Here is a 288,358-nt window from a genome sequence, read left to right as displayed (position 1 = left end):
CAGCGTGGGTTTCGTCTGGGTGCTCCGGTTCCCTCCCACAGTCTGAAAGACGTGCTGGTTAGCTGCATTGACCCGAACAGGCACCGGATTGTGGCAACCAGGGGAATTTCACAGCAACTTCATTGCAGTGTTAATGTAAGCCTACTTCTGCCTAATAATTAAAAAAAAATTAAATTAATTTAGCATGGCATTTGCTAAATTCTCCTTCAGTGTACCTGAACAGGTGCTGGAGTGTAGCGACTAGGGGATTTTCACAGTAACTTCATTGCAGTGTTAATGTAAGCTTACTTGTAACAGTAATAGAAAAATACATTATAAATAAAATAATCAACCTAGGTACTTCTGGTAGTTTTAATTTGGGAGTTTATTTCGTACAGTTCCATCCAATTTCCACGAAAACCCCAAAGTGACTGATTCAGTAATTAACTGCGATCTGTCTCTCACAGTCAGATTGGTGATGTTTACATTTCAGTGTTAGACCTAACGTCCTTTCTGGTGTCCCAGCAGATACGCTGGTGTGGGAACAGTCGGAATAAGTACATCACGCTCAGTGGTGATTATCTAATTGCGTCGCTTTTTATAGCAGCGAAGCTGGTCTATTTTCAATTCCCCCTTCTTGGGCGGCACAGTAGCACAGCGGGTTAGCGCTGCTGCCTTCAAAGCTTCAGGGACCTGGGTTCGATTCTCGGCTTGGGTCACTGTCTGTGTGGAGTGTGCATGTGCTCCTCGTGTCTGCGTGGGTTTCCTCCCATAGTACAGAGATGTGCAGGTTAGGTTGATTGGCCATGCTAAAATTGCCCCTTAGTGTCCTAGATACATAGGTTAGAGGGATTAGCGGGTAAATGTGTAGGAATATGGGGGTAGGGCCTGGGTGGGATTGTGGTCAGTGCAGACACGATGGGCCAAATGGCCACTTTCTGCACTGTAGGATTTCTATGATTCTCCGTTTCTATGTGATAATTGAGCCATAAAGATCAGCATTTTTATTTGGCAGGGTCATGCTTGTCCATTTGGAACATTATAGCTGATACGTGCCCGTGCCGAGTTCGCAGTGGGTGAGGTGGGTCTCAGAGCCAGATCTTCTTGCAATTCTATAGAAAAGGGCGCCTTCTAAAATCGTAGAATCCTACAGTGCAGAACAAGGCTGTTTGGCCCATTGAGTCTGTACCGACCACAATCCCACCTGGGCCCTATCCACGTAATCCCACACATTTACTCTGCTAATCCCCCTGACACAAAGGGGCAATTTAGCATGGTCAATCCACCTAACCTACACATCGAGGGGTGGCATGGTGGTACAGTGGTTAGCACTGCTGCTTCACAGTGCCAATGACCCAGGTTCGATTCCTGGCTTGGGTTACTGTTGTTTGTATGAAGTCTGCACATTTTCCCCGTGTCTGTGTGGGTTTCCTCCCACAGTCCAAAGATGTGCGGGTTAGGTGGATTGGCCATGCTAAATTGACTCTTAGTGTCAGGGGGACTAGCCAGGGTGCACGGGGTTATGGGAGCAGGTCCTGGGTGGGATTGGGGTCAGTGGGAATGGGCCGAATGGCCTCCTGCACTGTAGGATTCTAAATTAATCTTTGGACTGTGGGAGGAAACCGGAGCACCTGGTGGAAACCCATGTAGACACGGGGAGAATGTGCAAACTCCACACAGACAGTGATCCAAGCCGGGAACCCTGGCTGAGAGAGTATCCTAATCTGTTTCCGGATCCTTTGCCAACCCTGCACTGGGTGAAGACCTCAGAGATCAGGCTGGGTAGTGTTCCTGGCCTCTGATCTTCCATCTATTGTTTTCTTTAATTATTTTGTGGGATGTGAGCGTTGCTGGCTGGGCCAGCATTTATTGCCCATCCTGAATTGCTGTCGGGAAGCTCAGATGTTGCCTTGAGCTGCTGTAGCCCGTGTAGTGTACGTGCATCCACAGTGCTGGTTGGGAGACTGTTCCAGGATTTTTCATAGAATCCCTGCAGTGCAGAAGGAGGCCATTTGGCCCATTGAGCCTGCACTGACAACAGTCCCTCCCAAGCTCTATTCCCATAACCACACAAATTTACCCTGCTGATCACCTTGACACTGAGGGGGAATTTAAGCATGGCCAATCCATCCAACCTGCATGTCTTTAGACTGTGGGGGGGGCGAAACCAGAGCACTTGGAGGAAACCCACGCAGACACAGGGAGAACGTGCAAACTCCGCACACAGTGACCCAAGGCTGGAATCGTACCTGGGTCCCTGTCGCTGTGAGGCAGCAGTGCTAACCACTGTGCCACTGCCTATTTTGACACAGCAAGAGCGAAGGAACAGCGATACTTTCCCAAGTCAGGGCGCTGTGTGACTTGAAGGAAACTTGAAGTTGGTGATGTTCACATGCATCTCCTATCCTTGTCCTTCCAGTTGGGGGAGTTTGGGGATTTTTACAGGGTGGGAATTCTGTTGAGGAAATGAATGGAGAATGTTCTCAGTGAAGTCTGAGACTGGGAGTGTTAACCGCAGATTGCTGCCAATGCCTGTCCCATTGGGGTGGGGGGATTTGTATGGGGCGTAACTGTGTTTTGTCTGTCAAAAGCTTCAGGCAGTTAAGCTGCTTTATGACACAAGCTGCTGTGACATCAGAACGTTTAATGTAATTTGAAAGATTATACTGGGACTTTATATTTCAATAAGAAAATGTTATCAGATATGGTACATAATTTTTTTATGGAAGGTTTAAGCAAAGATTCCTTTCGGTGAATGTAGGGTTGGTGTAAGCAGTGACAATTGTGTTGTATATGATGTGAGGTAGGAGGGATATAGTCACAGGTATAAATGTGAAGTGTGTGTGTGTGTGTGTGTGTGTGTGTGTGTGTCTTCCCCCTTTTGGTCAAACCGGTTTTCACTCGATTGATTTCTGTCAGAAGTGTTTAAGTAGATTTGACATACACTCTCTGGAGTCCAGGAAAATGAGAGGTGATCTCACTGAAAGGTGTGAAACTTTTAGTGGGCTTGAGACACTGGCTGGAGAAAGGGAAATTGGAAAATTGTGCATTCAGCATTGTGAATCTGGGGAGTTCTGTGCCCCAGAGGCAGTGGATGATCAGTCATTAAGAATATTCAAAGCTGCGATCAGCAGGTATTTGGGCTCTCGGGTGATTGAGGAATCTATAGAACAAGTGGAGTTGAGTAAAAGATCATTGTTGATCCGATGGAATGGGTTGGGAAAGGTGCCTAACCAAGGAGATCTTTTCTATTTCTTGTGTTATGTTCTGGGACAGTTACAGTTACACCTTTTAAGCTACAAAGACCCAGGGTGTGAGTTTTTTTTTTGAGATTTGGTGTGGTTTTGGTATCCCCCTGAAGATCAGTTGCCCACGAGTTACATTCTGGTGTTCCTCCTCCTTGCCATAAGATTCTAGAACAGTCCAGAGGCACCGCTGAACAGTCTGCATTCCTTTCTTGATCCTGGGATTCCTTGGGAATTCAAATGATGACTTTGGATGTGGAATTGAACAAAAAAGGGAGAAAGCCTGCACCACCCTATGACTCTGTGTCTCTCTCTCTCTCACACACACACACACACACACACACACACACACACACACACACACACTCCCCCTCCCCCTCCCCCCTTTCTCACTCTCTCTTTTTCTCTCTCTCTCTCTATCTCTCTCTCTCTGCCCCCAGCCCCCCCTCAAGGCTTTGACAGGGATGTGGGAGTGTGATGAGATGCCCAGAAAATCTCCACAGCCCTTCTGCAATTTATGCTGAAACAATGAACAAGTATTGTTTCTTGCACTCTATATGGACAAACCATTCTGTTCATAGAGGAGAGTGTAGAATGTGGTTTTACATTCATAGCTGGGGTGTAGAGAAAGATCAACTTAAGGTCAGTCCATTCAAAAGCCTGACAGCAGCAGGGAAGAAGCTGTTCTTGAGTCAGTTGGTACGTGACCTCAGACACCTACGTGTCTTTTTCTTGATGGAAGAGAGAATGTCCGGGGTGCGTGGGGTCCTTAATTATGCTGGCTGCTTTTCCGAGGCGGGAAGTGTAGACAGAGTCAATGGATGGGAAGCTGGTTTGTGTGATGGGTTGGGCTACATTCACAACCTTTTGTAGTTCCTTGTGGTCTTGGGCAGAGCAGGAGCCCATACCAAGCTGTGATACAACCAGAAAGAATGCTTTCTGTGGCATAACTGTAAAAATTGGTGAGAGTCATTTTTGACTTGTCAAATTTCCTTAGTCTTCTGAGAAAGTAGAGGCATTGATGGGCTTTCTTAATATAATGTCAGCATGGGGGGGACCAGGACAGGTTGTTGTGATCTAGACACCTAAAAACTTGAAGCTCTCAGCCCTTTCTACTTCGTCCTCATTGATGTAGACAGGAGCAAGTTCTCCTTTACACTTCTTGAAGTTGATGACCATCTCCTTCATTCTGCTGACATTGAGGGAGAGATTATTGTTGTTGCACCAGTTTCTGTCTTATTCTTGTACTCTGTCTCATCGTTGTTTGAGATCTGACCCATTATGGTGGTCTTGTTAGCAAACTTGAAAATTGAATTGGAGGGGACAACTATTTGCAAACTGTGCCCACCATACCTTCTAATTCTATCTTTTACTCTTATTCTTCTAAAACTTTAATCCAACTCTTTTAAAGTCTTTAACGATGCGTAAATACAATCTCTCAGATTTGGCACCCTGGCAATGACTGTAACACTACATTTGCCACACTCTCCTCTCCTTCTCTGTGTGCAGTATGCTTAGTCTGTATAGCACGCAAGAAACAATACTTTTATTCTTATTTATTGGTCACAAGTAGGCTTGCATTAACACTGCAATGAAGTTACTGTGAAAATCCCCTAGTCGCCACACACTCCGCTGCCTGCTCGGGTACACTGAGGGAGAATTTAGCATGGCCAATGCACCCTAACCAGCACGTCTTTCGGACTGTGGGAGGAAACCAGAGTACCTGGAGGAAACTCACGCCAGGAATCGAATCCGGGTCCCGGTGCTGTGAGGCAGCGGTGCTAACCACTGTGCCACCGTGCTGCCCCATTCCTTCTCTATGAATGCTATGCTCTGTCTGTATAGGGAACAAGAAACAATACTTTTCACTGTATACTAACGACAAATCAAATATTATATGGGAGCAATCTGATGATTAGTCACATACTGGAAGTTGTTGCAATGCTTTACGATGAGCAAAGCGATATGGTTGGCCATCCTTGTAAACATTGACTGTACATTAACTGATGATTACAGATTATCAATGGTGAAGACAGTTTGACGGTGATGAGTTTGGGATATCAGACAGCATTGACTTACAGCTGACATTTATTGACTTATCAAATTTCCCTATCTCTCGTACAGCACTCCCTCTAATTTGTCTTTACATGAAGCCTGTTTACTGTGTGGCGCAGCACATTCCAGGTTCCTTTTGGCAATGCAGTTCCAGGAAGCACTGCTCTTTCTCACAAATACCAAAGTGTTGATTTGATTTTATTATTGTCACGTGTGTTAGTATACAACGGAAAGTATTGTTTCTTGCACGTTACACAGACAAAGCATACCATTCATAGAGAAGGAAAGGATAGGGTGCAGAATGTAGTGTGACAGTCATAGCTAGGGTGTAGAGAAAGATCAACTTAATGCAAGGTAGGTCCATTCAAAAGTCTGACAGCAGCAGGGAAGAAGCTGTTCTTGGGTCGGTCGGTAGGTGACCTCAGACTTTTGTATCTTTTTCCCGATGGAAAAAGGTGGAAGGGAGAATGTCCGGGGTCCTTAGTTACGCTGGTTGCTTTTCTGAGGCAGCAGGGAAGTGTAGACAGAGTCGATGGATGGGAGTCTGGTTTGCGTGTTGGATTGGGCTGCATTCACGACCCTATGTAGTTTCTTGTGGCCTTGGGCCATATCAAGCTGTGATGCGTCCAGAAAGAATGAGTTGAATTTCATGATTGTTAATGTTGACAGTGACTTAATGATGGCTGAAGTTGTAGATGGCACTACAGGAGTAAGAGGGAATGTAAGAATGTCTCCTCGCACCACCAATTCTAACCAAACCTCTTCTCCACTCCCTTTTCTTCTGTTTAGGTTGAACATCGAGTGGGGATACCTCATGATGTCCGGCACAATGGACCCAATGCAGCAAAGAATAACGTGGGTAAACAACAGGGCCACCACCGACCAGGCCACCCTGAGCCAGCACACCAAGGCTTGGTCCCTCATGCCTCTGACACACATTTGCCACGTGTGGCACAGCCGAACTCTCAGGCTCCGTACCCAGCGCAGCCCCAGGGACTGGAGTCGCGGTCACCCCAGCGTGAGCCACAGCGGGTGTCGCACCAGCAGTTCCGAGCTGCGCTCCAGATGGTGGTGGACCCTGGAGACCCCCGGACGTACCTGGACAATTTTATTAAGATTGGCGAGGGCTCAACGGGCATCGTCTGCATCGCCACGGTGAAGAGCACAGGGAAGCTGGTCGCTGTAAAGAAAATGGACTTGCGGAAACAGCAGAGGCGCGAGCTACTGTTCAATGAGGTAATGTGGACACTCAGACCAACCTGTACTGGCAAACGCTCACTATTCACATTTCAGTTTTGATACATAATTCTACCTTGGCTGGCACAGTGGTTAGCACTGCTGCCTCACAGTGCCAGAGACCTGGGTTCAATTCCGGCCTCAGGTCACTGTCCGTGTGGAGTTTGCACATTCTCCCCGTGTCTGCGTGGGTTTCCTCCGGGTGCCCCAGTTTCCTCCCACACTCCACAAAGATGTGTGGGTTAGGTTGATTGGCCATGCTAAATTGCCCCTTAGTGTCAGAGAATCAGCAGGGTGAATATGTGTGGGTTACAAGAAGGTGAACCTGGGTGGGATTGTGGTCAGTGCAGACTCGATGGGCCGAATGGCTGCCTTCTGCACTGTCGGGATTCTATGATTCATATTTTAAAAGAAAGGACAGGCTCTGCATATCTTTTGGGAGCTATAATCCACCGTATTAATCTTGGTAAACTCTGAAACCTACCCACATATAATAGTACAGTCCTGGTCTGCTTCTCCCCCCACCACCCTGCAAACCCCGGCTTGCTTTCATATCCTCCCCCCCCCCCCCCCCCAGGATTGATCCCACTCCCCCTCCCCAAAGCTCGCACTGGCCCCCGGGTTTGGGAGGGGGCTGGGGAGTTATCTGAGAGTAAACTGGAGTCACACGGCAGTAATTCCCTCCCGTTCAGAGGCCGAGTCCGACAAATATAAACAGGAGTTGACGAATGGGTCCAAGTTAATTGCTTTTGGCGCCGTTCTGTACTTTTATCTGATGTTACCGTGGGTCATGAGTGTGCAGTATTTGGGCTCAGGCAGTGATGAACGTTTACTGTGGGGCACAGCTCTGGGAGCTGTGCTGGCGCGAGAGGAGCCAGTCCCATAAGAGAAAGGGCACGGCCCGGTGGGAGCTCTCACTACGGTGTTGAGTGTTGTTTTTAAAAAAAATAAAATAAAATCCTCCAGTGGAGTATAAACGGCACGCGGCTGGCTTCAGCATTTGAGAAAAGCAAATTCCTGCGGATGCTGGAAAACCTCAGCCGGTCTGTAAGGAGGGAAAAGAACTGACGTTTCGAGTCCTGATGACTCTTCTGTCAGAGCTGCGGGATGGGAAATGGAGTCTGGTTACTGATGCGAGTGTAGCAGGCAGGCCATAGCTGAAGAGGACGGGTCGATTTATACGCTGGGTATTTAATAAGAATGGGGTTGTCTTGTGTATACCGGGGTGACTTGTACGCTGTGATCCATGGTCATATCACTCAGCCTTTTACTTCCTCGGAATGGCAACAGGACTGTAGAAACTGAGAGGTGGCACAGTGGGTTGGCACTGCCGCCTCACAGCACCAGGGACCCGGGTTCGATTCCCGGCTTGGGTCACCGTCTATGCGGACTCTGCACCCTCTCCCCGTGTCTGCGTGGGTTCCCTCTGGGTGGCTCCAGTTTCCTCCCACGTTCTGAAAGACGCGCTGGTTAGGGTGCGTTAGCCACGCTGAATTAACCCTCGCACTCCGGCGCCTGTTCGGGTACACTGAGGGAGAATTTAGCACGACCAACCAACACATCTCTCTCACTGGAAACCAGAGGAAACCCACGCAGACACGGGGAGAACATGCTGGTTAGCTGCATTGACCCGAACGGGTGCCAGAGTGTGGCGACTGGGGGGACTTTCACAGTAACTTCATTGCAGTGTTAATGTCAGCCTTACTTGTGACTAATAAATAAACTTTAAAAACAAGGTGAATGCTGTTCAGTTTCTACCCATTGAAACGGATGGGTTGACAAGATGTGCAATTCTCTGACCTAATGGAGATGTGGGAAGTTTGCTCTGTTCTTTGTTCTTTAAGACACTGCTTATAGCACCTCTTTGACCAAGTTTGGGATATCTGACCTGATAACTGCTTGGGTGTCATACATTGCTGTCTAATTGCTCTTGGCAAAGTGCCTTGAGACTCTTTTCATATCTTAAGGGCACTATTTGTGTGTGAAACTGCAAAAAAAAATTTCAGTGAGTGAATCTTCAGGCTGCACGGTGGCACAGTGGTTAGCGCTGCTGCCTCTCAGCGCCAGGGACCTGGGTTCAATTCCCAGCTGCGGGTCTCTGTCTGTGCAGAGTCTGCACATTCTCCCCATATCTGCATGGGTTTCCTCTGTGTGCTCCCACAGTCCGAATGACGTGCTGGTTAGGGTGCATTGGCTGTGCCAAATTCTCCCTCAGTGTACCCGAACAGGCGTCAGAGTGTGGCCGCTAGGGGATTTTCACAGTAACTTCATTGCAGTGTTAATGTAAGCCTTACTTGCGACACTATTAAATAAACTTTGTAGTTTATGGTGTTGGGGCATGTTAGTCATTACCGCGCTGACTGTGCTAATTAGTAAGTAATTGAAATTATAGCATGTTGCATTGATGTATGTGACAATCCAAGTTTATAAATCGCTTGATGCAAAAGCTGCAGCTGTCTATTTAAAACTGAAAGATGAAAGCCTAGCTGTCCTGAACCTGAGGATTACACACCACCCGTGTAGCTATAACAATCCTTAAATCGTTTTCTGAGCCTTAAATCTTCAGAGAGAGGGAGAGATATGGCTGTGTCAGATTGTATCTGAACTCTCTGCCTGCGATACGCAGGTATCACCCCGGCAGTAACCGACCAGACACGACTTCCCTTTTTTTTGTTGTTTCTCTGCAGGTTGTGATAATGCGAGATTACCATCACGAAAACGTTGTGGAAATGTACAATAGCTACCTGGTGGACGACGAGCTGTGGGTGGTGATGGAATTTCTGGAAGGAGGGGCACTAACTGACATCGTAACGCACACCAGGTAGGGATCGTCCCCTGGACGCAGCCGTTTAAATGATGTGGATATGCCGGCGTTGGACTGGGGTAAACACGGTAAGAAGCCTGACAACGCCAGGTTTAAGTCCAACCGATTTATTTGATAGTAAACTCACAAGCTTTCGAGGTTTCCCTCTTTGTCAGGTGAATGTAATCAGTAATTCTAATCAGTAATCAGTAATCTGTAAACTGTCTGCGCTTTATGTGCTCTGTCTGAGGCCAGAACTCTCCATTCACCTGACGAAGAGGGAAACCTCCAAAAGCTTGAGTTTACTGTCAAATAAATTGGTTGGACTTAAACCTGGCATTGTCAGACTTCTTGCGGCACTTTAATGCAGAGACTGGTCAGCCTTGTGTTGTCGGGTGCTAATATGCAGCTTCACTGTGCCTGCAATAGCGACTCTCTTCTGTCACCCCTCCCAGCTCCCCAACTCCGGATCACGTGTTATTATAATCATAGAAAAACTACACCACAAACAGGCCCTTTGGCCCACAAGTTGCACCGATCATATCTCTACCTACTAGGCTTACCTATAACCCTCAATCCTATTAAGTCCCATGTACTCATCCAGAAGTCTCTTAAAAGACCCTAACGAATTTGCCTCCACCACCACCGACGGCAGCCGATTCCACTCGCCCACCACCCTCTTGAGTGGAAAAACTTACTCCTGACATCTCCTCTGTACCTACTCCCCAGCACCTTAAACCTGTGTCCTCTTGTGGCAACCATTTCAGCCCTGGGGAAAAACCTCTGAGTCCACCTGATCGATACCTCTCATCATCTTATACACCTCTATCAGTTCCCATCTCATCCTTCGTCTCACTAAGGAGAAAAGATCGAGTTCTCTGCTCTTTTGGAGAGCAGAGAAGACTGAGGGGCAGATGAGGAGCATGTCTTATTGGTTGAGAGAACTTGGCCTTTTCTCCTTGGAGAGATGAGGGGTGACCTGATAGAGGTGTATAACATGTTGAAAGGTATTGATTGAGTGGATTCTCAGAGGCTTTTCCCCAGGGCTGAAATGGTTGCTACGAGAGGACACAGGTTTAAGGTGCTGGGGAGCAGGTACAGAGGAGATGTCAGGGTTAAGTTTTTCACTCAGAGGGTGGTGGGTGAGTGGAATCGGCTGCCGTCAGTGGTGGAGGAGGCGGATTTGATAGGGTCTTTTAAGAGACTTTTAGATAAGTACATGGAGCTTAATTAGAGGGAAATGGGTAAGCCTAGTAATCTCTAAGGTAGGGCCATGGTCTGTACAACTTTGTGGGCCGAAGGGCCTGTATTGTGCTGTAGCTTTTTCTATGTTTCTATTTGATTGAGGGGCGTGGATAGGGAGCAGCTGTTCCCCTTAGTTTAAGCCTAGAACCCCGACTGTGCCGAAGGAGGCCATTTGGCCCATCAAGTCTGCACTGACCACAATCCCACCCCAGGCCCTATTCCCATAACCCCACATGTTTTACTCTGCTAATCCTCCTGACATTAAGGGGCAATTTAGCATGGCCAAACCACCTAACCAGCAATTCTTTGGAGGAAATCAGAACATCTGGAGGAAACCCACGCAGACATGGGGAGAACGTGCAAGCTCCACACAAACGGTGACAGAATTGAGCCCGGGTGCTGTGAGGCCGCAGTGCTTGCCACTGTGCCACCTGTGATGAAGGGTCAATTACGAGGGGGCGCAAGTTTAAAAATGAGGGGTGGGAGGTTTGGGGTGGGGGGGGATGTGAGGGAAAAACTTTTTTACCCAGAGGGTGGTGAGGGTCTGGAATGCGCTGCCTGGGAGGGTGGTGGAGGCGGGATGCCTCACATCCTTTAACAAGTACCTGGGTGAGCACTTGGCAGGTCATAACATTCAGGGGCATGGGCCAAGTGCTGGCAAGTGGGATTAGGTGGGCAGGGCAGAACCTTTTGTGTCGGTGTAGATTGGATGGGCTGAAGGGCCTCTTCTGCACTGTGCTATTCTGTGATTCTATACCTACCGCACTGAGCTCAGTGCTGTGGCAGAGGAAGGAGAAAGTTATCTTCCACGCCTCCAAGAGGCTGTTTGAGTGACAAGGACATCAAGTTGAGAAAGTGGTTAACACTGCTGTCTCACAGTGCCAGAGACGTGGGTTCGGTTCTGGCCTTGGGCACTGTCCTGTGTGGAGTTTGCACATTCTCCCCGTGTCTGTGTGGGATTCCTCCGGGTGTTCCAGTTTCTTCCCACGCTCCAAACATCTAAAGATTAGATGGATTGGCCATGCTAAATTGACCCTTTGTGTGGAAAGATGTTTACAGTGATTAGTGGGGTAAATTGCCCCTTTAATGTTAGGGGGATTAGCAGGGTAAATGCATGGGGTTACAGGATAGTGCCTGGGTGGGATTGTGGTTGGTGTAGACTCGATGGGCCAAATGGCCTCCTTCTGCACTGTAGGATTCTATAATTCTATGGCGTGTGAGAGGTTATAGGGAATATGTGCAGAGTGGGCCTGGTTTAGATGTCAAAGTCAGCACAGACTCGATGGGCCGAATGGATTCGTTGATTCTAAGTTGGCTGTGCCCAGTGCACCTGGTCCAGGGAGCCGGGCGGGAGGACAAAGTGAAATTGATTGCGAGAGCCTCCAGTCAAAGAGGCAGCGCAGGAAAAGCAGGCTGAATATCAGACTCTCTCACAAACACACACAGTGCTGGAGAATCTCAGCGGGTCTGACAGCATCTGTGGAGAGAGAATCAAGCCAACGTTTCGGGCCTGGGTGACCCTTCGTCAGAGCGATGATAAAGCACTGACGAAAGTTGCCCAGATTCGAAACATTGGTTCTGTTTTCTCTCCACAGAAGCTGTCAGACCCGCTGAGATTTTCCAGCATTTCCTTTTTTTTGATTCAGATTCCAGCATCTGTGGTATTTTGCTTTAATCTGAATATCAGCCTCCTGTAATTACTGATTCTATCAAGGGAGGAGGGGATTAGAATACTTTCTAATTTTCTTACAACATGAATGGCCAGCGCACTCCAGAAATCGTGATATGCAGCTCTGTTTATTTAACTAGGAACATCAGCTAACCAGAGAACAAACTGCACATTAACAAATGTAACTTAAATTATTTCATTATAAAAGTGTTTTCATAGAAAGTGCAGAATGAGGCCGTTCAGCCCATTGAGTCTGCACCGACTCTCCGACAGAAAATTTTAACCCAGGCCTGTCCTATTCCTGTAACCCCTTATATTTACTTCACTAATCCCCCTAACCTGTACATCTTTGGACACTAAAGGACAATTTAGCATGGCCAATCCATCTATCCTGCATGTCTTTGCACTACTGAATTCAGTTCTGGATGAGGTTTAAAGTTTATTTATTATTAATTAGTGTCACAAGTAGATTTGCATTAACACTACAATGAAGTTATTGTGAAAATTCCCTGTGCAGTTTTGGGCGCCGCACCTGCGCAAGGATATTTTGGCCCTGGAGGGAGTGCAGAGGAGGTTTACTAGGCTGATACCGGAGTTGAGGGGATTGAGCTATGAGGAGAGGCTGAATAAACTAGGCTTGTACTCGTTAGAGTTTAGAAGAATGAGGGGAGATCTCATTGAGACGTATAAGATGATGAATGGGATGGATAGGATAGAGGTGGAGAGACTCTTCCCGCTCAAAAAAGACAGTAGGACTAGGGGGCACAGCCTCAAGATAAAGGGGGGGGGCGGTTTAGAACGGAGTTGAGGAGGAACTTCTTCACTCAAAGGGTGGTGAATCTCTGGAATTCTCTGCCCGTTGAAGTGGTGGAGGCTGCCTCGCTAAATATTTTTAAGAAGCGGGTTGATGGGTTCTTGATAAGAGAGGGGATTAAGGGTTATGGGGAGAGGGCCAGAAAGTGGAACTGAGCCACAACAGATCAGCCATGATCTTATTGAATGGCGGGGCAGGCTCGAAGGGCTAGATGGCCTACTCCTGCTCCTATTTCTTATGTTCTTATGTAGTCGCCACACTCCAGCACCTATTTGGGAGTGAGGGAGAATTTAGCACAGCCAATGCACCCTAACCAGCACATCTTTAGACACTAAGGGGCAATTTAATCTGGCCAATCCACCAAATCTGCATTTCTTTGTACTACTGAATTCAGTTCTGGATAAGTTTGAGAATGTGTTCTCTTTGTAGTAAAACCTTTGGTCTTCTCTGCTTAAACTTGCACTGTCTTTTGTTGCAAGATTTTGGCTGTGACGACATTTGCAATGTTCCTTATCCTATTATCGTAACAAAGAAATATAATTGGCCCTGACGATGCCATGAATTGTGCCGAGATTACAGGCAACGATGACCTAATAATGAGTGTTAAATATTGTCCTGCAGGATGAATGAGGAGCAGATTGCGACCGTCTGCCTGTCCGTCCTCAAGGGGCTGGCTGTCCTACACGCACAGGGAGTGATCCACAGGGACATCAAGAGCGACTCTATTCTCTTAACTCACGATGGAAGGGTAGGTGTGAGCTTCTGTTATTGGGTTTCATGTGCAGGGCTGTGAGTGTGTGAAATAGCGGGATTATTTAAATAGAGGTTGGGACTCACACCCTCTGTATTGCTGCTAATGTGGTAATCTACAAATCACGTTGAGCCAACACTTATGTATGTCCAGTTGAAGATTAGGGCTGTGGTAATAGAATTGACATTCCCCTCTTCCCTCAGCCCGCTGTCCTCCCTGCACCCCCTCATTTCCTTCTCCCCATGTACTCTATGAACGGTATGCTTTGTCTGCATAATGCACACGAAACAATACTTTTCACTGTATCCCAACACATGTGACAATAATAAATCAAATCACATCACTTGATCGCTGTGCTTTTTCTCCTGTGGGGTACGGGCAGCTTAACTTTCTCTTTTATTTGATGTGGAGATGCCGGTGTTGAACTGGGTGGGCACACTAAGAAGTCTTTTAACACCAGGTTAAAGTCCAAGAGGTTTATTTGGAATCACGAGCTTTCGGAGCGCTGCCCCTTCATCGGGTGACTCATCTGATGAAGAAGCGGTGCTCCAAAAGCTTGTAATTCCAAATAAACCTGCTGGACTTTAACCTGGCGTTATGAGACTCCTTACTTCCTCTTCTGTAACACAGGGACACATTTCAGGTGAATATACTGCGCCAGTGGCCACTGGTTGCTGTGCACACTGTAGTGAGAAAGAGACCCAGCAAGGAATCGAACATTGATTTATTTTTGTCACATAGTTTAAGCTTATTTATTAGTATCACAAGGAGGCTTACATTAACACTGCAATGAAGTTACTGTGAAAATCCCCTAGTCGCCACACTCCAGTGCCTGTTTGGGTACACTGAGGGAGAATTTAGCGCGGCCAGTGCACCCTAACTTTTGGACTGTGGGAGGAAACTGGAGCACCCGGAGGAAACCCATGCAGACACGGGGAGAACGTGCAAACTCAGCACAAACAGTGACCCAAGCCAGATTCAAACCCAAGACCCTGGCACTGTGAGGTAGTAGTGCTAACCGCTGTGCCACCATATTGGGATACAGTGAAAAGTGTTGTTTCTTGCATGCTATATAGACAAAGCATACTGTTCACAGAGTACATACAGGAGAAGGAAAGGAGAGGGTGCAGAATGTAGTGTGACTGTCATAGCTAGGGTGTAGACAAAGATCAACTTAATATAATATATTGGGTCCATTCAAAAGCCTGATGATAGGGAACAAGCTGTTCTTGGGTCAATTGTTCATCCACAAGGGACCGATCTGTCTCCAAAACTCCCGGTAAATCCGGGAGATTCCACTGCCCTGGTTCCCCAAAAGCACTGATTTCTTACTGTGTTTACCCCAGTCCAACACTAGCATGTCCATATCATTCCTTGTTCATTTACTGATGGCTCTGTCATCCAGCTATCATTATCCTCTTTAGTTGCAGTTGGGAAAAATTGGTGTTTTTAAAAGAAAAGCAGTGATTTCAGCAATGAATAAATATATAAAATCATAATGTTCTTCAGTCTGAAGACAATACTCACTTGTAGGGTAGGGCTGCCCCTCTCTGGCCACACGTGGTACTGCACAGAGCAATTTAGCAAATCTCTTGTTGTTTCTCCATTTTACAGGAAGTTGGAAATCTGCCTTTCTTGAAATTAGAGATATAAAATTGAAGTGTTTTTGTTTTCCAATCATTGAATCTCTACAGTGCAGAAGGAGGCCATTCAGTCCACCGTGTCTGCACCAACAGCAATCCCATCCAGACCCCATCCCCATCGTCCCACATGTTTACCCCACTAATCCCTCGATCCTACGCATCCCGGGACGCTAAGGGTCAGTTTAGCATGGCCAATGCACCTAACCCACGCAGCTTTGGAGTGTGGGAGAAAACCCATACAGACACGGGGAGAATGTGCAGACTCCGCACAGACAGTGACCCAAGCCGGGAATCGAACCCAGGCCCCTGGAGCTGTGAAGCAGCAGCACTAACCATTGTGCCATCCCAATATAATATTTAGATTAAAAACAGATTAATCCAGTGATGTAATCTTTTCTGAAAAATGGCATGTTGAGGCATCCACTTTTTTTTGTGTTTATAGAGTGAGAAACCAGTCAACACATTGGTTTCCCAATATTGGGTTTAAATGTAAGCCTGGCTGTGTCTCGCCTCAGTTTGTAGGTGTGCAGCCCTCCAGAGCTAAGCTGTGTGGGGAGTACGGTCACTGGCCTGCCCGCGGTTAGCTGTTCTCTGTATGCTTGCAGATGAGGATGGGTTCCAGTAGACCCTGGGCTTCCTTGCTGCCCCCTGACTCGTGCTTGGATGCTCTCACACTTGGGGCAGGATAGGACTCGCTGAGGGGTGCTGTCCGTGGAAACAAATGTCTGCTAACAAGAGGAAGGGAGAAAATTGGGAGTGGGGGGGGAGCGGAAAAGAATGTGAAGCTTTCAGGGGTGTGATCCCTACTGTAATAATCTGATATAAAATGTTAATGGGTAGACAAGGGAATCACCTCACCCACTGGATAGGGACAATCGCAGCACAAATAAAAACACAAAACACTGCAGAATCTCAGCAGGTCTGACAGTGTCTATGGAGAGAGAATAGAGCCAATGTTTTGAGTCTGGATGACCCTTCGTCAGACTGTGATGAAGCGTTGACAAAGGGTCATCCAACTTCGAAACATGAGCTCTATTCTCTCTCTGCAGATGCTGTCAGACCTGGTTCATAGGATATAGGAGCAGAATTAGGCCATTCGGCCCTTTGAGTCCGCTCCGCTGCTGGATCATGGCTGATGTGCTCCTCATCCCCATTTTCCTGCCTTCTCCCCATAACCCTTCAACCCATTCCCAATTAAAAATCTGTCTAACTCCTCCTTAAATTTACTCACTGTCCCAGCATTCGCCACACTTTGGGGCAGCGAATTCCACAGATTCACAACCCTTTGGGAGAAGGAGTTTCTCCTCAACTCTGTTTTAAATTTGCTGCCCCTTATCCTCAGACTGTGACCTCTCGCCCTAGAATGTCCCACAAGAGGAAGCATCCGCTCCATGTCTACTTTATCCAAACCTTTTATCATCTTGGAAACGTCAATTTGATCTCCCCTCATTCTTCTCAATTCCAGAGAGTGTCGGCCTAAACTGTTCAATCTCTCTCCATACGACAAACCCCCTCACCTCTGGAATCAAAACCTTCTCTGAACTGCCTCCAATTCCACTACACTTTTCCTCAAATAAGGGGACCAAAACTGCACAGTACTTGGCCCCACCAATGCCTTGTGTAGTTGCAGCAACACTTCCTTACCTTTATATTCTATTCCTTTAGCTGAGATTTTCCAGCATTTTCTGTTTTCAGATTCTAGCACCTGTAGCACTTTGCTTTTATATCTAGGACAATTACGTTTTGACTCTGGTTCGAAAGCAGAGTGTGTGTAGGAGTTGTTGCCTTTACAAGCTGCCTCTCACCCTGTCCATTTGTCTCTCTCTCTTCAGGTGAAGCTTTCGGACTTTGGCTTCTGTGCTCAGGTATCCAAAGACGTGCCGAGACGCAAGTCGCTGGTGGGCACTCCCTACTGGATGGCTCCAGAGTTGATCTCTCGGTTGCCGTATGGACCGGAGGTAATGTAAACCAGTCTTTTATTGGGAGAATTAGAGTTAGAGTAAGTTTGCAATAATGGTGGTGCAAGTGAAGCTGACATTCAGCCTTATAATGGTGGCACAGTGGGTTCGCACTGCTGCCTCAGCGCCAGGGACCTGGGTTCGATTCCTGGCTTGGGTCACTGTCTGTGTGGAGTTTGCACATTCTCCCCGTGTCTGTGTGAGTTTCCTCCCACAGTCTAAAAGATGAGTCACGTTGACTGGCCATGGCAAATTGTCCCTTAGCATCCCGGGATGCGTAGATTAGAGGGTTTAGCAGGACGAATGTATGAGGTTATGGGGATAGGGCCTTGGTGGGTTTGTTGGTGCAGAATTGATGGACTGAATGGCCTTCTTTTGCAGTGTAAGGGTTCTATGACATTCATCCTTAATAAAACCAACCATATGTATATTTACCAAAATTAGAATTTAAAGTGTGAGGTTATCCACTTTGGCAAAAATAATAGTAGGAGGGATTATTATTTAAAAGGCGAAAAGCTGCAGCATGCTACAGTGCAGAGGGACCTGGTGGTCCTTGTGCATGAGTCACAAAAACCCAGTCTGCAGGTGCAGCAGGTGATCAAGAAGGCGAATGGAATGTTGGCCTTTACAGCAAGGGAGCTAGAATATAAAAGCAGGGAGGTCTTGCTGCGACTGTACAGGGCACTGGTGAGGCCGCAGCTGGAGTACTGTGTGCAGTTTTGGTCCCCACACTTGCGGAAGGATATATTGGCCATGGAGGGAGTGCAGAGGAGGTTCACTAGGCTGAAACCGGAATGAGGGGGTTGGACTATGAAGAGAGACTAAATAGACTGGGTCTGTACTTGTTGGAGTTTAGAAGGATGAGGGGGGATCTTATAGAGACGTATAAGACAATGAAGAGGATGGATAGGGTAGAGGTAGAGAGATTCTTCCTGCTTAGAAAGGATAGCAGGACTAGAGGGCACAGCCTCAACTGCACCCCCCAACACCCCCTTATCTTTAGATCAGAGTTGAGGAGGAACTTCTTCACTCAAAGGGTGGTGAATCTCTGGAATTCTCTGCCCATTGAAGTGGTGAAGACTACCTCGCTAAATATATTTAAGTTACGGGTAGATAGGTTTCTGATAGACAGGGGAATTAAGGGTTATGGGGAGAAAGTGGGAAAGTGGAACTGATCCACTTCAGGTCAGCCATGATCTTATTGAATGGGGGGGCAGGCTCGAAGGGCTAGATGGCCTACTCCTGCTCCTATTTCTTATGTTCTTATGTTCAAAGTTTACGTATTAGTGTCACAAGTGGCTTACGTTAACACTGCAATGAGGTTACTGTGAAAATCCCCTAGTCGCCACGATCTGGCGCCTGTTCGGAGAATTTAGCACGGCCAATACACCCTAACCAGCACATCCTTTGGGGTGTGATAGGAAACTAGAGCTCCCGGAGGAAACCCATGCAGACGTGGGGAGAACGTGCAGACTCCACACAGACAGTGACCCAAGCTGGGAATTGAACCTGGGTCCCTGGTGCTGTGAGGCAACAGCACTGTGCCACCATGCTGCCCAGTTTTTTCCTACCTCAGCTTGATGCTGAGAAACGGGCACCAGGCCCCAGTGGAGTCTCTGTGACTGAAGAACTGCTGAACAGGCCTAGAGCTCTCGGATCCTCCCCCTGGCCTCTGCTGAGCTGGACCAATTGTGGTTGACCTCTGTCCATGTCCTCCCCTCCTCTGCCCCCCCCCCCCCCCCCCCCCTTTTGGATGTCGAGTGAGCATAGGTTTTGTGAAACTCTGTGCCGTCAGATAGTCCTTTGATCTTCTGGACTTGCACACGAGGAGCAGCCACTTTACTGAGGCTGTGTTGCATTGGTGGCCACATCAGATACGTGCCATTGTTTTTGGGGTGGGCAGGGTAAGGGAGAGCTGCAGTCTCTCATGCTCAGGTTATGACAGCACCAATACTGACATTGTGCCTGAAACGGAGCGCAGTTTGAGCTTCAGGTTCACACAGTGCTTAGAGTAAAGTGTTCTTTTGATTTGATTTATTATTGTCACATATTAACATGCAGTTAAAAAGTATTGTTTCTTATAGAAGCTAAACAGACAAAGTCTACTGTTCATAGAGAAGGAAAAGAGAGAGAGAGTGCAGAATGTAGTGTTAGTCGTAGCTAGGGTGTAGAGAAAGACCAACTTCAAAAAAAGGTCCATTCAAACGTGACAGCAGCAGGGAAGAAGCTGTTCTTGAGTCGATTGGTACGTGACCTCAGACTTTTGTATCTTTTTCCCGATGGAAGAAGGTGGAAGAAAGAATGTCTGGGGTGCGTGGGGTCCTTAATTATGCTGGCTGCTTTTCCGAGGCAGCAGGAAGTGTAGACAGAGTCAATGGATGGGAGGCTGGTTTGCGTGATGGACTGGGCTTTGTTCACAACTCTTTGTGGTTCCTTGTGGTCTTGGGCAGAGCAGGAGCCCATACCAAGCTGTGGTACAACCAGAAAGAATGCTTTCTATGGTGCATCTGTAAAAGTAGCAAACATGTCAAATTTCCTTAGCCTCCTGAGAAAGTAGAACCATTGTTGGGCTTTCTTAACCGTAGTGTCTGCATGGAGGGACCAAGACAGGTTGTGCTCTGGACACCTAGAAACCTGAAGCTTTGATCTCAAATACTGAAGCAACTTCTAAGAAAGTTCTAAGATGATGAGAATGTGCTTGTGTTCTTCTGTCATAGATTCTAGGTGTGAAAGGGTTAGTGGGATGAGATCTGTTATGTTTTTGAGAAAATGGGAGAAAAATGAAAAATGATTTTGTTTTAAAATTTTAATTCATGCTGGAAATATTCATCCGATTATAGAATCCCTACAGTACCTGAAGGAGGCCATTTGGTCCATCGAGTCTGTACTGACTCTGAAGAAACACCATAAGAACATAAGAACATAAGAAATAGGAGCAGGAGTAGGCCATCCAGCCCTTCGAGCCTGCCCCGCCATTCAGTGAGATCATGGCTGATCTGTCGTGGCTCAGTTCCACATTCCCGCCCTCTCCCCATAACCCTTAATCCCCTCTCTTATCAAGAACCCATCAACCCGCGTCTTAAAAATATTTTGCAAGGTAGCCTCCACCACTTCAACGGGCAGAGAATTCCAGAGATTCACCACCCTTTGAGTGAATACCCAAGCCCAGTCCCCCTGCCCTATCCCTGTAACCCCACACATTTACTATGGCTGATGTACCTAACTTACACATCTTTGTAGGTTTGTGTGGGAGGAAACCAGAGCATCTGGAAGAAATGCATGCAGACACGAGGAGAATGTGCAAACTCCACACAAATAGTCATCCAAGCTGGGAATCGAAGTTGGGTCCCTGACTCAATGAGGCAGCAGTGCTTGCCACTGTGCCTCCCTATCATAGAATCCCTACAGTGCAGAAGGAGGCCATTTGGGCCATCAAGTCTGCACCGACCACAATCCCACCCAGGCCCCATTCCCGCAACCCCACACATTTACCCTGCTGATCCCCCTGACATTAGGGTCAATTTGGATTGGCCATTCAACCTAACCTGCACATCTTTGGACTGTGGGAGGAAACCCACGCAGACACAGGGAGAACATGCAAACTCCACACAGTCACCCAAGGCTGGAATTGAACCTGAGTCCCTGGCACTGTGAGGCAGCGATGCTGACCACTGTGCCATCCCTGTGTTCAGTTAATAATGGCAGAGCTGTGTAATTGTTGACTCGTATTCTGAAAATTAGATTTGATAGTTTTCTGTCCAGCTGCATGGACAAGTACGTTATCACTAGGCTATCAATGCAGAAACTCAGCTAATGTTCTGGGGGTCTGGGTTCGAATCCCGTCACAGCAGATGGTGGAATTTAAATTCAATAAAAAAAAAATCTGGAATTAAGAATCTACTGATGACCATGAAACCATTGTCGGAAAAACCCACCTAGTTCACTAATGTCCCTTTTAGGGAAGGAAATCTGCCATCCTTACTTGGTCTGGCCTACATCTGAATCCTGAGCCACAGGAATAGAGGGATATGGTCCCTGGAAGGGTAGGTGGTTTTAGTTCCGTCGGGAGCATGGTCGGTGCAGGCTTAGGGCCAAAGGGCCTGCTTCTGTGCTGGGGGGTGGGGTAGGGGAAGGGTTTTAAGCACCATTTGCTCTTGAGTTAACTCCTGCCCTCCTTTTTGTTTGCAGGTGGATATCTGGTCTCTGGGTATCATGGTGATCGAAATGGTTGATGGGGAACCTCCGTACTTCAATGAACCTCCACTGAAGGCCATGAAGATGATAAGGGACAACCTTCCCCCCAAACTGAAGAATGGTCAAAAGGTAACGTGTTGTGTGATGCATTCACACAAAAGCTTTATTCAGCACACAGAGGCATGGACCATTTCAGAAATGTATGGCAATCCAACCATTAATAACACTGTGAGAGTAGCTCCTGTGTTTTGATCGCTCGAGTGAATTTAGCAACGACAGGAATTTGTTGTTATTGACCTTTTAAACTCTGGAGAAATTTTTTCTTCCTGGAATGATAGTTTTTATACATTTTAAATTCTGAAACATATATCGGGGGTTATTGCACCAATGCAGCTTATCCTAATTTAGACCATTGGAGCAGAATTAGGCCACTCGGCCCATTGAGTGTGCTCCGCCATTCAATCATGGCTGATATTTTTCTCATCCCCATTCTCCTGCCTTTTCCCCATAACCCCTGACCCCCTTATTAATCAGGAACCTATCTATCTTTGTCTGAAAGACACTCAATGACCCGGCCTCCACAGCCTTCTGCAGCAAAGAGTTCCACAGATTCACCACTCTCTGGCTGAAGAAATTCCTCCTCATCTCTGTTTTAAAGGATTGTCCCTTTAGGCTGTGCCCTCTGGTTCTAGTTTTTCCTACTAGTGGAAACATCCTCTCCACGTCCACTCTATCCAGGCCTCGCAGTATCCTGTAAGTTTCAATAAGATCCCCCCTCACCCTTCTAAACTCCAGCGAGTACAGACCCAGAGTCCTCAACCGTTCCTCATATGACAAGCATTAAGACAATTCTAAGACAATAACTGTATTTAATGTGAGTATTTTTAAACTTAAATTTTTATTTTGCCAATTCCATTGTCCTGGAGTTGTGAGCGACATCAATGATTTGGTTTGATTTATTGTTGTCACATGTACTGATATACAGTAAAAAAAATATATTGCTTCTTGCGCGCTATACAGACACAGCGTACCATTCATGGAGAAGAAGAGAGAGTGCAGAATGTAGTGTTACAGTCATAGCTAGGGTGTAGAGAAATTAATGGGACATGGGTGTCACTGGCTGGCCAGCATTTATTGCCCATCCCTAGTTGTGATGGGCAGTTGAGAGTCAACCACATTGCTGTGGCTCTGGAGTTACATGTAGGCCAGAGCAGGTAAGGATGGCAGATTTCCTTCCCTAAAGGACATCAGTGAACCAGATGGGTTTTTCCGACAATGGTTTCATGGTCACCAGTAGATTCTTAATTCCAGATATTTCTTGTTGAATTCAAGTTCCACCATTTGCCGTGGCGGGATTCGAACCCGGGTCCGCCAGAACATTAGCTGAATTTCTGGAGTAATAGACTAGCGATAATACCATTACGCCATCACCTCATTAAACTAAAAGATCAGCTTAATGCGAGGTAGGTCCATTCAAAAGTCTGATGGCAGCAGGGAAGAAGGTGTTCTTGAGTCGGTTGGTACATGACCTCAGACTTTTGTAGTTTTTTTCCCAACGAAAGAAGGTGGAAGAGAGAATGTCCAGGGTGCGTGGGGTTCTTGATTATGCTGGCTGCTTTCCCTGCTGTCCACCCAGGACAGCAGGAGGTGTAGACAGAGTCAATGGGACGTCTCTTGAGGTGAAGCTGTGGCTTCGCTTTGCCCAATCAGCGATAGTGAGCCCGTATCGAGCTGATGTTTGTGATTACTGAGCGAGTTTCTGATCAACCTGCATCTGCTCTCACCCGAGCAAGTTAGGGAATGCTGATTGGCAAGTTTATCCATTGGTTTCCACAGGAAGGATGGGCCCTCCCCACAGTAACCAGCCACCATCCCCCAATGAAAATCACTCTGCATACTCAAGGGTGGCAGCATTTCACAACAATAATAAATTTTAAAGCTTGTATCAGCAGATACAAGTTTCAAAATCCTTCTCCTAACTTTCTTATATAAAACGATTAATGCGTTCAACAACTTGCATTTGGATAGAGTTGGTGCAACAAAACATTCCAAAGCACTTTACAGAAGTACTATGGGCGGTACAGTGGTTAGCACAGCTGCCTTACAGCGCCAGAGACCCAGGTTCAGTTCCAGCCTCTGGTCACTGTCTGTGCAGAGTCTGCACATTCTCCCTGTTTCTGTGTGGGTTTCCTCCGGGTGCTCCTGTTTCCTCCCACGGTCCGAAAAATGTGCGGGTTAGGAGGACTGGCCGTGCTAAATTGTCCCAAGTTGTGTAGGTTATGGGGATTAGAGTCATAGAGGTTTATAGAATGGAAGCAGGCCCTTCGGCCCAACTTGTCCATGCTGCCTCTTTTTAACCACTAAGCTCGTCCTATTTGCCCGTGTTTTGCCCATATTCTTCTATACCTATCGTATCCATGAAACTGTCTGGGTCAGTGGGGTAAATGTGTGGGTTATGGTGTTCTCCTCACCTGCGTCCTAATTTGGAGATTTCTTGTGTTTAAACCGTGTCCCCCAATTCAAGCCCCTCCCACAAGGGGAAATACCTTCTCAGCGTTCACTCTGTTGCGATCCCTCAGCGTTTCCTGCTTCAGTAAGATCACCTCTCGTTCTTCTGAACTCCAAAGGGTAGCACTCAACCTTTCCTGTTAAGTAATCTCTTCATCCCAGGAATCGGTCAAGTAAACCTCTGAACATCTCTCGTGCAATCATACCCTCAAGGAAAGAGACCAAAACTGTGTGCACAATTCCAGGTATTGACTCACCAATGCCCTTTACAATTGTAGCAAAACTTCCTGGTTTTTATACTCCATTCCCCTCGCAACAAACAACAATCTTCTAAGTAAAAGTTTGTTTATTAGTCGCAAGTAAGGCTTACATTAACACTGCAATGAAGTTACTGTGAAATTCCCCTAGTCGCCACAATCTGGCACCTGTTCAGGTCAATGCACCCTAACCAGCACATCTTTTGGAATGTGGGAGGAAACCGGTGTATCCGGAGGAAACCCACGCAGAAGTCTATGTTCTCTGTGTGGGGAGAACATAGAAACTTCACACAGACAGTGACCCATGCCGAGAATCGAACCCGGGTCTCCGGTGCTGTGAAGCAGCAATGCTCACCACTGTGCTACCATGCCATATCTATTTGCCTTCCTAATTTACTGTAGCTGCATACTAACGTTTTGTGATTCTATGTACCAGGGTGCTCCGCTACTCCTGTACCACAGAGTTCTGCAATCTCTCTCCAGTTAAATAACGTACTGTTTTTCTCCTCTTCCCAGCAAAATTGACAAGTTCACGTTTTCCCACGTTAGACTCCATCTACCAAATATTTTTCATGCTCACTTAACCTATCTATATTCCTTTACAGACTCCTCCTGTCCTCTTTACCTCTTAACTCTCCTACCTATCATCAGGTCATCAGCAAATTTAGTAACCACACATTTGGTCCCTTGATTTATCTAGATTATAAATAGTTGAGCCCCAGTACGGATCCAACTGGCACTCTGCAAGTTACAGATTGTCAACCATGAAGCTATCCCCACTTAATCAATCCTCTATTCATGCTAATATGTTATCCCCCTACACCATGACTACTTATGTTGTAACATCTGAAGTGGCACCTTATCAAACATCTTTTGCAAATCTAAGTACAGTATATCTACCAGTTCCCCTTTATCCACCTTGCATTTTACTTAAAGAATTCTAACAAATTAGCAAACATGATTTCTCTTTCACAAAACCATGTTGACTCTGCCCGATTGCAGTAAGATTTTATAATTGCTCTGCTATAACCTTCTTAATAACAGCTTCCAATATTTTCCCTATGCCAGATATTAAGCTAACGGCCTATAGCTTTCCACGTCCCTCCTTTCTTGAAGAAAGGAGTTACGTTCACTATTTACCAATCTGATGGGATCTTACCAGAATATAGGGAATTTTGGAAAATTACAACCAATGTATCTGTTATCCCTGCAGCACTTCCTTTAGGATCCTGGGATGAAATCTATCAGGATTCTGGAGACTTGTCATTCCAGATTTAAATCTCCAAAACTGATTTTAACCCGAGTTCTTAAGATATAGGAGCAGAATTAGACCATTCGGCCCATCGATCCACTCGATTATGGCTGATATGCTCCTCATCCCCATTTTCCTGCCTTTCCCCAAACCCTTCAACCCATTCCCAATTAAAAACCTGTCTAACTCCTCCTCAAATTTACTCACTGTCCCAGCACCCACCGTGCTCTGGGGCACCGAATTCCACAGATTCACAACCCTTTGGGAGAAGTAGTTTCTCTTCAACTCTGTTTTAAATTTGCTACCCCTTCTCCTAAGACCTCTTGTCCTAGAATGTCCCATAAGGAAAAAGATACAAAAGTCTGAGTTCACGTACCAACCAACTCGAGAACAGCTTCTTCCCTGCTGCTGTCAAGAGTTTTGAATGGACCTACCTCGCATTAAGTTGATCTTTCTCTACACCCTAGCTACGACTGTAACACTACATTCTGCACCCTCTCCTTTCCTTCTGTGGACAGTCTGTATAGCGTGCAAGAAACAATACTTTTCACTGTATATTAATGTGTGTGACAATAATAAATCAAATCAAAATTAAAGAGGAAGCATTGGCTGCACATCCATGCCTTTTATCATCTCGTATACCTCAACTTAATCTCTCCTCTTTTTTTCTAAATTCCAAACATTTGGTAGAAGTCCCAGTCTTTGGCAGAAATTATATCTGTAGGATCAACAGTTTGTGTGAATTCTGCAGCTGTGATCGCTTAAGATATGCTTCTCACAACAAGCAGAATATGCACAGCTTCCAATGAATATTAATTTGGTGTTGAGGATCATACGCCTGTAAGCTTGAACTTTGCATATGATTGCATCAATGAAAATGGGAATCTCTTGCCTCTGAATCACAATTATCGCAGGGTTACAATGTGACCGCTCGCTGACATTTTTTGCATGTCTGAACCCCCGTCTCTCCTTTCTCTCTTGTAGGTTTCTCCCTTGCTAAAAGGCTTCCTGGACCGGCTGTTGGTACGGGACCCCTCCCAGCGGGCGATGGCGACAGAGTTACTGAAGCATCCTTTCCTCAGCAAGGCTGGCCACCCGTCCTGCATTGTACTACTGATGAGGGGGAACCGGATAAAGTGAGCGTGCTGCTGGATGTGACAGAGGGAGAAGAAAGGAATCTGTGATTTTAAAAACTTGGAAGCGTATATCTCATAATTAAATCATTTGGCATTTATGGGAACGGGATTATTTCCCATTCGATTAGTGGGCCTGAAAGATACTGGCATGCCTTGTTGCCGCTCTGACCACCCTGTTTCAACTGGACCTTCTGACTTTGACACTACTGTTTCCAAGGGGGCAGAACCACAAAAGGAATATAAATACTACTGAAGAATGAGTTTTTTTTTCTCTCTTTCTCAATTGTAAAATGTAACTTAAAAAAGACTGCTAAAAGAGTTGATTTAATGTAGTTTGTACACGGAACAACTAAGAGGATTTACACTGGAATTGAATACTTCCTCTAGATCACGATTTGATTTCTAAACACTGTTAGATGTAGTAGCAACGGTATGGAGCATGCATCCGGGATCTTTTTTGTCGGGGGGGGGTGGGGTGGGGGGGAGGGGGTGTGGTTGGGGGGGGGGTCATTGCTTCCTGTGAAATGAACCTCTGACCTTCGGATTGGCAAAGAACGCTGGAATATTGATGCACCATCAGCGACGATGCGCACGTTCGTTGGACTTGAAAACTGGTCGTGCATGTTTTATTTCTATCAGGAAGTCAAGTTTTTTTTTTAAGGGGGGGGTGGGGGAACAAGACCCAGGGGAAGGTGTGCACGGTCGTGGCTGACCCTGCAGACTGGACTGGCAAGAAGCTCAGGCGGATTGCTGGCCTGTCTTATTCCACTGTTGCGGGCGCCCTGAGGTCACACCGGGCACGATGGGTGCGGGCAGTAGAATGCACGTGGTGGGGCCCCGTGTGTTGCGAGGCATCCTAGTTTAGTAAAGAGGACACTAACTGTGAAGTGGGGGTGGGCGGGCGGGGGGTGTGGGTAGGTGACACCTATCCGTGCTGGTACCAACGTGACACGAGGCATTAGTACGGACCAGGGGGGACCGATCCACCTTGTGCAAGTTTGGATTCTCGCCTACCCGTGATGCTGGAATTCCCTGGCTCTTAGTCCAGATAATTTTACTTTTCTTCTCCTCCCATGTTGTTTCATCTCAAACAAAAAAAGAAGTTGTAAAACACTCCCAAGATTTCCTCGGAATAATCTTGCCAAGTATAAGAAGTTACTGATGCACTTTTCGTAGGCAGGGCAGAAGAATTAACTGAGGGGGTGGGGTGGGGGGGTATCTATTTCTGTTGAGCGCAGTAGACTTTGCATTCTAACACATTAATAGCAATGAAGGGCTGTGACTTCAAACTCAAAGGCTGTACATTCAGAGAGAGTGAGAGCTCTGTGTAAACTTGGAGGTTTGTTTATCAAGGAATCCCTGTTCGTTCTTAGTATCTTGCTATCTGATGGCATGGTGGTTAGCACTGCTGCCTCACAGCGCCAGGGAACCCGGGTTCGATTCCCAGGTTGAGAAACTGTCTGTGTGGAGTCTGCATGTTCTCCCCGTGTCTGCAGGGATTTCCTTTGGGTGCCCCAGTTTCCTCCCTCTGTCCAAAAGACTGGTTAGATGCATTGCCTGTGCTAAATTCTCCCTCCGGGTGACCCGACCAGGTGCCAGAATGTGGCGACTAGGGGATTTTCACAGTAACTTCATTGCAGGGTTAATGTGAGCCTATTTGTGGCTAATAAATCTAAAAGGAATTACAGCTAGGTGATAGAAATTGCTGTCCTTGCAGCTAGGATTCATAAGATCCAACGGTGCAGAAGGAGGCCATTCGGCCCATCGAGTCTGTGCTGACCACAATCCCACCCAGGCCCTATCCCCGTAATCCCATGCGCTTGCGCTCCTGGCTAGCCCCCCTGATGCTAAGGGGCAATTTCGCAGAGCCAATCCACCTGATCAACACATCTCTCAGACTGTGGGAGGAAACCAGAGCACCTGGAGGAAACCCACGCAGACATGGGGAGAACGTGCAGACTCCACTTAGTGACCTGAGCTCGGAATTGAACCCAGGTCCCTGGCGCTGTGAAGCAGCAGTGCTAACCACTGTGCCACCAATTGTGTTGTGAAGGTTACAGATTGAGAACAGGGTTAATATGAAGAGGGATTTTTTTGATGACGATCTCCCACATGAGGTGTGTTATGTCCCTTTTGAAAACCTTCTTTATATTTGGCCTGTTCATTGTTGGAATGCTGAGCGGTGCTTGTGAGTTTGAGCCTCTCCTGAGATCATCCTCTTTTCTCTTTGACTGGAATTCACCTCTTGGTGCTGACTGCAATCCTCAGCAACGGGATTAGAAGAGAAAGCAGAACTGAGTCCACACCCGAGATGAAAGCAAAATATTGTGGGTGCTGGAATCTGAAACAAAATGCTGGAAAATCCCAGCAGGTCTGGCAACACCTGTGGAGAGAGACTAGAAAGATGTCTCTCAACATCAGGTTAAAGTCCAACAGGTTCTATTTGGTAGCACGAGCTTTTGGAGTGTTGCTCCTCCAGGCGAGTGAAGAAGGAACAACACTCCGAAAGCTCGTGCTACCAAATAAACCTGTTGGACTTTAACCGGAAGTTGTGACACTACTTTGTGTGCCATCCAGTCCAACGCCAGCATTATGGAGAGACAATAGAGCTGATGTTTTGAGTCTAAATGACCCTTCATCAGAACTCCATTTTCTCCCCACAGACACTGTTGGACCTGCTGAAATTTTCCAGCATTTTCTTTCTGTTTCCGATTCCTCACCTGATGGGTCCCGACAAGGGATGGATTTCCCAGCTTGAGGTTTGCTTTGAATTGACCGCAATTTTCTTTCTTCCACCCCTGCGCCTGTAGAAGTGGGAAGTTTCCCCTCGATTCAATATCCAACAGCTCATCGCAACAGTGTCTTTGAGAAGTTGTGTTGAGCCGGTGTCTGGCACACAGCTTCGTTATCAGTGTGGATGGATGGAGTGACTACTGAATGGCTTTGCCTGGTTTTGTTTGAGGATATTTATATTGTAATTTTTTTGTAACACAATACAGTATTTTTTTTGAGAATGCAGCAACTTATTTTCTCGAGTAGCTACTTTACAACAAGATTTACTGTTTTAAAAAAAAGTGTTTTTTCAATTGTGCCAAGAGGGTAAACTTCTAAGGTTTTTAAATTTTCTAATTACAGATTAGAAAACTGTTTTACATGGAGTTTGCTTCTGTCTTATATTCCCGTGCGTGGGGTGTGTGTGTGTACACGCGCGTTTGGGTGCCTGCTGTTTGTGCGTGGGTGGGGGTGTCTGCTGTGTATGGGGGAGGTGCCAACTGCTGTGTGTGTGTGTGTGTGTGTGTGTGTGTGTGTGTGTGTGTGAGAGAATGGGGGATGGGGTGGAAGTTGGGGATGGGTGAGGGGGAGTTGGGGGTGCATTAATGGGGAGGGGGGATGCAGTTGGGGTGTCTGGACGGGGGGACGGTGGGGGGATTTGGAATGTCTTGGGCACGTCACAAAATATCAATATCTTCACTGTCACAAAATATCAATGAGAATGGGAAAATTTTGCTTAAAATCCCAACTTCAATCCAGTGCTCTCAACCTTTCCACTTCACTTTCTCTCTCTCTTTCTCTCTCTGTATCCCCCCTTTACCCTCTTCCTCTCTCCCTTTACTCTCTCTCTCCCCCTCTCCTTTCACGCTCTCTCCCTCTTTGCTCTCGCTCTCCATCTCTGCCCAAAGATGTGTGGGTTAGGTGGATTGGCCATGATAAATTGCCTCTTAGTGTCAGGGGGACTGGGGTTATGGGAATAGGGCCTGGGCAGGATAGTGGTCGAGGGCCAGAGTGATGGGCCAAATGGCCGCCTTCTGTACTGTAGGGATTCTACGATTCTGATTCTTCCCCTTTGCACTCTCTCCTTCATCCTCTGCTCTCTCCCTTCACACTCTCTCCCTCTCTCCCTTTCTCCTTCACCCTCTCTCCCCCTGGATTTGACTCTGTTCACACTATTCTCGCCAAGGGCCAGAGTGATGTTCTCTTGAAGCTACATTTACCTGAAGGCCTCTGCAGGGGGCAAGCAGCAGTTGACCCCTTTAAGTTGCCATTAGCGTCTGGTCAAAAGAAAACACGAATGGGTCGAACGAACTTCAAAATGGATCAGTTGCATACAACACAAATGGCCAAGAGATTGTCTCTTCAAACCCTGCGGTGAGCTTTGATCGATGTAATACTGAGGAAGTGCTGCATCGTTCTGATGGGAAAGCGAAGCCTCTGTATGGTGGATATTAAAGATCCCATGGACCTACTCAAAACAGAAGTGTTTTGTGCCGAATTGGTTTGCATTCTTCACCAGCCATCATTTCTGTTCGCGTGTTCCTACTTCTCCTCAGAGGCTGGGGTCTTTTCACCTGATTCCCTTTATTTACAAACTCAAATCCTCTCCTAAGAACATTCAGGGTGTTTTATTAACCCTTTTTAATCACATTTTAGTTGACGTTTTAACTTTCTAATCTTGTGTTTCAGGCAATTTTGTTTTGCTTCCCCTTTTAATTTGTCCCTCAGATGATTTGATTGTGTTTTACTGGTTTGGTCAGAAAGATTGACCATGCGGCTCTAAGGCACAAATGGGTCAAGTGTCGGAACTTATTCCATCATTTTTAATTCTGAAGAACAGTTGTCCTCGAACAGAACCTTAAACTCTGCATTTTTGAAGCATTTTTAGTGGCGGGTGAGCTTTAGTATCTCAAACTGCAGGTCTCTGTCGCTGGCACTGAATGTTTGAGATTCCCTGGGAGGTCTCAAGACTTTTGCCTGGTTCTCAGGAAGACAACTGGTAACCTCTGGACTCACTCGCAAATGAAATGATCCCACGAAACATCGTTGAGGAAAGATAAATAATTTTTAAAGTAACTAAGTGGCTGCTTGTCACTTTGGAACATCTGCGTGAGACAGTGTATTTTTAAACCTTACCTATTCCCATAACCCCAGTCCCCCGACACTAAGGGGCAGTCTTTTTAAACCTGCTTTTGATCATTTTCATGTGTCATTTTGAGTCCTCTTTGGGGGGGGGGTGGTTAATTTTCGTAGAATCCCTACGCTACTGAAAGAGACCATTTGGCCCATTGAGTCTGTACTGACCACAATCCCACCCTATTCCTGTAACCCCATATTTTTACCCCGCTAATCTCCCTGTCACTAGGGTCAATTTAGCATAGCCCCCCCAGCGCACCTAACCCGCATGTCTTTCAGAGCGTGGGAGGAAGCTGGAGCACCCAGAGGAAACCCACGCAGACACGGGGAGAACGTGCAAACTCAACACAGTGACCCAAGCCAGGATTCGAACACAGGTCCCTTACGCTGATGCACCTATCAGAAGTCAAGGGTGTAGAAAACAAAACCCATCTGGTTCACTAATGTCCCTTTAGGAGAGGAAATCTGCCGACCTTACCCGGTCTGGCCTACATGTGATTCCAGAGCCACAGCAATGTGGTTGACTCTCAACTGCCCTCCAAGGGCAACTGGGGATGGTCAATAAATGCTGGCCAGCCAGCGATGCCCATGTCCCACAGATGAATAAAAGAAAGGCTTAAAAAAAAGGTAGTTCAAAATAATCTTCAGTTAGTGGTAAAAAAAAGTTGTAACAATTGAACTAAAACAGTTGCCTGTCCTGCTTTTGAATTAACTTATTATGGGGTGGCACAGTGACACAATGGTTAGCACTGCGGCCTCACAGCGCCAGGGACCTGAGTTCAATCCCCGTTTGGGTCGCTGTCTGTGTGGCGTCTGCACGTTCTACCCCCTGTCTGCATGGCTTTCCTCCGGTTTCACCCCCTCAGTCTGAAAGATGGGCAGGTTAGATGCATTGGCCGTGCTAAATTGCTGCGTAGTGTCTAAAGATGTGCAGGTTAACTGGATTAGTGAATGAATACATCAGGTTACGGGGGATAGGCCTGGATAAGATGCATTGTCGGAGAGTCTGTACAGGCTCGATGGGCTGATTGGCCTCGTTCTGTACTGTAGGGATTCTATGATTCCATCTCATCTCCTTTGTGGAATCCTGACAGGCCAAATGGCCTCCTTCTGCACTATCAAGCCTGTTTCAATGCACCTACAAATGACGAGTCTATATTATTGAGGGGAGTGATACATCACTGTGGTTTTCTTTCTGGGTATTAATAGCTACCCATTTACAATTTTTGCTCAAATTAAAAAATAATTCGGGCATAAATAAAGATCAAACCAAGGGGAAATGAAGTCTTCATTATGTAACTTTGACGCCTCTTAAACAGCACCTTCCAAAGCTGCCACATCCATCTGGAAGGACAAGGGCAGTAGATATCTGAAAACACCACCACCTGCAAGTTCCCCTCCAAGACACTCACCATCCTGACTTGGAAATATGTTGGCCGTTCCTTTGCAGCGGCTGGGTCAAAATCCTGGACCTCCATCCCTAACAGCACTGTGGCTGTACCTACGCCACACGGACTGCAGCGGTTCAACAAGGCAGCTCACCCACCACCTCTTGCACTCTGTGCCAGGGACCTGGGTTCAATTCCCAGCTTGGGCCACTGTCTCTGCAGAGTTTGCACATCATCCCCGTGTCTGCCTGGGTTTCCTCCGGGTGCTCTGGTTTCCTCCTACAGTCTGAAAGATGTGAAAGATTGGCCATGATAAATTCTCCCTCAGTGTACCTGAACAGGCCCTGCAGTGTGACTACTAGGGGATTTTCACAATAACTTCATTGCATCGTTAATGTAAATCTACTCGTGATGGTAATAAATAAACTTTAAATCTGGTATGAGTTCTAAGAGTTTCAGATTTGTTAGGATTACCTTTTTATTCAGTGATACTTTTACCCCTCCTCTCACACTCCCACTGCCCCACTCCCCTCTTCCGCTCCTGCCCCCCCCGCAAAAATGTTTATATAAAAACTTTTATGTTCTATTGTTATTCATTTGTCTCTCTTGTTCCCCTGTAAAAGGAACAAGACATTACAGCAGAGAAACAGGCCCTTCGGCCCACCAAGCCTGTGCCAATATATTGTTTCTAACCCTTTGTTTGCCTCCTGTTCATGAGTCTATCAAGATACATCTTGAACAGTGCCTGCTTCCACCACCTCCACTGGCAGCAGGTTCCAGGCACCCAGCAAGCTCTGTGTGGAAACATTTTCCCTGCACTCACCCACCCCTATACTTACGCCCTCTCATCTTAAACCTGTGCCTCTTGATTACCTATCCTACCTATTCCTCTGCCGTTGTCTAAAGCATGCTGGTGTTACATAACCAGCCACTAGGTGGGAGACTAAGGTTGCCAACTCTGGTTAGATATAATAATGATGCGGAGGTGCTGGTGTTGGACTGGGGTCAACACAGTGAGAAGCCTCACAACACCAGGTTAAAGTCCAACAGGTTTATTTGGTAGTAAACACCGCTAGCTTTCGGAGTACTGCTCCTTCATCAGGTGAGTGGGGAGTGGAGAGAATTTATTGAAACATTTCAGTTTCTCATTGAAACATTCCTTTTGAGAATCAAAGAAGATTGTCATTGATTTCAGGAAGCATAAAGGAGAACGTGCCCCTGTCCACGTCAACAGGAACATTTTTGCCGAGAGGGGAGTGGGGCAGTGGGAGTGTGAGAGGAGGGGGGAAAAGTATCACAGAATAAAAGGGAATCCTAACAAGTCTGAAACTCTTAGAACTCATACCAGATTTAAAGTTTTAAAGTTTATTTATTACTATCATGAGTAGATTTACATTAACAATACAATGAAGTAGAAAGTGTTGAGAGCTTCAACTTTTTAGGTGTCCAGATCACCAACAACCTTCTCTTGGTTCCACACCCTCCCTGCTCCCCACCCCCCCTCCCCTGCCCCCACCGTGCCGACACTATAGTTAAAAAGGCCCACCTACTTTCTCAAAAGATTAAGGAAATTTGGCATGTCAACTGCCACTGTCACCAACTTTTACAGATGCCCCATAGAAAGCATTCTTTCTGGTTGTATCACAGCTTGGTCTGGGCTCCTGCTCTGCCCAAGACCGCAAGGAACTACAAAAGTCACAAATGTAGCCCAATCTGTTACACAAACCAGCCTCCCATTTACTGACTCTGTCTACACTTCCCACTGCCTCAGTAAAGCAGCCAGCATAATTAAGGACCTCACACAGCCCAGACATTCTCTCTTACACCTTCTGTTGGGAGTCAAGAACAGCTTCTTCCCTGCTGCTGTCAGACTTTTGAATGGACCTACCTCACATTGAGTTGCCCTTTCAATACACCCTAGCTATGACTGTAACACTACATTCTGCACTCTTTCCTTCTCAATGAACGGTATGCTTTGTCAGTATAAGCACGCAAGAAATAATACTTTTCACTATATTAATGCATGTGACAATAATAAATCAAATCAAATCAAATTCCATTGCTTGCCATATTTAACCTAGCATCTTGCTGTCAAGTCCACATGTCCATCCCTGGCCTGTTGCAATACCCCATTGAAACCCAATGGTACCTGGAGGAACAGCACCCCATCTGATTGGAAACATTACAGCCCTCAGGACTCAATGTTGAGCAAAGAATGGTCCAGCACACGCACAGGCCCTTCAGCCCTCCAAGCCTGCGCTGCTCACATTTACCTATCTAAACCAATCGCTTTTTTCCCCATCTGTTCATGTGTCTATCCAGATAAGTTTTAAATGTGGCTGACGTATCTGCCTCAACCATGTTACTTGGCAGTGCATTCCAGGTCCCCACCACCCTCTGTGTAAAAAAAAAACTTTCCCGCACACCTCCACTGAATCTGCCCCCAACGCCCCTCCTTACCTTGAACCTGTGCCCCCTTGTAATTGTCATTTCTGCCCTGGGAAAAAGCTTCCAACTGCTCATGCTATCCACACCCCTCATAATTTTATAAACTCCTATCAGGTCACCCCTCAGTCATTTTTGCCCTGTATGACTCTATGACAGGCGAATGGTGTCATGGTGCCACAGTGGGTTAGCACTGCTGTCTCACAGCGCAAGGGGCCCAGGTTCGATTCCCAGCTTGGGGCACTGACTTTGCGGAGTCTGCACATTCTCCCTGTGTCTGCATGGGTTTCCTCCGGGTGCTCCGGTTTCCTCCCACAGTCCGAAAGACATGATGGTTAGGGTGCGTTGGACGTTGTGAGTAAAATATTTAGGTTTGTGTTGGATAAGAGTATCAGTGTCTATGGAGCAAAGGTGAGAGTGATTGGGACAGGTAGCATAGGTGCATTAAAGGCGTGACTTAAGCAGGAGAAAGGAATGTGGTGAAATTAAGCCGGATGGGAAGAGGCTTGTGTAAAACCCAAACACTAGCATAGACTTGCTGGGCCGAATGGCCTCGTCCAATAAATTTACTGCAAATGGGGGTTGCTGCTTTGCAGTGTTGGCTCATGATGCTGCCACCTGGTGGGAAAGAGTGGCGTTTCACTGAGTGACAGTGTCTGTCCGGAGAGAAAAGAGCTGATGTTTCGAGTCCAGATGTCAAAGCTTTGACAAAGGGTCATCTGGACTCGAAAGGTCAGCTCTTTTCTCTCCTGACAGATGCTGCCAGACCCGCTGAGATTTTCCAGCATTTTCTCTTTTGGTTAAAGTTTATTTATTTAGTGTCACAAGTAGGCTTGCATTAACACTGCAATGAAGTTAATGAAAAATCCCCCAGTCGCCACGCTCCAACACCTGTTTGGGTTACACTGAGGGAGAATTTAGCACGGCCACTGCACCCTAACCAGCACGTCTTTCGGACTGTGGGAGGAAACCGGAGCACCCGGAGGAAACCCACGGGGAGAATGTGCAGACTCCACACAGACAGTGACCCAAGCCGGGAATCGAACCCGGGTCCCCGGTGCTGTGAGGTGGCAGTGCTAACCACTGTGCTGCCCCATGAAACAATAGAGGCAAGACACAAGAGCACAGTGCTGGGTTGCTCTGTTGGACAGTTGGTGCAGACCTGATGGGCCAAATGGCTTCCTTCTGCATTGCAGGGAGTTCTAATGAAGACTTCACAGTCTCAAAGCAAATCACCAGCAGATGTAGCACCTTGTAAAGAGTTGTAATGCACTGTTGTAATTTAGGAAACACGACCAAATTAGCACACAGCAAGATCCCACAAATTGCAATGTGATTGTGAACAGATAACCTGTCTTTTTAGTGATATTAGTGGAGGGATAAATATTGTCCCCCCCTCACCTGCACACAGGGGAAATATTACCCCCTCCCCCCCCGACACGGGGGAAATATAACCCCCCACCCCCACTCTTCTTTAAATAGCCCACAGGATCTTTTATAATGATGGCTGTCATGGTGGTGGGATTGGCTAAATGCCTCTTCCGAAGTTCAGCACTTCCAACCCTGCAGCACTCCTGGTACAGCACGGCAGCACAGTGGTTAGCTCCACTGCCTCGCAGCGCCAGGGACCCGCGTTCGATTCCCAGCTTGGGTCACTGTCTGTGCGGAGTCTGCATGTTCTCCCCGTGCCTGCGTGGAATTCCTCCCAGATGCTCTGGTTTCCTCCCACACCACCCCAAAGATGTACGGGGTTAGGTGGATTGGCTGTGCTAAATTGCCCCTTTAGTGTCAGGGGGATTAGCTGGGGTAAGTGCATGGGGTTATGGGGTAGGACCTGGGTGGGATTGTGGACGGTGCAGACTCGATGGACCAAATGACCTCCTTCTGCACTGAAATGAATGAAATCTATGAAACCACAAAGGGACCATCAGCCTGGATTATATCCCTAGACACTCATTCCATGCAGAAACTCTGGTGGAACACAGTGGAGATTTTCACCAGCAGGTGTTCAAACCATGGGTGAAAGATATATTGTAAGAACCACCGACAACCCCTGTGAAACAATTAGGTAAAGAAGCTGAGAGCACGGCTGCTAATTTCAGACCTGTGATCATTTTATTTCCACTTTTATCCAATATAATACAGAATTGTTTGCAATATATTCTTCAAAACAGACGGCACACAAGGTGTAATATTTTACTTAAAGAGCCTAAAGAAAACAGGAAACAGAATGGACATGTTTGAATAAGGTCACACTGTCAGGACTTGCCAATCTTGCACAATTTTGACATTATTCAATTTGTCACTTTTGCAGGCAAATTGCCCCTCCTGCACTTCCATAGGAGGCAGCACAGCAGCTAACCTCACAGCGTCAGAGACCCGGGTTCGATTCCAGCCCTGGGTCACTGTCTGTGCGGAGTCTGCACATTCTCCCCGTGTCTGCATGGGTTTGCTCCGGGTGCTCTGGTTTCCTCCCACAGTCCGAAAGACGTGCTGGTTAGGGTTCATACTAAATCCTCCCTCAGTGTACCCGAACAGGCGCCGGAGTGTGAGGGTTAATTTAGCACAGCCAATGCCCCCTAACCAGCACGTTTTTTCAGACTGTGGGAGGAAACCGGAGCACCTGGAGGAAACCCACGCAGACACGGGGAGAATGTACAGACTTTGCACAGACAGTGACCCAAGCTGGGAATCGAACCCGGGTCCCTGGTGCTGTGAGGCAGCAATGTTAACTGCTGTGAGGTGGTATTGCTAACCAACTGTGCCACCCCAAACAGAGTTTAGGACCTACAGTAACATGTCCGTACTTAACCTTTGTCTGGCACTGATACACTCAGAAAGAGTTTAGGAAAATAATGTCCTGTAAAAGGTCTTTCTTTTGCTGATGTCCCTTAGTGCTGCCCCCGTTCGTTATTTGTTCTGGGTGATGTTGAATTCTCTTTGGATGTTGTTAATCGGGAAAGGTCGCTGCTGTTTGGGAAGGTCACAGAGCGGGAAAGCTTCCTCCCATTGCCTGCGTTTCTCATCGCCTCTCCCCCCACCAACCCCTCCCGGTCCTCGGCCTGAGCCGTGAGCTGGGGGTCGGTGAGCCTGCGGAAAAGCCGGAGCACGCTGAAGGTCTTGGCCGGAGGCTTGCGCTGGGCGGGGGCCGGGAGCCGTGGATTTTTCACCTTCTGCCAGGGGAGGTAGGAGGCTTCGGGCAAGCTAAACCTCTTCCTGTAAGACGGGCCGTCAGCAATCTGCAAACCCTCGAGCTCACAGTCACTCAGGTTGAGGGTCCTCTCCTCGATCGTGTCACCTGCTCCACATCTTTCACTCAACATGTTGTCAACGCCCCCAGGGAATGGAACATTCGCCAGTGTAGGGGGTGCCTGAGTGTCTAGATTTGGAGGGTCCGTGATGGCTAAGGACTCTATACTCTCACTGATGGAGTTGACAGTCTGGAGATATTTCATGCACAATTTTGCTTCCAATTCAAGACTCTTTAAGGCCCTTCTCTGACCCTCAGTATTTCCCATTGAGTTAACGCATAAATATGATGGCCCTTTGCCATTGTCCACAACAATTGGGTGCAATATGTCTTTCTTGATACTATTGGACGAAGGCATCACATTGTGGATTTCTTTATTTATCATGGACTGTGATTCCCCTTGCTTTCCAACAGTGGGCAGTCCGATGGAAGTGTCCCTGTGAGAAGATGGCAAGAGTCCATCCAGATACCCAAGAATCTTGTCCTGCCCTTTTACCCAACATTGCGACCAAGCTGTGGACTCTACGTTCGAATCCTGCTCCCTGCGGATGTGCCGACTCTCTGCATGTTTGTCTGGAGGTTTGACATCCTGTGGGTTTCCAGAGCGGTCCCCGCTCAGCTTCGCCTTAATGTCAACCACCCTCCGACCTTTAGACGGGGTTGGAGCTGGGCGGTGGGGTCCGTTCACCCCCCTGAGTAACACGGAGATCTTGGGCTTTCGGGATTCGAGCCGTCTGCTGCAATCTGCACTGACCTTGTTCCGCAATCCCAGCCAGGGTAAGACTAGTGGCTGCTCTTTCTTGTTCAGTCCGTGCGGCGAGTTCTCCTGTCCCCACCCAGCAGGGGGTTCGATGAGTTGGAACAGATCGCACCCGTTTCCGTATTCCTGATTGATGTCTGAGAAAGGGAAAGAATTGATATAAAGGGAGTCATCGTGGCCGCCATCACCACAGCTGATTGGAGGGTCATCATCTTGGAAGGGTTGCTTGCGGCATTTACCCACTGGCACTGTGTGGCCAGGCACAGATTTCGTCTGGCCACTGGAGACTTGGAGACATTTGTGTGGCCTCTTCTCTCTTTCCCTGGAAGGTGCGACTGTTGGACTTTGGATTTGTCCGAATGGGCTCCTCTTGAATGTAATGTCCTCAAGGGCTTTTCCAGCCTCTGCCTCGCCACCGCTCCATTTCCTGCTGTGATTTGCCAAAATGCGGACGCAGTCGTGGTGCCCCAGGTAACCGGCAACTTGGATGGCCGAATTGCCGACTAAGTTGGGTCTGTGGATGTCCATCCCCAGCCGCTTGAAGGACCTCACCAGGAATTCGACCGTGGGTGTCTGTCCGGCCAAAGCCCCGTAAATCAGGGCGCCGTTGCCCCAGATGTCCACAATCTCCGGGTCTGCGTTGGACTGGACGAGGAGTTTGACCACCTCGATGTTTCCACGCTCGCAGGCGAGGCTGAGGGCAGTCCTCCCGTGGTCGTCCTGTCCATTCACCTCGGCCCCTTCCCCCAGCAGCAGTTTGACGAACCTCTGCCTCTGCCGGGGGTCGGGCAGGAGGGCAGCGCGCATCAGGGGAGTTCTCCCGCGTTCCATCCTCATGTTCACGATGCTCCCGTCCAGCGCCTCCAGGATGAACCTGGCCAGGCGGACCTTGCCCTGCTCCATGGCGCGGAGGAAGGTCTCCACTCCCAGCCGCTCCTGCCTGCCTCTTTCTGTAACTTTTGCCATCTCTCCACGCTGTGCACTTCTCCCTCTCCCGATGCCTGAGACTCTGTACACTGGAGCTTTATACTCCTGGAGTAAATCTGTAACCATGGCAGCCAGTAACAGCCTACTGTGCTCACAAGGCCCAAACACGAGTGTCATTTAAAGCTAGAACGGAAAACTAAATTTATTCCCATCCGCTCTGCGAAAAAAGGAGCAAAACGGAACAATTAAACAAAAGTGGGTCATTGTTAACTAGTTATTTAAGAGGTTGTTTACAACATGTCAGTACAAATTGATGTAAGTGTTTATCCTTGCTTCCACTTTACGCCACTTGAGTTTTTTCTGGATGTGAGTTCCGCAACCTCCGATTATTGTTTTCGCATGCAAAACCTAAAGTAGCAAGGGGCCTGCATTTGTATAGCGCCTTTAACTAGAACTAGGGGGGGCATGGCCTCAAAATAAAGGGGGAGCAGATTTAGGACTGAGTTGAGGAGGAACTTCTTCACCCAAAGGCTTGCGAATCTGTGGAATTCCCTGCCCAGTTGAGGCTCCCTCATTGAATGTTTTTAGGGCAAGGATTTTTGAACAGAAAAGGAATTAAGGGTTACGGTGAGCGGGCGGGTAAGTGGAGCTGAGTCCATGAAAAGATCAGCCGTGATCTTATTGAATGGCGGAGCAGGCTCGAGGGGCCAGATGGCTGACTCCTGCTCCTGGTTCTTATGTTTAATGAAAGCAACATATCCCCAAGCCGCTTCACGGGAGCATCACGGAACGCTGAGGATTATTGGAGCGTTATAATTCGCCAATGATTGTGCAATGGTCAGCACCATTTGCGACTCCTCAGACATTGAAGCAGCCCGTGTTCAAATGCAGCAAGATCTGGACAATATCCAGGCTTGGGCTAACAAGCTGCGAGCAACGTTCGCACCACACAAGTGCCAGGCAATGACCATCACCAATAAGAGGTCATCTAGTTTGTTTATTCGTTACAAGTAGGCTTACATTAACACTGCAATGAAGTTACTGTGAAACTCCCCTAGTCACCACACTCTGGTGCCTGTTCGGATACACTGTCAATGTCAACAAAACGAAGGAGATAGTCATCGACTTCAGGGAGTGTAGTGGGGGGTGTGCCTCTGTCTGCATCAATGGGGGTGAAGTAGAAATGGTCGAGAGCTTTTTAGGTGTTCAGATCACAACAACCTGCCCTGGTCCCCCCATGCCGACATTGTAGTTAAGAAAGCCCCACCAACACCTCTATTTTCTCAGGAGGCTGAGGAAATTTGACAAGTCCACTACAACCCTCACCAACTTCCACAGATGCACCATACAAAGCATTCTTTCTGGTTGTATCACAGCTTGGTCTGGGCTCCTGCTCTGCCCAAGACCGCAAGAAACTACAAAATGTCGTGAACTTAGCCCAATCCATCACGCAAATCAGTCTTCCATCCATTGACTCTATCTCCACTTCTCACTGCCTCAGAAAAGCAGCCGACATAATCCAGGATCCCAGCACCACGGACATTCTCTCTTCCACCTTCTGTCGGGTAAAGGATACAAAAATCTGAGGTCACATACCAACTGACTCAAGAACAGCTTCTTCCCTGCAGCTGTTAGACTTTTGAATGGACTTATCTTGCATTAAGTTGATCTTTCTCTACACCTTAGCTACAACTGTAACACTACATTCTGCACCCTCTCCTTTCCTTCTCTATGGATGGTATACTTTGTTTCTGTTGCACTATACAGACAATGCTTTTCACTATATGTTAATACATGTGACAATAAGAAATCAAATCAAAGAGCATTGGACTGAACAGGAATTTAGATTCTAGTTAGACAAAGGAAGAACATAAACTGACCACTGAGCAAATTAACTGGACAGATATTGATGACAGTTGACCCTGGATGGTGAAAGGTGTGTAGCTTGTGTCTGGAGGTTAGCTTCAGACTGAACATCCTTCTCCATGTGCAGTTCTGGTTTCTGTAACTCTGAAAAGGATGTAGAGATACAAGGGAAGGTGCAAAAGTCATTTATAAGAATTATATCAGAAGGGAGGGATTAAAAAGGGCGGCACGGTAGCACAGTGGGTTAGCACAGCTGCTTCACAACTCCAGGGACCTGGGTTCGATTCCCGGCTCGGATCACTGTCTGTGTGGAGTTTGCATGCTCTACCTGTGTCTGCATGGGTTTCCTCCGGGTGCTCCAGTTTCCTCCCACAGTCCAAAGATGTGCGGGTTAAGTTGATTGACCATGCTAAGAAATTGCCCCTTGGTGTCCTGGGATGCGTAGGTTAGCGGGATTAGTGGTTATAATATGTAGGGAAATGGGGGTAGGGCCTGGGTGGGATTGTGTTCAGTGCAGCCTTGATGGGCCGAAGGGCCTCTTTCTGCCCTGTAGGGTTCTATGATTCTATGATCTTCTATGAAAGCCTAGGAATGACTGAACAGATTAGGACTCCACTCTTGAAAAAAGAGAAGACCGAGGAGTGATCTGATAGTGATCTTTGAAATGATGAAGGAGTTTGATAGGGTTAAAGTAGAGGAGATGTGCAAGTGACCAGAAATTATGGCCATAAATATAGAACCATCACTCAATGAACCCAATCGGGAATTCAGGAGAAATATCTTTACCCAGAGAGTGACAAGAATGTGGAATTCGCTATGAAAGGGTAGCACAGAAGTTAGCACTGCTGCCCCACAGTGCCAGGGACCTGGGTTCAATTCCTGGTTTGGATCACTGTCTGTGTGGAATCTGCACATTCTCCCCATGTCTGTGTGGGTTTCCTCCGGATGATCCGGTTTCATCCCACACTCCAAAGATGTGGGTTTAGGTGGATTGGCCATGGTAAATTACCCCTTAATGTCCAAAGATGTGCAGGTTAGGTGGATTGGCCATGCTAAATTGCGCCTTAGTGTCCAAGATGTGCAGGTTCGGTGGATTGGTCATGTTAAATTGCGCCTGAGTGTCCAAAGATGAGCAGGTTAGGTGGATTAGCCATGCTAAATTGCCCCTTAGTGTCAGGGGGTTTAACACAGTAAATATGTGGGGTTACGGGGGTAGGGCCTGGGTAGGATTGTGGTCAGTGTAGATGGGACGAATGGCCTCCTTCTGCACTGTAGGGATTCTATGATTCTACGGTTGAGGTAAATGGTGATATCAAGGGAGAAATGTATTAAACATATGAGGAATGGGGGGAAAGGATTAGAAGAATAGGGTAAGATGAAGATGGATGGGAGGAGACTGATGTGGACAGTCAGCATTGACAAGAATCAGTTAAACTAACTTTTTTACAGCAATTTGATCTGGTAATCTATTCACATTTAATTAAGTGATCAGTGATAACAACAATTGATCATTCGACACACTCTACCACTTGTTCACAATTCACCACCCTTCACTTATTCTGTATTTGATTTCTATCTCAAGTTGTAACCAGTTCTGCTCTTTATGTTTCCCAACAGCAAGCAAATCTTTTTGTGCGCTAAAACTTTCGATATTCTTTTGATATACTAATTATTAACCTGGTAATGAGCACAGTAGGTAGGAAGGTCGGACTACCAACTTCTTTTGATTTGATTTATTATTGTCACATGTATTGGGATACAGTGAAAAGTATTGTTTCTTGCGCGCGATACAGACGAAGTATACCGTTCATAGAGTACACACAGGAGATGGAAAGGAGAGGGAGCAGAATGCAGTGTCACAGTTACAGATAAGGTGCAGAGAAAGATCGGCTTAATATGTGACAGGACCGTTCAAAGGTCTGATGGTAGCAGGGGTCGCACGCTGGCACAGTGGTTAGCACTGCTGCCTTTTAGCGCCAGGGACCTGGGTTCGATTCCTGGCTTGGGTGACTGTCTGGTGGAGTTTGCACATTCTCCCTGTGTCCGTGTGAGTTTCCTCCCAAGGACTGGAAGGTGCATTGGTTGTGCTAAATTCTCCCTCAGTGTATCCGAACAGGCGCCAGAATGTGGCGACTAGGGGATTTTCACAGTAACTTCATTGCAGTGTTAATGTATGACACTAATAAATAAACTTTAAACTTCAAGGAAGAAGCAGTTCTCAAGTTGGTTGGTACATGATCTCAGGCTTTTATATCTTTTTCAAAAGGTGGAAGAAAGTATAGATTAAAACAACGGGGACAACATAAGGAGAGCGAGTGCCAAGAAGAAAATGATTAAATAAATCTCAGGTCACTGCCTGTGTGGAGTTTGCACATTCTCCCCTTATCTGTACGGGTTTCCTCCGAGTGCTGTGGTTTCCTTGTACAGTCTGAAACATGTGGAGGTTAGGTGGATTGGCTGTGCTAAACTGCCCCTTAGTGTCTGAAGATGTGCAGGTTAGGGTGGATTGGCAACATTAAATTGCCCCTTGGTGTCTAAAAATGTGTAGGTTAGGCAGATTGGCCATGCAAAATTACCCCTTAGTGTCCAAAGATATGCTGGCTGGGGGAACTGGCCATAGTAAATTGCCCCTTTAGTGTCCAAAGATGTGTAGATTTGGTGGATTGGCCATGCTAAATTGCCCCTCAGTGTATCCAAACAGTGCCATAGTGTGGCAACTAGAGGATTTTCACAGCAACTTCATTGCAGTATTAATGTAAGGCTACTTGTGAACTATAGTAAGTTTAAAACACTCCCTCCACCACCGACGCTCGGTAGCAGCCGTGTGTAGTATCTACAAGATGCACCGCGGCAACTCACCAAAGCTCCTTTGATAGCACCTTCCAAATTTGCCTGAGAAACGAGTCTGGTGAATGGCTGCAGCTTCATTGATGAAAAAAGGAGGAGGAAGGGATCGCGGACAACCTGGGTGTTAATGTGATTCAGTCCCTGAAACAAAATGTTCGAGTTTAGACCATCTTAACCGATGCAGTGAGGTTTGAATTCAGGGCTGTTGATTCGCGATTTAATAAACACTTCGTGCTCAGCCCAAGGTGAAGTCAGATGATGATGGACACCTGACTGTGAACAGTAAACCTTTCAAACTCCCTCACGTGGCCAGCCATGCCCCTCTGAAACAAGCATGTTGCTGGTTTGCAGTCCAGATTCAGCCTGTTCTGAGTCTCCACCCCCTCACATGAAGCTCTGATGAACACGGTCAGTGTTTGTTGATGCCCGACTTAATAGAAAGCTCAGTAAACCCCAGTAGAATTAACTGAATGTGTTGCTTCTGATTGCTGTCAGCAGGTTTTGTGAAGATGTTTGGATTAATAAAGTTCAGCCGATGTTTACCCTTGTTGCTGGTTTTTCTGATTTGTCAACAGCTTTCCTCCGTCTGGTGTCCACTGAACACTTACTGATTTCTAATGTAGCCCCTTCCCCATTCCCCTTAATCATTACTCCCCCACACCATCCTCAACCCACACACTCACACACAGACACACACACACTACAGACACGCACGTGCACACAGACACACACACACTACAGACACACACACACACACTTCACACACATGCACACATACACACGCACACATGCACAAACACAAGCATACATGCACACACGTGTGCACACTCACACACGTGTGCACACAAACATGCACGTGCACACACATGGACAGGCATACAGACACACACACAAACACACACACATGCAAACGGACACACATGCACACACACACACACAAACACACACACACATACACACGTACATGCACAGAGACACACATTCAGGCACAAACACGCAGACACACAGACACACACACACACACACACACACACACACACATATACATACATGGGCGGCATGGTAGCACAGTGGTTAGCACTGCTGCTTCGCAGTTCCAGGGTCATGGGTTCAATTCCCAGCTCGGGTCACTGTCCGTGTGGAGTTTGCACATTCTCCTCGTGTCTGTGTGGGTTTCCTCCGGGTGCTCTGGTTTCCTCCCACAGTCCAAAGATGTGTGGGTTAGGGGTTGATTGGCCATGCCAAGAAATTGCCCCTTAATGCCCAGGGTAGTGGAGGTTAGAGGGATTAGTGGGTATAATATTGTAGGGATATGGGAGTAGGGCCTGGGTGGGATTGTGTTTGGTGCAGTCTCAATGGGCCGAAGGGCATCTTTCTGCACTGTAGGGTTCTATGATTCTATACAGACACACACAGTCATACTCACACACACCACACACGCACATGCATGCATGCACACACACAACACACTCACACACACTGACACAAATACACACACACAGGGACTTGCATGGATACACAAATACGCATACACATGGCGCACACGCACACATATGCGCACAGGTGCTGGAGTGTGGCAACTAGGAATTTTCACAGTAACTTCATTGCAGTGTAAATGTAGTCCTACTTGTGACTAATAAATAAGCTTTAAAACTTCAAACTTAACTGCGATTTCTCATCCCTGGAACTATTTCAGTAAATCCCAGCTGTATCCTCTCCAAAAGCTTTCCATTCTCTGTGATGCGCAGAGCTGGGTACAACCCAGCGGCAGAGGCCAAACCAGTGTTGTTTAAGAGTTGAACATGACTTCCTGGCTTTTGTGCTCTCTGTCTCTATTTATTACAATTCCATAAGCTTTATTCACTGCTTTGTTAATCCATCCTGTTGTGTTCAAAGATTTGTGAATAACCACCCCCATGTCTCTCTGTTATACTTAGAAACGTACCGAGAAACTAGAAGCAGGAGTAGGCCATTTGGCCCTTCGAGCCTGCTCCGCCATTCATTTTGACCATGGCTGATCATCGAATTCAATGTCCTGATTCCACCCCCCTCCCCTCCCCCTTGTCCCTCGATCCCTTTAGCCCCAAGAGCGATATCTAATTTCTTCTTGAAATCGCACAATGTTTTGGCCTCAACTACTTTCTGTGAGAGTGAATTCCACACGTTCCCCACCCTCTGGGTGAAGAAATTTCTCCTCACCTCAGTTCTAAAAGGTTTACCCCTTATCCTCAGACTATGTCCCCTAGTTCTGGACTCCTCCACCATCAGGAACATCCTTTCTGAATCTACCCTGTCTAACCCTGTTAGAATTTTATAAGTTTCTATCAGATCCTCTCTCACTCTTCTAAACTCCAGTGAATATAATCCTAACCGACTTAGTCTCTCCTCATATGACAGACCTGCCATCCCAGGAATCAGCCTGGTAAACCTTCACTGTGCTCCCTCTGTAGCAAGGACATCCTTCCTCAGATAAGGAGACCAAAACTGCACACAATACTCCAGATGTGGCTTCATCAATGCCTTATACAATTGTAGCAAAACATCCCTATCCCGAAATTCAAATCCTCTCGCTATGAAGGCCAACATATCATTTGTCTTCTTTGATGCCTGCTGTACCTGTGCACTTAGTTTCAATGACTGATGCACAAGGACTTGCTCAGTATCCATCTCTCCCAATTTACACCCATTCAAATAATAGTCTACCTTCCTATAATTGCTACCAAAGTGGATAATCTGGCATTTATCCACATTATGCTGCATCTGTCAAACACATGCCCACACACTCAGCCTGTCCAAATCACACTGAAGCATCTCTCCATCCTCCTCACAGCTTATCCACAAAATTGGAGATAATACATTCAGTTCCCTCTTCCAAATCGTTAATATATAATGTGGGGTCCTTGCACAGATCCCTGTGATACCCATTAGTCACTGCCTGCCAATCAGAAAAAAAACAATTTATTCCAACTCTGTTCTTGTAGCTTTTTGTTCACCTGTAATACTGTGAATAGTTTCATCCCCTTATCTAAGGAAAGATATATTGGTATAGAAGGCAGTCCGGCAAAGGTTGATCCATGGAATGGAGGGATATTCCCATGCGGAGAGGTTGAGTAGGTTGGGTCTGTACTCATTGGAGTTTAGAAGAATGAGAGGCGACCTTATTGAGATGCTCCGGATTCTTGGGGAGCTTTGATAGGGTCGATGCTGAGACATTGCTTCCCCTTGTGGGAGACTCTGGAAGCAGAGGGCATTATCTCCGAGTAAAGGGGTTGCCCATTGAACTTCATGCCTCAGTGGGGAGTGGAATTCTTTACCGCAGAGGGCTGTAGAGGCTGGGGCATTAAGTATGTTCAAGGCTGGGATAGATTTTCAATCAATAAGGGAATCAAGGCTTATGGGGATAAGGCGGGAAAGTGGAGTTGAGGATTATCACATCAGATCAGTCATGATCTCATTGAATGAAGGAGCAGAATTAATGGGCTGAATGGCCTACACTCCTTATGGTCCTTAAAATCATGCTCTCCTTATTCTTGCAATCGTACATCACCCCACCCCTACATTTGCTAAGATCCCACCTAGGAGACTTGTAAAGAGGGTAAATTCACATGGGATACAGGGTAATTTGATAAAATGGATTCAAAATTGGCCCAGTTGTAGGAGACAGAGGATGATGACAGACGCTTTAGTGACTGGGAGCCAGTGTCCAGTGGTGTACCACAGGGATCTGTGATGGGCCCCTTATTATTCGTCATTTACACAAATGACATTGATGACTAGGTGGGGGTAGGATTAATAAGTTTGCGGATGACACAAAGATTGGTCGGGTGGTTAACAGTGAGACGGAGTGTCTTGGGCTACAAGGGGATACAGACGGAATTGTTAAACGGGCAGATAAGTAGCAGACGGAATTTAACCTGGAAAAATGTGAGTATATGTGGGTGTATATATGTGCAGCGCCATGTGGTGCAGCAGGAATGAATGTGTGTGGATATGTGGATGTGTGGGTGGATGGGTAGATGTACTTTGGAAGGAGTAATTTGCCAAGAAAGTACTCAATGAATGGTAGGACGCTTGGAAGTTCTGTGGGACAAAGGGACCTTGGTGTGTTTGTCCACAGATCCCTGAAGGCGGAAGGATGTGTTAGTAGGGTGGTGAAAAAGCCACATGGGACACTTGCCTTTATCAGTCGGGGCACAGATTACAGAAGCAGGGAGGTCGTGTTGGAGCTGTGTAGAACTTTGGTGAGGTCGCAGCTGGAGTACGGTGCGCAGTTCTGGTCACCACGTTATCGGAAGGATGTGATTGCCCTGGAGGGGGTGCAGAGGAGATTCACCAGGACGCTGCCTGGAATGGAGCGTTTAAGTTATGAAGAGAGGTTGGGTAGGTTTGGGTTGTTTTCTTTGGAGCAGAGAAGACTGAGGGACGATCTAATCGAGGTGTGTGAGGGACATGGACAGAGTGGATAGGGAGCAGCTGTTCCCCTTAGTTGAAGGGCCAGTCGTGAGGGGATGTAGGTTCAAGGTGAAGGGCAGAAGGTTGGTGGGGGGTGAAGTGAGGAAAACCTTTTTACCCAGAAGGTGGTGAGGGTCTGGAATGCGCTGCCTGGGAGGGTGGTGGTGGTGGGATGCCTCACAGCCTTTTAAAAAGTACCTGGATGAGCACTTGGCACGTCATAACATTCAGGGCCAAGCGCCGGCAAGTTGGATTAAATTTAAGTTTATTAATTAGTGTCACAAATAAGTTTACATTAACACTGCAATGAAGTTACTGTGAAAGTCCCCTAGTTGCCACACTCCGGATCCTGTTTGGGCACATGAAGGAGAATTTGGCACGGCCAATGCACCTAACTCATACGTCTTTTGGACAGTGGGAGGAAACGCACGCAGACACCGGGAGAATTCGCAAACTCCACACTCAGAGCACCTGCAGGAACCCACGTGCAGTGATTAGGTGGGAGTTCAGGTTCTTATAATGCAGACTCGATGGGCCGAAGGGCCTCTTCTGAGCTGTACGATTCTATGATTTATGAGGCACCTTTCACAGCCGTGTGGTTGACTCTTAAATGCCCCCCGAAATAGCCTAGCAAACCATTCAGTTCAGGGGCAATTAGGGATGGGTAATAAATGCTGGCCTGCGCACCTTTGGACCGTGGGAGGGAACCAGAGCACCCGGAGGAAACCCACGCAGACACGTGAGATGAGAGAGAGAAAGAGGGAGAAACAATTGCGGTGGACTTTCTAAAGCATCAACGTGGGAAAAGCTGGGGTGGGCTGGGTGGGAGGGACTTTGTCTGAATCACAGGATTGTTGAATCAGAAGATGATGAGCCACCATGCTTAAAACCCCAGGATTAATGTTCCTTCATGGAACACTTGTGTCCTCATCTTCCCACTGAATAAACTCCGACCTCTTCGCCATCACCGCTGCCATGACAACTGGCAATTCTTGTGACATTGAAAGAGTTTGATAGCAGGGGATATAAATACCAGCTCCCCTCGGTTTGATCCAGCGATGGGGAAGATATCCAGAGGTGGAACTCATTAGGGCAGATTTTCAGAATTAAACTGTTAATCATTTCATCCCCACCACTGTCAGAGCAGCAGAATCCATGAAAAATACAATTACACAAATTATAACTCACTCTTCTGCAGCTGGTTAAATCTTCACTTTAGAAATCTTCCTCTGTCTGTTAATATTTCCCTACTTTCTGAAGGCACCGACCCGTCACACAGAGATACACCCACATATACACATGCACATGTGTACACCCACATATATACATGCTCATGTATACACCCACATATATACATGCACATATATATATATACACACATGCAGAGATACAAGTGCATATACACATGCACATACACACACATACATATATATATATACGCATATATACACACACACACACACACACATATATATATACATACATATGCACACATAAACATACACATCTACACACACACATATATATATACACACACACATGTACATGCAGACATATACACAAACACACATAAAAACACACATATACATACACATCTATACACACACACATATATACATATATACACACACATATACACACATATATACAAACACACATATACACACACATACACACACACATATTTACACACACACATATACATACACACACATATACATACACACATATACATACACCCACATAGATACACACACATATATGCACATGCACATATATATATATATACATGTACATATATACACCCACATATATACACACACATATAGACGCACATGTATACACACACACACATATATGCAAGCACATACATATATACACATATACACACGCAGGCCCTGGAGGGAGTGCAGAGGAGGTTTACTAGGCTGATACCGGAGTTGAGGGGATTGAGCTATGAGGAGAGGCTGAATAAACTAGGCTTGTACTCGTTAGAGTTTAGAAGAATGAGGGGAGATCTCATTGAGACGTATAAGATGATGAATGGGATGGATAGGATAGAGGTGGAGAGACTCTTCCCGCTCAAAAAAGACAGTAGGACTAGGGGGCACAGCCTCAAGATAAAGGGGAGGTGGTTTAGAACGGAGTTGAGGAGGAACTTCTTCACTCAAAGGGTGGTGAATCTCTGGAATTCTCTGCGTGTTGAAGTGGTGGAGGCTGCCTCGCTAAATATTTTTAAGAAGCGGGTTGATGGGTTCTTGATAAGAGAGGGGATTAAGGGTTATGGGGAGAGGGCGGGAAAGTGGAACTGGGCCACGACAGATCAGCCATGATCTTATTGAATGGCGGGGCAGGCTCGAAGGGCTAGATGGCCTATTTCTTATGTTCTTATGTTCTTATGTTCTTATGTATACACGCCCTGACACGTGCAGAGATGCACACCCCAACACGTGTCAGTGTGGGTTTCCTCCGGGTGGTCCAGTTTCCTCCCACAGTCCAAAAGATGTGCTGGTTAGGGTTCATTGGCTGAGCTAAATTTTCCCTCAGTGTACCCAAACAGACACTGGAGTGTGGCGACTGGGGGATTTTCATTGCAACTTCATTGCAGCCTACTTGTCCTCTTTTAAGGGCTTGTTTAAGTTTATTTATTAGTGTAACAAGTCCCATCATAGACACATCCCGCCACACACCAGTAAGCATATCCCAGCACCCACATGTATATACCCCCCAACACACGCAGAGATACACACCACATCACATAATGAGGAGAACAAGATCGCAGAGAAGTTTGAGGACCAGGGTGACATAATGGGGTGTGCTCACAGTGGTCAGGGAACCGGGTTCGATTCCCAGCTTGGCTGTCTGTCTGTGTGGAGTCTGCACATTCTCCCCATGTCTGTGTGGGTTTTCTCCGGGTGCTCCAGTTTCCTCCCACAGTCCAAGGACGTGCGGGTTAGGTGGATTGGCCGTGCTAAATTTCCCCACAGGAGGGAAATTTCCAATCCCGTCTGCCACTGGAATCGTAGGGGGGGGTTGCAGATCATGCAAAGATCCGTGACTTTGGGCAGGATTGAGACGAGCGTAGCTGGAAAATCTCATCCCTGGGGCCCTATTTTACCATTTTGATTCCAAGTGCTGGGACAACTTGAAACTGGGAGTGTTTCAGATCTGACTTTTTTAGACCCATTCTCAGGCGCACCCCCGGCCCACAAGCCCCCCACCCCACATGCACTCTGTCTGAGAAAATATCAGCGATTCTGAATCGCGCCGTAGAAGTCTGTGGACGGGTCTTAAAGCACCCAAAATCCTGCAGCTGCGATCGGCGCCTCCAACTGCGCACGCGCAGAATAACAATGATAGAAAGCGGCTCCCCTGTCACATCAGTCCCGGCCCAGGTACTGCCTCCTCTTTGGCCCCACAGACATTACCCCAGCCCCACAACATCACTGACCCCCTTATCCCCCCACACCCTCCACCACCCAAACCGATTGTGGGCCCGTTCCCCCCTCCCCTCCCCTTTGATCTCAACTAGAGTGGCAGCAGACCCCCACCACCAGCTACCCGCCCCCCACCCCCCCCACCCCCCCCACCCATCTCAAGCAAAGAGCCATTGGACTCTCAGCACTTACCCCCTCACCAACTGGAGTGCCCGAATTGGACTTTAGTGGAGCACATCTGTTTTGAATGGGCAAATACATTTAAATGGCCATCACGCCTGTTTCGGGCACAGTCCCAATCACGGCCATTTTCGGGCCTTGGTAAAGGGGGGAACCAGCGTGGAAGTGGGCGCGGAATGCACTATTCGCCTCACACCTGACTTGACCAAGAATTCACCCCCGAAAACGGGCGCAACGCGAGGGAAAAATCGGACCCTTCGTGCCCAAAGATGTGTAGGCTAGGGATTAGTGAGATAAATGTGTGGGAGATACGATAGTGAGAAGCCTCACAACACCAGGTTAAAGTCCAGCAGGTTTATTTGGAATCGCGGGCTTTCGGAGCGCTGCCCCTTCCTCAGGTGAGTCAGGGCAGGGTGGGGGGGGGCGTGGGGGGGGGGGGGGGCGGTTGGGCCTGGTTCTTTCAGTGCAGACCCGATGGGCTGAATGGCCTCTTTCTGCACTGTGCGGGTTCTGAAAACCCAGCCTTGACAGTCTCTGCCCTCGTTCTGAGGCTGTTACCTCCATCCACCTGTAATCTGTGATGTTAAAAGCTCGCTTTAAATGTTGTTCAACTCTAATTGCTCTATTTTGAGCTTTACCGGTGAACAGTCTGTCCTGATCACAAACACTCCCTTCTCCGCTGTGAAAGGTCACACGTGTACCCGAGCGCTGTGTCCAAACAATTCGGAGTTAATCCTCAGCCGAAGAGTGCTCCTAATTTTGGTTGCCCGGCAACAGGGTTGCTTCTCCTTGTTTACCTTTGGGTAAATGCAGTGGGGTGACTCAGGAATGTGTTGCACATGTTGACATCGGTGACTGGGGAACAATATCCTGGACATCACTCTCACACAGACACACACACACACACACACACACACGCAGTCTTGTGGTCAACAGCCTTGTGGGAAGTTAAATAAAATTAGATCCTGGGCAACTTCAAGACTAACAGGAGCAGAAAAGTGCTGAAAAATCTCAGCAGGTCTGACAGCGTCTGTGGAGAGAGAATAGAGCCAACTTTTCAGGATAATCCCGGGTGACCCAGGCTCGAAACGCTGGCTCTCTTCCCTCTCCACGGATGCTGTCAGACCTGCTGAGATCCGGGCTCAAAAGTTTTGATCTGATTTATTATTGTCACGTGCGTTAGCAGGCAGTGAAAAGTATTGTTTCTTGCGCGCTATACAGGCAAATTATACCGTTCATAGAGAAGGAAGGGAGAGGGTGCAGATTGTAGTGTTACAGTCATAGCCAGGGTGTAGAGAAAGATCAACTTAATGCGAGGTAGGTCCATTCAAAAGTCTGATGGCAGCAGAGAAGAAGCTGTTCTTGAGTCGGTCGGTACGTGACCTCAGATTATTGTATCTTTTTCCCGAAGGAGGAAAGTGGAAGGGAGAATGTCCGGGGTGCGTGGGGTCATTAATTATACTGGCTGCTTTGCCAAGGCAGCAGGAATTGTACAGAGTCAATGGGTGGGAGGCTGGTTTGCCTGATGGACTGGGCTACATTCATTACCTCTTCTAGAAGCAGGAAGAGGCCATTCGGCCCTTCAAGTTTGCTCCGCCATTTAGTTTGATCATGGCTGATCATCAAATTCAACATCCTGATCCCATATCCCCCTGATCGAAACACGGACATGTTGCAGCAACTCCCCAAAACCCCTTTTGCCAACATCTTCCAAACCTGCGATAAGCAGAAGAGATAGGGGGAGGATCTGTAGACTTAATGGGATAGCTCTAAAGAGTGTATAGGCTCGGAGGAACCTCGGGGTGCAGTGACATGGATCTATGAAGGTGGAGAGATTGGTGTATGGGATTTTGGGCTCCATAAACGGAGGAATTGAACACTAGAGCAGGGAGATTGTGCTCTGGATTAAGCATCTGGCTCTGATCACCACACATTAGGAAGGATTTAAGGGAAGAGAAAATTTACCAGAATGACTAGTGGGTTAGCACTGCCGCCTCACAGTGCCAGGGAGCCGGGTCGATTCCCGGCTTGGGTCACTGTCTGTGTGGCGTTCTCCCCGTGTCTGTGTGGGTTTCCTCCGGGTGCTCTGGTTTTCTCCCACAAAGATGTGCCAGTTAGATGGATTGACCATGCTAAATTGCCCCTTAGTGTCAGGCGGACTAGCAGGGTATGGGGATAGGCCCTGGGTGGATTGTGGTTGGTACAGACTTGATGGGCTGAATGGCCTCCTATTGTTCTGTAGGGATTCTATGATTCCTGGGATGGGTGGATTTGAGCCAAAGGTTAATTTGGAGAAGCTGCAGTTGTTCTTGGCCTTGGAGGGAGTGCAGAGGAGGTTTACTAGGCTGATACCGGAGTTGAGGGGGTTGAGCTATGAGGAGAGGCTGAATAAACTAGGCTTGTACTCGTTAGAGTTTAGAAGAATGAGGGGAGATCTCATTGAGACGTATAAGATGATGAATGGGATGGATAGGATAGAGGTGGAGAGACTCTTCGAACTCAGAAAGGACAGTAGGACTAGGGGACACAGCCTCAAGATAAAGGGGAGGGCGGTTTAGAATGGAGTTGAGGAGGAACTTCTTCACTCAAAGGGTGGTGAATCTCTGGAATTCTCTGCCCGTTGAAGTGGTGGAGGCTGCCTCGCTAAATATTTTTAAGACGCGGGTTGATAGGTTTTTGATAAGAGAGGGGATTAAGGGTTATGGGGAGAGGGCGGGAAAGTGGAACTGAGCCACGACAGATCAGCCATGATCTTATTGAATGGCGGGGCAGGCTCGAAGGGCTGGATGGCCTACTCCTGCTCCTATTTCTTATGTTCTTACGTTCTTCAAAGTTATTTAGTTTATTTCTTAGTGTCACAAGTAGACTTACATTAACACTGCAATGAAATTACTGAGCAAATCCCCTAGTCGCCACACTCCGGTGCCTTTTAGGTACACTGAGGGAGAATTTAGCATAGCCGATGCACCTGACTTTTCAGACTGTGGAAGGAAACCAGAGCACCCGGAGGAAACCCACCCAGATACGGGGAGAACATGCAGACTCCATACAGACAGTGACCCAAGCTGGGAATCGAACCCGGGCTCCTGGCGCTGTGAGGCAGCAGTACTAACTACTGTGCCACCTTGATAAGATTTAATGGAACTGTACAAAATTATAATCGGTTTAGTTCGGGTAGACAGAGAAAAGATGCACAGGTTAGGATGATTGGCCGTGCTAAATTGACTCTTAGTGTCAGGGGGATTATCAGAGTAAGTATGTGGGGTTAATGGCGTAGTGCCTGGGTAGGACTGTTGTTGGTACAGGCTCAATGGGCCAAATGGCCTCCTTCTGCATGTAAGGATTCGATGATTCTATGAAAAGCTGTTCCTGTTGGTTGCTAGTACAAGGGCGAGAGGGTGGGGGGGTCACAAATTTAAGACTTTGAGAAGGAGATACAGGGAGACTGTCATAGAGTTATAGAGGTTACAGCATGGAAATAGGCCCTTTGGCCCAACTTGTCCATGCTGCCCTTTTTTTTAACCACTAAACTAGTCCCAAGTGCCCGCGTTTGACCCATATCCCTCGACATCCATCTTACCCAAGTAACGCTTTTTAAAAGACAGAATTGTACCCGCCTCTACTACTGCCTCTGGCAGCTCGTTGCAAGCACTCACTGCCCTCTGCATGAAAATATTGCCCTCTGGACAATACATTTATATACATTTTATATGCCCTGTTTGTGATCAGAACTCCCCACTCACCTGACAAAGAGGCAAAGCCTCGAAAGCTAGTGACGTTTGCTACCAAATAAACCTGTTGGACTTTAACCTGGTGTTGTGAGACTTCTTACTGTGTTTACCTCAGTCCAACACCGGCATCTCTACATCATGACAGCTTTTCTTGGCCGAACTGTACCCTGTCACTGCATCACCTGTCTACAATATTTGAGGGGGAGGCGATGGCCGAGTGGTATTATCGCTAGACTATTAATTCAGAAACTCAGCTAATGCTCTGGGGACCCGGGTTCGAATCCCGCCACAGCAGGTGGTGGAATTTAAATTCAATAATAAAAAAATCTGGAATTAAGAATCTACTGATGACCGTGAAACCATTTAAAGGCAGCACAGACGTTAGCACTGCTGCCCTCACAGCGTCAAGGACGCTGGTTCAATTACTGCCTCGGGTCACTGTTTGTGTGGAGTTTGCATATTCTCCTCGTGTCTGCGTGGGTTTCCTCTGGGTGCTCTGGTTTCCTCCCACACTCCAAAGGTGTGTGGGTTAGGTTGATTGGCCGTGCTAAATTGCCACTTAGTGTTAAGGGGACTAGTAGGATAAATATGTGGGGCTATGGGGATAGGGCTTGGGTGGGACTGTGGTCAGTGCAGACTTGATGGGCCAAATGGCCTCCTTCAGCACTGTAGGGATGCTATGAATATATCTGCAAGTTCACCTGAAATTCAACTGTGTTCTAACAATTCCCATTGCTACCACAAGGTGGCATGTGGAAATATGTGATGCGGAGATGCCGGTGTTGGACTGGGGTGGGTACAGTAAGGAGTCTCACAACATCAGGTTAAAGTCCAACAGGTTTATTTGGCAGCACGAGCTTTCGCAGTCTCACTCCTTCATCCGGTGAGTGGGATTTGTGTCCACAAACAGGGCATATAAAGACACAAACTCAATTTACAAAATAATGGTTGGAATGCGAGTCTTTACAGGTAATCAAGTCTTAAAGGTACAGACAATGTGAGTGGAGAGGGGGTTAAACCCAGGTTAAAAGAAGTGAAGCCCCCCCCACTTCACTCCAGTGGGGTCTTCAGCTAGTTCCCCGAAAGTGGGGCGCTACTCTAAACTTCACCAGAGTGAAATTGTACTGGTGGGGTGGGAGATAGAACATAGAACATAGAACATTCCAGCGCAGTACAGGCCCTTCGGCCCTCGATGTTGCGCCGACCAGCGTAATGAATCTAATGACCCTCTAACCTAAACTATTCCAATGTTATCCATATGCCTATCCACTGACCATTTGAACGCCCTTAAAGTTGGCGAGTCCACAACTGCTGCAGGCAGGGCATTCCACGCCCTTACTACCCTCTGAGTAAAGATGCTATTGGATCCAGAGACCTCAGTCCTGGACCCGCTAATGACGTGTAGATAACATTAAAATAGGATTAAAATGACTTACCTGCTGTCTCGCTGGTTTCCAGAATGCTCCCAACCGCACCAGATAACCGGCACTGGGAAATGCCCGTGCCTCAGGAATGCGTGCATGTGTGAATCCTGCAAATTGGCTCAACGCGATTCTCCCAACCTGTTGCACTAAAAAATTAACACGTCACAATGGGAGAATTGCTCCCATTGTGTTTTTTCCAAAGTTAGATATGGCTCTTGTTATTAAACTTGCCAACTCCTAAAGTGGCGGAAACCTTGGATTTCAGAGATCACAGGATGAGGGGTCATCTGGACACAGAAAGTTACATTTCAATAGCGCCTTTTGTAACATCAGGCCATCCTGAAATACACAGCCAATGAAATGCAGTCATTGTTGTATCATGGGAATATGCTGTCATATCTAGAGATCCAGGTTCATAGCACCTTGAAAGTGGAGTCACAGCTGGATAGAGTGGTGAAGGAGGCATTCGGCAAGCTTGGTTTCATCGGTCAGAACATAGAATACAGGAGTTGGGACGTCTGGTTGAACAAGACATTGGTAAGGCCACACTTGGAATACTGTGTACATTTCTGGTCACCTATTATAAAAATGATATTATTAAACTAGAAAGAATGCAGAAAAGATTCACTACAATGCGACTGGGACTTGATGGTTTGAGTTATACAGAGAGGCTGGAAAGACTGGGACTTTTTTCCCTGGAGTGCAGGAGGCTTAGGGGTGATCTTATAGAGGTCTATAAAATAATGAGAGGCACAGATCAGCTAGATAGTCAATATCTTTTCCCAAAGGTAGGAGCGTCTAAAACTAGAGGGCAGAGGTTTAAGGTGAGAGGGGAGAGATACAAAAGGGTCCAGAGGGGCAATTCTTTCACACAGAGGGTGTTGAGTGTCTGGAACAAACTGCCAGAGGTAGCAGTAGAGGCGGGTACAATTTTGTCTTTTAAAAAGCATTTAGACAGTTACATGGGTAAGATGGGCAGAGAGGGATATGGGCCGAATGCGGGCAATTGGGACTAGCTTAATGGTAAAAATTGGGCGGCATGGACAAGTTGGGCTGAAGGGCCTGTTTCCATGCTGTAAACCCCAATGACTCTATGACCTGTTCACATTAATAACAAATGTAGCTAAAAGGAATGGAGTCCATTCCCCTTCTAATCCCATCCACAGTCTGTCTTGTGAGATTTCTGTGTTACAATAATCTCAGCCTTACGGAGAGGAGCCAGTCATGTTCTCTCTCGTAAAAAGAAAAGCAAGAGTATTCTATATGTTAGGAGGTCTTCCACAGTGAGATAGTGTCCCTGCCTCTGGGCCAGCAGCTCTGCTTTCGAGTCCCACCCCAGGACTTGAATGCGGCCAAATGGATTGAGTGTCAACTTGTAAATCCTTCCAATGGCTGGTAGAAAGAGAGGGAGAGAGTCCTGGTCAGACACGCTTGATGTGGAGTGATGCCCCTCAAGCTATAAGCCCCCTTCTGACAAACTAACAACCTGTTCCGGGGATTACTAGCTATGGAAATAGACAAAAGCCTGGCATTCTGCACCACTAGTTGCGGGAAGAGAACCGGAATGGTGGATTCTACATAATGTTGAATTCTAATATAAATTCTAACAGTCCAGGCAAATGATTTTTGATGCGATTGTGTCTGTTCATAGTGGAAGGGGCTGGACATGTATTTCAAATTTTAATTATTCAGGACCGGCATGACCCTGTGAGGGTGAAGGATAAGTGTGGCAAGCATCGGGAACCCTGGATAACGAGGGAGCCTTGTCAAAAAGAGAAAGGAAGGATTCGTAAGGTCTGAAAGGCTTAGGACAGATGAAGCCTTTGAAGAAAGGTGGTTTGCACTGCCGTCTCACAGCGCCAGGGACCCGGATTTGATTGCCGGCTTGGGTCACTGTCTGTTGGAGTTTGCACATCCTCCCCGTGTCTGCGTGGGTTTCCTCCAGCTTCCTCCCATAGTTCGAAAGACGTGCTGGTTAGGGTGCATTGGCCTTGCTAAATTCTCCCTCAATGTACCCAAACAAGCACTGGAGCATGGCGACTAGGAGATTTTCACAGTAACTTCATTGCAGTGTTGATGTAAGCTTGCACTAATAAATAAATAAACTTTAAGAATATGAAGTAAGTAGGAAGGAACTTAAGGAGGCAGTTAAGAGGGCTAAAAGAGGTCACAAAAAGTCCTTGACAAACAGGATTAAGGAAACTCCTAAGGCATCTTATATGTACATAAGGAACAAAAGGATAGCCAGGGAAAGGGTTGGTCCACTCTAGTGGAGGGAATCCATGTATGGAACCAGAGGAAATGGGCAAGATATTAAATGAATACTTTACCTCAATATTCACCAAAGAGAAGGACTTGGTGGATGAGGAACCTAGAGTAGGATGTGTAGATATCCTGGGTCATGCCGATTTTAAAAAGGAGGAGGTGTTGGGCATTTAAAAAGCATTAAAGTTAGATAAGTTCCCAGAGCCTGATGGGATCGACCCCAGAATCCTGAGGGAGGAGTGGTGGAAATGGACTCCGTAAGTGCAGTTTTAGTTTAGGCAGACATCATGGTCGGTGCAGGCTTGGCGGGCCGAAGGGCCTGTTCCTGTGCTGTACTGCTCTTTGGTGTAATGTTTGACCTGTTCATTTGCCTGTCTCAGGTCTCTAAGACTGTCTGGCATCCACACTGGTTTTGCTTCCTCCTTTCACTCAGTAGCTGTACTGTTCTGAAAAATGTGGTTCTTTTTACTTGATTACATTCCATCATGCCTTAGAGCATTGTGCCATTGAGCAAGATACATGCTTTTAATATAGAATATTCAAAAATACATGTCTAAATTCTGTAACAGTAGTTATATGTGTCTCTCTGCAAACAGTACATTTGTAAACTATATTCCAGGCACTTTGTGACCTTTCTATAAGAACATAAGAACATAAGAAATAGGAGCAGGAGTAGGCCATCTAGCCCTTCGAGCCTGCCCCGCCATTCAATAAGATCATGGCTGATCTGAAGTGGATCAGTTCCACTTTCCCGCTTTCTCCCCATAACCCTTAATCCCCTTGCCTACCAAAAACCTATCTACCCGTGTCTTAAATATATTTAGCGAGGTAGCCTCCACCACTTCAACGGGCAGAGAATTCCAGAGATTCACCACCCTTTGAGTGAAGAAGTTCCTCCTCAACTCTGTTCTAAACTGCCCCCCCTTATCTTGAGGCTGTGCCCTGTAGTCCTGCTGTCCTTTCTGAGCGGGAAGAACCTCTCCACCTCTACCCTATCCATCCCTTTCATCATCTTATACGTCTCAATAAGATCCCCCCTCATCCTTCTAAACTCTAACGAGTACAGACCCAGTCTATTTCTATACTGTATTCACTCTGATCTTGTTAGACGTTTAGTCCCAACTCATTCCAAACTCTGTCTTAAAGGAGTTATTGTCCCATACCCTATGGGTATTTCCTACTTTACAACATTACGGAAAGTACTTCATTGGCCGTAGAGTGCTTTGGAAAGTTCTATGTTTGAGAAAGGTGTTAGTGTTTTTCTTTGTTATCAAAGGGAAGCGATTAAGTTTTTGTTTGTTTTTCTCCTAGTGCCATCTGTTTCCTCCTTTCAGTGACTCTCACCATGCTGTATTGACATAAGTGTGTCTTAAAGCTGTGTCATCACACCCGTCTCCTGAATAAAGTGTTCCTCAGTGGGGTCTGTGACAGTCAGTCTCGCTGGCGAGATATGGAGAGGAATCTAATTATTCCACAGGAAGTGTCAAAGCTGAAGTCAGCACAGTGATTGAGAAGTGTCACCTCTCATCAGGGTGATTTCTAGCTGTGGAAATTCGTTGTGTTTACCAGGCTCCATTCTGCTGAGGTGCAAGGTAACGTGAGTGTGGACATGACTCAAGGATGAGTAAGGCCCTGTCTGTTGACTCCTGGATCTGATGGTCGTGAGAAATGGAGGGGTATTAGAAACATAGAAAATAAGAGCAGGAGGAGGCCATTTGGCCCTTCGAGCCTGCTCCACCATTCATTATGATCATGGCTGATTGTCCAACTCAATAGCCTAATCCTGCCTTCTCCCTATAATCTTTGATACCATTCACTCCAAGTGCTATATCCAGCCACCTCTTGAATACATACAATGTTTTGCCATTAATTATTTCCTGTGGCAATGAGTTCCACAGGCTCACCACTCTTTGGGTGAAGAAATGTCTTCTCACTTCCATCCTAAATGGTCTACCCGAATCCTTAGACTGTGACCCCTGGTTCTGGACGCCCCCACCATCGGGAACATCCTCCCTGCATCTACCCTGTCTAGTCCTGTTAGAATTTTATAAGTCTCTATGAGATCTCCCGTCATTCATCTGAACTCCAGTGAAAACAATTCTAACCTAGCCAATCCCTCCTTTACGAGCTTTATAGAAAATAACACGACAGAACATCTCTCCTGGGCTAGTGTTTGTTTTCTAATTGCCGCTACCTGATCCCATTTCTCTTCAATAGCTTGAAGCCTGTTCTTCACCCTCTCTATTTCAGCTGTGACAAAGATCTGCTGTAAACTTGCCGACTCTAACAGCTGCCTTGGTTACACAAGCTCACACTCTGTTTACGATCTGGACTTGGAGCGGGCGATGGCATAATGGTTAGCGCTGCTGCCTCACAGTGCCAGGGACCTGGGTTCGATTCTCGGCTTGGGTCACAGTGTGGAGTTTGCATGTTCTCCCCGTGTCTGCGTGGTTTTCCTCTGGTGCCCCGGTTTCCTCCCATAGTCTGAAAGATGTGCTGGTTAGATGTACTGACTCAAGCAGGAGTGCGGTAATCAGGAGAATTTCACAATAACTTCATTGCAGCATTAATGTAAGCCTCACTTGTGACTAACAAATAAACTTTATGACATATCTTTGGACACTAAGGGCCATTTAATATGGGTTTTGTCCCACAGTCCAAAGATATGTAGATTAGGTGGATGTTACATTGCCCCTTCTACCCAGCACCCACCCCTGCACATAGTGCCCTCCCCCGCATTTAATTAAATATAAATTGTAATTTCCATCACCTCCACATGACTACAGCACTAAACATGCCTCCCCCGCCACTCTGAGCCTCTTCTCAAAGTGTTCTCTCCACCCCATGGTATTGTCCCCATGGTAACACAAATATCCAATGTCTACCCTTTGACCTCCTCTTTCCTCACTGTCTGAAGCCCAAAGCTCTTTGTCCGCCCAAAGCTACGATTCACTTGTACATCCGCCAATTTAGTATACTCCATTCGCTACTAATGACCTGGTCTACTCTACACTGGGGAGGCCAATCGCAGACGGGGTGACTGCTTTGCTGAACTCCTCCGTTCAGTCTCTAAGCAACTGGCTTTCCAATCACTTCTCATTTTAATTCTTCACCTCACTGGCATTTTGACGTCTCTGTTCTCCCTGTATTATCCCAATAAAGCTCAACATTAATGGCTGCAGTTTTAGTTTATTTGTGTCACTATCGCTCCATTTTTCCTTCCACCATCATCACTTTAGTATCTAAGCTTTCCTATCTCCATCCTATCACAGGCTTTTGCTTTTCGTCTTTCCACCAGACCTTTCCCTGCCTCATGCACTTGGGTAAGAGGAATCAAATGGCAGGTTATTATCTAAATGGAGAGACTGCAGGTGAGTGAAGTGCAGAGGGATCTGGGTGTTTTGGTGCATGAATTACAGAAATCTATCGGCAGTTCCAACTAACAGTTAAGGAGGCAAACGGCATTTTGCCTTTATTGCAAAGGATTTGGAGTTTAAAAATGAGGAGGTTTTGTTGCAGTTGTACAGGATGTTGGTGAGGCTGCACCTGGAATGCTGCGTATAATTTTGGTCCCTTTACGTTAAAAAGGATATAGTAACATTAGAGGCAGTCTAAAGGAGATTCACCAGGCTAATTCCTGGGATGAGAGGGTTGTCCTATCAACAGAGACTAAATTGTCTGTGTCTGTATTCCTTGGAGTTTAGAAGAGTGAGGGGTGACCTTATTCAAACTTGTAAGGTATAAGATAGAAAGTGGCACAGTGGCACAGTTGTTAGCTTTGCTACCTCACAGCGCCAGTGACCTGGGTTCAGTCCCCAGCTCAGGTCACTGTCGTGTGGAGTCTGCATGTTCTCCCCACGTTTGCGTGGGTGTCTTTTGGGTATTCTGGTTTCCTCCCACAGTCCGAAAGACGTGCAGGTTAGGTGGATTGGCTATGCTAAATTGACCCTTAGTGTCAGGGGTACTAGGGAGGGTAGCGTAATGTAGGATAAATGCATACAGTTATGGGGATAGTGCCTGGGTAGGATTGTAGTCAGTGCAGGTATGATGGGCCGAATGGTTTCCTTCTGCACTGTAGGATTCTGTGATTCTATCTATAAGATCCTGAGGGGGTATGACAGGGTAGAGGGTGAGATGTTCTCATTTGTGAGAGAGTCTCGAACAAGGGGACAGAGCAACAGGATAAAGAGCTGTTCATTTAAAACTGAGGTGAGTAGGAATTTCTTCTCACAGAAGGTGGTGAATCTCTGGAATTCTCTGTCCCAAAGGCTGGATCATTGGGACTAGGAGAATCCCGGGAATTGGAACAATTGAAAACTGACGGAACTTATTTCAATGACTGTTTGAATAGACTGATCTGGTTCACATGCTCGCTGGGCATCCGCCAGATTATGTTGGGGTGTTGGGAGTGGGGGGAGGATGCCAAAGGGGGCTCTCTCTGCCACCAAACACGTTATTTGTCCCTCCCCTGTGATTCTCCGGCTGTGTGCGGCCCCACCACGTTCTGCTCAAGCACGCAAAGCTTTAGAATCACAGCCTCAGTCTCTAATTGCCGTGATCCTGCCTCCTGTACGCTGTCTCTTAGTACATAGCAACAGGCCGTTTGGCCCCAGTGGCTGCTTCACCATTCAATAAGTTTGTGACTGGTTCAATAACCACCTTAACTCCACTTCCCTGACTGCCCCTTCCACCTCCAAAAACTCCTTTGTCAGTCACAAATCTAACTGAGCCTTGAATATAGTCAATTGAATCAGCAGTGAATTCCAAAGATTAACAATTCTCTGAGAGAAGAAATCCCTCTTCAAGATTAGTTTATTTATTAGTGTCTCAAGTAGGGCTCACATTAACACTGCAATGATGTTACTGTGAAAATCCCCTCATCGCCACACTCCTGACATTGAGGGAGAATTTAGCACGGCCAATGCACCCAACCAGCACGTCTTTTGCACTGAAGAAACCAGGGCGCCCAAAGGAAACCCTCATAGACATGAGAAGAATGTGCAGACTCCGTGCAGTCAATGACCCAAGCCAAGAATCGAACCTGGGTCCTTGGCACTGTGAGACAGCAGTACTAACCATTGTGCCACCAGGCTATCATATCTCGATTCCCCCCCCAGGAGGGGGAAACAACCTCTCAACATCTACCTTGTCAGCACCCCCCCTCCCACCCCCTTCAGAATCGTATGTGTTTTGAGAAGGTCACCTCTCATTCTTCTAAACTCCAATGACTGTAGACCCAACCTGCTCAACCCTTCCTCATAACACCTTCCTTCAATAATTCAACTTAATAAACCTCTGAACTGCCTCCTTTTTGCTCCTTAAATGAGACCACACTGTATGCAGTATTCTCAGTGTGGCCTCACCAATGTCCTGTGTAATTATAAGAAAAATTCCTTACCTTTATTCTCCATCTGATCTGCAATGAAGACTTGTCCTATAACTAATCCCTTTGTCCTGACACCATTAACTCTTTTGTTATATAATATCTCCCACTTAGGTCACCCTATTCTGAAATATATTTGTGTCATGTTTCTTGTGCAGGAATTCTTTTAGACATCAGTTCTATTTACCCGGTGCACTTTGTCTGCAACTGGCAGCTCACATCTTGATACCGCAGAAGCATAATTGATCCTAATTTTTGGAGTGTTTGTTTTAATCTGGGCTAACACAGGTTTGTGTTTTGCCCTGGGGTTTTCAGAGTTGGGTTTGATTTGGTTGAGTGAGAGGAGAATCATGTGACTGGGTGGAGCTAGACTTACAGAGAGGAACAATCACCCAGTTGCTGTTTTGAATCTTTATGGTGTAGTAATTCTGTCTCTCTCTTTCTCACTCTCTGGAGATTGGAGTCTGGGACCTGCCAGCAAAGAGGTCTCTTTCTCTGAAGTTCTATTGTCCGAAGATAGATCTTTCTCTGGAGCCTGCTGTGTGGCAGTCAGAGACAGTTGTCTCTCTATATCTCTGTGTTAAAAGGTTGTTAAAAGAGACATTAAGAGGCTGGATGTCTAGCATCTCACATAAGTCCGTGTGTTTTTGTCAATTGATTCTGAAGAGGGGCTTGAATCTATGGAAACATTACTTAACTTGGAACTATAGCGATAGCTAGCCGGTAAGAAGTATACCTTGTTACATTTAAGTACAAATTGGTAAAATTTATTTTACCAATTCTTTTTGCTATATTTTAACTGAGTTACTAAATAAAGTTTGTTTTAATAGAAGCTTCCTAGAGGGTCAGTAGAATTCTACAGCACAGAAGGAGGCCATGCAGCCCACTGAGTTTGCACCGACAACAGTCCCACCCAGGCCCATAACCCAACGCATTTACCCTAGTTAATCCTCTGACACTAAGGGGCAATTTAGCATGGCCAATCCACCTAACCTGCACATCTTTCAGATTGTGGGAGGAAACCGGAGCACCCAGAGGAAACCCACACAGACACAGGGAGAACATGCAAACTCCATACATACAGTGACCCAAGTCAGGAATTGAACCTGGGTCCCTGGCGCAGTGCTAACCACTGTGCCATCATGCCACTGGGAGTGAAACACCTTATCCTCACACTAATGCCAAAATGAAAAATAGTTGGGATTTAGGCTAACATCGTAATGTACCGTTGAGTTTCTGATCTGGTCCCTGTGATTTTCCTGTTTGTGTTTAACATCCCCTCCCTTGCTTCCACTCACTTAAAACCTGTTGCTTCTCGATTTTTTCTAATTCTAATGAAAGGTTACTGAGCTGAAACACTAACTCTATTTCTCTGTCCCCGATAAAATGCCAGATCTGTAGCGTATTTCCAGAATGTTGTGAGTTTACATCAGATTTCCAGCATCCGCAGTTATTTTGCTTTGGTCTTGCTGTGATCAACTGCTGTGCCCCTGTTACTGCAGCTCTCCAACCTGTTCTGAAATCAAATGAAATGGAAATGTAACTGCCACAGAAAGAATACAAATCTTGTCAGCTTGAAACGATACCACCTTTTAGATCACAGACTTTGAAATCTAACTCTGGTTCTCTCCACAGGTGCTGCCTGATCTGCTCAGTAATTCCAACATTTTCCTGTTCTTCGTATGTTTGCTCTTTGTTTTACTTATAACAGCATTAAGCAATTAAAAAAAACTAAAGTTAAGTTCAATCCCAGAATATTAGGAGTTTGAAATTAAACTGTGTGACTCTCAGTGGCCCCGTGGCCAGTGTATCTGCATGAAATGTCTTGCTGGCCAATTTGACAGAGACATGACACATTTGTGGCACAGTGGTTAGCACCGCTGCCTCATGGTGCCAGGGACCCAAGTTCGATTCCTGGCTTGGGTCGCTGTCTGTGTGGGTGTGCTCCGGTTTCCTCCCACGGTCTGAAAGACATGCTGGTTCGGGTGCATTGACTCGAACAGGCACCATAGTGTGGCGCCTAGGGGAATTTCACAGTAACTTCACTGCAGTGTTAATGTAAACCTTACTTGTGACTAATAAATAAACTTAACTTTTTGCACTAAGGTAACGAAAAACAAAATGCATTTGAAGTGAAAGTGTTAAAACATTCAAGTATTTTATTCTCACAACCTCATTTCAAAGACCTTACTCTGATTTCAAAATCTGCAACAACTGAATAACTGGAATACCAATTAGGCCATTGAATTCCCTATTGATGCATTAGACACTTTAACCTGGAAATTATAAGTGTTCGGTATGTATGAAGTCTTACTACATCAAAGTTTTCTGTGCATAAGTAATTGGAGAGGTAAATCAATGTCTTCTTTAAAACAATAGGCAAAAAATAATGTACAGTGGTACACAGGTTAGCCTCACAGTGCCAGGGACCCACGTTCCTTTCCCAGCTTGGATCACTATGCAGAATCTGCACATTCCCTCATGTGTCGGCGTGGGTTTCCTCCAGGTGCTCCAGTTTCTTCCCACAGTCCCAAAGATGGTGTGGTTAGGGTGCATTGGCCATGCTAAATTCTCCCTCAGTGTACGCAAACAGGTGCCGGAGTGTGGTGACTAGGGGATTTTCTCAGTAACTTCATTGCAGTGTTAACATAAGCCTTACCTGTGACTGATAAATAGACTTTAAAACTTTAATGCGTTGCTTGTTTGTGCAATATTATTGCTGGAATTTTGCTGCCTCGGTTGCTCAAGGCTCGTAAGATTCCACCTGAGGCCAACAGAGAATGTTGTTCTGCAAGCCTCACCTACCCTGATTCTGGAGCAGGCGAGGTGGTAAAATTCCAGCGTACAACTCTGTGATTTTCAGGTTTCAAGCTTTCTTTCCCTCTCTCTTTCTTATCATTTTACTCAAAATCTAGAGACCGTATGAGCTGATTCTGACCAGCAATGAAACTCATAGAAACAAGAAACCTTCACAGGGAGATTTACATTGGTCTTTACATGGTTGGAATACTAGAGAAACAAAGACGAGGAAAATGTTACAAAATAAAATGCAATTAAGAGCTCATTCAAGACTTTAGTAAGTGAGTTCTTTCCCCCTAAGTGCTCAGTATACCTAATCGACGGCAAGAGGAGAAATCTATCCCTCAAAAACATCACTGGCAATGAAAAGAATTCAATTAGCCAGCAACAACTGAAACTAAAAACACTTATCATAACAGCCACATGTTTGTCTTTAGAAGGCAGCACTCTTTGGAAATGTACCATTAAAGTCTACATTATCTCTCCTTGTCCCTTCTGGCAATACATAGAGATGAAGGCAAATGTTCTTTTGCTTACACAATATTTGATTGGAATGCTAATGAGGAATCCAGATGAATTGCAGTCTTCAGGTGAAGAGGATTTAGAAGAATGTAGGGATAATTAGATTTGACTGCACAGGCGTAATGTTTAAAATTATTTATTTATTTAGTCTGTATGCATTTATTGAATATTTATTTATTTCTTGAATATCCATTTTAAAGCCATACATTCTGCCCTCATGTTTATATAATTTTGCTATAAATTACTGTTCTCATATTTATAATAAAAATTGTCCATTCAAACTTGTGACACTGTAATTACAGACTCCTGTTAAGTTGCTGCTGCGCTGCCTCCACCGGTGAAGGGCATCATTACAGCATGACAAGTTTACATAAATCATTTCCATTCTAAATGCAGACATAGACATTTGAAATGGGGGACAGGACACATAGACAAGTAAGCTATTTAATGTCTTATAGATTTGACATATAGAGTCATAGAGGTTTACAGCATGGAGACAGGCCCTGTCCATGCAGTCCAGTTTTTAACTGCTAAGCTATTCCCAATTGTCTGTGATTGGCCCATATCCCTCTTATCCATACCCATCTTATCCATGTAACTGTCTAAATGCCTTTAAAAACAAAATTACACCTGCCTCTTTTACTACCTCTGGCAGCTCGTTCCAGACACTCACCACCCTCTGTGTGAAAAAATTGCCCCTCTGGACCCTTTTATATCTCTCTTTAAAATATTTTAAATGTGTGATATTCTTAAAATGATCCTAATAGCACGTAAAGTGATATGTTTTAAAGCACAATGTTGTATCAGAAAATATTTCACTTAAATAAAAGCTTTCTAGGTTTCTAACCCATAATTTTTCTTTAAATACTATTTTGACACAAAGGGGGAATACCACAAAGGTTAATGTAAATTAAAATATATTGCAATATATATATAATACAGAAGTTAGTTAAAATATATTGCAAAGTAACTTTCTCCTAAGATAAAAATATTCTAAGTGCAAAGCTATGTTACTGGGATTGTTGGTAAAGAATTAGTTACAGTATTTGTGTATGTATCCTCTGCATTGGCCTGGCTTTGCTTCCAAGTGGGTGATGACTGTTCCTTTTCCCCATTGAAGCTTTGTAGGGTGTAGTGGGCTTCAAGATCAGTTGTCCCAGTGCGAACCGACTCTTTGTTTGACCAGTTCTCTGCTGGATTGGTAGGGGCAAGCGATGAGAATCTTGGCATGTGAGTAACAGTCCTTGCTGTGTCTCCGGTGGACAGTCGATCTAATCTGCCTCTGTGTAACCCATTGAGGTTGCTCCTCTCTTGCTTTTTTGGTGTCCTGTCCAAAAACCCTAGCTTGGCCAATAGATTTTGTGTCTCTGTCAGATTGTTGGTGCTGGTTTTGTAAGAGTGCTGACTGTCCAACTCACTCTCATTCGCCCCAGTGGTGGCAGTGTTAAATGGACCTGGGTCCATTGTAGGTCTGGAAGTAAGCCCAATGTTCTTCCCTTTGGATCTTCTGGAAGAGTGTACAGTCGAACTCATATCAGCGTCCTCAGAGTGTACGGTCGAACTCATATCAGCGTCCTCATCCATTTTACTTCTAGTTGCCTCACCCTGCAAGCCATTATCAACTACATCTGTTGACATAGTAAGAGAATGGGTGGTCTCCATGTCCCTCTTGCCACCTCTCGATTTCGTGGTTGCTAATCTGCCCTTTTTGACATTCTTCATTTGGCGGCCGGTATCGTTTTTTACAGGTTCATTCAGTCCGAGCAAACCCGAGTCAGTTCCTAGCTCCTCTGCAGTGGAGGGGCTGGTTATCCAGCGGTTTGATCCCATCTTCGTTACATCGCCCTTGTAGGTTTGATTCGGCTCATTAGGAGGGCGGCTTGTCGCTCGATTTTGGCTATCTGCCGGGGGCATTTGGGGCGTGGGGATCAGCGGAGCGCCGATGTTCATGTCGCTGACCATGGTGTTGGATACCGTGCTCTCGGTGGCCCCGTGGTTACCGTTGTCCATGGTACTGAACTGGCTTGCCTCGGTGGCCCTGTATTTACTGCTGTCCATGGTGCCGAACGTGTTCCACTTGGTGGCCCCAAGGTTACTGCTGTCCACGGTGCTGAACTTGGTCCCCTCGAGGGCCCTGTGGTTACTGCTGTCCAATGTGCTGAATACGGTGCTCTCAGTGGCCCCGCGGTTACTGCTGTCCACGGTGTTGAACTTGGTCCCCTCAATGGTCCTATGGTTACCTCTGTCTATAATGCTAAACTGGTTTTCCTCAGTGGCCCTGTGGTTACTGCTGACCATGGTGCTGAACCGGCTTCCCTCGGTGGTCCTGGGGTCACTTCTGCCCAGGATGCTGAATTGGTTCCCCTCAGCGGCCCTGTGGTCACTGCTGACCATGGTGCTGAACTTCGTCCCCTCAGTGGCCCTGTAGTTACTGCTGTCCATCGTGCTGAACCAGCTTTCCTCAGTGGTCCTGTGGTTACCTTTGTCCATGGTACTGAACTGGCTTCTCTCGGTGGCCCTGTAATTACTGCTTTCCATGGTGCTGAACATGTTCCCCTTGGTGGCCCCATGGTTACTGCTGTCCACGGTGCTGAACTTGGTCCCCTCGAGGGCCCTGTGGTTACTGCTGTCCATGGTGCTGAATACGGTACTCACAGTGGCCCTGAGGTTACTGCTGTCTATGGTGTTGAACCTGGTCCCCTCGATGGTCCTGTGGTTACCTCTGTCTATAGCGCTGATCTGGCTTCCCTCGGTGGCCCTGTGGTTACTACTGACCATGGTGCTGAACTGGCTTCCCTCGGTGGTCCTGGGGTCACTTCTGTCCATGATGCTGAATCGGCTCCCCTTGGTGGCCCTGTGGTCACTGCTGTCCATGGTGCTGAACCAGCTTCCCTCGGTGGTCCCGTGGTTACCTTTGTCCATGGTGCTGAATTGGCTTCCCTCTGTGGTCCTGGGGTCACTTCTGCCTATGGTGCTGAACGTGCTCCTCTCGATGGCCGCTGCCTCGCTGCTGCTGCTCACCCTGAGATCGCCGCGGCTGTCCGCGGTGCTGAAGCCAGTGAAAGCCGCGTCCACTACCCCGGAGCTCTCACTCTGCCAGTTGACAAAACCGCGAGCCCCACCGCCTGCGCTTCTCAAATGGCTTCTCTCGAATCGCGGATTGCTGAAGCCTTTAGGGCTGCTCTTTACCGCGTTGAAGGCGCTCCTCCGCTTATGCCCGGAGCTGAAGTTGCCGGTTTCTGCATTAATCGCGGTCAAGTTGCTGTTGGACGGTCCGGGTTTCGTCCGGACAGGCTCCCAAATTAAAGTGTAATAGATCACCAGAATAACGGCAGTCAAAGACACGCACAGCAAATAGGCAAAAACCGTTGCAAGTCTCATCCACGTCTTTTGGGTTTTTGCTGTAATTTTTGCTTTCTTGTCTCCCGTGAAGCTCGGACCCCTGATCTGCTTCCCAATCCCATCAGACGCCCTGTTTTTCATTTCGGCCTTCAAGCTTTCCAAAGAAAGACAAAGTAATGGCCACTTTCGGCTTGGAGAAAGAAACGCGGGGCTAATTTCTCACTGCTAGCATGTCCTCAGACCTCTTATTATTAGCCTATTTTAGCTTTTTAGTCTCTCCAGCGAGACTGATATAGAAACATGCTTTTGTTTACAGCGCCAGCGAAGGCAGTTGTCCCGCCCCCCAGCTCCACCAGTTGGCTAGTGTCAAAATGAGGAGTCTTATTAGCTCGGCAGCGTGCAATTTAAGAAGTTCCAGCCCACCTCTGCTCGCTAAAACGGGAATGCAGTAAAGGGCGATTGCTTTCCCGAATGCTTCCCCCACCCCCCCAGAGCAATCCATGTTGGGTGCCTCTGGTGACTGGTACACAGAGCCATAGAGTGACACAGCAGAGGTGATAGTTATTTTGTCCATTACGCCTGTACTAGCTCTTTCCCATCTTTCCTCACTATTTTTTCCTGTTCAAGTATTTTGATCAGTGCCCTCTTGCAAGTTATTATGAATCTGCACACATTAATCTTTCAGAAAGGGCATTCCAGGTAATCTACTGTATAAAAATATTATCCACATCTCTCTGGTTCTATTTGAATCAGTCTCCCTCTGGTTATTGGCACTAGAAACATTTACTTACTTTTAATAACCCCCACCCTTAACCTAAAATGAAGAAAAGTGTACTGGGGAGTGCTCAAAATACTTAAAGAGCAGAAAATGCTGTAAATAATCAGCAGGTTCATCAGAACTGTTCAGTTCTGATGAATGGTAATAGATCTGAAAGGTTAATCGTTTCTCTCCACAGATGCTGCCATAACTTGCCGAGTATCCCCGGCATCTTCCATTTTTTTTAACACGCCTCAACATTCTCTGGTCTGAAGAAAAACCCTCCAATTTCTCCACAGAACTCGAAGACATTTACATCTGATACCACTACAAAATCACCTCTGCATCCTCTGTAAGGTCTTGTTAACTTGACACAGCATTTCAGCTGGAGCCTAACAAGTGTATATTGAAGTTTGGCATTGTCTGACTGTGAGAAAGATACCTCATCCTTCTGGGGCAGCATAGTGGTTAGCACTGCTGCCTCACAGCTCCAGGGACACAGGTTGGATTACAGCCTTGATTGACTGTGGAGTTTGCACATTTTCTGTGTGGGCTCTTTCTCCAGGTGCTCCGGTTTCCTCCCACACTCCAAAAGGCGTACAGGTTAGGTGGATTGGCTATGTAGATTGCCCCTAAGTGTCCAAGGTGTGCAGGTTAAATTAGACAGTTTAATGTCTAATTCAATGGTAAACCTCCACACTCTATGACCGGCACTCTGAGGCAACAATGTGTGCAGAATGTATGCAGTATTTAAGTTAAGAACCTCTCTAGCATTAGGAAGCCATGGCTGCATTGTGTTCTGCAGACATGAGGACAGCCTCAACCAGGTTACACTATCTGTAACCCCCGTGACTTGCCTGGGCTTGCAAAAATCTCAGTAACTGTCCTGGCCAGAGACAATACACATCTCTTTAACCTGTGCTTAACTTTCTCTCCATTCACATTGTCTGTGCCTTTAAGGCTTGATTACCTGTAAAGACTCACATTCCAACCATTTTCTCGTAAATCGAGTTGGTGTCTGTATATGCAGTTTGTGAACACAACTCCCACTCACCTGAAGGAGCCTGAGACTCCGAAAGCTTGTGCTACCAAATAAACCTGTTGGACTTTAACCTGGTGTTATGAAACTTCTTACAACGTGTATTATCAGCTCTGGCAAAGGGTCATCCAGACATAAAAACATTGGCTCCATTTTCTCCTCAGATGCTTTCAGGTCTGCTGAGGTTTTTGTTTTTGTTTCAGGCTGCTGTGGTCAAGTTGCCAGAATCTGGAAACTAAATTGCAACCTTGTTTTGTGCAGTTTGTTACTATAAAAAGGAAGACTGTCACATTCGGTGGGGAGTTGAAAATGCACTGATAGACTGGAGCTGTTGTGTTAACAGTGCAGTGATAAATAAAGAGCACGTAAGGGTTACTTCCGTAATTCTAGAGAATTGTGAAGGGCTTCTAATGTAGGTGGCACTGTGATTGAATAGCAATGTTTAACAGGAGACCTGTAACCTACAAAATTTTCCATGGGGAGTAAGGAGAATGTAACAAATATAAGATCAAATGAAAAATAAATAATTACCTGTATTAGATTTTTTAAAAACCTGTCTCCTAGGCTGTTTTATAACAGATTTCATTCTACACATGGAGCTGGTAAGAATGCTGAGGTTTAAGTTTATTTATTAGTGTTACAAGTAGGCTTATATTAAGACTGCAATGAAGTTACTGTGAAAATCCCCTAGTTGCCACACACTGTTTGGGTACAAAAAGGAGGGAGAATTTAGCACAGCCAATGCACTAACCAGTCTTTCGGACTGTGGGAGGAAACCTACACAGACACAGGGAGAAAGTGCAAACTCCACACAGACAGTGACCCAAGGCAGGAATCGAACCTGGGCCCCTGACACAGACAGCAGTGCAAACCACTGTGCCAACATTGCACCATCATCATGGATAGTAACTTAGAGAGCAAGGCTTATGCTGTAGGGACCTGAGTTCTAATCCTACAGCAGCAGACGGCGAAAATTTTAATTCAATAAAAACCTGGAATTAAAAGTCCAATGATTGTCAGAAAAACCCATTTGGTTCACTAATGTCCTTTAGGGCAGGAAATCTGCTGTCCTTACCTGCTGTACATGTGACTCCAGACCCCCAGCAATGTGGTTGACTCAAATGCGCTCACAAGCCATTCAGTTCAAGGGCAATAAATGTTGGCCCAGCCAGCAATGCCCACATCCCATAAATTTGTAAAAATATAAAATATTAATACAAGATTTGCTGGGATCAGCAATTTTGATGCATCAACCTGACTGTTAATTTAGTGGTACGAGTTGGCACGTGACAGAATGGGGAATAAAGCTGTTAGACAATTATTATATTAAGAACACAGGGTTTCAATAAAAGTGCAATTTATAACATCTCAACACAATGTGTACTTGGATCTGTTGGCAGAACCAGCCCTCGGTAAGTTTAAGCAAAACAGCAAGAAGTCTCATAACACCAGGTTAAAGTCCAACAGGTTTATTTGGGATCATGAGCTTTCAGTGCTGTTCCTTCATCAGGTGATGACTCTCAAAATTCCAAATAAACCTGTTGGACTTTAACTGGTGTTGTAAGACTCTTTACCGTGCCCATCCCAGTCTGATGCCAGCATCTCCACCTCATGGAGGAGCAGAACAGGTGTGGAGATGCCAGCTTTGGACTGGGGTAAACACATTAAGAAGTCTCACAATACCAGGTTAAAGTCCAACCACTTTAACCTGGTGTTGAGACTTCTTACTAAGCAGAACAGGACAGGGACAGATAAGCTAGTTAGACAAGATAAATATTGTGTGTTGATGTCAAGGTGGAACCCAGCTGTGTGCGTGCACATTTTATTTTGTGTCACGCCCCCGCCCCCCTCCCCACCTGCCAGAAGCCAATAACATTTCATAACACAAAATGAGAAGGAATTATAAAAAGCCTGTGGTTGATTACAGATGGGCACCCTCACACCATGTTAATCTGTCTGGCTTATATCTGACTGGTATTATGCGACTTTATTTTACACCCACCTGACAGGGAAAAAGCGAGTTTAACATCACATGAAAAACAACCCCTCGGCTCCGAGATAACAGCCTGCTTCATGTGTCTATGTTCTGAAACCACAACTTTGAGAGACATTAAAATTGTTGACACACAATCCTACAGTGCAGGAAAGAGGCCATTCAGCCCATCAAGTCTACACCAGCCATAATCCCATCCAGGCCCTCTCTCCATAACACCATGCATTTACCCTCGATCGTCCCCCTGACATTAACAGGAAATCTGGCACGGCCAATCCAACTAACCCACACATCTTTGGACTGTGGGAGGAAATTGGAGCACCCGGAGGAAAGCGACACAGACACAGGGAAAATGTGCAGACTCCACACAGACAGTGGCCCAAGGCCAGAATTGAACCCAGGTCCCTGGTGCTGTGAGGCAGTGGTGGTATCCACTGTACCACCATGCCCCCATTCTATACATCTTGAAAAACTAGGAAGAATAGAGACATTAACCACCATGCGCATTTGGATGCAAATATGTGATGGAGTTAAAATACTCCTGTTCTGACAACATGCAAATTAGTAGGGCCAGCCATTTGGCCCATTGCACTTGCTCTGCCTTTTGATATCATGGCTGATCTGATTTTTTTGTCCCCCCCTCCCTCCCCAAAATATATCCTTTGACTCCCTTGTCAGTCAAGAAGCTAACACCATGCCCACACCTCCACTGTTCTCTGGGAAAAAGAACTGACTTTTCCTTGGCAGAAATTCTCTGACCTCACCTGTGGCCAGGGTTCCCTGGTCCTGCTGCAGTGAATGAAGTTTTGACTGAATGCCAAATTCTCCGTTCTGTTTAGCAGCACTGGCAGGGTGAACAAGATTGGAGAATCCTGGCCAACATCAGTCTTAAAACAGGAATAACCCTTCATAATCACTAATTGAGCCAATTTTACAGATGCACCACAGAAAGCATCCTTACTGGTTGTATCACAGTTTGGTATGGCTCCTACTTTGCCCGAGACTGCAAGAAACTGCACAGAGTCACGAATGAAATCTAGTCCAGTCCAGCCTCCCACCCATAGACACTGTCTACACTTCCTGCTGCCTCAGGAAAGCAGCCAGCATAATTAAAGGAGCCCACGCACCCGGACATTCTCTCCTCTGCCTTCTTCCATCGAGAAAAAGAAAAAAGTCTGAGCTCACATAACTGCTGCTGTCAGACTTTTGAATGGACCTACCTTGCATTAAGTTGATCTTTCTCTACACTAGCTATGACTGTAACACTACATTCTGCACCTTCTCCTTTCCTTCTCTATGAACAGTATTGCTTTGTCTAGCCTGCAAGAAGCAACACTTTGCATTGTATACCAATACATGTGAATAATAAATCAAATCAAATGGGAATGAAATACTCAGCAAACTGTACTATTGTCGTCTTGCACACATCTTAGCAATTACCGAATCCTACAAGTACAAGGACAGCAAGTGTAGATGAATATCATTATCTCCAGGTTCTTCTCCAAGTCACACAACTGGACAAGAAAATCACCATTTCCTTATCATTGCTGGGTCAAAACACTAGAGCTTTCTTAGTAACACTGAGAACACATCAGCGCCACACAAATTGCAGTGGTTCAAGATGACAGCTCACCACCATCACTTTCTCAGAAAGCAACTTGGGATACGCAACACAATATATTTGCGGAATATTATAATTAGATGTTTCACTTTGAAAAGATTGTCAAAATTGAGTTCAGTAATTTCTTCCATTGCCAAGAATTCAGTAGAAAAATGTTAGGGGGAGGCAGTGGCCTCGTGGTATTATCACTAGTCTATTAATCCAGAAACTCAACTAATGTTCTGGGGGACCCAGATTTGAATCCCGCCACGGCAGGTGGTAGAATTTGAATGCAATAAAAAAACACCTAGAATTAAGAATCTACTGATGACCATGAAATCATTGTTGGAAAACTCCATCCGATTCACTAATGCCCTTTAGGAAGGAAATCTGCCATCCTTACCTGGTCTGGCCTACATGCTACTCCAGAGCCATAGCAATGTGGTTGATGCACAACTGCCCTCCAAGGGCAACTCGGGATGGGCAATAAATGCTGGCCATCCAGCGATGCCCATCTCCCACAAATGAGTAAAAAAGAAATTTGGTCCAGAAGATGTTTATTACAGCAATATAACTGCACAGCTTAGTGTTGCAAAAATAATGTACAACTTACTGTCTCTCTCTCACCACAGCAAAAGGCACGACTCTTAAGTTTAATTTGCTATCATTGTGGTAGGAGGAATTGCAGTATAATTTGTAATCATTTGAAAATATATATTTCTCAATCCTTTGGTGTAAAAATTGTAACCATTCCTGATGACTGTTAAAAGAATTTCCAATTGACGTGACCAACCCACTAAATTCTGTGTGCCAGTCAATTTCGCCTCTGTTCTGAGTAGTTCTGAACTCGCTAATTGGTAAATTTTGACATGGCAGTTATCTTGTACACTGATGGAACTTTCCTCCTGAGCTCAGTGTCTTCATTCCAGGAGTCTTGGTGAACCTGTAAATAACACGGACACCAGTTAGCAGGTAACATAAAACTGCTCGCTTCCAAGATGAATCACAGAATCCTGATGTGCAGAAAGAGGGCATTTGACCCATCATGTCTGCACAGACTGTCCAAACAGAGCATCCCACTCACACGCTATCCCCTATATTTACCTTACTAATCCATCTAATCTGTTGATCCACCAGAAGCAAATCTTCAATTGTGGGCAATAAAACAAGAATTACCCCAACTTGATTTAGATTTAATAAAGAAACTTCATTACCCCAACACTTGAGGCCACACTCTGGGCCATTCCAAGTTCCCGCAAACTCCAGCAGCTTCTTATTTATTCTGTGTCAGCTGACTGCCACATTTTGTCATTGGTTACATAGTTCACTGGGTCAACTGACCCTTATAGCATGTTATCATTGGATCTGTTGGAGTGTGACCAATGTTATCACTGGTTACATTCTAACAATAACTTTGGACACTAAGGGGTAATTTAGCAAGACCAATCCATCTAACCTACACATCTTTTGAATCCACTAGTTCCCCCTGAGAATTTAATTTCCACTTAAAAAGATTTCCATCTCCTGCCCATAGTCCCCACCCAAGATCCACAGGCCGGACATTGATACAGATCAGGAAATTCATTTGTTTACTGCAATGTAGCCTTCCGGAATGAAGCAACAGACTCACGTCACTGCGGTGACTTTCGTGAAGGATTTCAGGTTTGTGTCACGGTTCAAACCCAGAATATCACACTGCATCAAACTGCCACATATTTCCTAAATTTGTCTTTTGCTGGTTTAAATCTATGTCTCTTTATCCTCTCAGTTACACTTGAGGTAATATTTCACAGTAACATTTCACTTGTAGCACTGCATACTTCTACATCATTCATTCTCTCAAATATCTTCTCAATCACCTCAGTAACTCCAAAGCTTCCTGCTTTTTCTTTCCAAAGCTAGCAAAGTAAGTGGAAAAAAAAGGGATGCGGGATTCTAGAGAGGCCTTTTAAAGAAAGATACATAGAACATAACAGCGCAGAACAGGCCCTTCGGCCCACGATGTTGCGCCGACCAGTTAAAAAAACAATGACCCTCTAACCTAAACCAATCCCTTTTCATCCATAAACCTATCCACGGATCTCTTAAATGCCCCCAAACTAGGCGCATTTACAACTGCAGCAGGCAGGGCATTCCAATCCCTCACCACCCTCTGGGTAAAGAACCTACCCCTGACATCCGTCCTATAACTACCCCCCCCTTAATTTAAAGCCATGCCCCCTCGTGCTAGCTTTCTCCATCCGAGGAAAAAGGCTATCACTATCCACCCTATCTAAACGTCTAATCATCTTTTATGTTTCAATAAGATCCCCTCTTAGCCGCCTTCTTTCTAGCGAAAACAACCCCAAATCCCTCAGTCTCTCCTCATAGGACCTCCCCTCCATACCAGGCAACATCCTGGTAAACCTCCTCTGCACCCTCTCCAAAGCCTCCACATCCTTCCTATAATGTGGGGACCAGAACTGCACACAATACTCCAAGGGCGGCCGCACCAGAGTTGTGTACAGTTGCAACATGACGCTGCGACTCCTAAATTCAGTCCCCCTACCGATAAATGCCAAGACACCGTATGCCTTCTTAACAACCTTATCTACTTGATTCCCAACTTTCAGGGATCTATGTACACATACACCTAGATCCCTCTGCTCATCCACACTATTCAGAGTCCTCCCGTTAGCCCTATACTCAACACATCTGTTATTCCTATCAAAGTGAATTACCTCACACTTCTCCGCATTAAACTCCATCCGCCACCTCTCGGCCCAGCTCTGCAACCTGTCTAAGTCTCCCTGCAAACTATGACACCCTTCCTCACAATCTACCACACCACCAACTTTGGTGTCATCAGCAAATTTACTAATCCACCCAACTATACCCTCATCCAGATCATTAATAAAAATTATAAACAGCAGTGGCCCCAAAACAGATCCCTGAGGCACACCACTCGTAACTGAACTCCATGATGAATATTTACCATCAACCACCACCCTCTGTCTCCTATCTGCTAGCCAATTCCTGATCCAATTTCCTAGATTACCCTCAATCCCATACATCTGCATTTTCTGCAGAAGCCTACCATGGTGAACCTTATCAAACGCCTTACTAAAATCCATATATACCACGTCAACTGCCTTACCCCCATCCACCTCTTTGGTCACTTTCTCAAAAAACTCAATAAGGTTAGTAAGGCACGACCTACCCGCTACAAAACCATGCTGACTATCTCCAATCAATTCATTACTCTCCAAATAACTATAAATCCTATCCCTAATAATTTTTTCTAAAACCTTGCCCACAACAGAAGTAAGACTCACCGGTCTATAATTCTCGGGGAAGTCTCTGTTCCCCTTCTTAAACAAAGGGACAACATTCGCTATCCGCCAATCTTCCGGTACTATACCTGAGACCAACGACGACCTGAAGATCAGAGCCAGAGGCTCTGCAATCACCTCTCTTGCCTCCCAGAGAATCCTAGGGTAAATCCCGTCTGGACCAGGGGACTTATCTATTTTCAAACCCTCAAGAATATCCAGCACATCCCCCTTATCAACTGCAATACTGTCTAGTTTACACCCCTGCAACCCAGTGTTCTCCTCAGCTACATTCATGTCCCCCTGCGTGAACACCGAAGAGAAATATTGGTTCAATGCCTCTCCAATCTCTTCCGGTTCCACACACAACTTCCCTCTGCTGTCTGTAACTGGCCCTAATCTTGCCCTAACCAACCTACTGTTCTTAACATACCTATAGAACGCCTTAGGATTCTCCTTAATCCTATCAGCCAAAGATACAAGAGTATTCCTGTCACCAACCACCATGGCGTTAACCATCTTACAAGATCATTTGTATCTGATGACATTGAACCAGAAAAATCAAAAGGTGGATCATAGGACCATAGACATAGGGGCAGAGTTAGGCCATTCGGCCCATTGAGTTTGCTGTGCCATTCAATTGTGGCTGATAAGTTTCTCAACCCCATTCTCCTTTTTCCCTGTAACCTTTGATCTCCTTACCAAATAAGAACCTATCTATCTCTATCTTAAATACACTCAATGACCCGGCCTCCTCTGTGGTAATGAATTCCACAGATTCACCCACCCTCCGGCTGAAGAAATCCCCCCCATCTCAGTTCTAGAAGGTTATCCCTTTACTCTGAGACTGCGCCCTAGGATCCCAGTCTCTCCAATTAATGGAAACATCTTCCCCACGTCCACTCTATCCAGGCCTTTCAGTATTCTAAGTTTCAATGAGATTTCCTTCCCCCCCCGCCGCCCCCATCCTTCTAAACTCTATCCAGTACAGATTATAGAGCCCTTGAGTATGTTACACCATTCAATATGATCACGGGTAATCTTCTGCCTCAACTTCACTTTTCTGGCCTCTCCCTGAAGGGCCAAAGGCCTCTTTCTTTACTGTAGGGTTCTATGATTATTATATACTGGGAGCGAGTGCATTATGAATCTCCAAAAGCAAGTAGCAGAACCCTGAGCTGTAAATCAAATCCAGGGAGCTCTAGCCTTCTCAATGGGGTAATATGCAGTCCATATAATCTATATGGACTTTCCCCACATTCTCTGCATTGGACTTCTGTCCACATTAATCTGGGCTGACACTACAACATTTCACCAGCTACTCCACATGTACAGCAGTGTCTCCGAGATACAACATCCAACCAGGCAGCATGAGCCTTTTTACCAAAAGAACAAAGAAAATTACAGGCCCTTCAGCCCTCCAAGCCTGCACCAACCATGCTGCCCATTTGAACTAAACCCCCTACCCTTCTGGGGACCATACCCCTCTATTCCCATCCTATTCATGTATTTGTCCAGACGCCCCTTAAAACTCACTATTGTATCTGATTTCACTATCTTCCATCAGCAAGTTCCTGGCAGCCACCACCCTCTTTAAAAAAAACTTACCTTGTACATTTCCTTTAAACCTTGCCCCTCACTTTAAACCTGTGCCCCCTAGTAACTTGACTCTTCCACTCTGAAAAAACTTCTGACTATCCATTCTGTCCATGCCCCTCAATTTTGTAGCTTCCATCAAGTCACCCCTCAACCTCTTTCATTCCAGTGAGAACAAAGCAAGTTTCTCTAACTTCGCCTCATAGCTGATGCCCTCCCTACCAGGCACCATCCTGGTAAATCTCTTCTGTACCCTCTCCAAAGCCTCCACATCCTTCTGGTAGTGCGGCAACCAGAATTGAACACTATATTCCAAGTGCGGCCTAACCAAAAGTTCTATAAAGCTGCAACCAGCTAACAGCGAACTGAGAATCCCCTACACAGTGCAGGAGGCGGCCATTCGGCCCTCCATCTCTCCAACAGAGGATGTTATCCAGGCCCTAACCCCATATATTTACATCGCTAATTCCCCTAACCTACATATCTTGGAACACTAAAAGGGACAATTTAGCATGGTCAATCCACCAAATCTGCACATTTTTGGGATGTGGGAGGAAACTGGAGCATCCGGAGGAAACCCACGCAGACACTGGGAGAACATGCAGACTCCACACAGTCAGTGACTTAAGCCGGGAATCAAACCCGGGTCCCTGGCGCTGTGAGGCAGCAGTGCTAACTCACTTTAGATCTATATCTTGCTTTTAAAAAAAATCCCAAACACAGAAATAGTGAACTGCTCCAGCGGCTCAGTGTGTTACACTCGAGATGCGTTAGGTCAGGAATTAAAGGATCTGGAACTGTGACAGATAGGTGGAGTCAAGATACATATCACCCGTGATCCAACAGACCAATGGAATAGGCTTGAGGGGCAGAATAGCCTCCTCCCATTTCTAGGCTCCTGGTCACTATCCCCAATGGAGATTTGCATGTGTACCCACCAGGCTCAACTGTGATGGCACATCAAAGTCAAATAGCCTACCGAAATTTAATACATGTATTTGCAAAAATGACCACTTAGGTGCGAACAACAGGTCAAATGAGTGAAAAGAATATTTGTACGGACTTCCTCAAGCACCTTGACATTTTCTGATGCAGTTGGAAAGAGAAAAAGAGGGGAAACGACATGATTTGATTGAAAACTTGCCCCAGCGGCTTTTGGAACAAGCCAATTTTTAAACATTCTTGCCCATTTGTTGGGAAAACACAGATCAGGTGAACTACAGATTCAGGAGAGTAGTTCAGCAGCAACAGAATCATCGTACAAAAAGAGACAGACTCATGGAAACACAATGATAATCAGTGACCCCTTCCTCCTGACACAGACCTGGATTATTTGCCAAATACATTCGCTTGCATTAACAGATGATGGAAACACCACACCAGTGTGTTAAAGCATCCTTTAATACCCAGATTATAGAAAAAAGGCAGCGCTCAATAAAACAGCAATATTGTTATGGGGCGTAGAACTCACCTTGTGCTTTATTGTAACCCACAGACATCAAGTAGTCTTTTTTTTAAAAGATATTATCACTGCCTAACATACAAACATTAGTGTTCATACACTCAGCAGCTGGAATGTTAAATCCATTCAACAGTCACATGTTTTAAAAAGTTTCAGACGTGGTCAACAATTTAATTCAATTTGCCAAAAACCTTACCGATTGTCACTCCCTTCTAATATTCAAAATCATATCCCCCCCCTCCACATTCAAAACCATTTCCATTACATTATCTGATTAAAAGTTCATCAAAAATATCTCAAGTCTTACAAGTAAACCTGTGGCTGTGCAGTTAATACAGATGCTGGTGAGATTGAACAAACTCCTGTGTACAATATTAACACCCCCCTCCCACCCCACTGGCAGCTAGCAGCATTACATTGAGTAATAGGCAGTGCTCTGCAATAACACAATTAGGTAGAAATGGATGCACAGCTGAGAAAAGGAACACTTTCTAGCTCTGAGGAAAGAGAAAGAGAAAGAGAGAAATTGGATTGCTCTTGTAAAGAGCTAGCACTGGTATGATGGGCCAAATGGCTTCCTTCTACCTGTGCTGCACTATTTCTAAGAAAGAACTAAGTTGTTTATTGAAAAGACAATAGAGAAAATGCTGGAGAATCTCAGCAACTCTGGCTGCATCTGTAAAGAGAGAAAAGAGCTGACGTTGAGTCCAGATGTCAAAGCTTTGACAAAGAGTCATCCGGACTCGAAACGTCAGCAATTTTCTCTCCTTACAGATGCTGCCAGACCTGCTGAGATTTTCCAGCTTTTTTTTTTTACAGAATCCAGCATCAGCAGTAATTTGCTTTTATCCAATAAAAAGACAATTTCCTTTCCCTGAATTTCTCTCTTTTCCTGAGGACATCACATTTCACTGGGGCAGGTCTCTAGGCACCGTCAGCACCAGTTGGTGCACTGAATGTTACTGACATTTTTAAAATGGGCAGAAGTGCTGGTCTAATCAATCTTGGGTGCTTGTAATAAAATCGAGTCAGGAACTGGTCCAGATCCAGAATCACTGCCTTCACATTCACTGGATTGGAATTAGACCACTAGTATCAGCTCTGCTGCTGAAACACAGTGCCCACTCAGGAATCAGAGAGGTTTACAGCATGGAAACAGGCCCTTCAGCCCAATCTGCCCATGCTGCCCTTTTTTCACCACTAAGCTAATCCCAGTTGCCCATGTTTGGCCCATACCCCTCTATACCCATCTTACCCATGTAACTGTCTAAATGCTTTTTAAAAAGACAAAATTGTACCCACATCTACTACTGCCTCTGGCAGCTTCTTCCAGACACTGCCAACCCTATGTGTGAAAAAAATTGACCCTCTGGACCCTTTTGGGTCACTGTCTATGTGGAGTTTGCACATTCTGCCCGTGTCTGCATGGGTTTCCTCCGACACTCTAAAGATGGACAGGTTAGATGGATTGGCCATACTAAATTGCCTCTTAGTGCCCCCCAGACGTATAGGTTGGGGGGGGTGGAGCGGTTAGTGAGGTAAATGCATGGGATTATGGGGATAGAGTCAGAGGTTTACGGCATGGAAACAGGCCCTTTGCCCCAACTTGTCCATGCCGTGCTTTTTTTTAAAATTTGCAAGCAAGTCCCAATTGCCCACATTTTGCCCATTTCCTTCTACACCCATCTTACCCACGTAACTGTCTAAGTGCTTTTAAAAGACAAAATAGTACCCACCTCTACTACTACCTCTGGCAGCTCATTCCAGACACAAAAAATTGCCCCTCTGGACTCGTTTGTATCTCTTCCTCTCACCTTAAACCTCTACCCTCTAGTTTTAGACTCCCCTTCCTTTGGGAAAAGATGTTGTCTATCTAGTTGAGCCATGCCCCTCATTATTTCATAGACCTCTAAGATCACCCCTATGCTCCAGGAAAACAAATCCCATTCTATCCAGCCTCTCCCTATAACTCAAACCATAAAGTCCCAGTAGCATCCTAGTAAATCTTTTCTGCACTCTTTCTAGTTTAGTGTGCACTGCACAGATAAATCTTAAGCACTAACTTACATCACATCAATCTTGGCTCAGGGGTTGTGTTCAAATCCCAGCCCAGACACAGAAGCACAATCCAGGTTTACATTCCAGTGCATTACTGAGGGTGTTCTTTGCTTTCTATATCCTTATCATATGGGATCCGAATTGAGCTGGTAAAATGGATACAAACTGGCTTGGGCATAGAAAGCAGAGAGTAGCAGTGGAGACTGCTTTTCTAACTGGAGGTCTGTGACAAGCGGTGTTCCACAAGGATCAGTGCTGGGACCTCCGTTGTTTGTAAGATATACATAAATGATTTGGAGGAAAATGATCAGTAAATTTGCAGATGATACAAAAAAAAGGGGGGGGGGGGCGGGGTGGTGGTGGTGGTGGTGGTAGAGGATAGTGATTGTCAGAGGATACAGCAGGATATAAAATCAACTGGAGACCTGGGCTGAAAGATGGCAGACGGAATTTAACCTGGATAAACAAGATGATGCAATTTGGAAGATCTACTGCAGAAGGGAAGTATACGGGAAGTGGTAGAGCCCTTAGAAATATTGGCATACAGAGGGATCCAAGCGTGCAGATCCGCAGTTCCCTGAAGGTGGCAACTCAACTGGACAAGGTGGTCAAGAAGGCATATGGCATGCTGGCCTTCACTGGTCGGAGCGTTGAGTATAGGAATTGGAAAATCATGTCGCAGCTGTATAAGACTTTGGTTAGGCTGCATTTGGAGTATTGTGTACAATTCTGGTTGTCTCACCACTGGGAGGATTGTTGATGCATTGGAAAGGGCGCAGAAGAGATTTACCAGGATGTTGCCTGTTTTGGAGGACATGGACTATGAAGAAAGTTTGAATAAACTTGGATTGTCTCCTTTGGAACGGAGGATGAGGTGGGGAACCTGACAGAGGAACCTGACATGATAATGACAGGCTTGGTCAGAGTGGAAAGTCAAAGTCTTTTTCCCAGGGTCGAAGGGTCAATTACTCAGGGGTGTAGGTTGAAAGTGAGAGGGGGAAGTTTGAGAGAGATGTAAGGGGCGAGTTTTTCCACAGAGGGTGGTGAATGCCTGGAACACGCTGCTGGAGGTGGTGGTGGAAGCAGATTCCATAACATTCCAGAGACATCTGGATAGATACACGAACAGAGGGATATGGACCACGTAGAGGCAAGACAATATCAGATTAGAGAGGCACATGTGTCGGCACAGACTTGGTGGGCCGAAGGGCTTGTTCTTGTGTTGTACTGTTCTTTGACCTTCAGCGTTGGACATGTTTTTATGGAAGGAACAATGCTTATGGCATTATTTTGCAGGGGTATTTTTCACGATAGCTCAACCATCGCAATTTTAAACAGACAACCTTGCCACCTAATCTGGACCTTGCTGGTCACCAATTGGTTGTAGAATTATAGAATGCTCACAGTGCAAAAGGGGATCATTCAATCCATTGAGCCTGCAATCCCACTCTACTTCCCCTTAAACCCACGTTATTTACCCTGCTAATCCCCGACACCAAGAGTCAATTTAACACGGCCAATCAACCTAACTAGTACATTCCCCCCATGGTTAAATCATCCTAACATACACATCATGGGACGCTAAGGGACAATTTAGCATGGCTAATCTACACATCTTTCAGACTGTGGGAGGAAACTGGAGCACCTGGAGGAAACCCCCGCAGACATGGGAAGAACTTGCAAACTCCACTCAGATGGACTGTCACCCAAGGTCGGAATTGAATCAGTCATAGGAGATAGGAGCAGGAGGTGGCCATTTGGCCCTTCGAGCCTGCTCCACCACGAGGCAGCAGTGCTAACCACTGTGCCACCCACATTCTAAAACAGTAATTGTTGGGGCACTCGGGGAAATGCAAAGTGCTACAGAAGAAGTGCAATTTTCCTGATGTGCCTCACAGGGAAAAAAAATTTGGGATTTCCAACATTCATAGTAAAGGTGAAAGTCTGAGAAAAATCCCTGGGCCAGAGGAGAAGTAATGCAGGGACAGAATGGAAAATATACCCCTTGGACCTCTGCAGCCAGCTACACAATGGATTCAAGTTGTGTCTGGTAAACACTAAACTCGATGGAAAATTCCGAAACAAAACATCTTGAGTCATTGCACCATCAGCACCTCTGGTTTAAATAAATATGACACAAAATTTGTATAAAGTCTACGTTTGTGTACACAACAAGTACATGTGGACATACCTAAAAGGAGGAGGAGGAAACTGGCTTTTGAACTAGAAAAAGCTAATAGAAACCTTACATTCAATAGCAGAGAAAACAAGAACCTCACCAAGGCAAGACCTTAATCAAACATACCCAACCAAATGAACAAAAGGTTCAACTCATTTACAAATTTGTGTTATTCTCCATGGACTTTGTGGTTGCATTGCTTAATTTAACGCTAATATTAGCTTAAAATACTGTTTCTCACACATGCAACTTTTAGCGTTTAGTCACCTCTCAGTTAAGATGAAACCTTGACAGAGAAAGGGTAAGAGGGTCATGGTTCGAATTGTATAGTTGCTTTAGTGATAAGCATCTTGTTAATGTGCCAATGTCTTCCACAACATGTCAAAGAAGTAGTTAAAAACACAAAGCATACTTTCTACTTTTAAAGAGACATTAAAAATTGGAAATTTGGAGTCTAGTTAACATTCTAGGATCTTCCAGACATCCCACTGGAGGCCCAGAATGCCCACTCCAAAAACCAAACACACAGTAACTAAATCCAACACAGATAAGTTCCCATTTCTTCAGAAAGTTCCCCTTGTTCAGCTAGGGAGAAAGCCAGGAGGTACAGACCGCAGAGATGTAGAAAAGGGGAAGAGATCTCACAAGTAGGTGCAGCCCATGCTTTCCCGAGAGAGTGTGGCAAGAGAGCAGAGTCGGACAAGAAGAGCGGAGAGCAGGAATTGCAGTTCAGAGTAACAGTCGTGGGATCCGCCCCCAAAATTGACTCCCAGGCCTCAGCCTAGCACCTCAAGAGGCCAAGGTGTTAAATGTTAGCTTCCTGGAGTTGGAGAGTGTTTGCCTTTCGGTCAGGGCAGTAGGAGGTTAGAGATGTTAGGTGGATTGTCTAGTTTGGTTAAGCAAATACTTGAGGTTAGGCAGCATGCTCAAGTTTAGTCCAGAGGAAGAGGAATCTTACGAAAACAAACAGTCTCGTAGCTAGTGATTTGAACTGCACCTGAGCTGGACTCATTGGCTTCTACACGTTCTGTGCTCTGCACTGTCCTTGTGGAGGTTTCCAAGGAATCACCTTTGAGAGACAGAGAAATGTATTTAGAGAAAAACAGACAAGTGTAACTTGTGATAGCAAAATACTGCAGATGCTGGAAAATCTCAGCAGGTCTGACAGAGTATGTGGAGAGAGAATAGAGAAAGATGTTAAGAGCCTCCATTAAAGGGATCGGGATGTGAGAATGGCAGAAGGAAGGTGGAGATTGTCAGCGGACAACCCAAGGAATGTGGCAGTTCATAGAATAACAGAAGCCCTTACAGGAGGCCATTCAGCCCATCGAGTCTGCACCAACAACAATCCCACTCAGGCCCTATCCCTGTAACACCACACATTTACCTCACTAATTCCTCTAACCTATGCATCGTGGGACACTTACAGGCAATTTAGCGTGGTCAATGCACCTAACCCACACATCAGTTGGCCCCTGGGAGGTGGTTGGGGGGAGGATCTGATCTCTTAATGAACACTCTTCACTGCTTTCTCAGTGTTTACATTCCCATTGTCCATTTATAAGTCTTGTCTGATTTTCTTTGCTTTGAGCTCTGACAAAGTCACCCAGACTCGAAACATTGGCTCTATTCTCTCCCCATTTTCTACCTCTCTAACTTGCAATGTCTGTCTTGCAAGCAACATACATGTTAAGAGCTAAAGATGAGAGAGAATAAATGTCTTCATAGAACCCCTACAGTACAGGAGGGGGGCCATTCGGTCCTGCACTAATCCCTGTAAACCTACATCCTGCTAATCCCCCCTGCCAAAACTAGGTTCAATTTAGCATGGCCAAGCAACCCAACCCACATAACTTTGCACTCAGAGGAAACTCACGCAGACACGAGGAGAATGTGCAAACTCCACACAGACAGTGACACAAGCCGGGACTGCTATTAGCAGTCATTTCCCCTGGTTTCTGGGGCTGTGACTCATCTTTCTTTCCCTCCCTCCTGCAGTATAAATATCTCCCACTTTCTATGCCTTTTGGCTTTGGCAAAGGGTCAGTTGGACTCAAAACATCAGCTGTTTTCTCTCCTTACATATGCTGCCAGACCTGCTGAGATTTTGCAGTGCTCTCTTTTGGGTACTCGTCAAGTTGTTTGGCCATGATAAATTGCCCCCTAGTGTCAGGGGGATTAGCAGGGTAAATGCTCAAGATTATGAGAATAGGGCCTGGGTGGGATTGTGGTCAGTGCAGGCTGATGGGCTGAATGGCCTCCTTCTGCACTGTAGGGATTCTATGATCTGCAAATACAGCAGTTATTAAATGCTGACTGACCTATTACATATTTCCACCTATTTTCCCATTTTCTCTTAATTCTGCAGTTCTTGCTGCACTTTTCTTTTCAAAAGATCTGGAGGGGTAAGATAATTACCCATAAATCATGCCCTGGTATTGGATTTTTAATGAACCACGGTGAAAAAGAAAATAATCAATGCTTTGAAAAAAAATGCATGGCGCCTTTAAACTGAAACAGCATGGATTAGATTCCTCTGTAGCAACAGGGAAACGAGGGTTGGAATTCTCCGGCCTTGCCCATGGCTGGGGTTTCTCCAGTCCTGCTGCTGTGAATGGAGATTTGGCTAAGTGCCAAATTCTCCCTTCTCACCGACTGCGGCAATGGGGCACATGCAAGACTGGAAAATCCCAACCTCAGGAAGCATTTCAACAAGGAATCTTATCGGGTATTCTGAATTACATGGGGTTCAGATGAATTAGAAGAGTGGGAGGTGCACTGGTATGGTCACTGGACTAATTATCCAGCAACCCCCTGGGGAGCCGGGTTCGAATCCCACCACAGTAGATGGTGGGATTCGAATTCAGTAAAAATCTGGAATTAAGAATCTACTGATGACCACGAAACCATTGTCGATTGTCAGAAAAACTCATCTGGGTTCACATATGTCCTTTAGGGAAGGAAATCTGCTGTCCTTACCTGGTCTGGCCTACATGTGACTGTGGCATAGTTGCCTCAATGCCAGGGACCCAGGTTCGATTCCTGGCTTGGGTCACTGTCTGTGTGGAGTCTGCACGTTCTCCCTGCTTGGGTTTCCTCCGGGTGCTCCGGTTTCCTCCCACAGTCTGAAAGGCGTGCATTGACCGTGCTAAAGTCTCCCTCAGTGTACCTGAACGGGTGCCAGAGTGCGGCGACTAGGGGATTTTCACAGTAACTTCATTGCAGTGTTAATGCAAGCCTACTTGTGACACCATTAAATAAACTTTATAAACTTACATCCACAGCAATGCGTTGACTCAAATGTCCTCTGAAAAAAGATTTATTAGTGTCACAAGTAGGCTTACATTAACACTGCAGTGAAGTTACTGTGAAATTCCCCTAGTTGCCAGATTCCAGCATTTGTTTGAGTACACTGGAGGAGAATTTAGCACGGCCAATGCACCTAACCAGCATGGATTAGATTCCTGTGTGGCAACAGGAAAAGTTTTACAATGAGGAAGTCAGGGTTGGAATTCTCCAGTCTTGCCTGCGGCTGGGGTTCTCCAGTCCCACGAATGGAAATTTGTCTGAGCGCGGACTGTGGGAGGAAACCAAGGCACCCGGAGGAAACCCGTGCAGACATGGGGAGAATGTGTAAACTCCACACAGACACAGTGACCTAAGCCGGGAATCGAACCTGGGCTCCTGGCGCTGAGGCAGCGGTGCTAACCACTGTGCCACCGTGCTGTTTTGAGGGCAGTTAGGAATGGGTGAAGAATGCTGGCCCAGCCAGCGACACCCACATGCAGTCAATGAATAGAAACAAAATTACATCTGAACTGCACGTGATGGCATCAGAACAGTGCAAGGAGCATCTCAAAAAATGCTTTTCCTGCAAATTAATCCCAGATCCTGAGGTGGAAAAGGAGGATATGTCCTCACCCCATGTATAATTCATGGGAAATTGACCAGAGGTTTGTTATAATTACAGTTCACACTCACCTGGTCTCCTATTGATCTCCTGTTGTTTAAGTTTCTCTTCTGTTGCCACTTGTGTAGCCACAGTGGCGGCAGTGTCACTGCTCTGATCACCCTGGCCAGGGTCAGGCTCCGTCTGTTCCTTTGGGATTTCACCAGTGGGATTGCTGTTCCTGCTCCCGTCTTCCGGAGGCGGCTGGTCGGTCACAGACACAGACTGTGAACCCGAGGCATGGGACTCACCGCCAGCGACAACACCCTCTGCTTTGCTCTCCACTGTAAAACAAAAACACTGCTTGTTACGTCAAACCAAAAAACTACCCGAGATTCCCAGGATCACAGAGCAGGATGGGGGAATCTGGAGGGTGCTAGAGCCTTGCCTCCTGATGGGAAAGGTTGCCTCCCAGAAACTGGGATAGGTTTCTGCTCCAGAATCATGATGACAAAAACACGGGAAAGGAGACCTCGTTACTCACTCGGTGAAACTGGTGGATGTGAGGATGGAATGGAAAGGGGAGGCTGGCCAAAGCATTATTTAGGGAGAAACAGGAAAATGGGGATGAGGAGCATATCAGCCATGATTGTATGGCATAGCAGACTCGATGGGCTGAATGGCCTTATTCTGCTCCTATATCTTATGAAATGATCGGAAATTTCTCCTCTTCATTCTGAAGAGTTAACACGGTGTTTCAGATTCCAGAACCCACAGTACTTTGCCTTTATCTTAAGCGTTATTAGGGCAGCACAGTGCTGCCTCACAGTGCTGGGGATCCAGGTTCGATTCCCGACTTGGGACACTGTCTGAGCAGAGTTTGTATGTTCCCCCATGTCTGCGTGGGTTTCCTCCAGGTGCTCCTGTTTCCTCCCACAGTCCAAAAATCATGGGTTAGGCTGATTAGTCACGCTAAATTGCCCCTTAGCAATCAGGCGGATTAGCAGCGTAAATAGGTGGGGTTATGGGGATAGGACCGGGTGGGACTGCTGTCAGTGCAGACTCGATGGGCTGAATGGCCTCCTTTTGCACAGTAAGGGAAAATTAGTAGGGTAAAAACATGCAGTTATATAGGGGGGGGACAGGGCTGGCTTTGATGCCAGTCCAGACTCAATAGGCCAAATGGCCTCCTTCTGCACTGTAGGGATTTTATGATATTTAGATGGTGTGCTGCCTGGGATTCGGGAGCTGGTTATTTGGTTTGGGGCAAGATTGAAAAGAGGAGGTCGGGGGAAAGTAGAGAAACAATCAAAAAGGAGGTGCTGTTGCACTTGCCCCTACCCCAACCCCAGCTAACCTTTATTGTTACAATCCTCCTCCTTTGTGGTGTTAGCCACTTGCAATGGACTCTGCTCCATATTGCTTCTTGGTGAAGATGTTTCCATCTCCTCTGCCCAGTCCTTCACTGGGTGATACTCATCGAGTGAGAAGGGGCTCAGAGGTTTGGATGCGATTTCTTGAACCTGGGCAGCTTCGTCCTTTGGAGGAATGTGAAGTTTGGGAGCGTCCCTAGGCTTCCTGATCCGCTGCTGTTTGGCACCAACCTCGGGGCTTCTGTCACCACACTGTTTTCCTTTCACCTTCTCCTCCTCCGTTTCTCCAACACTTATCTTCTCCCCCGCCTTGTCAATCTCCGGTATTTCCTTCAGTTCGTCCTCACTGTCGGACACATCTTCTCCCACTATTTCCTCTTCACCGTCACTAGCGTCTTCCCATTCATCCTCGTCATCTGCCTCATCCGCTGGTGATTCTTCCGTGTTGGCCTTCAGCTCATTGAGCTTCAGATCTTCAGTAGGTTTTCCTTCTGATTCCTTTTCCTGCAAGGATCAAAACGGAGAGGATGATTCTCTGCACTTCATAGATTTGGCAACTTGAACGCAAATATGAGCGGCGCAGTGGGTTAGCACAGCGCCAGGTTCGATTCCCGGCTTGGGTCACTGTCTGTGCGGAGTTTGCACATTCTCCCCATGTCTGTGTGGGTTTCGTCCGGATATTCCTCCCACAGTCCAAAAGACGTACTGGTTAGGTGGATTGGCCATGCCAAGTTGCCAGGGATTAACAGGGTAATTATGTGGGATTACGCGGATAGGGCCTGGGTGGGATTGTTGCCAGTGCAGACTTGATGGGCTGAATGGCCTCCTTCTGTGCTATAACCGTTCTACAATTCTGTGATCTCCCTGCACAGTACAGCCCAATCCATCAATTCCCCCACAAAAAGGTTCATCACATTTGGCCTTCATTTGCACTTCATTCTATTTTGGTACAAAGAGACTGTAAGAATGCCCCCCACCCCATGTGCCCACCTGCTGCTCTTCATTTATTTGCTTCTGTTCAGGTTCTGCTTCACATGTTTCCCAGCGATTGTCGTGCATACTACAGAGGAAAGAATGGAAAAGCGTTTCAGAGAACCAAAATTCAAAGACAATGCACTGCTTAAAGCAATACACCCCCACATTCTCTCCGGCTGTTTCTCTTTTACACCACTTGGACTCAACTCCTTCCTGGCTAAATCGCTGAGGGTCAGGAGAGCCTGGAATGAGCTGCCAGGGGTAGTAGTAGAGGGAATTTTGTCTTTTAAAAAGCATTTAGATAGTTACATAGGTAAGATGGGTATAGAGGGATATGGGACTAACACGGGCAGTTGGGACTAGCTTAGTAGTAAAAAAGGGCGACACGGGCAGGTTGGGTCAAAGGGCCTGCTTCCATGCTGTAAACCTCTGACACTACCTCCAATCTGCTGTCTCCTGGCACCAGGGATCTGGGTTTGATATCAAGTGACTGTTTGTGTGGAGTCTGCATGTTCTCCCCATGTCTGCGTGGGTTTCCTCTAGGTGCTCTGGTTTCCTCCCACAGACCAAAGATGTGAAGCTTAGGTGGCTTGGCCTTGCTAAATTGCCCCTTGCTGTCCAAAGATGTGCAGGGTTAGGTGGCTTGGCCACCCAAGAGAAGGCAAGAGAAATGTATTTTAGAAGAAAGCTCGGACTTGCCACTCTGTTACCAATGGCAACCATTATTGGGTTGGCAAAACCCGCTTGGAAATTTAGTTTTCACATTGTCAGGGAAGTCCATTTGCTTGGCCCCCTGTGGAGCAGGAACGCCAGTTGGGAAAGTTTGTTTCTGGAATCTGGGCAGAGTAAATAGGGAATGACTGCTCCCACTGGGAATGAGAGGGCACAGAATCAAAGGCAATAGCCAAAGAAGCAAAAAAAGGAGACAGGTAGAGAACCCTTCTCCATCCAGTGAATCATGAAGGTCTGAGTGCGCTGCCAGGGAAGGTAGAGGTGGTGGATTTGGTTGGGGCAGTTGGATTGTTATCCGAGGGGAAAGAGTGTGGAGGCCTAGATGGAGCAACAGCATGAGGTGAATTCCTCATTCGGCGTGCTGGTGCTGGCACGATGGGCTGAATGGCCTCCTCCGTGCTGTAACCGTTCTCCAATTCAGTGCTGTGAATTCTATCAAGACTACTTGAGACTAGGACCTGAGGGCACAGAATAAAGGGACGCCCCTTTAGAACTGAAATGAGGGGGAATTTCTTCAGCCAGAGGGTGGCGAATCTGTGGAATTCATTGCCACAGAGGAGGCCAGGTCATTGAGTATATTTAAGACAGAGAGATAGGTAAGGGGCTTAAAAGATTACAGGGAAATAATGGGAGAATGGAGTTGAGAAACTTATCAGCAATGATTGAATGGCAGAGCAGACATGATGGGCCGAATGGCCTAATTCTGCTCCTCTATCTTACGGTCTTATCAATATTGTGAGCATTTTATAGCAGGAAGTCTGGTAGGACACTAGCTCTGTGCAGTTTCCTCACTTTCCTTGACCAGGGATGGTCACCTTAAACAGAGCTCAGTTAGAGCAGCATGGCAGCACAGTGGTTAGCACTGCGCCAGGGACCTGGGTTCAATTCCCAGCTTGGGTAACTGCCTTGTTGAGTTTGCACTTCTCCCCACGTCCATGTGCGTTTCCTCTGGGTACTCTGGTTTCCTACCACAGTCCGAAAAACATGCTGGTTAGGTGTATTGGCCGTGCTAAATTCTCCCTCAGTGTACCCGAACAGGCGCCGGAGTGTGGCGACTGGGGGATTTTCACAGCAACTTCATTGCAGCGTTAATTTTGTAAATTTTAAAAAAAACCTAAACAAGGTTTGAAGGAGACCCTCTTGGTCTGCGCAGTCCAACAAAAAAAATAGGAACATAGCAAAGGCAAGAATTCTATTTTCCTACCTGTAGTTTTTACCTCCACGTTTGTCTCTCCCTCGCTTGGAATTCTTATTCCTGGGCTGAGAAATAAAGTCGGAAATTGTTGGCGGTTTGGGAGGGCGTCGATCATCTGAAAAAGAAGGGGGTGTTACCAGTGACACAGTCTCCAGACCGTTAACAAGACCCCTCCCACCCCCAGAGAAGAGAGTGCTGCCTCACTGAACAGATGCCAACGTTGGACTGGGTTGGGCACAGTAAGAAGTCTCACGATACCAGGTTAATTTGCTGATCAGAATTTTCATCGTTACTCAACTTGGCTCGGGTTGAGTTTTAACTGCTCAGTAACAGTACTCAGAACTCCCCGAAAACTTTCCCGTTATTGTCTACAAAACCTGTAAGTTTTACAGCTCTGAAGACAAGGTGATGACATTCTCAAAGACAACACAGAAATAAATACTCTAGAATTCCTACAGAGTAGGAGGCCATTCTGTCCATCGAGTCTACACTGACCACGGTGGCACAGTGGTCAGCACTGCTACCTCAACCGCCAAGGACCTGGGTTTGATTCTGGCCTTCAGTCACTGTGTGGAGTTTGCATATTCTCCCTGTGTCTGTGTGGGTTTCCTCTGGGTGCTCCAGTTTCCTCCCACAATCCAAAAATGTGCAGGTTAGGTTGATTGGCTGTGCTAAATAGCACCTTAGTGTCAGTGGGACTAGCAAGGGCAAATACATGGGAATAGGGCTTGTGTTAGATTGTGGTCGGTACAGACTCAATAGGCTGAATGGCCTCCTTCTGCACTGTAGGGATTCTATGATTCAATCCCACCCAGGCCCTATCCCCGTAACTCCATATATTTACTCCGCTAGTCCCCCGACACTAAGGCACAATTTAGCTTGGCCAATTAACCTAACCTGCACATCTTTTGACTGTGGGAGGAAACCGGAGCACCCGGAGGAAACCCACGCAGACATGGGGAGAATGTGCAAACTCCACACAGACAGTGACCCAAGCCAGGAATCGAACCTAGGTCTCTGGTGCTGAGAGGCAGCAGTGCTAACCATTATTAAGGAATGACCTTGGACATTCTGTCACATTGAAGCAAACAAGGATTCAGCTTGATGGAAAAGACAGGGGTCAGAGTGCATTTCCAGGGTTGAGCTTTCAACCTCGGTCAATGTAGCAGTGTAAAAATACACAGACTTGCATTTCTCTAACACCTTTCATAGCCTCAAATCTTCCCAAAGCTGCTTTGCGGTCGATGAAGCACATTTTGAAGTGTAGCTTCATGACAATGACGAGAACGTGGTAGCAAACTCCAGCAAGTTCCCACAGCCAGTGATATGATAATGAGCAAATAACAGCAATGCTGCCTCAGAGCCAGGGACGGGGCTCAATTCCAGCATTGGGCAAGTGTCTTTGACTGTGTGGAGTCTGTCTGTGTAGGTTTCCTCCGGCTCCAGTTTCCTCCCACAGGACAAAGATGTGCTGGTTGGATGGATTGGCTGTGCTAGGATTGCTCCTTGGTATCTGGGTGCGTGTAGGTTGGGTGGATTGGCCATGGTGGATGCACGGTGTTGCAAAGATGGGGCAGGATGATCTCATGGAGAGTCAGTGCAGACTCGATGGGCTGAATGGCCTCTTTCTGCACTGTAGGGACTCTATGAATCATAGAATAGAATTCCTACAGTGCAGGAGGCCAATCGGTCCATCGAGTCTACACTGACCATAGAATCACAGACCCCTACAGTGCAGAAAGAGGCCCTTCGGCCCATTGAGTCTGCACTAACTGCAATCCCACCCAGGCCCTATCCCCATATCCCTACACATTTACCCGCTAATCCCTCTAACCCACGCATCTCAGAACACCAAGGGGCAATTTTAGCGTGGCCAATCAACCTAACACGCACTGTGGGAGGAAACCAGAGCACCCGGATGAAACCCACGCAGACACGAGGAGAATGTGCAAACTCCATACAGACAGTGGCCCGAGCTGGGAATCGAACCCACGGTTCTAATCGATTGAGTGCTGTAGGTGTGGAATAAACATTGGCCTAGGCCACCGAGGGGAACTGCCCTCCTCCTCTTTATGTAGCGATGCCCTGAGGAAAGGCAGTACCTCAAGTTTCGCCAAAAAGATCAACCCAAAAGATGGCACCTCTGACAGCGTGGCACTCCACTGAGGTGTCAGCCTAGATTTGATGCACTGCAGTGGTCCTCAAACTCAACTATCTGAGTCAAGAGGCGGGAGCGCTACCCACTGGGCCACAGCTGATTAACAAAACAGTGGGGGAGACATCAGGATTCGCACTCACAAAGCAAACACATACAGAAGTGTGACACAGCAAACCTGTATGCTTGGCACTCAGATTTGATTTCTTAAAGTTCTTCAGACCTACAGATGGAAAGATAGTCATAAAAGAAATAGAAAGAGGAGAAATAGTAAAATAACAAACACAGAAATATATAAAAACTCAAATACAGAACAGGGCATGTAAGCCAATCCTGGGGCAGTTTAAATGGTCGGTTATATGGAGCCAGTTACTCGCCCAATATAAATGCAAGAATTATGCAAATATATATAATTTTTTTAAATTCATTCATGGGACATGGGCATTGCTGGCTGGCCAGCATTTATTGCCCATCCTTAGTTGCCCGCTAGGCCATTTTCAGAGGGCAGCTGAGAGCAGGAGTGGGATAGCTTGATCTTGGGTTCGGACATAGCTTGGCACAACATCGAGGGCTGAAGGGCCTGTACTGTGCTGTGCTGTTCTACGTTCTAATGAGAGTCAACCACGTTGCGTGGCTCCAGAGTCACGTGTAGGCCAGACAGGGTAAGGACAGCAGATTTCCTCCCCTAAAAGGATGTTAGTGAACCAGATGGGTTTTTCCGACAATGGTTTTGCTGTCATCAGTAGATTCTAAATTTTATATTTTATGGAATTTGAATTCCGTCTGCCATGGCAGGGGATTCGAATCCAGTTCCCCAGAACATTAGCTGGGTTTCTGGATTAATAGTCTAGCGATAATACCACGCTTATGGGTGGCGATGTTCCCACGCGTCTGCTGCCCTTGTCCTTTTAGATAGCAGCATGGGTTTGGAAGGTGCTGTCCAAGTAGCCTTGGTGAGTTGCTATGTTGAACCTTGATTAGTGCACACTTAAAGTAGTCTCACAACACCAGGTTAAAGTCTAACAGGTTTATTTGGTAGCATGAGCTTTAACCTGGTGTTGTGAGACTACTTACTGTGTCTACCTCAGTCCAATGCTGGCAACTCCACATCATGGCTACCACTTAGACAGCACTACGTGTAGTTTTGGCCACCATTTTATACAAAGGATATGGAGGCACTGGAGAAGCTTTTTTTTAAAACAAGGATGCAAGCAGAAGTGCATGGGTATAAATGTCAGTTAAGGATCGACAGTCTGAGTCTCTTTTTCTCCAAGAAATGGCTGAGGGGTGTCCTACTGAGAGGTATGATAGTGAGAACATTCCATCTCATGAAGAAATTACATAGAACCATCACCAAGGAATCCAATCGGGAATTCAGAAAAAAAACTTCTTTATCCAAAGAATATTTAGCAGCAAAACTAGAAGGGGAAACAAGGCAAGCAAGTGAGTGAGAAGGAATTGAGAATTACAATGACAGATTTAGATGTGAAATGATGGGGTGGGGGTGATGTGGGATCCTTTATCTGGTTTGCTTTAATTAAACTTCATTTTTAAGTATTTATGCCAATGTGACTAACTATGCTCAGCTTGACCACATTTTAAACTCAGCTGGGAGTTCTGGGATTAGCTTAGAATTTAGTTGCAATCTTTGAAAGTACAAAACAGGCAAAGTTTTTCATAAAAAAAAAGCTTTCATGGTCACACAGCTGCCTATTGTTTATGAAAGTTGAAGACTGTGTGCCCAGCTCTTTCGTAACACGGATAAGTCGTCATACATTGTAAGTAACAGCCATATGTTTAACTCAGCTGAATCCTGTATAAGTTCAAGATCAGATCTGTTTCAACCAGCTTTTGGTTCCCCCCTCCCCTCTCTCTCTCTGGTTGGGCTAAAAGGCCTCTTACAGCATCATACCTCCTGCATTATCTGATATATGTAAAAATGTTTCAATAATTGCTTCCCTGAGCTTTCATTTTGAGTTGAATTAAGTTGATTAGGCCACATTTGGAATACTGCCTCCAATTCTGGTCACCACACTACCAGAAGGATGTGGAAGTTTTGGAGAGTACAGAAAAAGATTTACCAGGATGTTGCCTGGGTATGGAGGGTATTAGCTGTGAGGAGAGATTGGATAAACTGGGATTGTTCTCCCTGGAAAGACGGAGGCTGAGGGGCGACCTGATAAAAGTTTATAAAATTATGAGGGGCATAGATAATGTGAACAGTTGGAAGATTTTTCCCAGAGCAGAAGTGACAATTACAAGGGGCCCAAGTTCAAGATTGGGGAGGGGGGTGGTGGTGGGTGGGTGGGTGGGGGAGTGAGGCTCAGTGGAGATGTTTGCAGTTTTTTTTTTTTACACAGAGGGTGGTGGGGGCCTGGAGTGCACTGTCTAGTGATGTAGTTGAGGCAGATACATTAGTCACACTTGAGACTTATTTTGACAGGTATGTGATCAAATGGGGAATAAAGGATTATAAGAGATTGGTTAGATAGGCAAACATGATCAGTGCAGGCTTGGAGGGCCGAAGGGCCTGTTCTTTGTTTTTTAGTTCCGATAGGAATCTTCAAACGATTCTTTCTGGAATTCCTCCCCCTTTGGGAAGCTCCGGATGGCGTCACCTACCTCGCTTGCTGCCCCCTCCTTCAAAATTCCCAGCCGAACCTGGATTATCTTTGAACCTGAGAGGTGAAGGTGAAGGGGAAGGGTGGGGGAAAACAAGAGAAAAATGAATTAAAATCAACGACCAGATTAAGATCCAACTTTTCCTTTTGACTGAACAGAGCAAGTTAGTTAGACCACGCAACAAATCAAATTAAGAACATCACATTGGAGCGTTAACACTGGTTAGAATCAGAGTGAAGCTGCTGGAACGACAGCCCTTGTGTAAAGGGATGAGTGTCTAATTAGATCGAATGTAGGCACCCAGGGAGAAACAATCACAGCGATAATCTTCCTAATTGAATTTGGTTGACTGGGCTGGATGCAGGAGAATCCGTATCGCTGGAAGATGGGTGGCACAGTGGTTAGCACCGCTGTCTCTCAGTGCCAGGGGCCTGGGTTCGTATTCTCAAGCTTGGGTCACTGTCTGTATGGAGTTCTCCCAGTATCTGCATGGGTTTCCTCCAGTTTAATCCCACAGTCCAAAAGATGTGGTGCATTGACCATGATAAATTCTCCCTCAGTGTACCCGAACAGTTGCCCGAGTGTGGCCACCAGGGGATTTTCACAGTAACTTCGTTGCAGTGTTAATGTCAGCCTACTTGTGACAATAATAAATAAACTTTAAACTTTAACCACAGCTTGCTCTCACACCCTCCAACACCACAAACACTCACTCCCTCCACAATATTCCAGGTGTGGTCCCACCTGATGGAAAATATTTACCAGGCTGATTCCTGGGATAGCAGATCTGTCATATGAGGGGAGACTAAGTTGCTTAGGATTATATTCACTGGAGTTTAGAACAGTGAGAAGGGATCTCATAGAAACTTATAAAATTCTAACAGATGGCCATTGAGGACTGAAATTAGGAGAAACTTCTTCACTGAGGGTCAGTAAGTAATCTCAATATCATGGGAGGCACCATAGCACAGTGGTTAGCACTGCTGCTTCACAGTTCCAGGGACCTGGGTTTGATTCCCAGCTCAGGTTACTGTGTGGAGTTTGCACGTTCTCCCTGTGTCTGCATGGGTTTCCTCCGGGTGCTCCAGTTTCCTCCCACAGTCCAAAGATGTGTGGGTTAGGTTGATGGGCAATATTAGCATGGTCAATAAAGTGTCCTGAGATGTATAGGTTAGAGAGATTAGTGGGTAAAATGTGTAGGGATATGGGAATAGGACCCGGGTGGGATTGTGGTCAGCATAGACTCAATGGGCCAAATGGCCTCTTTCTGTACTGTACGGATTCTATGGTTCTTTCTTCTACGGTCAGGTTAAAATCCAATAGGTATATTTGGTAGCACAAGCTTTCGGAGCATTGCCCCTTTGTCAGATGAGCCTGGCCATGCTCCAAAAGCTCGTACTACCAAATAAACTTGTTGGACTTCAACCTGGGTGATGAGAGACTGTTTACTGTGCCCACCCCAGTCCAACACTGGCAACTCCACATTACCACTGAGGGTGGTAAACCTGTGGAATTCTCTGGCACAGAAGATTGGAGGCCAAGCAACCGACTAGATTCAAGGAGGAAATAGATAGATTTCTAGATTCTATAGACGTCAAGGGGTTTGGAGAGAGGACAAGATGATGGGATTGGGATAGAGGATCAGCCATGATTATGCTGAATGGTGAAGCAGGCTCGAAGGGCCAAATGGCCTATTCCCGCTCCTATTTTCTACGTTTCTAGAAACACGTACATGGATTCTGTTTTTTCAGCGTCCCACTCGCGCCGCCACTGTCCGGTTGCGTTGCGGTGCCGAGCCAGCCTCTCCAGGTCAATCTGCTCACGCTCCTTCTTCCAGCGCATGTACTCCGACCTCTCCCGACCAGTCATTGACATCGTCATGTCAACGGAGCCTTTGGGACCGGACCGCCTGCCCTGTGGGAAAAGACGCAAGACGGATTATGCACTGACGAAGTCGAAATGGAGGGGGGAGGGTGAAAAAGATTTCAGGTTAACGCAAGGCAGTCTCCACGAATAAATCCAGAATCCTTATTTGAAGAATGATGTAGTGGTATTGGAGTTAGTTCAGAGGAGGTTCACTAGATTGATTCCAGAGATGAGGGGGTTTGTCGTATGAAGAGAGATTGAACAGTTTAGGCCGATACTCTCTGGAATTTAGAAGAATGAGGGGAGATCAAATTGAGGTTTACAAGATGATAAAAAGGTCTGGATAAAAATAAACATGGAGCAGATGCTTCCTCTTGTGGGACATTCTAGGACGAGAGGTCACAGTCTGAGGATAAGGAGCAGTAAATTTAAAACAGAGTTGAGGAGAAACTACTTCTCCCAAAGGGTTGTGAATCTGTGGAATTCACTGCCCCAAAGTGCGGTGGGTGCTGGGGCCATAGAATCCTACAGTGCAGGAGACCATTCAGCCCATTAAGTCTGCACCATCCACAATCCCACCCAGGCCCTATCCCCATAATCCTACGCATTTACCCTAGCTAGTCCCCCTAACAATAAGGGGCAACTTAGCATGGTCAATCCATCTAACCCGCATATCTTTGGACTGTGGAAGGAAACTGGAGCATCCGGAGAAAATCCACGGGGAGAATGTGCAAACTCCACACAGACCCAAGCCGGGAACCAAACCCAGGACCCTGGCACTGTGAGGCAGTGAATAAATTTGAGGAGTTAGACAGATTTTTAATTGGGAATGGATTGAAGGGTTATGAGGGGAAGGCAGGAAAATGGGGATATCAGCCATGATCGAATGGCGGAGCAGACTCGATGGGCTGAATGGCTTAATTCTGCTCCTGTATCTCGAACTTATACAGGCTCTCAGCAAAAAGGATAAGGACACTTAACTATAACATTTCTCAGAGCCACTAACTCATGAAAAATTGTGCACACAACACTCCTTGTTCAGCTCCTTTGACTCCCATCTGACACCTTACTGGAAATTCTATCACTAATTGGTCAAAGTGATGCAACAACAGGGAACAGAAACACTTCAATCTCCTCTTACATCTCAGCTGGTAACAATGGCTCCTTTTGAATCTGAAATAATCCCCAGGCTGGAACAACACAGATCAGGACCCTGAGGGGGAACAAGTTAGAATCATGGACAGAATCTTCAGGTAGAAACTGAAATGAACAGGGAGGCAAAACCTCTGGATTTGATGGAATACCTCAGCATTAATCCTCCGTCTCTCTGGAGTCCAACTTGTATTTCCAACATTTGTGTGTCTCAGGTTTTAAGAGTCTGGATCTTTTTTTTTGCTCCCATCTCCCCATGCCCCTTGGACATTCTCTCTTCCACCTTCTTCCGTCAGGGAAAAGATACAAGTCTGAGGTCATGTACCAACCGACTCAAGAACAGCTACTTCCCTGCTGCTGTCAGACTTTTGAATGGTCCAAACATATTTGGGCGGCACAGTAGTTAGCACTGCTGCCCTTCAGCTCCTGGGACCCAGGTTCGATTCCTGGCTCGGGTCACTGTCTGTGCGGAATTTGCACATTCTCCCCATATCTGCATGAGTTTCCTCCGGGTCTCCGATTTCCTCCCACAGTCCAAAAATGTGCAGTTTAGCTTGATTAGCCATGCTAAATTGCCCCTTAGTGTCCCAGGATGTGTATGTTAGATGGATTAGCAGGGTTTTGGGCCTGGGTGAGATTGCTGTCACTGCAGACTTGATGGGCTGTAGGGATTCTAATTATGTATGTATATTAAGTTGATCTTTCTTTACACCGTTAACTATGATACAAAGTTCTGCACCCTCTCCTTTCCTTCTCCCCTCTGTAACTCTATGAATGGTATGCTTTGTCTGTACAGTGCGCAAGAAACAATACTTTTCACTGTATCCCAATACATGTGACAATAAATCAAAAATTTAGATACCCTCCCTCATTAATGAATACAAGAGTTCTTCTTTAAATTGCCCTCTTTACGAATAAAGAGGCCTTTTGTAAATCCTCCTCGGAAAGACCATAAGATCTAGAAGCAGAATTATGCCACTCAGCCCAGAGTCTTCTCTATTATTCAATTATAGCTGATATTTTTCTCATCCCCATTACCCCGATCCCCTTATCAAGGACCTGTGTCTTAAAGACACTCAGTGACCCGGCCTCCACAGTGTTCTGCGGCAAAGAGTTCCACAGTTTCACCATTCTCTGGCCAAAGAAATTCCTCTTTATTCACCCCATCCATCCACCACTCCCCAGCCCAACTCACAGGACCCCATAAATATTCTTCAAGGTTAGGTAGGCTAGCCATTGCTAAACTGTCCCTTAGTGTCAGGGGAACTAGCAGGGTGATTACAGGGGGTTACAGGAATAGGGTGGGATTGCTGTTGGTGCAGGCTTGATGGGCTGAATGGCCTTCTGCACTGCAGGGCTTCTATGATATGCTAATCTAGTTTCTCCTTAAAGAGATGAATACATTTGTAGAAGTCCACCTTCCTAACCTGAAGAACTGGCTCCTCAAATCTTTCACGTTTGCAGGCCTCCCTATGTCTTCATCATGGAGAAAATTCCATGATCCTTCACTGAGGCTGGTGAATCGTTGGAATTCTCTACCCCAGACAGCTGAGCAAGTTCAATCATTGAGCAGGGGTGACACAGTGGTTAGCACTGCTGCCTCACAGCGTCAGGGACCTGGGTTCGATTCCTGGCTTGGGTCTGCACGTTCTCCCCGTGTCTGCATGGGTTTCCTCCAGGTGCCTCTGCTTGCCTCCCACAGTCCAAAGTGTGCGGGTTAGGTGGACTGGCCATGCTAAAATTGACCCTAGTATCAGGGAGACCAGCAGGGGTAAATATGTGGCGTTACGGGCATACGGCCTGGGTGGGATTATAGTCAGTGCAGGCTGGATGGGCAGAATGGCCTCCTTCTACACTGTAGGGATTCTGTGATTCTATGATTAGGGCAGAAATTGAGGAAATGAAGGAATATGTGGACAGAAAGGAAACATGCCACAGACTTGGCTGGTTAGCCATATCATATTGAATGGTGGAGCAGGCTCGATGGGCTGAATGGCCGACTCCTGTTCCTATGTTTCTCTTTCACTAGAGGGCGACCAGGAAAGAACACAGCCTGTCCCATGCCGTCCTGGTTGACTCAATCCACGTGGGGAATGACTGAGTTACACACGGGATTTCTTTTCATCAGTAGCCCCACCTGCCAGTCCTTATCGCGATCCAACCCAGTCTTCACCTTGTCGAAGTCGGGACCCCCCCAATTCCGGATGTGCCGCCGGCTGCCATCTTTCCGATCACTGTCAGGGAGGGACCCCAAGCGCCGCGGGTCATCCAGAAAGTTCCGTACTGGGTTTTTCTCACCAGAGCCATCCTGGAAACACGATGGATTTTGTTATAATTTAAAAAATGGCATCAACAAAACTGTGCAAGTCCCAAGCCAGGCCTCTTGTTGCCCAGTGTTGGCACAAGGAACTCTGGCATGCCCACCATGGTTCACCTGAGACAGAAGGAGACCCATCTAGACCCACACACCCAGGAAAGGGTCTGGTCTTCAAGCAACATTACTACAAAGAGAGTAGCTGGTCATTATCACACTACTGCTTGTGGGATCTTGCTGTGCACAACTGGCTGTTGTGTTTCCTGCACAACAGTGATCTCATTTGAAAAGTATTTAATTGGCGGTAAAGAGCTGTGAATGATCATGAAGAGTGCAAAAATATACACAACTTTAACTCAATTCCCCAACTTGGAACCACCCCAAGTCTTAAACTCTCCACAACAGAACAGAGTCAGTGCTGTGCCACCCAGATCAGTTTCAACACTGGTAAATGATACACATTTGGATTTGAGGACCTCCTGCCCAGCCTCTCACCCTCAAATCACCCACCTACTTATTGCCACCTCCCCCCCCAACTGTGACTAACACACATGGTCCCAGCAACGTATTGAATACAGGAGTTGGGACATTGGTAAGGCCACACTTGGAATACTGTGTATAGCTCTGGTCTTGTTGAAGTTATACAGGACATTGGCAAGGCCAACTTGGAATACTGTCTGCAGTTCTAGTCAGTCTATTATAGAAAGGATATTATTAAACTAAAATTAATGCAGAAGAGATTTACTGGGATACTACCGGGACTTGATGGCTTGAGTTATAGGGAGACGTTGAACAGACTGGGACTTTTTTCCCTAGAGTGTGGAAGGCTGAGGGGTGATCTTATAGAGGTCTATAAGATAATGAGGGGCACTGATCAGCTAGATAGTCAACATCTCCTCCCAAAGGTGTGGGGATCTAAAATTAGAGGTCATAGGTTTAAGGTGAGGGAGGAGAGATACGAGTCCAAAGGGTGGTGAGTGTGGAACGAGCCAGAAGTAGTAGTAGAGGTGGGTACAGTTTTAAAAAGCATTTAGACAGTTACATGGGTAAGATGGGTGTGGAGGGATATGGGGCAAATGTGGGCAATTGGGACTAACTTGGTGGTTAAAAACTGGGCAGCATGGACAAGTTGGGCTGACTCTCCAATATTGACTCTTGCTGTGGGTACTGTTTGACCAGGTGTGAAGGTTGGCATAATTGTCCCATAAGTTACCGCAAGTTTTTTCCCAACTCCTGTATTCAATGTTTCCAATGAGACCAAGCATGCCAATTGCCTTTTTCAATGTTTTAGACTAGTTCACAACACCCACTCTAAAAAGGGCTTGTGGATGGATCCCAATGTACAAGAATGAATTCTTATGATCCAAAAACTGAGAACACATAAGGAACGAGTTACAGTGCGAGTTAAAACTATTTTTAATTCATTCATGAGGCATGGATGTCGCTGGCTGGCCAACATTTATTGATGTGGGTATGCCGGCGTTGGACTGGCGTAAACACAGTAAAAAGTCTGACAACACCAGGTTTTAGTCCAACCTATTTATTTGATATATCAAATATATAGAATATTATCAAATAAATAGGTTGGACTAAAACCTGGTGTTGTCAGACTTTTTACAACATTTATTGTCCATCCCTTGGAGGGCAGTTGAGAGTCAACCACATTGCTGTGGGTCTGCAGTCACATGTAGGCCAGACTGGGTAAGGATGGCAGATTTCCATCTCTAAAAGGACATTAGTGAACAGATGGGTATTTCCAACAATCGACAATGGTTTCACGGTCATCAGTAGATTCTTAATTTCAGGTTTTTTTTAGATTGAATTCAAATTCCACCATCTGCCGTGGCAGGATTCGAACCCGGGTCCCCAGCACATTAGTGGAGTTTCTGGATTAATAGTGATAGCACCACTAGGCCATCGCCTCCGTAAACTGAGAGTCATTTAACGAAGGGGCAGCAGAAACTCCGGCATATTCAGCAGCCTGAACTCTTTGCCTTCCCAACAAAAGAATATCAGAGGTAATCAAATATAAATACTGCATCGACTCTGACAGAATATTACACACGCACAGTCCCAACTGTGCCATTCAACTGGGGCAATTAGCCAAAGAGCTCATCCATATGGAATAGGGCTCATTAAACACAGCTGTGTGTTTGTTAATAAAGAGAAAAGACTTTCTCCCACGAGATATTTCACCGATATACAGGAAGCAGTAATCTGGGACAACAGGTGTATTAACAACTCGAGGGACACACGTAGTTCCTCTGTCCCACAGCCATAGCTCATTTTGCCCCAGTATCCTAACCAAATTGTCTCAAACCATTTTAAAGTATTAACCCTTGTAGGCACAGTGGTTAGCGCTGCTGCCTCACAGCGCCAGGGACCCGGGTTCAATTCCAGCCTCGGGTCACTGTCCGCGTGGAGTTTGCACATTCTCCCCAGTTTCATCCCACGGTCCAGAAGATGTGTTGATTAGGTGGATTGGTCATACCAAATTGCTCCTTGGTGCCCAAAGTTGTGCAGGTTAGGTGGACTGGCCATGCTAACTGACCTTTAGTGTCAGGGGATTAAATATGTGGAGTTATGTAATTCCTAGGATAGGGCCTGGGTGGGATTATTGTTGTTGCAGACTCAATGGGCTGAATGGCCTCCTTCTGCACTGTAGGAATTCTCTGATTCTCTATGGCTCCTCTAAGCTACAATTACCAGCTCTGTATGAGATTAAAAGGCAATTGTAACCAAGGATCAGGAGTTGCCATTCAGGCTGGTCTGTATCGTTGTTCGATATATCCCTCCATATATTTGCCCAAGGGAAAAATACCTCTCTTCCTTGGCATTGCAATTAGCCCCCACAACCTTTCGGGTGGAGGAGATTCCAGATTTCCACTGCTGTGTGAGAAGCATTATTTTCCAACTTCATCCCAGTTCTCATTTTAAAAAGATTAGGCTCTATTGTTTTCACACCAGAGGGGATAGTTACTTTGCATCCACTCCATCATTTATTATTTTAAACACTTCAATTGCTAAAACACACACACACACAGTTAATCTGTAGCTTAACTCCATTCAGACACCTCTTCCTGTACTTATCAGTCTGACACTCAATTATGGGACAATATGGTGGCACCTTGCTGTCAATGGTTTCTGGGAAATTTGAACAACATATAAAATGATCAGTTAAATCACCTCCATCCATAGATATTATTCTACAATAATCCCTGATAGATTTTAACCCATCCTTATGGGCTCTTCTTCATTCTCTGCCTAGGAGAATTGTACTTCATTCTGATGTTGTGCTCTATCCTGGCCTGATCTCTCAGCTTCCTGCCTGTGGGGAGAGGAGTACTTTTAAAGTTAGTTGCTCAAAACCATAATTAAACAGGGTTGCACAGTCTCCGCAGGTTCATCCAGAATTCTGACCTTTGGGCAAGGTCAAATTTCCTAGATACCACGGACAGCAAGGGATACAGGGCTAGTACAGGAAGTTGACAATGCAGTAGGTAAGACATGGTCTAGTTAAATGGCAGCAGAGGCTTGAGGGGCCGAATGGCCTACCCTTACAGTTTTACGTTCCAAAAATGGAAGTTCCAAGGTTAAAGATTATTAAGGGAGGCAATGGCCCAGTGTTATTATCGCTAGACTATTAATCCAGAAACTCAGCTAATGATCCAGGGACCCGAGTTCAAATCCCACCACGGCAGGGGAGGCATGGTAGCAGAGTGATCAGCACTGCCGCCTCAGCGCCAGGGACCAGGATTCGATTCCTGGCTTGGGTCACTGTTTATATGGAGTTTGCGTGTTCTTCCCTGTGTCTGCGTGGGTTTCCATCGGGTGCTCTGGTTTCCTCCCACGTTCTGAAGGATGTGCTGGTTCAGTACATTGACCCGAACAGGTGCCAGAGTGTGACGAATTGGCTATTTCACAGTAACTTAATTGCAGTGTTAATGCAATGTTACTTGTGACTAATAAATAAGCTTTAGATGGTGGAATTTGAATTCAATAAAAAATATCTGGAATTAAGAATCTACTGATGATCATGAAACCGTTGTCGGAAAAACCCATCTGGTTCACTCATGTCCTTTAGGGAAGGAAATCTGCCATCCTTACCCGGTCTGGCCTACATCCGACCTCAGGGTCACAGCAATGTAATTGATTCTCAACTGCCCGCCAAGGCCGACTAAGGATGGGCAATAAATGCTGGTCAGCCAGCGACACTCAGGTCCCACGACTGACTAAATAGAAAAATTGGAACCACACTCACCATCTGGCCCCTCTCATATTCAGCAATCTTCTCCATTTCTTCATTCATTTTCTCAATGTTCTGTCTTCGTTTTTCTTCCCATTCCTGCAAAAGAAACGACCCAATTGAAATCTTGTCTAGACTCGCCTTCCCAACCCTGCAGAATTTAACTACACCTTGAAGGCTGCAAACCCCAACTCTTGGTCTCTGTCAAATGATCTTGTGGTGAGGGATGAGAAAGGCTGGGAGTTAGCTGTATTGGGGTGGCACGGTGGTTAACAATGCTGCTCCACAGCATCAGGGACCTGGATTCGATTCCCGATGTCCATCTGTGTGAAATTTGCACATTCTCCCTGTGTGTGTGTGGGTTTCCTCCAGATGTGCAGGTTAGGTGGATTGGCTATGCTAAATTGACCCTTAGTGCCCCAAAATGTGTAGGTTTAGGTGGATTGGCCCCAATAAATGTGTGGGGTTATGGGGATAGGGCCTGGGTGGGATGCTCTGTCAGTGCAGATTTAATGGGCTTCCTTTTGCACTGTAGGGAACGCATGATTCATTGATCCCTGACTCCGATGAACGGCAATCAGGAGCAGGAACCCAGGCTGATTTCTGCCTGCCGAATACCAGAGACCATTGTGAAGGGCCCCAGAGAATTACATTTCAAATAAATGTCCCATTTAGGGATCACTGTCAAAGCTGTTATGGTGATGCGAAAATAGGATTAGAATTGGTTCTGGTGCGCTGACGCACCCAGACAAGCTACCAACGTACTGCTTGGATACTGGTCTGGTGGAGACTGGTTGGCACCTTATGTGCCAGCTAAGCTTAGCTGAGAACACTCTGGATTCTGGTCATCATTGAATCCCTATGTTTTGGGATACTCGTGGGCAATTTAGCATGGCCAATCCACCTAACCTGCGCATCTTGGGACAATTTAGCATCGCCAATTCACCTGCACATTGAGTCTGCACTGATAACAGTCCCACCCAGGCCCTATCCCTGTAACTCCTCACATTTACCCTGCTAATCCCTCTTACCTACACATCTCGGGGCACCAAGGGGGAATTTAGCATGGCCAATCCATCTAACCTGCACATCTTTGGACTGTGGGAGGAAACTGCAGCACCCAGAGGAAACCAATGCAAACACAGGGAGAAGGTACAAACTCCACACAGAGTGACCCGAGGCCGGGAATCAAACCCGGATCCCTGGAGTCGTGAGGCAGCTGTCCAAGAATTCACTGGTCAGTGGGATGAAATCCCTTCAAGGAGTCGGTCAAAGTTCTACCAGCAGTTGTCCGAAAACATAACTAATTTTATAATAAAAAGGACCTTCCCCAGAAGCATTAACCTTACTTCCCTTTATAGTTGTACAATTTCAATACACACTGGTTTTTTAAAGAGTTGTAATCGGGGTTTTGAACAGAGGGACGAGAGAGTGTTCCCTGATTCCAATGCTCAGTTCTCTAAGGTCTAATCAACAAGGCACACACACACACACTCTGTTAGTTAGAAACTGCTTTCACCCCGGGCCTTTGGCAACTCCCGGCACGCTGAGAAAGTGCAACAAATTAATCACCGGTGAATTCTTGACTTCCTTTTCATCTGGTTATGTTTAGACAAGTCAGGTGTTGGTTTTGGTCAAATTTCCGGAAAAAATTCCGGAGCAGAAACAGTGAAATTGGGAATATCTACAGCGCACACGGGAATATCTACAGGGTAGCAGAGACTGCAGTTGCTTCACGGGTCAGTACTTAAAAACCCAGAACTTTTTGATTTGGGAAGTTGCCCGATCCGGGATGGATGTGGTTAAGGTGCCAGAGGCTGAATGATGTACAATTGTACACCTGCATCCCCAATAATTGTGAGACAGATTTAAGGTAATTGGCAAAAGAAATAAGTGGGCTGTAATGATCTGCCCAAGAGAGTGGTGGTTATAGATTCCATAGTAACTTTCAAAAAGGGAACTGTTAAAAATTACAGGGCTACAGGAGAATAGAATGGAGGGAGTGAGATTAATTGAATAGCTTTTTCAAAAGAGGCAGCAGAGATATGATGGACCAAATGGCTTTGTTCACAGTTGCTGGATTAAAAACATAGAAGATAGGAGCAGAAGGTGGCCATTTGGCTCTTCGAGCCTGCCCTCCATTCATCATGATTACGGTTGATCATTCAACTCAATAGCCTAATCTGGCTTTCTCCCCATAACCTTTGATCCCATTTGCCCCCAGTTGCTATATCTTGCCACCTCTTGAATACATTCAAGATTTGATTTATTATTGTCACATGTATTAGGATATGGTGAAAAGAATTGTTTCTTGTGTGATACAGACAAAGCATACCATTCATAGAAGTTTAAGTTTATTTATTAGTGTCACAAGTAAGGCTTACTTTAACACAGTAATGATGTTACTGTGAAAATCCCCTAGTTGCCACACTCTGGTGCCTGTTCAGGTACACTAAGGGAGGATTTAGCACGTCCAACACACCTAACCTGCGCTGTCTTTTGGACTGCAGGAGGAAATCTGAACTCCCAGGGGAAACCCACACAGACATGGGGAGAATGTGCAAACTCCACACAGACAGTGACCCAAGCTGGGAATCGAACCTGGGTCCCTGGCGCTGTGAGGTCAGCAGAGCTAACCACTGTGCCACTCTAGAGTACATAGTGGAGAAGGAAAGGAGAGGGTGCAGAATGTAGTGTTACAGTCATAGCTAGGATGTAGAGAAAGATCAACTTAATGCGAGGTAGGTCGATTCAAAACTGATGGCAGCAGGGAAGGAGCTGTTCTTGAGTTGACTGGTATGTGACTTCACTTTTCGTTTAATCTTGTCCCTGATGGAAAAAGGTGGGAGAGAGAGAATGCCTGGGATGTGTATGTCCTTGAATACGCTGATTCATGAGATTAGAAATGGAGAGAAATCATTTGTGCGGCAGGTGTTTTTTTGTGAACTATTTTTAGTTTGAGGTCGTTGTAACTAGAATTGAAGAAAATAACCTTTGCAGGATCGAAATGTATTTACGTCCAGAAGCCTCCTGGCTTGTGAAGTCTGCTTCAAACAAATGATTAAATTGATACGGTCAAGGCACAGATCACTGAGTGACTTTATTGTGTTACTGACCTTATATTGTTATGGGTCTTTACTCAAGATGGAGAGTTGAGATTGCGGACCTGATTTTACCAGCAACGTGCACCCGTTTTCGGACGCGGAACTGTGGTAAAGTCGGGTGTGAGGCCTTTATCGCGATCTGCACCCGAGTCCACGCAGATCACCACTTTACCGAGACCCACGAAAGGCAGGGATCCGTTCCACGCCCAAATCGGACACAACAATGATTTAAGTGCATTTAAATTGAATTAATGAACTGCCCGCCCAACTCTATCAGCACTTCCCCCTTTACCAATCCAGAACCGCGTTTTAGAGACCTGCTGAATAAAAGTCCAAGTCGGGTGCTCCAGCCTCTGAAGAGCGCAATCATGATTCCAAAGGCTCTCTGGCCTTGATCAGTGGTGGTGGGGAGGCGGGTCAGATCATTCTCTGGTTGGAGGTCTGGGGGGTGGGGGTGGGGGGGGGGGGGCGGCGGGGGTGCGTGGAATGAGGGGAGTGAGGTCAGATTGTTGTCTAGTTGGTGAGGGGAGGGGTGCGTCAGGGGTGGGAGGAGGCAGGTCAGATGTATCTCTGGTGGGAAGGAAGGCTGATCATTGTTTGGTGATGGAGGAGGAGGAGGAGGAGGAGGAGGCAGGTTGGATGTTCTTCTGAAGGGAAGGGGGAGTGAGGCCAGACCATTCTCCAGGGGGGAATGAGGCAAGTTCGTCATTTGGGGGTTGGGGGGGGGGGGGGGGGGGTGTGGTTGGTGGTGAGTGGAGGGTGGGGGGGTGGGTCAGATGGATCTCTGGTGGGGGTCTGCTGCCACTCTGCAGATGATCAGTGAGGCGGGGGGAGCGGGGCAGGGATGGTGGTCAGTCTAAGTAGTGGAGGAAGTGAATAAGAGGGGGGCAGTGATGTGTACGTGTCCCCCTTATCCAACCTTCCACTACCCAAACTGATTGCCGCCCCCTGCCCCCTTTCCCCTCCACCAATCGCCCTCAGAGTGGCAGCAGACCCCCCCCCTGCCCTCCAGAGTTCCATCTGCCCCCCTCAACTGAGATACATCTTACCCACCTCCCTTCTCCTCCCCAAGATACACCCTCTCTCCCCCTTTTTCGCTCTGAGCGCGAATCGGACTGGAGATGACTGAGGGGGTATGGGGGAACCTGAAGGCAGATTTCTGAGTCGGATCTGTACTATACCCTGAATCAAAATAGTAAAATTGTGCCCTGTTGAATGAAACAGCATCAGTTTTGTAAAAGTTTGACTCAGTTTATTGCTGCGATTCCCTCTCAAATTGTCTTCACCTTTGAAGCTGTCATCAGACACTACCAGCACCTCCCCACTGAGTGCGAGTAGAGGAAAATCTTAGAATCCCTACAGTGCAGAATAGGCCATTCAGCCCATCAAGTCTGAACTATCTTACCGCGGCTTTCTTTCCCACCCTAACCCCATAATGCAACACATTTAGCATGGCCAATCCTCCTAACTTGCACATCTTTAGACTGCGGGACGAAACCGGAGCAGCCAGAGGAAACCCACGCAGACACAGTGAGAATGTGCCAACTCCACAAAGACAGTCACCCCCAAGCCCAGAGTAGAACCCAGGTCCCTGGCGCTGTGAGACAGCACTGCTAATCACTGTGCCAGGCACGTTGAGGTCATTGGAGCGCATTGCATTAAAGCTGCTCCTGCCCTTCACACTTATCCACCCGCAGTCTGAGTAACAGTTAGGCAGTATGAGAACAGGTTCCTCCTCTTTTCCAGCATTGGAACTGGGAGCTGTAATCTCTCCCCTCCTCCTCCAAAGAACTGGGGGCTTTCTTCAGTATATAGTCCCTCCCCTTTACCCACCACACTGCATCATTTATTTACCTATCAAGTCAATGCATACTTGTGACACTATTGTACTGTTAAGAATTTTTTTTTTAAATCATGTTCTCTGCAGTTTGTAAGCCAGCCGATTCCTTTCTTTGTGGCATGGGCTTTCTGCTCAAAAGTCCCTTTAATTGCAGCTTAAATGGGATTTTGTTTATTTTTACTCTGGGCCTAATGCACTTTCTGGGATTTTTATGACCTTTTGAATTGTTAGGGGGGAGAATGAGTTCTTTCACACTCAGTTTTGGACTGTTGGTAATTGTTTTAGTTAGAAGGTGTTTTACTTCAGGCTGAATGCAGTGTTCTCTCTTGCCCTGGTATTTTGGGAAGCAGTTTGGATTTCAAGCTTGTGTGTGTATCAAGAGAACTGCAATTCCATCCTAAGGATCAAGTTCCAGCATCACAAGAACATTGTTATTCTGAGCATGGTAATTAGCACTGCTGCCTCACAGCACCAGGGACCCTGGTTGAGTTCCTGGCTGCTTGTTATGGGAATAAGGCCTGGGTGGAACTGTGGTCGGTACAGACTCAGTGGGCCAAATGGCCTCATTCTGTACTGTAGGGATTCTACGATTCACCAGTATGTGCTAGATGGGCCAAGTGGTCTGTTTCTGAGAGACTACTAAATTATCCAGTTGTGTCCCCTTTGCAGTTAATCCGTTTCCCAGTCGGACTAACCTTTACTCTTCTGTCCTGTGGTGAAACACTGCCAGGTCCTGACCCTCCGCCATCTCCCCCTCCTCCTCCGCGGCCTCTCCTGGTGCGACCCCCTCGGCTGGGCTTCTCCCCGCCCGGGCTCTCGACCCCGCTGAAGCCTCGGGGGCTCCTGTCGGGGTGATCGGCCCACATCATTCTGTCGGGCCTGCTGCCGGGGGAACGGTGGTAGCCGCCACGCTCGGCTGGTGACCTGGGTCCTGGTGGAACGGGACTCGATGCCCACGGCCTCCTGCCGGGAGACTCCTGGTTGCCGCGGGGAGAGTTCATCTTCTTGTCATTCACCAGTCGCTTCTCCTGTTGTGAGCACGGGAGAAGATATCAGACAGTTCACAGCAAGACAGAAACTCAACACCATCACCCAGGGAATCAATTTTGTTCCAAAAATACAACACTGAATCCCTACAGTGCAGAAGGAGGCCATTCAGCCCATTGAGTCTGCACTGATCACAATCCCACTTATGCCTCTAACCCCATGTATTTACCTTAGCTAGTCTACCTGACACTAAGAGTCAATTTTGCACAGCCAATCCACCTAACCTGCACATCTTTGGAGTGTGGGAGGAAACGCACACAGACATGGCAAGAATGTACAAACTCCACACAGACAGGGACCCTAGCCGGGAATCAAACCTGGGTCCCTGGTGCTGTGAAGCAGCAGTGCTAACCCACTGTGCCACCCGTGGGTTTAGACCCTGGGAGATCCAACGTTAATCACTCTAAATGCAGCAATTACTGAGAGTTGAGGCTAAATTCTAAGCTAACCAATGCAGGGCAGCGCTGAGGGAGTACCTCACCCTCCGAGGTGGTGGGGTGGGGGGAGCATGGCAGATAAACAGTATTGTGAGGGAGTGCCGTACCCTCAGGGGAGATGGGAGGGAGGGTGGGCAGTGCCAAGGGAGCACTGCACCCTCTGAGGATCCTTCTTTCAGGATTGCACATACAGCCAGTCGTCTGCCTGTCCTTTGAGGAGTTTACTCACCGTTGGGGATTTACCAAGTTCGACGGTAACCTTTTCACCCCATTTGCGATCGTGTTCAGACTCGTGCCTGGGTTTCTGATTGGTCACAGAAATTCCATCCTCTTCTGCCTTTCTGCGATCTTCTTCAATTTCCTGTTTCAAAAAACAGTAAATCTTGGTCTCACTATCGAGAAAATAAAACTCAGAGGAACCTGCCGGCAAGTGAAGCATTTTCGCAACTTGTCAGGAGTAAAGATATTCTTGTGGATCTTTGTGACGTGCTTTGAGGGAATAAAGAATGGAAACCAGGTCATGGCTTTAGTAAGGCTCTTGACTATTTGAAGTTTTTTTCAATTAGTGTCACAAGTAGGCTTGCATTAACACTGCAGTGAAGTTACTGTGAAAATCCCCTAGTCACCACATTCCAGTGCCTGTTTGGGTACACCAAGGGAGAATTTAGCACCTAACCAGCATGTCTTTCGCACTGTGGGAGGAAATCTGAGCACCCAGAGGAAACCTACACAGGCATGGGGAGAACACGCAAACTCCACACAGACAAATGACCCAAGCCAGGGATCTAACCACTGTCGCCCATTGGAGCTATGTAAAACACTGGTGGCACGGTAGCACAGTGGGTTAGCACTGTTGCTTCACAGCTCCAGGGACCTGGGTTCAATTCCCAGCTCGGGTCACTGTCTGTGCGGAGTTTGCACATTCTCCTCGTGTCTGCATGGGTTTCCTCCGGGTGCTCCGGTTTCTTCCCACAGTCCAAATATGTGGGAGTTAGGTTGATTGGCCATGCTACAATTGCCCCTTAGTGTACTAGGTTGCTAAGGTTAGAGGGATTAGCGGGTAAAATATGTAGGGATACAGAGGCAGGGCCTGGGTGGGATCGTGGTCAGTGCAGACTTGATGGGCTGAAGGGCCTTTCTCTGCATTGTATGGTTCTATGGTTAGGCCACAGTTAGAGTCCTGTGTACATTTCTGGTCACCACACTATAGGAAGGATGTGATTAGCACCAGCCTATGGCTCTAATGGTTAGGCCTCCTTATTCTGGGGCCTGTTGCAAACGCTCACAGTTGGGCCATTAGAGGAGGGAATGGTTTGATGGGATTTCCCTGGATTTTTACCCAATGGACCCGATTGGTGGGGCATAGAGGAGGGAAGGATCTGCTTTGGTGACGAGGGATTGGCTGGTGGCAAGGGGATGGGGGGTGGGCCTGGTCTGGTGGTATTGGCACGGTTCTGAGGCAAGTTCAAAATTGGACACTCCCCACAAAGTTTCCCACGTTACACCCAGCCTCTCACCTTGTGTCTCTTCATCAGCGCCTCATTCTTCTTTCGGAGAGCTTCAATCCTCTTGTCCAACTCGGCATCCTTCTCTTCCCGTGTCTTCAAATCGGGATCTCCTGTGGTTGACTGAAACGAGAGAGGAGGCATCTTATTCATCTTCTGGCATGTACGGAGCTGGGGGAGATCATGCCCAGTTAAGTGACAACCTGATAGAAGTCTACAAGATTATGAGGGGCATGGGCAGAGTGGATAGTCAGAAGTGGAAGAGTCAATTACAAAGGGGCACAGGTTTAAGGTGCGAGGGGCAAGGTTTAAAGTAGATGTATGAGGCAGGTTTCTTTACACAGAGGGTGGCAGGTGCCTGGTGCCTGGAACCCACTGCCAGGAGAGCTAGTGGAAGCAGATATAATAGTGACTTTTAAGAGAGGCATCTTGACAAATCCATGAATAGGATGGGAATAGAGCCATATGGCCCTGAAAGGTCAGGGTTTTAGTTCAGTCAGGCAGCATGGCCGGTGCAGGTTTGGAGGGCCGAAGGGCCTGTTCATGTTCTGTAATTTTCTTTGTTGTTAACAACCAGCATTTATATAGCACCTTAAACATAGCAACACATCCCAAGCTGCTTATGGACAGGTTTATCAGGCCAAAAAAAAACACCTGACTCACAGCCAAAGGTGGCAACGAAGGGTCATCCAGACTCAAAACATTGGCTTGATTCTCTCTGCAGATGCTGTCAGACCTGCTGAGATTTTCCAGCCAGTTTTTGTTCTTGATACTAGACTAAGTTTTAAGAGGCTCTCAGAGACAGGAGACAGGGAGGTGGAGGGGGAATTCCAGGGCTGGTGGGGTTTGGCAGCTGAAGGCATGGCCACCAATAATGGAGTTAGATTGCTGCAGAGATTGTGAAGGGTGGTAGAACTGGAACAAATGGCAGAGAGAGCAAGGGAAGCCATGGGAGGGCTTTGATAAGGAGGACAAACATTTTTCAAATCAATGCAGATCAAAGCCCACCCCCCAGAGCGAGGGGGCGCTGACCCCCAAAGCGAGGTGGCGCTCTTGAATTTGGAAGGCCTTCAGCGTGTAGGAGCTGCAGTTTGAGATTTAGGGAGGGGGGAAGGGAGGGTGAAAAATCTCCTCTGAGGCAGACGACCCTTCACTAGATTTAGTTTTATTTACACAGGCAGCAACACTCAGACAGGTACAGAATATAAACACAGGGAACCCTGATACTCCACATTACATACACATGCAGGCCTCCTTCATTGGACAAGGGGTCCCTGATTACTGCCTTAATCTGGGAACTTATTCTAAAAGGCCCACATCCTGAGCCTTGTTAAAGTCACTACGCAAAGGGCACCTCCACCTTGAGATAACTTTTCAAAAAAGGATTAAGAATGGCTAGGTTGGCCACCATTGTGAAGCCTCTCCGAATGGAGCACACCCACAGTCAGGTGGGTGGAGAAGGCCTCAAAGCCTGACCTGGAGTGCTGGATCTCTGGTTGGATGATGGGAGGCCACTATCAGACACAGATGTGTCTGTGGGCCTATTCCAGTCAGACTTAGGCTCATTTCACCATTAATCCATCTTAATCAGCTCTTCCACACTCACACCCACCCATCCAGCCGTACCCCAGTCCAGGTAAGGTGATTCCTCAGAGACAGACCCTGGCAAACTAGCCCATCCACCAGTTCCACTAAATTATTTCTTGATCCCTCAAATTCACATCTCCAAAATCATTGAATCCCTACAGTAGAGAAGGTGGCCATTCAGCCCATCGAGCGTGCACTGACATCAATCCCACTATCCCCACATATTTACACCACTAATCCTGAGACTAAAGGGACAATTTAGCACAGCCAATCCACCTAACCTGCACATCTTTGGACTGTGGGAGGAAACCCACACAGACGCAGGGGAGAATGTACAGACTCTACACAGACAGTGGCTCAGTGGGAATCGTACCCAGCTCCCTAGCACTGTGAGGCAGCAATGCTAACCACTGTGCCACCATGTCACCCTTCAGAGGTGAATGTTCTACTCAATTGGATTCACTTTCACCCCCTGGTCTAGCAGTATTGGACCACTTAGATTTCACCCTGGTCTGAACTCACTGAGATGGACTCAAACTGTTTTGCTCTCTCCAAGACAGCTGTTTACTCTGCTGTCTCTGGGTCACAGGAAGGGAACAGTCAGAGCTTCCAGGCCCAATATCCAGCTGCTCATCTCTGCTGTAAAGCACATAGAATGGCTACAGCACAGGAGGCCATTCGGCCCTCAGACTCTCCAACAGAGCATTAGCAGAGGCAATGGCCTAGTGATATCATCACTAGGCTATTAATCCAGAAACTCAACTAATATTCTGGAGATCCTGGTTCCCACCATAGCAGATAATGGATTTTGAATTCAAAAAAAAATCTGGAATTGAGAATCTACTGATGACCATGAAACCATTGTCAATTATCAGAAAAACCCATCTGGTTCCCTTTGGGGAAGGAAATCTTCTGTCCTTACCTGCTCTGGCCTACATGTGACTCCATTGGCACAGCAATGTGGTTGACTCTCAACTGCCCTCAGGTAACTAGGGATGGGCAATAAATACTGGCCAGTAACACCCATGTCTCACAAATGACTAAAAATCTTACACCATGCCCATCCCTCTGCCCTATCTCCATAACCCCACACATTTACCCCACTAATCCCCAATCCTATACAATATTTGGACATTAAGGAGCAAATTAGCATGGCCAATCTACCCAAACTGCACATTTTTGGTGTGGGAGGAAACTGGAGCCCCCAGAGGAAACCCACGCAGACACAGGGAAAATGCACAGACTCCGTTCAGAAACCAGGCACCAAACCCAGGTCCCTGGCTGTGAGGCAGCAGTGCTATTCTGCACTTAAAATAGGCTGTGATGCACCCCAAGGTCAAATTGCCCATCAGCACTCATTATCTAGGCAGAGGGTTTGGAAGGTAAGGCCATGGTGGAAATTAAAAACAAGCTCAGGACTCAAGATCCCACAAGAGAAATAAGTACTTAAAGCTTTCAGTCAAGCAAAGCAACTGACAAATTAGTTTCACACCTTGTTATGAAATTCTGTACACTTACCATTGTAGCCTGCTGTGTGTCAGTAACTGCACTGAACTTTCTTCAAAACTCCTGCAGAATATCAAAACAGAATCTAGAGTTTATAGACTTTCACTGAGAACTACAAAATCAAATCAACTAAGATTGTGCGGAAGAGAAAGGGGGAGCAGATTGCTAAGCTCTGTGGGACTTAATATTAGTTAGCCGAAACCAGCTGGGCTCAGGGAGAGAGCAGCTGAGATCAATATTAAAGAGGCTGCCTCGTCCCACTCACATGGTTAGTGAGGTCTGTCATTTAAAACGGCCATCAACTCCCCAAAGATATCATGGTGGGACCCGGTTCGATCAGTATTGGTCACCTTACCTCCAATAGTACTAATACTCTTACAGTATACTCAAGGAGTCCAGGTTCATATAATCATAGAATCCCTACAATGCAGAAGGAGGTCATTAGGCCCATCAAGCCAGCCCTGACAACAATCCCAATCCTATCCCTGTTAATGCCACATATTTACTCTGCTAATCCCCTTGACACTAAGGGGCAATTTAGCATGGCCAATCCATCTAACCTGCACATCTTTGGATACTAAGGGGCAATTTAGCATGGCCAATCCACCTAACCTGCACATCTTTGGATACTAAGGGGCAATTTAGCATGGCCAATCCACCTAACCTGCACATCTTTGGATACTAAGGGTCAATTTAGCATGGCCAATCCACCTAACCTGCACATCTTTGAATACTAAGGGGCAATTTAGCATGGCCAATCCACATAACCTGCACATCTTTGGATACTAAGGGGCAATTTAGCATGGCCAATCCACCTAACCTGCACATCTTTGGATACTAAGGGGCAATTTAGCATGGCCAATCCACCTAACCTGCACATTCCTGATCTACGGACACCTGGTGCAGAGAGGGAGGGGGGCGTCAGGATGGCGATCTCCTTGTGAACCTGATCCTGGGCCTGGCGAAACTCGCCATTAACAGGTCCAAGCAGTGGGTGATGGACGGGGTCGTCCATCCTGACTGTCTGCCCCTCTGCCATGGCTACCTTCACAGCCAGGTGTCCCTGGAGAGGAAGCGTGCGGTATCCATGGGTGTGGTTGACGCCTTCCGCATCCATTGGGCACTGCAGCGGTTGAGGTGCATTGTAGATCCCGATAGTCACATTATGATTTGAGGTTTTAAGTTTCCTTTGTGCTTCTGTTCTGTTCGGGCTGTTCCCCCCCTGTGTTTTGGGGAGCTGCCCCTTTTTACTTCATCCCTGAGTTAATTTGAGTTGGTTTGCCTTAAAAGAGGCCTAACCTGCACATCTTTCTGACTGTGGGAGGAAACCCACACAGACACTGGGAGAAGGTGCAGACTCCATATAGACAGTGACCTGAGGCCGGAATTGAACCTGGGTCCCTGGCACTATGAAGCAGCAATGCTAACCCACAGTGCCACCCTGGTTATAGTAACATTCACAACAGGGCATATTGTGCCCTGGAGCTCTGGTGATTGAGGCTCCGACAGTCTTTCTATTGCATGGCCAGGATTCTCTCCTGCTCACAGCGCCTGGCACTGGTGTGGGTAAGAAGGATTTACAGGTTGACACTCAGCCAATGCTGAGAGGTTGCTTCCCCTTGTGGGAGAGTCTAAGGACAGAGGACATTATCTCAGGGTAAGGGAGTTACTCTGAAGACAGAGATGGGGAGGAATTTCTTCTCTCAGAGGGGAGTGAATCTGTGGAATTCTTTACCGCAGAAGGCTGTAGAGGCTGGGTCATTAAGTATGTTCAAGGTTGAGATAGAGAGATTTTTAGCCAGTAAGAGAATGGAGCGTTAAGGGGGTAAGGCAGGAAAGTTGAGGATTATCACATCAGATCCATCATAATCTCATTGAATGAAGGAGCAAACTCAACGGGCCGAATGGCCTACTCCTACTCCACCACAGTCTTACTTTTGACTGAGTAATGAATGCATCTTCCATCAGTTTCAGAGGGGGTGCTCGAAGGGTCACGAACATAGCCCAGTACATCGCACAAATCAGCCTCCCATTCATTGACTCGGTTTATACCTCTTGCTGCCTGGGCAAAGCAGCCAGCATAATCAAGGATCCCACGCACCCCGGACATTCTCTCTTCCACCTTCTTCCGTCAGGAAAAAGATACAAAAGTCTGAGGTCACGTACCAACCGACTCAAGAACAGCTTCTTCCCTGCTGCTGTCAGACTTTTGAATGGACCTACCTCGCATTAAGTTGATCTTTCTCTACACCCTAGCTATGACTGTAACACTACATTCTGCACTCTCTCCTTTCCTTCTCTATGAACGGTATGCTTTGTCTGTATAGCGTGCAGGAAACAATACTTTTCACTGTATATTAATACATGTGACAATAATAAATCAAATCAAATCAACAAGTGTTCCAAAGCTCTATGAACAGTACAGCCCCTGACGTACAAGTCCTTGCGCAAACTGCACTTCTTTGCAAAGATGCAAGGTGATCATGACAACCCAAATTAATTATTTTCTCTTTTTAAAAGCATCAGCAGTGTCTCTGGACATAACTCAATAAAACTGCAGCTTTCAACATTAAACAAGTGCAGTTGGACTCAACAATCAGCATATCAAAGCTCCCAATCAAACAATACATCAAAGAGTGTCTTTATTGAGACACTAGACAGGAAATAGGCGAGGGTCACAGCATCGCATTTAGATTTAAAACACGGTATGGATCACTGGCCGTGCTAAATAATAGGAACAAAAACATAGAGCCATATTTATACATTAGGAACACCTGAACTCCCACCTAATCCTATTTACCAGCACTTATTTATTTGTTATTTATTAGTCACAAGTAGACTTACAATAACTAGGGGATACTGTGAAAATCCCCTAGTTGCCACACTCTGGTGCCTGTTTGGGTACACTGAGGGAGAATTTAGCACGGCCAATGAACCCTAACCAGCATATCTTTCAGACTGTGGGAGGAAACCAGAGCACCTGGAGGAAACCCACACAGACACAGGGAGAACATGCAGACTCCACACAGACAGTGATCCAAGGCTGGGAATCGAACCCAGGTACCTGGTGCTGTGAGGCAGCAGCGCTAACCCATTCTGCCACTTGGCCTTGAATGTTATGATGTGCCAAGTACTCATCCAGGTACTTTTTAAAGGATGTGAGGCATCCCGCCGCCACCACCCTCCCTAGCAGCGCATTCCAGACCCTCACCACCCTCTGGGTAAAAACCTTTTTCCTCGTATCCCCCTCCTGCCCCTCAGCTTGAACCCATGTCCCCTCATGACTGAGCCTTGAACTAAGGGGAACAGCTGCTCCCTATCCACCCTGTCCATGTCCCTCATAATCTTGAACACCTCGATCAGGTCACCCCCCCCCCCCCCCCCCCCGACCCCCCCGCCTCCCCACCCACCCCACTCAGTCTTCTCTGCTCCTATAAAACAATTTTCATACATCATCCCAGTGCTCGCTGATCTACACGGATTCTGTCTGCTCAATAAGTCTCATTCTTATTTTCAAATCTCTCTGTGGCTTTGCTGCTTTCTCACTCTCCTCCTCTAGCTCCAGAACACTCCGAGATCTCAGCTTCCTCCAATTCCAACTCTTGCACATTATTGATTTCAATCATCCCTCCATGGCTGGCTGTGCTTCAGCTGCCGGGTTCCCAAGGCTGGGAATTCCCGAAATAAACCTTTCCGTCTCTCTCCCCTTCTTAGTAATGTTCCTTATCATCTACCTCTTTGACCAAGTCACTTCTTATTCTTTATGGGGTTCTGGGTGTCGCTGGCTAGGCCCAGAATTTATTGCCAATCCCTAATTGCCTCTTGAAAGTCACAGAATCCCTACGGAGCAGACAGAGGCCTTTCGGCCCATCGAGTCCGCACCGACCACAAGCCCATACCTGCCCTATTCCTGTAACCCCATTTATTTACCCTGCTAATCCTCCGACACTCTGGTCAATTTAGCATCGTCAATCAACCAAACCCGCACACCTTTGGAGTGTGGAAGGAAACCGGAGCACCTGGAGGAAACCCACACGGACATGGGGAGAATGTGCAAACTTCACACAGACAGTGACCCAAGGTCAGAATGGAAGTCGGGTCCCTGGCGCTGGTGAGGCAGCAGTGCTAACCCACCGTGCCACCCTGATCTCAAGCCTATGCCCCTTCATGACTGACTCTTCAGCTGAGGGGAACAGCTGCCAAAACATTGAATGTATTCAAGAGGCGACTGGATATCGCATTTGGGGCGAGTGGGATCAAAGCAGGATTAGGCTATTGAGTTGGACAATCAGCCATGAATGGTGAAGCAGGCTCGAAGGGCCGAATGGACTCCTTCTATCTTCTATGTTTCCATCTATTCTGTCCAGGTCTGAAGGTGGTGGTGAGCTGCCTTCTTGAACTGTTGCAGTTCATGTGATGTAGGTACACCCACAGTGCTGTCAGGGAGGGAATTCCAGGATTTTGACCCAGTGACAGCGAAGGAACGGCCGATATATTTCCAAGTCAGCATGGAGAATGGCTTGGAGGGGAACTTGCAGGTGGTGGTGTTCCCTTATATCTGCTGCCCTTGTCCTTCTAGATGGAAATGGTCATGGGTTTAGAAGGTGCTGTCCAAGTAGCTTAGGCAAGTAGCTACAGTGCATCTTGTAGATGCTACACACTGTGTGCCGGTGGTGGAGAGGATGGGTGTTTGTGGGAGGGTTAGCAATCAAGCGGGGCTGCTTTGTCCTGGATGGTGTTGAGCTCCTTGAGTGTTGTTGGAGCTGCCCCTATCCAGGCAAATGGGGAATATTCCATCACACTCCTGACTTGTGCCTTGGAGATGGTGGACAGGCTTTGGGAAATCAGGAGATGTGTTTGTAACCTGCCATTATAGCCACAGTGTTTATATGGTTAGTCCAGTTCAGTTTCTGCTCAACGGTAATCCCCAGGATTTTGATAGTGAGCGATTCAGTGACGGTAATGTCATTGGCGATGGTTAGATCCTCTCTTGTTGGAGATGGCCATTGCCTGGCACTTGTGTGGGTGAATGTTACTTGCCATTTGTCAGCCTAAGCCTGGATATTGTCCAGATCTTGCTGCATTTGAACACAGACTGTTTCAATATCTGAGGAGTTACGAATGGTGCTGAATATTGTGCAATCATCAGCGAACATCTCCACTTCTGACAGAGGGAAGGTCATTGATGAAGCAGCTGAAGATGGTTGGGGTTAGGACACTCACCCTGAGGAACTCCTGCAGAGATGTCCCAGAACTGGGACTGACCTCCAACCACCACAACCATCCTCCTTTGTCCATCTAGAAGGACATGAGCAGCAGATACATAGGAACACCACCACCTGCAAGTTCCCCTCTGAGCCACTCACCATCCTGACTTGGAAATATATCGGCCGTTCCTTCACAGTCGCTGAGTCAAAATCCTGGAATTCCCTCCCGAACAGCAGTGTGGGTCAACCCACAGCACATGGACTGCAGCGATTCAAGAAGGTAGCTCACCACCACCTTCTCAAGGGGCAACTAGGGATGGGCAATAAATGTGGCCAACCAGCGATGCCTGTGTCCCTTGAATGAATAAATAAAATGACTCTAATCAGAGGAGAGTTTGCCAACAATCCTATCATGCGCGCCACCTGTCGATGAACCCTTCCATCAGTCTGACTGTTCTGATCGATTGTTCCTGGTGGGATTGGGGATAATATTCCATCTCCCTCATGCCAAGTCTTTGCAGTGAGATGAATATTGGGTGGTAGACACATGGAGCCTGGGAGACATGGACAGGCCTAGGTTGATGAGGCTTTTACTGGTCTGGGATGAAGGGTCTCACAATAAGAAGTCTCACAACACCAGGGTTAAAGTCCAACAGGTTTATTTGGTAGCACAAGATTTTGGAGTGTTGTGCCTTCTTCAGGTGAGTGATGAAGGAGCGACACTCCGAAAGTTTGTGCTATCAAATAAACCTGTTGGACTTTATCCTGGTATTGTGAGACTTCTTACTGGGCTTACCCCAGTCCAACACCGGCATCTCCACATTAAGGGTCTCAACAGCTGATCAAATCATACCTGATAAAATAGCGACAGGTCCGGAGAATTGTAAACCTCAGTGTCCATGAAGAGGAAAATATGAGTTAACATTGAGTCCAATAAGACTCTTGTTCAGAATGAATTTAAGACAACACTCTGAATTCTTATTCAATCAGTTAAGACGATCTAACCTCCCCCCCCCCACCCCACAAACCTCTCGCACTGGGAGGAAATCTCAACTCAAGAGATGAACTGCTTCACCCTGTCAGTTTCCTGTGATTAACAAAATGCTATATCGGTCTGGGATTATCCACTCAGCACAGATTATCCCCTCCCACCTCTGCCTGAGCAAGCTCACACATGTACAAGGTTCCTTCAGGAATAGACTGCCTGAGTACGTGCCAAATGGAGAGCGGGTTGGGAGAACGGGATTAACCAGAACCTCTGAAGAGTATCCCAGAACAGGAACAGGCCATTTGGCCCATCTGCTCCGTGCTGGTATTACTGCCCCACACCAGCCTCATTCCCATCCCCTCTTCATCTCATCCCATCAGCAAATCCTTCTAATCCTCTCTCCCTCATGTGTTTCTCCAGCTTTGCTGTAAATATCTCATTATTATTCATCTGCGTCACTGGGAGCGGGTCCCACATTCTCCCCACTCCCTGTGGGAGTGAGTCCCACATTCTCCCCAGTCCGTGTGGGAGCAAGTCCCACATTCTCCCCATTCCCTGCAGGAGTGAGTCCCACATTCTCCCCATTCCCTGCAGGAGTGAGTCCCACATTCTCCCCATTCCCTGTGGGAGTGAGTCCCTCATTCTCCCCAATCTCTGGGTAAAGAGGTCAGTCCTGAATTCCCTAGTATCAGTGACTGTCTTGCACTGATGGAACCTAGTTCTGCCCTGCTCTATCCCAACACCCAGCCACACCACCTGTACATCCACCCTTCCCTAGCTCTATAACCCCCCACTCTCCCACACCACCCAAAACACTGATGTGGCACAAGTGTGCCTAGTGTCGGATTGGTCTGCCAAGGATGCCTGCCTCTGATTCGCTGTTCCAGACAGCTTCAAGTTTCTAGGTGTTCTCATCACCGACAGTCCATCCTGGTCCCCCCTCATGCCGACACTATCATTAAGAAAGCCCACCAAAACTTCTACTTCCTCAGAAGACTAAGGAAATTTAGCATGTCTGCTATAAATCTCACCAACTTTTACAGATGCCCCATAGAAAGCATTCTTTCTGGTTGTATCACAGCTTGGTCTGGGCTCCTGCTCTGCCCAAGGCCACAAGGAACTACAAAATGTCGTGAATGTAGCCCAATCCATCACACAAACCAGCCTCCCAAGCACTGACTCTGTCTACACTTCCTGCTGCCTCGGTAAAGCAGCCAGCGTAATTAAGGACCCCACGCACCCCGGACATTCTCTCTTCCACCTTCTTCTGTTGGGAAAAAGATACAAAAGTCCGAGGACACGTACCGACCGACTCAGGAACATCTTCTTCCCTGCTGCTGTCAGACTTTTGAATACCTTGCATTAAGTTGATCTTTCTCTACACCCTAGCTATGACTGTGACAGTATATATATTCTGCACCATATCCTTTCCTTCTCCAAGAACGGTATGCTTTGTCCGTATAGCGCACAAGAAACAATACTTTTCACTGTATCCCAATACACATGACAATAATAAATCAAATCATATCAAACTGTTTCCCAACCAGCCTGTTGACTTTGGATCTGCCTCTGATGAGTTTGCCCTGAGACCCTGAGTGACACTTTAAAGGAATGCAGAGCAAAGCAGATAGCCCAGTCACTCAAATGCACAGGAAAGTTGGGTGCGAGAGTATCTCTGAGGTTGACAAAAGGCTGTGAGTTTGACATACACACATAACAAACTACATGTGAGGGGCTGCTTAATAGGCCCAAAACTATGTCTGCTCCACAATACATATCTCCAAGGCCCCCTTTAGCAAAAGACCCAAAAAAGTTTGCCCTTTCCCCCTTTGAACATCTTTTGTGACAGCAGATTGCTCAGTTGTACTGAACCCTCCCTGGCGAGTGGCTGTAAATCTATCCAGTTTGGCCTTGTCTCTGCTGCTAACTGTGCACTAGTGCTAAGTGAGTTGGAAGGAATTCAGCAAGCCACTCTGTTATCACTTAATGAGTTCCCACTCGCTGCGTGCCAGCACCCACCCCCACCCTCCCTCTCCTCTCCCCACCCCACCCCCTCGGTACCTCACCGGCTCAGTTTCCCAGCGCTCCCACATTCTCCAGTGTGTGTGTGTGTGTAAGCTGCAAAATCCTGCCCCGCACACACACTCACTTCCTGCGGATGGAGTCCCACATTTCCTGCCAAATAGTGAGCCCTCCCTTTCCCTTAAAGAGGACAGGAGTGTCACTTAACGGCGTGACGGAGGAAAGCCCAGGTCAAAGGAGCGTGATGACCAAACTCCTTCGGCCCTCCCTCCCTCTATCTGTCCTGAGAGCTCCCCCCCTCAACCCTGGCCCACTTCATTCAGGGCAGGCAGTCAGGCAAGAGCACTTTAATCATTGACGCTAGCTGGCAGGATTAAAGAGAGAGCTGTCTTAAAGGCAAAGTCTTTGAGCCAAATTTGTGACTGCACAGAAAATAATGTGTAAAGAAAAGTCCCTCACTGTTTGTATCCGTCTTGAAAAGTTTGATTTGTCATGATGTTGATTTGTGTTGAGAAAGTTCCTTTTTAATTAATGTCGGGAATCGGATATTTGATGAGGTTTTTTTAATCTCATAAATTTTTGATTTTTTTGATTTTGATTTGATTTATTATTGTCACCTGTATTAACATACAATAAAAGTATTGTTTCTTGTGCGCCGTGCAGACAAAGCATGCCGTTCATAGAGAAGGAAAAGAAGGGTGCAGAATGTAGTGTTGCAGTCATAGCTATAGGGTGTAGAGAAAGATCAACGTTGAGTTGATTAGATTTATTATTATCACATGTATTAACATACAGTGAAAAGGATTGTTTCTTGCACACTATACATATAAAGCATACCGTGTGTGTGTGTATGCACGTGTCTGTGGTGTGTGTGTGTCTGTGTGCGTTGTGTGTGTGTGTGTGTGTGTGTGTAGTGTGTGTGCGTGTGTCTGTAGTGTGCGTGTGTCTGTAGTGTGTGTGTGTAGTGTGCACATACATATATGTATGAGACAGAGATATTCAACTAAATCTGCTTCTATTGTTCCCTTGGTATTTCTCCCCCACTGCCTCGCTCCAGCGGAGATCACTGTGAGGATGCAAGAATTATTATTGGTTCAAGCTTGCTGTTGAATTCCAGCTACCCTGGAATGTTGTCTATCGAGTGAACAAACTGTGCAGGCCACCATATAGGACAGCCTGGGTCAGCAATGATAATGTACTATAATATGCTTCACTGGAATAATTCATACAACCATAGCATCTCTACAGAGCAGAAGGAGGCCATTTGGTCCATCGAGTCTGCACCGCCTCTCTGAAAGTGCATATTATCCAGGCCTATCCCTCATCCACCCAATGGCCAATTCACCCAATCTACACGTCTTGGACTGTGGGAGGAAACTGGAGCACCCGGAGGAAACCTGCACAGACACGGGGAGAACGTGCAGACTCCACATAGAGTGATCCAAGCCGGGAATCGAACCTGGGTCCCTGCCGCTGTGAGGCAGCAGTGCTGACCACTGTGCCACCGTAAAACTGGAGCTGAGGAAATATTGGGAGAGGTGACTGAACAAAGAGGTAGGTTTTGAGGAGTGTCTTAAAGGAAAGCAAAGAGGAAGAAAGGTGCAGACGTTTTGGGAGAGGATTTCAGGGCTGAAGGCTAATGGGGAAGGATTAAAATCAAGATTCAAGTGGTTGGAATTAGAAGAATTTAGGAATCTGGGAGGGTTGTGGGGCTGGAGGCGATGACAGGGATAGGGAGGGAATGAGGCCATAGAGGGATTGGAAATCAAGAATGACAATTTTATAGTCAAAGTGTTGCTTGACTAATGTTGGTTAGTGAGTGCAAGGGGTGATGCGCGAGTGGGGCTTGGTGTGAGTTAGGACATGGGCAGCAGAGATTTGGATAAGCGCAAGTTTAGAGAGGATGGAAAAGGGGAGGCTGGCTGGAATTAATTGGAATCGTTGGGTCTGGAGGGAACAAAGATGGGGATGAGGGTTTCAGCAGCTGAACACAGCTGGGCTGGCTTTGTTCTTCATACACTGGAGGGAAGCAGGGTGCAATGTGTCATTATTTTATTAATTCCTGGGATGTGGGCAGCGCTGGCTTGTCCAGCATTTGTTGCCCATCCCTAACTGCCCCTCCAGAAGGTGGCAATGAGCTACCTCCTGGGATCAATGCAGTCTACGTGATGGAGCACAGAGAGAAGTCTCACAACACCAACAGGTTTATTTGGTAGCACGCCATGATGTGGAGTTGCCGGCATCGGACTAGGGTAGGCACGGTAAGTAAGTCGGACTTTAACCTGGTGTTGTGTGAGACTACTTACTGTGCCTACCCCAGTCCAACACTGGCATCATGTGGTGTAGGCACACCCACCATGCTGTTAGGGAGGGAGTTTGAGGATTTCAATGGACCGGATTTGTTCTTCATACGCGTGTGGGATAAGCAAAACGGGAGATTTGGCTTAACTTGGTCGGCTGGACAGCTGGTTTGTGACGCAGGGCGAAGCCAACTGCACGAGTTCAGTTCCTGTCCCAGCTGAGGTCATCCCCTCCTGCGTTCTCAACCTTGCCCCCTTGCCTGAGGTGTGGAGACCCTCAGGTTAAACCAGTCACGGCTAATGGTCACCTGGGACTATAAAGACCCTTTTTAATAAGGGGAAATAAGGAGATGTTGACCATATTGTGGGTAGGACAGATCAGAGCGAACTGGCAACATGGTTTTGTTACGATATCCCTTTTTGTTACCACAGCTGAAGAACGCGGGTAACAACTGGAGAGGCGCAGGAGGCAATGTGACATTTTTAAAAATTAATTTATGGGATGTGGGTATCGCTGGCTAGGACAGCATTTGTTGCCCATCCCCAATTGCCCCTTGCTGCACTCCAGCTGGTGTAGGCACACCCACGGTGCTGTTAGAGAGGGAGTTTGCGGATTTGAGGAAGGCACGGTGGTTAGCACTGTTGCCTCACAGCACCAGGGACCCGGAAGAGGGAAAACACTGGAAAATCTCGGCAGGACAAAGCTTTGACAAAGGGTGGTCTGGACTCGAAACGTCAGCTCTTTTCTCTCCTTATCGTTGCTGCCAGACCTGCTGAGATTTTCCAGCATTTTCTCTTTTGGTTTCAGATTCCAGCATCCGCAGTAATTTGTTTTTATCCCGGGACCCGGGTTCGATTCTATAAGACCATAAGATGCAGGAGCAGAATTTGGCCATTCGGCCCATCAAGTCTGTTCTGCCATTCGATCGTGGCTGATATGATTCTCATCCCCATTCTCCTGCCTTCTTCCTGTTACCCTTGATCCCCTTATAGATCAAGAACCTATCTATCTCTGTGTCAAAGACACTCAATGACCTGGCCTCCAGAGCCTTCTGTGGCAAAGATTCACCACCCTCTGGCTCAAGAAATTCCTCTTCATCTCAGTGTTAAAGGAGCGTCCCTTCACTCCGAGGTTGTGCCCTCGACTTCTAATCTCTCCCACTAGCCTTGATTCTTGAGTCACTGTCTGTGTGGAGTCTGCACATTCTCCCTGTGTCTGCGTGGGTTTCCTCCGGGTGCTCCAGTTTCCTCCCACAGTCCAAAGACATGCTGGTTTGGTGGACTGGCCGTGCTAAATTACCCATTAGTGTCCAAAGATGTGAGGGTTAGTTGGATTGGCCATGGTATATACACAGGGAGTAGAGCAGAGGGGAGGTAAGATGTTCTTTTGGAAAGTCAGTGCATATTCTATGGGCCGAATGGCCTTCTTCACTGAGGGGATTCTATGATTTTGACCCCGTGACAATGAAGGAATGGCTGATGTGGGTCTAAGTCAGAACGGTGAGTGGTTGGGTGGGGAACTTGCTGATGTTCCCAGGTATCTGATATATGCCACTTAGTAACACAGAACTGATTGTGAGTGGAGTGTTGCTACAACATTCCCAACAGAGTAACAACAACGTTATCAACAGCTGAGTGTAAAATGGAGGTAACTAAGTTAACAAGAGACAAACCATTCCTGGTACGTTATATCCTTTCTCTTTTGCACTTGCTGTTAAAGTTTTCAGGTATTGATACGAGTGTCTGAGCAGGTTCAGCTGCTGTGTTATAAACCCATCAAGACACTCAGACCTGTGATAGGCTGCGTAAAACCGGACGAGGAAAACCTGCATTTGTGTGGCACCTTTCACAAACCCACAGAAAGTGTTGTACAGCCAATGAAACGTAGCGGCTGTAATAGCACAGGAAAAGTGGTGGCCAATTGGTGCACAGCAAGCTCCCAGAAAACAGCAAGGTGACAATGGGCAGATAATCCATGACTCTCACCAACTTTTTTACAGATGCGCCATAGAAAGCGTCCTTTCCGGATGTATCACAGCTTGGTATGGGCTCCTGCTCTGCCCAAGACTGCAGGAAATGTTACTATGGGCGGCACAGAGACACAGTGGTTAGCGCTGTTACCTCAGAGCACCGGGGACCCGCATTCAAATTCCAGCCTCGGGTCACTGTCTGTGTCAAATCTGCATGTTCTCCTTGTGTCTGTGTGGGTTTCCTCCGGGTGCTCCAGTTTCCTCCCACACTCCAAAGATGTGCTGATTAGATGGATTGGCCATGCTTAATTGACCCTAGTGTCAGGGTATTAGAAGGGTAAATAAGTGGGGTTACGGGGAATAGGGCCTGGGTAGAATTGTGGTCGGTACAGACTCAATGGGCTGAATGGCCTCCTTCTGCACTGTAGGATTCTGTGATTCTATGAAACTACAAAAGGTTCTGAATGGAGCCCACTCCATCACTCAAACCAGCTGCCCATCCATCCCACCCAGGCCCTAAGCCCATAACCCCATGCATTGAACCTAGCTAGTCCCCCTGACACTAAGGGGCAATGCAGCATGGCCAATCCACCTAACCCGCACATGTCTGGACTGTGGGAGGAAACTGGAGCACCCGGAGGAAACCCACGCAGATATGGGGAGAATGTGCAAACTTCACACAGACAGTGATGCAAGCTGGGAATCGAACCCAGGTCCCTGGTGCTGGTCCCTGTGAGGCAGCAGTGCTCAGTACTGTGCCACTGTAGCCCAGTCCATCACGCAAACCAGCCTCCCATCCATTGACTCCATCTAAGCTTCATGGAATTATAGAATCCTTATAGTGCAGAAGGAGGCCATTCGGCCCATTAGATCTGCACCGACCAGAATCCCACACAGGCCCTAATCCCATAACATCTCATATTTACCCTGCTCATCTCCCTGACAATAGGGTTAATTTATCATGGCAGATCAATCTACATGTCTTTAGAGTGTGGGAGGAAACCCACACAGACGTGGGGGGAATGTGCAATCCCCACACAGACAGTGACCCAAGCCGGGAATCGAACCTGGCTCCCATGCACTGTGAGGCGGCAGTGCTAACCACTATGCCACCGTGCTGCCCTTCACAGCATCACGAGATTCTTTGCAACTCCCCCAGGAGCCAGATGGGGCCTCAGTTTAATATTTCACCCCAAAGGTGGGGGCACCTCTGGCAATGCAGCACTACTCAGGCGGGTCAGAACCTGGAGTGCGACCTGAAACCTGAATGGTAAGAGTGCTACCTACTGGGTCATCAATCAATAACCAAGGTTATGAAGTTCATTTATTTATTAGTATCACACTAATGTATCTTAAGTTGACACTGTAATGAAGTGTTGTTGTTGGTATAGAGTCGATGGGCTGAATGACCTTCTTCTGTACTTTGGGATTCTACGATTTTATGAAGTTACTTGAAAATCCCGAGTCGCCACACTCTGGCGCCTGTTCTGGTACACTGGGGGAGAATTTAGCACGGCCAATCCACCTAACCAGCTCGTCTTTCAGACCGTGAGAGAAAACCGGAGCACTTGGAGGAAACCCACGCAGACATGGCGAGAATGTGCAGACTCAGCATAGATTGTGACTCGAGCTGGGAATCGAACCCAGGTCCCTGATGCTGCGAGGCAGCAGTGCTAACCCACTGGGCCTCCGGGCAGCCCTCTCTTTGTGAAGCCTGTTCTGACGTATTTATGACGTGGAGATGCTGACGTTGGATTGTTCTAACCTGTCACAACACCAGGTTAAAGTCCAACAGGTTTATTTTGTCACAAAAGCCACTAGCTTTCGGAGCACTGCCCCTTCATCAGGTGAGTGGGAGTTGTGTTCACAAACAGGGCATATAAAGACAAAAAATTCAATTTACAAAATAATGGTTGGAATGTGAGTCTTACGTATTTCCCAATGTTTGGGGCAAGGCTAAACTTTAAGGAAAGCTCGAGGCAAGGGATTCACAAACAAGCTGTGAGACTGATTGGAATTACTGATGGGTTTGAGTCTTATGCCACCTATAACCACAAGGTGGCGACAATTACTGCATTTGGCACCATTCAGCCTCCAGACAGTCCAATAATCCGATAAACCTTTGTGTTTACAAAGCATTCCAGACTCAAGCCTCACACTCACACAATGAAATGCTCTTTGAAGTGTAATGACTGCTGTTAATTAGGTGAACACAGCAGTCATTCTGACCAGCAACATCCCACAAACAGCAAATGCCTGACCAGTTCGTGTACTCATAGAATGATGCAGCGTGCGTGCAGCCTGTGAACGGTACAGCCATGTGCAGAGGCCATTCGGTCATTCATGTCGGTACTAGCTGCTTGAAAGAGCTGTCCAATTCACCTGACCTGCAACCCCCCCTCCGACCCCCCACCCTTTCCCCATAACCTTGGGAAGGCACGCTGGTTAGCACTGCTGCCTCACAGCGCCAGGGACCCGGGTTCAAATGGGTCACTGCCTGTGTGGAGTCTGCACGTTCTCCCCGTGTCCGCGTGGGTTTCCTCCGGGTGCTCCGTTTTCCTCCCACAGTCTGAAAGACGTGCTGGTTAGGTGCTAAATTCTCCCTCAGTGTACTGAACAGAGTGTGGCGACTAGGGGATTTTTCACAGTAACTTCACTGCAGAGTTAATGTAAGCCAACTTGTGACACTAACAAATAAACTTTAAAATGTGCCCTATCCTTCTTTTTCCCTTCTCAGGTATTTTACCCCAACTCCCTTTGGAAAGTTATGATTGAATCTGCTTCCATCGCCCTTTCAGGCAGCACCTTCCAGATCACAACAACTCGCTGCGTATGAAAATATCTCCTCACTCATCTTATTCCAATCAGCAAATTGCGATCTTATGTCCCTCTCATTTTAAGTTTAAGTTTATTTATTAGTGTCACAAGTAAGGCTTACATTAACGCTGCAATGTGAAAATCCCTTAGTCGCCACACTCCGGCACCTGTTCGGGTACACTGAGGGAGAATTTAGCACGGCCAATGCACCCTAACCAGCACGTCTTTCGGACTGTGGGAGGAAACCCTCGCAGACACAGGGAGAATGTGCAGACTCCATACAGACAGTCAAGAAGAAATTAGATATGGCTCTTGGGGCGAAAGGGATCAAGGTATGGGAGGGAAAAAAAATCAGGATATTAAATTTAATGATATAATAAATAGTGGAGCAGGCGCAATGGGCTGAATAGCCTACTCCTGCTTTCAGTTTCTATGTTTCACTCAGAGGAAACCCACGCAGACATGGGGAGAACATGCAGAGTCCATACAGTCAAGAAGGAATTTGATGTAGTTCTTGGGGCTAAAGAGATATGGAAGGAAGGTCGGGGGGGGGGGGCGGGGTTTAAGATGATCAGCCATGATTGTAATGAATGGCAGAGCAGGCTCAAAGGGCCAAACGGCCTACCCCTGCTTCTAGTTTTTCCCTGGAGAGAACCCGTACAGATGCTGGGAGAACATGTAGACTCTGCACAGGCAGTGACCTGAGCCGGGAATCGAACCCAGGTCTGCAGCGAGGCAGCTGGGCTAACCACTGTGCCATCGCGCCGCCCCGATTCAGTCTCCTGAGAGATCTGAAATGGGCCCAGTAGCCATTTCAATCTAATAAAAGACTGTTTGCTCGATCGTGCCCTTTGTCCCCTCTTGACCATTTCCTCGGGGTCTGTTTCACGTCAGAAGCAGCAGATGGGGGACAGAAAATAAAGCGTCTCCTTGTCCTCGCCGTCTCTCCCGAATTCTTCAAAGAAATTCCACATCCCGATTATCAATCTAAATTTCTCCAGATATAGGAATGTGTCAGCCCTCCAGACGCACCCAGTGCCAGCTGCACATCAGTTGTAGACTGGGTTTTGCATTGTTGCCAGCGAGGTCTCACATTCACAGAGTAACTGTTGTCTGAGCCGCTTTTCCAGAGAGAGAGAGAGAGAGAGAGAGGGAGCGAGAGAGGGAGGGAGCAGGTCTGGCATTCCAGGAAGGAGCTGAAAACCTTTTAATGAACACCATCACTTCATTCCTTCCCTTTGAGCAAGATAACAGAGCCTGTTTTAGATTTATGTCCAAATCCCATCTATTGCCTCTCCTGGGAGTCACTGGTCACAGCTCATTTGGAGGTGGGTTACACTATCAACAATGTAGGGTGCTCCCTCCCCCCCGCACCCCCCCAGCACCCCCCCCCCCTCCCCCCATCCCCAGTCTCCTTCCCCCAACACCACCACCGCACCCCCACCACCCCCCCCCCAACCCCGCTCCCCTGGCCAGAACTGTCCCAAATGGTCAATCTTCCTTACGTAAATACAATGAATGCTTCCCAGCTATCCAACTGTGTGGGGCGTAAATAGAATTGTAGAATCCCTACAATGCTGAAGGAGGCCATTCAGCCCATCGAGCCTGCCCCTGCAATAATCCCACTCAGGCCCTAGCCCTGTAACCCCCCTCCTATTTACCCTGCTAATCCCCCAATACTAAGGGGCAATTTATCATGGCCAACCCACCTAACCTGCTCATCTTTGGACTGTGGGAGAAAACCAGAGCACCCGGAGGAAACCCATGTAGACACAGGGAGAATGTGCAAACTCCACACAGACAGTGACCCAACCCAAGGGAATCGAACTTGGGTCCCTGGCGCTGTGAGGCAGCAGTGCTAACCCACTGCACCACTGTGCCAAGTAAACGCCATCTCAATTCTGTTCTTAGCCAATGTTGGGTGGGATGGGTAAAGGCGAGATACCGTGGATGTTGGAATCTGAACCAAAAACAGAAAGTGCTGCAAAATCTCAGCAGATCTGACAGTATCTGGGGCGGCACAGTGGGTTAACACTGCTGCCTCACAGTGCCAGGGACCTGGGTTCGATTCCCAGCTCGGGTCACTGTCTTTGTGGAGTCTGCACGTTCTCCCCGTATCTGCATGGGTTTTCTCTGACTGCTTCAGTTTCCTCCCACAGTCCGAAAGACGTGCCGGTTAGGGCGCCTTGGCCATGCTAAATTCTCCCTCAGTGTACCCGAACAGGCTCTGGAGTGTGGCGACTAGGGGATTTTCACAGTAACTTCATTGCAGTGTTAATGTCAGCCTGCTTGTGACACACTAATAAATAAACTTTAAAGTATCTGTAGGGTGAGAACAGGGTCTGGGTGACCCTTTACTACAACTCTAATTGGATGCATTCCCTAGATGACCTTTCACCTACAACCAAACATGCTTACGTTTTTCAGATCTGAGATGTTAAATGGACTCCCAACCCGTACCCCCCACCCCCGTTGCGCTCTTGGGTAAGTGTTTAAGATCCCATCTCAAGGAACAGAAGGGGTGTTCTCTCCTCTGACTTGTCAACATTCATCCCTCAACTAACACATCTAAATCCACGCAACACAATAGTTAAGAAAGCCCCACCAACGCCTCTACTTTCTCAGGAGACTAAGGAAATTTGGCATGTCAGCTATGACTCTCACCAACTTTTACAGCTGCCCCATAGAAAGCATTCTTTCTGGTCGTATCACAGCTTGGTCTGGGCTCCTGCTCTGCTGAAGACCGCAAGGAACTACAAAAGGTTGTGAATGTATCCCAACCCATCACACAAACCAGCCTCCCATCCATCGACTCTGTCTACACTTCCCGCTGCCTCGGCAAAGCAGCCAGCATAATTAAGGACCCCCCACAGTCCGGACATTCTCTCTTCCACCTTCTTCCTTCAGGAAAAAGATACAAAAGTCTGAAGTCACGTACCAACCGACTCAAGAACAGCTTCTTCCCTGTTGCTGTCAGACTTTTGAATGGACCTACCTTGCATTAAGTTGATCTTTCTCTACACCCTAGCTATGTCAGTAATACTACATTCTGCACTCTCTGTTTTCCTTCTCTATGAACAATATGTTAATACACGTGACAATAATAATTCAAATCAAAAAAAATTATTTGGTTATTTGCCTCATTGCTACTTATGGGATCTTGCTGTGTTCAATTTGGATTGGGATGTTGCCTACATTGGAACAGGAGTAGTTCCTTGGCTGTGATGCACTTGCAGATGTCCTGAGGCCATGCAAGGTGCTATATAAATGCAAGTCCTTCCTTCTGTCACTGCTTGTTAGGGGGGTCAGTGTTGAGACTTGAGGCTTCCCTGTGTGCAGGACTGATAGCCCAAGGTTTGGCTAACTGGCTGAGGTGGTGGGGAGTTCCGGTGTGCCTGGGAGAGTCCCCCAGCAAGTTTTCACAGAGAGAGAGAGAGGTGGGCATGGGGGGAAGGAAAAGGAGTGAAGAAAGCCCGTTGCCAGAAGCAGCAATGGGTCACAGAGGGCGGGCGAGCTGTGCCACCTGTTACCATCCTGCGGGATGGGACTGTGCGAGGGTGTCACGTTCAGACAGCCATTGAGTGAACGCAGACACAACTTGTGTTCTAAATCCAGCCTCAGACTCAGACAGTGACATTTCCAACCCCTACCCCCCTCCCTGCCCTAACCCCAGGATGTCCCTCTCTGTACAAATCAAAAATAAAATTCTCACAGAGTTACAGCAAGTAAAATCACTCCTGGTGCTCCCACATAGCCCTATCAGCATTGGGTGGCACGGTGGTTAGCACTGCTGCCTCAAAGCGCGAGAGATCCGGGTTCAACTCCTGGCTTGGGTCACTGTCTGTGTGAAGTTTACATGTTCTCCCCGTGTCTGCGTGGGTTTCCTCCAGGTGCTCCAGTCCCCCACCGCCCCCCCAGTGTCTGAAACCCACGCTGGTTTGGATACATTGATTCGAACAGGGCTGTGGTGACAAGGGGAATTTCACAGTAACTTCATTGCAGTGTTAATGTAAGCCTTACTTGTGACACTAATAAATAAACTTCAACTGTACAGATCCGGAATGGAGGGGCTGTATGTGGCCCAGTGAGTCAGTGAATGACACTCTCCACCCCCTCCCCCCAAGATATGTAAGTTTAAGCTTATTTATTAGTCACATGTTGGCTTATTAACACAGCGATGAAGTCACTGCGAAAATCCCCTAGTTGCTACACTCCGGCGCCAGTTCGGGTTACACTGAGGGAGAATTTAGCACGGCCAATGCACCCTAACCAGCGCGTCTTTCAGACTGTGGGAGGAAACTGGATCACCCGGAGGAAACCCACGCAGACATGGAGAGAATGTGCAGACTCTGCACAGACAGTGACCCCAAGCCGGGAATCGAACCTGGGTCCCTGGTGCTGTGAGGCAGTAGTGCTAACCCACTGTGCCACCCATACTTGCCCTTGCTTTAAGTGCCAATCACTTCCGTCACAGGTGGTAGGAAAAGAACTGCCTGGACAGAAATCAGCCAGATGTGCAAACTCTGCACCTGGGCAACGGTCAATAAAATGTTTTGCGAGGACACACTCAGAACCCAGATGGGCTGCATGTAAGGGGAGATGATGGCCCAGTGGTATTATCGCTAGGCTATTAATTGGCACACTGGTTAGCAATACTGCCTCACAGCACTAGGGATGCAGGTTCGATTCCCAGCTTGTCTTTGCAGAGGCTGCACATTTTCCCTGTGTCTGCGTGGGTTTCCTCCGTCTGCTCCAGTTTCCTCCCACAGACGTGCTGGTTAGGGTGGATTGGCCGTGCTAAATTCTCCCTCAGCGTACCGGAGTGCGGCGACTAGGGGATTTTCACAGTAATTTCATTGCAGTGTTAGTGTAAGCTGGCTTGTGACACTAATAAATAAACTGTAAATGGAAACTCAGCGAATGTTCTGGGGACCCGGGTTCAAATCCCGTCACAGCAGATGGTGGAATTTGAGTTCAATAAAAAAAAATCTGGAATTAAGAACCTACTGATGGCCATGAAACCATTGTCGATTGTCAGAAAAACCCATCTGGTTCACTAATGTCCTTGAGGGAAGGCAACCTGTCACCCTTACCCGGTCTGGCCTACATGCGATTCCAGAGCCACGGCAATGTGATGACTCTCAACTGCCCTCCAAGGGCAACTAAGGATGGGCACTAAATGCTGGCCCAGCCAGCAACACCCATGTCCCATAAAAGAATAACTAAAAAAAAGGCACACTTAACACTCGAGGTAGATCTGATTTGATTTGATTTATTATTGTCACATGTATTAACATACAGTGAAAAGTATTGTTTCTTGTGTGCTATACAGACAAAACATACCATTCATAGAGAAGGAAACGAGAGAGTGCAGATTGTAGTGTTACAGTCATAGCTAGGGTGTAGAGAAAGATCAACTTAATGCGAGGTAGGTCCATTCAAAAGTCTGACAGCAGCAGGGAAGAAGCTGTTCTTGAGTCGGTTGGTACGTGACCTCAGAGTTTTTTACCTTTCTCCTGAAGGAAAAAAGTGGAAGAGAGAATGTCTGGGGTGCGTGGGGTCCTTAATTATGCTGGCTGCTTTGCTGAGGCAGTGGGAAGTGTAGACAGAGTCAATGGATGGGAGGCTGGTTTGCGTGATGGATTGGGCTACATTTACAACCTTTTGTGGTTTGGTCTTGGGCAGAGCAGGAGCCCTTACCAAGCTGTGATACAACCAGAAAGAATGCTTTCTATGGTGCATCTGTAAAAGTTGGAGAGAGTTGTAGTGGACATGCCAAATTTCCTTAGTCTTCTGAGAAAGTAGAAAAGCATTGATGGGGCTTTCTTATCTATAGTGTCGGCATGAGGGGACCAGGACAGGTTGTTGGTGATCTGGACATCTAAAAACTTGAAACTCTCGACCCTTTCTACTTCGTCCCCATTGAGGTAGAGTGACCCGTGCGGGAGCTTTGTCAACTGCATTGAGGCATGGGACTTACCAAATCACATCCCCGCGTCACATTCCTGAAGTGAGTGGTCATCAGGAGGAGGAACCACAAAGAGTTTCACTGGAGTCTGATCAGAAAACATTTGACATAACCACAGAAGGTATTAGGATGGTGGCCTTGGTCAGGGAAGTAGATTTTTACAAATATTGTTAACAAATGAGAGGAAAATGGGGAAGTTTTCCACAGCTTAGCATCCCTGAAAAATTGGGCACAGAAGCTAATGGTGGCACGATTAAAACTGGAGATGCGGAAGAGGCCGGAATTGGAGGAGCGCAGAGACCTTGGAGGGCTGTGCAGCTGGAGGAGGTTACAGAGATAGAGAGGGATGAGGCATAGAATCTCTATAATGCAGAGGGAGCGATTCAGCTGATTGAGCCTGTACCGACAACAATCCCACCAGGCCCCACACCCCAAACCCCACACATATATTCTGCTAATCTCCCTGACACTAAGGGTCAATTTATCATGGCCAGTCAACCTAACCTACACATCTGTGGACTGTGGGACGAAACCGGAGCACCCAGAGGACACCCACGCAGACACGGGGAGAATGTGCAAACTCCAGATAGGAAGTCACCCGAGGCCAGGATTGAACCCGGGTGCCTGGCGCTGTGAGGCAGCAGCACTAACCACTGTGCCACCTGTGGAGAAAGATAGGAACTTTAAAACAGGGCAGTTGCTGGAGCAGGGTTCATTGTACGTCAGCCGTGATTGGCGAAACAGTCATAGCGTGGGTTTTGATAAGCAAGATTTCCCCAGTAGAGGGGTCCTTTCCCTCAGCCCAGGTTTGCTGATGTCAACTTGAACCATCTGGACAAACCATCTCCCACATCCTGACTTAGACCAGGGGGGAAGTGCAGCAAAGGTTTACCAGGCTGATTCCAGGGATGGCCAGATTGATGTACAATGAGGGATTGACTAGGTTAGGATTGTTTTTGGTGGAGTTCAGATGAATGAAGAGGAGATCTGATAGAGATTTATAAAACTCTAGCAGGACTAGACAGGGTAGAGGAAGGGAGGATGTTCCTGATGGTGGGGGAGTCCAGAAAGTCTGAGGTCACACACCAATCGACTCAAGAACAGTTTCTTCCCTGCTGCTGTCAGACTTTTGAATGGACCTACCTTGCATTAAGTTGATCTTTCTCTACCCCCTATGCTGTGACTGTAACACTACATTCTGCACTTTCTCCTTTCCTTATCTATGCTTTGTCTGTACAACGTGCAAGAAACAATACTTTTCACTGTAAATACATGTGACATTAATAAATCAAATCAAAATATTAAACCACGGTCGCAGTCTGAGGATTCGGGGTAGACCATTTATAACGGAGATGAGACATTTCTTCACCCAAAGAGTGGTGAGCCTGTGGAATTCATTACCACAAGAGGTAGTTGATGCCAAAATGTATTCAAGAGGCAGCTGGATATAGCACTTGGGGCAAATGGGATCAAAGGTTATGGGGAGAAAGCAGAATCATCCAACTATTGAGTTGGATGATCAGCCATGATCATGATGAATGGCAGAGCAGGCTTGAAGGGCCAAATGGTCTCCTGCTGCTATCTCCTATGTTTCTATTTTTTCTACATTAGACCAGGATAGGTACTTTCCTACTCCATATGACTCAAAGCCCTGAGAAAGGTCAGAATCTATTAGTTCCTGAGTTCTAAATAATGAAAATAGTGAACAATTATACAAGAACAACATCCTCATTCTTTGAGTATAAAGAGGAACTAAGATAGACTGAGAAGTGAAGGTCAGGGTGGGTGGCTATGTCAACGTGACATAAAAATAACCATTGTACGCCTAAAATAAAACCCTGTGGGCACCTCTGCCAAAATCTTGTTTTTATTTGTTTATGGGATGTGGGCGTCACTGGCTAGGCCAATATTTATTGCCCAAACCAATTGCCCCTTGAGAAGATGGTGGTAAACCACATTCCTGAGCCACTGCAGTCCCTATGGTGTAGGTGCACCCACCGTGCTGTTAGGGAGGCCGCAGGTTTGACCCAGCGACAGTGAAGGAACGGCGGATATATTTCCAAGTCAGGATGGTGAGTGGTTTGGAGGGGAACTTGCAGGGGGTGGTGTTCCCATGTACACCACTGCTGCCCTTGTCCTTCTGGATGGAAGTGGTCATGGGTTTGGAAGGTGCTGTCTAAGGATCTTTGGTGAATTGCTGCAGTGCATCTTGTAGATGGTACACACGGCTGCTACTGAGCATCGGTGGTGGAGGGACAAGCAAAGCACAAAGGTGGTGGATGCTTCTTGAGTGTTGTTGGAGCTGCACCCATCCAGGCAAGTGGGGAATATTCCATCACACATCTTCCATTAACAAATAAAAGCAAATTGTGAAATTTATTGCCTATCCCTTGTTGCCCTTGAGAAGGTGATGGTGAGCCGCCTTCTTGAATCGCTGTGTCCCTGATACACCCACAGTACTGTTAGGGAGGGATTCCAGGATTTTGACCCAGTGACATGGTAGGAAGGGTAGAATGATGGTGCAGTGGTTACCCCACAGCGCCAGGGACCCGGGTTCAATTCCCGGTTTGGGTCATTATCTGTGTGGAGTTTGCACATTCTGCCCATGTCTGCGTGGGTTTCCTCTGAGTGCTCCGGTGTCCTCCCACAGTCCAATGACGTGCTGGTTAGGGTGCACTAGCCGTGCTAAATTCTCCCTCAGTGTACCCGAACAGGCGCCAGAGTGTGGCGACTAGGGGATTTTCACAGTAACTTCATTGCAGTGTTAATGTAAGCCCAATGTGACACTAATAAATAAACCTAAAACTTAAAAAAGGTATAGGGTGGAATTCTCCAGCTGTGCTGGCCTAAAAGCCTGAAATTCCCGTCCAGCTGTTAATGGGGTTTCACATTCCCCGTAAGTCCCCCGCCAAAATTCCAGTGATAGGCAGGATGGGAGAATTCTGTCCATATTCCTGAGTTGGGATCACATGTGGCTTGACGGGGAACCTGGGTTGAGGGGACAAACATCAACCAGGATGTTGGGAGAGGGACTCCCCAGTTCATCTTCAAATCACGGTAGCTTTGACATCAACCTGAGAATGCGTTACCCAAATGACAGCACCCCCAACAGTGCAGCACTCCTTCAATATCCCACCAGAAGGCCAGCTTAGATTTTCGGCTGAATCGCTTCAGGGTTTTCTGACCTTGTGAAAATCAAAGCAAGTTTTGTTTTTCAAAAAGTGGGTCCCATTCTCACAGCATGAAGGTTCACGCCCTGCTCCACCAGTCTATCAGTCTTGTCGTAACATATCAGGGCATTAATAAGGCTTGACATTTGATTTGATTTTTTGATTCGATTTAATTTGATTTATTATTGTCATATGTATTAGCAAGGAACTACAAAAGGTCATGAACGTAGCCCAGTCCATCACGCAAACCAGCCTCCCATCCATTGACTCTGTCTACACTTCCCACTGCCTCGGAAAAGCAGCCAGCATAATTAAGGACCCCACTCACCCCGGACATTCTCTCTTCCACCTTTTATTTCAGCAAAAAGATACAAAAGTCTGAGGACATGTAGCAACTTATTGAAACTTACAGGATACTGCGAAGCCTGGATAGAGTGGAGAGGATGTTTCCACAAGTAGGAATCAGGCTAAAGGGACAATCCTTTAAAACAGAGATGAGGAGGAATTTCTTCAGCCAGAGAGTGGGGAATCTGTGGAACTCTTTGCCACAGAAGGCTGTGGAGGCCAGGTCATTGAGCGTTGTGGAGAAAAGGCAGGAGAATGGGATGGGAAAAAAAATCAGCCATGATTGAACAGAGGAGCAGACTTGATTGGCCGAGTGGCCTAATTCTGCTCCTATGTCTTAAGGTCTTATAACTGACTTAAGAACAGCTTCTTCCCTGTATTGCCAGACTTTCGAATGGACCTATCTTGCACTAAGTTGATTTTTCGCTACACCCGAGCTACGCCTGTAACACTACATTCTCCACCCTCTCCTTTCCTTCTCTATGTACGGTATGCTTTGTCTGTATAGTGCACAAGAAACAATACTTTTCACTGTATGCTAATACATCTGACAATAATAAATCAAATCAAATTGAACTAAATGCAGTGAAAAATATTATTTCTTGCACACTATACAGACAGAGTATACTGTTCATAGAGAAGGAAAGAAGAGAGTGCAGAATGTAGTGTTACAGTCATAGCTAGGGTGTAGAAAAGATCAATGCAAGGTAAGTCCATTCAAAAGTCTGACAGCAGCAGGGAAGAAGCTGTCCTTGAGTTGGTTGGTACGTGACCTTGGACTTTTGTATCTTTTTCATGAAGGAAGAAGGTGGAACATAAGAACATAAGAAATAGGAGCAGGAGTAGGCCATCTAGCCCCTCGAGCCTGCCCCGCCATTCAATAAGATCATGGCTGATATGTCGTGGCTCAGTTCCACATTCCCGCCCTCTCCCCATAACCCTTAATCCCCTTGCCTATCAAAAACCTATCAACCCGTGTCTTAAAAATATTGAGCGAGGCAGCCTCCACCACTTCAACAGGCAGAGAATTTCAGAGATTCACCACCCTTTGAGTGTAGAAGTTCCTCCTCAACTCCGTTCTAAACTGCCCCCCCTTTATCCTGAGGCTGTGCCCTCTAGTCCTACTGTCCTTTCTGAGCGGGAAGAGCCTCTCCACCTCTATCCTATCCATCCCATTCAACATCTTATACGTCTCAATGAGATCTCCCCTCATTCTTCTAAACTCTAACGAGTACAAGCCTAGTTTATTCAGCCTCTCCTCATAGTTCAACCCCCTCAACTCCGGTATCAGCCTAGTAAACCTCCTCTGCACTCCCTCCAAGGCCAAAATATCCTTGCGTAAGTGCGGCGACCAAAACTGCACACAGTACTCCAGCTGCGGCCTCACCAGTACCCTATACAGCTGCAGCAAGACCTCCCTACTTTTATATTCAATCCCCCTCGCTATGAAGGCCAGCATCCCATTCGCCTTCCTGACCGCCTGCTGCACCTGTAGGCTGGGTTTTTGCGACTCATGCACAAGGACCCCAAGGTCCCTCTGCACCGTCGCATGCTGCAGTTTTTCGCCACGTAAGTAATAGTCCTTCCTACCATTATTCCTACCAAAGTGGACAACCTCACATTTGCCAACATTAAATTCCATTTGCCAGTTCCTGGCCCATTCACCCAGCCTATCTAGATCCTTCTGCAGACTCTCCACACCCTCCGCACAATTTGCCGTTCCACCAATCTTGGTGTCATCAGCAAATTTCAACACCCTACACTCGGTTCCCTCCTCCAGATCATCTATATAAATGGTGAATAGCTGAGAGAGAATGTCCGGGGTGCATGGGGTCCTTAATTATGTTGGCTGCTTTGCCGAGGAAGTGTAGACAGAGTCAGTGGATGGGAGGCTGGTTTGCGTGATGGATTGGGCTACATTCACGACCTTTTGTAGTTCCTTGCAGTCTTGGGCAGAGCAGGAGCCCATACCAAGCTGTGATACAACCAGAAAGAATGCTTTCTATGGTGCATCTGTAAAAGTTGGAGAGAGTTGTAGCAGACATGCCAAATTTCCTTAGTCTTCTGAGAAAGTACAGGCATTGGCGGGCAGCTCTGGGAGAGTGCTACGGGGTTGGAGGCGCTGTATTTTTTGATGCAATGTGAAATCACAGGCTTTGAATGCCCGTTCCAGGTTGATGTTAAATTTTCTCAACACTACATCTGAGTGCTGGTCTGTCCTCCCAGTGTCATGATCCACATTCCTCCCTCAAACAATAGGATGAGGTAATTTGCCATTCGTTTCCTGTTTACAAGGTTTCAGCCTGGGTGATGGTGATGTACTAACATGACAAAAGTTGGCGTGAAAATTAATTCACTTGGTTGTGGAAAAGGCAGTACTTACGGTCAGTTATTTAGTATAATTTGCCGTTTATTTATATCTCAGAGGGGAAACATCTGTTACATACCATCCCAAATAAGAAATGGTGAATTTTTGTAGGCATTTGTGTATTTTTTTTTTGCAAAATGAAATACTTTCTCTTCTGCTGTGAGATCATATAATTCCCCACCACACCAAGGCAAACCGCAGGAATGAGCTCACTTCCTGTGACTCACCCCTTTTGAGGAGGAATCCACGGCCATCACAGGGCTCACAGGTCAGCCACGTTGCTTAACCCCGATTCGCAGGAAATGGTATAACGGCTCCCAGCCCAAAATTATCAAGCATCAGAACCCACGCCACGGAAGCTCGTTGCTGTTGTAGCCTCGTGACGTCCAGGTGTCCCCAGGGTTCGAAAGAAAAAGCGAAGCTGGATCCCAGCGAGTAAATAATACTCAGAGCGACTCACAACTGCTCTCCCACATCATCCCCCCCCCTTCCCGCCGCCATCCCTGGCTCCATATCCCAAGAAAGGACACAACAAGGGGCAAGGGAAGGATGGTCCTGCCTCTGGGGCAGGCGGCACTAGGGGTGGCTGGGGCAGGGGGTAATAAATGTGAGTGTCGCCAGTAAATCTAACAGGAGAAAGCTCTTTATCCAGGGAGTGGGGAGAATGTGGGGCTCGCTCCCACGGGGGAGTGGGGAGAATGTGGGGCTCGCTCCCACGGGGGAGTGGGGAGAATGTGGGGCTCGCTCCCACGGGGGAGTGGGGAGAATGTGGGGCTCGCTCCCACGGGGGAGTGGGGAGAATGTGGGGCTCGCTCCCACGGGGGAGTGGGGAGAATGTGGGGCTCGCTCCCACGGGGGAGTGGGGAGAATGTGGGGCTCGCTCCCACGGGGGAGTGGGGAGAATGTGGGGCTCGCTCCCACGGGGGAGTGGGGAGAATGTGGGGCTCGCTCCCACGGGGGAGTGGGGAGAATGTGGGGCTCGCTCCCACGGGGGAGTGGGGAGAATGTGGGGCTCGCTCCCACGGGGGAGTGGGGAGAATGTGGGGCTCGCTCCCACGGGGGAGTGGGGAGAATGTGGGGCTCGCTCCCACGGGGGAGTGGGGAGAATGTGGGGCTCGCTCCAAAATTTGAGGAAAAACTTTATTACCCAGAGGTTGGTGGGGGAATCTGGAACTCACTGCCTGAAACTTTTGTGGAGGTGGGAACCCCCTCACAACATTTAAGAAGTATTTAGATGAGACCTTGAACCGTTACAGCATACAAAGCTACAGACCAAGTGCTGGAAAATGGGGTTAGAATAGCTAAGTGGTTGATGGCTGGTATGGACATGATGGGCTGAAGGGCCTCTATGGGAGGGATTTTCAGCCATGTCGCCCCAAAAATGGGGACGTCCCACTCGAGGTCAATGAACATTCGCATGTTCCGCCAGCTATGATTCCCGTGGCAGGCGGGACAGGAAAACTATCCCCCATGACTCTATAAATCTAGCGAGAGGAGGCTTGTATGGAGCATAAGACCTGCTGTTGTTTAAATGGGCTGAATGGCCTGGTTTTTTGCTGTAAATATGATGGAATTCTAAGCTCGTGCAACAACAAGATGCATTTACATAGTGCCTTCATAGCTGGAAAACATCCTAAACGGCTTCCCTGGCGCCATGAGATAGCCGTGCTAACCACTGTGTCACCCATGGGGATGTGACGGATTTCAGAGGTGCCTGAGAGGCTGGATTTGGAAGAAGTGAATAAGAAGCTAAATAAAACTGTGGAATTCCCCAACGGATTGAGTGATTTAATACCTGACTCACCCTAGATTATCATCAACCTTCCTTGCCACTAGGAGCTTGCATGATCTGATCTGCGCTAGGTGTCGTTAACTCATCACAGCGCTTGCGGATGCTGATAGGGAAAGAAAGATTTCTATTGCACTTTTCACAGAAATATAGAAGATAGGAGCAGGAGGAGGCCATTTGGCCCTTTGAGCCTGCTTCACCATTCATTATGATTATGGCTGATCATCCAATTCAATAGCCTGATCCTGCTTTCTTCCCATAACCTTTGATCCCGTTCACCCCAAGTGCTATATCCAGCCGCCTCTTGAATGCTTTCAATGTTTTGGCATCAACTACTTCCTGTGGGAATGAATTCCACAGGCTCACCAGGTGAAGAAATGTCTCCTCACCTCTGTCCTAAATGGTCTACCCCCAATCCTCAGACTGTGACCCCCTGGTTCTGGACTCCCCCCATCATCAGGAACATCGTCCCTTGTCTAGTCCTGTTAGAATTTTATAAGTCTCTATGAGATCCCCCCTCATTCATCTGAACTCCAGCAATAACAATCCTAACCTGGTCAATCTCTCCTCATGCATCAGTCCCGCCATCCCCGGAATCAGCCTGGTAAAGCTGATTTATGACAACAGATTATCTCAAAGTGTTTTCCTGGCAATAATCACTTTGAGTAACAGTTATTGTAACAATGACAGAATTGCAGCAACCAATTTACACACAACAAGCTCTCTCAAAAAACAATATTAAACTGATTGAGTTATCTGCTTCTCAATGTTGTTGAGGGATTAAAGCAGCTGGCACCCTGGGAAACTATCCGGCCCTTCGAAGTGTGTTGTGGGATCTTTTACATTCACGTAAGAGGGCAAATATGTTTAAAATTTTATCCAATCCCAGGAGAGATTGAACTTCAGTTGCTCCTCCAAACATAAGGACCTTCTCTTGACCCTGGGAGGTCTGGAGCTGAACTAGGAGGGTGGAGTTTCCTGGAGTCACACAAGAAATTGCAGCTGAGTCAATGAGTAATCGCCCTCCTGCTCTTCTGAGAGGACCGAGTGAGGTACCATCTTTCAGATGAGATGTTGAACTCAGGTTAAGAAAGCCCACCCACGCTTCTACTTTCTCAGGAGGTGAAGAAAATCTGGCAAGCCCGCTACGACTCTCATCAACCTTTCCTCATGTACCACAGAAAGCGTTCTTTCTGGATATATCACACCTCGGTATGGCTCCTGCTCTGCCCTAGGCCGCAAAAAATTTGATTTGATTTGATTTATTATTGTCACACGTATTAGCATACAGTGAAAAGTATTGTTTCTTGTGCGCTATACAGGCAAAGCATACCGTTCATAGAGAAGGGAATGGAGAGAGTGCAGAATGTAGTGTTACAGTCATAGCGAGGGTGTAGAGAAAGATCAATGTAGGGTTGTGAACAAAGCCCGGTCCATCACGCAAACCAGCCTCCCATCCATTGACTGCATCTACACTTCCTGTTGCCTCAGTAAAGCAGCCAGCATAATTAAGGGCTCCACGCACCCCGGACATTCTCTCTTCCATCTTCTCCCATCAGGGAAAAAGATACAAAAATTTTGAGGTCATGTACCAACTAACTCAAGAACAGCTTCTTTCTTGCTGCTGTCAGACTTTTGAATGGGCCTTCTTGCATTAAGTTGATCTTTCTCTACACCCTAGCTATGACCGTAACACTACATTCTGCACTCTCTCCTTTCCTTCTCTATGAATGGTATGCTTTGTCTGTATAGTGCAATAGAAACAATACTTTTCACTGTACCCCAATACATGTGACAATAATAAATCAAATCAAAAAGGTTACATAAACATGCAAATGACGAATAGGAGGAAGCCAATTGGCCCCTCCAATGTTCTCTGCCATTCAATTACATCATGGCTGTTATAGTGTAGCCTCAACCTCACATTCCTGCCGACCATCCTCAACCCTCTCAGGTGGATGCCAACGATCCCTGGACCGTTATTGTGAAGAAAAGCAAGTAGCTCGCTCCAGTCTCCTGGAAAATATTTATCATAGAATCCCTACATTGCTGAAGGAGGCCATTTGGCCCATCAAGTCTGCACCGACTCCCTGATGGAGTACTTTACCTCAGGGGGAGGCACTGGTGTACTTGTAATCCAGAGACCCCGAGTCATGCTCTGGGGACCTGAGTTCGAATCCCACCACGGGAGATGGTGGAATTTGAATTCAATAAAAATCTGGAATTAAGGATCCACTGATGACCATGAAACCACTGTTGATTGTTGGAAAAACTGACCCGGTTCACTAAAGTCCTTTAGAGAAGGAAATCTGCCATCCTTCCCTGGTCTGGCCTACATGCAAGTCCAGACCCACAGCAATGTGGTTGACTCTCAACTGCCCTCAGGGATGGGCAATAAATTCTGTCCAGCCAGCGACACCCACATCCCATGAATGAATTTTAAAAAAGCCCCATCCTCCCAATCCCACATATTTACCCTACCAATCCCCTGAACCCGCACATCTTTGGACACGGGGCAATTTAGCATGGTCAATCCACCTAATCCACGCATCTTTGGATGCTAAGTGGCAATTTAGCATGGCCAATCCATCTAACCTACACATCTTTGGACACTAAGGGGCAATTTAGCATGGCCTATCCATCTAACCTACACATCTTTGGACACTAAGGAGCAATTAAGCATAACCAATCCACCTAACCCACGCATCTTTGGACACTCAGGGGCAATTTAGCATGGCCAATCCATTTAACCTAAACATTTTTGGACATGTAGGAGTAATTTAGCACGGCCAATCCACCTAACCTGCCCATCTTTGGACACTGTGGGGCAATTTAGACTGGCCAATCCATCTAACTTACACATCTTTGGACACGTAGGAGCAATTTAGCATGACCATTCCATCTAACCCACACATCATTCATTATCTCTGAAACTACTTAACAAAACGGATTATTTGGACATGATCATTTTGCTGTTTGGGTAGATCTTGCTGAGTGAGGATAGGCTGCTGTGTTCCCCTATTACAACACTGGCTACGCTTTATAAGTACTTCATCAACTGTAACCCACCTTGGGACATCCTGTGGTCACGAAAGGCACCCCAAAAAGACTCTAAACCAAATCTTGGCATTGATTCTATTTGATTCACGTTGGTGCCTCCAGCTGCTTGGGCCCTAGTCTCTAGGCCTCCCTAAACCTCATTGTCGCACTGATTGAGAATATCTCCTTTGTACTCAAGATTCAAAACGCACACACAAGCCTAGGCCAGCACTTATTGCCCATAGGGGAGGTGACCGCCTAGTGGGATTAATCAGAAACTCAGCTAATGTTCTGGGGACCCTGGGTTCAAATCCCGCCACGGCAGATGGTGGAATCTAAATTCAATAAAAAAAAATCTGGAATTAGGAATCTACTGATGACCATGAAACGATTGTTGGAAAATCCCATCTGGTTCACTAATGTCCTTTATGGAAGGAAATCTATCGTCCTTACCCTGGTCTGGCCTAAATGTGACTCCAGAGCCACAGCAATGTGGTTGACTCTGAACTGCCCATAGACAACTAGGGGTGGGCAATAAATGCTGGCCAGCTACTGATGCCCGTGTCCCAAGAATGAATTAAAAAACTCTCAAATAGCCCTTTAACTGAGTGGCTGACTAGACCATTTCAGAGGGCAGTTAAGAGTCAACAACTTTGCTGCGGGTCTGGAGTCACATGAAGTTTTAAAGTTTATTTATTAGTATCATAAGTAGGCTTACATTAACACTGCAATGATGTGCAGTTACTGTGAAATCCTGTAGTTGTCATACTCCGGTGCCTGTTCGGGTACACTAAGGGAGAATTTAGCACAGCCAATGCACCTAACCAGCACATCTTTCGGTCTGTGGGTAGAAACTGCAGCATCCGGAGGAAACCCACGCAGAGATGGGGAGAATGTGCAGATTCCGCACACACAGTGACCCAGGCGGGAAATGAACCTGGGTCCCTGGCGCTGTGAGGCGGCAGTGGCACACTTTTGCCCTTGCAGACCAGATCAGATAAGGACGGCAGATTTCCTTCACTAAAGGGCATTAGTGAAACATGGGGTTTTATATTTGAACAACAAAAAGGTTTATTTTCATGGCCACGATTAAACTTCTAATTCCAGATTTTTGTGGAATTCATATCTGCCCGTGGTGGGATTCGAACCCAAAGCCATAGCTCGTTCAGGACCAGCATTGACCCGGTGGGCCGGGTGGCCTCCGTCTGAGTAACGGTCTCCTCAGCCAGTGTGGATTCGACATCAGATTCAAGAAGCATCTGGGAGATTGAGTCATGTTATCCCCATGGGATGCTGCTTTAAAAGGGCTGCCGCCCACTGCTCCCACACAGAGCCTTTTCTGATTTCCGCATGTGGTTATGAGGTGACAGCAAATGGTGAACAGATGTTTCTGGCGAGGGCTGGGAGACTGAGAATCAGGCTTACATTTCAATAGCACTTTTCAAAATTTGAAACTGGATGACCCTTCATCAGAGCTAAGAGAAAAAAGAGTTCTTACCTCTGACGAAGGGTCCAGACTCGAAACATTGGCTCTATTCTCTCCCCACAGATGCTGTCAGACCTGCTGAGGTTTTCCAGCATTTTCTGTTTTTAATGGCAGATTTCCTTCCCTAAAGGACATTCGGGAACCGGATAGATTTTTTACGAAAATCAATTCTTGGTTATCATTTGACTTTTAATTCCAGATTTTTATTGAATTCAAATTTCACCATTTGGTAGGATTTGAACCTGGATCCCTAAAGGAGCATTAGTGAACCAGGTGTGTTTTTACAATGGTTGCAAGGTCATCATTAGACTTTTTTTTAAAAGTTCCATCTTTTTTTTCAGTTGACCTCAAATTGCACCATCTACCGTGGTGGGATAGCCCTGGACCTCTGGTTTATTAGTCCTGTGACAATATCACTTCACCACTGCCTCTCTTCACAGGTGATAAATGAGCTTCTGAAATGGTGTCCACTGTTGTAACATAAGGGATGTGATCATAAGGGATGTGATCACCAACAACCTGTCCTGGTCCCCTCATGTCATGACAAGAAAACCCCACCAACGCCTCTACTTTCTCAGAAGACTAAGGAAATTTGGCATGTCAGCTACGGCTCTCACCAACTTTTACAGATGCACCATAGAAAGCATCCTTTCTGGTTGTGTCACAGTTTGGTTTGGGCTCCTGCTCTGCCCAAGACCACAAGGAACTACAAAGGGTCATGAATGTAGTCCAATCCATCACGCAAACCAGCTCCCATCCATTGACTCTGTCTACACTTCCCGCTGCCTCGGAAAAGCAGCCAGCATAATCAAGGACCCCTCACACCCCGGACATTCTCTCTTCCACTTTCCTCCTTCGGGAAAAAGATACAAAAGTCTGAGGTCACGTACCAACCGACTCAAGAACAGCTTCTTCCCTGCTGCCGTCAGACTTTTGAATGGACCTACCTCGCACTAAGTTGATCTTTCTCTACACCCCAGCTATGACTGTAACACTACATTCTGCACTCTCTCCTTTCCTTCTCTATGAACGGTATGCTTTGTCTGTATAGCACGCAAGAAACAATACTTTTCACTGCATGTTAATACATGTGACAATAATAAATCAAATACCTGCTGAGATTTTCCAGAATTTTCTGTTTTTATGGCAGATTTCCTTTCCTAAAGGACATTGTGAACAAGACAGATTTTTTACGACAATTTGTCAAACTTTTTATACCAGATTTTTACTGAATTCAAATTTCCTCATTTGCCGTGGTAGATTTGGACCCTGTTCCGTAAAGGAGTATCAGTGAACCAGGTGGGCTTTTAATAATGGTTACAAGGCCATCATTAGACTTTTTTTAAATTCCATTTTTTTTAATAAATTGAATTCAAGTTTCACCATCAACCGTGGCAGGATTCAAACCTGGGTCTCCAGTTTATTAGTCTCTGACAATACCACTGCACTGCTGCCTCCCCTCACAGGCAATAAATGAGCTTCTGAAATAGTGTCCATTGTTGTAATGTAAGGAATGTGACAGCCAAATATGTACTGCAAACTTGCACAAACAACAGTATGAGGAATGGGGAGATGTTAGCGTAGCAATATTGGCAGTGGATGATTAATCCAAAGACTCAGGGCCATACTTTGAGGACCCAGGTTCGAATCCCGCCACAGCAAATGGTGGAATTTGTATTCAATAAGAAGTATCTGGAATTAAGAACCTACATGGTACATGGGATTCAATGGGATTGAGGGTTATAGATAGGCCTGGTAGGTAGGGATATGATCGGCGCAACTTGAGGGCTGAAAGGCCTGTTTGTGCTGTAGTGTTCTATGTTCTATGTACTGATGACCATGAAACCATTGTCGATTGTTGGAAAAACCCATCTGGTTCACTAATGTCCTTTAGGGAAGGAAATCTGCCGTCCTTACCCGGTCTGGCCAACATGTGACTCCAGAGCCACAGCAATGTGGTTGACTCTCAACTGCCCTTGAGCTACTAAGGAAGGGCAATAAATGCTGGTCCAGCCAGCGACGCCCATGTCCCACAAATGAATAAACAAAAAATATACCACAACCCACATATTTACCCTGCTAATACCCCTAACCTACACATCTTGGGGCACTAAGGGGCAAATTATCATAACCAATCCATCTAACCAGCACATCTTTCGGAGTGTGGGAAGAAACCGGAGCAACTGGAGGAAACCCACGCAGACACGGGGAGAGCGTGCAGAACGTGGGAGAACAGTCACCCAAGGGTGGAATTAAACCCATGTCCCTGGCGCTGTGAGGCAGCAATGCTAACCACTGTGCTACTGTGCCATCACAGGGTGTGTCCTTATATAGCAGTTTAATGCCATATAACTCAATGCATAACATCCTCGCATCTTGAGAAAGAAGGTGGTAAGTACAAACTGAGTACATGATCCAGGCTGACCCTCTCAATGCAGTGCTGAGGGAGTACTGCACTGTCAGATGGTCAGTGCTGAGGGAGTGAGACTGAGGAGAGAGTGCAGAGTGTAGTGTTATAGTCATAGCTAGAGTGTAGAGAAAGAGCAACTTAATGCAAGGTAGGTTCATTCGAAAGTCTGACAGCAGCAGGGAAGAAACTGTTCTTGGGTTGGTTGGTACGTGACCTCAGACTTCTGTATTTTTTTCCCGACGGAAGAAGGTGGAAGGGAGATTGTCGAGGGTGCGTGGGGGGGGGGGTTCCTTAATTATGTCCGGGAAAATGTCCGGGGGATCTTTAATTATGCCGGCTGCTTTGCCGAGGCAGCGGGAAGTGTAGGCAGTGTCATTATTCTTCCCCACGTGTTAAGGGCATGGGACTCAAGCAGTCATCTGATGGGCAAAAGTGCGGCACTCCCTCAGCACTGACCCTCTGACAGGGCGGCACTCCCTCAGCACTGACCCTCTGACAGGGCGGCACTCCCTCAGCACTGACCCTCTGACAGGGCGGCACTCCCTCAGCACTGACCCTCTGACAGGGCGGCACTCCCTCAGCACTGACCCTCTGACAGGGCGGCACTCCCTCAGCACTGACCCTCTGACAGGGCGGCACTCCCTCAGCACTGACCCTCTGACAGGGCGGCACTCCCTCAGCACTGCATTGAGAGGATCAGCCTGGATCATGTATTCAGTTTGTACTTACCACCTTCTTTCTCAAGATGTGAGGATGTTATGCATTGAGTTCCAGCTGACAGGAAGAAGGTGGGAGTTCTGCAAACAACAGTTATAGAAACACCCGTGAACATCACATTGATTGAATTACTTAATATATTAGATCATATCAATGCTTATTATTGTTTTGTGTTAAGGCAACTGATCAGAGATCAAGCTGCAGCATGCTACAGTGCAGAGGGACCTGGGGGTCCTTTTGCATGAGTCGCAGGTGCAGCAGGTGATCAAGAAGGCGAATGGGATGTTGGCCTTTATAGTGAGGAGGATAGAATATAAAAGCAGAGAGGTCTTGCTGCGACTGTACAGGGCACTGGTGAGGCCGCAGCTGGAGTACCATGTGCAGTTTTGGTCGCCGCACTTGCGCAAGGATATTTTGGCCTTGGAGGGAGTGCAGAGGAGGTTCACTAGGCTGACACCGGAGATGAGGGGGTTGGACTATGAAGAGAGACTAAATAGACTAGGTCTGTACTCGTTGGAGTTTAGAAGGATGAGGGGGGATCTTATAGAGACATATAAGATAATGAAGGGGAGGGATAGGGTAGAGGTAAGGAGATTCTTCCCGCTCAGAAAGGATAGCAGGACAAGAGGGCACAGCCTCAAGATAAGGGGGGGGGGCTGCAGTTTAGAACGGAGTTGAGGAGGAACTTCTTCACTCAAAGGGTGGTGAATCTCTGGAATTCTCTGCCCGTTGAAATGGTGGAGGCTACCTCGCTAAATATATTTAAGTCACGGGTAGATAGGTTTTTGATAGACAAGGGAATTAAGGGTTATGGGGAGAAAGCGGAAAAGTGGAACTGAGTCACTTCAGATCAGCCATGATCTTATTGAATGGCGGGGCAGGCTCGAAGGGCTAGATGGCCTACTCCTGCTCCTATTTCTTATGTTCTTATTATGTTCTTATGTTCAGAGATATACATCTGTGGTAACAGTGTTTTTAATTCTTGTATGTTACATTTGATTTATTATTGTCACATGTATTAACATCGTGAAAAGTATTGTTTCTTGCGCGCTATAGAGACAAAGCATACCGTTCATTGAGAAGGAAAGGAGAGAGTGCAGAATGTAGTGTTACAGTCATAGCTAGAGTGTAGAGAAAGATCAACTTAATGCAAGGTAGGTTCATTCGGAAGTCTGACAGCAGCAGGGAAAAAGCTGTTCTTGAGTCGGTTGGTACGTGACCTCAGACTTTTGTATCTTTTTCCTGACGGAAGAAGGTGGAAGAGAGAATGTCTGGGGTGCGTGGGGGGTGACCTCAGACTTTTGTATCTTTTTCCTGACGGAAGAAGGTGGAAGAGAGAATGTCTGGGGTGCGTGGGGGGGGATCCTTAATTATGTCCGGGAAAATGTCCAGGGGATCTTTAATTATGCTGGCTGCTTTGCCGAGGCAGTGGGAAGTGTAGGCAGTGTCATTATTCTTCCCCACGTGTTAAGGGCATGGGACTCAAGCAGTCATCTGATGGACAAAAGTGCGGCACTCCCTCAGCACTGACCCTCCGACAGCGCGGCACTCCCTCAGCACTGACCCTCCGACAGCGCGGCACTCCCTCAGCACTGACCCTCCGACAGCGCGGCACTCCCTCAGCACTGACCCTCCGACAGCGCGGCACTCCCTCAGCACTGACCCTCCGACAGCGCGGCACTCCCTCAGCACTGACCCTCCGACAGCGCGGCACTCCCTCAGCACTGACCCTCCGACAGCGCGGCACTCCCTCAGCACTGACCCTCCGACAGCGCGGCACTCCCTCAGCACTGACCCTCCGACAGCGCGGCACTCCCTCAGCACTGACCCTCCGACAGCGCGGCACTCCCTCAGCACTGACCCTCCGACAGCGCGGCACTCCCTCAGCACTGACCCTCCGACAGCGCGGCACTCCCTCAGCACTGACCCTCCGACAGCGCGGCACTCCCTCAGCACTGACCCTCCGACAGTGCGGCACTCCCTCAGCACTGACCCTCCGACAGTGCGGCACTCCCTCAGCACTGCACTGAGAAGATCAGCCTGGATCATGTATTCAGTTTGTACTTACCACCTTGTTTCTCCAGATGCGAGGATGTTATGCATTGAGTTCCAGCTGACAGGAAGAAGGTGGGAGTTCTGCATACAACAGTTATAGAAACACCCTTGAACATCACATTGATTGAATTACTTAATATATAAAATCATATCAATGCTTATTATTGTTTTGTGTTAAGGCAATTGATCAGAGATATACATCTGTTGTAACAGTGTTTTTAATTCTTGTATGTTATATTTGATTTGATCTATTATTGTCACATGTATTAACATAGTGAAAAGTATTGTTTCTTGCGTGCTATATAGACAAAGCATACCGTTCATAGAGGAGGAAAGGAGAGAGTGCAGAGTGTAGTGTTACAGTCATAGCTAGGGTGTAGAGAAAGATCAACGTAACGCAAGGTAGGTTCATTCGAAAGTTTGACAGCAGCAGGGAAGAAGCTGTTCTTGTGTCGGTCGGTACATGACCTTAGACTTTTGTATCTTTTTCCCAATGGAAGAAGGTGGAAGAGAGAATGTCCGGGGTGCGTGGGGCCTTTAATTATGCTGGCTGCTTTGCCGAGGCAGCGGGAAGAGTAGGCAGTGTCATTATTCCTCCCCACGTGTTAAGGGCATGGGATTCAAACAGTGATACTAACAGGGTAGAAACAGATGACTAACTAAAACCAGAGTAAAGCATGGATTAAAACTGTATGATAGCACTCACCATGTCTGACTGGGAGAGCCCTCGATGGCACAGTGGCATAGTGGTTAGTACTGCTGCCTCACAGTGCCAGGGACCCGGGTTCGATTCCCGGCCCGGGTCACTGTGTGGAGTTTGCACTTTCTCCCTATGTCTGCGTGAGTTTCCTCCGGGTGCTCTGGATTCCTCCCACACTCCAAAGATGTGCAGGTTAAGTGGATTAGCCGTGCTAAATTGCCTCCTTAACGTCAAGGTGATTAGCTAGGATAAACGTGTGGGGTAATGGGGATGCGGCCTGGGTGGGATTGTAGTCGGTGCAATCTCGATGGGCTGGATGGCCTCCAGAAAGGAAGCCTCACTGTCAGAGGGTCAGTGCCGAGGGAGCGCCGCACTGTCAGAGGGTCAGTGCCGAGGGAGCGCCGCACTGTCAGAGGGTCAGTGCCGAGGGAGCGCCGCACTGTCAGAGGGTCAGTGCCGAGGGAGCGCCGCACTGTCAGAGGGTCAGTGCCGAGGGAGCGCCGCACTGTAGGGATTCTATGAACCCACTCTGTACTGGGGGGCGGCTTCCAAGTTCAGTCAAGGACACAGTCGGAGTGACAATTAGGGCAACAGAATTGGTTTTAGCTCTCCTGAGGTAGGAGACAAGATCAGCTAGGATTCCTGCTCCTGATCACTGTCGGAAAGTTAAATCCACCACCCCCAGCCCCTCTCTGTCAGGTCACTTCCAGTTTGAAAGCCCGTGAGTGTGGAAGACCAATTTGCACTCGTGGATGAGACCACTACCCCTCTGTGTGACTCCCACCTGGGAAGAGTCACTCAGGACAGTGCCAGTGACAATGGGCTTTCAGGAGGAAAGAGCAACGGGACAGCAAAAACTGATGGAATCCAACAGATAAATGTCTTGTTCACAGAACATAGAAAACCTACAGTGCAGAAAGAGACCATTTGGTCCATCGAGTCTGCTCCAACACTCTGACAGAGTGGTAAACCCAGGCCCATCCCCTGCACTCCAGCCCCCATGCATTTAGCATGGCCAATGCCCCTAACCTACACATCTTTGGACACTAAGGGGCAATTTAGCATGGCTAATGCCCCTAACCTACACATCTTTGGACACTAAGGGGCAATTTAGCATGGCCAATGCCCCTAACCTACACATCTTTGGACACTAAGGGGCAATTTAGCATGGCTAATGCCCCTAACCTACACATCTTTGGACACTAAGGGACAATTTAGCACGGCCAATGCCCCTAACCTACACACCTTTGGACACTAAGGGACAATTTAGCATGGCCGATCCAACGAACCTACACATCTTGAGACACTAAGGGGCAATTTAGCACGGCCAATCCACCCACCCTACACATCTTTGGACACTAAGGGGCAATTTAGCATGGCCAATCCAACTAATCTACACATCTTGATACAAGAAGGGGCAATCTATCATGGCCAAACCCTCTAATGTACGCATCTTTGGGTGCTAAGGGGCAATATAGCATGGTCAATCAAACTAACCTGCACATCTTTGGAGAGTGGGAGGAAACCGGAGCACCTGGAGGAAACCCGCACAGACACAGGGAGAGCGCGCAAACTTCACACAGACAGGGACCCGAGGCTGGAAGTTAACCCAGGTCCCTGGCTCTGTGAGGCAGCAGCGCTAACCACCTTGTCACGCAATATACTGAGCACTTTGTTTTTATTTCAGATGGGAATTGGAAGGCTCTCGCTCTCTCTCCTTTGCTCCCTTTGCATCTTTTCCTGTCCTCTGTCTCTCTGTTGTTTTCCTCTCTTTTCTGCCTCTCTCTCTCTTTGTCCCATGCCGCCTCGCCATGGGACTCGTGGGGCACGGACAGTGCAAAGATCCGTTGATCTTGGATAGGAATTTCTGGTCTGAGGATGAGCTCAGCCGGAAAATCCCTCCTTCTTTCTCTCAATCCTTCTCCCTGTTTATCTCTATCAGTCTCGTCTTATCACTGTTTATCTCTCCCTCTCTCTTTTCTGTGTGTGTGTGTGCGTGTGTGTGTGTGTCTCTCTTTTCTCTCTCTGTCTTCTCTCTACATTCTTCTATCTCTCTCTGTCTCTATCTCCCGATCTTACTCTCTCTGTTATTCAGCCCCTTCTCTCTTTGCTGACCTCTCTCTCTCTCTCTCTCTCTCATCAACCAAAAAACCATTGACTTCAGTCAAGCCATGGATACAGCAGAGGTTCAACTCAGCCAATCACCTGGGACCTGGATGACCTCACATTAGAGCAGTGAGTAACAGTTTAAATTAAATGATGATCTCAGTGTGTTTGTCTTTGGTTCATGTATGCAGATTAAAAACGTGAATGATGTCATTGAGGTTCTTTCAAAGAATGAGTTAACCTTTTTCTCAGTCCGAGCAGTGTAGTCATAAGCCCCGCCTTCTCTCCCGTTGCGAAACCACAGCAGTCAACACGTGTTGCTAAATTTCTCTGTGTTTATCTCATTAACCTGCTAACAGGAGGTGAATGTTGAGGAATTATGCTTTTTGCCATAAGCTGAGGAAATAAAGAGAACTGTTCTCTGGGCTGTCACTGCCGCGTTGTCAGAGGTGTCAATTTCAAATGTCAACATTACACCGAGCTACCCTCTGAAAGATCCCATGGTGCGACCTTGAAGAAGAGCAGGGGTGTTCTCCCCAGTGTCCAGGCTAACATTGACCCCTCAATCAAAATGATGGAGAAAGACCATTGTCCACTTGCTGCTTGTGGGAGCTTGCTGTGCACAAATTGGCTGTTGTGATAACCTGCATAACAATAGTGAGGGGAGTAGTGGCATTGTCGCTGGACTAGTAATCCAGGGTAATGCTCTGGGTACCTGGGTTCAAATCCCACCACAGCAGATGGTTAAAATTTGAATCCAATAAAAATTTGGAATTAACTGTTGTCGTAAAAACCCATCTGGTTCGCTAATGTCCCTTTAGGGAAGGAAATCTGCTGCCCTTACCCTGTCTGGCCTACATATCATTTTTAAAAATATTCCTTTGTGGGACTTGGGTGTAGCTGGCTGGCCAACATTTATTGCCCATCCGTAGTTGCCCTTGTTCGGAGGGCAGTTGAGGGTCAACCACATTGCTCTGGAGTCACATGTAGGCCAGACTGGGTAAGGACGGCAGATTTCCTTCCCTAAAGGACATTAGTGAACCAAATGGGATTTTCTGACAATGAACAATGGTTTCATGGTCATCAGTAGATTCTTAATTTCAGATTTCTTTTACTGAATTCAAATTCCACTAATTACCAAGGTGGGATTTGAACCCGGGTCCCCAGAACATTAATAGCACTGAGCCATCACCTCCACAGCCACAGCGTTGTGGTTGGCTCTTATTTGCCCTCAAGGATGGGCAATAAATGCTGGCCCAGCCAGCGATGCCCACATCCCATGAACGAATAAAGAAAAACTCCAATAGATGTGAAGCAGTTTGGAATATTTTCAAGATTCTACAAATGCAAGTCTTTCTTCTGCTGCTGCATGTTTGACCTTCCTGGGGGGCGGATGGATGATGCTGAGAGGACGACTCCCTTCATGAGTGAGGGGGGGGGCGGGGGGGAGTCGAAAACTAGGGGGCACAGTAAGATCCTGTTGAAGATGGAGAGGAGGTGGAATTTCTTCTGTCAGATGGTAGTTGTTCTGTGGAATTCTTTTCCCCAGAGGGCTGGGTCTCTGAATATATTCAAGTGTGAGTTAGGCAGATCTTTGATGGACAAAAGGCTGGGGGGGGGGCTGCAGTCAGAGATTACGGAGGGATGGACATAAAAGTGGAGTTGAGGTCACAGTCAGAACAGCCTATTGAATGGTAGGGCAGGCTTGGGGGACTGAATGGGCTACTGTTTCTACTCTGTAGGTTGGTAGGTTCTCCCTTGCTTGGCGGTTGGCGCTTTGTGAACTTGTTTGAGGTGTTGCCAATCACCCTAATGTAGGTTTAGACTTCAATGGACCCCCAGCAGATTCATCAGTCAGGGTTGTACTGAACTGCGGGACTTTGTCCTTCAGTCGAATATCATAGAATCTTACAGTGCAGAACAAGGTCATTTGACCCATTGAATCTGCACCGACTACAATCACACCCAGGCCCTGTCCCTGTAAACTCACATATTTACCCTGATAATTCCCCTGACACTAGGGTCAAGTTACCATGGCCAATCCACCTAACCTGCACATCTTTGGGCTGTGGGAGGAAACCGGAGCACCCGGAGGAAACCCACACAGACACAGGAAGAACGTGCAAACTCCACACAAAGTTGACAGGTCCTTAGACGGGAGTTAAGGGGATAGGGTGGGAAACAGGGCCTGGGTAATATACTCTGTCAGAGAGCCGGTGCATACTTGATGGGCCGAATGGCTTTCTTCTGATCCGTTTGGATTCTATTCTATTTAATTATACAGTAATCGAAAATAAATTTCCATATAAATAACTGGGAGAACCTACCAACCTACAGAGTAGGAACAGTAGCCCATTCAGTCCCCCAAGCCTGCCCTACCATTCAATAGGCTGTTCTGACTGTGACCTCAACTCCACTTTTAGGTCCATAAATAACTGGGTGATGATATAGTTTGGGAGGAGGAATAACAGAGTCATGTGCCCCTTCTGTAAATGGGGTAGAAATGGTGAGGAATCTGGACATACAGATACACAAATCACCAAACATAGTGACTTAGGTTAATAAGATCTTAATAAAAAGAAAACCAAGCTCAGTTCTAAAGGGATAGAATAGAAAAGCAGAGAAGCTGTACTAAATGTGTATACAGGTGCATTGGCCACACTAAATTCTCCCTCAGTGTATCCGAACAGGTGCCAGGGTGTGGCGACTAGGGGATTTCCACAGTAATTCCATTGTAGTGTTAATTTAGGCCTCCTTGTGACACTAATAAATAAACTTTAACTTAAACCTGAGTTAGCCCACACTTGGAGGCCCCGTGCACAGTTCCATATTATAAAAAGAATCATAGTACCCCCACAGTGCAGGAGGAGGGCATTTGGCCCATCAAGTCTGTACTGACCACAATCCCACCTAGGCCCTATCCCCGTAACCCCACACATTTACCCTGCTAATCCCTCTGACACTTGGGTCAATTTAGCATGGCCAATCCACTTAACCTGTACATCTTTGGACTGCGCGAGGGAACTCGAGCACCTGGAGGAAACCTACGCAGACACATGGAGAGTGCAAACTCCAAGTAGACAGATTGACCAGGGAAGGGCCACGGATGTCGTCTATACGGATTTTAGTAAAGCATTTGACAAAGTCCCTCATGGCAGGTTGGTGCAAAAGGTTAAATCTCACAGGATAAAAGGAGAGCTAGCTAGATGGGTGGAGAACTAGCTTGGCCATAGAAGACAGAGGGTAGCAGTGGAAGGGTCTTTTTCCGGCTGGAGGTCTGTGACTAGTGTTGTTCCACAGGGCTCTGTACTGGGACTTCTGCTGTTTGTGATATATATAAGTGATTTGGAAGAAGGTGTAACTGGTGTGATCAGTAAGTTTGCGGACAACACAAAGATGGCTGGACTTGCAGATAGTGATGAACATTGTCAGAGAATACAGCAGGACATAGACTGGAAAATTGGGCAGAGAAATGGCGGATGGAATTTAATCCAGATAAATGCAAAGTGATGCATTTTGGTAGAACTAATGTAGGGGGGAGCTATACAATAAATGGCAGAACCATCAGGAGTATAGACACACAGAGGGACCTGGGTGTGCAAGTCCACAGATCCTTAAAGGTGGCAACGCAGGTGGAGAAAGTGGTGAAGAAGGCATATTGCATGATTGCCTTTATAGGATGGGACATGGAGTATAAAAGTTGGTGTATGATGTTGCAGCTATATAGAACGTTGGTTAGGCTTTATTTGGAATACTACATCCAGTTCTGGTCGCCACATTACCAGAAGGATGTGGAGGCTGTGGAGAGAGTACAGAAAAGGTTTACCAGGATGTTGCCTGGTATGGAGGGTCTTAGCTATGAGGAGAGATTGGATAAAGTGGGGTTGTTCTCCCTGGAAAGACAGAGGATGAGGGGTTACCTAATAGAGGTATATAAAATCATGAAGGGCATAGATAGGGTGAACAGTGGGAAACTTTTTCCCAGGTCAGACGTGATGAACACAAGGGCTCACAGGTGAGGGGGGCAAGGTTTAACACAGATATCAGAGGGAAGTATTTTACACAGAGGGTGGTGGGGCCCTAGCAGGGTGGTAGAGGCGGACACGCTGGGATCATTTAAGACTTACCTGGATAGCCACATGAACAGACTGGGAATGGAGGGATACAAATGAATAGTCTAGTTGGAAGCATGAGCGGTGCAGGCTTGGAGGGCCGAAGGGCCTGTTTCCTGTGTTGTATTGCTCTTTGTGCCTGAGCCACAATTGAACATGGGTCTCTGGCACTGTGAGGCAGCAGTGCCAATGACTGTGCCACTGTGCCACCCTTTATGGTGACATTGGAGCTGGTGGGAAAAGATGATACTAAAACTGAGAGGTTATGGAAACGTAGAACAGACAGGGGCGCTTTTCCCTTGAAAGGAGTTGGCTGTGGGGGTGAGCTGATGGAAGGCTTTAAGATAATGAAAGGGTTTGTTAGGGTAGATACATGGGTGGCACAGTGTTTCGCACTGCTGCCTCACAGTGCCAGCGGCCTGTGTTCAATTCCTGGCTCAGATCACTGTCTGGTGGGGGGGGGGGGGGGTTTGCGCATTCTCCCCATGTCTGTGTGGCTTTCCTCCAGGTGCTCTGGTTTCCTCCCACAGTCCGAAAGACATGCTGGTTAGGGTGCATTGGTCATGCTAAATTCTCCCTCAGTATACCCAAACAGGCGCAGGAGTGTGGCGACTAGAGGATTTTCACGGTAACTTCATTGCAGTGTTAATGTCAGCCTACTTTTGACTAATTAATAAACTTTACTTTAAAGATGTTTCCACCCATAGGGGAGCTGGGAACTAATAGATAGAAATATGAGACTGTCACAAATAAATCCAATAAGGAATTGTGAAGAATAAAGCTCAAATAAAAAGGTTACAAGCTTTTTTTCTGAGTGTTTGAAGAGGGAGAGTCTCTCTATTTTTTGCCCAGTTGCAGTTGGCTCGTGACAGCTTACTACACTTCCTGCTTTGATGAAAGTTCAGATGACACAAGCAGTGAAAATGAAACCTCGTATCTTAGCAACTCATCGCTGTGTTCGACTCAAATTTCACTCTCTGCTGAAGTTTACAGTCTCCTGCCTGAGATGCTGCTGAACAGTTGGTATAAATGTTTTAGCAAGCCCAGCGTGGGGAGGAGGGCAGGGTGGGGGGGGGGGGAGAAATATGCTTTCTATTTGCTTATTTTAGCATTAATATCAGCACAGCATAAACCTATCTCATACTGCAATATTTAATTTTCTGTTAAAACTGTCCAATGGGGTAGAGGGAGGCAGGGAGTTGTGGGAGGGGGGGGATTGGAGAGTTATGCGATGACACCTCGACACATCCAACTAGACTTGGCAACTGTAGATGGATTGTGCGTCCTGGGGTGGAAAAGTTCAATAGGGAAGGCAATGGAGTTGCAGTATTGTCGCTGGGCTGGTAATCCGGAGACCCACACTAACGCTTTGGGGTCACAAGTTCAAATCCCACCATGGCAGATGGGTAAAATTGGTTTCAATAAAAAATCTGGAATTAAAAGTCTAATGTTGACCATTGTCGGGAAAAACTCATCTGGTTCACTAATTAGGTTCATTTATTAGTGTCACAAGTAGGCTTACATTAACAATGCAATGAAGTTACAGTGAAAATCCCTTAGTTGCCACACTCCAGCACCTGTTCGGGTACATTGAGAGAAAAATTAGTATGGCCAATGCATCGTAACCAGCTCATGTTTTGGACTGTGGGAGGAAATCGGAGCACCTGGAGGAAACCCACACAGATGTGGGGAGAATGTGCAGACTCTGCACAGACAGTGACCCCAAGCTGGGAATTGAATGTGGATCCCTAGCGCTGTGAGGCAACAGTGCTGGCCACTGCAGCTGTGCCACCCCTATCCTTTAGGGAAGGACATCTGCCATCCTTACCCGGTCTGGCCTACACAGAGCCACAGCGATGTGGTTGACTCTCAACTACCCTTGGGCAACTAGGAATGGGCATTAAATGTGGGGATGCCACAACCCCTGGAATTATTTTAATAAATGGTTCCGGAACTGGGCCATGTCCAGAGGAGATCCCAGATCAATGTTCAGAACTGTACTAAGTTCACTCAGTCTCCCTGCTCTGGACTTCAGATTTCTCATTCACACCTTTCAAAACTGTGCGCACCTCAATCACACCTTCTCTACTCTTCTTTCTTCAGGTTGTCCTTCTTGATGTTGTGCTTCTGGTGGCTTACCCAATATGCCCTGTGTAGCACTGACCTCCTTCCCAGCACCCAAAGCCGAAAGAAAGACAGAACAGAATTTCTGTAGCACCTTTCACAAGGTCAGGACGTCCCAAGACATTTCATGGACTGTGACATACCAGAGTGGTCACTGTTGTAATGTAGGAGTGTCCTAGGCCCAACCGTCTTCAGCTGCTTCATCAATCACCTTCCCTCTGTCATAAGACCATAAGACATAAGGGCAGAATTAGGCCACTCGGCCCATCGAGTCTGCTCCACCACTCAATCATGGCTGATATTTTTCTCATCCCCATTCTCCCCATAACCCCAATCCCCTTATTAATCAAGAACCTATCCATCTCTATCTTAAAGACACTCAGTGACCCAGCCCCCACAGCCTTCTGCAAAGAGTTCCACAGATTCCCCACTCTCTGGCTGAAGAAATTCCTCCTCATCTCTGTTTTAAAGGATTGTCCCTTTAGCCTGAGGTTGTGCCCTCTGGTTCTAGTCTTTCCTACTACTGGAAACATCCTCTCCATGTCCACATTATCCAGGCCTTGCAGTACCCTGTAAGTTTCAATAAGATCACCCCTCATCCTTCTAAACACCAAGGTCAGAAGTGGGGATGTTTACTGAGAGCTGCACACTGTTCAGGACCATTTGCAACTCCTCAGATACTGAAGCAGTCCATGTCCAAATGCAGCAAGAGCTGGACAATATCCAGGCTTGGGCTGACAAGCGGCAAGTAACATTCACATCACACATTTTTACCAGGCAATGCACATGTCCAATAAGGGATGGGGAGGGTAAATGCATGGGGTTATGGGGATAGGGTTTGGGTGGGATTGTGGTTTGTGCAGGCTCGATGGGCCGAATGGCCTCCTTCCGCACTGTAAGATTCTATGAAGAGAGAATCTTAAGCATCACCCTTGACATTTAATGGCATTACCATTGCTGAAACCCCCACTGTCAATATCCTGGGGGTTACCATTGACCAGAAACTGAACTGGACTAACCATATGACTACTGTGAATACCACAGCAGGTCAGAGGCGCGGAATCCTGTGGTGAGTAACTCACCTCCTGCCTCCCCAAAGCCTGTCCTCTATCTGCAGTTAGGAGTGTGGTAGAATACTCTCCACTTGCCCGAATGGGTGCAGCTCTAATAACACTCAAGAAACTAGTAAGAAGTCTCACAACACCAGATTAAAGTCCAACAGGTTTATTTGGAATCACGAGCTTTCAGAGTGCTGCTCCTTCATCGGGTGAGTCAACTTGATGAAGGAGCAGTGCTCCAAAAGCTCGTGATTCCAAATAAACCTGTTGGACTTTAACCTGATGTTGTGAGACTTCTTACTGTGCCCACCTCAGTTCAACGCTGGCACCAGCACATCATGACTCAGGAAGCTTGACATCATCCAGGATAAAGCAGTCCCACTTGACTGGCACCCCCATCCACAACCATTCATGCCCGCTACCATTTTCTAAACTGCTACCATCTAGAAGGACAAGGGCAGCAGATACATGGGAACACCACCACCTGCAAGTTCCCCTCCGAGCCACTCACCATCCTGACTTGGAAATAAATCAGCAGTTCCGTCACTGTCACTGGGTCAAAATCCTGGAACTCCCTCCCTAACAGCACTGTGGGTCCACATACATCACACCACTGTAACGGTTCGAGAAGGCAACTCACCACCACCTTCTCAAGGGGCAATTAGTTTAAAGTTTATTCATTATTGTCACAAGCAGGCTTACACTAACGTTGCAATGAACCATAGAACCATGGAACCATACAGTGCAGAAAGAGGCCCTTCGGCCCATCGAGTCTGCACTGAACACAATCCCACCCAGGCCCTATCCCCATATCCCTTCATATTATACCCACTAATCCCTCTAACCTACACATCCCTGGACACTAAGGGGCAATTTCTTAGCACAGTCAATCAACTTAACCCACACATCTTTGGACTGTGGGAGGAAACCGGAGTAACCGGAGAAAACCCACGTAACATCGTGGGCCGAAGGGCCTGTTCTGCGCTGTAATGTTCTATGACATGAGGAGAAAGTGCAAACTCCACACAGACAGTGACCCGAGCCAGTTACTGTCTGTGAAGTTACTGTGAAAATCACCTAGTCACCACGCTCTGGCACTGTTCGGGTATACTGAGAGAGAATTTAGCACAGCCCAATGCACCCTAACCAGCATGTCTTTCAGACTGTGGGAGGAAACCTGAGCACCCGGAGGAAACCCACGCAGACATGGGGAGAACGTGCAGACTTTGCACAGACAGTGACCCATTCGGGAATCAAACCTGGGTCCCTGGTGCTGTGAGGCAGCAGCGCTAGGCACTGTGGTACTGTACCAGCCTAAATTAGGGATGGGCAATGAAAGCTTATTCTGTAATGATTTGCTTAAGAAATGCAGAAACTATTTTTTGCAGAGCAAGGAGCCACAGATATCCTGGTTATGTTAGTGTTTCTGATGGAAGGCAGGAATGTCTCCTGAGAGTGCAGATAGGGTCTCAGTTTAATCTGTCATCCAAAAGATAACGGCACCTCTGACACTGCAGTACTCCCACAATCCCTCATAGATCACACATTGATATCACTGGAGTGGGGCTTGAACTGACAACCTTCCGGTTCAGATATCAGGATGGGCAGTCACTGAACCATAGCCGCTGGCTGCCTCAGGTGTATAAATTGAAGGCCAGTTCAGAATTGCTGTTGTTCAAAGAATCCCTACAGTGCAAAAGGAGGCCATTCAGCCCATCATGCCTGCACTGACCACAAACCCACGCACGCCCTATTCCCGCAACCCCACGTATTTGCTTTGCTAATCCCTCTGACACTAAGGTGCAATTTATCATGGCCAATCCATCTAACCTGCACATTTTTGGACACTAAGGGGAAATTTAGCATGGCCAATCCACCTAACCTGCTCATCTTTGGATACTAAGGGGCAATTTAGCATGGCCAATCCACCCTAACCTACACATCTTTGGATACTAAGGGGCAATTTAGCATGGCCAATCCACCTAACCTGCACATCTTTGGATACTAAGGGGCAATTTAGCATGGCCAATCCACCTAACCTGCTCATCAAGTGATGTTAGGGGTAAGTTTTTCACTCAGAGGGTGGTGAGTGAGTGGAATCGGCTGCCGTCAGTGGTGGTGGAGGCGAACTCGCTGGGGTCTTTTAAAAGACTTCTGGATGAGTATATGGGGTTTTATGGGATTGGGGGTTATAGATAGGTGTTGATGTGATCGGCGCAACTCGTGGGCCGAAGGGCCTGTTTGTGCTGTAGTGTTCTATGTTCTATCTTTGGACACTAAGGGGCAATTTAGCTTGACCAATCCACCTAACCCGCACATCTTTGGACTATAGGAGGAAATGGGAGCACCTGGAGGAACCACATGCAGACATGGGGAGAACATGCAAACTCCATGCAGACAGTGACCTGAGGCCGGAATTGAACCTGCGTCCCTGGCGCTGTGAGGCAGCAGTGCTAACCACTGTACCACTGTGCCGGCCCGCTTTGTTGGCACAGCCCTTTTCCCTGAACACTTTACACATCACCTCAAGGTGAAATCACTGTCCCATTTACCATACCCCGCCCCCCCACTCCTTGACAAACACCGAAAGTATTTCTACAAACAACACAACCCCATTCAGCAAGCTCACCTGGGGCTGATGTCAGTGGCTGGAACAGTTTCACCTGACCAGCAGGCTGGGTGAGACAAATGGAAATATCTTCCACGAGTAATGCAAATAATCACGGAGCCCAAGCGGTTTATTATGTAAACAGATCCACTACTTAAAAAGGGAAAAACACACAGACACACGCAAACACACACACAGACAGACAGCTACACGCAACAGTTTGTTTTCCTGTTTCTCTCAATGGCTGAAGTCTGATATTCAGCTACACGTGTTATAAGTTTTAAGTTTATTGATTAGTGTCACAATCGGCTCACATTAACACTGCAATGAAGTTAACTGTGAAAATCTCCTAGTCGCCACACTCCGGTGCCTGTTCGGGTACACTGAGGGAGAATTTAGCACGGCCAATGCACCCTAACCAGCAGGTCTTTCAGTATGTGGGAGGAAACCGGAGCACCTGGAGAATACACGGGGAGAATGTGCAGATTCCATGCAGACAGTGACCCCGAGCTGGGAACATTAGTGTCACAATTAGGCCAACATTAACACTGCAATGATGTTACTGTGAAAATCCCCTAGTCGCCACATTCCAGTGCCTCTTCGGGTACACTGAGGGAGAATTTAGCACAGCCAATGCACCCTAACTAGCACGTCTTTCATATTGTGAGAAGAAAACCCATGCGGATATGGGGAGAATGTGCAGTCTCTGCACAGATGTGAGCCAAGCCAGGAATCGAAACCAGGTAACTGGTGCTGTGAGGCAGCAATGCTAACCACACTCTCTCTCTCTCTCTGAATTCAGGGTCTGACAGGCCACCAGTCTGGCTGAGTTGGGATATTAGGCACAGAGGAGAGAAGGGGACTAGAAACATGGACATGGCTCTGAGGGGTAAGGGTTGGAGACGATGGTTTTTGTCTTACGGGTGTTTAGTTGGTTGGGTTGTTTGCGGGGTGGGGGGGGATGTTTGGCTTGTGCAAGATTGGCAACATGCCAACTAAAGGCAGCCCACATTGGAGCTGAGAGGTAGAGCTGGTGTTGGGGGGGGAGGGGGGGCGGTTGTGGGGGTAGCACCAGACTATGTCTGGAAGCTGACACATTTTGATTTGATTTATTATTGTCACAGGTATTAACATAAGTGAAAAGTATTGTTTCTTGCGTGCTATACAAACAAAGCATAACGTTCATAGAGAAGGAAAGGACAGTGGGGAGAATGTAGTGTTACAGTTATAGCTAGGATGCAGAGAAAGATCAACTTAATGCGAGGTAGGGTCATTCAAAAGTCTGACAGCAGCAGGGAAGAAGCTGTTCTTGAGTCGGTTGGTACGGGTCCTCAACCTTTTGTATCTACTTCCCAACAGAAAAATATGGAAGGGAGAATGTCTGGGATGCGTGGGGTCCTCAATTATGCTGGCTGTTTTGCCGAGGCAGCGGGAAGTGTAGACAGAGTCAATGGATGGGTTTGCTTGATGGACTGGGCTACATTCATGACCTTTTGTAGTTCCTTGCAGTCTTGGGCAGAGCAGGAGTTTGAAATATATATAAATGATTTGGAGGAAAATGTAACTGGATTGGTTAGTAAGTTTGCAGACGACACAAAGGTTGGTGGATTCGCAGATAGCGATGAGGACAATCAGAGGGTACAGATCAGTTGGAAACTTGGGCGGAGAGATGGCAGATGGAGTTTAATCCTGACAAATGTGAGGTAATGCATTTTGGAAGGTCTAATACAGATAGGAAATATACAGTAAATGGCAGAACCCTTAAGAGTATTGAGAGGCAGAGGGATCTGGGTGTACAGGTACACAGGTCACTGAAAAGGTAGTCACAGGTGGAGAAGGTAGTCAAGAAGGCATACAGCATGTTTGGCTTCATCGACCGGGGCACTGGGTTTAAAAATTGGCAAGTCATGTTGCAACTTTATAGAACCTTAGTTAGGCTGCACTTGGAATATAGTGTTCAATTCTGGTCACCACACTACCAGAAGGATGTGGAGGATTCAGAGAGGGTACAGAAAAGATTTACCAGGATGTTGCCTGGTATGGAGGGCATAAGATATAAGGAGAGGTTGGAGAAACTTGGTTTGTTCTCACTGGAACGATAGAATGGATAATCAGAAGATTTTTCCCAGGGTGGAAGGGTCAATTACTAGGGGGGCACAGGTTTAAGGTGCAAGGTTTAAAGGAGATGTACGAGGCAGATTTTTTACACAGAGAGTGATGGGTGCCTGGAACTCGTTGCCGGGGGAGGTAGTGGAAGCGGATACGGTAGTGACTTTTAAGGGGCGTCTTGACAAGTACATGAATAGGATGGGAATAGAGGGATATGGTCCCCAGAAGGGTAGGGGGTTTTAGTTCAGTCGGGCAGTATGGTCAGTGCAGACTTGTAGGGCCGAAGGGCCTGTTCCTGTGCTGTAATTTTCTTTGTTTTTTGAATCATACTAAGCTGTGATATATCCTGAAAGAATGCTTTCTGTGGTACATCATCATAGAATCATAGAAACCTACAGTGCAGAAAGAGGCCATTGGGCCCATCGAGTCTGCACCGACCACAATCCCACCCAGGCCCTACCCCCATATCCCTACATATTTTACCCACTAATCCCTCTAACCTATGCATCTCATACTATACTAAGGGGTAATTTTAGCATGGCCAATCAACCAACCTGCACATATTTGGACTGTGGGAGGAAACCGGAGCACCCGGAGAAAACCCTTGCAGACACGAGGAGAATGTGTAAACTCCACACAGACAGTGAGCCAGGAATCGAACCCAGGTCCCTGGAGCTGTGAAGCAGCTGTGCTAACCACTGTGCTATCGTGCCACCCTGTAAAAGTTGGTGAGAGTCATAGCAGACATGCCAAATTTCCTTCTTCTTCTGGGAAAGTAGAGGCCTTGGTGGGATTCCGTAACTATAGTGTCGGCATTGGGGGGTGTGCTGTGGGTGGGAACCAGGGCAGGTTGTTGGTGATCTGGACACCTAAAAACTTGAAGCTCTCTATGCTTTCTACTTCATCCCCATTAATGTTGACAGGGGCATGTTCTCCACCACACTTCCTGGAGTTGATGACTCTCCCCTTCATTTTGTTGACATCGAGGGAATGATTATTGTGATCGCACCAGTTCACCAGATTCCCTATCTCATTCCTGTACTCCGTCGCATCGTTGTTTGAGATCCGACCCACTAGGGTGGTGTCGTCAGTAAACGAGGTGGAGGGGAATTTGGCCAAGAATGGCAGCAAAGAGAAGAGGGAGGTGGGTGGATGGCAGGGTGGGGGTTAGAAATGGAAAATAATTGGAAATACTCAGCAGGTCAGGCAGCATCTGTGGAGAGAGAGAGACGCAGAGTTAAAGTTCAGCAATGTGTGGATGACCAGTCCTTAGAATGAGTGATGAATTGGGGTGAGGATGGGGGGGGGAGGGAGGCTGGGGGTGTGGGTGGAAAGTAGCACTCAGGTAATACTTAAATCTGTCTTGGCTAGTTGACAGGAATGGGTGGGAATTGCCGACAACTTGTATCTTTGTTTTGAATGCTTGGGCTGCTGAGTTGGTACACAGGAGATGAAATGATGTCATTTTATCCCTCTTGATGGCCTCCCATTGGCCAGCGGTGATGTAATGCACCTCAGCCCCCAGTCTATCAGCCGAGGCAAATGGGTGTTGTAGGAGAATGTAGCACAATTGATGGAGGAGGAAGTTTCCTGCAGCGCCAGTGTCCTGCAGTGACCCTGTTAGAGGATGGCCCAGATTAAATATCTCCGGGTAAGATGTGAGCAGTTGCCCTCCCCCCTCTTACAGGGACTTTCAGCAAATAGTTTGTGTGTGTGATCATCTCAATGTGATGCAGTCATTGCCAAAACCTCTGTCAACATTTTCTTGTGAGATTTCTGAAGGACATTTTTAAAGATATATCTTCACAATGTTCTGAAGGGAGCGAATCTTTTACCGAGCTTTCACGCAGATTTTTTACCCCACCTGTCTGCCCCCTCTTCTGCCTTAACCTGCTGGCTCCTTGTACAGGCACACGAGGTCTAATAATTATTTAGGGACCCCACCCCCCCCGCACTCCTGCCCCCTGCAGAGATATCTGCCTGTCAAATAAGCACGCAGCTATGCAGCACGATGGCACAGTGGTTAGCACTGCTGCCTCACAGCACCAGGGATCTGGGTTTGATTCCCGGCTTGGGGTCGCTGTCTGTGTGGAGTTTGCACATTCTCCCTGTGTCTGCGTGGGTTTCCTCCGGGTGCTCTGGTTTCCTTACACTGTCTGAAAGACGTACTGGTTAGGGTGCATTGGGCTGTGTTAAATTCTCCCTCAGTGTAACCCGAACAGGTGCTGGGGTGTGGCAACTGGGGGAATTTCACAGTAACTTCATTGCAGTGTTAATGTAAGCCTTACTTGTGACACTAATAAATGAACTTAGAACTATCCCAATGATGGGTAACTCAGGCTAGTGAGTGACCCTCCTTCACCTCAGTGGGTCGCGAGATTGAAACTGGGCTTGTTGACTAACCATGAATAAAATTAAGTACATTGAATAACACAGAATATTTCATAGTGAGTTATAGAAAATGCTTCACCATTTATATATTAATTAAACTCTCAGCAACTTCAAATATTAAAAACAAAAGGGATATTGACACTTTGGACACACAGGGAGCGCATGGCTCTCACAGTCAGTCTTGTGAGCAATTGGCACGCACCTCATTTCACTTACCCTTGCTTTACATGCAAATCGCTTCAGCACTCCCACCCCATGGACATTCTCTCTTCCACCTTCTTCCGTCGGGAAAAAGATACAAAAGTCTGAGGTCCTGTACCAACCGACTCAAGAACAGCTTCTTCCCTGCTGCTGTCAGACTTTTGAATGGACCTACCTCGCACTAAGTTGATCTTTCTCTACATCCTAGCTATGGCTGTGACACTACATTCTGCACTCTCTCCTTTCCTTCTCTCTGAATGGTATGTTTTGTCTGTACAGCACGCAAGAAACAATACTTTTCAACAGATAATAATAAATCAGATCAAATCAAATCAAACAACTACATGGGGAGGTGATGGTCCAGTGGTATTATCGCCAGACTAATCATCCAGAAACTCAGCTAATGTTCCAGGAACCCAGGTTCAAATCCCACCATGGCAGATGGTGGAAATTGAATTCAATACAAAAAAATCTGGAATTAAGAATCTACTGATGACCATGAAACCATTATCAATTGTTGGAAAAACCCATCGGGTTCACTGATTCAAGAACAGATTCTTCCCTGTTGCTGTCAAACTTTTGAATGGATTTACCTCGCATTAAGTTGATCTTTCTCTACACTCTAGCTATGACAATAACACTACATTCTGATTTTCTCCCTTCCTTTTCTATGAACAGTATGCTTTGTCTGTACAGCATGCAAGAAACAATACTTTTTACTGTATGTTAATACATGTGACAATAATAAATCAAATCAAAATCAAAATGTCCTTTAGGGAAGGAAATCTGCCATCCTTACACGGTCTGGCCTACATGTGACTCTGGAGCCACAGCAATGTGGTTGACTTTCAACTGCCCTCCAAGGGCAACTAGGGATAGGCAATAAATGCTGGCCCAGCCAGCGAGGCCCATGTCCCACAAATGGAAAAAAAAGTTGATCGCTGAATTTGGGAGTGGAACGGCTGTTGTGTTTCCTATGTCACTGTAGTGTTTTCAAAAAACGTTTTAGGATATCTTGAGGTTGTCAAAGGTGCTATAGAGATGTAAGACTTTCTTTCCATCACAAATGTTGGTTGCAAAACATTTTGGGAGTTTCAGAGTGAACACTAACCTTTCTTTCTGCAAAGTGCAAATCACCCAGGTATTGGATGACAAATATGAAATTCTGAATGTTCATCCAGCAGTAAGTGCACTTCAACTGTAAGCAATGAAACAAAATAAAACTTACTTCAACAGGTAACGCCAAAAGAACGGTTTAATAGAGAAACTTCATACTCCAACACTTCAGGCCTCACCCTGGGCCATTCCAAGCAATTTAACAATCCCCAACAGGTTCTTATTTATACTGAGTCAGCTGATCATCATGTCATTTTGTCATTGGTTACATAGTTTATTGGATCAGCTGACCCTTAGAGCCTGTTGCCATTGGTCACACTATAACAGTTCCAATGTTATCATCGGTTACACTCTAACACCAAGGATATGGAGATGTCGGCGTTGGACTGGGGTGAGCACAGTAAGAAGTCTCACAATGCCAGGTTAAAGTAGAGTGGCACGGTGGCACAATGGTTAGCACTGCTGCCTCACAGTGCCAGCGAACCGGGCTGGATTCCCGGCTCGGGTCACTATCTGTGTGGAGTTTGCACATTCTCCCTATGTCTGCATGGGTTTCCTCCAGGTGGTCTGGTTTCCTCCCACAATCTAAAGATGTGTGGGTTAGGTGGATTGGCCATGCTAAATTACCCCTTAGTGTCAGGGAGACTAGATAGGGTGGAATACATGGGGTTATGGGGATAGGGCCTGAATGGGATTGTGGTCAGTGCAGACTCAATGGGCTGAATGGCCTCCTTCTGCACTGTAGGATTCTATGAACAGGTTTATTTGGAATTACGAGCTTTTGGAGCACTGCTCCTACTCACTTGATGAAGGAGCAGTGCTCCAAAAGCTCATGATTCCAAATAAACCTGTTGGACTTTAACCTGGTGTTGTCAGACTTCTTACTGTAACACTGAAGGGGCTGCAGGGTGTGGGTAGAAGATTGTTGGTAAGGAAGGGTGGGCTCCAAGGTCTTAGTCATCAAAATCTACCATGTGACATTAAGTTTTGATTTGATTCCACGTTGTCATGTGTACAATGTAAGGTATTGTTTCTTGCACGCCTTCCAGATGAAGCATACCGTTGATAGAGTACATTGTAGGGTGGGAGAGGAGAGGGTGCAGAATGCAGTGTTACAGTTACAGATAAGGTGAAGAAAAGGCTCAACTTAGTATAGGATAGGATGGCAAGACCTTTGTATAGATAATCAGCATCAGATTCATGGCATCAGTTTGTCTTTCTCACCTGATAAATATCCTGATAATACACTTCCTAATCTTTGTGTGAAAAGAGCTTTCACTCGCTAGCTGAAAGGAAGGCGTCACGTGTCTGTGTGGTTAATCATTTCCCCTTGCTTACTTCATACTATCTCCAAATGGTGCTTGAGAGATAAGGCAGGGGGGTGTGGTCCCGTGCTCCAAGTCTAGAGCTGCAACTCCCAGGGACTGGGAATCAGGGAATGTAGGCCATAGTGTTGTAACTGCTGTTGATTCAGTTGATCAAGGAACAGCCCACAATGACTCAAAATATCACAGATTCAGTCCCCACTCAAGACATCTGAGTACTAAATCCAGGCTGACAGGCCGAGGGTAGCACTGAGGGCATGCTGCATTGTTGGAGGTACTGACTTTCAGTTGGGGTGTTAAGGTGAAGCCTCTCAGGTGGAATTTCATAGAAGATAAGAGCAGGAGGAGGCCATTTGGCCTTTCAGGCCTGCTCCGCCTTTTGTCACAATCATGGCTGATCATCCAACTCAATAGCCTAATTCTTGAAAAAGCAGCCAGTATAATTTAGGACCCCACACCCCCCAGACATTCTCTCTCCCACCTTCTTCCATCGGGAGAAAGATACAAAAGTCTGAGGTCACGTACCAACCGAGTCAAGAACAGCTTCTTCCCTGCTGCTATCAGACTTTTGAATGGACCTACCTTGCATTAAGTTGATCTTTCTCTACACCCCAGCTATGACTGTAACACTACATTCTACACCCTCTCCTTTCTTTCTGTATGAACGGTATGCTTTGTCTGTATAGTGCGCAAGAAACAATACTTTTCACTGCATAACAATATATGTGACAATGATAAATCAAACCAAATCAAATCAAATGCTCTCTCCCCATAAACTTTGATCCCATTCGCCCCAAGTGCTATATCCAGCCGCTTGTTGAATACATTCAATGTTTTGGCATCAACTACTTCCTGTGGTAATGAATTCCACAGGCTCACCACTCTTTGGGTGAAGAAATGTCTTCTCACCTCCATCCTAAATGGTCTACCCCAAGTCCTCAGACTGTGAGCCCTGGTTCTGGACTCCCCCATCATTGGCAACATCCTCCCCCTGTCCAATCCTATTAGGATTTTATAAGTCTATGAAATCCCTTCTCATTTGTCTGAACTCCAGAAAATCATAATGTTTCAACAGCACTTGACTTGGGGTCACAGGAGCAAGAATAGCCCATAACAACTCAAGACACTTGAGCACGAAATCTAGACCGACAGACCGAGGGTAGCATTGAGGGCATGCTGCACGGTTGGAGATGCTGACTTTCAGTTGGGGAATTAAGGTGAGGCATTTCTAGTGGAATCTCAGATGTCTCTATTGGAAAAAATAGCGAGGCGTTCTGGCTGATCATTGTCCCTCAACTAACATCGCTGAAAACCAAAACAGAAAATGCTGGGAAACCTCAGCAGGTCTGATGGCGTGTGTGGATAGAGAATAGAGCCAACGTTTCACGTCTGGGTCACAATGACCCAGGGTGCCTCAGACTCAAAATGTTGGCTCTGTTCTCTCCTCACCCTTTCCCAAAACTCAGCAACAGAAACACTGAGATAGTCGGCAATGAGTTATGGATCTCAATCCTAACGTTACGCAGTCTGTTAACTGAAAACAGACACAGCAATACACAAAACTGACAGCAGAAGGAATCATTGAATCCCTACAGTGTAAATTGAAGCCATTTGGCCCACCAAGTCTACGCTGACTTTCCGAGACAGCATTTTACCCAGGCCCTCCTCTCCATCCCATCCCATAATCCACACATTATGTGGAGATGCCAGCATTGGACTGGGGTAAACACAGTAAGAAGTCTCACAATGCCAGGTTAAAGTCCAACAGTTTATTTGGTAGCGAATGCCACGAACTTAATGCTATCTTAAACCTATGCTTAGTGCACACTGTCTGCACCTTTAAGACTTGATTAGTATAAAGACTTGCATTCTAATCAGTATTCTGTAAACTGAGTGTGTGCCTTTATATGCCCTGTTTATGATCAGAACTCTCCACTCACCTGACGATGGGGCAGAGCCCCGAAAGCTAGTGGCGTTCGCTACCAAATAAACCTGTTGGACTTTAACCTGGTGTTGTGAGACTTCTCGTTGTGTTCAACCCACACATTACCATGGGTACTCCATCACCATTCCAATACCAAAGAAAAGTCAGGCAGTGTGCCTTAATGACCATTGACCATCCATTGTTATGAAGTGCTTCGAAAGGTTAGTCATGGCACCGAATCAATTCTGGCCTCCCAGACAAGCTGGATCCACTATAGTTCACCTACCGCCGCAACAGGTCCACAGCAGACGCCATCTCCCTGGCCCGACACTCAACCCTGGAACACCTAGATAACAAGGACACCTATGTCATACTCCTACTCATAGACTACGGCTCAGCCTCAACACCATTATTCCCACGCAACTCATCTCCAAACTCTGTGGCTTGGGCCTCAGCTCCTCCCTCTGTGACTGAAGACATTTCTTCACCCGGTGAGCCTGTGGAATTCATTACCACAGGAAGTAGTTGATGCCAAAACATTGAACGTATTCAAGAGGCGGCTGGGTATAGCACTTGGGGCAAATGGGATCAAAGGTTATGGGGAGAAAGCAGGATTAGGCTATTCAGTTGGATGATCAGCCATGATCGTGATGAATGGCGGAGCAGGCTCAAAGGGCCGAGTGGCCTCCTTCTGTTCCCATCTTCTATGTTTCAAGAAGGCAGCTCGCCACATCTTCTCAAGGCCAACTAGGACCGGGGAATAAATGCTAGCCAGCCAGCGACGGCCATTGCACCATCTGGTCCCAGCGGCATTTCGACCATTAGAACCCTCACATTCTCCAGCAAAGACAACTTGATGAAGTAGCGATCCTGGAGAACCCAGTCCCAATGGTGACAAGGTGTTGGCTGGGGTGGAGGGGGGGGTGTGCAGTTTGGTTTTGGGGGAGGGGAATCCCAAGCCCAGTTTCTCACCCTGTGGTCTTGCAAGAGCAATACAGTAGGCTAATTGTGAAGCCCACTTCAGGCGAATAGTCTGCCAGCATTCCCTGTTGAACCTCACATCATTACAATGCTCTCTTGGCAGGTATACTGGTGAAACCAGATAAACTAAATTGGAGATGGAACCGTATAAGGTGATTTGGAGCAAAGGTTTGGTCAAAGAGGAAGGTGTTAAGGAGGGTTTCAAAGGAGGAGGGCGGGATAGAGAGGCTTAGGGAGGAATTTCAGTGTTTAGGGGTTGCATGGGTGAAGGCCACTGGTGCCAGTGATAGGACGATTAAAATCAGGAGTTGTTCAAAAGGTCAGGAGTAAAGTTTATTTATTAGTGTCACAATTAGGCTTACACTAACACTACAATGAAGTTACTGTGAAAATCTCGGAGACATAGGCTGGAATTTTACCGGCACACACATCCCATTTCTGGGGGTGGGCGAGGCTCGGAGAACGGCATTCTCCATTGGCCTCTGGTGGAATCGTATGAAACTCGGGCGCACGTGCAGGTAAAATTACACCCATAAAGTCATAGAAGCTTACAGCATGGAAACAGGCCCTTCGGCCCAACTTGTCCATGCTGCCCTGTTTTTTTAACCACTAAGCTAGTCCCAATTGCCCATGTTTGGCCCATATCCCTCTATACCCATCTTACCCATGTAACTATCTAAATGTTTTCTAAATGATAAAATTGTACCCGCCTCTACTACTACCTCCGGCAGCTTGGTCCAGACACTCACCATCCCCTGTGTGAAAAAACTGCCCCTCTTGACGTTTTGTATTTCTTCCCTCTCACCTTAAACCTATGCCCTCTAGTTTAGACTCCCCTATCTTTGGGAAAAGATATTGACTATCTAGCTGACTTACGTCCCTCATTATTTTAAAGACCTTTATAAGATCACCCCTAAGTCTCCCACATTCTGGTGCCTGTTCGGGTACACTGAGGGAGAATTTAGCACGGCCAATGCACCTAACCAACACGTCTTTCGGAGGAAACCGGGGCACCTGGAGGAAACCCATGCAGACATGGGGAGAACATGCAAACTCCACACAGACAGTGATGCAAGCTGGGAATCAAACCCGGGTCCCTGGTGCTGTGAGGCAGCAATGCTAACCACCATGCCACCAGGTTGGACATCCAGAGGATCTTTCATAGAAACGTTGAAACTAGAAGTAGGAGGAGGCCATTCAGCCCTTCAAGACTGCTCCACCATTCATTTTGATCACTGAGACTAAAATGGGGAGAAATGGTTTAAAAATAAGAGGCCTCCCTTTTAAGACAGAGATGAGGAGAATTCTCTTCCCCAGAAAGTGTTGGAGGCTGGTCTTGGAATATATTTAAGGCAGAGTTAGAGATAATTTTGTTAAGGAAGGGGGTCAAGGGTTAAGGGAGCCATGTTTTTATTGAATTGTTGAGCAAGCTCGAAGGGCCAGAAGTCCAATTCCTACTCCTACACTCCAACGTTCCCATGGAATTGTGTCTTGCAGCTGGTGGACAGGCTTTGGGGAGTTGAGTTACTCGCCGCAGAATTCCCTTCCTCTGACCTGCCCTCTGCTGACAACGCCGTTACAAATTAATGTTTGAATTGATTAGGGTGAAATGAGAATGGAATGGAGCGAGATAATACCGTCCATATTGGATTGGAGGGGCACAGAGATCTGGGGGAGTTGTGGGGTTGGAGGGGAGTTACAGAGAGTAGGGGTGGAAAGCGGATAGGGTGGTCAGGCAAGAACGTAGAGACCATAAGACATAGGAGCAGAATGAAGCCACTTGGCCCATCAAGTCTGCTCCTCTATTCAATCATGGCTGATATTTTTCTCATCCCCATTCTCCGGCCTTTTCCCCATAACCCCTGATCCCCTTATTATCTATCTATCTCTATGTTAAAGACACTCAATGACCTGGCCTCCACAGCCTTCTGCGGTAAAGAGTTCCACAGATTCCCCACTCTCTGGCTGAAGAAATTCCTCCTCATCTCTGTTTTAAAGGATCGTCCCTTTAGCCTGAGGTTGTGCCTCTGGTTCTAGTTTTTCCTACTAGTGGAAACACCCTGTCCAAGTCCACTCTATCCAGGCCTTGCAGTATCCTGTAAGTTTCAATAAGATCCCCCCTCATCCTTCTAAACTCCAACGAGTACAGACCCAGAGTCCTCAACCATTCCTCATATAACAAGCTCTTTATTCCAGGGATCATTCTTGTGAGCCTCCTCTGGACCCTTTCCAAGGCCAGCACATCCTTCCTTAGGTATGGGGTCCAAAACTGCTCACAATACTCCAAATGGGGTCTGACCAGAGCCTTATACAGCCTCAGAAGTACATCCCTGCTCTTGTATTCTAGTAAGCAGTCTCACAACACCAAGTTAAAGTCCAACAGGTTTATTTAGCAGCACAAGTTTTTGGAGTCTTGCTCCTTCATCAGGTGAGTGGGAGTTCTGTTCACAAACAGGGCATATATGGACACAAACTCACTTTACTGGATAATGATTGGAATGCGAGTCTTTACAGTAATCAAGTCTTAAAGCTACAGACAATGTGAGTGGAGAGAGGGCCAAGCACAGGTTAAAGAGATGTGTATTGTTTCCAGCCAGGACACTTAAAGAGATTTTGCCAGCCCAGGCCAGTCATGGGAGTTACAGATAGTGTGACATTGTGAGAATGAACACCACTCGACAATCACCAAGTAGGAGTGTTCCCTTCCAGTCAGGGAACACTTCAGCAATCTTGGGCATTCGGCCTCTGATCTTCAGTTAAGCGTTCTCCAAGGTGGCCTTCACAACACGCGACAACACAGCGACAGAGTCGCTGAGCAGAAACTGATAGCCAAGTTCCGCACACATGTGAATGTCCTCAACCAGGATCTTGGGTTCATGTCACACTATCTATAACCCTCATGACTTGTCTGAGCTTGCAAACTCTCACTAACTATCCTGTCTGGAGACAATACACAGCTCTTTAACCTGTTCTTGGCCCTCTCTCCACTCACATTGCCTGTACCTTTAAGATTTGATTACCTGCAAAGACTCGCATTCCACCCATTATAATGTAAATTGAGTTTGTGTCTGTGTATGCCCTGTTTGTGAACACAACTCGTCACTCACCTGAAGAAGGAACAAGACTCCAAAAGCTTGTTCTTCCAAATAAACCTGTTAGACTTTAACCTGGTGTTGTGAGACTTCTTACTGTGCCCACCCTAGTCCAATGCCGGTATCTCCACATTTTGTATCCAACCCTCTTGACATGAATGCTAATATTGCATTTGCTTTCCTAACTGCCGACTAAACCTGCACGTTAACCTTAAGAGAATCTTGAACAAGGACTCCCAAGTCCCTTTGTGTTTCTGATTTCCTAAGAATTTTCCCATTTAGAAAATAGTCTATGCTTCCATTCCTCTTACTAAAGTGCATAACCTCTCACTTTTCCAGAGGGATCAGGGCACCAAAAGATCTTACGGGAGAGAAGTGGTTAGGGGTGAATTAGTTCCTACGTATACAACAGTTGCTGTTAGATCAGACTGGAATATAGTAGGAGGAGGCCATTCAGCCCTTCGAGCCTGCTCCACCATTCGTTTTGATCATTGAGACTAAAACGAGGAGACATGTTTTAAAAATAAGAGGCCTCCCTTTTAAGACAGAGATGAGGAGAATTCTCTTCCCCAGAAAGTGTTGGGGGCTGGGTCTTAGAACTTACTTAAGGCACAGTTCGAGATAATTTTGTTAAGAAAAGGGACTGAGGGTTACGGGAGCCAGGATTTTACTGAATAGTTGAGCAAGCTCAAGGCTGGAATGTGACTGGCTTTACCCGAATGGCTTCTAGCCTAAAGGAAATGACTTAAGACTTTCACTTCAGAGGTTGAGGGGGGGAGGATGGTGTCAGAATGCTGAGGGCGCGTAGCAGTTATCTCATTCAATCCGCACACTTCCTCAACAGTGTGGATCTCCAGACACCTTTGCTCGCAAGTACCTGCATCATTACTGTGGTGAGTACATTACTACTGTTGTTCTTGGCTCTGGCACGTGTTAAAAGACATCCCCTGGGGTAGAATACATTTTTTTAAAACATGTTAAAATCCCCTGCAACTTCTAATAAAACCCCAAAATGTTTCTAATAAAACCCCAGAATCAGATTGAGTGAGAAAATGAAATGCAGAGAGCACCCAGTGTTATAAATGTGGGATTCCTGCCCTGAATCTGTCTGCCGATTAAACTCATCGTTATGAGCTGGCGTTTGATCTCCCTCTCCTAGATGTCCTTACATGACTCAATGTTAAATGTTTGTCTAGTTTACATAGAGCAGGAGATAGCCAGTGTGAACAGGGGACTAAACTGCTTAATGTGTTGCTGAGTCAGAGACAGGCAGAATTAATATGAGAGAGGGATAAACTGAAGGAGGAAAGGATTTGTCACAGATTAAACGGATAAAGTTTTAAACTTAAAGCTTATTTATCAGTGTCACAAGTGGGCTTACATTAACACGGTGGCACAGTGGTCAGCACTGCTGCCCCACAGCACTGGGAGGGCTCGGTTCAATTCCAGCCTCGGGTCACTGCCTGTGTGGAGTTTGCGCGTTCTCCCCATGTGTGTGGGTTTCCTCTGGGTGCTCCTGTTTCTTCCTACAGTCCAAAGATATGCAGGTTAGGGCCAAATTGTCCCTTAGAGTCAAGGACATTAGGAGGCTAAATATATAGGGTTATGGGGATAGGACCTGTGTGAGATTGTTGTGGGTGCAGGCTTGATGGGCCAAATGGCCTTCTTCTGCACTGTAGGGATACTATGATTGCAATGAAGTCAGTGTGAAAATCCCCTAGTTGCCACACTCGGGTGTCTGTTCGGGTATGCTGAGGAAGAATTTAGCACAGCCAACGCACCCTAACCAGCACATCTTTCGGACTGTGGAAGGAAACCGGAGCAACCGGAGAAAACCCACACAGACACGGGGAACACATGCAGACTCCGCACAGACAGTGACCCAAGTGGGAATCGAACCCGGGTCCCTGGCGCTGTGAGATTAACCACTGTGCCACGCTGTGATGGCATGAGAATCTCGCCATTGTCTTCTGTTTTGCAAACTAAAAATTCCCATTTGCTAAAGTGAAGCCACTTTGGATTAGAGTAACAGAGGTAGGAGTTTGTGTTGAACCACATGGTCACAGGAGACTGTCTGGAATGTTAAAGGTGCAGGGCCTTTGGCCCTTGCCCTGGGTTCCATAGGAACTTTGGAGATAGGAGGGTTAGCATCCCCTCTCAGAGTTCCTGTCTCTCTGTTAATTGGGACAACCTCACTCCCTCGTACAGTGAGCCTTGGTTTCTGTGAGATTTTGGCCAGAGCTTTCGTGTCGTGGAGTCTGGGTGAGTAATGTCGGAATAAACCAGGGGTTCCTGCTGCTAAATGCAACTTGGTGACTCCAGTAGGAGACTGTGCAAACATACAAGTGTCTGTGTTTTGTGTGTGTTTGTGTATATATACCAGGTGCGTGTATCAGGAGTGTGTACCAGGAGTGTGTACCAGATGTGTACCAGGTGTATGTACCAGGTGCGTGTATTGCATGCCAAATGTCTGTGTGCTGGATATGTGTGTGTGTGTGTCCCAGATGTGTCTGTGAGCAGTGACTGTGTCAGGTGTGTATCCCAGATGTGTGTGTGTCCCAGATGTGTGTGTGTACATCAGGTGAGCGTGTGCCAGGTGAGTGTGTGTTCCAGATGTGTGTGTGTCCCAGATGTGTGTGTGTATGTGTATCAGGTGAGTGTGTCCCAGATGTGTGTGCGTGTGCAACAGGTGAGTGTGTATCCCAGATGTATGTGTGTGTGTGTACATCAGGTGAGTGTGTGTTCCAGATGTGTGTGTCCCAGATGTGTGTGTGTGCAACAGGTGAGTGTGTCAGATGAGTGTGTCTCCCAGATGTGTGTGTGTGTGTGTCCCAGATGTGTGTGTGTGTGCATCAGGTGTGACAGCGATTGGGTCTAACAATAACGCTCTATGCAATCGAATAACTCGGTGACAGTCAGTCACACTAACACGGCGTTAAAAAAAAATGTATAGACCCAGATTCCGGCCTGAAAAACACATTCCTCCAATAACAGGTGCTGCTTCCGCGATCTGTTTAACTGACAGAGAGAAGAAACTGCTGCCCCAGTTTATTCAAAACCCCCAGCGAGGTGCGGGGGGGGGGGGGGGGGGGAAGCCCAGGAGCAGCTGGGGAGGGGGGGGGGCAAGAGGGGAGAGATATCAATCTCACCCCCACAACCGGACCCAAATTTACCCCCCGGACTGAGAGCTGCAGTTTGTGAAATGATTGGGGTGGGGGTTGGGGGGGGTCCATCCACATGCCCCCCACCCCCCCACTAAGCCTTCAGTGGGGGGGGGGGGTTAGACAGATGGATGTGGGGGGGGGGAGGTGGGGAGGGGGCTCTGTGTCACCCACCTCCCCCTGTTCCGGGATGCAGCCAGCGCTCTGCTGAGGTGGTCCCAACACATCAAGGGTGAATAAAAAGTTGGGGGGGGGGGGGCTGGATTGAGTGGGGTGGGCAGTGTTTGGAGGAGGTGAGGGCGGCGGTGATGGGGGCAGGGAAAGATGAAGGGGAGGGACTCTTTAAGAAGGGAATCTCCGCATCGCAACAAGTCCTGACTTGTTAACCGGGGAGTTTACGTCAGGCGAAAGGGGGTGTGATAACGGGAAGAGTGACCGCGAATTCAGTGTGTACTGTTTGGCAGTGCGAGGGACTCAGTCCATCACATCGACACTCAGAGAGAGGATTAAACAACAGAAAAGATACACACACAAACACACACACCATCCCCAGAAATAAGGATCCCCCCCTTGTCCCATTGATGTTTTTCTGCTGGTAAGTTTCAAGCGGTTTCCTCTTGGAAATAACAGTGAATGTTGTTCTCTGCAATGAGCGGATTAGAGTCTAAATCTTCTTTTGTTTATTTCCCCCCCCCCCTCCTTCTCTGTGACAGGTGACGGATGAGCTGTCCTGGACAATGACATTTTGAGTTTTTTTTTCATAAGAAAAACAGCATCGAAACCCATTGGAGGTGAGTTTCGACAGCGACCGAGAGGTTCAATATTTAAAATAGAATGAAAGAAAAAAATAGACATATACTGCAATCGACCAGCGATGTGTTCTGTCCTTCGCAGACAGTGGAAATGTGGTGTTATCTCTGGATTAAGGGGTTCAGGTACCGAATTATTCCAGATTAATAAATACATCTCATTGCTTAATTCCTCGGAAAATTGCAACCAGATGGGAAATCATGGATAGGGAAACTTAAACAATTGATTTCAGAAATGTATCCCCTGCTTATTGGAAAAGCAATCTGGATTTTTAAAAATTTTTAATTGGGGGGGCGGAACGTGATTGATGCTTATCTTAAATTGTAATCGCCTTAGGTGCAATAAGTTAAGTGGGAATTTGTATACAGAGTCACAGTTTTTGAAGTTTCTTCAAGTCAGATTAAAATGATATAACTCGCCGAGTGTTATTCTGTGCGGACACAACTGTATTAAGTTATATCTGCTGCCCAGACATGTCACATCATGTCCCCTGTCTGAGAATCTGGGTTTTAAAGCAACAATGTCCTATTTTGAGATGCACCTTCTAAATGTTGATATGTATATTTTCCTGTGCATGTTTTAAATTGGTTACAAACGTCGAGATTTAATCATTGCGGAACGTCTTCAGTTTGGGACCTGCTTTCCACGGGGGTTTAAAAGAAAATAAGTTGGTTTGAATTCGTCCTGTCACCCTGATGACTCCCTTCGATTTGATTTTCCATTGTCTAATGCAATTTATTTTCACCGGGTAAGCCGGTCAGAAACGCAGTGGAAACATCACGGCTTGGCGCCTCGAGTCGAGAGGTGTTGGCATTTTTAATGAAATGCGTGTGTTGCAGTTTGAAGGGCAGTGTCGCTTTAACTGCAAACATGTGGTGTTTGTTTGCAAACAATCCGCAGCCAGAGGGGGGGAAGGAGAGAGAGCTCAGCAGCGGCTCCTTGTGGGTCCCCTCTGTATCTGCAGAGCCCTGCCTCAGCTGGGACATGTCAAGACAATCATATGTATTGTTAGAATCTATTCCATCACTGCTGGCACTGTGGTTAGCACTGCTGCCTCGGGCTGCCAGGAACCCAGGTTCGATTCCAACCTTGGGTGACAGTCTGTGGAGTTTGCATGTTCCACTCCCCTCCCTGTGTCTGTGTGGGTTTCCTCCGGCTGCTCTGGTTTCCTCCCAGGTGGGCTGGCCATGCTAAGTTGTCCCTTAGTGTCCAAAGATGTGCAGGTAGAGGATTGGCTGTGCTGAATTACCCCTTAGTGTCCAAAGATGTGCAGGTTTGGTGGGTTGACCGTGCTAAATTGTCCGTTAATGTCCAAAGATGTGTAAATGAGGTGGATTGGCCATGCTAAATTGCTCCTTAGTGTTGGGGGATTAGCTAGGGTAAATATGTGGGGTTATAGTTAAGGGTCTGGGTGGGATTGTGGTTAGTTTAGGCTCAATGTGCCGAATGACACACCATCTTCCATCGGGAAAAAGATACAAAAGTCTGAGGTCACATACCTACCAACTCAAGAACAGCTTCTTCCCTGCTGCCATCAGACTTTTGAATGGACTTAGCCTGCATTAAGTTGATCTTCCTCTGCACCCTAGCTATGACTGTAACACTACATTCTGCACTCTCTCCTTTCCTTCTCTATGAACGGTATGCTTTGTCTGTATAGCGTGCAAGAAACAATACTTTTCACTTGTGACAACAATAAATCAAATCAAAATGCTGCACTGTAGAGATTCTATGATTACCTTCCCACTCTGCTTGTTTCGCTTGAGCTCGACATACAAATTAGGAGCAGGAGTAAGGCCACTCAGCCCCTCCAGCCTGCTACACCATTCAATAAGATCATGGCTGATCTAATTGTAATCTCAATTACCCCACATTACTGCTGATCCCCAACAACCTTTAACCCCCCTTGTTAATCAAGAATCTACATTGCCCTGCCTGGAAAAATATTCAAACAGGGTGACATGCACATGCTCCCCATGTCTGCATGGGTGCTCTGATTTCCTCCCACAGTCTGAAAGACATGCTGGTTAGAGTGCATTGGCCGTGCTAAATTCTCTGTCAGTGTACCCAAACATGTGCCGGAGTGTAGCGACTAGGGGATTTTCACAGAAACTGCATTGCAGTGTTAATGTTAGCCTACTTGTGACATAGAACATAGAAACCCTACAGTACAGAAAGAGGCCATCTGGCCCATCGAGCTTGCACCGACCACAATCCCACCCAGGCCCTACATATTTACCCAATAATTCTTCTAACCTACACATCCCAGGACACTAAGGGGCAATTTCAGCATGGCCAATCAACCTAACCTGCACATCTTTGGACTGTGGAAGGAAACCAGAGCACCTGGAGGAAACCCACACAGACACGAGGAGAACGTGCAGACGCCACACACAGTGACCCAAGCTGGGAATTGAACCCGGATCCCTGGAGCTATGAAGCAGCAGTGCTAATCACTGTGCCCCTCCCTTAACATTAATAAATAAATAAACTTCATAATCTTGCTTGTCGATGTGGGGTTATGGGGATAGGGGCTGGGAAAAAGATCTCAGTGCAGGCTCGATGGGCTGAATGGCATCATTCTGCACTGTGGGGATTCTGTGACTCTGTTTCCCCCGCCTGAGTTCCAGAGGCTCACTGTGTTTGAAAAGAAAAAAATATTCTCCTCCTCTCTGTGCTAAATGAGCGAGCCCTTATTTTTAAACAGTGACCCTAGTTCCTAGCCGCAGCAGCTGCTACCCGTATCACCCCCACCACCAGCAACCCCTCCCCAGCCCCCATATCTATCATTCCTGTCGTGACCCGAGGGAGCCAGTCTTAAGAGAAAGATGAGAAGAATTGTTTCTCTCTCCAAGTGTAGTGAGTCTCTGGAACCCTTTTCCCCAGTAGCCGGTGGAAGCAGAGTCTTTCACCCTTTGTTGAGCAGAGTTGGGTAGATTCCTGATAATCGGTGGGGTGGGGGGGAGGGGGGGAAGCAGGAAGGGGTGTAGAGGGTGGTGAAAGGGGTGGGGTGTGAGGCGGGATTGTGCAGTTGCTGTGGTTGCCATCAGATCAGACGTGATCTTTTTGGAAAGGTGTTGCAGGCTTGAGGGACCGAGTGGCCTACTCCTGCTCCTCATTCAAATGTTTTCTGCTGGCTGTTTGATTAGAAGCAGGAGTCGGACATCTGGCCCCTCGAGCCTGCTCCGCCATTCAATAAGATCACGGCTGATCTTTTTGTGGACTCAGCTCCACTTACCCGCCCGCTCACCATAACCCTTAATTCCTTTACTGTTCAAAAATCAATCTGTCCTTGCCTTAAAAACATTCAACGAGGTAGCCTCAACTGGGCAGGGAATTCCACAGATTCACAACCCTTTGTGTGAAGAAGTTCCTCCTCAACTCCGTCCTAAATCTTCTCTCCCTTAATTTGAGGCCATGCCCCCTGGTTCTAGTTTTACCCGCCAGTGGAAACAACTTCCCTGCTTCTATCTTATCTATTCCCTTCATAATCTTACATGTTTCTATAAGACCTCCCCTCATTCTATGGGGGATATCGCAGCCCTGATTAGCCCCATCCATTTACCCCTGGCTAGCCTCATCCATTTGCCCCTGTGCCATCCCCTCGTCCAAGGGGAACGCTGCTCCCTACTCACTCTGTCTCTATCCCTCAACCAACACCACCAGACAGATGGTCTGCTCATTCTCACGTTGCTTGCTACAAGTTGGTCACTGTATCACCCACGTTTCAACAACTCAAAACAAGTAAAGAGTTTTGGGGCCTCTGTTGGTTGTGTCAGGCGTTATACAAATGCAGATCTTTCTGTCCGGCTCGGTGTTCACCCGTCACTCTTGTTTCCCACCAGGTTGGTTTGCAGCATGGCCAAGCCATTTGACGACGGAAGCCCATCTGAGCCGCATTCCCAGGAACACATCCCGAGGGAAGTCCAATCCAATCTTGCCAACTGCACTGCCATCTCCTCGGCCCAGTACCCGCCTTTGCCCCTGTCTCATGCCCATTCCTTCAGGAACCAGGGGGAATACTGCAATCGCTCGGCACCAACCCCGGGCTGCAGGGGGCAGCTCACGTGTGGGAGGAACACCGCAAACGACAGCCCGCTTCCCGGTAAGATTTCCGATAATGTTACGCCCTTCACCAGTGCCCTGTAGTCTTGGTGACCCTCAGGCTGCAGGGCCGGGGAGGGGCAGCTCTACAGGCTCTGTGGTCCCCGGTTGATTGTTGCCACGTGGCTGCCCTTCTTCTTCTGTGACCCCGGCTACTTAATGGTGGGAGGCTGTTATTCCTCCTACAGTCGAATAGCCACCAAAGTCTTGTCTCGCTTCTTGAACAGTCAGCCAGGTGACATGGTGGAGGAGAGTTACTTTGATTTGATTTGCTTTATTATTGTCACATGAATTAACATACAGTGAAAAGTATTGTTTCTTGCGTGCTATACGGACAAAACATACCGTTCATAGAGAAGGAAAGGAGAGAGTGCAGAATGTAGTGTTACAGTCATAGTTAGGATGTAGAGAAAGATCAACTTAATGCGAGGTAAGTCCATTCAAAAGTCTGACGGCAACAGGGAAGAAGCTGTACTTGAGTCGGTTGGTATGTGATTTCAGACTTTTGTATCTTTTTCCTGACGGAAGAAGGTGGAAGAGAGAATGTCCGAGTTATGTGGGATCCTTAACTATCCTGGCTGCTTTGCCGAGGCAGTGGGAAGTGTAGACAGAGTCAAGGGATGGGAAGCTGGTTTGTGTGATGGATTGGGCTACATTCACGACCTTTTGTAGTTCCTTGTGGTCTTGGGCAGAGCAGGAGCCCAGACCAAGCTGTGATACAACCAGAAAGAATGCTTTCTATGGTGCATCTGTAAAAGTTGGTGAGAGTCGTAGCTGACATGGCAAATTTCCTTAGTCTCCTGAGGAATTATGTTGTAGTCTTATGTTCCGTACACCAAGTGTGAGATGATCCCCGTCCCCCCGGCTGCCACCCACTCCCGGGGAGGGGAGCGGGGGGGGCGCGTGGTGGGGAGGAGAGAAAACAGGAATATGAGTTTTGCTGGAATTGCGAGGAATGTTGTTAGTGGGGTCAGATATTCCAGCGTGAATGGGTCACCGGGTCTGGCTCTCTGCCAGTGCCTGCACCTTTAGAGCAGGCATCACTGGATGGCACGAACCCTGGCCCATTCTTCCCCCTTCCAATTCCAGATACAAAACTGGAAGCAGGAGGAGGCCATTCGGCCCTTCGAGCCTGCTCCGCCTTTCAATTTGATCATGGCTGATCGTCAAATTCAAAATTCTGATCCCACCTCCCCACCCCCACACACTCCTTGATCCCTTTAGCCCCAAGAGTTATATCTAGGTCTTCTTACAACACCAGGTTAAAGTCCAACAGGTTTATTTGGAATCAGAAGCTTTCAGAGCGCTGCTCATTCATTATGTGAGTGATGAAGGAGCACTGCTCCGAAAGCTCGTGCTACCAAATAAACCTGTTGGACTTTAACCTGATGTTGTGAGACTTCTTACTGTGCCCACCCCAGTCCAATGCCGGCAACTCCTCATCATAATTTCTTCTTGAAGTCACACAATGTTTTGGCCTCAACTACTTTCTGTGGTGGTGAATTCCCACATTCACCACTCCCTGGGTGAAAAAATGTCATCGTAGAATCTCTACAGCGCAAGAAGGAGGCCATTCGACCCATCGAGTCTGTACAGACCACATCTCAACCAGGCCCTATTCCCGTAATCCCACATATTTACCCTACTAATCTCCCTGACACTTATGGACAATTTAGCACGGCCAATCCACCTAACTCGCTCATCTTTGGAGCATGGGAGGAAACTGGAGCACCTGGAGGAAACCCATGTAGACACGAGGAGAATGTGCAAACTCCACACAGACAGTCTTCAAGGCTGAAATTTCCCTTCACCTCAGTCCTAAAAGGTTTACCCCTTATCCTCAAACTATGACCCCTCGTTCTGGACTCCCCCTCCATCGGGAACGTTCTTCCTCAGTCTATCTTGTCTAAGCATGTTATAAGTTGTGATGATCTGATTGCCCAGAACAGATGGCACGGGAGACTCTGGGAATCGAACCAGTGACCGTGGAGTCCAGCAGTCCCACTCCACACTGGAGGGGCAAAGTGGTGGGCTTGAGCACTGTCCAAGGGGATCCAGCTATACCTTTTAGCTCGTCTGGTTGCAATGCCTCCCGTAGTCGATCAGCCCACTGGCCCTCAAGTCCTTGGTTTGCACCTGAACGGTGACTGTTCTGAGAATCTGTTGGCTGCCGCGTGTGGGGTCCCTTCAAGAGAGAAAGTTAAAATCAGAAAGCAATCGGTGGTACTTGGTTGCACTGTGCTGTCATATAGCTTGGTAGACAAGTTCAGACATGCCCCTCTCTCCTCCCCGAATATTATTAACAAAACAAGCAGTTTCAAAAATGCAGCCTTATTAACACTGGTGCTTGAGGTAAGCTGGTATGATAGTACGCTGGGGCAGCACAGTGGCTGACTGCTGTCTCACAGGGACCCAGGTTCAATTCCACCCTCAGGTCACTGTCTGTGTGGCTTCTGCACGTTCTCTCCGTGTCTGTGTGGGTTTTGTCCGGGTGCTCCGGTTTCCTCCCACACTCCAAAGATGTTAGGTGTATTGGCTGTGCTAAATTGCCTCTTAGTGTCCCGGGATGTGTAGGTTAGAGGGATTACTGGGGTAAATACATAGGGTTGCGGGGTTAGGGCCTGGGTGGGATTGTTGTCAGTACAGACTCAATGGGCCAAATGGCCTTCTTCTGCACTGTAGGGATTCTATGATTTTCAAAGTGAGGTGAAACAAAGAAACTAGAAGCAGCAGGAGGCCATTCAGTCCTTCGAGCCTGCTCCACCGTTCATTTTGATCATGGCTATCATCGAATTCAATATCTTCCCCCCCCCACACCTTGAACTCTTTAGCCCCAAGAGCTTTGAAGAAAGATTTGGGCATTAACTGGAGGACAGGATCAACTGTGATGTCCCACCGAGTTCACCAAACTAGCAGCGATCTTTGGTTCAATTTTTCCAACTGTCTAAAGCTGGGACAAAGTGCAGAATGAGAGTACTGGGGAGGTAAAGAGAGGGTGACGGTATTGGAAAGCGTACAGACGCTCTTTGGTGTGTTTTGTGTAGTCTTTGCCTCCCATGCAGGGTTGGTGTGTGACAACAACCTCAGCTCATGTGTTTAGTTTGAGGTACAGGTTGGGGGGGTGGTTTTACTTTAAACATTCAGTCGGCAAACGGCATTCTTAAAGGGACCCTGCGACTGCAACGGGATGTCGGGATTTTCCAACTTCAGCTGAGAATACCACGTAGAAAATTCCCCTCTCTGAAACGGCGCATGCTGTGTATCTTCCAGGTAGTGGGATACGAGATCCCTTGCGACAGTCTCCCACTGATACTTCCAGAGCGACAGAAACGCGCCATTCAGGCAGTCCGTCTGTGTTGAGGTTAATGCTTCACATGTGACCTTCTCCCGCCTCATCCTATCACCAGACCCTTCTATTCCTTTCTCCATCACACGTTTGTCCAGTTTTCCCTACTGATACCATTGCTCCACCTCACGGCTAGTTCCATAATGTAAGCCAACTCGTGACGCTAATGAATAACTCTCACTGCTCTCTGGCACAGCGCCAGGGACCTGGGTTCAATTCCGGCCTCGGGTCACTGTCTGTGCAGAGTTTGCACATTCTTCCCGTGTCTGTGTGGGTTTCCTCCCACAGTCCAAAGATGTGCAGATTAGGTGAATTGGCTTTGGTAAATTGCCCCTTAATGACCCAAGATGTGTAAGTTAGGCAGATTGGCCATGCTAAATTGCCTCTTAGTATCCAAAGATGTGCAGGTTAGTGGATTAGCCATGTTAAATTGTCCCTTAGTGTCCAAAGATGTGTAGGTTAGATGGATTAGCCATGCTAAATTGCCCCTTAGTAGCCAGAGATATGTAGGTTAGCTGGATTGGTCATGCTAAAATGCCGCTTAGTGTCCAAAGATTTGTGGGTTAGGTTGATTGGCCATGCTAAATTATCTTTTTGTGTCCCAAGATATTAAGTTGGAGGGCGGGGGTAGGGGGGATTAGCAGGGTAAGTGCATGGGGTTACAGAGGTGGGGCAAGCTGTGTGGGGCCTGGCCAAGTTGTTGTGTTAGAGAGTTGGTGCAGAAGCGATGGGCCAAATGGTCTCCTTCTGTACCGTAGGGATTCAAAAGTTTTTTTTCTGAATTCCCTATTGGATTTGTTAGCTGTTATTTGATATTTTTGATACCTAATTCTGGTCTCGCCCACAAGGAGAAACATCTTCTCTTGGTCTACCCTGTCGAACGCTTTCACATTCCTGCAAGTCCCTACCAAGTCACCCACCCCCTTCCCGACATTTCCATTTTCCAGACAAAGGAGCAGCGGCCTGCTAAACCTTTCCTGATGGTTATAACATCTCAGGTCAGGCATCTCGGGATAGAGGAGATGGGGCAGGAGTTCACAAGTCCCGAGGGAAAATCTGTCTCCTCAGTTACAGGAGCGGAGACATTTGCCGCTTTTCAAGTTGCCCTGCAGATTCTGTGCAGACAGACGAACCTCACATTTGAAGTCAGCAGCTGCCCTAGGGTCGGGTTGCACAGGTCCTGTGCTGGTCTCCATAATCACCGTCTCGGGATTGGTTTGGAAATGCGTGTCCATGGAATGAGTTGCAGCATGGCCAGATCTGATCCATCGTCATCCAGCCCCCAGCAAGCACGTCCGGGACCCTCCACCTCCTCACCCAGCACCGGAAGTCAAAAAATCCACTTATGGCCAGTGCTCCCCACCATCCCATTTTGTGGAATCTGGCTTTCATGCAATCCCTACAGTGCAGAAGGAGGGTATTCAGCCCATCGAGTCTGCACTGACCTCCTTCAGAGCATTGTACCCAGGCCCAATCCCCTTAACCTCACATATTTACTACACTAACACCCCCCTCCCCCAAACCTGCACATCTTGGACACTAAGGGGCAATTTACCATGGCCAATCCCCATAACTTGCACATCTTTGGTGTGTGGGAGGAAACCGGAGCATCCAGAGGAAACCATTGCTGTGTGCCAATTGGCCACATTCTAAAGGTTTATGTGGAGTTTGCACATTCTTCCCGTGTTTGCATGGGTTTCCTCTGGGTGCTCCGGCTTCCTCCTACACTGCAAAGACGTGCAGGTTAGGTGGATTGGCCATGCTAAATTACCCCTTAGGGTCCAAAGTTGTGCAGGTTAGGTGGATTACCAGGTTAAATTGCCCTTTGGTGTCCCAAGATGTGTAGATTAGGGAGACTAGAGAGTAAATGACTAGAGGTTAGAGGGTTATGGGGATAGGGTGGGGGTGTGAGCCTGGACTCTGTTGGAGAGTCAGTGCTTTCTCAATAGGCCGAATTGGCTCCATCTGCACTATTGGGATTCGATGAAGTGCTTTGTCCCAGGTGCTACAGAAATGCAAGTCTCTCGTTCTTGGCTCTACTTTGAACAAGTCCCACAATGCACAGAACACATCGTCACTTCGGAGCTTTTGGACAACAATTTTTATCAAAATGTCAGGGAATTACCCTGTGCCTCCCCCACCACAACCTCCCCCACAATTCCCACCAGCACCAGCCGCTTTTAAGAGCCTTTAGAAACAGGTGGGAATCCTTGTGCCAGTCGATAACTTACCCGTGAGTGAAAGATTCGGAAACATTGAGCTGGACCTTTGAATGAAAGGTGTTGTCAGCAAAAGAAGTCGGGCTGCCCAGATTGAGAGCAAAGGGGAAAATAATAGATTGGCGCAGTCTCAGAAAGGACAGGTTGCTAATCAAGGGCTTGGCTGGTGAGAGGGTTCGTCCACTGGCTCCTTTCCAAGGCGTTCCTGGACAGGATGCACTCAGTGACACTCAGCCAGTTTGATCCGTGCAAGCATCAGTCAACAGGAACTCTGAGAACAATGACCACAGATGGAGGGGAAGTCTATGGCCCAACCAAGCAATGGCTCATGAAATGAGTCGGTAAATAGGCCATCTGCACGTGATCAGTCTTGGGTCCTGGTTTCAGGTCGGATAATGTGACAACCTGTCACAGCTAAACTAAAAGCAAATTACTGCGGAGGTTGGAACCTGAAACCAAAAGAGAAAATGCTGGAAAATCTCAGCAGGTCTGGCAGCATCTGTAAGGAGAGAAAAGAGCTGATGTTTCGAGTCCAGATGACCCTTTGTCAAAGCTTTGACATCTGGACTCGAAACGTTCTTTTCTCTTCTTACAGATGCTGCCAGATTTTCCAGTGTTTTCTCTTTTGACACCTGTCATAACAGTCAGAAGGCAGTTAAGAGTCAACAACTTTGCCGTGGGTCTGGAGTCACATAATGTTTTGAAGTTTATTTATTAGTGCCACAAGTAGGTTTACATTAACACTGCAATGAAGTTACTGTGAAAACCCCCTAGTCACCACACTCCGGTGCCTGTTCGGGTACACTGAGGGAGAATTTAGCACCTAACCAACACGTCTTTCGGACTGTGGGAGAAAACCAGAGCACCCGGAAGAAACCCACGCAGACACAGGGAGATCGCGCAAACTCCACACGGACAGTGACGCAAGCCGGGAATCGAACCCGGTCCTGGCGCTGTGAGGCAGCAATGCTAACCACCGTGCCGCCCAGTCTGGGCTTGCATGTTGGAAGTTAACATGCAAGTTGGAAATCTCCCTGTGGATTGAATCAACGTAGTAACAATTCAGCCCATTTATCCCAGAGTAGTCGCTGGAAAATCTCCGCAGGTCTGGCAGCATCTGTAAGGAGAGAAAAGAGTTGATGTTTCAGATCCAGGTGACCCTTTGTCAAAGCTTTGACACTTGGACTCAGAACCTCAGCTCTTTTCTCTCCTTACAGATGCTGCCAGATGCCGAGATTTTGTCTTTTGGTTTCATATTCTAGCATCCGCAGTAATTTGCTTTTATCCCAGAATGGAGCCTTTCACAACCTGCCAAATGCCCCCAGGGCTTTAAGATGACCAGATAGTCTGTGTAAAGTATTGTTTTGGGGGATAAATATCGGCCAAGACCTCAGGGAGAAGTTCCTCCGCATGAAAATAGTTGGCCCAGGGCTGTTTACGTGCACCTGAGAGGGCCTCAGTTTAACATCTGAAAAACCAGCACCTCTGACAGTGCAGCACCCCCTGAGCACTGCTCTTAGGGTGAATGTTATGTTGGAAGTCTTTCCAGTAGGACTTGAACCCCTCACCTTCTGACTCGGAGATGAGGGTGAGTTCAATAGAAGGGAGGTTGTGCTTGAGTCACACCGTTTATTTTGCAATCTTTGCGTCTGGCGGTATCAGGTTAAGACCAGATAGCTCACTCCTGGTATCTATTGACACGTTCCGAGGCCTGCTGCGAAAGTTTTCCGTGCCGTCCGCCACGGGAATCCTAGTGGGTGGGACACGGATCATGCGATGGTCTGTTGACCTCACCGGGATTTCCCCACTTCAGGGCGAGTGTGGCTGGAAATTCCTGGCCACAATATCAGTTTGCACCATCTCTTTGAAGTAAAATGCACAGAATTGAAGGATATGATTGGGCTCAAATTAAAATTCTCATCCTAGTAATATTATCGCTAGACTATTAATCCAGAAACTCAGCTAATGTTCTGGGGATCCGGGTTCGAATCCCGTCACGGCAGCTGGTGGAATTTGAATTCAATTTTTAAAAATCTGGAATTAAGAACCTACTGGTGACCATGAAACCATTGTTGGAAAAACCCATCTGGTTCACTAATGTCGTTTGGGGAAGGAAATCTGCTGTCCTTACCTGGTCTGGCCTACATGTGACTCCAGAGCCACAGCAATGTGGTTGACTCATAACTGCCCTCTGAAATGACCCCAGCTTCAAGGGCAACTAGATTTGGTTTGATTTATTATTGTCACGTGTATTGGGATACAGTGAAAAGTATTGTTTCTTGAGCGCTATAGGGACAAAGCAGAAGGGAGAAGGAAAGGAGAGGGTGAAGAATGTCATGTTACAGTCAAAGCTAGGGGTGGGTATTGAATGCTGGCCAGCCAGTGATGCCCGTGTCTCACGAATTAATAAAAAAAAACGCCTCCAGGTTCTCACCACCTTTCAATCTCTGTAATCTCCTGCAGCCTCCTCTCAGATAACTGCGCACATTTAATTCTGACCTCGTGCAGGTTTTAACTGTTCCACCATAGGTGGTCGTGTCTCTAGCTGCCTGGGGCCCTGAACTCTGGAATTCCCTCCTTAAATCTCTCTGTCTCTCCACCCGTCTCTCTCTCTCTCTCTTTACAGCACTCTTTAAAACCTGCCTCTTTGACCCAAGCCTCTGGTCACCTGTCCTGATATCTCGCTGAGCTTGAGTTCTATTTGGCATGGTGGCAGAGTGGTTGGCACTGCTACCTCACAGCGCCAGGGACCCTGGTTCAAATTCTGGCCTCGGGTCACTGTCTGTCTGGAGTTTGCACTTTCTCCCTATGTCTGTGTGGGTTTTCTTCAGGTGCTCCCAGTTTCTTTCCACAGTCCAAAGATGTGCGGGTTAGGTGGATTAGCCACGCTAAATTGACCCTGGTATCAGGTGGATTAGCAGTGCAGGAATAGGGCCTGGGTGGGATTGTGGTCGGTGCAAACACAATGGGCCAAATGGCCTCCTTCTGTACTGTAGGGATTCCATGAAATGCCTTGGGATGTTACACAATGTTCAGTGTGCTATGTAAATGCAAGTTGTTGTTGAATTGTGCCCATTTCTTACAGTGGATGGTGAAAAGGTGAGGGGGGGAACAATGTCTGCTGATTGGTCGTTGGCGACACCGTTTGCCGCTGTTCTGACGCTCTTGTCGAAAAATTTCCAGGTGGGTCTCGGCAGACTCAGCCCACCGTGTCGGATGAGGCCATGGGCTCACCGCTCACAACGCGAGACAGAGACGCCCATCAGGAGACGGGAGATGATGAGGCCATCATCAGACAGATTGGAATCCAACTCCGGCAGATGGCGGACCAACTGCATACTCACCACATGGAGAGGGTGAGTTCACCTCTCGGTCTTTCCCCGCTATCATTCCCACCGACAGTATCAGGAGGCAAGGATCAGACTGGGGGAGCTTTGCTATGGTTCAAGTGACTTGGTGTCTTTGGGATAACTTGGCCGCAGGCTCCATAAGAGCTGACTTCCCTGATTCTCTCCGCTCACACACACTAGGCTCTCATGTCCGGTACAACAAACAGTCACTGTAACTCTTGAATTCAAGGGTGGAATTTTCTGGCTGGGTCACACCAAGACTGGTACATTCTGCCTGGGGTCAACAGACCTAACATAGAAGATAGGATAAGAGGAGGCCATTCGGCCCTTCAAGCCTGCTGTGCCATCCATTACGATCATGGCTGATTGTCCAACTCAATAGCCTATTCCTGCTTTCTCCCTATAACCTTTGATCCCATTTGCCCCAGGCGCTATATCCAGCTGCCCCTTGATTACATTCAATGTTTTGGTAAGAACTACTGTGGTAATGAATTCCACAGGCTCACCACTCTTTGGGTGAAGAAATGTCTCCTCACCTCTGTCCTAAATGGTCCACCCTGAATCCTCAGACCGTGTGTGACCCCCTGGTTCTGGACTCCCCCCACCATCAGGAGCATCCTCCCTGCATCCACTCTGTCTAGTCCTGTTAGCCCATGACCTTTGTATGGTCCGCACCCCCCAATCTCCCCAGCCACTCCAATTCCCGCGGTGAGTGAGGATGGGAAAATTCTGCCCCAAATCTTTGAGCCTGAAGCCAAAGGAAGATTCTGCCTGATATACTGGCCAGCATTCATTGTGTAATCTCTGATTGTTCATCTCATTTCTGCTTTGGGATCTTGGGGGAGACGATGGCTTAGTGGTGTTATTGCTACACTATTAATCCAGGAACTCAGCTAATGTTCTGGGGACACAGGTTCAGGTGGCATGGTGGCACGGTGGTTAGCACTGCTGCCTCACAGCGCCAGGGACCTGGGTTCAATTCTGGCCTTGGCTGACTGACTGTGTGGAGTTTGCACATTCTCCTTGTGTCTGTTCGGGTTCCTCTGGCTGCTCCAGTTTGCTCCTACAGTCCAAAGATGTGGTTGATTGGCCATGCTTAATTGCCTCTTAGTGTCCCAAGCTGTGTAGTTTAGGGCGATAGGAGTTGGGTGGGATTGTGGTCAGTGCAGGCTCGATGGGCCGAATGGTCTCCTTCTGCACTGTAGGGATTTTGTGATTCTAGATGGATTGGCCATGGGAAATGTGTGGGTTTAATGGGGCTAGGGCAGGGGAGAGGGCCGGGTAAGAATCCCACCACAGCAGGTGGTGGAATTTATTTTTAATAAAAATATCTGGAATTAACAATCTACTGCTGACCATGAAACCATTGCCGATTGTTGGAAAAACCCATCTGGTTCACTAATCCCTTTAGGGAAGGAAATCTGCCATCTTTACCCGGTCTGGCCTACATGTGACTCCAGAGCCACAGCAATGTGGTTGACTCTCAATTGCCCTCTGTAATGGCCTAACAAGACATTCAGGGGGTCTTATAGGATTACGCTGTGCAAACATTGGCTGCCATGTTTCCTATGTCACAACAGTGGTCGTGCTTTGCAGAGTACATCGCTGGCAGTAAAGCGCGTTGGCATGTTCTGAGGTTTTACAGAACGGGGGACAGGTTTGTGTGCTCAGTCTTCAACTTGCAGAATGACCTGATTCCAGCTGGGACCAGCAGCTCAGTGTCTGCTGTACTCAGGAAGGGACTATTACCCTGTGGATAACTATCCACTGGATCCCCACCCTGTTCTTAATGTCTGTCTGTGAGCCTGTGTGTGCATGTGTGTCTAGGTATGTATCTGTGTATGTGTCTTTGTGTGTGTGTGTGCACACCTAGATATGTGTGTGTATGTGTGTGTGTGTGTCTAGGTGTGTGTACGTATGTGTGTGTGTACGTGTGTGTGTGTGTGCTCACCTACGTATGTATCTGTGCAAATATATATGTGTCTTCATGTGTATGTTTAAATGTATGCACCTGTATGTGTCTAGATGTGTGTATGTGTGTATGCATGTGTTTGTGTGTGTGTCTAGGTGTGCGCACGCATTTGTGTCTAAATCTGTGCACACATTTTTGTCTAGTTTTCTGTACGTGTGTGTACATGTCTGTGTTTCTGAATACATGTGTCTAGGTGTGTATCTGTGTGCGTACATGTGTGTCTTTGTGTGTCTAGGTATGCATGCGTGTGTGCATGTGTTTGTCTGTCTAGGTGTGTATCTGTGTGAGTGCATGTGTGTGTCTAGGTATGCACTTTTGTGTGCATGTGTGTGTGTCTAGTTGTCTATCTGTGCGTGTGTCTTTGTGTGTGTCTAAGTGTCGGCTGCTTCAGCTCACTTTGCCTATGACCCAATGGCCTTTTGAACCAGGAACAGTTCGTCTGCACACGCAGCCTGATTGGAGGAGAGAGGGAGGGGTACTGGGCGAGGGAGATCACAGTCCAGTCACCAGTTTTAGCCATAAACTAAAAGATTTTTGGTTTAGCGAGTGGTGTCACGAGGTAACCTGGTGGAATAACCACCTGCGATGACTGAGGGAAATCCTCACTGTTTTGAAATCTGAGGTTTTACAGGGAAATGAGGCTTGGAAACAGCTCTGTACAGCTCTCTGGCTGCTCCCATAGTGTGACTGGCAGCACCGAGACTGAAAACAAGTACAACTAAACTCTGACGCAACTTTCATTTTTTTTAAAAGCCCATATCTACCAAAAAAACAAGCTGCGTTATTTTGGGATGTGGTTCCGGATTAAAGAAAATCATTGAGTCACAATGTTTTCTTTGAAACACACAGATTCTTGGTACTGTGTTCCTTTCTCTCTGTTTTCCCAGCACCTCACCCACTGACCTCATGCTCCTGCGACAGAAGGGGACAGCCCTCAAACGCACCCCCCCCATGGCCATTCTTACTGGTGTGAACTCCCATAGTATGTGTTGGCCAGCTATTGGACTGGGGGTGGGGGGGTTCAATACCACTCTGATTTCTGCCATATCGACAAGGGGGTGCATACACCCTCCCCTGAGCCTGGGGGGGTTACGGAGACACAGTGGTTAGCACAGTGGGCACAACCTCAGGCTAAAGGGACAATCCTTTAAAACAGAGATGAGGAGGAATTTCTTCAGCCAGAGAGTGGGGAATCTGTGGAACTCTCTGTCGCAGAAGGCTGTGGAGGCCGGGTCATTGAGTGTCTTTAAGACAGAGATAGATAGGTTCTTGATGAATAAGGGGATCAGGGGTTATGGGGAAAAGGCAGGAGAATGGGGATGAGAAAAATATCAGCCATGATTGAATGGCGGAGCACACTCAATGGGCCGAGTGGCCTAATTCTGTTCCTATATCCTATGGTCACTGCTGCCTCACAGTGCCAAGGACCCGGGTTTGATTCCCGACTTGGGTCACTGTCTCCCTGTGTCTGCGTGGGTTTCCTCTGGGTGCTCCAGTTTCCTCCTGCAGTCCAAAGGCGCGCTGGTTAGGGTGCATTGGCCTCAGTGTACCCGAACAGGCGCTGGAGTGTGATAACTAGGGGATTTTCATAGTAACTTCATTGCATTGTTAATGTCAGCCAATTTGTGACACTAATAAACCAACTTAACTTTAAAACTTTAAACTCTCCTTAACACTACATTCTGCATCCTCTCCTCCCCTATGTGCTCTATGTATGGTATGCTTTTCTCTAAGAAAAGAAACAATATTTACACTATATCCCAATACATGATTCAGGCGGCATGGTGGCACAGTGGGTAGCACTGCAGCCTCACAGTGCCGGGGACCCGGGTTCAATTCCTGGCTTGGGTAACTGTTTGACTGTTTAGAGTTGGCACATTGTCCCCGTGTCTGCGTGAGTTTCCTCTGGGTATTCCGGTTTCCTCCCACAGGCCAAAGATGTGCTGGTTAGGGTGGATTGGGCCATGATCAGTTGCAGTTAGCGTCAGGGGGACTAGCTAGGGTAAGTGCATGGGGTTGTGGGAATAAGGCCTGGATGGGATTGTGGTAGGGGCAGATACGATGGGCCGAGTGGTCTCCTTCTGGATGCTTATGAAATCAAATGAGGCTCAGTGTCACATTTTGTTTGACACTCCTGTAAAATGCCTCGGGATGTTTTATGGTGCTGGGTAAGTGCATGTTATTGACAGTGTGTGTGTTCTGCCTCTCCTTTTCCCACCTCCTCCCCCCCGCGCCCCCCCCACCCCACTTCCCTCCTGCTCTGGGAGGCGATTTGACTAGCTTTGTTGCTCTGGTCCTGGTTCTCCGTGTAAACTCTCGATATACACTGCTTTATTTTTAGCCTCTGACTCACTGGGCAGCTGCCTGAATGTCTCGTGACTCCCTCTCCACTTGCCTGCCTCCGGGCACCGGCCCAACTCAGCACAGCCTTTTGCTCATAAACAAATTGATTGTCATTGTAGGAACCAGACTTCAGGCTTCTGCGGTTTAGGAGTCGAGTGCCCTGCCCTGCCCCCCTCCCCTCCACCACCTCCCCCCCCCGCCACCCCACCCCCAACATCAGACTGCTTGCTGCGTAAATCAAGGATTCTTAAAGGCACAGTCACTGACTGCTGAACTCTAACACATACTGCTTCCTCCTGTTACTTCTCTCTTACAATCACAAACTTACTGGGGAATGGCCAGTGGAGGAGGGGGGGGTGGGGTGGAGAAGAGATGGGGGGGGGGTCATGTTTTTGATTTTGATTTATTATTGTCACATAAGTTAAAGTTTGTTTATTTATTAGTGTCGCAAGTTAGCCTTACATTAACACTGCAGCGAAGTTACTGTGAAAATCCCCCAGTTGCCACACTCCAGCGCCTGTTCAGGTACACTGAGGGAGAATTTAGCACCTAACCCAGCGTGTCTTTCGGACTGTGGGAGGAAATCGGAGGGAGCACTCGGAGGCTACCCATGCAGACACGGGGAGAACGTGCAGATTCTGCACAGACAGTGACCCAAGCTGTGCATCGAATGTGGGTTCCTGGCGCTGTAAGGTAGCAGTACTAACCACTGTGCCACAATGAAAAGTATTGTTTCTTGCGCACTATACAAAGCATACCATTCATAGAGTACATGGGGTGAAGGAAAGGAGAGAGTGCAGAATGTAGTGTTACAGTCATAGTTAGGGTGTAGAGAAAGATCAACTTAATGCGAGGTAGGTCCATTCAAAAGTCTGACGGCAGCAGGGAAGAAGCTGTTCTTGAGTTGGTTGGTACGTGACCTCAGACTTTTGTATCTATTTCCCAATGGAAGAAGGTGGAAGAGAGAATGTCCAGGGTGTGTGTGTGTGCTGGGTTGGGGAGGGGAAATCCTTCAGTCCCCACTTAAATCAGGTTATGATCCATTGTCCCTTTAGTCACAGGATCCCTACAGTGCAGAAAGAGGCCATTCATCCCATCGAGTATGCATCAACCCTTACACAGGCCTACCACATAACCCATGCATTTACCCGCTAATCCCCTTAACCCAAGTATTTTTGGACAATAAGGAGCAATTTAGTGTGGCCAATCACCTAACCCGCACATCTTTGGACTGTGGGAGAAAGCTGGAGCATCCAGAGGAAACCTACGCAGACACGGGGAGAACATGCAGACTCCAGACAGTCAGTCACCCGAGGCTGGAATTGAACCCGGGTCCCTGGCGCTGTGAGGCAGCAGTGCTAACCACTGTGCCACTATGTAGTGAGGCTAGCTGTCCGGTGCCTACACTTTCCATAGATGCTGTCTGAACCTGCTGAGGCTGTTTGCAGCCTTGACTCCAAGGGAAGCATTCTTTCCTCTTGAGTAGGAAGTTTAGATTCGAGCTCCACTCCCAGGACCTGAGCACAGAATCCAGTCTGACCCTCCCAGAGGGGGCTGCCTCCATGTCGCCCGAGATCCCACAGCCCTATCTGATGAAGGTATGGCCACCAATGGTGAAGCAATGAGAACTGGCAGTGCCCAAATGGCCTGAATTGGAGGAACACAGAGATCTTGGCAGGGTGTAGGGCTGGAAGTTTAGAAGGATGAGGGGAGATCTGATCGAGGTATATACAAGGGATTGATAAAGTAAACGTGGACCAAATGTTTCTCCTTGTGGGGCAATCTCAAACAAGAGATCACAGGTACAGATCGAGAGGCGGTAGATTTAAAACTGAGCTGAGGAGGAGCTACTTCTGCGGTGGAGTCTGAATCATTGAATGGTTTCAAGAAGGAGATAGATATATTTCTGATAAAAAGCAGATAAGGGGATATGGGGAACAGGTGGGGAGGTGGATTTGAGACCAGGGAGAGATCAGCCATGATCTGATTGAATGGCGGAGCAGGCTCGAAGGACTAAATTAGCTCACTTCTGCTCCTATGTTCCTGTGGAAGAGGTTGCAGAGACAGGGAGGGGGTGAGGCCATGGAGAGATTGGAAGGTTAGAAGAAGAATTTTAAAACAGAGCTGTTCCTGGGACAGGGGCTAATCTAGGTCAGCAGGCCATGAGCAGAAGTTGCAGCCTTTGCAAATCTCTGACCGAGACACAAAGGGCAGGAGCGTGGGGTTACGGGGATAGGGCCTGGGTGGGATTGAGGTCGGTGCAGACTCAATGAAGATATACAGTCAATCTGTTAACTCAACTGTGAATGGACTTGGTCTGGCCTAGGCAACAGATTTAGCTCGGGGTCACCTGGCAACAAGAAACCCAGTAACTACCTGATATTTACAGTGTTCACTCTGCTGGCAATGTAACATTTATCTGTGCATGTTGGCAGTGTGAGTCCGCTGGAATATTTTAACAACATCTCCATGTTTTGGTAATAACTTGTAACCTTTTCCCTTGACGTTGCCCAGAAATAGTTGATGCACAAACAAAACAAAGTGATATTGAAGATGAAATTGGAAGTGTAGAGTCGGAAATGGGGCCTGCAGAGACACCTAGTGGCTAGACAGAATCTGCAAGTATGCTGTGACTGTTGACATAGCAAAACTGAATAGAAAATCACTGACAACAATAAGAAATGATGGTGGAAAAGATGTAACCAGGAATCTTGGCCACAGGATGTAAAGTTTGGGAATAGTAAGATTTTTCATAATGTACATTGATTCCTAACTGGGAATTGGCAATTAGCGTGTCAATCTTGAATTCTCTTTGGCTGGAATTTTACCGTCCTGCCTGCCACAGGAATCGGAGTGGGCGAGGAATGGACCATGGACAGGTCCATTGAACTTGGGTGGGATTTTAGGATTTAGAATCATAGAATCCCTACTGTGCAGAATGAGGCCGTTCACCCATCAAGTCTGCACCGACCACAATCCCACCCAGACCCTATCCCCGTAACCCCACATATTTACCCTGCTAATCTCCCTGAGGGCAATTCATCATGGCCAATCCGCCTATTCTGCACATCTTTGGAGTGTGGGAGGAAACCCACACAGACACAGGGAGGATGTGTAGATTCCACATGGACAGTGACCCAAGCGGGAATTGAACCTGGGTCCCTGGCACTGTGAAGCAGCAGTCCAACCACTGTGCCAACGTGCTGCCCCAATTCATAGCAATCATAGAACTCTACAGTGCAGAAAGAGGCCCTTCGGCCCATCGAGTCTGCACCGATCACAATCCCACCCAGGCCCTACCCCCATATATTTTATTTGCTAATCCCTCTAACTGAAGCATCCTAGTGCACTAATTGAACCCAGGTCTCTGGCACTGTGAGGCAGCAGTGCTAACCATTGTGCCATTCAGGATGAGCGAGGCTGTAAGATGCTTCTCTTTGTGTCTCAGTGAGAGATTTGTAAAGAGTCTTTTGTTCATTCATGGGACATGGCTGGGCCAGCATTTATTGCCCATCCCTAGTTGCCCTTGGAGGGCAGTTGAGAGTCAACCACACTGCTGTGGAGTCACATGTAGGCCAGACCAGGTAAGGGCGGCAGATTTCCTTCCCTAAAGGATATTACTGAACCAGATGGGTTTTTCTGACAATTGTTTCATGGTCATCAGTAGATTATTAATTCCAGATTTTTTTATTGAACTCAAATTCCACCATCTGCCGTGGCGGGATTTGAACCCAGGTCCCCACAACATTAGCTGAGTTTCTGGATTAATAGTCTAGCGATAATACCACCAGGCCATCACCATTCTCTTTGCTGACCTTGGTGTTCTCCTTGACCTTGCAGATGGTGGACTGGGATCGGAGACGCTGGCCAGTCTGGTACTGGACATTTCTCAACTTCTTCATGCATACCATGGCCATCTTCCGCATGCCTCGGTGGAGGTGAACTATCGGCAGCTGGTCAGTCCCTGAGGGGAGCGTTGGGATTTTTTTTGGAACGCCCCTCTCCGAGAACTTTTTCATCCGCTGGACGGATACGACGAGAGAGAGAGAGACAGAAATTAAAGACAAAAAAAAATGACTTGTCTATTCAGGACCGAAATGTAGCTGATTTTTGTTGGCATGACCAGCATGTAGTAGAGGCTGTTGAAATTGTGAGCCTTTACTACGGGAGGCTGGCTGGTCTGTAGCAAAGCCGTACTTCCATTAATCTGAAATAACCTTGAGCACCCTGGAATCTTTGCCAAGCATCCCGAGACCAGGACCAATCGCATCGCTGCCCTTCAGCTCAGGAGGATCGGGGCGTTAACCAGAGCCGAGGTGTCCACTGGGGGGGGGACTGGAGGAAGGGAGGGATTGGTAGGCCACTGGATAGTCTTGGCACTCCCCATCACATCTGCGTCTAAAGGCAGACGGGAACCCCCCCACACCACCACCCCCCCTCCCCGCAGTGGGGCAGATGTTCACGGTTACATAATCGGTCTTGCGATTGGATCACTAAGTACTGTTCTGTCGATTTACAATGTGGGGTATAACCACTTTTCTAGTACTGTACACATGCACACAGGGACTTGCCGTAGTGACAGACCTCCTATGTGGGGTGGGGGGAAGAGGGGGAACACCAGCTTGGACCCACATTGTCTCCCAATACGGGGGGGGGGCGGGGGGGTGGAATCCATCTCCCTCAGGAACCCATTCGCCTCACGGGACCTAGAATGACTGCCTGGGGGGGGGGGGGGGCTCGTTCCCCTCTGAGCGAGATGACCAATTCCTCTTCCTGGTTTCCCTTGTGTTTGTGTGTGTGTTCCTCACCCATGCTTAGTTACCTCGAGGAGTGGGGGGGGGAGGGGGAGAGGCGGTGTGGTGGGAACCGTTTCTAAAAACTTCTGGAGAGAAGCCAAAACTGGAATTCAAATGACAAAAAAATGACGTCAGGCTCCGTGTCGAAGCGAGTGAGTTTCAGCCTTCTCTGCTGGGGCTTTGTGTAGCGGGATGGTTAAATTTACCCTGCCTCGCTTAGACAAGCACTGAGGACGGTTTTACAGACACCTGCTACTGACGGGGTGTCCTGTAGCCGGCAGGAGAGTGTGGCTCTGTGTCCACCACCCCCCCCCGCTCCCCTAACCCTCCCCCTGCTCTCTCTTTGCCCACCCCAGCGTGCGTCTGTAAAACTCCATCCCTTGAAAAGAAGCTTGGTCAAAACAGAGCATCTTTTTTCCTGTGAGTGTATGTGTGGAAAGAGGATTTGAGATATCAGTTGCGGTGGTTATATAACTGCTGCATCGATGAGCTATCTGTCTACCCCCATCCCCGCAGCCCCCCTCTCAGGGACAAAGTACGGTGGACCTGGTTGTCCTGTCTCCTTGCCGTCTGAGTACTGTCTGAAGGAAAGCCGAATGTCTCAGGATTATTCCGTTCCAGACTGGCTTGGACACTGCTATTTATTTCTGTGTGGCGTTTGGGTTAGTTCGATCCTCAAAAGACCCGGCTGAAGTTTTCAGTGAATGAAGAGGGAGGGGAGAAAGTGGAGGTTTCCTGTCTATAAACTGAGCCAGTAACGGTGAAATCTGTGTTTCCAATGTGTCCTCGCTCCTTTTTTTTTAAGAGATGCTGCCTTCAGGGAAAAAAAAGAGGGGGGGGTGCTTACGGTTACCTTGTCTCGTCCCGAGAGAGGGAGGAATGACCCTCCCACCCTAGTATGCTGGTTCACGTCTCTGCATTGCGGGCAGCGCGTGGTCAGTGTCTGCCAGGGCCAATGGGTGTCACTTGACCATTGGTCTGGCGGCCCCTCTCTGGCAGAGTCTACCCCCTGCTCCCCCCCTCCCAGGAGACACATTGAGCCATTTAAACCTTCATTCCCTTTGGTGGATTCTGTGTGAGGGCCACAAAACTCTTGACCCCAAGGTGACCAACTCTTGATCCCCAAGGGAAATTCGGATTGCGTTTCCTCCGCTGTCCCCACCTCCCTCCTCCCAATCTCGAGGGTCACTGAATCGGGGTGGGGAAGGAAGGGGGGGGGGCTTTAATCAGATTAAAGCCCCCTCCCCCCCATCCTCTGCTCCGACTGAGCCTGTCGGCAGGTCTGGGATTTAGAACCCGGGATCTTTCCCGCACCCTCCCAACACCGCGAGATGCATTTACCGGTTGAGCCACTAGGGGAGGCAAATACTGTCATTTTCCACCCTCCCTACCCCCCCATGTTCCCCCTCCCCTTCTCCCCACCTCAGGCAAAGGCAGGAAAAGCTCTTCTGCGTCTCAAGAAAGGACACAAGACTTTTAATGCAGAGACGCAAGGAACAGAACTCCCCCCGGGGTGAGGTGGGGAAGAGGGGTGGGTGCAGAGAGGAGGCGAACTGTCTCCATGTCTGTTTGGGTTTCCATCGGGTGCTCCGGTTTTCTCCCGAGAGGTGCAGGTTTGGGTGCCTTGACCATGCAAAATTTCCCCTCAGTGTCGGGGTACCAGCTACATGCTCAATGCATGGAGTTACGGGGATAGGGCCTGGGTGGGTTTGTGGTCGGTGCTGACTCGATGGGCCAAATGGCCTCCTTCTCCCCAAACAAATTCCTTCTCTGCTGTTTCCCCCCAATGCAAATTTCAGTCCCAAGCTCCCAACTCATCCAGGTGACGGGTGGTGGATTTGGGGGTGGTGGGTCATGGCGTTTTGAGAAGCTATTGTCTCCCCCCCCCCCTCCCCCGCCCCCAATCCGCTGAGTGAGGGTGGTCTGGTGGGTGAGAGAGGAGGGGAGGGGAGAGGGGGGACAGCAGAGAGTGAGGGGTGCCTGGGAGAACGGTTTCAGGGGCTTGTACAGTGATGTTTTGTACATAGTTTCGTTTTGTAGAACTTTAGGTTTCAAGTTTTTTTTTAAATTGTCGTTTTTTTTTGGAAGATTAATTTTTGTAAAATAATTTTCCAATAAAAGTCCAAGCAAAGATATTCTGCATCTTGTCATGTATGTGTGAGTGTGCGTGTGTGTGTGTGTGTCCCTGCGGAAGTTTGGAAGTGCGGCCAGGTCTCTGAAGCAGGAGAGAGGAGTGGTCAAAAGATTTGCATCTCCGTAGCGCCTTTCACAACCACGGGATCTACCAGCATGCTTTGCAGGCAATGAAGGACCTGAAGTGCTTTCGATGTGACAAGGTGGGAAACCTGGCGGTCATTTGTACACAGCAAGCTCCCACTGACCGCAATGGGGTTATGATCAGATAACCATGATCCTGTAATGTTGGTTTTAGGGATGAATGTTGGCCGAGACACAAACCCCTGCTCTTCTACGAAATCATTCACAAGGTGCTTGAGAAGTATTAACAGTTTAGTGGATCTATCCATTTGGCCCATTGAGTCTGTCCCGTCGCTCAATCATGGTTGATAAGTTTCTCAAATCCATTCTCCTGCCTTCTCCCTGTAACCTTCGATCTCCTTACCAATCAAGAACCTATCTATTTCCGTCTTTGATTTGATTTATTATTGTTACATGTATTAGTATACAATGAAAAGTATTGTTTCTTGCACGCTCTACAGACAAGGCATACTGTTCATAGAGAAGGAAATGAGAGAGTGTAGAATGTAGTATTACAGTCATAGGGTGTAGCGAAAGATCAACTTAATATAACTTAGGACCATTCAAAAGTCTGACGGCAGCAGGGAAGAAGCTGTTCTTGAGTCGGTTGGTGTGTGACCTGAGACTTTTGTATATTTTTCCCCAAAGGAAGAGGGTGGAAGAGAGAATGTCCGGGGTGCGTGGGGTCCTTGATTATGCTGGCTGCTTTTCCGAGGCAGTGGGAAGTGTAGACAGAGTCAACGGATGGGAGGCTGATGCATGATGGATTGGGCTACATTCACAACCTTTTGTAGTTTCTTGCAGTCTTGGGCAGAGCAGGAGCCCATACCAAGCTGTGATACAACCAGAAAGAATGCTTTCTATGGTGCATCTATAAAAGCTGGTGAGAGCCATAGCTGACATGCCAAAATGCACTCAATGACCTGGCCTCCACAGCTTTCTGTGGTCTTCTGTGGCAATGTATTCCACAGATTCACCATCCTCTGGCTGAAGCGATTCCTCCTCATCTCGCCAATGCCCCAATTTTAAAATGCTCTTTACTATTTGCAAACCCTGCAATGACTCCTCCATGTCTCTAACTTCCTCCAGTCCTGCGAGCCACCGAGATCTCTACGCTCTCCAATTTTGCCCTCGTAAGCATTTCTTGATTCCGTCACTCCATCTCTGGCAGCAATGCCTTCAGTTTCCGGAGTCCCAAGCTCTGGAGTTCCCTCCCTAAACATCTCCGTCTCTCCTTCATTCTGTAAGATGATCCTTAACGCTAACCTCTTTGACCGAGCTTCTGATCACCTCCCCTGTGCTGTCTTATCTGGTCTGATAATCACCCCTCTGTGATTCTCCTTGGCTCATTTACTCAGCTAACGATGCCACTGACATTCTCAATGTGGGAGTGAGAAAAAGAGTTGGGGCTCGATGGTTTACCCTGTACTCGCTAGGAACCCAGCAATATCCCAGGAGATGTGGGACCAGCTTTGACAGTATCAGTTGGCAGGGCAAATTATTTAAAATCTTAGGATATGAACATCGCAGACTATTAATCCAGAAACTCAGCCAATGTTCTGGGGACCCGGGTTCAAATCCCGCCACGGCAGATGGTGGAATTTGAATTCAATAAAAAAAAAATCGGGAATTAAGAATCTACTGATGACCATGAAACCATTGTCGATTGTCGGAAAAACCCATCTGGTTCACTAATGTCCTTTAGGGAAGGCAATCTGCCATTCTTACCCAGTCTGGCCTACATTTGACTCCAGAGCCACAGCAATGTGGTTGACTCTCAACTGCCCTTGGGTAACTAGGGATGGGTAATAAATGCTGGCCCAGCCAGCGATGCCCATGGCCTACGAATGAATAAAAACAAAGGTTAGTAGGTGAGCCGCCTTCTTGAACCCCAGCAGCCCATGTGGTGTAGGTACATCAACTGTGCTGTTGGGGTGGGAGTTCCAAGGTGGCACGGTAGCACAGTGGTTAGCACTGCTGCCTCACAGCGCCAGGGACCCAGGTTCAATTCCAGCTTCAGGTGACTGTGTGCGGAGTTTGCATGTTCTCCCCTTGTCTGTGTGGGTTTCCTCCCACACCCCAAAGGTGTGGGCTGGGTTGATTGGCCATGCTAAATTGCCCCTTGGTGTGAAGGAGATTAGCAGGGTAACTGTGTGCTTTGGAGGGGGAGGGGTATGGGGATAGGCTCTGGCTGGGACTGTTGTCAGTGCAGGCTCGATGGGCCAAATATCCTCTTTCTGCACTGTAGGGATTCTATGAACCATTCTATGAACTTCCATCTCGATCCAGCGAAGGAATGGCAGTATGTTTCCAACTCAGGATGGTGGGTGGCTTGAGGGGAACATAACTGTCCTTATCTTAGATGCAGGCTTGGAGAGTGTTGTCAGTGGAACTTTGGTGTGTTGCTGCAGTGCATCTTGTAGATGGCACAACATAGACTGAGGTACTTTATCAAGCTTGGGATCTGTAACTCCCATGAGAAAGGGAAGGTTGACTCAATCTGGATTAAGTATCTCAGTGGAAACAAGGGTTAGACCGCACTGCACTATAGACCAATTGTTGCAATCGACACACCCAATGGGAGTGCTGGTTGACCAAACTCACTGAAAAATAGTCCCATCATCAATGCAGAAAACCGCGCCTCACCCCAAACCCCTCCATTATCTGGCAATTTCCTTCCTTCCTGGAGATGTTGACTCTAAGCATCTTATCTACACCTGGTCATCGAGACCTTTAGAGATAAACAGCCACAAGATAAAATGTCAGAAGGAAAGAGCAGAAACTTGGCTTTCCATCCTGACGGGCAGAGACTACGAGGCGAGCCTCCAGAGTCATAGAAACTTACACAGGAGAAGGAGGTTATTTGGCTTGCAATGTTTGTTCTGGCCTGTTGAAAGAACTGTCCAATTTAGTCCCAAAACCCCATTCTTTGCCCAGATTCTTGCAAGTTAGTTTGATTTGATTTGATTTATTATTGTCACATATATTAGCATACAGTGAAAAGTATTTTTTCTTGTGCGCTATACAAAGTATACCATTCAAGGAGAAGGAAAGGAGAGAGTGCAGAATGTAGTGTTACAGTCATAGCTAGGGTGTAGAGAAAGATCAACTTAATGCAAGGTAGGTCCATTCAAAAGTCTGATGGCAACAGGGAAGAAGCTGTTCTTGAGTTGGTTGGAATGTGACTTCAGACTTTTCTATCTTTGTAGGGCCGAAGGGCCTGTTTCCTGTGCTGTGCTGTTCTTTTTCCTGACAGGGTGCACAGGGTCCTTGATTATGCTGGCTGCCTCACGGCATCAGAGACTCGGGTTCATAGAGACCCCACAGTGCAGGAGGAGGCCATTCAGTCCATTGAGACTGCAACGACAACAATCCCACCCAGGCCTTATCCCCGTAACCACCATATATTTACCCTCTAATCTACACATCCTGGGACACTAAGGGGCAATTTAGCACAGCCAACCCACTTAACCCGCACATCTTTGGAGTGTGGGAGGAAACTGGAGCCCTCAGAGGAAACCCTCGCAGACATGGGGAGAATGGGGAGAATATGCAGACTCCACACAGACAGTGACCCTAGCTGGGAACAGTCCTCCAATTCTCACCCTCCTCCATAGGCTGATGTATCACAGATTGGTATGATTCCTGCAGGGGGGTGGAGGGAGTGATGGGGAGGGTGGTGCAGGGGGGTAGCTATGGGGGAGCGTGGTGCGGGGGGGGGGGGTGGGGTGGAGAGGGGAATGATGGGTGGAGGGTGGTGCTTGGTGGGGGGAATGATTGGGGGAGGGTGGTGTGTGGGGGGGAGAGCGATGGGGGGGGGGTGGTGCAGGGGTGTGATGGGGGGAGGGTGGTGCAGGGGTGTGGGGGAGCGATGGGGGAAGGGTGCAGGGGTGTGGGGGAGTGATGGGGGGAGGGTGGTGCGGGGGGAGGGGGGAGTAATGGGGGAGGGTGGTGCGGGGGGTAGCGATGGGGGGAGGGTGGTGCTGAGGGGGTGGAGGGAGTGATGGGGAGGGTGGTGCGTTTGGGGGGAATGATGGGGGAGGGTGATGTGGGGGGGGTAGTGATGGGGGGAGGGTGGTGCAGAGGAGGTGGAGGGAGTGATGGGGAGGGTGGTGCGTTTGGGAGGAATGATGGGGGAGGGTAGTGTGGGGGGGGTAGCGATGGGGGGGAGGGTGGTGCGGGGGGGGCGTGGAGGGCATGATGGGGGAGGATGGTGCAGGGGAGGAGCAATGGGGGGGTGGTGCAGGGGTGTGGGGGAGTGATGGGGAGGGTGATGCGAGGGGAGGGGGGAGTAATGGGGATTGTGTGGGGAGAGAGAGGTGTGGGTGGGGGTAGGGTTTGAGGGGAGTGGATGTTGGGGGGAAAGTGGAGGGGCAGTGGGCAATGCTGACAGTGGGAGAGAGAATATAAATGAACAGAACACCTGCGGCACTCACTGCTGTGAGGAACGCAATTCAGAAAATGCTGCTGGACCAGTTGGCCCTGGGTTATTTTTAGCGAGGCCAATGGTTTTGATGGAAGAACGTGTCCCATTGTATAAACACTGCTCCCCATGTGTCAATGCCTTTCCAATCTGTCTCCTTGTTTCTCTCATAAAATGTGTTCTCTGACCTTAGACGGTGCATGCTTGAGAGATTCCAGACACATCCGACCAGCTGATCTGAGTCCCCAGCCACCGCACTTTCATCAACAACAAATACACTTTCTTTCAAATTCTTTTTAAATGAATTAAAGATTTCGATCTCTTTGACAGCAGTCTCTCAGTCTCTTTTGAATGTACGTGAATGCCACCTCTCCGGCCTAAACTTGTCACGCGCCTACCAAACTGTGGTCCAGTGGTTAGCACTGCTGCCTCACGGTGCCAGGGTCCCAGGTTCAATTCCGACTTTGGGTCACTGCCTGTGTGGAGTCTGCATGTTCTCCCTGTCTCTGCGTGGGTTTCCACCAGGTTCCTCCCACAGTCCAAAGATGTGCAGTTTAGGTTGATTGGCCAGGCTAAATTGCCCCTTACTGTCAGGGTGATTAGCAGGGTAAACGCTTGGAGTTGTGGGAATAGGGTCTGGGTGGGATTGTGGTCGGTACAGGCTCGATGGGCTGAATGGCCTCCTTCTGTACTGTAGGGATTCTATGATTCTCTGAATCTACAGTCTTCAGTGAGCCTGTATCCGATTGAAGAACACATCTTGGGAGGGATAAACAAACTCTATATCATTTTAAAGGAACAGACGTCCAAAACTCATACACTGTGTAAATGTCCATAAAAACAAAGGGGCTGCTACCTTACCGGGGCTCATTGGACAGCATGGTAGCACAGTGGTTAGCACTGCTGCCTCATAGCGCCAGGGATCTGGGTTCGATTCCCGGCTTGGGTCACTGTCTGTGTGGAGTCTGCACATTCTCCCCATGTCTGTGAGGGTTTCCTCCAAGGGCTTCAGTTTCCTCCCACAGTCCAAAGATTGCAGGTTAGGTGGATTGGCCATGCTAAATTGTCCCTTAGTGTCATAAAATGAGTTGGTTAGGGGGATTAGTGGGGTAAATACACAGGGTTAGAGACATGGGTAAAAGTTAGTGTGGGCACGATAGCCTCCTTCTGCACTATAGGGATTCAATAATCTCATCTGAAAGAAACACAGTGAGAAGTCTCACAACACCAGGTTAAAGTCTAACAGGTTTATTTGGTAGCACGAGTTTTCAGAGTGCTGCTTCTTCATCAGGTGAGTGCCCACTCACCTGATCCCCAATACCAGCATCTCCACATCATAGAATCCTACAATGCAGAAGGTGGCCATTTGGCCCCTTGAGTTCACACCAACCACAATCCCATCCAGCCCCTATCCTCATCACCCCATGCATTTAGCTTAGCTAGTCCCTCTAACACTAAGGGGCAATTTACAAAGGCCAGTCCACCTAACCTGCACATATTTGGACTATGGGAGGAAACCAGAGCACCCGGAGGAAACCCATGCAGACACGGGGAGAACACGTAGAATCTGCACAGGCAGTGACCCAAAGCTGGGAATCAAACCCGGGTCCCTGGTGCTGCGAGGCAGCAATGCTAACCACTGTGCCACCGTGCCGCCCTAAGAATGACTGGGTTCATTCTTGTGATGCTTCTACAATCAAATAGCACTTGCCTAAATTTGGTGAGTTGCCAGCCCTGTGACTGCTGGCCTGTGAAAAGCAGGATTATACAAAGAGGAAGCTCTGAGTCAGCTGCTGCAGCCAGTCTTGTGTGGACTCCCTTTGTCTTCCACATGGCCCTGAGCCATGTAGGAACATTCAGGTTTGATTCCTGGTCTGTGTGGAGTTAACTGTCTGCAGGCTGGACTGTAACTGGGGCATCACTGGACTGAGGTGGAAGGAAGGAATCAGCTCCAATCCCATTCCAAATCAGCCTCAGGTGACCTATTTCATTTTTAAATTTATTTATCAGTGTCACAATAGATTCAGAGAGGTTTATCATGAAAACAGGCCCTTTGGCCCGACCTGTCCATGCTGCCATTCTTTTTTAATCACTAAGCTAGTCCCAACTGCCCATATCCCCCATACCCATCTTATTCATGTAACTGTCTAAACGCTTTTTAAAAGACAAATTTGTTCCTGCCTCTACTACTGCCTCTGGCAGCTTATTCCAGACACTCACCACCCTCCGTGTGAAAAATTTACCCCACTGCACTCTTCTATATCTCTCCCCTGTCACCTTAAATCTATGCCCTCTAGTTTTAGACTTCCCTATCTTTGAGAAAACATGTTGACTATCTAACTCATTTATGCCCCTCATTATTTTATAGACCTCTATAAGATCACCTTTAAGTCTCTCAAGCTCCAGAGGAAAAAGTCCCACTCTATCCAGCCTCTCTTTATAACTCAAACCGTTAAGTCCCGGTAGCATCCTAGTAAATCTTTTCTGCACTCTTTCTAGTTTAATAATATCCTTTCTATAATAGGTGACCAGAGCTGTACACAGTAGTCCACAAGTAGTATTACATTAACACGGCAATGAAGTTACTGTGAAAATCCTTTAGTCGCCACACTCTGACACAGTGGCACAGTGGTTAGCACAACTACCACACAGCGCCAGGAACCCGGGTTTGATTCCTGGCTTGGGTCACTGTCTGTGTGGAGTCTGCACATTCTCCCTGTGTCTGCGTGGGTTCCCTCCAGGTGCTCCGGTTTTCTCCCACAGTTCAAAAACGTGCTGGTTAGGTGGATTGGCCATGCTAAATTCTCCCTCAGTGTACCTGAACAGACACTGGACTATGGCGACTGGGGGATTTTCACAGTAACTTCACTGCAGTGTTAATGTAAGCCTACTTGAGGCTAATAAATAAACTTTACTTCCCTTTTCCGGTGCCCGTTTGGGTACACTGAGGAAGAATTTAGCACGGCCAATGCACCCTAACCAGCATGTCTTTTGGATTGTGGGAGGAAACCCATGCAGACACGGGGAGAATGTACAGACAGTGACCCAAGCCAGGAATCGAACCCGGGTCCCTGCTGCTGTGAGTGGTGCAGTGCTAACCTCTATGCCACCGTGCAAAAAGCAAGTGCTGGGGGTTGGCACTAGTTTTTGCCTGCCATGTCCCTCTCTAGCTGGCACACGCTGTCAGGGCACACACACAGGTTCAGTCGAGGCATTGAAAAGGAAGGATGTGCAGCCAAGTCTGGCTGTAGTCCGTCAGGCAGAGACAAGTCATATCGACAGAGCAGTGGAGCACAGTGACCTCCTTCCTAGCACCCACAGCCAACCTGCTAGCAGTCTCGATCTTTTTCCGCACTGCTGTTCTCATCGTAACAGGCAGGGTGGGCAAGGGAATGAAATCACTTTTGGTTTTTGTGCATCTTCTGTCAACTGAGACACCCAGAGTAATGTCGGAGGTGCAGAGGGCGCCTTCCTGACTGCGTCTGATTAAATCTCTCTCTCTCTCTCCCTCTTATTCCAAACACACACAACACCTGAAATGAACTCCCAGTTCCCCCACTGTGACAAATTGAGTGTATCATTAATGGAACTGCTGGAGCCTTCTGACGGCTCCTGGTCTCGTTTACTGAATCTGAAACCACACCGCTCGCGCCCTGTCTGTTCTATCTCATCACCGAGGTTTACAAAACACAAATGGTTGAGACAGCTTCAATAGCAACGTTTAAAAAGCATTTGGATAAGTACATGGATGGGAAAGGGTAGAGGGGTATGGGCCAAACGCAGGCAGTTGGGACTAACTGGTAGGGCACCATGGTCAGCATGGACCAGATGGGCCGAAAGGCCTGTTTCCATGCTGTATTGCTCTATCACACTATGATAAGGAGGCTATTCAGCTCCTGGTGTCGGTGCTGGCTTCTTCTTTCACAGAAGACTAAGGAAATTTGGCATGTCCGCTACAATTCTCACCAATTTTTACTGATGCATCATAGAAAGCATTCTTTCTGGTTGTATCACAGCTTGGTATGGGCTCCTGCTCAGTCCAAGACCGCAAGGAACTACAGAGTTGTGAATGAAGTCCAGTCCATTGCGCAAACCAGCCTCCCATCCACTGACTCTGTCTACACTTCCCGTTGCCTCGGCAAAGTAGCCAACATAATTAAGGACCCCACGCACCCCGGACATTCCCTCTTCCACCTTTTTCCGTCGGGAAAAAAATACAAAAGTCTGAGGCCATATACCAACCAACTCAAGAACAGCTTCTTCCCTGCTGCTGTCAGACTTTTAAATGGACTTACCTCGTATTAAGCTGATCTTTCTCTACACCCTAGCTATGACTGCAACTCTACGTTCTGCACCCTCTCGTTTCCTTCTCTATGAACGGTATGCTTTGTCTGTATAGCATGCAAGAAACCATACTTTTCACTGTATGTTAATACATATGACAGTAATAAATCAAATCAAATCAAATATTATGCCCTTGTTCAAAAAACGTTGTCAGGATAGTCCCAGCAATTACAGGCCAGCCAGTTTAACATCAGTGGTGGCAAAATTCTAGAAACAATTATTTGGGAAAGAATTGGTAGTCACATGGAAAATATGGTTTGGTTAAGAGGAGCCAGAATGGATTTCTACAGGGGAAATGGTGTTTAAATAACTTACTGGTGCTTTTTAACTGAGAGGATCGATGAGGGTAATGCTGTTGATGTGGTGTACCTGGATTTCAGAATATATTCGATACAGTGCCACACAACAGACTTGTGAGAAGAGTTACAGGTCATGGAATGAAAGGAACAATAGCATCATGAATACAAAATTAGCTGAATAATAGGAAGCAGAGAGTCATGGTCAATGAATAATTTTTCAGGCTGGGGGAGGGTTTGTATTGGAATTCTCCAGGGGTAGATGTTGGGAGTCTTGCTTTCCCTGATATATTTTAAAGATCTCGATCTTGCTGTGCAGGGAACAAGTCTGCTATTGGCATGAAACTTGGAAGTATTTTAAACTGTGAAGAGGACAGCGTTGAACTTCAAAAGGACATAGACAGGTTGATGGAGTGGGAGCAGATGAACATAGAACACAAACAGGCCTTTCAGCCCACAAGTTGCACCAATCACATCCATACCTACCAAGCCATAGAACTATCTGTAACTCCCAATCCCATTAAATCCCATATACTCATCCAGAAGTCTTTTAAAAGACCCCAGTGAGTTTGCCTCTACCACCACTGACGACAGCCGATTCCACTCACTCACCACCATCTGAGTGAAAAACTTGCCCCTAACATCTCCTCTGTACTTGCTTCCCAGCACCTTAAACCTGTGTCCTCTCGTAGCGACCATTTCAGCCCTGGGAAATAGCCTCCGAGAATCCACCCTATCTATTCCTCTCAACATTTTATAAACCTCTATCAAATCACCTCTCAACCTTCGTCTCTCCAGGGAGAAGAGACCTAGCTCCCTCGACCTATCTTAATAAGGCATGCCTCCTAATCCAGGCAACATCCTTGTAAATCTCCTCTGCACCCTCTCAACAGCTTCCACATCCTTCCTGAAGTTCAATGTGGAGAAGTGTGAGATGGTGCATTTTTGTTGGAAGAACATGGAGAGAAAATATAAAGTAAGGGGTAAAATTCTTAAAAGGGGGCAGGAGCAGAGGAAGCTGGGTGTAAATGTGCAGAAACTATTGAAGGCAGCAGGACAATTGAAGAGAGCACGTAATAAAGCATATAAAGAATTTAGCATGGCCAATCCACCTAACCAGCTCATCTTTCAGACTGTGGGAGGAAACCGGAGCACCCAGAGGAAACCCACGTAGACATGGGGAGAATGTGCAAACTCCACACAGACTGGGAATCGAACACAGGTCCCTGGCGCTGTGAGGCAGCAGTGAGAGGCACTGCGCCACCGTGCCACCCACAATGTCCAGCTTTGTTGGTGTCCCTGTGAAGTACCTTGGAATGTTTTCCAATGTCGTTGTATAAATCCGCGCTGTTGTTGTTGAGGAGGGAATGTCTTTTGGGATTGGGGAGCAACTCACCTCTTGTCACACACACACGGGGTTTTACATTAATTAATCGGACAGGAAATGATGTCAGGCTGGGAACAGGAAACTCCCTGATGTAATCCCTGAATCTGCGAATTTCTACTCTGAGAACATTACCTCATGTTGTTTATTCCATGTGTTGCGTGTGTCCTTCTGCGATGATGATGGAGGAGTTTTCATTCATCTAGCTTCTCGTCACCTCCGGAGGACCATGCAGAACCACAGAATTGTTCTGGTGCAGGAGGCCATTCGGCCCGTTGGGCCCGTCTGAGGTCAATGGACCTTTCCATGGTCCCACCCGCCTACTCCCCATGCTATGATTCCCATGGCGAGCAGGGTGGGAAAAATGGCCCCAGTGTGTCTGCCCCAGCTCTGTACAAATTAGCATCAAGACTCACTGCCATTCCCCTGCCTTTCCCTGGCACCCCTGCACATTGTTTCTATTTTAATAATCATCTAACACCTTCTCAAATGCCTCGATTGAACCTGCCTTCACCACACTTTGAGGCAGAGCATTCCAGACTTCAGGAGGTTATCTAGGATTGCAACGGGATCTTGATCAATTGGGCCAGTGGGTTGACAATTGGCAGATGGAGTTTAACTTAGATAAATGCAAGGGTAGATTGAACCAGGGCAGGATTTATTCAGTTAATGGTAGGGCGTTGGGGAGTTATAGAACTAAGAAAGTGGAGTCACAGTGGACAGAGCATTCGGAGTGCTTGGTTTTATTGGTCAGAACATTGAATACAGGAGTTGGGACATCTTGTTGAAGTTGTACAAGACATTGGTAAGGCCACACTTGGAATACTGTGTACACTTCTGGTCACCCTATTATGGAAAGGATATTACTAAACTAGAAAGAGTGCAGAAAAGATTTACCAGGATGCTACCGGGACTTGATGGTTTGAGTTATAAGAAAATGTTGGATTGACTGAGAATTTTTTCCCCTGGAGCGTAGGAGGCTGAGGAGTGATCTTATACAGATCTATAAAATAATGGTGCATAGATCAGCTAGATAGTCAACATCTTTTCCCAAAGGTAGGGGAGTCTAAAACTAGAGGGCATAGCTTTAAGGTGTGAGGGGAGAGATACAAAAGTGTCCAGAGGGGCAATTTTTTCACACAGAGAGTGGTGAGTCTCTGGAACAAACTATCAGAGGTAGTAGTAGAGGAGGGTACAATTTTGTATTTTAAAAAGCGTTTAGTCAGTTATATGGCTAAGATGGGTATACAGGGATATGGGCCAAATGCGGGCAATTGGGAATAACTTAGTGGTTAAAAAAAAGGGTGGCATGGACAAGTTGGGCTGAAGGGCCTGTTTCCAAGCTGTAAACTTCTATGACTCCATGACCACTTGCTAGGTGAAGAAGTTTCTTTCTCACATCATATTTGCTTCTTCTGCAAATCACTAACTCTGTGCCCTCTTGTTCTCAATGAACAAGTTTTCTTCCCCATTTATTCTGTCCAGCCCCCATCACTCTCTTCACAATGGGATTAATTATTTTTTGAGAGCTGGGTCTGTTGTTTATGGAGGCAAAACAGCAGCTAGTTTGCACACAGGAAGATCCCACAAATGACGTGATACCCCATTCCTGATGGTACAGGTTGAATGTTGGCTGAGACACTGGAGGAACACGGTAGCATACTGGTTAGCACCGCTGCCTCACAGCGCCAGGGTTCGATTCCCGGCTTGGGGTTACTGTCTGTGTGGCGTCTGTACGTTCTCCCCGTGTCTGTGTGGGTTTCCTCCGGATACTTCAGTTTTGATTTGATTTGATTTATTTTTGTCACATGTACTAACATTCAGTGAAAAGTATTGTTTCTTGCGCGCGATACAGGCAAAGCATACCGTTCATAGAGAAGGAAATGAGACAGTGCAGGATGTAGTGTTACAGTCATAGCGAGAGTGTAGAGAAAGATCAACTTAATGTGAGGTAGGTTCATTCAAAAGTCTGACGGCAGCAGGGAAGAAGCTGTTCTTGAGTCGGTTGGTACGTGACCTCAGACTTTTGTATCTTTTTCCCGAAGGAAGGTGGGAGAGAGAATGTCCGGGGTGCGTGGAGGTCCTTGATCTGAAAGGCAACACTAAACATTGACTCTGACTGGAAGCTGTAACCTTGTGACCTGAAGGGGCATCGACTGAGCCAAGCTAACACATTTTCCCACGCTCGGTAACGAAGACACCACAGTGCAGTGAGGGGAGAAAAACCTTCCCCACTGATTACAAGCCTGTTGCCCCATCAAATTATAGCCTCCCAAAAATAAAAACCCAACACATTCTAGAAATTGCCACAGAACTTTCTCAAGAGCTGTCAGTTATTTCTGAACCAGGCCAGTTCAAAGTACAAAGTCACGTAATAAAGTCTTGTTTGCTCCCAGACAAAGGAACACTGTGATCTGGGATCAGACACTTGTTGGACCCGGTCACAACACCAGGTTAAAGTCCAACAGGTTTATTTGGTCGCACGAGCTTTTGGAGCGGCACTTTGAAAGCTCGTGCTGACAAATAAACCTGTTGGACTTTAACCTGGTGTTGTGAGATTACTTACTGCGCCCAACCCAGTCCAACACCAGCACCTCCACATTATTGTTTTTAGAGGAAGAATAATGTATTGTTGTCTATCGGGGAACTGTTTTTAATGATGTTGTTGATATCTTTAAAATAGTGAGTTCTTGATAAGTTTATGTTTATTTATTAGTGCCACAAGTAGGCTTATATTAACACTGCAATGAAGTTACTGTGAAAATCCCCCAGTTGCCACACTCCTGTTCGGGTACACTGAGAGAGAATTTAGTTTGGCTAATGCGCCTAACCAGCACGTGTTTCGGAGGAAACCAGAGCATCCAAAGGAAACCCACGCAGACACGGGGAGACCGTGCAGACTCCACACAGACAATGACCCAAGCCAGGAATCGAACCCGGGTCCCCGGCGCTGTGAGGCAACAGCGCTAACCACTGTGCAGCTTCACAGGGCAGTTGAAAGTCAACCACATTGTTGTGGCATTGGAGTCACATGTAGGCCAGACCAGGTAAGGGCAGCAGATTTCCTTCCCTAAAGGATGGGCAGCAGTGTCCAACCACTGTGCCACCACCCCGAATGACTGACCTTTCCCTATTTAAAGGTCTCAGTAATTGAACTGAACAAAGACCAAAGAAAATTACAACATAGGAACAGGCCCTTCGGCCCTCCAGGCCTGTACTGACCATCTTATTCATGTATTTGTCAAGATGCCCCTTAAAACTCATTATCGTATCGACTTCCAATACCTCTCCTGGAGCGAGTTCCAGGCACCGACCACCCTCTGTGTAAAAAATTACCTCGTACATCTCCTTTAAACCTTGTCCCTTGCATGTTAAACCTCTGCCCTCTAGGAACTGACTCTTCCCCCCTGGGAAAAAGCTTCTGACTATCCACTCTATCCACGTTCCTCAAAATATTGTAGACTTCTACCAGGTTGCCCTTCAACCTCTGTCGTTCCAGTGAGAACAAACTAAGTTTCTCCAGTCTCTCCTCATAGCTAATGCCCTCCATACCAGGCAACATCCTGGTAAATCTTTTCTGTAACCCTCTCCAAAGCCTCCAGATCCTTCCGGTAGTGTGGTGACCAGAATTGAACACTATATTCCAACTGCGGCCTAACTAAGGTTCTATGAACCTTATTATTGCGAAGGAACCACAACGGTGCAGCAGCAATACTTAGAAGAGTTCTTGCCTCCAAACTGGTTTAATTCAGGTAGCAGGGCACTGCAGAAAAAACAGCAACTAAATTTTATGACTTCCTCCAAGACCCAGTGACCTCTCCAGTGAGTGTCAGACATGGTGCCATTGTTTACAGGCCGGTTCCCAAGGGATCCCGCCAGGCTCTTCAAGCTAATCACTGTAGCGTGTCTCCATGAGCTGGGTCAAAGTCATTCCCAGAAGGACAGCACCTGCCCAGTGACATCAATAACATTTGGGAACTCTGTCTGCAGGTCACGCCTGCCTTGCCCCATGAGGTCACCGCCGCTGTGTCTACCTAATGGGTTAAGTTTAATTGGGAGGAAGGCTTCCAATTTTGACGTTCTTTCTGCTTCACTGTGCCTCAACCCTTTCCAACTCAGAGGTTTTCTCCAGGGAGACAGCATGGAGGGGCTTACATTTCACCACAGAGCGCTGGGCTAAGTCTCATTCCAGCGCTTGAGCACAAAGATCAAAGCGTAGTACTGAGGGAGTGCTGCACTGTCGGAGGGGCCGTCTCTCAGATGAGGCATTAAACCGAGGCCCCGCTTACCCTTTCAGGTGGATGTAAAAGATTCCAAGATGTTATTTCGAAGGAGGGGAACAGGGGAATCCCCCACCCCCCAGTGTCCTAGCCTGTCTTTATCCCTCAAACAACATCAGTTAAAGAGTTTTAAGTGGTCACTTATCACATTACTGAACTTCCTGTGCGCAAAGTGGCTGTCACATTACAACAGTGGCTACATTTCAAAACTATCTCATTGACTGTAAAGGCAATAAGTGAGGGAAGGACTGCGTTTGTACTCTCTTGTTTCCTTCTCTGTGAACGGTATGTTTTGTCTGTACAGCACGCAGGAGACAATACTCTATCCCAATAAGAACATAACATAAGAACATAAGAAATAGGAGCAGGAGTAGGCCATCTAGCCCTTCGAGCCTGCCCCGCCATTCAATAAGACATTGGCTGATCTGTCGTGGCTCAGTTCCACTTTCCCGCCCTCTCCCCATAACCCTTAATCCCCTCTCTTATCAAGAACCCATCAACCCGCTTCTTAAAAATATTTAGCGAGGCAGCCTCCACCACTTCAACGGGCAGAGAATTCCAGAGATTCACCACCCTTTGAGTGAAGAAGTTCCTCCTCAACTCCATTCTAAACCGCCTCCCCTTTATCTTGAGGCTGTGCCCCCTAGTCCTACTGTCTTTTTTGAGCGGGAAGAGTCTCTCCACCTCTATCCTATCCATCCCATTCATCATCTTATACGTCTCAATGAGATCTCCCCTCATCCTTCTAAACTCTAACGAGTACAAGCCTAGTTTATTCAGCCTCTCCTCATAGTTCAACCCCCTCAACTCCAACAATACACATGACATTAATAAATCAAATCAAATCAAATTAGTTTGTGGTTCGGAAACCATGAGTGTGGTAACGTATGCATCTGGTGGGGGTGACGGGCAGAGGTCTGGAATTCACCCCAAGACCCCTCCCTGCAGTCCCATCATAGAACAAATTCAGGGTTTGGATCCATCTTCTTATTCATTTCTGGGGCATGGGCATCACTGGCTGACCAGCTTTTACTGCCCATCCCTAATTTCCCGAGGGCAGTTGAGAGTCAACCCCATTGCTGTGGCTTTGGAGTCACATGTAGGCCAGACCAGATAAGGACGGCAGATTTCCTTCTCTCAAAGGATAGTGAACCAGATGGGTTTTTCCGACAATGGTTTCATGGTCATCAGTAGATTCTTAATCCCAGGTTTTTTTTACTGAATTCAAATTCCGCCATCTGCCGTGCTGGGATTTGAACCCAGGTCCCCCAGAACATTTAGCTGAGCTTTTGGATTAATAATCAAACGATAGTACCACTAGACCATCAAATCTCTGCAAGAAAGTGTCAGGGATTGGAACCTTATTTAACAGCCAGTCAATCTTTTTTGGGTAGACACAGTGGTTAGCACTGCTACCTCACAGCGCCAGGGACCTGGGTGCGACTCCCGGGCTGGGTCACTGTCTGTATGGAGTTCGCACATTCTCCCCTTGTCTGCGTGGGCTTCCTCCGGGTGCTCCAGTTTCCTCCCACAGTCTGAAAGACGTGCTGGTTAGAGTGCATTGACTTGAACAGGTACTGGAGTGTGGCGACTAGAGGAATTTTACAGTTACTTCATTGCGGTGTTAATGTAAGCCTTACTTGTGACTAATAAATAAATAAACTTTAGTTAATCACTGTTAGGGGAGAGAGAGAAATGAAGGAAGGACGGAGTTGGGTCAGAAAGGTGGGGAAAGGGAGGGAAACAGAAAGAGAGAGTGTAGGTTTGGAGAAAACATAAGAATTAGGAGCAGGAGTCGGCCACCTGGCCCCTCAAGCCTGCTCCACCATTCAACAAGATCATGGCTGATCTTTTCATGGACTCAGCTCCACTTACCTGCCTGCTCACCGTAACTCTTACACTTGCACTACCTTACTATCTCGCACTAAGTTGATCTTGTTCCACTGATCCTTTCACGTGTCTCCAACATTCTGCCTCCAATTGGACACCACCCCGCCCTCCGCTGGGACAATTACCTGCCCTCGATCTTCTCATTGGGAACTGTTGACCGGACACTGGCCGCCTCATCAGAGAATTCAACAACTTCAGATGATTTGCTCTACCTGGCTATGACTGTAACACTAAATTCTCCACTCTCGTTTCTTTCTCTATGAGCGGTATGCTTTGTCTGTATAGCACGCAAGAAACAATACTTTTCAGTGCAGACCAATACACGTGACAATAATAAATCAAATCAAAGGATTGTGAACCTAGCCCAATCCATCACGCAAACCAGCCTACTATCCATTGACTCTGTCTACACTTCCCGCTGCCCTGGAAGAGCAGCCAGTATAATTAAGGACCCCACACGCCCCGCACATTCTCTCTTCCACCTTCCCCTGTCAGGAGAAAGATATTAAAGTCGGAGGTCACGTACCAACTGACTCAAGAACAGCTTCTTTCCTGCTGCCATCAGACTTTTGAATGGACCTACCTTGCATTATGTGATTGATGCAGGCTTGGAGGGCCGAAGGGCCTGTTCCTGTGCTGTACTGTTCTTTGTTCTATGTATTAAGTTAATCTTTCTCTACAACCTAGCTATGACTGTAACTTTATATTCTGCACTCTCTCTCCTTTCCTTCTCTATGAATGGTATGCTTTGTCTGTATAGGGCACAAGGAACAATACTTTTCACTGTATACTAATACACGTGACAATAATAAATCAAATCAGATTAATTCCGCTACTGTTCAAAAATCTATCTACCTTTGCTTAAAAATGTTGAACAAGAGGGAAGGGAGAAAATAGGGAGAAGAGGAATGGCAAACGGGGGAAGTGGGGAAAGAGAGGGAGAGACGCAGAGAGAACGCATGTACAGATGTTATGTTTTCAGATGTTCTGAGCTATAAAGAATGTTAAATGGACTTAGATTTAACCTACAAGTGGCCCCAGCTACCCAGCAGTATAAGATGACATGTCTCACCTTTGTCTCTGTGCCCACTTCATTGGGTAAGAGTCCTCCCCCTTGTTCCACTGATCCTTTCACGTGTCTCCAACATTCTGCCTCCAATTGGACACCACCCCGCCCTCCGCTGGGACAATTACCTGCCCTCGATCTTCTCATTGGGAACTGTTGACCGGACATTGGCCGCCTCATCAGAGAATTCAACAACTTCAGATGATTTGCTCTACCTCACCTCGAACCTTTCGTTTTCATTCAATTTTAATTTTTTTTTAAACTGTTCTCTACCTTTTATTTCTTTATTGTCTTTCCTCGGGAGGTTGACAGACTTCACGTTGAACAGGGCCTGCTGTTTAATTACTGGAAGAGTGCTGGCTGACCCTGGCCTGTGAGGAAGCCTTTAAACTCAAAGTGGCCTCCAACCCTCTGTCCTGGTGCAGGGCTGGCCTTGGCATGGCCCCCTGTTGTTGCGTTTCTCAGTTTCCATTCATTCGGGGTCCTATTCACTCTCCAAGGGAAGGCCGTACCTCTAGAAATAAAAGTCTTGCTCTGTACGTACGCGCACTTTGCACTTTTAAGCCACGTGTTTTCTGTTAAATGTGTTTATTGGAGACACAGAATGGAGCCACCTAGCAACCGTAACGGCCGAGGGCTTGTTTATTGTCACATAAACCAGATTACATATTCACTCAACTCTGAGAGCTGCAGCCAATGCTTATCAAATGCTGTCATCTGTATAAGTATCTCTGTTTAAATACCTTGAAATTGACAAGAGGCGCCAGACATCCATTGTCATCAAGGTGCTGTGGTCTAACATTACCAGATGTCACATCATTAACCAGATAATGGAGCCAATTTCAACTCGATTACTGGTCCAGTGTGAGAAGATCTGGTGTAAAAAGAGTTTCGGCTGCTCTTCCTCATCCGAGGTCATTGCCTCGATTTCTTTGGGGCTCTTTTATGTCGAGTCCCGATCCCGGAGGCTCAATGCAAGTGCGATTTTACGTTATGGATAAGCTGTGATTCACTGCGTAATTCATAGAAACGTAGAAACGAGAAGCAGGAACAGGCCATTCAGCCTTCGAGCCTGCTCTGCCATTCATTTTAATCATGGCTGATCATCAAATTCAATATCCTGATCATCCTTTCCCATTTCCCTTGATCCCTTTAGCCCCCAAGAGCTATATCTGATTTCTTCTTGAAATCAGAACTGTTTTGGCCTCAACTAATTTCTGAATTCCACACATTCAACACTCCCTGGGTGAAGAAATTTCTCCTCACTCAGTTCCAAAAGGTTTATCCTCAAATTATGGCCCACTAGTTCTAGACTCACCCACCATTGAGAACATCCTTTCTGAATCTACCCTGTCTAACCCTGTTAGAATTTTATGAGTTTCTATGACATCCCCTCTCACTCTTCTAAACTCCAATGAATATAATCATAACTGACATAGTCTCTCCTCATATGATAGACCAGCCATCCCAGGAATCAGCCTGGTAAACCTTCGCTGTACTCCCTCCTTCCTCAGGACATTCTTCCTAGATCATTCTTCCCCCAACACCGACAGTGTAGTTAAGAAAGCCCACCAACGCCTCTACTTTCTCAGACGACTAAGGAAATTTGGCATGTCAGCTACAACTCTCACCAAATTTTACAGGTACACCATAGAAAGCATTCTTTCTGGTTGTATCACAGCTTGGCATGGGCTCCTGCTCTATCCAAAACTGCAACGAACTACACAGGTTGTGAATGTAGCCCAATCCATCACGTAAATCAGCCTCCCTTCCATTGACTCTGTCTACACTTCTGCTGCCTCGGCAAAGCAGCCAGTATAATTAAGGACCCCACTCACCCCGGACATTCTCTCTTCCACTTTCTTCCTTCGGGAAAAAGATACAAAAATCTAAGGTCACGTACCAACTGACTCAAGAACAGCTTCCTCCCTCCTACTGTCAGAGTTTTGAATGGACTTACCTTGCATTAAGTTGATCTTTCTCTACACCCTAGCTATGACTGTAACACTACATTCTGCAGTCTCTCCTTTCCTTCTCTATGAACGGTATGCTTTGTCTGCACAGAGCGCAAGAAACAATACTTTTCACTGTGTGTTAATACATGTGACAATAATAAATCAAATCAAACGGTTAGGCCACATTTGGAATATAGCGTCCAATTCTGGTCATGCACTACCAGAAGGACACGGAGGCTTTGGAGAGAATGCAGGAAAGGTTTACCAGGATGTTGCCTGGTATGGAGGGTATGAGCTACGAGGGGAGATTGAATAAACTGGGATCGGCCCTCCAATCCGATCATGTTGTCCTATCTAAACCAACCGCTTAGATCCCTCCGCGCCCCCCCCACCCCCGGTCTGTTCATGTCTATCCAGATACGTCTTAAATGCAACTACTGTAACAGCTTCAACCACCTCATTTGACAGTGCATTCCAGGCCCCCTCCATCTTCTGTGCAAAAAACGTCCCCCACACATCTCCACTGAACCTTTCCCCACCTCACCTTGAACTTGTGCCCCCTTTTTCCTGACAGAAGAAAGTGGAAGAATGTCCGGGATGCATGGGGTCCTTAATTATACTGGCTGCTTTGCCGAGGCAGCGGGAAGTGTAGATAGAGTCAATGGATGGGAGGCTGGTTTGCGTGATGGATTGGGCTACTTTCACAGCCTTTTGTAGTTCCTTACAGTCTTGGGCAGAGCAGGAGCCATATCAAGCTGTGATACAACCAGAAAGAATGCTTTCTATGGTGCATCTGTAAAAGTTGGTGAGAGTCATAGCTGACACGCCAAATTTCCTTAGTCTTCTGAGAAATTTGAGGCGTTGGTGGGCTTGTTGGCCTTTTATATAGGTAAGGATGGTGGATTTCCTTCCCTAAAGGGGCATTAGTGAAATAGATGGATTTTTCCGACAAGCGACAATGGTTTCATGGTCACCATTACTGAGACTAGCTTTGGATTCCAGGTTTAATTAATTGAAATTCCACCAGCTGCTGGGGGGGGAATTTGAACCCATGTTCCCCAAGGTATTGTTTGTCCAGCGGTATTACCACCACGCAACTGTCTCCCAATATCTATACTAATTTCTACTAATATAAATGTAAGTTGTTTCTGTTGACCTTAGCTTGATGTGTGAGACACTGAAGTGAATTGGTCTGTTGCGTGTGGGTTGAACTGTTGTGGGTTGTAATAGAAGACAGAGATCTGAGCAGATTAAAGAAATCATCTGCCAACTTGTATTTTGATGAGCTACAGGTCCCCTATGGCTGCAGATTCAGTCACGCTATTACTGGGCTGCTATTTGCTGTATATGTGTTTAACATCTAGGGGTGGCATGGTGGCACAGTGGTTAGCACTGCTGCTTCACAGCGCTAGGGACCCAGGTTTGATTCCTGGCTTGGGTCATTACCTGTGTGGAGTTTGCACGTTCTCCCCGTGTCTGCAGGGGTTTCCACCGGGTCACTCCAAAGATGTGCAGGTTAGGCTGATGAGGGTGATTAGGGCAACACGGTGGCACAGTGGTTAGCACTGCTGCCTCACAACGCCAGGAATGCAGGTTCAATTCCCAGCTTGGATCACTGTCTGTGCGGAGTCTGCACATTCTCCCCAAGTCTGCCTGGGTTCCTTCCAAATGCTCTGGTTTCCTCCCACAGTTCGAAAGACGTGCTGGTTAAGTGCATTGACCTGAACAGATGCTGGACTGTGGCGACTAGGAGAATTTCACAGTAACTTCATTGCAGTGTTAATGTAAGCCTTACTTGTGACTAATAAATAAACTTTAATTATTGTCACATGTATTGGGATACAGTGAAAAGTATTGTTTTCTGCATGCTATACAAAACATACCTTTCATAGAGAACATAGGGGAGAAAGAAAGGAGCAGATGCAGAATGTAGAGTTATAACCATAGCTAGGGTGTAGAGAAAGATCAACTTAATGAGAGGTAGGTCCATTCAAAAGTCTGATGGAAGGAATCGTTTTTGAGTTGGTTGGTACATGATCTCAGGCTTTTGTATCTTTTTCCCGACAGAAGAAGGTGGAAGAGAGAATGTCCGGAGTGCGTGGGGTCTTTAATTAAGCTGACTGGTTTTCCAAGGCAGCAGGAAGTGTAGACAGAGTCAATGGATCAACTGGGCTGCATTCATGACCCTTTATAGTTTAGAGTAGAAGTCATACCAAGCTGTGATACATCCGGAAAGGATGGTTTCTATGGTACATCTGTAAAAATTAGTGACAATTGTAGTGGATAGGCCAGAATTCCTTCGCCTTCTGAGAAAGTAGAGACTTTGGTGGGCTTTCTTTACTATGATGTGGACATGCTGGCTTTGGATTGGGGTGGGCACAGTATGAAGTCTCACAACACCAGGTTAAAGTCCAACAGGTTTATTTGGTATCACGAGCTTTTGGAGTGTTTCTTACCTATAGCGTTGGTGTGGAGGGGCCAGGACAGATTGTTGGTGATCTGAAACTTCTGGAAATACTCAGTAGTCATTCAGCAGCTGTCGAGAGAACAGAGTGTTAATGGTACGTGTGTGGGCCCTGTTTCAGAATGCAAAAAATTCAAACACTTTGGCTGTGTTCCTTTCAAATCTGAACATTCTAGATGAAGAAACCAGGTCCAAAATCACTGTTCTAAACCCATAACCGCTGCCACCTACAAGGGCAACAGATGCAGGCGAACATCACCCAGAAGTTTCCCTCCAGGTCACACACCATCCTGACTGGAGACTGTTCCTTCCACTGTTGCTGAAATCCTGGTACTCCCTCACTAACAGCACTGTGGGAAAATCTTTACCACACGCACTGCAGCACTTACCAGGAAGGCGGCTCACCATCGCCTCCTCAAGGACAAATAGGGATGGACAATAAATGCCTTGCCAGTGACAGCCTCAGCTATGAATGAATAAAGTAAGGCAGGAAGCCACCCAGGAAAGTGAGGATTATAAGATCATAATCCAAAAACTCAGCTAATGTCCTGGGGACCCGGGTTTGAATCCCGCCAAATTCAATAAAAAAAACCTGGAATTTATTCTCTGCTGATGACCATGAAACCATTATCGATTGTCAGAAAATCTCATCTGGTTCACTAATGTCCTTCACAGAAGGAAATCTGCCGTCCTTACCCGGTCTGGCCTACGTGTGACTCCAGAGCCACAGCAATGTGGTTGACTCTCAACTGCCCTCCAAGGGCAACTAGGGATGGGCAATAAATGCTGGCCCAGCCAGCGATGCCCATGTCCCACAAATGAATAAAAAAAGGAACAACAGTTAAGTTAGACAAAGAGTTGAAGAGAACTTTTCAGTCAAGGATTTTATGAGGGCAGTACAATGGTTAGCACTGCTGCCTCACAGCGCCAGGGACCCGAGTTTGATTCCCAGCTTGGGTCACTGTTTGTGTGGAACTTGTATGTTCATAGAATCATAAAAACCCTACAGTGCAGAAAAAGGCCATTTGGCCCACTGAGTCTGCATCGACCATGATCCCACCCAGGGCTTACCCCCATATCCCTACATATTTACCTGCTAATCCCTCTAACCTATGCATCTCAGGGCACGAAGGGGCAATTTTAGCATGGCCTGTCAACCCAACCCACACATCTTTGGACATGCTAAATTGCCCCAAAGTGTCCAATCCAAAATCAGGTTAGGCAGATTGGCCGTGCTAAACTGCCCCTTAGTGACCCAAGATGTGTAGGATAGGTGGATTGGCCATGCTAAATTGTCCCTTAGTGTTCAAAGATGTGCAGGTTAGGTGCATTGGCCTTGCTAAGTTACCCTTTAGTGTCCAAAGATGTGCAGATTGGGTGGATTGGCCATGCTAAATTGCCCCTTAGTATCAGGGAGACTAGCAAGATAAATACATGGGGTTACGGAGATTGGGTCAGGGTGGGATTGTGGTCAGTGCAGGCTCAATGGGCCAAATAGCTTCCAAATGGCTTCCAAATGGCACTGCAGGGATTCTATGATTTTTGTTCCCATGATGTAAATTTTAACTGGTAATCCAGGTTGTGACTGGTGCAGGCACGTTGGGGCAGGAAAGGGTTAACACACTGATGACCGGCTGACACAAAAAAACCCTCCCGATACTCATTAAACAGACTGATGCAAGTCTGGCAAAGTGAGTGCGTGTGCATGAGGGGCACTCGAATTGAGAAAAAACAGGGAGGCAAAGCAGTCTGTCTAATCTTGCAGGCATAACTACTTAAAGGGTGTTAAAACAGTGCCAAAAATAATCTATTCGGTAAGACTGGACACCAAAACCTGAGCAGGACAACAAGTATGTCCGCCAAAAAAACCTCATGACTGATTCAGGATTTGTAAAGGAGAACCTTAGTGATTTTTTCCCATTCCACTATCATTGTGCAGATTGCAAACACGGTTCATATAAATTTAACCTGCCTTACATTGACCTCCTTCTCCTCATCTCCTGAGACCTGCACCTTCTCTTGTCAAGGTACAGTCCAAGAATCTTATAGCACAGGAGGCCATTTGGCCCATCAAGTCTGTGCCAGCTCCTTATAATTGGCTACAATCCAGTTTCTTTTTATTAATATCACAAGTAGGCTTACATTAACACTGCAGCCATGATATAGTTGCTGGTGTTGGACTGGGGCAGGCACAGTAAGAAGTCTCACAACCCCAGGTTAAAGTCCAACAGGTTTATTTGGTAGCACGAGCTTTTGGAGCGTTGCCCCTTCATCACCTTATACCTATGCCCCCTTCACCTGATGAAGGGGCAACAGTCCAAAAGTTCGTGCTACCAAATAAACCTGTTGAACTTTAACCTGGTGTTGTGAGACCACTTACTATTAACACTGCAATGAAGTTACTGTGAAAATCCCCGAGAGGCCACACTCTGGTACACTGAGGGAGAATTTAGCACAGCCAATGCACCCTAACCAGCATGTCTTTCGGACATGGATTTGGAAGCCAGTCTCAATAACGGGAAGGATGACTTTATAAACTCACATTGATTGTTCTAAAACCCATCTGGTTCACTAAGTCCCTTCAGGGAAGGAAATCTGCCATCCTTATCCGGTCTGGACTACACGTGACTCCAGACCCACTTGATTCTTAACTGCCCTCTGAAATGGCCTAGCAAGGGCAATTAAGGATGAGGCAATTAATGTTGGCCTTGCTGGTGACATGAAAGAATCCCATGAAAGAATAAATGAGAAAGAAACCAGGGGACATTAGTTTTTCTTTTGTAAACAATGACTAGGTATAATCCGAAATACAACGTCTGAAAGAGCGGTGCAGATTTAATACTAACTTCTAACAGGAAAGATTCCTGGGGAGATGATGAGCGCACGGTGGCACAGTGGTTAGCACCGCTTCCTCATAGCACCAGGGACCTGGGTTCGATTCCCAGCTCAGGGTCACTGTTTGTATGGAGTTTGCATGTTCTCCCTGCATCTGCATGGGTTTCCTCCCACAATCCGGAAGACATGCTGGTTAGGTGCTAAATTCTCCTCAGTGTACTGAACAGGCGCTGGAGTGTGGCGACTAGAGGATTTTCACAGTAACTTCACTGCGGTGTTAATATAAGCCTAGTTGTGACACTAATAAACTAAACTTTAGTAATTTTGTGGCTTGGGTCAGTGTCTGTCCAGAGTCTGTACGTTCTCCCCATGTCTGTGTGGGTTTCCTCTGGGTGCTCCGGTTTCCTCTGACAGCCCGAAAGACGTGCTAGTTAGGGTGCATTGGCTGTGCTAAATTCTCCCAGTGTACCCGAACAGGTGCCAGAGTGTGGCAACTGGGGGATTTTCACAGTAACTTCATTGTGGTGTTAATGTAAGTCTACTTGTGATACTAATAAATAAACTTTAAACGAGGTTTAAGGTGGGTTTTACCTTTATATCGAAGGGACATTCAATGAAAAAGTAATGCGGCTGTGAATCTATACAGATATTATGAAATCCAAAGATGTGCAGGTTAGGTGGATTGGCCATGCTAAATTGCCCCTTAGGGTTAATGTGCTGATGACTGCCTGCTTTAAGCAGACAAACAAAAACCTTACCGACACTCAGCAAACAGACTGACGTAAGTCAGCTTTCAGGGAAGGTAACGCTTTACCATATTTTTTTTTGTTTCTCAAAATTGTTTATGGGCCACATACCACCTGATGAGCTGTTCTGGCACTCTGCCATACGTACTGACGCAATCTCACGCCAACAACTACGATATGAGGTCCTGGAGACACGAAACAGGGTATGAATGGGGGTGGGGGAGAGAAACCATCAGCAAAAACAAAGCCAGTTGAAAAGTAAGCCTTACCAGGAAGTGAGAGGTAAAAAAAAACAATACTTTTCTCAAAGAACGCAGGGCACAAGTGTGACACAACAGAATCCCGTGGAAGTATTAAGGGCTTGTAAACAATGTAAGCATTGACTTCCTACACAACAGATCACCAGCAACCAGTCCTGGTCCCCCCATGCTGATGCTACAATTAAGAAAGCCCACCAATGCCTCTACTTTCTCAGAAGGCTAAGGAAAATTGGCATGTCCACTAAGACTCTCACCAACTTTTACAGATGCACCATAGAAACCATCCTTTCTGGTTGTATCACAGCTTGGTATGGGCTCCTGCTCTGCCCAAGACCGCAAGGAACTACAAAGTTTGTGAGTGTAGCCCAGTCCATCACGCAAACCAGCCTCCCATCCACTGACTCTGTGTACACTTCCTGCTGCCTTGGCAAAAGCAGCCAGCATAATCAAGGATCCCACGCACCCCGGACATTCTCTCTTCCACCTTCTTCCGTCGGGAAAAAGATACAAAAATCTGAGGGCACGTACCAACCGACTCAAGAACAGCTTCTTCCCTGCTGCTGTCAGAGTTTTGAATGGACTTACCTTGCATTAAGTTGATCTTTCTCTACACCCTAGCTATGACTGTAACACTATATTCTGCACTCTCTCCTTTCCTTCTCTATGAACGGTGTGCTTTGTCTGTATAGTGTGCAAGAAACAATACTTTTCACGATATGTTAATACATGTGACAATAATAAATCAAATCAAATGCTCCAACATGCTCTACAACCAGTGTAGTCTGCTGTTATCCATGTTTAAAGACACACACAGCAAGCTCCCACTACAGCAGCGGAATAAAATTAGATCACTGCTTTACTTATTTTTAAAAAAAATCATTCATGGGATGTGGACCTCGGTGGCTGGGCCAGCATTTATTGACCATCCCGAACTGAACTGTCTCGCTCAGCTGTTTCAGAGGCATTTAAGAGTCAACCACATTGCTGTGGTTCTGGAGTCACATGTAGGGCAGACCGGGTAAGGACGGCAGATTTCCTTCCCTAAAGGGCATTGGTGAACCAGGTGGGTTTTTAAAGTTAGCGAATGTGGACTGGGGGAATGTGTTGGAAGGTAGGTCTGCTGAGGAGCAGTGGAGGATCTTTAAGGAGATCTTTCTTGGTGCTCAGCAGAAATTTATTCCGATGGTTAAAAAGGACAGTAGGAAGAGAGGTAATAAGCCGTGGATAACGAAGGAGGTGAAGGAAAGTGTTAAATTAAAAGCGGAGGAATTTAGAGTAGCTAAGAGCAGTGGGCGAGAAGAGGATTGGGAAAGGTTTAAATGTCAACAAAGATTGACAAAGAAGTTGATAAAGGAGGGTAGGAGAAGCTATGAGGCTGGGCTAGCACTTAATATAAAAAAGGATAGCAAGAGTTTTTATAAATATATAAAAAGGAAGAGGCTGGCTAGGGTGAACGTTGGTCCTTTAGAGGATGAGAAAGGGGAGCTAGTGGTAGGGGATGGGGATATGGCGAAGGTCTTGAATAACTTTTTTGTTTCTGTCTTCACGGAGGAGGACGTGAATAATTTGCCGGGTGTTAGCGATGGAAAGGTGGTAGGAATGGAGGGTCTTAATGACATTACTGTTACTAGAGAGGTGGTGCTCGACAGACTGGAGGGGCTGATTGTGGACAAGTCCCCAGGACCGGATGGAATGCATCCGAGGGTTCTGAAAGAAATGGCGGAGGTGATAGTGGATGCCTTGGTGGTTATTTTCCAGACGTCGCTGGATTCTGGGGAAGTGCCGGAAGATTGGAAAACGGCTAATGTTACGCCGTTGTTTAAGAAGGGTGCCAGGCAAAAGGCGGGGAATTATAGGCCGGTTAGTTTAACGTCTGTGGTAGGTAAAATGTTAGAATCTGTCATTAAGCAGGAAATTGCGAGGCATCTTGAAGGGAATTGCTTGATAGGGCGGACGCAACACGGTTTCATTAAAGGGAAGTCGTGTCTGACAAATTTACTGGAGTTCTATGAGGATGTGTCTAGGGCAGTGGATAGAGGAGAGCCGGTGGATGTGGTCTTTCTGGATTTTCAGAAGGCGTTTGACAAGGTACCTCACAAGAGGTTATTGCAGAAGGTCAGGGGACATGGAGTTGGGGGTAGGGTGTTAGCGTGGATAGAGGATTGGTTGTCAAATAGGAGGCAGAGAGTGGGGGTCAATGGGTGCTATTCGGATTGGCGGATGGTGACTAGTGGGGTGCCCCAGGGGTCAGTGCTGGGGCCTCAGCTATTTACCATTTATATAGATGATCTGGAGGAGGGAACCGAGTGCAGGGTGTCGAAATTTGCTGATGACACCAAGATTGGGGGAACGGCAAATTGTGCGGAGGGTGTGGAGAGTCTGCAGAAGGATCTAGATAGGCTGGGCGAATGGGCCAGGAAATGGCAAATGGAATTTAATGTTGGCAAGTGTGAGGTGGTCCACTTTGGTAGGAAGAATGGTAGGAAGGACTATTACTTACGTGGCGAAAAACTGCAGCAGGCGACGGTGCAGAGGGACCTCGGGGTCCTTGTGCATGAGTCGCAAAAACCCAGCTTGCAGGTGCAGCAGGTGGTCAGGAAGGCGAATGGGATGCTGGCCTTCATAGCGAGGGGGATTGAATATAAAAGTAGGGAGGTCTTGCTGCAGCTGTATAGGGCATTGGTGAGGCCGCAGCTGGAGTACTGTGTGCAGTTTTGGGCGCCGCACCTGCGCAAGGATATTTTGGCCCTGGAGGGAGTGCAGAGGAGGTTTACTAGGCTGATACCGGAGTTGAGGGGATTGAGCTATGAGGAGAGGCTGAATAAACTAGGCTTGTACTCGTTAGAGTTTAGAAGAATGAGGGGAGATCTCATTGAGACGTATAAGATGATGAATGGGATGGATAGGATAGAGGTGGAGAGACTCTTCCCGCTCAAAAAAGACAGTAGGACTAGGGGGCACAGCCTCAAGATAAAGGGGAGGCGGTTTAGAACGGAGTTGAGGAGGAACTTCTTCACTCAAAGGGTGGTGAATCTCTGGAATTCTCTGCCCGTTGAAGTGGTGGAGGCTGCCTCGCTAAATATTTTTAAGAAGCGGGTTGATGGGTTTTTGATAAGAGAAGGGATTGAGGGTTATGGGGAGAGGGCGGGAAAGTGGAACTGAGCCACGACAGATCAGCCATGATCTTATTGAATGGCGGGGCAGGCTCGAAGGGCTAGATGGCCTACTCCTGCTCCTATTTCTTATGTTCTTATGTTCTAAAGTTTACTTATTAGTCACAAGTAGGCTTACGTTAACACTGCGATGAAGATACTGTGAAAATCCCTGAGTCGCCACACTCTGGTGCCTGTTCGGGTATGCTGAGACAGAATTTAGCATGGCCAATCCACCCTAACCAGCACATCTCCTGGACTGTGGGAGGAAATTGGAGCACGCAGAGGAAACCCACGTAGACATGGGGAGAACATGCAGACTCCGCACAGTGACCCAAGCCGGGATTGGAACCCGGGTCTCTGGCGCTGTGAGACAGCAATGCTAACCACCGTGCCACCCTAATACCAATTGACAGTGGGCATCACTAAACTTTTAATTCCAGATTTTTTTTTGATTGAATTCAAATTTCACCATCTGCCTTGGGCGGGATTCGAACCCAGGTCCCCAGAATGTTACTACGTCTCCTATTCCTGATGCTGGTTGCGGGATGAATATCGGCTGTGTATAGTGACGCTGCTCAAATAAAAGCAAATTACTGCGGATGCTGGAATCTGAAACCAAAAGAGAAAATGCTGGAAAATCTCAGCAGGTCTCGCAGCATCTGTAAGGAGAGAAAAGAGCTGATGTTTCGAGTCCAGACGACATTTTGTCAAAGCCCAAAGGCATCAAAGTGGGAGATATTCATACTGCAGAGTGAGGGAATAAAAGATGAGACACAGCCACAGGCACCAGGGGAAAGGCTGCTAATGGCAGCCCACAGAGAGAATAAAGAGTGTGAATGGCCAACGGGCAGAGAAGCTAAAATGAGAGGGTAAACTGTGACAGATGAAGATGTTGGAGGGAAAGGGGGGAAATGGGTGGGAGAGAGGTAACATTTAGAAAAGGGGAAGCAAAGGGGGAGAAAAGGGAAGGGAAGGGAGATCAAGTTTAGGAAAAGGGTGAAGAGGAAGAAAAGTGAAGAAAGACAATGAATAAATAAAAGTTAGAGAACAGTAAAAAAAATTAAATGAAATAGATTTAAAACATAGGGGTGGGGTCAAACAAATCCTTTGAAGTTGTTGATTTCAATGTTGAGACTGGAAGGCTGTGAAGTGTCTAGCCAGAAGATGAGATGCTGTTCCTCCAGCTTGCATTGAGCTTCACTAGAACACTGCAGCAGGCCAAGATCAGAGATGTGGGCATGGCAGCAGGATTGTGTGTTAAAATGGCAAGCAATCGGAAGGTTAGGGTCCTGATTGCACACAGTGACTCATCTTTCATTCCCTCACCCCGCAGTATAAATATCTCCCGCTTTCAATGCCTTTTAGCTTTGACAAAGGGTCACCTGGACTGGAAAAGTCAGCTCTTTTCTCTCCTTACAGATGCTGCCAGACCTGCTGAGATTTTCCAGCATTTTTTCTTTTGGGTAGTGACGCTGCACTTTGCAACATCCACTGGCTAGAGGAGAACTCTACTGCTGTGCTTTCAATAGTGCTATGGGGTATTTTAAACCCGCGTGAGTGAGCAGATAGAGCCTCACTTTAGTGTATCATTTGAAATCAAGGCCGGAATTTCACCAGCAAGTGCATCCCAGTTTTGGGAGCGGATGAGGCTTGGAAAATGGCATTCTCCTTTGGCACCTCCAATATTGCAGCACTCCCTTAGTAATTGCAGTTGGAGCTTCGCCCTAGACTTGCATCCCTGGAGTGGGATTGGAGCCCACGGACTTTCCAGCTACGGCATTACCAACAGCTGACACTTTAGGCAGTGTTTTTCTGGCAAGTCCGCCCAAGGCCGATGGGGAATGCCGTTCCCTGAGCCTCGCCCGCCCCCGGAATCGGGGCGATCGTGCTGGCAAAATCCTGGCCTTTATTTGGGGAGGCGATGGTCTAGTGTATATTGCTAGACTATTAATCCAGAAACTCAGCTAACGTTCTGGGGACCTGGGTTCGAATCCCGCCACAGCAGATGGTGGAATTTGAATTCAACAAAAAAAATCTGAAACTAAGAGTCTACTGATGACCATGAAACCATTGTCGATTGTTGAGAAAACCCATCTGGTTCACTAATGTCCTTTAGGGAAGGAAATTGTGAAAAAGATACAAAAGTACCAACCAACTCAAGACCAGCTTCTTCCCTGCTGCTGTCAGACTTTTGAATGAACTTACCTTGCATCAAGTTGATCTTTCTCTACACCCTAGCTATGACTGTGACACTCTCGTTTCCTTTTCTATGAATGGTATGCTTTGTCTGTATAGCGTGCAAGAAGCAATACTTTTCACTGTATGTTAATGTATGCGACAATAATAAATCAAATCAAATACTTCTCAAATCGGCAACCTGTAAATCAGGCACATTAACATCACACTGTTTGCCTTGGTTTCGACGTGTGTATAATTAGAAAGTACACTCAGAATTTTTAATAGCTGCCAAGGCAAAACCATAAAACCCATTTAGTGTAGAATCAACCACATCAAGGAGAAACGCTTGTCCAAAAATGACGCTGAATTACATTATTGAGCAAGTATTAACTTATCAAAACCCCACTGTTATTACTTATTCATGGGACATGGGTGTCGCTGGCTGGGCCAGTATTTATTGTCCATCTCTAGTCGCCCTTGACCTGCGTGGCTTGCCGGGTCAAGTGGCAAGCATGGCTGCCTCACAGTGCCAGAGACCCGGGTTCACCTCCAGCCTCCGGTGACTGTGTGTGTTTCCTCCGGGTGCTCCAGTTTCCTCCCACACTCCAAAGATGTGTGAGTTAGGTTGATTAGCCATGCTAAACTGCCCTTAGTATTGGTGGGGGGGGGGGGGGGGGGGGGGGGGGGTGGTGGTGGTAGTTAGGGTAAATATTTGATTTGATTTATTATTGTCAAATGTATTAGCATTCAGTGTATTGTTTCTTGCACGCTATACAAAGCATACCGTTCATAGCGACAGAAATGAGAGAGTGCAGAATTTAGTGTTACAGTGATATAGCTAGGGTGTAGGGAAAGATCAACTTAGTATATGGTAGGCCCATTCAAAAGTCTGATGGCAGCAGAGAAGAAGCTGGTTTTGAGTCAGTTGGTACATGACCTCAGACTTGTGTATCTTTTTCCTGATGAAAGAAGGTAGAAGAATGTCCGAGGTGTGTGGGATCCTTGATTATGCTGGCTACTTGGCCGAGGCAGTGGGGAAGTGTAGACAGAGTCAACGGATGGGAGGCTGGTTTGCGTGATGGACTGGGCTACATTCACGACCTTTTGTAGTTTCTTATGGTCTCGGGTAGAGCAGGGGCCATACCAAGCTATGACACAACCAGAAAGAATGCTTTCTACGGTGCATCTATAAAAGTTGGTGAGAATCATAGCTGACAAGCAAATTTCCTTAGTCTTAAGAACATAAGAAATAAGAGCAGGAGTAGGCCATCTAGCCCTTCGAGCCTGCCCCGCCATTCAATAAGATCATGGCTGATCTGTCGTGGCTCAGTTCCACATTCCCGCCCTCTCCCCATAACCCTTAATCCCCTCGCTTATCAAAAACCCATCAGCCCGTGTCTTAAAAATATTTAGCGAGGCAGCCTCCACCACTTCAACAGGCAGAGAATTCCAGAGATTCATCACCCTTTGAGTGAAGAAGTTCCTCCTCAACTCCGTTCTAAACCGCCCCCCTTTATCTTGAGGCTGTGCCCCCTAGTCCTACTGTCCTTTCTGAGCGGGAAGAGTCTCTCCACCTCTATCCTATCCATCCCATTCATCATCTTATACGTCTCAATGAGATCTCCCCTCATCCTTCTAAACTCTAACGAGTACAAGCCTAGTTTATTCAGCCTCTCCTCATAGCTCAACCCCCTCAACTCCGGCATCAGCCTAGTAAACCTCCTCTGCACTCCCTCCAAGGCCAAAATATCCTTGCGTAAGTTCGGCGCCCAAAACTGCACACAGTACTTCAGCTGCGGCCTCACCAATGCCCTATACAGCTGCAGCAAGACCTCCCAACTTTTATATTCAATCCCCCTCGCTATGAGAAAGTAGAGGCATTGGTGGGCTTGATGGGCTTTTATATAGGTAAGGATGGCAGATTTTCTTCCCTGAAGGACATTATCGAACCAGGTAGGTTTTCCGACAATCGATAATGGTTTCACGGTCATCAGTAGATCCTTAATTCCAGATAATTTTTTATTGAATTCAAACTCCACTATCTGCTGTGGCAGGATTCAAACCTAGGTCCCCAGAACATCAGCTGAGTTTCTGGATGAATAGTCTGGACTAGCCTAATCTGTATCAGCAGTGGGTAGAGAACTAGCTGGAATTAAAGGGTTAACAGAGATACAGGGATAGAAACGCAGGGACAGAGAGAGACACACAGAGAGATAGTCAGAAAGACATAGAGAGAGTGAGAGACAGACACCGACACACAAATACAGAGACACAGGGATAGAGGCATAGGGACAGAAAGACATAGAGTCAGAAGGACAGAAAGACATAGAGAGACAGAGAGAGAGAGAGAGACACTGACACACAAAGACAGAGACACAGGATAGAGGCACAGGGACAGAGAGACATAGAGAGACAGAGAGAGAGAGAGACACTGACACACAAATACAGAGACACATGGGTAGAGGCATAGGGACAGAAAGACATAGAGTCAGAAGGACAGAGAGACATAGAGAGAGAGAGAGAGAGACACTGACACACAAAGACAGAGACACAGGATAGAGGCACAGGGACAGAGAGACATAGACAGAGAGAGACAGAGACACCGACACACAAAGACAGAGACAGAGACATAGAGTCAGAAGGATAGAGAGACATAGAGAGAGAGAGAGAGAGAGACCGACAGACAAAGACAGAGACACAGGATAGAGGCATAGGGACAGAGAGACACCAACACAAAATACAGAGACACACAGACACAGGGATGGAGACACAGAGCAACAGAGACAGGGACAAAGGCTCAGAGGGACAGAGTGAATCTCGTTCTCAGCGACATCTTGGACAGTCACCACCACGTTCTTTTGTGTTGGGAAATAAAAAATACAAAATCAATACACAGTTTATAAAGTAATGGATGCAGAACTATTTGGCCAGGAAAAGAATTCAACTGAGTTTGGAGACAGCAATGCTCTTACCCCCTGCTGTAACAGACAGAGTTAATGAGTGAAGTGACACAGACGGCTTTTGGTAGTCGAACGCGAGTTTGTTAATTACTGGGCACGGTTACAATGACCTCATCTTCAGCTTCCCACAGGACTTTGAATTGTTTAACAGTGAACCATTATTGCCATTTCTTTGATCAGCTTGTATTCCCAGAAGGATTTTCCAAGGCTAAACGGCTTGCGTGCTTGTGTGGCTTTGAGCACCTGGGCTTCCCAAATTAACTCCAGTTTCCTGGAAAACTCAGTGCACTCACCCTATTATTTGTACGGAAGTTGTCCTTGCATCCGGGGGCAGGGTCTTGCGGCACACTGGGTACTGTCCCTGCTTCCAAGGCTAAAAAGCTCTGGCGTCAAGTCCCACTCCAGAACTTGATAGCAGCATGGTGGCACAGTGGTTAGCACTGCTGCCTCACGGCACCAGGGACCCAGGTTCGATTCCCGGCTTGGGTCACTGCCTGTGTGGACTTTGCACATTCTCCCCATGTCTGCATGGGTTTCCTCTGGGTGCTCTGGTTTCCTCTCACACTCCAAAGATGTGCAGATTAGGTGGATTGGCCATGCTAAATTGACCCTTAATGTCAGGGTATGTGCATTGGGTTGAGGCCTGGGTGGGACTGTGGCCTCCTTCTGCACTGTAGGATTCTATGATTCTGTGTTAGTCATGTGGTCAAACAGGGCGATCAAAGTTTACAGTTTATTAGTGTCACGAGTAAGGCTTATATTAACACCGCAATGAAGTTACTGTGAAAATCATCTAGTCGCCACACTCCGGCACCTGTTCGGGTACACTCAGGGAGAATTTAGCACAGCCAATGCAAAGGGTGGTGAATCTCTGGAATTCTCTGCCCGTTGAAGTGGTGGAGGCTGCCTCGCTAAATATTTTTAAGAAGTGGGTTGATGGGTTTTTGATAAGAGAGGGGATTAAGGGTTATGGGGAGAGGGCGGGAAAGTGGAACTGAGTCACGACAGATCAGCCATGATCTTATTGAATGGCGGGGCAGGCTCGAAGGGCCAGATGGCCTACTCCTGCTCCTATTTCTTATGTTCTTATGTTCTTACTAACCAACACGTCTTTTGGAGTGTGGGAGGAAACGGGAGCACCCTGAGGAAACCCACGCAAACACAGGGAGAAGGTGCCGACTCCACACAGAACTGGGTCCCTGACGCTGTGAGGCAGCAGTGCTAACCACCGTGCTGCCCACACTCCTGCTGGGGGCAGGGAATCACTAGACGCCAATAATATGGAACAGGACTGGACCAAGGCACAGGGATGACTGGATTAAAAGCAGCATCTCACCCACCTGGCGGCTGAAATTGGCAAAGGCAAAGTTCAAAACATTTGCTGGGATGATCACAGAACTGCAAGGAAACACCAGGAAAAGACTGAACAAGCTGTGACTCGTTCCTTCAATAAAAGAGAGGACTTTAAACTTAGGAGTGTGTTTTATAGGGTAGCTATAGAGATGCTGGCTCTATTAGCTGGGGGGGGGGGGGGGTGGTGGTGGTGGTGGTGGTGGTGGTGGAAGGGGCAATAGATTAGAATTAGGGTCATGAATACAAATTGGTCACTAATAAACCCAACAGGGTATTCAGGAGAATAGCATGATCATGGAACATGATACCACAGGGAGTGGTTGCGGTGAATAGCGTAGAGACATCTGAGGGGAGAATACTTAACATGAAAGAGGAAGTAAGGAGGTTTATGCTTCTAGGCTTAGGTACAGCAGGATTGGAAGACGCGAGTGCGGAGCATAAACACTGGTGTGGATCAGTTAGTTCCTGTGCTGCTCTGATCATATCAAATGGAATCTTCTAGGATGATTAGCAGCACGGCGGCATAGTGGTTAGCACTGCTGCCTCACAGCGCCAGGGACCCGGGTTCGATTTCCGGCTTGGGTCACTGGCTGTGTGCAGTCTGCACATTCTCCCCGTGTCTGCATGGGTTTCCTCTAGGTGCTCCAGTTTCCTCCCACAGTCCAAAGACATGCAGGTTAGGTGGATTGGCCATGTTAAATTGCCCCTTAGTATCCAAAAATGTGCAGGTTAGATGGAGTAGCCAAGCTAAATTGCCCCTTAGTATTCAAAGATTTGCAGGTTAGATGGATTAGCCATGCTAAATTGCCCCCTAGTGTTCAAAGATTTGCAGGTTAGATGGATTGGCCATGCAAAATTGCTTCTTAGTGTCCAAAAAATGTGTGGGTTAGGTGGATTGGCCATGCTAAATTGCCCCTTAGTGTTTAAAGACGTGCGGGTTAGGTGGATTGGCTATGCTATTGGTTATGTAGATAGGAGCTGGGTGGGATTGTGGTCAGTGCAGACTCGATGGGCTGAATGGCCTTTGCACTGTAGGGATTCTATGACTTGAATAATACGATACAATGTAGGGGTGGGAAATTAAATTGCCCTTACTATTTGAGCTTACAGAAGACTTTGAAAAAGTAGATTTATTAAAACAGAGTTATATCTATGAGTTGCTGTCAATAAGTGCTTGAGACAGAAAGACTTCCAAATCAGCAAATCTTGACTTCAAACCCCAAACTCATTAATAATCCATTAACAACCCAGTGCTTTACAATAAGGCAGAAGATTGGTGGCTCGTGGGTGGCACGGTGGTTAGCACTGCTGCCTCAGAGCGCCAGGGACCCTGGTTCAGTTCCAGCCTTGGCTGTTTTCTTTATTACTGTCCCAACTAGTCTTACATTAACACTGTAATGAAGTTACGGCGAAAATCCCATAGTCGCTACACTCTGGCACCTGTTCGGGTACACCGAGGGAGAATTTAGACTGGCCAATGCACCCTAACTAGCACGTCTTTCAAACTGTGGGAAGAAACCAGAGCACCTGGAGGAAATCCACGCAGACACGGGGAGAACGTGCAGACTCCGCACAGACAGTCACCTGAGGCCAGAATCGAACCCGGTTTCCGTGCTGACCACTGTGCCAGTGTGCTGCCCAGGTATCGCCCATTGGAATGAAGTGCTGTGTGCTTCTCCAAGCAGTTTTTAAAAAGGGAGATAGGGATTGGCAACCCGGGGTGGTCGGGTCAAATGGACCAAGAAGGTTTGAATATTAAGTTCACAGAGCAGTTCGCTCATGGGATATCTCAGGGTTCCGAAATGACACGACAAATTTCTCAACTTGAGCCTTTCTGAAGGTTTATGGATCTGCACGCAAAGGTTGGAGTGAATTTACCGATGATGCAGCCATGTCAATCTTCACATGTTGAGTGTTTCAATTGGGACGACGCTAATCTTGAAAGCTGATTTTCAACAGAACACCACAGAGAAGTCAGAATCCAGAAAGAATGGAATTCAGTGAAGAGTAGGGGTGGGGAGAGGGTAAGGAAAAGGGAATGCAGGCTAAGAGGGTGTTCAACCCTGGTAGCGTGGTGGCACAGTGGTTAGCACTGCTGCCTCACAATGCCAGGGATCTGGTTTCAATTCCCAGCATCGATCACCATCTGTGCAGAGTTTGCATGTTCTCCCCGGTTCTGCGTGGGCTTTCTCTGGGTACTCTTATTTCCTCCCACACGATGTGCGAGTTAGGTGGATTGACCATGCTAAATTGACCCTTAGTGTCAGGGGATTAGCAGGGTAAATATGTTGAGTTACGGGAATAGAGTTGGGGTGGGATTGCGGTCGGCGCGGACTCGATGGGCTGAATGGCTTCCTTCTGCACGGTACGGGTTCTACAATTCTATGAAGGTTATTACCTAATTTTTCAGAGTTAATGTTATTGTAATGTGGTTGTTGTGGAATTTGAATGACATTATGGATGGAGTTTTATTTGCACGTCTGCCCGAGGTTCATACGATCCCACTGGAGGCCGATGAAGAATGTCGTTCTCCGAGCCTCGTCCACCCTGGTGCTGGTAAAATTCCAGCCTATGACTTTAATATTAGGGCGGAAATTTCCAGCTGTGCTCGCCCCAGACCGGAGAATCCCGCTCAAGGTCAACGGGCCTTTGCATGGATGGGGAAATTCCGTCCTTAGTGTTTGGGGGTATGCTGGGTGGAGTGTGAAGGAACAAGCTCACCCTCGAATCTGACTTGCCCGTAAAGATCTCGGTGTTGCAAGCGCTTGTGTGCTTACACGCATGAACGCGGGGGGGCAAACCAAGACACATCCGTTGACGAAACCAATAGTGTCAGGCACTGAAATATACAGTCAATCCGACTGCATGCAACAGGGTAGGAGAAGTAACTAATAACCAGACCTGCAAGAGATAACATCAGCGTTACTGATAAACTGAAACTCAGTATTAGCATGCGAGTGGCTTTAACAGCATTTATTTGCAAAGTGGAGATTTCAGACAGTGATTTGTACATCACTGTCCATCAATTCAACTTCCTTCAGTTTCTTACTCGACAATTTTGTCTTATTCTGGTCCGGACTCATCTTTAGCTTTGAAACTCGAAGATCTCTCTCTCTTTCTGCCAGAAGCTGTGGACATTGATGTGTGTTCCAACACTGGGTAACCATTTCCTAACCCCCCACCAGGTTGGTCTTCAATTGGCTCCAATGCAGTCGACAATCCCGTTACTTTTCAACCCGTCAAAGAAGAAGAAGTTGTTGTGGGGCGGGTCGCGTTGAGACAAAGCCTGCGAAGAGCGCACAGTCAGGGATTCACTCATTCAGCAGCAGCCAGTCCAGTTATTTATAAATAACCGCCACCAATGTCAGCAGCTTGGCCTGCACTCGCTGCCAGTAGCCTCCTCGGAACATGCTAACTCTCGCTGCAGTGCACAGATGCTCTCCTTCGTCTCCCCCTACACATCACTCTTCACATTTAAGTTTAGATGGTGAGTGGCAAATCATGTTGCAGCAAGATAAAAACCTTGGTGAGGCTGCATTTGGAATACTGCGTGCCAGACTACAGGGGGTAACGTGGAAGCTTTGGAGAGAAGATTGACCAGGATGCTGCCTGGTCTCTCGAGGGCTTTGGCTATGAGGAGAGGTTGAATAAATTAGGGTTGTTTTCACTGGAAAGACAGAGGCTCAGGGGAGACCTGATAGAAGTCTACAAAATTATGAGAGGTTGAGGAAGGATGGATAGCGAGAGGCTTTTACCCAGGGTGGAAGTATCAATGACAAGGGGGCACAGGTTCAAGGCGAGAGGGGGAGAGTTTAAGGGAGAGGTTTTTCATGCAGAGAGTGGTGGGTACTTAGAACTCGCTACTAGAGGAGGTGGTGGTAGCAGGCAGATTAGCAATGTTTAATAGACATCTGGATGGGTACATGAAGAGAGGCATATGCAGCGAGTAAGGGCAGAAGGTTTTTTTTAGTTTAGTTAGGACATCCGGATCAGCGTGGGATTGGAGGGCTGAAGGGTCTGTTCCTGTGCTGTACTTTTCTTTGTTCTTTGAGTGGCATCAATTTGTTCGACTGTGGAGCGTTTTACCCATGTACTTACCCTGCTAGCCCCTTGATACTAACGGGCAATTTAGCATGGCCAATCCACCTAACCTGCACATTTTCTGGACTGTGAGAGCAAACCGAAGCACCTGGACGAAACCCACGCAGACACGGGGAGAATGTGCAGACTCCACACATTCACCCGAGGCTGGAATTGAACCTGGGTCCCTGGTGCTGTGAGGCAGCGGTGCTAAACACTGTGTCCTAATCCTTCCTCGTTAGATAATACCTTCATCCCAGGAATTGGTCTGCTGAACACTCTCTGAATTGTTTCCAATGCAAGTCAGCTCAGCCACTTCGAAGTTTTAAAGTTCATTTATCAGTGTCACACATAGGCTTACATTAACACTACATTGAAATTGCTGTGAAGATTCCCGAGTCGCCACACTCCGGCGCCTGTTCGGGTACACTGAGGGAGAATTTAGCACGGCCAACGCAGTGTAACCAGCATGAGTTTGGACTATGGGAGAAAACCAGAGCACTCGAAGGAAACCCACGCAGACAGGAGGGAGAATGTGCAGACTCCGCACAGACAGTGACCCAAGGCGGGAATCGAACCTGGGTCCCCGGCATGTGAGGCAGCAGTGTTAACCATTGTGCCATCTCACTAACATCAATCTGAGTTCCACAATCTGAGATGTGGTAGTGCACTCTCTTATTTCACCATTACATAAATATTGGTTGCACTTACTGAACTCAGATACTCTGATCAAACCTGTTGTTCTGCACGCTTACTATGGAAACATAAACCTTCTTCTGCAACCACACTTCCTTCATCTAGTATTGACTAGTTCTGCTTTCAGAAGGATAAGAACATAAGAACTAGGAGCAGGAGTAGGCCATCTATCCCCTCCTCCATTCAATAAGATCATGGCTGATCTTTTTGTGGACTCAGCTCCTCTTACCCACTCGCTCACCATAATCCTTAATTCCTTTACTGTTCAAAAATCTATCTATCCTTGCCTTAAAAACATTCAATGAGGTAGCCTCAACTGCTTCACTGGGAGGGAATTCCACAGATTCACAACTCTTTGTGTGAAGAAGTTCCTCAACTCAGTTCTAAATCTGCTCCCTCTTATTTTGAGGCCATGCCCCCTAGTTCTACTTTCACCCGCCAATGGAAACAATTACCCTGCTTCTATCTTATCGATTCCCTTCATAATCTTATATGTTTCTATAATATCTCCCCTCATTCTTCTGAATTCCAATGAGTATAGCCCCAGTCTACTCAGTCTCTCCTCATAAGCCAACCCTCGCAACTCTGGAATCAACCTAGTGAATCTCCTCTGCACCCACTCCAGTGCCAGTATATCCTTTCTCAAGGAGACCAAAACTGTACACAGTACTCCAGATGTGGCCTCACCAGTACCTTATACAGCTGCAATACGCTATGTTTAAATTCCACCCTCTCGCAATGAAGGACAAAATTCCATTTGCCTTCTTAATTATCTGCTGCACCTGCAAACCAACTCCTTGAGATTCCTGCACAAGGACACCCAGGTCCCTCTGCACTGCAGCATGTTGCAATTTTTTACCATTTAAATAATAGTCCATTTTGCTGTTCTTCCTACCAAAATGGATTACCTCACATTTACCAACATTGTACTCCATCTACCAGACCCTCACCCACTTATTTAGATTATCTATATCCCTTTGCAGATTTTCAGTGTCCTCCGCACACTTTGCTCTTCCACCCATCTTAGTGTCATTTGCGAATTTTGACACACTGTGCTTGGTCCCCAACTCCAAATCATCTATGTAAGTTGTAAACAACTGCGGTCCCAACACTGATCCCTGAAGCACATCACTAGTCACCGATCGCCAACCAGAAAAACACCCATTTACCCCCACTTTTTGCTTTCTGTTAATTAACAATCCTCTATCCTTGCTAATACATTATCCGTAACGCTGTGCACCTTTATGTTATGCAGCAGTCTTTGGTGCAGCACCTTGTCAAATGCTTTCTGGAAATCCAGATACGCCACATCCACAGGATATGGGTTGAACAAATACATGTGCCAAAGGCACAATGTAAGAGTTGGTTGGGGCCAACTCTCTGTCATACCTGGCACTTCTACCTGAGCACAGGCCAAACCTGTTAAATATTTACTATTTGCTGCTTACACACAGTCTTACCTTTACAATTTCCTGACTGAGCACACCGCCCACAACAGCACACACTGGTGCTAGCTCGGAGAAACAGGAGCTGAAAGAAGGAACAGACACAGTTTATAATCTTAGGGGGAGACGGTGGCATAGTGATAATGTCACTGAACTCGTAATCCAGAGGCCCAGTCTAACGCCCTGAGGACAAAGGTTCAAATCTCATCATAGCAGCAAGAGGAATTTAAACTAAATTAATAAAAGAATCTGGATTTGAAAACTAATCTCAGTAATGGTGACCACGAAACTGATTGTTTGTTGAAAAACCCACTGTGGTGGCACAGTGGATAGCACTGTTGCCTAACAGTGCCAGGGACCCGGGTTCGATTCTGGCCTTGGATTACTGCCTGTGGGGAGTTTCATATTCTACCTGTGTCTGCGTGGGTTTCCTCCGGGTGCTCCGGTTTCTTCCCACAGTCTAAAGATGTACAGGCTAGGTTAATCGGTTATGCTAAGTTGCCCCTTCTTTCAGGGGGAACTAGAAACATAGAAAAACCACAGAATAAACAGGCCCTTCAGCCCACAAGTTGTGTCGAACATGTCCCTACCTACTAGGCTTACCTATAACCCTCTATCTTACTAAGTTCCATGTACTTATCCAAAAGTCTCTTAAAAGACCCTATTGAATCCACCTCTGCCACCACCAACAGCAGCTGATTCCACGCACCCACCACCCTCTGAGTGAAAAACTTACCCCTGACATCTCCTCTGTACCTACTCTCCAGCACCCTAAACCTGTATCCTCTTGTGGCAACCATTTCAGCGCTGGGAAAAAGCCTCTGAGAATCCACTCGATCAATACCTCTCATCATCTTATACACCTTGATCACGTCACCTCTCATCCTTCGTCTCTCCAAGGAGAACAGACCGAGCTCTCTCAACTTATCCTCATAAGACATGCCACCCAATCCAGACAAATTCCTTGTAAATCTCCTCTGCACCCTTGCTATGGCTTCCACATTCTTTCTGTAATGAGGCGACCAGAACTGAGCACAGTACTCCAAGTGGGGTCTGACCAGGGTATTATACAGCTGTAGCATTATCTCCCGACTCCTAAACTCAATTCCTCGATTGATGAAGGCCAGTACACCATATGCCTTCCTAACCACATCCTCTACCTGCGAAGCTGTTTTGAACATCCTATGAATCCGGACCCCAAAATCCTTCTGATCTTCCAAACTGCCAAGAATCTTACCCTTAGAGTTACGTTCTGTCATTCTATTTGACCTGCCAAAATGAATCACCACACACTTATCTGGGTTGAAGTCCATCTGCCATTTCTCCGCCTAGTCTTGCATCCTATCAATGTCTCTTTGCAACTTCTGACATCCCTCCACACTATCCATAACACCTCCAACCTTTATGTAATCAACCATCAGCTGGAGTAAATGCATCGAGTTATGGGGATAGGGCCTGGATGAGATTGTTGTTGGTGTTAGTGCGACAGTAAGGATACTTCAGAAACAAGCAATAAAACAACTAACTTCATAAGGCAAATCAAAGAGGAAGTTTTAATGAAGAAATGTCATTATATCCCCACTTGGGGCATTGCCCTGGGCCACAAAAGCTCCCCACATCTGCTTTCTATTTATATTGGGTCAGCTGACCACGATATCATTTTGCCATTGGTTACACTGTGCACCAGGTCAGCTGACCCTCACATCATCTTACCATTGGTTACACGACAACAGATTCTAATGTTATCATTGGTTACATTGCAACAGGTTCCAATGTTATCACTGGTTGCATTGTAACAGTTAGCGCAGGCTCGATGGGCCAAATGGCACTGTAGGGATTCTATTCTATGTTCTTTAGGGAAGGAAATCAGCTGCCCTTACCTGGTCTGGCCTACACATCACTCCAGAGCCACAGCAATGTGGTTGACTCTCAACTGCCCTCTGAAATGGCTGTGAGACACTCAGTTTAAGGGACAATTAGGGATGGGCAATAAATGCTGGCCCAGCCAGCGAGACCCATGCCCCATGAAGGAACAAAAAGGTCTCGATTTATGGAAATCACAACTGCTTTTGCTTTTAAATGGGCTCATTTGACTGTTATCCCTTCCCATTTTCTCTGCTCTCTCCAGAGTATGGAACCTAGTTTCAAGGGCTCAACTAATAATCATTATTCACGGGTAGGTCTGGACACAAACATGTCGGCCTACTGCTCCCTACACAAGGGGTGAGAAATGAGATGAGTACCATAGCTGGCTCTGGATTTCCTTTCTCCAGAAGTTATGTTACAGCAGAGGGGACAGTATAGGGGCAGCACAGTGACACAGTGTTAGCAAGCACTGCTGCCTCACAGCGCCAGGGACCCGTGTTCAATTCCTGGCTTGGGTCACTGCCTGTGCGGAGTTTGCACATTCAACCCATGTCTGTGTGGGTTTCCTCCAGGTGCTCCAGTTTCCTCCCACATTCCTAAGATGTGCAGGTTAGGTGGATTGACTGTGCTAAATTTCCTCTTAGTGTCCCAAGTTGTGTAGGTTAGGGGGATTGGCCATGCTAAATTGCCCCTTAGTGTCCCAAAATGTGTAAGTTAGGGGGATTGGCCATGCTAAATTGCCCCTTAGCGTCCCAAAATGTGTTAGTTTAGGGAATTAGCAGGGTAAATTCTTGGGCTAACAGGGAACAGATCTGGGTGGGAATGCCCCTTAGTGTCAGGGGGATTACATGGGGTTATGGGGTTAGGGCCTGGGTGGGATTGTTGTCGATGCAGATTGGTGGGCCTAATGGCCTCCTTCAGCACTGTAAGGTTCTGATGTTACAACTGGCAGTGCAAACACTGCCTCGCTCAGTCCTGGGTGCAGAGTCGAGCCTGACCCCAGGGGTTTGCACAGTGACATTTGAGGCAAAGAATTCTCCAATCCGACTTAAGCAAATGGGACCTGCAGTAAAACCAAGAGACTGGAAACCTTATACAGATTGAATATTTTGTACGATGAATTGAATTATTCAATAAGGTAGTGGAAGTTGCCACCTTTGACCACCAGTGATATTAAACACCTGCCCTTCATGGTATAAAGGTTTCCTCCTTGGTTTCATCTTACCACCTGTAAAAACCCTCAGATAACTCAATACATACCAAACCATCCTCTCAGTTAATTTCTCATCCCCCAAAAGAGGAACCAATTTTTTATGTAATGGCCTGTATGATGCCATAGAGTCATAGAGGTTTAGGGCATGGAAACAGGCCCTTCAGCCCAACTTGTCCATGCCACCTGGTTTTTACCATCAAGGTAGTCACAACTGCCAAAACTATAATTAAGAAAGCCCCACCAACACCTCTACTTTCTCAGAAGGCCAAGGAAATTTGGCACGTTCGCTACAACTCTCACCAACTTTTATAGATGCACGATAGAAAGCTGTGATACAACCTTTCTGGTTGTATCACAGCTTGGTATGGGCTCCTGCTCTGCCCAAGACCATAAGAAACTACAAAAGGTTGTGAATGTAGCCCAATCCATCACACAAACCAGCCTCCCGTCCATTGACTCTGCCTACACTTCCCGCTGCCTTGGAAGAGCAGCCAGCATAATTAAGGACCCCATGCACCCGGGACATTCTCTCTTCCACCTTCTTCCGTCAGGAAAAAATCTGAGGTCACGTATCAGCCAACCCAAGAACAGCTGCTTCCCTGCTGCCATCAGACATTTGAATGGACCTATCTTGCATTAAGTTGATCTTTCATTACACCCTAGCTCTGACTGTAACACTACACTCTGCACCCTCTCGTTCTCTATGAACGGTATGTCTGTATGGAGCACAAGAAACAATACTTTTCACTGCATACAAATACATGTGTCAATGATAAATCAAATCATATCAAAATTGCCTGCTGATATCCCTCTATACCCATCTTACCCATGTAACTGCCTAAACTTTTTTTAAAAGGCAAAATTGTACCCGCCTCTACTACTACTTCTGATAGCTCTTTCCAGACACTCACCACCCTCTGTGTGAAAAAACTGCCCCTCTGGACCCTTTTGTATCTCTCCCCTCTCACCTTAAACCTATGCCCTCTAGTTTTAGACTCCCCCACCTTTGGGAAAAGATGCTGACTGTCTATGCCCCTAATTTATTTTTTGGAGACCTGGTCTTGGGGGTTGGGGGACCAGAGAAGGGAATGGAGGGAGGGGGGGTGCAGTGGGGGGGTAGAGGCAGGCATGCTCCTTCTCACCCATTCAGCATTTTTCCACACCAGACGGTCCTCATGCAAGCAGAAGATCAAGGCTCACCTCTGCCTCGCTCATGGTCACATAGTCTGGCTATTGCTACCTGGGCCAGCATGTAGAAGGTGGTGGAAGCAGATTAAATTTCAGACAGGGAAATGGATAAAAAGAGGGAGGAATTGTAGGTTATGGGGAAAGAGCATGGGTGGGCCGGGTGAGGTGAGTGGGATTAATTAGCTAACTCCTTCAAAAACCTGGTACAAGCATGATGGACTGAATGGCCTCTTATTTCTACCACAAACTGTGATGGATTTAACTCCAATATACAAGGGAGCTACATGGGCCTTGCAAACGAACCAATAAGCTTATTTATTTGTCATAAGTAGGCTTACATTAACATTGCAATGAAGTTACTGTGAAAATCCCCTAGTCATCATACTCCAGCGCCTGTTCGGATAAACTGAGGGAGAATTTAGCATGGCCAATGCACCCTAACCAGCACATCTTTCGGACTGTGGGAGGAAACCGGAGCACCCGGAGGAAACCCATCCAGACATGGGGAGAACATGTAGAATCTGCATAGACTGTGACCCAAGGCTGGAATCGAACCCATGTCCCTGGCGCTATGAGGTAGCAGCACTAACTACTGTGCCACCATTCCAATGAAAGTAGTAGAGAGCAGCTAGTATTTAAAACTGTCCTGTTGCCTGCCCCAGACGAGGGGAAGCCACACAATCAGATCGTTGGCTTTTATTCTGGGCCAGGTTAAGAGGTGGGTGAAATAGTTACGACACCGGCACAGACAAAGGGGTGACTGACCTGACAAACTCATCTGTCAGCAGGTCGCTCTTCACCCCTAGCGAATCCAAAACATCATTCTTCAGCTGCAGCAGGAATTCAGAGTCTTCCTCATAGCTCTCGGGCATCGGATCGCGGGTCTTAGCAGCTCGGAATTTCAACAGAACTGTCAGAAAAAGAATAAAAGAAGCACTGAAGACAACAAAGCATGAGATTCCTCATTTCTTCAAAGAAAGGTGCATTACCACTGGCAAACTAAAGTTAAGAAGCAAAAGAATCGGGGAGGGATGAAGATGTGGAGTACTTATTTTACTCTGAGTTAGAATGATAGAACCCTACACTGTAGGAGGAGGCCATTCGAGTCTGTGCCGACCACAATCCCAACTAGGATCTATCCCCATAACCCCACACGTTTACCCTGCTAATTCCCCAACACTAGGGTCAATTTAACATGGCCAATCAACCTAACCCTCACATGTTTGGACGTGGGAGGAAACCAGAGCACCCGAAGGGAAGAAAGCACAAACCTAGCTGTGACACGAACAAACAAACTTTAAAACTGGAGTCTTGGACGTAGTGATGGTCTTCATGGTGTCACTCCTCCCTATCTGTGTTGAGGGAGAATTTAGCACGGCAAGTGCACCTAGCCAGCATGCCTTTCGGGCTGTGGGAGGAAACTGGAGCAATTGGAGGAAACCCACGCAGACACAGGGAGAACGTGCAGACTCTGCACAGATAAATGACCCAAGCTGGGGATCGAACCCAGGACCCTGGCGCAGTGAAGCAGCAATGTTAACCACTGTGCCCCTCCCAAGGTGCTATGATTGGAATTTCTTGGTTTGATTTTTGTTGTCACATGTATGGGGATTGGGGGTCATAGTCTGAGGATAAGGGGTAAACCTTTAGGACTGAGGCGAGGAGAAATTTCTTCACCCAGAGGGTGGTGAATGTGTGGAATTCACTCCCACAGAAAATAATTGAGGTCAAAACATTGGGTGATTTCAAGAAGGAATTAGATATAGCTCTTGGGGCTAAAGGGATCAAGGGACATTGGCGGGGTAAGGGGGATCAGGATATTGAATTTGATGATCAGCCATGATCAAAATTAATGGCGGAATAGGCTGGAAGGGCCAAATGGCCTCCTCCTGCTTCTCGTTTCTACGATACAGTGAATAGTATTGTTTCTTGCACGCTAAAACATACCGTTCATAGAATCATAGGGGAGAAAGAAAGGAGAGGGTGCAGAATGTAATGTTACATTTATAGCTAGGGTGTAGAGAAAGATGAACTTAGTGCGAGGTAGGTCCAATCAAAAGTCTGATGGCAGCAGGGAAGAAGCTGTTCTTGAGTCGATTGAATTTATTGCCTGAAAGAGTGGCAAGAACATATTTCTAAAAAGGAATTGGATAAATATTTGAAAAGGAAAGATATGGGGGATATTGTGATAATATTGCAGGATTAGAAACTTAGTGACCCAGGCTAATGCTCTGGGGACAAGCAGTTGGTGGAATTTAAATTCAAATAATAACATTTGGAATTAAAAGCTACTCTTGGGTAATGTCGGACCAAGACTGAGGTCGATTGTTGTAAAAACCCATCTGGTTCACTAATGTCCTTTAGGGAAGGAAATCTACCGTCCTTACCTGGTCTGGCCTACATGTGACTCCAGAGCCACAGCAATATGGTTCCCTCTGGGTGGCACAGTGGTTAGAACTGCTGCCTCACAACGCCAGGAACTCAGGTTCAATTCCTGGCTTCGGTCACTGTCTGCGTGGAGTCTGTATGCTCTCCCCATGTCTCTGTGGGTTTCCTCCGGGTGCTCCAGTTTCCTCCCACAGTCCAAAAGACATGCTGGTTAGGTGCATTGGCCATGCTAAGTTCTCCTCAGTGGACCTGAACACATGCCGGAGTGTGGCAACTAGGGGATTTTCACAGTAACTTCATGGCAGTGTTAATGTAAGCTTACTTGTGACGCTAATAAATTAATAAATAAATCAATTCTCTTGATTGGACGTACATCCATTACACCACCCTCTCAGGCAGTACATTCCAAGTCAAAGGCTAGGAATCAGTTGACTTTTAATGGGGGAGGGAAACCACAACAGAATTCTGAGTCCCCTTCCCTCACCTTGCCAACCCTAAGGGCAGTTCTGCAGCTCACCCCCAGACACCTGCATTTAGCATGTCCAAAGCAGCCACTGGTGCTCTGCTGGAGCATTTCAGCCTCCTCACAGCAAGCGCTGACAATGAACGATGCTCTGGGAATGAACCCCAGTCTCTCTCGCAAATAAATGTCTTGTTGAAGTTGTACAAGACATTAGTAAGGCCACACTTGGAATACTGTGTACAGTTCTGGTCCTATTATAAAAAGGATATTATTAAACTGGAAAAAGAGCAGAAAAGATGTACTAGGATGCTACCAGGACTTGTTGGTTTGAGTTATGAGAGACTGGGTAGACTGGGACTTTTTTCTCTGGAGCATAAAAGGCTGAGGATCTTATAGAGGTCTATAAAATAATGAGGGGCACAGATCAGCTTGATAGTCAGTATCTTTTCTCAAAGGTAGGGGAGTCTAAAACTAAAGGGCAAAGATTTAAGGTGCAAGTGGAGAGATACAAAAAGGTCCAGAGGGGTAATTCTTTCACTCAGAAGTAGTGATGTTTGGAACAAGCTGCCAGAGATAGTAGTAGAGGTGGGTACAATTTTGTCTTTTAAAAGCATTTAGACAGTTACATGGCTAAGATGGTTCGAGAAGAATGTGGACCAAACGCAGGCAATTGGGACTAGCTGAAAAAAAGGGGTGGCATGGATAGGTTGGGCTGAAGGGTCTATTTGCATGCTGTAAACTTCTTTGACTCTAATTGCCAGTTGCTGTGGTGGGTACTGACTCCTCAATTGTGTTCAGCAGGCAGCTGGACCAGTTCTGGACTGGGACAGAGGTTCAATAAAATAAAGCAAGTGCCTCTGCAGGTTCACGCCTGACCCGTGTGATCTCTGGACACGTTTTGATCGAGGAAGATGGATTTTTATGAGTAATTTTTCCTTTATCGGCCCTGTTTGTTCTTGCCTCAGAGGAGAATACAGGCGACCAGGGTATGTACGTGGTGGATATCTGAGGCTGAGGATGCAGGTAGGGTGAGGATGAAGTGTTTAACTATCATAGTCAGTTGAAGACAGCTTTGCTCGACTAGCTGGTCAGTCTCATAAACTCTGCCCGCAAGATTGCACCCATCTGGTTAGACTCATCAAATTCAATTACCTTAGAACCCATCTGCAGGAGATACAAGTTATCAGGGTGGACTACATCTTGACATAGGTCCTGCATGCAAAAAGACTTTCATTCTCCGTTCTACAACTGAACTCACCTTTATTAATCATTGAATTATAGAATCCCTAGAGTGCAAATGGAGGCCATTCAGCCCATCGAGTCTGCACTGATTTCCTCTGGCAGTGCATTTACCCAGGCCCTCTCCCCCACCCAAATCTCTTAAAGCCCACACGTTTACCATGGCCAATCCCCCTAACCTATACATTTTTAGACACTAAGGGGCAATTTAGCATGGCCAATCCACCTAAGCTGCACATCTTTGGACACTAAGGGGCAATTTAGCACAGTCAATTCACCTAACCCTGCACATCTTTGGAGTGTGGGAGGAAACTGGAGCACCTGGAGGAAACCCATGCAGACATGGGGAGAAAATGCAGACTCTGCGCAGACAGTGACCCAAATCAGGAATTGAACCCGGGTCCCTGGCGCTGTGAGGCAACAGTGCTAACTCCTGCGCAGCCCTCAATGGTCAGCAGGTTAACAAGCTCTGGTTGGGCGCGGCCAAAATTATCTGCAGCTTCTGTGATCCATAACCAGTTTTTATTTGTGGCGCTCACGGGACAGTTACTTCCTCTTTAAATTTTTGTTTCAGTATTAACGTTAAAAATAATCCCCAGCACTCCAAGTGCACACTATATGTGTAGGAGGTGATTGCACTGTTGATGACACTTGGACAGCTATTTGATAAGGGTGTATAAACAGTATGAAAAAGCGACAGTCTGTCACTGGCAGAGGTCCAGACAGCTGTGGCTCTTGTTGCTGGTTATCTAGGCTCTCCATCTTCTCTATGCTGTGGGAGTAATCAAGTCACTGGAGACAGTGGAGCAAGGATTCACTTCAGGCACGGAAGGACTGGCACCACATTTGTCTGAGAGTTAAGGGGCAAGTTTAAAAAAAGGTAAACACATAACCACACCGAGTAAAAACACAACCACAGTGCACTGCTCTGAGAGAGCAAAGGGTCCAAGACTTATCAAACTCAACATTCATTAACTTCCAATGTCTTCAATAAGGTTGACAAAGTAATCACGGTTCTGTGGGCTGGCGAGCACAATCCTTTCATTAAATGTACATCTTTTGGTTGAGTGCCAATTCACACAGATTAGTGGATCTGAATTTGAAAAGTAAAGTTTATTTATTAGTCACAAGTAAGGCTTACATTAACACTGCCATGAAGTTACTGCGAAAATCCCCCAGTCACCACACTCTGGCGCCTGTTCGGGCACACTGACGGAGAATTTAGCACCTAACCAGCACGTCTTTCGGATTGTGGGGGGGAAACCTGAGCACCCGGAGGAAACCCGTGCAGGCATGGGGAGAATGTGCAGGCTCCACACTGACAGTGACCCAAGGCCGGAATTGAACCCGGGTCCCTGGCGCTGTCAGGCAGCAGTGCTAACCACTGTGCCACCCAAATTTGCTGCCATGTTTCTATTATAGTAGCAACTATGCTTCAAAATTATATCCTTCAGTATCTTGCTATCCTCCTTCCTTCCTCTCCTGCATATACTGATTCCCTTAGGATGCTGCCCCATGGGATCAGTTGCCCTCTGATGCTGTTTGTCACATCTCTGCAGAAGCTGGCATCCTACTGGACTGGAGGGGAGGGGGAGGTTTGGGGCAACTGAGAATGAGGAGCAGGGAGCAGGATGCCAAGTTTGACCTCATCCTCACTTGATAATCTTTCAACAATGTTACTAGATTTTGATTAGGGTGGCCAATGCTGGCCAACGCCCCACAGTGCTGAGCACTGTGCCACAGTAGTCAGCAGAGTGGTTAGCACTGCTGCCTCACAGTGCCAGGGACCCGGGTTCGATTGCCAGCTTGGATGACTGTCTGAGTGGGAGTCTGCACGTTCTCCCCGTGTCTGTGTGGGTTTCCTCCCACAGTCCAAAAGACGTGCTGGTTAGGCGGATCGGCCGTGCTAAATTCTCCCTCAATGTACCCCAACAGGAGTTTGGAGACTAGGGGATTTTCACAGTAACTTCACTGCAATGTTAATGCAAGCCTTACGTGACATGAATAAATAAATAAACTCCTCATGCGACCAATGGCACAAGGTCTCATTGCAGCGCACCTATTGGCTTGCTAGCTTTGGTAACATTGGCCCTTATACCATTTAGCACCAGAACCAGGGGAAAAAGGAACAATGAAACCATCCCAAGGTCACCTTGCGATAACAAAACAAAAGATTAATCTCTATTGAGGTTTCTGTGTGTTCGGATTACACAGACAATACATGTCAGATCCCCATCATTGCACAATGGTTAATCCTTCAACGAGTTTCTCATTATGCACCAACTGCATGAGACGGCAGACAGGGGCTGCCGAACGCAAACAAAACAGGAATAAAAACTAAACAGCTCTGATCCATGGCACCGTATCTCACAGACAGCAGAGGAAAGGAGGCTGCAATTTGCAGACAGGTCGTTTATTTTCGAGTTCACTTGATGATTAAACGGACTGATATTTGAGAACTGAATACTTCTAGGAGATCGGTGCTGTGTCAACATATTCGTTGTAGAATATATACAGCCATTGGCACAGCAGCTGATAATGGGATAATGCTCAGTAACAACACTTTATTAGAATTGCTAGTCAAGTCATTTTTTTTAAATGCAGACATTACCAGGCATTGAGTGCACAGGGTACATTAGCTAGAGTAACTGCACCTATAAATGCACTCTCAATGGGGCGGCAAGCTGGCACTGCTGCCTCACTCGGGACTCGGGTGCGATTCCCGGCTTGGATCACTGTCTGTGTGGATTCTGCATGTTCTCCCCATGTCAGCGTGGGTTTCCTCCAGGTGCTCCGGTTTCCTCCCACAATCCGAAAAATGTGCATGTTAGAATCATAGAATCCTATAATACAGAAGGAGGCCATTCGGCCCACCAGGTCTACACTGACCACAATCCCACCCAGATCCTATTCCCATGACCCCATGCATCTACCTTAGCCTAGTCCTCCCTGACATTAAGGGGCAATTTAGCATGGCCAATCCACCAAACCTGCACAATGTTGGACCGTGAGAGGAAACTAGAAAACACGGGGGAAACCCATGCAGGTTGACAGGCCGTGCTAAGTTGCCTCATTAGTGTCAGGGGGATTAGCAGGGTTAGTATGTGGGTTTATGGGAATAGGACTGGATAGGATTGTGGTTGGTGCAGAGTCAATGGATCAAATGACCTCTGTCTACACTGTAGGAACTCCCCCCAACCATTATGCGCATTTATATAGTGTACAGACACCTAGACCTATAAGGTAATAAAACTGGAGGTAATAAAAATAGCACACTTCAAAACTGACATTAAAATCCTTTAAATAGCAAGGAGTAAGAAATATTAGCTCACAAGGCTGATTTACTGATAGTAAACAAGGAAAAACGGAGCAGGAGGAGGCCATTCAGCCCTTCTATTCCTGGTTTGGGTCACTATCCATGTGGAGTTTGCACATTCTCCCTGTGTCTGTGTGGGTTTCCTCCAGTTGCTCCAGTTTCCTCCCATAGTCCAAAGACGCACAGGGTTAGGTTGACTGGCTAGGCTAAATTGCCCATTAGTGTTGGGGGATTAGCAGGATAAATATATGGGGTTACAGGAATGGGGCCTGGATTAGATTGTTGTCAGTGCAGGCTTGATGGGCCAAACGGCCTCCTGCTGTACTGTAGGGATTCTATGATTCTAGCTCATCCAAATATTTTTTTAAAGGTTGTAAGGTTTCCAGCCTCCACTACCTTCTCAGGCAGTGCATTCCAGATTCCCACTACTCTCTGAGCGGAAAAGCTTTTTCTCAAATCACCACTGAATCTCCTGCCCCTCACCCTAGAACTCTGCCCCCTCGTGACTGACCTCTTAACCAGGGAGAACAGCTGCTCCCCACTCACTCTGTCCATACCATCATAATCTTACACACCTCAATCATGTTCCCCCTCTGTTCCAGAGAGAACAATGCAAAACCAGTGCCTGTGAAACCAAAAGAGAAAACGCTGGAAAATCTCAGCAGGTCTGGCAACATCTGTAAGGAGAGAAAAGAGCTGACATTTCGAGTCCCGATGACCCTTTGACAAAGCCAAAAGGCATAGAAAGTCGGAGATATTTATACTGAGGGGTGAGGGATTGAAAGATAAGACATAGCCACAAAAACCGGGCGAAAAAGCTGCTAATGGCAGCCCACAGAGAGAATAAAGGGTGTGAATGGCCAACCGGCAGAGAAGCTAAACTGAGGGGATAAACTGTGACAGATGAAAATATTGGGGTGGGGGGTGGAAGGAGGAGAAGGGGGGGAGAGAGAGAGAGAGAGAGAGAATGGATGGGACAGAGGTAAAATTTAGAAAAGGGCAAGCAAAGGGGGAGAAAATGTAAGGGAAGGAGATAAGCAGGGGGAAAGAGTGTGGGGGGAAGCAGGCTCGATGGGCCGAGTGGCCTAATTCTGCCCTTATGTCTTATAGGAGAAAGAAAAGTGAAGAAAGACAATAAAGAAATAAAAGATAGAGAACAGGAAAAAAAAAACAATGAAAACAAAGGGGTCAAGGTGGGGGTAGAGCAAATTATCTGAAGTTGTTGAATTCAATGTTGAGGCTGGAAGGCTGTACAATGCCTCGCTGGAAGATGAGATGCTGTTCCTCCAGTCCGCATTGAGCTTCACTGGAACACTGCATTTTATGCAGAGTCTGTGACTCATTGCTGTTCACCAAGAAACATTATGCCACAGTTCCAGGGCTCTGGTGAAAGATCAGCCAGATCCAAAACATTGCCTCTATTCTCCCTTCAGAGATTTTCCAGCATTTTTCTGACTTTGTTTCAGATTCCACCATCCGCAGTATTTTGTATTTATCCAAGTCTATCCCGTCTCTCCTAATAGCTCAAACGCTCATATCCCAGGCAACATCCTGGCGAAACTTCCGGACAAGAATCAAAGCTTCATCTCCTTCGCTTCTGAAGAAGTTGGGTCTGACTTGAGATGTTTCTCCCCCCTCAGATGCTGCCAGACTTGCTGAGCTTTTCCAGCATTTTGTTTTCTTATCATTTCAGGTTGACAGCATGGGTAGTATTTTGCTTTTGTTACACTGATGCAGGGCAGCTGGCCGGCTCCCTTCTCCCTGAGCAAGGACCACAGATACGTTTTGATGCGACCATCATCACTATAAGCTAGATCAATGTACTCAAGGCTGACTAATGGGGGGTCACACTTGGATCTATCTGTCTATATAAACCATGCATAATTTCCTAGGTCAATGCAGAACATCTGCCAAAAACTTACCATCCTACGAAAACGTCTTTATTTACCACTCTTCCCCAACAATAAATCACGTAGTCCAATTCATGATCAGCCACTCAACTAAAGGGTGGCATGGTGGCATATAACAGTTTAATTCCCTTTTCAATGCTATGACTGAACCTATGTGTGTGCCCTGAATGTGTGCTGGTAAGTGAGGAGCATGGCAATCAAAAACCAGTGCCAACCCTCAGTGCATGCCTTTTGCAGGGTGGCACAGTGCTGCCACCCTGCCTCACAGCACCAAGGACTTGGGATTCGATTCAGGCCTCGGGTCACTGTCAGTGCAGAGTCTGCAAGTTCTCGTCGTGTCGGCATGGGTTTCCACCAGGTGCTCCAATTTCCTCCCACACGCCGCAAAGATGTGTTGGTTAGGTGCATTGACCATGCTAAATTATCCCTCAGTGTACCTGAATAGGCGCCAGAGTGTGGCCACGAGGGGATTTTCACAGTAACTTCATTGCAGTGTTGATGTAAGCCAACATGTGACATTAATAAATAAACTTTTTAAAGAAGTCAAAAATAACGTGACAATCAGCTACCCTCCGGCAGCACAGTGGTTTATACTGCTGCCTCACAGCATCAGAGACTGGAGTTTGATTCCCAGCTTGGGTCACTGCCTATGTGGTGTCTGCACATTCTTCCCATGCCAGCGTGGGTTTTCTCGGGTGCTCCGGTTTCCTCCCACAATCCACAAAGATGTGCTGGTTAGGTGGATTGGCCATGCTAAATTGTCCCCTTGTGTTAGGAGGATAAGCATGTGGGAGTTACGGGAATAGGGTCTGGGTGGGATTGTGGTGAGTACAGACTCGATGGGCCCAATGGCCTCCCTCTATACTGCATGGATTCTATTCTATGAATCTGCTGGCTCTGTAACCAGCACAAAAACAGCCCCAGCACACAATCTTGACAATGTTGACTTCTGCAACCATTTCCTGTGACTTTGTTGGTTAATCTTTTCTCACACTTTTCAATTATGGAAAAAAAAGATGCTTTATCAGTTGAATCAACAGCAAGGTTTAGGAAAGTTTCACACAGCAGCGCAATCTTCATTAATTTCCTGTACAAGTTATTCAATGCCTGCTCTACCGCCAATCAGAAGGATCTTGTTCGAACTTACTACGAGTGTTTGCTTTCTGTTCGAGATTTTTCCATCAGCAGCAATAAGTTATCTCTATATACGGTAATTCATTGAATTGAGTTTCTTTGGAGGAATGCTGCACACTGGAAGCAAAAGTCACAGACACTCTCAATACTGTTCGTCCTCACTCTTCTCTGGCAAAACTAGAACCATAATTTTCCACCATGGCACTGTGGTTAGCGCTGCTACTGCACAGCACCAGGGACCCAGGTTTGATTCCAAACTCCGGTGACTGTTTGTGGAGTCTGCACATTCTCCCCGTGTCTGTGTGGTTTCCTCCGGGTGCTCCGGTTTCCTCTCGCACTCCAAAAATGTGTAAGTTGGGTGGAATGACCATGATAAATTGCCCCTTAGTGTCCAAAGATGTGCGGGTTAGGTGGATTGGCCATACTAAATTGCCCCTTAGTGTCCAAACATGTGCAGGTTAAGTTGACTGACTATGGTAAATTGCTCCTTAGTGTCCAAAGATGTGTAGATTAGGTAGATTGGCCATGCTAAATTATCCCTTAGTGTCAGGGGCACTAGCAGGGGTAAATATGTAGGCTTATGGGGATAGGACCTGGGTGGAATTGTTGTCAGTGCAGGCCCGATGGGCCAAATGGCCTCCTTCTGCACTGTAGGGAACGTATGACTCTACTGTCCACCTGTGCTGAAATATGGTGTAGCTCCACCAATGGCATGGGGAGTTACACAGATCGGATGGTGGAATAGACGCATCAGCAGTGCTGCAACTGAGATTCCAACAGACTGGATAAGCCAGCTCCCCCAGTTCACACAAGGAAATTCAGCAACCTTTTCCTGGTGAGAGACTTGTGAATCCAGCTAACCATGGACCCATCAACCTGGGATAAGAGAGCTGGGTTTAGTTACGTAACCACTGGGAGCTGGCTACTGGAATTGCAATTAAAAATAATGCTGGAATAGGAGAAACTCAGAGCTGAAAACAGAGAAGCAGGCCGGCAACAGTTCAAATCAACTGTTCTTCATATTGAAGACATGATGTGGGTATGCCGGCGTTGGACTGGCGTAAACACAGTAAAAAGTCTGACAACACCAGGTTTTAGTCCAACCTATTTATTTGATAATATACTCGCAAGCTTTCGGGTTAGCCCCTTCGTCAGGTGAATGGAGAGTTCTGGCCTCAGACAGAGCATATGCACAGACAGTTTAGAGATTACTGATTAGAATGCGAATCCTTACACCTAACCTGCTGTTCAAGACCTGAAGTGGCTGAAACTGTGATCAGTGCTCCTTCCACTCACATTATCAGCCACTTCAGGTCTTGAACAGCAGGTTAGGTGTAAGGATTCGCATTCTAATCAGTAATCTCTAAACTGTCTGTGCTTTATATGCTCTGTCTGAGGCCAGAGCTCTCCATTCACCTGACGAAGGGGCTAACCCGAAAGCTTGCGAGTATATTATCAAATAAATAGGTTGGACTAAAACCTGGTGTTGTCAGACTTTTTACTTCATATTGAACACATTGATTTAATGTCAAAATTCTTGCACATAATGTATATAGAATTTAGATATTTTATACACAGAGCTAAAAATTAAGGAGCGTAAGCATGTGATGGTGCGCATCCTTAAAGCTAGCATCGCTGGAGCAACAATAACCTCTTTCTTTCACCAAGGAACTGTGGCCAAGTCACAACTCAGTGAAACTACTGAAAGAGGTGATTCACCTCCAAGTAATTTAAATACAATGAAGATCTAATTTCACAACCAGGGGAAAACCCTGTGACGAAAACACTAGTTTACGGACAGGGCAAAACACGGTCACATCCCTAATTTTACAGAAGGGCACAGAGGTTAGCACTGCTACTTCACAGCGCCAAGGACCTGGGTTCGATTCCTGGCTGGGGGGGGGGGGGGTCACCATCTATGCGGAGTCTGCACGTCCTCCCCGTGTCTGCGTGGCTTCCTCTGGGTGCTCTGGTTTCCTCCCGCAGTCCGAAAGACTTGCTGGTTAGGATGCATTGGCCGTGCTAAATTCTCCCTCAGTATAACCCGAACAGGCGCTGGAGTGTGGCGACTAGGGGATTTTCACAGTAGCTTCATTGTGGTGTTAATGTAAGCTGACTTGTGTCTAATAAATAAATGTAACAACTTAAAAGATGGGAAAATAACATTTAATACAGAAGCCCAAACGATACCCACAACAGACTGTCATCTGGTTAAACTGAATTGGATTAGTAACCACAGACTATTGTTTCGTTTGGCTCAGAAAGAGTGCAGGTTTGTTGTTATTTATCCCAGTATGAGTGCCGTTGGCAAGTCACCATGCTTCTGCCATATGCGTGCATAGGCATCAATAAAACCCCAGTGTTTGATTCACTGGGCTTTCACACAGGGTGGTATCAATACAGCACACAGGCTCCTATTAGCGTAATTTGCCCTGTCATGTGGTGTGCTTGAATACTTTCAAGATCCAAAGCAATGACTAAATGCTTGCCACACCCTGTTGCCAATTAGCCGACTGACTCACAGTCCTCGTTCAATCCAAACAGCCAGCTAAAAACATTTGGATGCTTTCACCCCCATCTTGATCAGTGCAACAATAAAATTTGGGAGGCACAGCGGTTAGCACTGCTGCCTCACAGCGGCAGGGATTCAGATTTGATTCCTGGCTTCGGTCACTGTCTGTGTGGAATTTGCACGTTCTCCCCATGTCTGCGTGGGTTTCCTCCGGGTGCTCTGGTTTCCTCCCAAAGTCCAAAAGACCTGCTGGTTAGGGCGCATTGGCTGTGGTAAATTGTCCCTCAGTGTACGCGAAGAGATGCCAGAGTGTGGCGACTAGGGGATTTTCATAGTAACTTCATTGCAGTGTTAATGCAAGCCTTACTTGTGACTAATAAATAAACTTATGGTTGGCGCTATTGTCTCACAGCTCCAGAGACCCAGGTTTGATTCTGACCTTGGGTGATTGCCTGTGTGGAGCTTGCACATTCTCCCTGTGTCTGCATGGGTTTCCTCCAGGTGCTCCTGTTTCCTCCCACAGTCCAAAGATGTGCGAGTTAGGTTGATTAAGGGTCAATTTAACAATGCCAGTGCCCCAAGATATGGTTAGGGGGACTGGCAAGTTCACGGGGATAGGGTGAGGGGTTGACCTGGGTAAAATAATCTGTCAGACAGTTGGTACAGAATCGAGGGACCAGATGTCCCCTTCTACATTGTAGGAATTCTATCACTCGGAACTTTAGCTCTATTCTCTCTCCACTGAAGCTTGCAGACCTACTGAGATTTTTCCTGCATTTTCATTTTTTGTCCAAGAATCTTCTCCTATTTTTCTCTCAACTCCTTTAAGTATTTTCTCAGCTCCCAAATTATCTTCCCAAGCCCTCATTAACCTCTCAAGCTCTTTCTCCTCAACTACCTTGCGTGCAGCGCTTTGGTTTCTATTTTGTCAAGTGCTGTGGGACAGTTTGTACCTTACAGGCAGACGTAAATGCCAAGTTGTTGTTTCATTCTTATTTACAGTATCCTGTGGCCTGTGCTGTTTTCCTCCCTTCACTGATTCAAGTTCCTAATAACACCAAATCTGCATTTTATTCGGTTTCCTCTGGTTACTGCATGACCTTTTTGCCAAAGTCTAGAGATGAGTTCAAAAGATTTTAATAATGGTGTGGAAGATAACAAAATTATTTTGCACAGTACATATGACATATAATGCTTTTTGTGGTTGCGGGGAATAACACTGATGATAGGACTTTAAACACATGAACTAATACAGTAACTGAGCTTTGCAGCAGAAATCCTGGAAGCTGCATTGCTTCCAATGCCCACTCATTATTACTAACTGTGCATCCTTATCTAACTAGAACGTGGGGGTGGTTGAGAAAGAACAGAGCTGTTGAACTTTGGACCTCCCAACTTTAAGAAAGGCAAAACGACGCTGAAGGATTGGTCGCACATCATCTCTAATCTATTAATTTAGAAATTTCACCCTCAAGTCCATCCACAGCCTTGCCCTACCTCACAGCTTCAATCTTCTTCAGAACTCAACACTGTCCTGCAACAAGCACTGGGTCTGATTCTAACCCCTTTTTTCCCAGCTTTCCTCTATATCCAGCATCATGCTGATACTATACTTAAGAAAGCTCACCAACGCCTCAGAAGGCTAAGGAAATTTGGCATGTCAGCTACAACTCTCACCAACTTCTACAGATGCACCATAGAAAGCATTCTTTCTGATTGTATCACAGCTTGGTATGGCTCCTGCTCTGCACAAGGCCACAGGGAGCTCCAAAGGTTGTGAATGTAGCCCAACCCAACATGCAAACCAGCCTCCCATCCATTGACTCTGTCTACACTTCCTGTTGCCTCGAAAAAGCAGCCAGCATAATTAAGGATCCCACACACCCCAGACATTCTTTTTTCCACCTTCTTCCATCAGGAAAAAGATACAAAAGTCTGAGGTCACGTACCAACCGACTCAAGAACAGCTTCTTCCCTGCAGCTGTCAGACTTTTGAATGGGCCTACCTCGCATTAAGTTGAGCTTTCTCTACACCCTCGCTGTGACCGTAATACTACAATCTGCACCCTCTCCTTTCCTTCTCTATGAATGGTATGCTTTGTCTGTATAGCTCACAAGAAACAATACTTTTCACTATATATTAATACATGTGACAATAATATCAAATCAAATCAAAATCAAAACCTGCCACTGGCAGTTGAATGGACAACAGCCCAGGCATTGCTTACTAGATCTCCAACCCAAGCTCTGACCAAAGGTCATCCTAACCTGAAACATTGGCTCAATTCTCTCTCCACAGATGCAGTCAGACCTGCTAAGATTTTCCAGCATTTTCTGTTTTTGTCCTAGATTCTTCCGCCATTTTTCTGTCAACACCTTTAAATATCTTCTCAGCTCTCAAATCACCTTCTTAAGATTAAAGCAAATTACTGCAGATGCTGGAATCTGAAACCAAAAGAGAAAATGATGGAAAATCTCAGCAGGTTTGGCAGCATCTGTAAGGAGAGAAAAGAGCTGAGGTTTTGAGTCCAGATGACCCTTTGTTAAAGCTTTTACATCTTGACTCGAAATGTCAAGTCTTTTCTCTCCTTACAGATGCTGCCAGAACTGCTGAGATTTTCCAGCATTTTCTCTTTTGGTTTCTTTTTCCTAAGCATCAGTTTGAGGCATCTGTAGTATCCTTTTTGCTCTGGGAATGACCCCAGTTGTGCCTCATGATTGATGTGTTCAGCTTCAAACGGTCACTTGGGATTTAAAATTTGGGCATTTGCCTAAACGTGAGAATAAACACCCAGGAACCCCACACTGGGCCATCTGTGACCCATATGAATGTTCTAGATTACTCCGTTTTGAAAACTGAACTTTCCGAGGGCATCATCTCCAGGTTGTAGACAACTTTTTCCCTGAATGTTTCTGGATCCTTCCTCCTCTGTTAGAGTCACAGAAGTTTCTGGCATGGAAACAGGCTCTTCAGCCCAACATGTCCATGCCGCCCTCTTCTCGTACATTGACTCACATTATCCCTCAGCTGTTTACAACAACCTTCAGTTTGTTGCTGTTTGTGCATTGTACTCCATCCCAGTTATATCACAGCACTTTGCTAATTTTTATCTAAAGTTTTTAATGTGGTGAGAGAATAATAGGAGGCTGGTTCTGTACTTATCCCAATACCCTATCGCCATTAAAAATGGTGAGTGATTGAGGACATTGTACCACTGTGTGGGCTATGTGATCCATTATAGTTTCATAGTTTATTTGTTAGTGTCACAAATAGGTTACATTAACGTTGCAATGAAGTTACTGTGAAAATCCCCTAGTCGCCACTCTGGCGCCCGTTCGGGTACACTGAGGGAGAATTTAGCATAGCCAATGCACCCTAACCAGCACGTCTTTCAGACAGTGGGAGGAAACCGGAGCACCAGGAAGAAACCCACGCAGACACGGGGAGAACGCACAAACTCCACACAGACAGTGACCCCGAAGCCGGAATCGAAGCCGATCCCTGGTGCTGGTGAGGCAGCAGTGCTAACCCCACTGCGCCACCGTGCCGCCCCAGCAGGGAGGGAAAATAGGTGTGCAAGACGGAATATGAAACTGTGAATCATCCCATTTATCCCTACTCCTCCCTGAACCAAACACGGAATAACACTCCCATCCTTAGGATGTTCAAATATCCTTTTCCAGGAGCCACAGCGTTTGTTGTGACGCAGTTGATCATTTGTGCGCTGCAGTGATTTATGTCAGTGATTGTTGAACCACCAACCGACGAACCTGTCACAGAATGGAAAATTATTTTGCAATGTTTCCAGCTGAATTAGTTCAGTGTTTACTGTGCCCGTCTATTTTGCAGATTAAGCAGTTCTAAGCTCTTGAGCGCAGCTATTTCTGCAAACACTGACCTTTACTGTCTGTTAAAGGTCACATGACAGGGAGACGCTTGCCGAGCCAAAAAGATCAGTGATTTTTTTTAAAGAATAATTTTAATCCTTATAAACATAACTGTACAATGGAACCCAGAACCATTTACCTCATCACAGGCACTGATACAAGTCAGCATCTGGTGCACTCAAATACACCCACCCCAAAATAAATACTCCCACCCAAAAACCTGCACAGTTTAACTTCATTGTACTAATACACTACTCAGGGTGGCACAATGGTTAGCACTGCTGTCTCACAGCTCCAGGTGACACGGGTTCGATTCCTGGCTTGGGTCATTGTCTGTGCAGAGTCTGCACGTTCTCCCCGTGTCTGCGTGGGTTTCCTCTGTATGCTTCGGTTTCATATAATCCTATCAATGCAGAAGGAGGCCACTTGGCCCATTGAGTCTGCACCAACTGCAATCCCACCCAGGCCCTTTTCCCATAACCCCACATATTTACTCTCCCTGACACCACGGTCAATTTAGCACGGTCAATCAACCTAACCCGCATATCTTTGGACTTTTGATTTATTATTGTCACATGGACTAACATACAGTGAAAAGTATTGTTTCTTACGCGCTATACAGACAAAGCATTTCGTTCACAGAGAAGGAAAGGAGATGCAGAATGTAGTGTTACAGTCATAGCTAGGGTATAGAGAAAGATCAACTTAATGCAAAGTAAGTCCATTCAGAAGTCTGATGGCAGCAGGGTAGAAGCTGTTCTTGAGTCAGTTGGTGTGTGACCTCAGATTTTTGTATCTTTTTCCCGACAGAAGAAGATGGAAGAGAGAATGCCTGGGGTGCGTGGGATCCTTGGTTATGCTGGCTGCTTTTTCGAGGCAGCGGGAAGTGTAGACAGAGTCAACGGATGGGAGGCTGGTTTGCGTGATGGATTGGGCTACATTCACGACCTTCTATAGTTCCTTGCAGTGTTGGGCAGAGCAGGAGCCATACCAAGCTGTGATACAACCAGAAAGAATGCTTTTTATGGTGCATCTGTAAATATTGGTGAGAGTTGTAGCTGACGCCAAATTTCCTTAGTCTTCTGAGGCACTGGGAAACCAGGAAAGGTTGTTGGTCATCTAGAGACCTATAAACCTGAAGCTCTCGACCCTTTCTACATTGTCCCCATTGATGTAGCCTTTTTCTACAGCCCAAAAGAAGTGGTTAGGTGTATTGGCCATGTTACATTCTCCCTCAGTGTACCCAAACAGTGCCAGAGTACGGCGCTTAGGGGATTTTCAATGATTTCATTGCAGTGTTAATGTAAGCCTACTTGTGACACTAATGAATAAATAAACCTTTGAATGAGTTTGCGGTTTTAGAAACAGTATTTAGGAAATAATATTTTTCTATTCGTTCATAGGATGTGGGCGACTCTGGCTGGGTCAGCATTTATTGTCCATACTTGAGGGCAGTTAAGAGTCAATCACGTTGTGGTAGTGGCAATTTAACATGGCCAATGCACCTAACCCACACAGGGTGTGGGAGGAAACCGGAGCACCCAAAGGAAACCCACGCAGACACAGGGAGAATGTGCAATCTCCACACAGACAGTGACCCAAGCCAGGAATCGAACCCATGTCTCTGGCGCTGTGAGACAGCAGTGCTAACCACCGTGTCACAGTCCATCGGAGTTACGTCTGCAGGAGTTATGCCCTAATACTTGCGGAACTGGCTTGAAGAAGGACACGAGCATGTCCTTGATGGTTTTGCTACTGAATTTGGAGGAAGCAGCTGAGGAATTTCTGCTGGAAGTTCTTCAGTGTTACCGGTCACTGATATGCAGAATTGAACCTGGTTCCCTGGTGCTGTGAGACCCTGGAGTCATACGTAGGCCAGACCAGGTAAGGACTGCGGATTTCCTTCCCTCAAGGACATTAGTGAACCAGGTGGGTTTTTCCGACAATCGACAATGGTTTCATGGTCATCCATAGATTCTTAATTCCAGATATTTTTAAAATGAATTAAAATTTCTCCATCTGCCGTGGTGGGATTTAAACCTGGGTTCTCAGAACATTAGCCTGGGTATAAGTCATCTTGTGACAGCACCACTACGTCACCGAATAAATATCTCAATCCCCCGCCCCCCCCAATCAGGTTACCACCCAATAAATCACCCCGAGAGTGGTGCATTCACTGATATAGATCATAGAACCCTGCAGTGCAGAAGGAGGCCCTTCGGCCCATCGAGTCTGCACTGCACACAACCCCACCCAGGCCCTACCCCCATATCCCTACATATTATACCCACTAATCCCCCTAACCTCCACTATCCTGGACACTGAGGGGCAATGTCTTAGCATGGCCAATCAAACTAACCTGCACATCTTTGGACTGTGGGATGAAACCGGAGTATCCGGAGGAAGCCCATGCAGATACGAGGAGAGTGTGCAAACTCCACACAGACAGTGACCTGAGCCGAGTATTGAACCCAGGACCCTGGAACTGTGAAGCAGCAGTGCTAACCACTGTGCTACCGTGCCGCCCACTGGATATCTGGCACAGAAACAGAGTTTAAATCTGGAACCAGTTCTTTGTTCCTCCGTATGTCTCTAAAGCAGTTGACGGCTGCACACATGCATATTTTTTAGCAGGTATCATTGGATAGGACAGCAGGTTAACTGTAGTGACTCTTCAATCCAGATGACAATAGAAGCTAGGGGCTTCCTACCAAGCACAGCTTTAGTTCCAACAGAGGTGTCAGAGCTGTGGTTTTTCCTGTTAACATATTTGTAATGGTCCCCTCATACCAATCCACTTAAAATAAATACATTTGGGATCTATGCATGGAAGTAAAAGGGCCCTAAATGGATCTCAAATCTGAGAATGGAAGTGCCAAATCTTTATAAAACACTAGTTCAACCTCATGTTATTTAGGGCGGCATGGTGGTTAGCACTGCTGCCTCACAGCACCGGGAACCCAGGTTCAATTCCGGCCTCGGGTTACTGAGTGTGTGGAGTTTGCACATTCTCCACGTCTGCATGGGTTTCTTCCGGATGCTCCTGTTTCCTCCCACAGCCCAAAGGTGTGCAGGTTAGGTGGATCAGCTATGCTAAATTAGCTCTTAATGTCCAAAGATGTGCGGGTTAAGAGGATTGGCCATGTTAAATTGACCTAGTGTCTGGGGGATGAGCAGGGTAAATGGGAATAGGGCCTGGGTGGAATTCTGCAGAACCAATGGGTTGAATGGCCTCCTTCTGTACTGTAGGGATTCTACGATAAAAGAAACATACTCTGGATGCTGGAATTGGAAACAAAAACAGAAAACACTGGAGAAACTCAGCAGGTGCGGCACATTGGTACAGTGGTTAGCGCTGATGCTTCACAGTACCAGGGACCAGGGTTTGATTCCAGCCTTGGGTCACTGTCTGTATGGAGACTGCACATTCTCCCCATGTCTGCGTGGGTTTCCTCCCACATTCTGAAAGACGTGCTGGTTAGGCGCATTGACGCAAAACAGGTGCTGGACTGTGGCGACTAGGGGAATTTCACAGTGACTTCACTACAGTGTTGATATAAGCCTTACTCGTGACTAATAAATAAACTTTAACTTTAGGTTTGACAGCATCTGTGGACTGACAATACAACAAATTTTTCGGGTCTGGCTAACTCTTCGTCGATCTCTGACAAAGGCTCTATTCTCTCTCCATAGATGCCGTCAGACCTGCTGTGATTTTCCAGCGTTTTCCATTTTATTGTGTGACTAGTTTAACCACAGCTGGTAAACACTGTGTCCAATTCTATCAAGGCCTTGGAGAAATGGCCTCGTTCTGTGATTTTCAACTCAGCTAACGTCCCTTTCTGAAGTGCAAGGCATCAGCGGACTCCCACTGGCTGAACCAGCTCCACCAAACCTGATCCTGTCTTCACCCCGTGACTCACTCGTGCTTTCTCCGGGCGGGAATAGTCGGGCCGATCAGGAAAGGGACTCTGGATGATTTCCCTCCCCATCGATTATGCAGCCCTAACATCACCTCTGCTTGAACTGGGGAGCGAAACTGTCACCTCTCTTTGCCCTTTCGGATGCATTGTCTCACCACAAAGTGTATTGAGAAATGTAATACAGCGGTTGAAAATACACAAGTAGTGAATCACAATAAAGCAAACAATTACGCTGTGTAATGTTAAGCAAATATTTGGTGATATTTGTACTGAATTATGATTGTAACACTGTGCACCATGAACCAAGTCCCTGGATAGTCCACAAGGCCATTTTTAAAGTAATGCATCAAACTCAAAGCGTGAATTTTAAAAAAAATACACAAATTAGGAGTGGGAGTGAGGCCACTCAGCCCCTCGAGCTTGCTGCCCCATTCAATAAGATCATGGCTGATCTGGTTATAACCTCAACCCCACATTCCCGATAACTTTTCACCCCCACCCCTTGTTAAACAATAATCTGACTCTGCCTTAAAAATATTCAAAGATTCTGCTTCTGCTTCTCTTTGGAGTTCCAAAGACTCACCACCCTCCGAGAAAAAATTTAAAATGGTCCCTGACTCCAGGAGGGATGGTGGGGGAAGAAATATCAGTATGTTATGATCAAATTATATTTTCCCCACTAACTACAGGTTACCATTTTGAATTTAAAGCTAGTTATTGCAAGGGATCTGTTAAGGGTGGCACAGTGGTGAGCACTGCTGCCTCACAGCGCCAGCGACTCGGTTCAATTCCCAGCTTGGGTCACTGTCTGTGTGGAGTCTGCAAGTTCTCCCTGTGTCTGCATGGTTTCCTCCGGATGCTTTGCTTTCCTCCCACACTCCACACAAGCGGCATGGTAGCACAGTGGTTAGCACTGCTACTTCACAGGGACCTGGGTTCGATTCCCAACTTGAGTCACCATCTGTGTGGAGTCTACATGTTCTCCCTGTATGCATTTCCTTTGGTACTCCAGTTTCCTCCCACAGTCTGAAAGAGGTGCTGGTTAGGTGCACTGACCCGAACAAGTGCCGGATTGTGGCGACTAGGGGATTTTCACAGTAACTTCATTGCAGTGTTACTGTAAGCCTTACTTGTGACAAACAAATAAACTTTAATTTTACACTCCTAAGATGCGCGGGTTAGGTTGAATGGCCATGCTGAATTGTCCCATAGTGTCCAAAGGTGAGTAGGTTAGGTGGATTGGTCATGCTAAACTGTTCCTGTGTCCAAAGATGTGTGGGTTAGGCGGATAGGCCATGCTAAATTGTCCCTGTGTCCAAAGATGTGTAGGTTAGGTGGATTGGTCATGCTAAATTGTCCCTTAGTGTCAGGAGGATTAGCAGGTAAATATGTGGGGATATGGGAATAGGGCCTGGGTAGGATTGCAGTTGATGGGCCGAATGGCCACCTCTTGCACTGGAGGGATTCTATGATTCTAATTCAAATTAAAGTCAGACAAAAAAATGTAGGTCTACCGTGTGTGTTCTTTTCATAGGTTAATTTGGTTAACTCGCTCTACTGGATAAGCTCTAAACAAAATCAATTCAGCTGTTGAACTCACCTCATATTCAATTTACAGCATAATCACAGACCACCTTGTAAGATAAAGGCCCTCGTGAGAGGGGTCACTGGCCACAGGCCTTGATCTGCATGCTGCTGATCCAGAAACACATTTATCATTTTAATCACACATCCCTGTTTCAACTTAGTGGAAATTGTATCATCTTTGAATTCATGTAACCATAAACCAATTTTTCCTCTATCGCATTAGACGGTGCAATTGATGGATATTAAAAGCGACTTCAAAGATTCATAAAGTGCAAGGGATCTTTCAAACCAACAAACAAAAAATGTAGCAAACATACAGGTTTGTCATGCATCACTGCAAGGCAATTTACACTCTGCATGGTGACACGTTGATTGTATTGTTCCATAGTTGAACCCAGATCCCATGTTGCTGAATATGGTTCATTTACACTAGAGGTTCAAAGAGAAGGGTTTGACTTCTGGCAGCAACAGCCCGTTACACAGATGTACCAAAACCCTCCCCCAAGGGTGCTCCTTTTCTCAATCACCAAAGCCGCGGTTCCTGACATGGTTGTACCCGCTGGTTTGATTTATTACTGCCACAAGTATTGGGAATACAGTGAGAAGTACTGTTTCTTGCACGCTATACAGACAAAGCATTCCGTTCACAGAGTACATAGTGGAGAAGGAAAGGAGAGGGTGCAGACTATGGTGCTGCAGTTATGGAGAGGGTGTAGAGAAAAATCAACTTAGTGCGAGGTAGGTCCATTCAAAAGTCTGATGGCAGCAGGGAAGAAGCTGTTCTTAAGTCTGCACGGTAGCACACTGGTTAGCACTGCTGCTTCACAGCTCCAGGGACCTGGGTTCGATTCCTGGCTTGGGTTACTGTCTGTATGGAGTTTGCACAGTCTCCTCATGGGTTTCCTCTGGGTGGTCTGGTTTCCTCCACAGTCCAAAGATGTGTGGGTTAGGTCAATTGAACATGCTAAAATTGCCCCTTAGTGGCCCCAATGGCCTCTTCATGCACTGTAAGGAGTCCATGATTCTAAGTCGGCTGGTACATGTTTCCAGACTTTTGTGCCTTTTTCCCAACGGAAAAAGGGGGAAGAGAGCATGTCTGAGTTACATAGGGTCCTTGATTATGCTGGCTGCTTTTCTGAGGCAGCGGGAAATGTGGATGGAGTGAATGGATAGGAGGATGGTTTGCGCAATGGACTGGGCTACTTTCACAATCCTTTGTAGTTTCCTGCATAGAACAGGAGCCATACCAAGCTGTGATACATCCGGAAAGGGTGCTTTCGATACTGCATCTGTAAAAATTGGTAAGAGTGGTAGTAGGCATGCCGAATTTCCTTAGCCTTCTGGGACAGTAGAGGCATTGGTGGGTTTTCTTAACCATTGCATCACTATTGATAAAAGTAATGGGTCAATTATTGAGTGCCTGGCAGATGTATAATGGGTTGTACGGCCTCTTTCTGTGTTGCTGTGCACTCTACATAAAAGCAAATTACTGCGGATACTGGAATCTGAAACCAAAACAGAAAACATTGGAAATATCTCAGCAGATCTGGCAGCATCTGTAAGGAGAGAAAAGAGCTGACACTTCGAGTTCCAGATCACCCTTTGTCAAAGCTGGTCAAAGTTTTGACAAATGGTTATCTGGAACTTGTAAAGTCAGCTCTTTCTCTCCGTTATAGATGCTGCCAGACCTACTGAGATTTTCCAACCTTTTTTCCTTTTGGCTGCTGTGCACGCCACCTGGTAGGGTAGTGAAATATAATCGTGGGAATTTGATCAAACTGCACAGGTTAAAAGAATGGAAACAGGGGGACCATACAGGTCCAACAAGTAGACTTTGTGATGAAGAGCAGCAGCATGATTTGTAAAACGGTGGTCTTTGTACAGACATCAAATCCAAATGGAAAGATGTACTGTTTTACAGGGATAAGGGTGGACTAATTGTCTATTGTTACTTTGTTTTTACAGTGTTGTCTGTGGACCATCATCACGTGTAAATAAGATGCACAATCCCACTTGTATCTTAATCGCTTATTTGCAATGTAAATAAGAATTGGGAAAATCTGGTTTGGAGAAAATAAAATTACTGCATTGTTCATCATTGTGCTGCTATATTCTCTATCCACCAGCCCCAAACAATTCCGTACTGTTCAAGGTTAGTCTTTTACAACATCATCACATTGCCCATCAGTCAATCAGTCTCTGTTTCAGCTCTTCCATCCACATAGCAAGAAACTGTGAGGAATCAAAACTTCTCTCCCCTCTCTGCCCCACCTAGACTTGTGACCCTCACCCATGTTATTCAGCCAGTTCCCGAGTTCTCCATTCATGCTGGGGCATAGCTCCACGAGTCACATTACAAAAGATCCTGCTGTTAGTAAAGATTTTTTATTTAATTATGCGTTACAAGTAAGGCTTACATTAACACCACAACGAAGCCACTGTGAAAATCACCTAGTCGTCACACTCCAGTGCCTGTTTGCGCACACTGGCTGTGCTAAATTCTCCCTCAATGCACCTAACCAGTAAGTCTTTCGGACCACGGGAGGAAACCGAAGCACCTGGAGGAAACACACGCAGACGCAGGGAGAACTCCGGACAGACAGTGACCCAAACCAGGAACTGAACCTGGGTCCCAGGCACTGAGAGGCAGCAGTGTTAACCACTGTGCTACCCTTATTGCATGTATGGACGTATCTGTGGAGAGGGGCTTCAGGTTGAGATTTATTCATTTATACTGTGAATAAATGTGAGCTTATCCACTTTGGTAGCAATAACAGGAAGGCAGATTATTACTTGAATGGGCGTAAATTGAGAGAGATGGATACTCAGCGAGACCTTTTTGTCCTTGTGCATCATTCACTGAAAGTAAGCGCACAGATGCAGCAGGCAGTAAAGAAGGCAAATTGTATGTTGGTATTCATAGCAAGAGGATTTGAGTATAAGGACAGGGATGTCTTGCTGCAATTGTATGGGGCATTGGTGAGGCCACACCTGGAGTACTGTGTGCAGTTTTGGTCTCCTTATCTGAAGCAGGATGTCCTTGCTATAGAGGGAATACAGCGAAGGTTTACCAGGCTGGGATGGAAGGTCTATCATATGAGGCGCGATCAAGACATTGAGTTTGATGATTAGCCAATGATTAAAATGAATGGTAGAGCAGGCTTGAAGGGCTGAATGGCTTCTATTTTCTATGTATCTCAGCAGTCTCCATGCTAGGTCATGCAGCCTATGCAACCCTGGTCAGTGGTGATATGGGGAGGCCATGTAACTGTGAGCCTCCCAGGACAAGATACGGGACACAGTGAGGAGCAGTCCTTTTAACCTTCAAACAGCAGAGCTAAGTCAGCGGGAGCTCTTTCAAGGGTTTACAAACCACTTTTAGTATATAAACACATCCTAAATCACATCACAAAAGCAAAATCTATAAGAACATAAGAAATAGGAGCAGGAGTAGGCCATCTAGCCCTTCGAGCCTGCCCCGCCATTCAATAAGATCATGACTGATCTGAAGTGGATCAGTTCCACTTTCCCGCTTTCTCCCCATAACCCTTAATTCCTTTGTCTGTCAAAAACCTATCTACCCGTGACTTAAATATACTTAGCGAGGTAGCCTCCACCACTTCAACGGGCAGAGAATTCCAGAGATTCACCACTCTGAGTGAAGACGTTCCTCCTCAACTCCGATCTAAACTGCACCCCCCTTATCTTGAGGCAGTGCCCTCTAGTCCTGCTGAATGTCATGTTGAATCATGCCATTAGGGCAGCCCACCAAAACCTCCAAGACACAGATTGTAAGGAACATCAGAAAGGAGGACAAGTAGATGGACAGAAGGAGTTTAGCGAGGGAATCCCAGAGCTCAGGGCCCAGGCAGCTGAAGGCACAGTCAACAGTGGTGGAGCAATGAAAATCCGGACTGTATAAGAGGGCAGAGAATTAGATGAGATACACTGGAAGGTTGTGGAGCCATATATAGAGATGGGGAGGGGTGAAGCATTCCTTTGAATACAGAAGTTTGAGGGGGGGATCTGATAGAGGCATGCAGGTGCAAGCAAGCAATTAGAAAGACGAGTGGTGCGTTGGCCTTCGTTGCAAGGGGAGTTAAGCACAGGAGTAAAGATTTCTTGCTGCATGTGTATGGAACTTTCAATCTGAGATTAATTTTTATTGTGCAAGGGTGTCGAGTGATATGGGTGAATGGAGTTGAGGCACAGTCCAGTTATTATCTATTTATAACCTTTATTTATTAGTGTCAAAGTAGGCTTACATTAACACTGCAATGAAGTTACTGTGAAAATGCCCTAGTCGCCACACTCTGGCATCTGTTTGAATACACAGAGAAAATTTAGCACAGTCAATGCACCTAACCTGCACTCTTTTTGGACTGTGGGAGAAAACCAGAGCACACAGAAAAAACCCACGCAGTCATGGGGAGAAAGTGCAGGCTCTGCACAGACAGTGACCCAAGCCAGGAATCGAACCTGGGTCCCTGACGCTGTGAGGCAGCAGCGCTAACCACTGCACCATTGTGCTGCCCCTACTCGAATACCAGAGCAGGATTCAGGAAATGAATGGACCCTTAGCGTGAAATAATTTTACAGCAGGCTCCAACTTTATTACTGCCGGTCGGCTGACAGACGCATTTTCACTAACTTTTACTTTCACAATATGCAGCCACTCTTCATCACACTGCCTGTACCACTCGCAACTAATTCACTACTTTTGCCAGAAACATCGCAAGATAGTTTATGAGCTTTCATTTGAAAGCACGAGTCAGTAATGTAGTTTCAATTACTGAGCCGGCTCCTTGCCAGCACTGAATGCGTGTACTTAATGATATTGTGCCAGATTTGTTAT

At 46.9% G+C, this 288,358-nt stretch overlaps 5 protein-coding genes and 1 long non-coding RNA gene across 18 annotated transcripts in view; 2 read left to right on the top strand and 4 right to left on the bottom strand.

Annotated features, from left to right (window-relative positions):
- Positions 1–27,198, top strand: part of pak4 (p21 protein (Cdc42/Rac)-activated kinase 4) — a 156,155-nt gene extending 128,957 nt beyond the window's left edge. For all 6 annotated transcript variants that reach the window (XM_080218151.1, XM_080218150.1, XM_080218154.1 and 3 more), the window contains 6 exons: positions 6,069–6,515; positions 9,203–9,336; positions 13,668–13,794; positions 17,273–17,398; positions 21,587–21,721; positions 26,594–27,198. In XM_080218151.1, the coding sequence (XP_080074277.1) occupies positions 6,069–6,515; positions 9,203–9,336; positions 13,668–13,794; positions 17,273–17,398; positions 21,587–21,721; positions 26,594–26,749 (1,125 nt within the window). In that variant the 3' untranslated portion in view covers positions 26,750–27,198. The remainder of the gene's footprint in view (positions 1–6,068; positions 6,516–9,202; positions 9,337–13,667; positions 13,795–17,272; positions 17,399–21,586; positions 21,722–26,593) is intronic.
- Positions 27,199–69,055: 41,857 nt separating this feature from the next.
- Positions 69,056–72,961, bottom strand: LOC145362204 (uncharacterized). Its single transcript, XM_080218263.1, has one exon. It carries the CDS (start codon positions 72,810–72,812, stop codon positions 70,335–70,337), a length of 2,478 nt encoding a protein of 825 aa, XP_080074389.1. The 5' UTR covers positions 72,813–72,961; the 3' UTR covers positions 69,056–70,334.
- A 5,651-nt stretch (positions 72,962–78,612) lies between these two features.
- On the bottom strand, positions 78,613–147,139 carry LOC145362124 (coiled-coil domain-containing protein 9-like). Of its 6 annotated transcripts, XM_080218175.1 has the most exons (16): positions 130,473–130,588; positions 122,224–122,274; positions 119,131–119,241; positions 117,843–117,974; positions 116,825–117,157; positions 111,201–111,284; positions 106,763–106,933; positions 103,340–103,521; positions 101,608–101,663; positions 99,164–99,208; positions 96,840–96,945; positions 94,919–94,988; positions 93,913–94,432; positions 92,648–92,899; positions 89,664–89,735; positions 78,613–79,003 (listed from the first exon to the last, which is right to left on the bottom strand). In XM_080218175.1, exons 2-16 carry the CDS (start codon positions 122,224–122,226, stop codon positions 78,981–78,983), a joined length of 2,160 nt encoding a protein of 719 aa, XP_080074301.1. In that variant the 5' UTR covers positions 122,227–122,274; positions 130,473–130,588; the 3' UTR covers positions 78,613–78,980. The 6 variants fall into 6 exon arrangements, with proteins under 6 accessions (XP_080074301.1, XP_080074303.1, XP_080074300.1 ...); XM_080218177.1 differs by lacking the exon at positions 89,664–89,735 and having other exon boundaries at positions 130,473–130,589; XM_080218174.1 differs by lacking the exon at positions 78,613–79,003 and having other exon boundaries at positions 85,209–89,735; positions 106,799–106,933; positions 130,473–130,591.
- Positions 147,140–160,875: 13,736 nt separating this feature from the next.
- Positions 160,876–197,107, bottom strand: LOC145362194 (uncharacterized). The gene is made up of 3 exons (XR_013889952.1): positions 196,849–197,107; positions 179,383–179,469; positions 160,876–160,943 (listed from the first exon to the last, which is right to left on the bottom strand). It is a non-coding gene; the product is annotated as an uncharacterized LOC145362194 (long non-coding RNA).
- Positions 188,608–212,635, top strand: LOC145362193 (uncharacterized). Of its 3 annotated transcripts, none has more exons than XM_080218250.1 (5): positions 188,608–188,971; positions 190,584–190,661; positions 194,526–194,785; positions 203,533–203,705; positions 211,855–212,635. In XM_080218250.1, exons 3-5 carry the CDS (start codon positions 194,539–194,541, stop codon positions 211,954–211,956), a joined length of 522 nt encoding a protein of 173 aa, XP_080074376.1. In that variant the 5' UTR covers positions 188,608–188,971; positions 190,584–190,661; positions 194,526–194,538; the 3' UTR covers positions 211,957–212,635. The 3 variants fall into 3 exon arrangements, with proteins under 3 accessions (XP_080074376.1, XP_080074375.1, XP_080074374.1); XM_080218249.1 differs by lacking the exon at positions 188,608–188,971 and adding an exon at positions 190,300–190,465; XM_080218248.1 differs by lacking the exons at positions 188,608–188,971; positions 190,584–190,661 and adding an exon at positions 190,747–190,805.
- A 40,966-nt stretch (positions 212,636–253,601) lies between these two features.
- Positions 253,602–288,358, bottom strand: part of sae1 (SUMO1 activating enzyme subunit 1) — a 125,865-nt gene continuing 91,108 nt past the window's right edge. The window contains exons 7-9 of the mRNA XM_080218142.1: positions 261,909–262,053; positions 256,892–256,961; positions 253,602–253,941 (exon numbers count right to left, since the gene is read on the bottom strand). Of these exons, the coding sequence (XP_080074268.1) occupies positions 253,849–253,941; positions 256,892–256,961; positions 261,909–262,053 (308 nt within the window). The 3' untranslated portion in view covers positions 253,602–253,848. The remainder of the gene's footprint in view (positions 253,942–256,891; positions 256,962–261,908; positions 262,054–288,358) is intronic.

Source organism: Carcharhinus amblyrhynchos, unplaced genomic scaffold (assembly GCF_965287045.1).
Source record: "Carcharhinus amblyrhynchos unplaced genomic scaffold, sCarAmb.v2.hapA scaffold_37, whole genome shotgun sequence".
Classification (NCBI taxonomy): domain Eukaryota; kingdom Metazoa; phylum Chordata; class Chondrichthyes; order Carcharhiniformes; family Carcharhinidae; genus Carcharhinus; species Carcharhinus amblyrhynchos.
This window is presented reverse-complemented; position numbering and strand designations above follow the sequence as displayed.

Excerpts from the sequence above, each read along its gene's own strand:
- LOC145362124 (XM_080218173.1), bottom strand. Across the intron at positions 111,285-116,824 it reads CACAGGACAGAAGAGTAAAG|GAATGGGAAGAAAAACGAAG; the intron begins GTTAGTCCGACT and ends TTTCTTTTGCAG. Across the intron at positions 92,900-93,912 it reads GGAGGATTGTAACAATAAAG|TGGAGAGCAAAGCAGAGGGT; the intron begins GTTAGCTGGGGT and ends TTTGTTTTACAG.
- LOC145362204 (XM_080218263.1), bottom strand. The coding sequence starts at position 72,812 with ATGAAAAACAGGGCGTCTGATGGGATTGGGAAGCAGATCAGGGGTCCG.
- LOC145362193 (XM_080218248.1), top strand. The coding sequence starts at position 190,774 with ATGTGGTGTTATCTCTGGATTAAGGGGTTCAG. Across the intron at positions 190,806-194,525 it reads CTCTGGATTAAGGGGTTCAG|GTTGGTTTGCAGCATGGCCA; the intron begins GTACCGAATTAT and ends GTTTCCCACCAG. Across the intron at positions 194,786-203,532 it reads AAACGACAGCCCGCTTCCCG|GTGGGTCTCGGCAGACTCAG; the intron begins GTAAGATTTCCG and ends AAAAATTTCCAG.